This window comes from Melospiza georgiana, chromosome 1 (genome assembly GCF_028018845.1).
Source record: "Melospiza georgiana isolate bMelGeo1 chromosome 1, bMelGeo1.pri, whole genome shotgun sequence".
Taxonomy (NCBI): domain Eukaryota; kingdom Metazoa; phylum Chordata; class Aves; order Passeriformes; family Passerellidae; genus Melospiza; species Melospiza georgiana.
Genome location: NC_080430.1, coordinates 94,169,453 through 94,457,810, shown reverse-complemented (window position 1 = coordinate 94,457,810; position 288,358 = coordinate 94,169,453). Strand labels below are relative to the sequence as shown.

Genomic DNA, 288,358 nt, shown 5'->3' with positions numbered 1-288,358 from the left:
CTTTGAGGTGGGACCCTTAAATGAAGAATTAGAATTTTTGAGTAGATACAGGAGAAGATAAGTCCTGTCTCAACAAAGTACTAAGAAGTATAGTATAGTATAGTATAGTATAGTATAGTATAGTATAGTATAGTATAGTATAGTGAAAAACATCTGAAGTTAGAAAAAAACAGCTAGGTAGAAAGGATATCCAATAGCACCAAAACTGGCCAGTAATACTTAACTTGTAATAAGTGATGTGAAAGTAAAAGGTACCTTATTGTTGTCTTGTTGTGTGCGTGAGAGTGAGTCACAAAGTCAGCCTCAACTTCCCGGGCACGTGGGAAGGGGGCAGTGGAAGTGTGTGTATGTGTGACCTGCAAACCAGGCTTGTGTCCCCCAGGCGGGTGGGGGCTGTGGCCAAAGAGTGTGTGTGACCTGCAAACGAGACTAGTGCTCCTCAGGTGTGTGAGGGAGCCGTAGCTGTGAGAGCGTGAGTGACATGCAGACAGCCTCACAGGTGAATATGCACCAGAGGCAACCAGAGCCAGGGCCCTTCCAGGAGGCCCAGAGATGCTGAGACCTGTGGGCCAACCCCAAGGTGAGGGGAGCCACAGTGATTTTCTAGCAATAATGATCCAGTTTGTGTCTTGAGGGTGTGAAGGAATGTGTGAGAATGAATATAGACAAATTAGAATAGAAGTAATGTAGATTGTGCATTCTAAGTTTTACCACATCTCCTTAGAGGGAAGTGTATTGTGTAGAAGAATGGCGTAAGAAAAAAAAAAGAGAAAAAAATTCAAGTGTAAGGGGTTGAAAGAAGTATTTAAGCTGTAAGTGAAAGTGAGAAACAGAAGCAAGAGATAAATAGATAAGATCTTGAAAAATAGAACAGAAAAACTAGTGAATTAAATACACAGAAAAATAGGGGAATAAAAATACTTTGGGAGTTAAGTTAGCTGAGAAATACAACTCCTTGCAAAATACAGAGTATGTAGAAGTTGATGAGAGAAACATGCAAGCTATGGAAAATGAGAAATTAACCAATAACATTAAACAGAGAAACTGAGTTTTGATAAAATCATTAAATTGCAGACCATTAATGCCTGTGTTTGAAAGCCCGTTTCAGGTACTCTTCATTACTAATTCGACTGTGCAGACCAAAAGGAAAAGGTTGGACTCACATCACTCTCACCCCCCTGGCATTGGACCAGGATTCAACACCAGTTTTTTTTCCCTCTGGCATTCTGGCATTGGACCGGGCTGCACCCCATTCTTCCTCTGGCATTGGGCCAGAGTCCCAGTTTTTCCCTCTGGCATTGGACCAGAGTCTACACCACTCTCACCCCCCGGTGCTGGACGAGATTCATCTGCTTCACAAGCTAAATCACCTGAGTATACTGTGATTTAAAGATGACTCTCAGAAGGAAGAGTCAAAAAGACTGAACTGTGTGGAAAAAAAAAAAAAAAAAAATGGTATCAGAGTTCTAATATTGCTTAAAATGTTTTAAGACTGTTCTGTGTAAACTATGTTGGTAAAAAGTTTAGGACTGTAAATAAGTAATTCTGGTTAAGTTCCCCAATTTATTTCTAAAGACTCCAGGTTAATCCTCTACAGAACACTCCCCTGGGAGGGGAAACCAAAATTGGTAAGGAACAGACCAAGAGAGGTTTAACCAGAGAAGCGGGTAGAAGGGACTCTAAAGAGCTTGGAAGCTTTTCCTCAGTAAAATTCCCCAAGAGGCAAGGCCGGGTGGGCAGGCTGTATGAGATGACCCATACCGGACTCTTGGGAAGGGTAGTGCTGATGGCTCTGATTGCTGGTGGTGCTCTGGGTAGCCCAGCTGAGCCGTGCAGTGAATGCTACCAACCCCTCTGTGAGGAGGAAGTGAGCTCCTTGTCGAGAGTCCACATCAGTTCTAACCCTGATTGTGTTAACCTCTCCCAATTGGTCTTTTATCAAAAAAATAAGAGAGTGTATTGCATAATATACAATACTGCCACTTTTAGGCAGCCACTCCTAGGAGAGTGCCCTATAGGGGAAGCCTGGTTGTGCTTTGAATGGGATGCTGCTGAAACAAGCTCAGCAGATCTAGTAAAAAGCAAAGAAATGGTGAAAATAGTAAGAAAAATTGTTTGTTACAAGTATTTATATGGGTATACTGGGAAAGAGATAAACTCCTTTAGGAACACATTTCAGGGGAGCCTTAAACCCCTAGATTTAATCTTGTCTGGCAGCTGCACCGCTAGAGTGATAAAACCAATTTTCTTGTTGCCCAAAGAAACTGGATCAAGTTTGGGAGTTCCTATATATAATGATTTGGGAGAAATTAAACAGAACAGGCACAGTGAAATAGAAATTGAGAAAATCCAAAATTGTAAAAGCCAAATTCGGATCCCAATATCTATGTTAAACAAAGTTATCTGGCTCCAGGCAGTATTAAAAATGAAGAATTCAATTATTAGGAACATTTCAAACAAAATAAAAAGGTTAGCATGTGTAAATAATGAAGATCAAACTCCTACACTTGATCCCAGCGGGTGGGAGAACCTGGAGATTTTCAAAAAGGATGTGTGGGAAAAGGTAGTTTTTCTCGCTGTGTGTGCACTTGGAGGATTGCTATTTTTACTATGCTTATTTATCTGTTTCAGTAAAATAGTGTTTGCCGTGAAGACAAACCTGAAGAAACCAAAGAAAGTAACAAGGTTAAGTAACCGTGATTACCAAAGTGCACAAGAGATTTATAGTAGATTCAAAACAAAAATCGGGAGTTGATGCGAGCTTAGAGTTTAAGCTCGATCAAAGAAAAAGAGGGGGGACTGTTATGAACAAAAACTCGGTTAATATTTTTTTATGAGAAAAAGTTTCAAAAAGGCAGCCAGACCACTGGCTCTGCCCAAGTTCTGTGTGTTTTGTTATTGTAATCACGGGTCGTTGTCGTTAATGGTTGTTTTTGTATTAGTAAAAGCCCTGGCCGGGGCGAGGTAATGGCCCTTCTCCTGGGTGGGGACCTTGCCCGAGGCTAAGTTGTACCTTTCCCAGAATAGTGAAGACACCTGAGAAGGTGGGGGGGGTTATGCAAAGTGACTCGCAAGACCAGAATGCTTTGTGAGACCCCCATCTCCAAACTCATGGAGAAACCCCAAAAACAACGAGCCACCTAAGAGTTGAGAGACTAGAGTGATGTCTGGACGTGAGGAACCGAGTGCTGAGCCTGCAGAGACGCGGAACACCTTCGGACCCTCTCGCCCTGACCAGGGGAGTTGACCCCGGAGCTGAGACCAGGCCGACTGAGTGGGAAAAACTAACATCTGACACCATCTTATGGGATCAGGAGACCCAAAAAGGCTCCCAAGAGGATCTGATCCCCAGCTCTGCCCCTGGTGGACAAAGCTGCGCATATCCTCCTCCTCTGAGTCGCCCTGGGAGAGACGACGGACGCTGCAGACCCGTCGAGCCGCCCGATCCTTGAGCTGATCACTTTTTAATAAAGGCATTACACAGGAGAAGAAGTCTCCTGGCCCTGTTTATTTCACTAAGAATATTGTGGCTGTTCAGCCTCGAAGAGAAAAGGTTGTGTGGAGACCTCATTGCAACCTTCCAGTACCTGAAGTGGGCCTACATGGAAGCTAGAAAAGGAATTTTTATCAGGAGCTGTAGTGGTAGGACGAGGAGTAATGGGTTCAAACTGAAATAAAGGGAATTTTGAGTTATATGTATGAAACGAATTGTTCACTGTGAGGTTGTGAGAAAGTGCAGCAAGCTGCCCAGGATCGACATGGATACCCCATCCACGGCCACGTTCACGGCCAGGTTGGCCGTGGCAGTGGGTGGCCTGGTCTGGTGGGAGATGTGCCTGCCCATGGCAGTGGGGGTTTGAGCTGGTTGATTTTTAAGGCCATTTCCAACCCCTGGAACATTTCACGACGCTGAACTCCGAACAGGCTGCGAACTGCCACCGCTCAGGGCCCCTTACGCCGCCGGGCAAGAGGCGGAGGCAGAGACAGCAGCACCTGCTGCCCGAGCGCACTGCGGCCCTCACGGCGCAGTGACCTGCCCTGCGTGCCCGGGCTGGGCCTGTGCGCACGCAGCCCAGAGGCCCCGAGGGAGCGAGGCCGCCGGGACCGGGAGCTGCCGCGGGAAGCGGCAGCGGGAGCACCAGCGGCGGCGCGCGCCCGCCACTGGCACGGGCCGCCGGAAGGTTATTTATAGCTTGGCCCGGATACGCGCTGACGTCACGGAGCGCACCGCCCCCGTGCGTCAGCGTAAGGCGCACGTAATGGGAACGTGACACACGCACGGCGCGCAGGAGCTATTTATAGTCGGGAGAAGGCGGAGAGGGGAAAGGGAAAAAAATAAAAAAAAAAAAAAAAGGAAAGAAAGGAAAGGAAAGGGCCGTTTGTTGGCCGTCCGCACGCGCTGGTGGGGGGAGGGCGTGGGCGCCGTCAGGTGACAGGGCCAGGAGCGAGGGGAGCCGCCCGTGACGGGGGCGGGGAGGCGGCGGGCGCGAGGGGATTCCCCCTCCTCCCTCTCCCCCCGACCCGGGGAAACCCCCCCATGGAAAATAAAAAGTGTCAAAGTGGCGGTGCTCGGGTTTCCGGGAAGCGGAGCTGCGCCCGCCCGGCTCTGGCGGTGCCGCTCCTGAGCCGCCGCTCCTCCCGCCGCCTGCGTGGGACGAGCAGCCCCCCGGCAGTTCCCGAGCGCCTTCCTGCCACCGCCATGGCCCAGCGTGGCGGGAGCGGGGCTGTCCCGCGGGGCCGGCGAGCCCCCCTGGGGCAGGGACCCCGAGGAGATCCCGTGCTGGGGACGCGCCGTTCCCCGGAGCCGGAGTTGTTCTCGGTGAAAGTCCCGTCCCCGTCCCAGCTCCCAAAAGTTGCAAAGAGGCTTTTCGGAGTTTTTCCCTGCGCCAATGACACACCCGAAAGGGATCTGGAGTTTCTCTTACGAAGAGAGCCTGCGGGAGCTGGACCTGTTTAGTCTGGAGAAGACTGAAGAGGGGCTCTCACTAATGCACGCAAATATCTCCAGGGCGGGTGACAAGAGCGTGGGGCCAGACTCTTTTCAGCGGTGCCCATCAGCAGGATAAGAAGTAGTAGCCATAAGCTAAATCACAAGAAGTTTCACAGCGTGAGGAACAACTTCCTGACACTGAGGGTGGCAGAGCGCTGGAACGGGCGGCCCGGGGAGATCGTGGAGTCTCCTTCCCTGGAGACGTTCCACACCCACCAGGACGCGCCCCAGCGTAACCTCCTCTAGGTGACCCTGCCTTGGCAGGGCCTTTGGACTCGGTGATCTCCGGCGCTGCCTTCCAGGCCGGGGCCGCCCCGGGTGTCCCGGGAAGCGGCGCGGGGACACCTGCTGGCGCCGCCACCGCCGTCACGCGGCGCTCAGCCGCGCGCGCTCGTCACGGGACCGGGCGCGCGTGCCGCCGCTGTCACCTGCCCGCGCCCCGCGGGGGACAGGCAGGGCGGGAGGGAGAGCCCCGGGGGAATGGAGGGTTTCGCCCCCAACCTCCGGGGCGGCCCCGGTAAACGGTGGGAGAAAGGGGTTAAAGCAAATAGTCCCAGCTGGCGTCCTGCGGCCGCTTTTCCTGGGAACGGCCGCTTAACTTAATCCTGGCTGGGTTCCACCCCACGGCGTGGCAAAAGGCAGCGAACTCTTCGGGGAGGTGGGGGAGCGGCAGCGGCTCCGCCGGTGAAGGTTTAAAAACCAACCCGAAAGCAGCGCGTGAGCAGAAATGAGGGATCAAGGGAATTTAGTGGAGTGTGCTGGTGTGACACAAATCCTGCGGGTAACGCGGAGCCCCCCAGAAATGTTTGTAATACGGCAAAACGATTAAAGAGCCAATTGGACAGCTAGAAAGAAAGGAATCGTGAAATGGTACAATTTTTAATAAAAGCCTATTTATGAACCGCAGAGTAATCAGGGCTGGAAACGACCTCGGGCATCATCCAGTCCAACCTTCGACCAAGAAGGACTTTCCCGGGCACCAAGAGATATGTGCTTATAGACAGAAGAAGATCCATTAAGAAGATCCATCCTAGGTGGGAAAATAGTAAATAGTAAAGGAGTTTGTTGGTGAGACAATCACCAACAATTGATGGGGTTTTTGACGATGCTGTAGGAAAAGAGGAAATCCAAAGGCCTCCAGTGTTAGAAAGGACCCAACTGGGGGTTTCAAGTTCTTGTCATTATTTAAATACCATGCTAGGAACAGGTATAATGAATGGTAAAATTGTAAAGCTTAGTGATGTTACTTTTCTGTTGAAAGCATGATATTATGGCTTAATATAAGAGCAGCAGCATGGAAAATAAAGGGAATTGCCTAAACTCTGAAGGGTACAAACACTGAAAATTTAACTTACTACTTCATCAGCAACAAAAACAATAAAACTGGGAAATATAATAGGAAAAGATATCTAATTTAGAACAGATGGCAGGAAGCTTTTTTCCCCCCTTGCATGGAACCACAACTGCGCAGAATGATCAGTGGGGAATTTTGGTAGGGTGAAAACACCACAGTTATTCTTGCACTCAGCACATGAAAGCTTTGGTGAATGGGAAGAGAAAAAGGGAATGAAATTTGCTTTTTAAATTGCCCAGAACTTCTAATTAGTTTCTATTGCCAATTTTAACTGCAATATGACAAAGCTTTTTCCTCATCATCCACAACGAATTTCTTATAAAAATACAAAACATATCCTAGTACAAAATAGGAGAATAATTCTCTTCATTAATTCTCTTGCTGTGCAACATTCTGCTCTCTTCCTGTAAGGCAGAGTATTGAGATTGGCCCAAACTATGCAGGACAAGATCTTTGCAAACACATTTGCTGGTCTTCTTCCTTGGGAACATGCAAAGGTCCTTTTACCAGAGAAACACACACAATCATAGAATGGTTTGGGTTGGAAGGGACCTCAAAGAGCATCTAGTTTCAAGCCCCCTACCATGATCAGGGACACCTTCCACTAGATCAGGGCCCCATCCAACCCAGCTTTGAACACTGCTCAGGGGTGGCTCATCTGTGCAGCAGTGAGCACCTCCACTGATTTTCAGTTCCACTTGGTGCTTCCCATTTGCCTTTGTGAAGCTCAAACACTCAGAGGAGGATTTCTTAAGCAAGCAGAAGACAAGGCATGGAATCTCTTTGCTGAGAGATTCTCCCCCTCATTCTGTCATTGAGACACATAGGCTTTCTGTAACTGGATCTCTGCTCTATGTGCCCCAGAAGCAGTGATGATTGTTCTCTAAGACTATTTAGATGTGTTTGACTTTCAGTTCTTGTTACAATATTTCAAACTTTTTGCTATTTGAACCACACCATTATCTCATACAGGACTCCACCTGTAAGTTTTTGTGTAGTTTTTTGCAAACACACACTGATATTTTGCTTGTTGAGCAGGGCTTACACTAAATTAAGGACTTTTCAGTTTCTCACATCAACCCACCAGGTAGACTGGGCATGCAGAAGTTGTGAGGGGACATAACCAGGACAGCTGATCCCAGCTGACCCAAGGGACATTCCATACTATGTGGCATCATGCTGAGCACATAAAGCTGGGGGAAAGCTTGGGAACAGGCTGGGCATTGGTCAGCAGGTGGTGAGCAGTTGCACTGTGCATTGCTTGTTTTGTAAATTCTAACTAGTGGTGGTAGTGGTGGTAGTAGTAGTAGGAATAAGACTTTCCCATCCATTTCTCTGGTATGAAACTGTCTTTATGCCAACCCGTTAATTTTACTTTTTTCCCCAATTCTCTCCTCTCTGATGCTGGATGGGGCGCGTAAGCCAGTGGCTGTGTGGTGCTTAGCTACCTGCCGGGTTAAACTGCGACATCTAAGCAGCACACCTGCACTCAGTGCACTTTGCTCCTTTTGTTCCTAAGTTTGTTTTGGCACTCCTCATTCCCACTATCTCCAGAGGGCTGCACAGAGGAGCACGTGTAACACAGATCCGGGCATGGCGTTCCAAGCCCACTCTGGGCTGCAGCAGCCCCGACTTGCCAGTTTCATTCAAGTTTGGATTTCGTGATTTTCACAACCCCAAAGACTGGACGCTGAGCTCATCACCCTGCTCCTGGGGTTGGGGCTGTAAGTTCAGGTGCGTACACCACGACACATAGTGCAGGGGGGTGGAAATGGAACTGATTTCATCAGCTCATTCTAGCAGCGTATCTCAGCTGATTCAGAGATGCCAGAAGGTTTAGACATGATTGAAGAAAGCTGATGCTTAAACTCTCTTAACCTGTGACGTGATACTAGTGCCCACTTCTGATCTTTAAGATGTGATAAGCTTGAAAGAAATAGTCCAAATTCTCTCAGGTAAATGATTCATTTTTTTTATATAAGAGGGGAAAAAAGGAATTACTGTCATTGAGGGGTTTAAGGCCTTGTGCATTAGTAAGAAATAAACAATAATAGTAATTAGTCTTCATTTCTGTGCCTTTATTTCCTAAAGGAATAATTACTCTGTTGTAATTTATTACTCTGTTGTAATTTTACAGATGGGGAAACAGAGCAGGTAGAAGTAAATGAAACTGTGCACATGTAAATGAAACTGAAAGGCACAAGCCAGGAGAGAGATGAAGCAAAAAGCAAACTTGGACAGGCAGTTGCCCTGGCAGCTGGGATCTTTCACTTCTGTCCTCAAACACCTCATCCTACTACAGCTGAAGAACTGCTACCCCTTGGGTCTTGGGAACAGGCAATTCAGATAGGACAGTAGTGACAAGACAAAGAAACAGACAGGGAAATAGTAGGAAACAGAGAAAATGCAGTCCAAGAAGAGGTAAGAGAGTAAATGAAATGCAATGCTGAATAACATAGAAAGATCCAAAGGTTTGGAAATCATTAGGAGCAAAACAGGGTAACCAGAAAGTCAATGTAATAGAAAGCAGATGAAATTTAAAAGATCTTAGAAAAAGTAAATAAGTTACAAGTTGTTGCTTTTGAGGAGCTATTCTTTATCAACACAAATAGAAAGTCTGCTAAAAAGGCAGTGCCCTTGCCTGCTGAACAAGCCTAAATCATTATCTGGTATAAACTATTATTTTTTTTTACAACTATAGAGTTGCATTTGTTTAGTATTTCATGTGGTAAGTAAATAGACTCCTTCTTAGGAATAAAGATTGACAATCCAGTCAAGAATTAAATGTAGAAATGAACGGCCCAAAAGGAAGCCAGAAAAATAACTTAAAAAATAATAATTATAATTGCTATAATTTTATTAATTATGAGATAGAGGGGGAAATATTACATTTTGGGGGTTGTAACCAGTCCCATGGCCTTGATCTTTTATTAAAATCTATCTCTTTGTAATAAACATTACAGTCTGTGAGATCTTTGCCTAGGATAAGATGAGCTTGAGCCCTTTTCTTCCCCACTGTCTCCTTTTTCTTCAAGTGAGCACAATCAAGTAAGATTGTCCTTTTGAAAGTATCAAGGCCAATGCAAAATGTAGTTCTTTTGTATCCATTATAAGTCCAGTTTAAAGCTGCTTCATTATTACACAATTAATGTACTTCATTTAAGATCCCTCTGAATGCTCCTTCGTCTCCTTGTTTAATAATCTGCTGTGCTTGCATGTTCTGAACCTTGTCTGGTCCTGGCTTCTCCCATTCCTAATCAGCTCTTATATTGGCAGTAGGAATTATACTGTCAACAGCCCCTCTGCTTAATATGATCACAGTTCAGTCTGTGGGCTTGTCTAAAAGGCAATCATTCCATTTGTTAATATGTGACCTCCTTTACTTTTAATTTGGATCTCCACAACCAAGGAAGAATTGTCTATTGTCTTACAAGCCAGGCAAAGTGCACAGGCTGAGTCAGTCCAGGAATATTCAAGCCTCCCCATCTGTGGTATTGCAGAATTCCAGGGCAATTCCACCAGTTGGTGGAGCTTCTGTCTGGGAAAACAGAGCTATTGTGAACAAAGCATACTGTGCATATTTCTAACATTCATAAAAGACTGGGTTTGAATCATTTGAATCTTTCTCAAACTTTCTTCCTTTGGGGCAAAAAATTTCCAATGCATGGCCACAATCCAATTATAGTCATTTGGAAAATCTGAGCATAAACCATGCAACCATGTCTTTAACTAGTTGTGAAAAGAAAAGATAAATGTTTGACTGTAAAAGTAGGACAGCAGGCTGGATTATATTGGGACTTCATTTACTGAAGACTAGGACTCGGTTTTAGCAGGGCACGGCCTGCCAAATACACCACCAAAGACTAAGATAGGCCTTCCCCTCTTCCTCATCATGACCTCTCTATGACAAAGGCTCCTTTCAAGCAAAGGAGGAGGAACAAGTTCCTTTTTCAGTTTGGAAACCTAGCAGTGATAAACTGGATGTCCTGACAACCTTTTGTAGCATGCTACCTCTCATCAAGAAACGTGCTGGCCTAATGTTATAAGGCAGCTGAGGCAGAGCTGCTGTTCTAGGCTATCAAACTCTGCTAAGTGTCATTTTGACCAGGGTCATACCCTATTTTCAAGACCTAAGTGACCTTGATCAGCACCAGAAGGTGTTACATTTATTTTCTGCACAACAGAATACCTCTGAAGGGCAAGATTCTGACTCAGACCTAAATCCAATGATGTTTTAGATGACAAGAATAAAAACTGCAGTGTTTTTTCTAGTACGCCATGCACACAAATCCAGAAATCCAAATTAATCATTTAACCCTTCACATGATTGCAGGGTACAAAACAGACAAAGTTCAACACTATGATAAGGGCCGTATCCCAAATCCCATCTCTCTGGAGCAAGGGGATGTAGTTTAGGCCAGCAGGAAGTCTTAGGCTAGTATAACCCTACCTCACCTATGAGATTTTTCAAAGACAGCTGGAAGGAGGCAGGTGCTACTTTCTGTAGTTCTGATAATTACAGCACTCCCTAAACACAGAAGATCTGTGATTCAGCTCCTTTCTTATCTTAAGAAGACTCAAATCCACACTGACCTTTATCTGAGAGAATGGCCTCATCACCAGGTTATTGGTTGTCTAGGAAGGTATGGAGGGGATAAAGGAACTTTAACACAGAAATCATGCTCAGTCAAGCAAGAAAGTTCTCTTAAGGCCATGGCAGTATTTTAATACTATAGGTGTGTGATATAAAATAACACCAGCCCTCCTTGGAGCAGGAATGGATAGGATAGGCAGGTCTCCTCCATCCTAGCAGACAGCCTGAAGCACTAGACTACAGTGCTTGCACACAAATGTGAAAGTGGTTTCACCACTTCAAACAAGTGGTTGAGATACCACCCAGAATGATGCAGAGATTACGGCAATCTCCTGGGAGGTGGGGAATGTAGGTTAAGTTTCCCCATTCTCATTCTTGCCTCCCTGCCCCAGACAAACTTGGTGAATCTGAATGTCCTGTTTTCTGTGCAAGTGCTGGAACTACTGAGCTACTGTGTAATTTGGGTGCACCAGCCAGCTCCTCTTTGGGGTTTCCCTAGAATGGCATTTAGGTAGATGAACTGTTGTTTTCTACATCCTGGAGGAAGACAGGAAATTTTATTTAAAATAATGCCAGGGGATACTCTTTGCATAGGAAGTTAGACTAGATGCTGTTTCTGTGATACTACTGAATCTATCATAGAATGCCCTGGGTTGGAATGGATCCTAAAGATCATCTAGTTCCAACCCCCCTGTCATAGGCAGGGAACCTTCCACTAGACCATGTTGCTCCATCCAGCCTAGCCTTAAACACCTCCAGGGATAGGGAATTCATAACACCTCTGGGCAACCTATTCCAGTGCCTCAGCATCCTCACAGTAAAGAATTTATTCCTAATATCTAATCTAAACCCACCCTCCTTCAGCTTAAGGCCATTCTCTTTTGTTTTATCACTGTCCGATTTAGGTGCCTCTGGATAGATGGCAGCTAGTCAGGATTTCAGAAGTTTGACTTGGGTATCCTAACCCTAAAAACAGTGACATTTCATTGCCTTGGCCCCAGAAATCTGCAGCCTAAAGACTGGCCCTGGTCTTGGGGAAGCCGAGCAAATTCTGATAATGAGTTGTCATTGAGTTATTTGGCCATAAACGCAAACATGTGTGGGTACTGGAAGTGAATCCCTCATCCTCTCCACACTATCTGCTCCCACTGTAACCTTTGGTTTCCCCAGTTCTGGCCGCACCCAGCAAACGTCCCTGTCATGGTTTGACCCGGAAACAGGATTTCTGGGATGCTGTAGATAGGGCCAAAGAGTGCTCAGATTTGAATATTGCCATCTGGCCCAACCACTGGGCATTGGGTCTACCTCTGAGAACACAGGGTAAAAGCAGGGCTCTCCCTGGCAGTTCCTCTTTGGATTTCCGGCGGGAAGGAGTTGGGTCTCTCCCCCGGCCCAGTTGCTGGCTGGGCGGGGGGAGGGGAAAAGCCATGCGGCCCGGCCCGGGAAAGGTAGGCCTGGCCCCCCCAAGGGTGGAAGGAAGAAGTAAAGAAATGCCGGGAAGCAATGGGCAGCCTGTTCCCTCCCGCCCTTGGAGACAGACAGAGAGAGAGTGCAGCCCGTGTTTGTGGCCGTTACCTTGAAATTTAGTAAACATGTGCTGGCAGCAGGCAGCCCGGCTGAGGAGATGGAGGGGGGGGGGGTGTGCAGCCAGGAGTCCAGCCGCTCAGAGGAGTTTTAACCCTTCTTGGACAATGAAAACCTTACAGAACATTAACCCTTCCTAGACGAGTGATGAAGGTCTGGACCAGAGAGAGAGAGTGAGAGATGTGGAAAAATGGAGAAGATGGAGTGGCATTTTTTGCTGGACTCTTTTGTGTAGCCGTGGACAGAGCCATGTTTCCGTGTGATACAGAGACTGAGTCCAGGGGGAGAAATGTCCCAGAGCCAAAGAAGATTCAGTGTGGGTACCCCTCGTCCCCAGGGGGTATATAAAATATGGGGGGGACAGATGTCCCAAAGGTGAGATACTGTGCTTTTCTAGAACTGGACAAAGCATCCTTAAAAAGACAACCCTGGAAGCAGCCCTGATTCTTGCTCGGTGGTGAGAGCACCGGAACAAGGACGGAAAAGGCCACCACGACACATGGAAGGACTCCCTCTCCTCTTGAGGAACTGAAAGTTGAGCATTCTAAAGGGTGGTGCTGGACCCAGAATTGGTGATTTTGGAAGATGTATTGTATTGGGAATTTAGGGAGGAGGAGGAGGAAAGTGTTTTTGTGAGGTTTTCATTTTCCTTGTCTTTTTCTTTTGTGTGTAGTCTAGTAATTGTTTTTGTAGTTTAGTTAATAAACTTTTCTTTTTTTCAAGTGAGAGCCTGCTTTGTTTGTTCCTGGTCAAAATCTCACAGCAGACACCAGAGAAAGTGTATTTTCATGGTGGCATTTGGCCTTGTGCCAGTGTCAAACCTTGACAGTCCTTTAACAACCTTCCCCACTTCCTTGAACTTTATTTCACCTAAGGCCTCCTTCATACTGATGCGGTCTTCCTCCCGTTGTCGCAGTGCCTGGTTTTATTATCCCGAGTTATCCAATAAGCCCTGGGAATGACATCCTTCTGGCCCTCTCTCCTGCACCGCTGCCTCCAGCGAATCAAGCTGTGTACACACCAGTTAGACAATTTGCCTACTGTTGTTCCTGTCCCCTTATCTCTCCCCCCGCCCCCGCCTCGGTGTTTATGCTTAATGGATTGGGAGTTCCTTGCGCCATGAACTTCCTTTTCGCCTCATGGGAAGCACACGGAGTATAGTGAGTGACCTCTCATGTCATAAATAACTGCGGGACAGCAAACCGTGCTCTCCGTAGAGGGAACCACTGCCTCGGTGAGCAAGTGCCCGACTCCCTGCACAGCACCCGCATCTGCCCGAAGTACATAGCGCACTCAATGCCACTTTCTAATCATTTTCTCCAAACATCCCATTTCCTGTTCTTTAAATAGCACCTCAAAGATTATTTTAAAGGCTTTCAAAACACTCTTGCCGCCGGTTTTGGGTTTGGAGTGGGTTTTGTTGGTTGGAGGTTTTTTTTTAGCCTTCTTGCATGACGATATTTTCACGTCGTGGGAGACAGGAACAGCTCGAGGAAGCTGCAAAGTTGCACGGAGTACCCGGGGGAGGAAAGGCGGGGGGGGCAATTCGGTTTCTAGGACAGTCCACCTGGCACCGACGTTTTGCTCTCGCACACGCTTTCAGCGCGGAGCTGCGAGTTTCGGGATGACTCTGGAACTTTGTAGCCCTCTCGGGGATAGCCCGCCCGGAGCGGGGCGAGGGGCCCGCAGGAGGGCGGCGGCGCTCCGCGGAGTCCCTTTCCCAGCACAGAGGCCGAGATGCAAAGGAGAAATGACAGCATGGAAAACGGAGTATTTTTATCGGGGCCAGTGCCCGGGGTGAGGGGTGGGCGGAAAGTGCCACCCTCTCTGTCTCTCCTCCCTTGCCCTCAGCCGCCCACGCCGGCAGCGGCATCAAAGGGAATCTCCCTTGTCGCGCCGTGTCAGCACCGGGGATGAGCGCACCGGCCCGTCATGGCATTTTCGCTTCTCCCGGCGCTTACTCAACAGGCGGGAGGGGAGGGAGGGCTGGTTTGGAGGGGGGGGCGGGGGGAGGACTCCCAACCAGCGCCGCTTCTGCCATGAGGTCACCGCGGCGCTATGCGCTGTGCCCGCCGCCGCCCCTGCTCCGCTCCGTTGCGTCAGGCAGGGGGTATCCCCGCCGCGGCGGACCGAGCGGGGCATCCCCGCCGCGGAAACACCCGCGCTGCTACGCTCGTCCCTGCCCGGCGGGCCGGGGGGTGAGCCTGCCTCCATCCCCTCCCCGCCTCCGCACCAGCAGCCCCCCGCGCAGGGGGCGCTCGGCCGCGGCTCGGCAATGTCAGCAGCGGTTCGCCGGGGGCCGGGCAGGGATGGCGTGCGATGCGATACGGAGGGAAGGCACCGCGCCGCACCGAGGGAATCGCGCCGAGCCGGCCACGCGGAGGGGAACTCCAGCCACAGCCACCAAGAGACTTTGGGTTTTTTTTTTTTCAGGAGGAAGCCGGGTCTGGCACCCCCCGCCAGCGTGCGATTGCAGCTTTACCCGTCCCCCCCGCCCCACCGTGGGGGCTACCGGGAGGATGGGTGTGCGCGCCGGGGTCCCCGTGCGCTGCCCCGCACTCCACCCCCTGCGCAGAGGAAGCCGGGCGGGGGCGTGGCCCCACGACAATGGGACTCGCCGGCGCTATAAATACCCGCCCGCATCTATATTTGGTTTGGCCGGATCACAACCGGGGGGGCCGGGAGAGGGGTGTCCCAAAAATAGCCCCGCGCTCCCGCCCGCCGCCGCTGCCGCCGCTCAATGGGCTCCGGCCCCGCCCCCTCCCTCGCGCGCGTTCCCGAGCGCCTCGCGCGGGGCCCGGCGGGGCTAAATTTAGCATCGCCGCTTGCGTCAATGACGCGGCCGCCGTGCGTCAGCCCCGCCGCGCCCCGCCCCTCGGAACGGGGCCCGCCGCGTCCTGTGCGTGGATTGGCCGCGGCGGCGGCACGAGGGCGGTGACGTGGGGGCGCGGGCTGGCCCCCGCCGGGGGCCGGCGGCGTCCGGAGGGGAAGCGCGGCCGCGCGGGGAGCCCGGCGGGTTCCCCCGCGGGGGGAGCGGGGCCTGGCAGCGCCGCGGCCCCGGAGGGAGGGAGGGAGCGAGGGAGGGAGCGGGGGACGCCCCGGCGCCCGGGGGGGAAAACGGCGCGCACCGCCTCGGGAAGGGGATCCCGGGCTCGGACGTGGCCGTCGCGCCGCCGGTCCGCGGCTTCCGCCGAGCCCTGCGCCAGCCCCGGCTTTGCCTCCCCGGGAGGGAGCACGCTCCGCGGCCGTGCCGGCGGCGGGACGGTGGAGCGAGAGGCAAAGCGAAAGTGCCGCCGCTGCCGCCGGTCCCTCCTCCTCGGGGCGGCAGGCTCCTCGTCCGCCTCGGCTCCCGTCCGGCGGGAGGACTCGCTTGGCGGAGCCCCTCTGTGCGAAGCACAAGCGCAGCTCCGGCCCTCACGGCTGCAGTGACAGTCGCGGATGTCCCGGCCGCCGGCGGTGGATGTAAACACGGCACCGGGCACGGCGGCGGGCGGCTGCTGCCAGCGGAGACAGCGGGGGAGTCGTCCGCCGCCAGCCCGGTGCCCCAGGCAGACACACGGACACCGAAAGACACACGGACACAGACAATCACACGCAGGCGGCAGCCCGGACGCTTCTCGGGGCCGCTAGCACTTGTGCCCGCTCTGTGAGCGGCACCTCCCGCAACCTGCTCCTTGCTCCTGCGCACTGCAAAGTTTCGAAAGAAAAGAAAAAGAGTGAAAAAAAGAAAAAAAAAAGAAAAAAAAGTTGGAGAAGAGAAGATAATTCGGGAAAAAAATTAAAAAGCAAAAAGAAAAAACTTTTTAAAAATGAAAAATAAAAAAGTGAAAGAAACCTTTATTAATTAATCCTAAAAGTTCCACTGAGTAACCGAGCAAAGCTCTTTTCATTTGAGCCACTTCAGTAAAGATAGAATAATTTTGTGATTATCACTATCTCAGTAATAATAATTATTGTTAATATTGTTATTATCAGCTTTGGGAGCCACTCGCCAGGCTGTGGCGGGCAGGCGGCCCCGAGGCGGCCGGCCGGCCGTGCCGTCCCGCTGCCGGCGGCTCAGCACGGCTCAGCCGGAGCTCCGCGCCGCTCCGCGCCTCTCGGCTGTGCGCGGCTGTGCACAGCTCGGCTCGGCTCGGCTCGGCGCGGTGCGGCGGGAGCGCGGCGCACACACTGGGGCGGGGGGGGGGGGGGTCAGTAGCGTCAGGCTCCCATGGCGTCACTATTGACGTTTCGCATTCCAGCCGCTCTATGGAGAGGCCGCTAGGGCTCCTCTCACATAAATGACGTTCAGAGAGAGGGAGCGGGAGAGCAGCGCAGAGAGGCGCCTCCGTCCCCTCTCTCCGGCGCAGGCACACGCGCACCCCGGGGCACTCGCACCGGGACGCGGGCACAGGTCCCGGCCCGGCTCCCGCCGCACACACACACAAAGGCACATCGCGGCGGCGGCCGCCGCTCGGCATCCCTCGCCCGCCCGCCTGCTCACTCCCTCCCTTCGCCCGGGGACGGGCTCCTGGCTCCTCAGGCTTTTTCAATCCTTTTCCATGCCTCGGGATAACGCACTCTCTGGACCTGCAGCTACCCGGAGTCTGAGGGATTTTGTGTCTCGGGTCCTGCCGCTGGACAGCGCCTACACACGCCTTTAAGGAAGCGGGCACCTACAAACTAGATGTAAAGACGGAACCTCCACAGCAACCGAGTACGTATGCGAGTGAACGGGAGCGGCTGAGGGAGAGGGACAGCGCGGCGTGTCCCCACTCCGTGAAAGTTGCGCCGGCGGGGTAGAGATGCTGGGGAGATGCCGGCGGCGAGCGATGCGGCTCAGCCGACGCGCTGCCGTGCCGGGCTCTCGCTGAAACTTTTCCCTCACCTTCCCCCCCTCCTCCCCCGTCCTCCCCGTGGATGTTCAATTGCCGCTCGTCTTCCGAGCGTCCCTGCCGTCTCGGCAACTGCTGCCGTGCGCGGGGCACTGCTGCTCCTCGCAAACGGGAGGGCTGTGGTTGAGCGGAGCGGGAGCCGGAGCCGGTGATACTAAGGTATTTCTGCTAGTTGTTGTCATGGAAATGATGCTGCCGGCGGCGGCGGGGAGTTTACAGCGCCGGTGATGAATGGCAGCAATTTGTCTCCCTCCTTTAGCCGCGCTCGGGAAATAGGTGGTTCTGTTTGCACAAGTTCAGCTGTCTAATAGGGACGGCGAGGCAGGTTGAGCTCATCTCACTTTGGGAGAGAGCAGCCCCCCTCGGCAGCCCAAAGAGCTCGCCCGAGAGGTAATTGCTGGAATGTGACATATTGTATTGAAATGAGACGGGATGTTTGCATGGCACGTCTGCCCGGCATCTGCTCCTCGGAAATGTGCACTTTTCCCTTCGGAGGTCAGGAGCGGTAACGAGGGGCCGCGGTGCCCCGGCACGGGCGTTACCGTGCGGGGAGGCTGGGCTGCGCCGCCGCTGCCCCGCTCCCTGCCCCCGCGGCGCCTCTCGCCTTTGCCTCCTCGCCTTAATAGCTGCGAAAGAAGTTTCAGTCTTGGAAAGAGGCGAGAAAGCGCGGGCGTTGGGTTGTGATATTATGTAGAGGGACAGTGGTCGGGACAGCATTATCGCGATAGCCTGTCCCGGGCGGCGATGCCGCTCACCTTAGAGCGGCTAGTTAAGAACGCTGTCACTTAACTTGCAATTTTTTGGATACGATGGGATCCGTGAGAGGATATTTCCCAGGGAAAGGGCGTAAACCACTGTTTTATGTAGGGGGATTAGTGTGTTGGGATAGGATTTTTTTTTCTCCAGGAAAAAAAAGTTTGGGAATGAATCGCTAACTTTTATCCAAGCCGCTTCACTCGATTACATTCTTCGCCCTATTTTTCTCTCCTCCGTGGAGACCGTTGTATGCTGGAGTCAAGCCCCGGTAAAAAACAATGGACTAAACCAGACCAGACGGTTTCTTCGGAGGTGAATCTCACGCGATCTCGTGGATATTTGCTGGAGCGACCGTGCGGCTCGGGGCGATCCCTCCCACTCCCCCCCCCAAAAAAATCGCCAGCTAACCGGCGGTGGAAATCCAGCACGAAACTTTTTAATTGAATGGAGCTTCCCCCTCCGCAGTCCCTCCCGGGTAAATGAAGGTTTCGAAACTCGCCTGAAGAAGTCACAATCACAATGGAGTGTTTCACGGTTTCCTCCTCGTATTACAGGGTGGGGAGGGGTGTCACTCGGGGCTGAATGTAAAGTGCACGGAGGAAGAAAAGAGCTTTGACAAGGGTAGTTATTTCCTCCTAATTTACAGCCCTTACGGCCCTGCGCTCCTGGCTCGGGCGGCGGCAGCCCGGAGGGGTGCTGCGTGGTTAAAAGCGCAGCGAGTGTCTCTAGGTAACCGGCGGCTCGGGGGGGCAGAGAGGAGCCCTAGGGCGCTCCGCGCCGAGCGGGAAACCGCCTCGTAGGAGATCGTAAGGGAACAAAACCCTCGGGAGAGAAAGGGATGAGCTGACAGGCGCTTAACACCCCAGGTGCTGGCGGGGGTTCAAAGGCGAGGGGCGCGGGGAAGGCGAAAGAAAGACGAGGAGCGGGAGAAAGAGTCGCCGGGGAGCGGCTTCCGTGGGCAGGGGCCGGCGCGGCCGAGCATCCCCCGCGGAGCCCGGCTGGCAGCGCCCCGAGGGTCGGGGGGAGGCGGCTGGGCTGCGCTCCCTGCCCCGCGCCGGCGATGGTGGGCCCGGAGACACCGCACAGGGTTAGCGGGGCCGGCAGGACATCTCCCTCGAGTGTGGCCGGTACCTTGCATAGAAACTCCCAGCCTGCTTTTCCCCTGTCTCTGCATCCCGAAAAGAGAAAGTTCTCACGGGGAAGTGGACGCTCGGGGATGCTGTCCCGCTTGTTGTAGTCACCCCGCCCGGAGTTCTCCTCTTGCCTTCCCCAGGCTCCTCTCCCGGAGAACAAACCGGCGGCTCCGTTGTCCCAACCCGGTGCTCTCTTGCCTTTTGTGCGATGAGGGAGCGGGAGCCGGCAGGAATGCGCTCCCCGGCCGGCTCCCCCTTCCCACCCGCGGGGCGAGGCGGGGGCTTGGCGGGGGGACGATGCCCCCGAGGCGCCGCGCCGGGGGGAGGCGGGGGGCTCCCTCCGCCCCGCCGGGCACCGCCGCCCCTGACTGTGCCTTGTCTCCCGCCGCCGCCGGCGGACAGAGCCCGGGTCGGAAGAGCGCCCCCCGCCCAGGCCAGGCCCCGGGCCCGCCTCCGCAGAGAGGTCCCAGCCGGCACCCACCCCGCCGCCGCCGCCGCCCGCCGCCGCCTCCGTCCGCACCTCCAGCCCCACCATTCAGCGCGCAAGATACCCACCAGGTAAGCTGCCGCTCCGGGAGAAGGGCGGGAGGAGGAGGGGAGGTCCTGGCGGGGCCCCTACTCTTCCCAAATCCCTCTGGCATCATCGGCCCCCGACGTCCCGGGGAGCTGAAATCCCGAAGGGATCAGAGCAGCGCGTGCCTTTCGCGGCGCTCTCGGCGATGCCGTGCCGGGGCACACGGCTTGCGAGCCCCTCGCCAAAGACGTGCCAGCTCCAAGGGGGGGCTGCTTGGGGGTGCTAATGTCCCTGTGAGGCGCCCCTGGCGCTAAACTGGGCATCCTTTATCCCACGTTCTCGCAAAGAAAGCAGAACACCATGGTAATAGCTCCCAATGTCCCTGCCCCGATGCTTTCAGCCATTCATTTAGGTTTTGATGACAGGTTGCTCGTTAATGCACCTCCTGTGGGGCCTTTTCTTTTCTTGTCTTAATATTGTTGGGTAAAGAAAAAAAATCCCAGGTTATTTACTTTGCGGGGGAATTAATACTGGTGCCCTAAGTGGAAAAGTAGGGGTTAGACTTAGACAAGTGCACTGGCAAAAGACGAGGTAGGAGGAGTCCCACAGAGCCAGGAGAGACCAGACCTTTAGGTTAGGGATATTTTTTCAGTCCTCCGGTCAGAGTTATTTTAGACTTCTGTTTTTCTACTCCACTTTGCACAGAATTCAGTGGCAGGACACTGTTATGCTCAGAAAAATGCAGGAAAAAAAAGGACATAATGATCTTGAACTCCTGCTCATTTTCTGAGCTAGCAAAAAAGCATTTTTCCTTCATAGAGCTGTGTATCAACATGTCCAGTTGTGACATTAGCTGTGAACTCACTCTGTTGTGTTCCTCCCTCAGTTCTCAGTGGAGGTGTGTGGAGAGAATTTCTTTCCCTTTTTATTTGATTAAGCACTGATCACTATGTTTTAACAGCCAGTCCTTAAACTAACAAATGATAATGATACGACTCGCCAGGAAATGTGTGTGTGTGGAATGGCATGGACAGAAATTGACAGGAAAAAAAAGAGAACAGCAGAATAATACATAAATAACATTGGGAGGCAAGGCTTAGGGGGGAGGGTTGTCCTGCCTCCTTCTTTAAGCTTTTGGATTTAAGGCAAAGAAGGTCTTAATTTCAGGAAACAGCACTATTTTTTTTTCTCAAATTTTAGGGTTTTCTCGAGAAGAAGAAAGATGTGAATGGTTTGTGTGACAGTGTGATAATTCGTAGTTTAAATATGATAGTGCTTAGTTTAAATATGTTTATCTGTAAAGCAGGCAGGAAAGAATTAAAAGTTGATATAACACAAATTATTTGGAATCCTGCATGCCAGGAGTGAATATTTTAAAATTGTAAGTGAAAAGAGTTCTTAAAATAATGAGGAAAACCTCATTATTTCCAAAGCAGTTTTTTTTTTTTTTCAATATGAATTATTTCTCAAGTGCTTTTGGAATATAAATTGCCATGATTAAGAAGAGATGAACTGCACTTAATTTTGATATACATTTTATCCATATTTACTTTTCTCTTTATGAGAAAATTTATACTAATTGATGCATTTTATTCCTCTGCTGTGGAACCAAAATACACCACACACTTTTAGTTCAAGTTGCAAATATTGGTCTAGAATCTCACAGTGTTTAGTCAGGCAAACCTCAGTGAATTGCAGAATTGGGTCTATTACTTCCTGTGACCAGCAAATTACATGGCAGACTAGTAGGAAATGTAAAAGAAAATAACAATCAGATCTTTTTAGCCAGGCACTGTGTTGCTTTGACCATCCCAGCTATTAGTGAACCACATTAAGTTTCATGACTAATGAATAAAACCAACTGTATTACTGGCCTCAACCTTGCTTTCCCATAAAAAGAGAAATGCCACATATCTTTTCTCCTACATTTTTGCAAATTGAAGGGGATGTCGTATCCTCCACTTTTTAAAGGAGAACATTCTACCAAAGATAAGCCTTGAAACTAATAATGAAACAGCAACCCTAAATTATTAGCTGACCAGAAATATTCTTCAAAGGTCCAGAGCTGAGTAAGCAAAATTGATGCAAGTCCTGAGTAGAAAACCTTGTGATTTGAGTAATTCCTCTGACATGCGCTGCAGATGCTGCTTCTTTTAAAATAAATATAATTTTTAATATTATGCATTTGATAACCTCGTTTACTCTTCGTGAAAATTTTACAGCATGATTTGAAGGCATAGAGAGGTAGATTTAGAGTCATAACTCTTCTCGTTGTGCTTATCTAATTCTCATTGACACCTATGTATATTAAGCAGCAGATGTAGGGCAGCTTGAGATGGATTCTTCTCTCACTGACACTGGTATAATATAAACTGGTGAGTTTCTCCCTTGACTAGATGAGAGCAGACTCCTAGTACTGAATGCTTAGTTGCTCCCTGGTGCATATTTCTTGTTGAAAGCAAAAGGCTCGAGGCTAATTTAAATGTCCGAATGGGAGTTGGGCGCCTATGTGAGCTCTGGGAAAGCTCTAGGAAGGAAGTTTGTGATGCCTGGGCCACAGCCTGGTGCCCTGGGCCTGTTGTTGACGCGCCCCTTTGCCCTTGCAGATATGCCCTGTGTGCAAGCGCAGTATAGTCCTTCACCGCCCGGTTCGAATTATGCATCCCAGACCTACGCCTATGGCTCGGAGTACAGCTCAGACATCATGAACCCCGACTATGCCAAGCTGACCATGGACCTGAGCAGTACCGAAATCACTGCCACTGCCACCACCTCCCTTCCCAGCTTCAGCACCTTTATGGAGGGTTACTCTGGCAGCTACGAGCTCAAGCCTTCCTGCCTCTACCAAATGCAAACTGCCTCCTCTGGCCAGAGGCCCCTCATAAAGATGGAAGACACCCGGCTGTCCCCGTACCAGCCCTCATTGCCCCCGTCTACAGATGAGGGGATGCCCAGCACTTCCATGTACTTCAAGCAATCGCCACCCTCCACGCCCACCACGCCGGGCTTCCCTGCCCACCAGGCCCTGTGGGATGAGCCCCCGCTGCAGCCCACGCAGACCTGCCTGCCTCCCGGGCACCTGATGGACGCCGCCCCCATGAAGACCGTGCCTCCGCGCTTCCCTCTCTTCCACTTCAAGCACTCTCCTCCGCACACGCCGTCCGCGGCCGCCCACATGTGCTACGACCCGGCCTCGCTGAGCCTGCCCCTGGGCTCCGACAGGCCCGCCGCCAGCCAGGCTCCCATGGAGGGCCATTCCTACGGGCTTCACCTGGCCAAAAGACCAGCCACCTTAGCCTTCTCACCGCTCGGCCTCAACGCAGCCACCTCCAGCCTGATGGGGGAGAGCAGCGGCAGCGGCAGCAGCGGCCTCCCGTCCCCTCCCAGCCGGAGCTCCTCGTCCGGGGAAGGCACCTGCGCTGTCTGTGGAGATAATGCCGCCTGCCAGCACTACGGGGTGCGGACATGCGAGGGCTGCAAGGGCTTCTTCAAGGTGAGAGATCCATGCTCTGCTCCCCCCCCTGCTTGATCCCAACTCACTTCCCACCCTCTCTGTCCTGACGTGCTCCTGGTCCTGACCTGGGGCTTCAGGGACATCGTGTGCTGAAACTCAGGCCCCCACAGCAGGGTGGGAGGGGCGCCCAAAGTTTTTGAAGGTCAAGGAAAGCCTTGTGTAGGATAAAAGGATCAGCCAGTCTCAGCTGAGAAGAGGCCATGGCAGTGATCTGGGGGAACCACCTCTGGTCTGCCAGCACTCCTCAATGAAACGTAGGTCACCCCAGTTTCAGCTATAAACGGCATTTATTCTGTAGTGAAACTCATCTGGACTACATTCAGCCTGGGTTTTACTCAGTCACCAATTCAAATTACACTTTGTTTTTAGGTGAGAAAAAAACCCCTGAAACTGTAAAGCTCACTTAATATTTTAGGCAGTGGCAGTAGTGCCCTTTGCTTTGCAGGGAAAATTGGCGTGAGGAGGAATGCAGGGTGGTCAGCACCGGGAAGAAACTGGTTTCACTCAGGGGACAAACCCAAGTACTCCTGGTTGCTTTTGGTTGCTGCCTTGTCATTCCCCTTCAGCTCAGGAGCCCGGGGAGCCCTTCCCAAGGGAAAGCTGCCTGCAGAGCAGTGACTAAGCACTGCACGGGGTCCCGGTGCCTGCTCTGCAATGCTACTCTGCTACTCTTTGCAGCTGAGTAGCAACCCAAATAACTTGCACACAGCAGTTTCTCAGCTGCAACTTTGCGCTTATATTTTCAAGAGTTGATTATACTCTTTAGATCTTAGGTTTGGGTGCTTTGTAATTTCCTTTCAGCAGAGTTTGAAGGTCCAGATTCCAGTATTAATTTCAGAAATAGCTTGTTTAAGGGAAGAGGTTGTGATTGACTTTTGGTAGGATGGTTCTGCGCAGCAAGTTTAAGTTTAAGATTTGAAACATTTGGGGGTTGATTTTGTATATTTCTTCTTGCTAAGATAGCAGTTATGCCCTTATTCTGGTAAAAGATACAATGGGAACAAAACCAGTCCCAAAATATTTGGGGAGAGGGCTTATAACATTTTTTTATTGTAGGTGGAGTTGTCAGTGTTACTTAATAATAATCTTTTGACCACGTGGTAATACACACGTCTCCTATAAAACTAATTTGTTATTTAAATATAACTAGAAAAGGGAACACAAATAACATGGAAATAGCAGCTCTTTTTATCCCAAACCTGCCCCTGTGGAAATCAATAGCATATCCTTGAGTTGCAACAGCACCTAATTCTGCAAAATTAAACTGTTTTCAGCTGCAAATCACAATGAACAATATTTCCTGTATCTCATACATTCAGTACATTGAGGCTGTTATTTGATAACAAACACAAATTATGGAATAAAATTTATCCATTAATTTAATTGCAGTTAAAGATTTAATATTGAATGTTGAGTTGATCAATTTGTTCCTGGTGTCTTTTCTAGTAATACCTTTTTGAATGTTATTTATTGATGTATCTTTGATTTTAAGCATGGCAGCATGATATGTTTTTGCATTGATATTTGTTACATTCTTGCAACGCTTACCAGGTTTCTATACATTTTAATTTTGCTTTATTTTTTTCAACATGACTTTACAGTTAATTAAATTTACATAACTGTGTCATCATTCTGTCCTTTTTCTTCAGGTCAGGTTAACTTTCCCAGAGTATTTAGCCAAACACATTTTGTAGGGGTTGCTGGTGTTTTTATTTTTCTCCCTGATGATTTTAATGGCTAACCAAACCAGTTATTGTGGTATTTGACTAACAATAGTGATAGCAAGAGAAGTACATTGCAGATCATTTTGATTTTATTTTAATAAGGTCAGCAATAATCAAGGGAATGAACCAAGTAGAAAATTGTTCCCAAAGGGATATTAAAAGCGGAGATAATCTAATCCCCAAAGGTAGATGTGATGACCTGGTAATTTCAGATATGATTTTATCATTCAAAGTTGCCTGTCTCCAGAGACTTGCTTCAGAAAAATCCTAGATGATTTTCATTGTCAGCAGCTAGCACTAATAAAATTGTTTTTCCTGCAGGCTAGTGTGTTAGGAAATTAATTTTATCTAATTATATGAATTGCACTGTCACTTTTCATGTTGTAATTAAAACACATTTTGTCAGGTTCTAAGCTGCTCAAGAAACAATCAGTTTACTATCTTTGTGTTGCATTTTTGCAGAGAACAGTTCAGAAAAATGCAAAATATGTTTGTCTGGCAAATAAAAACTGCCCAGTGGACAAGAGACGTCGTAACAGATGCCAATACTGCCGGTTCCAGAAGTGTCTCAGTGTCGGCATGGTTAAAGAAGGTAAGGACTCTGGCTATTTATGATCCCAGAAAACTAAAATATTATGTTTTATGAATCTGTGTCTTTGTGTGTGTGTGTGTGTGAGAAAGCATGGATGTCTCTACAATAAATTTGACAGTGATGAGATTCATAACTTACCCCAAAATATGTGCATTTATGTAATAATGTATTGATTTTATGCTTTTCACCCCTATTATCATATTTAGACCATAGACCCCAGAGTTCAAGAACAGCGAGGTCACAAGAGGATAATTTGACAGTGGCCAAAATATCTCCTTTATTAACTTTGAACATTGCTCGATAATGCTGTTGGCTTCCCCTTGTTCTCTCACTGGGGGCTGCACTGGATTGTGTGCATTTTGACATAGGATCTCGTTTCATTCCCATAAGCTGATTGTAAATTTGCAATTAATTTAAATGGAAACAGGATCAACTCATTAGTCCCAATTCTGCAAATATTTAAGCATGTGAGTAATATTGTGTGAGCAGTCCCATTGCAAATACTGACATGGATAATATAACCTATATAGTGAGACCGTATTTTTTCAAATGCTTTAAGAAAGCTGAAATTACTTTGAATGAATGCCTCTGCCATTTAAAAGGCACACTGCTAGTAGAAACATTAAAATCTGTGTTTCACATTCAGCTTGTTTTCAGCAGTGGAGTGTCACAGGCACAAGTGCAGGGGCACACTGACATGCTGCAAACAAAGCATGGACACAAGGAACACAGCTGGGCTCTCACTAAGCAGCTACATTGCTGCTTACAATCGTAGGTCTGACACAGTTCTGGTGCCATTTGTGTTCCTTTGCAATCAAAGGCATCAAGAGCACATGCTGAAACTGGAGAACACTTATTTTTACTGGTCTGGCCACCGTAAGGAAAGCGGGCTGTTCATTCTGATCCATCATTTGCTGGTACCTTCACAACTGATTCCCTTGGGATTTTTTTTTTCACCTAGTTGTCCGTACCGACAGCCTGAAAGGGAGAAGAGGTCGGCTGCCTTCCAAACCAAAGAGCCCCTTACAGCAAGAACCCTCTCAGCCCTCCCCGCCCTCTCCTCCCATCAGCATGATGAATGCCCTCGTTCGAGCTTTAACCGACTCCGCGCCCAGGGAGCTGGACTATTCAAGAGTATGTCTCACTTTCCTTTCCCCGTTTGCTTTCCGCGCAGAAATGATTTGCACGCTGCATTTCTCCTTACCAGCTGCTTTGCCAAAATGAAATTAAGTGTGAAATTTGGATGAGGGTAGAAATCGGTCCAGCCAGCCGTTGTCTTTTCGTGATAGGTGGACAATGAGAGGAAAGGAAGGGCAGTAGATATTAGTGTTAGTAACTATTCATTGTGAGGATCTCAATCACAAAAAATGATCTAATAATCTGCAGTATATTCAGTGGCTGAGTTAAAGCAAAAATGCATGGATAAATAGAGCATTCTTCTTGCAAAAAGGCTGTGCCAAAACACAATCAATTATGATGTCATTGATTAACCAGGAGCAGTACTTGTATGTCCAATATCTTTAATTCCATTTTCTGAAGGCTAAAATTTAATAGCATTTCCCTAATATTCAGATAGAAGGGTTGCAAAGTGTGACACTGGATGGATAAGACCATTCCTGTTGAAATCAACAGGAATTTTGCCATTATTTAAATGGGAATAGGGTATGCTTTGGATACCCCAGCCTAGATATTCCTTCAGTAAAACTCACATTTTTAAAACAAGCCTGTTAAAATTAAAATTCTGAAAAATCAGCAAAGCTTTACCAAAGATCATATATTTTTGTAACCTTGTTCTTTAATGTAGCATAGTCACAATTTAAATATTCATGGAATATTCTGAAAGCTGAAAAAAAAAGTTCTGTAGTTATTAAAATACAGCATTGAAATGACTTGTTAAATACAATTTTTAGGCATGTTGATATAGGATAAGAAAAAAACTACAGCTACGGAAAAACAAGATCAAATTCTTCCCCCTTAAAGAAATATGATTAAATTTGAGATTGTTTAAAAATAGCAGCTGTACTCAGACAATAACTCCACTGGCCATTTATCACTTGTTGCTAAGTAATATTTAATCCTAAAGTATATTTACTGCAATTATATAAAAATTACATTATGCTATTTTAGACTATACTTATATACATAATTTAGCAATTTAAAGCATGCTGTAACGTATTTTCTTCAAACTATTCTGGAAGTATTAAATCATATTATTTTTCAAGTTATTATCAAGAATTTAGCTGTTCAGTGTCTGACAACCTACTATAAGGAGAATGCATTAGCCATATCTACATGTACCTTAACTTACCCAGAATGTCTCAGGGATCGTTCTGCAAATACCAAGGTGTGTGACAAGCTGTGCTCTTTGATAGAAATCTGCTGGGTTTCACAGAATTGCAGGAGTCCAGGGGCCATAGTTTGTATTTATTTATTGATACAAAGTTCTTTTGCATTTACAGAAAACTGAACAAAAATTATGTACTTGTATGTGACTTTTTTCATTGTCCTGCAGTAATTATTTCTCTTTTAATGAAAACAGCCCACAGATTTAATTGTTGAACAATTCTGTTGGACTTTACACAGAGCATATGATTGACAGTAAATTAATTTAGTCTTGGTAGCTAAAAGATTAAGTATGATTATCTGTTAGGACATATTAATATCTAAGTTTTTCTTTACACTAAAATATATTATAGTCTGTTATGCCCGGTGGTGCTGAAATGACAAAAATATTCTGCAAGAAATAAGTAGATTCTTATTTTTTTCAAAGACCCTTATACTTACTTTGAAAAGTTAGGGGAGGTCAAAAAACAAATGCTGTGTAAAGAGCAAGATAAACTGAATTTAATGAATTTAATGAAACATATAATAAACACACTGCAATGCTAAAATATTCCTATGAAGAATAATCCTGTACGTGTAAAGAATAATTTATGGCACATTCAGCTAGGCTGTGACCCTGCTGAGCACCACAAATGGGCAGATCTGGAGACCTGGCTTTGGAGTCAGCCCTGACACTTCTGCTGATACGACCTTAATGTTTAGCCTGGTCTTCGTGTTTACAAGCTGTAATATCTTGACCATCTTAAAACTACTGATAAAAGTTTCAGAGAAAAGTGTGTATCCCTTCTCTCCAGAAAACCCTGTAGAGACACACACTCACAGAGCAACCCAGGAAAAAAACAAAACCCAAAATAAATTACATAAGCTACAAACTTTACACCAAAACATTGGAAACAGTTCTAGTTCAGAACATGGCTGCTTTTCATCTCAGCACTGGTTTTAACTTACCAGTCCACAGCCGTGGTATATTTAGGTACTTGGTTTCAAAAGGCAATTGCCAAGGGCTGTAGTCTGGTCTCACACCTGTTTACTGGTACAATTCCCTGAGTTTACGCTTTTAAGGAAGTGAGATGAGAAACAGACCCTTGCCATTCATATTCATGCAGAGTAGGCACCCATGTAAATAGAAATGTTGCCTTTTCAGAGGGGGAGTGCAGCATTTAGGCAATAATCCCCCCCTTCCTGGGCCACAAAATTAAGCACAAATCATGGCTTTTGGAAAAATGAGTGTAGGCTTTCTTCTGTGCAGAGAAATTATTGTTAGGCTTTTGCAGCTGTAGCCGTCGATGAAGGACTGATGAAAGCAGGCAAAGGGCAGAGCTAAGTTGTGCTGTCGGGCTTCCCAACCTCAGGCTTTCCAAATCTCTTCAGATACAACATACAAATTAATGTTGCTTGCTGCACGTGCAACCCCCTCCTTAAGTAACAGTCATATTTCATTTCATTCCCAAAGGAGCTCCAAGGAAGGGAGGGGGGCAGAGCTTTGTCTTTTGTATTTCTCCCGGTTTGCCTCCAGTTTGCACAGGGCAGGTTTAGAAATGCAGATCGGAGGGAGCCCTTCCGTCCTGTGACGCCTCCTGACCAAGAGCAGGATTGCCAGCTGTCTTGGTCACAAGTTAGGTCAAATATCACTTCTTCTCCATGAAATAATCATGGAAAAAACCCACAACTGTGGTGCATGAAACAGAAACATAGATATTGTTTATGGTTACTTGTATGCTCCTAAGCCTATTACAGGTAAATAATATTTTAACAACTCTTTGTAAGTGCTAATACTTTATAGTGAGCAGTGATGTATTGCAGCAGCTGAAAATTATACAGTTCCATCTAATCTTTTACCTTTCTTCTAAAATTGCTGTCGTGGGATAGACTATGCAAAAAATTGCAGGTTATAATTTTTTAGATGCATTTAATTTGATTCAGTGCCCAGTGTGGGGTATACCACACGGTAGCAATCACAGTTACATGACATAATGCAGCATTCAGCTTCATAAGAAAATGTTAAAACTTTGCCTTACCTTTGCCAAAGGAATGTTTTATAAATATTGGGAACAAATTAACACCTGGCATAATTACTCTGAGTTGTGATGAGTTATATTTAGAATGAACCCCTTCAGAATGGGTTTCTCTTTTCCTTTTGTTTTCCTTCTTCTTTACTGCTCAAAGGATCAAGGATATATCTCAACTTAGCAATACCTGTTGTGAGGCAGGAGTTTCCTTCAGCCTGTTTCGTTTCCCTGTGTAGTAAGGGTCAGAGTCATGGTCAGCCCCTGTGTAGCAAAGCACATCTCCCAGTGCCAAAATGCACACTTGTTGTGGTTTGCTCTGCATGGTTGCTTCTAGAGGGTCCAGGACATGTGTGGTGTCTGAAAAAGCAAATTGTCTTTGCCTACCCATTAATTACCTGTGTGAATCTTGCTGCAGTCCAAGGTGATTCTTGCTGCTTGAGTGTCCTCAACTGCTCCATTCAAGTGGGGGTCTGAACACATAAATATTATGCAGCATACATGTTCTACTGTTGCTCCCCGTCTTCTCTGTATTGTGGCCTCTACCTGCGTCAGTGTCACAGGATCCTTTGGAGCAGCTGAGGCAAAATTTGTCTTTATATGAACTTCAAAAGAAGGATTGCACGTGTTTCACCAGCTGATTAGGGATGTGAGCTGGAAGGCACCGTGAGAAACTCATGCAGTTAGGGTTTGCTAAGCAGAACAGAGTCACTAAGAGCTAGTACCAGTAACCAGATGCAGACAGAGGTCTCTAGGATTGCTGTGGTTCTCCCATCAGTCAGCAACTCTGACATTGTGTCCTTCATCCCTTACCTGCCAACAGCAATGAGCTCCAGCTAGGAGAGGCAGAGTACAGGACAGCTGCCTGACAAGTTCTGCTTGCTGCCCCATCCCTCTGTCCTGCACAGAGGTGACTTTTGGGTGATACTTGCAGCCCATGGTTGTAATATGGTCCTCCCATGCTGCCAGACCACTGTTACTGATGGGGAAGGAGTTTTTTCTGCTTCCAGTCTGGCTTGGAGAGTTGCTGAAGTGGCCTTTAGGCTGATGGACTCAAGCCTAAGTGCCTGTGGGAAGTTGTTTCCAAGGAGTATGCAAGCTTCTTTTGGCTGTGCACACTACCTCAGCCTTTCTTTGGCTGAACCCATACGAGAGAGAGTGGATATGAAGTCTCTCCCAGAAATAACCCAGCAGGTGTCTGATGATGAGGATGTTACTACAGTAAATGCCACATTATTCAGTACCTGCTCAGAAAACCAGCAGCACTTTCCAAGCACAGAATTAGACTAAGCCACAAAAGCTCCTGTTTTATTTTCTGCCAAGAAAGAGAGAGCAGTGTCAAAGGAGTGACAGGGATCCACTGGTGATGAAGTAGGAGATAGTGGGGAGGGAGCTGTCAGAGGGTCACAGGGAAGCTGAGCAAGCTGAGACTGTCAAATGGTTGCCTGGAAGAGTTATGGCCACATAAGCAGGATAATAGGTTCTGCTGAACCTCAAATGCTTCAATTTGAAGGATAAGAGGTGATATGGGGCAGCTGGTTTACTTTGAACCAATTCTGTATTCAAATGAAGCAATGCTGCATGTGTCAGATAAAATGTGATTTATCTTATGTGTCTGTATCACTGTCAGATAAAATGCACTTTGTGAGGTTTTGGAAGAAATCTGCATTTCTGACATACTGAGACAAATTCATCAATGGGAAAAGTGTTTCATTGTAGTAAGCCAAATAATGTTCCTCTTCTAGTGTGGTGCAAATTATCCTACCCACCAGCTTTCTATTTCTGTTTACTAATAGCATATAGGTACTTGTAAAATGTGATATTATATTTTAGTTATAAATTTGAAATTACTTCTATACATATGGAAATATTTTTGTAATATCTGTCTGAATAGCAAAATGCCTGTAGGTAACCAAATAAGTAGGTAGATGTAGACCTATTTTTATGTCTTTATTTATAATACCAGCTTTGCCACAGAAGGAAATGTTGTCAGGCAAATAATGCTGTATGTTTCACAGAATGCCCTTAAATGCATATAACCTTGCTTTCTGTGGCTTTCATTTTAGTACTGTTCCACTGATCAGGCTGCTGCAGGCACAGATGCAGAACATGTACAACAGTTCTATAATCTTCTGACTGCCTCCATTGACATAACTAGAGGCTGGGCAGAAAAAATCCCAGGATTTACTGACCTCCCAAAAGAAGATCAGACATTACTCATAGAATCAGCTTTTTTGGAGCTGTTTGTACTAAGACTCTCCATCAGGTAACTATTTGTTTAATTTCCTCTTAAGATGATGTGAAAAATCATCCATCTGAATGTTTTTAAGGAATAAATATGGCACTATCTTTGAACATTGTCATTTGTACCAAGAAAAAAGCACAAAACATTGGCAATGTCTGCATACAAAGGATATGGTGTTTAATTTGTTTTACACTGCAGGAAAAATCAAGAAGGTGATTTAAAAAGAGATCATAGGTGTCACTAATGTGCTTCTTTTATTTGATCTGTCCCATCTTCCTCCTACATAGTAATCAAAATTGATCCTCAGGTACTATTTGAGCAAGTCTGCTTTGTACTCATGAGTATGAAATATAGAAACACACTTCAAGTATGAGTTTTTTTTCTTTTCCCTTTTTCTTCTGTTTTTGAAAGGGATGAAGAAGATTTAAAATCTTATTCAGATTGGTTTTCTTTTTAATACCAAGTTATTTAATAGAGTGAGATGCTGTTTGTCACTCTAGCACTAGTTAAGACACTTTACTGATTTCACTTTCAGGAACTGGCAAAATTGCAGACTGGTGATTTCAGTTATGCCCATGTTTATTTAAGTTGAAAATGACCTTTTCATGTGTTTTTTCAACAAAAATATTTGTAATGGAGAGGGAATAAGAGGAGAGCTTGGCTGTAATTTCTCTCTTGCACACAGGTTTTCATATAAAAGAGTTTATGCAGTTATGTGTGTTGTCCTGCATTACTGCATGTGTTCTCCATTTTTTTTTCCTTGCCAATTTTTACAATCTGAAAAAAGCAGATGATACTAAGTAAATGCTGAGGGTTGCAGAACCTATCTTTTCATTAGTTTTGTATATCAAAATGCACTCAGTATTCCTTTGGTTCAAACATACAGTATTTAATGCAAAATGTCTTCTCTGTTTATGCCTTTGGGCAGGACCAAAATCTTAACTAATTAGACAGTCTACACCACATGCTGCAGCTAACCTCAGGCTTATAACTCTACCAAGTAAGCAATCACAGAAGCTTGTTTGTTGTACTTTGGCCCCGAGGGAGAAACATATTGTCAAACGTGAATGCCCACATATGTCTCAGGATTATATGCCTTGGATTTTAAATGACAGACGCTTCAATACTGGTTATGCATTTTTCTGTAAAGTAGAAGATGCATTTATAATTTTTTCAATTGTTTTTATTTGAGGTCTGATACTGCTGAAGATAAGTTTGTATTCTGCAATGGACTCGTGCTTCATAGACTTCAGTGCCTTCGAGGATTTGGGGAGTGGCTCGACTCTATTAAAGACTTTTCCTTAAACTTAAAGAGCCTTAACCTTGATATCCCAGCCTTAGCAAGTCTATCAGCTCTAACTATGATTACAGGTAAGTGCTCCTTTGTTAACAGAAAGCTTCGACTCTAGTGCTTTGCTTTATAATAGATTCAAGCAATTTCAGTTAATTTAGCTATATTCAGGGTGAAGTGATTATGATTTTTAAGCATTAACATGACCAAATTGAAATTGTGGATTAACATTAAGCCATCAGACACCCTTCTTAAATAAAGTCTAACTATTTCTTTGCAGCTTCATTGTTTTCTCAGAATAGTCTCCAAAAAGCAAACTGCTTCCAAGCAAATTGTGTGGCTCCTGCAAAAATATTCAAGATACTTTCTGAAGTCCCAGAAAATTTCAGTGAAATTACCAGAGCTAAGTCTTCTGTGTAGGAATGGTAATATCAAGGCAGCTTGAAACCTAGAAGCCATACAGCTAGCATAGCTCATCTCAGCAAGATAGCTAGACCAGAAAAAGTGCTCCATGAGGGCAGGCAGGCTGCATTTGGTAACCAGGCTAGCCTAGGTATTCCATGTACTGCTTTTCTGAGAGACAAAAATCAGAGAATAATGAGAAAAAAAATCACATTTCACAGTTGTACAAAAGCTTTTGGGTGTGCATGTGACTGTATGACCCTTTCTGCCTGCTGGGGTGAACAGCAGGAAACTAATGTCAGAGTCTGCCAAATTTGTCCAATAAGTACAAAACAGGGCAACATAACCTTTTAAAGTGTAATTTTTGCATTCCTGAAACAATAAAGCCCAGCATACCTTGGGCATCTTGCAATAGAAGAGTCATGGCTGATGGCAGCATAAGGAGTTGGGAGAAAGGGTGTCTGAGACCCACACAGCAGAATTTGGAGCACAAGTCATCTCCACAAAGAGCCTCACACTCATATCAGAAAAACTGATAGTTTAACAGTGCAACTGTGTCATCAGTGTGAGACAGGGCTTCAGTGTGCCCTGAGCTGGATCTTCCTAGGGATGCTTATAAGCTCCACTTGGATAGATACTGATTTCCTTCTGCGTTTCAGGCATCTACTACTTTGCAGGCAGTGGCCTCAACAACACCAGCTGTAGTCTTTATTTTAGATGGGATGAGAATGATGTCAGGGCAACCCTGAGATAAAACACTCAATGACAGATATAAAAAAATAGAATTGGCCAATTCCTGCTGACGTTTGCGGGGCCAAGGTTTTGGGTTCAGAGTTTGCACAGTATGCTGTCTTCCTGCATTTTGGTGAAGGGTTAGTGTATGTATGTATCTCTTTGTCTCTTAAGCATTTTCAGGTTTTTTATTAATTTTTGTTAATTTCTTCTGCAGTTGGAAAGGGTACTTTAAGATCTAGATTCCAATTTCTTTGATAAAACATTTAAGACCAGAATAACTCACTGGAGCTGCTTTACTCTGTATAAAAAAATTCCCAAAATGAGTGGTACGTGTAAGTCAGAAAGAACAAGTCAGAAAAAACATTCCCAACTTTTTTTTTTTCTTCTGTGTATATACATCCACTGGCATATGTTCACACCTACTTACATATATGTACTATAAACACCTACATGTATGTGTATGTGTGTGCATATTTATATACATGCATAATGTATTTATGTATGTATATGCATTTAGATAACTAAATCAAGGACAGGTGCTGTCCCTGTAGATATTTACATGCAGGCATATATGCTCATATATATAGCACATATGAGTGATTTAGATTATTAACTATATATGAGATATGTCTTTTTTAGGTAGCCATAGGTATTGTGTTGTTGATTATCCTCCTGGACACCAAGAGTATGCAGACTGATGAACAGGATTCCCAGCAAGCTACGTGAATGTAGCAAAAGCAAATGTATAGGAGGAAAACTCACTGCCCTTACAAAGCCACGTTCTGTTTTAGCATGGTAATTTGTTCAGTTAAGCACTGCTTGCTTGGCCTTACATGAGGAGTCAGAGTTGTCCAGTGGCTGGCTCAGTTCACCCTAGGATAATTAGAAACAGGTTTTAATTGCATACGTCCCACATTTCTTTCTTTCCTTGATCACAACACTTCCAGGAGTTTGCTATATTGTGGTGGTCTTCCCAAAGTTTCCAAACAAATGGAAGCCATTGTTGCCTTTAAAAGGAGACAATTTCTGTATATAGAAGCTTTAAGATTTTCTCTGTCAAGTTTCTCTTGATTATCTCTTCTGTGTGAGATGGTGTTTAAAATTAATGTTGTTTTCTGCTTATTCTTTTATTTCGTGAGGCTGGTATATCTCTGCTGATTTGTTCTAAGGACAGCATGTATTTTCATGTGATCTAAATTAGACCAAAGCTCTAGTGACTTATATTCACAGGTTTCAGATATCCAAGGGCAGTTAGCTAACTCAGGGACTCAGCCAGAAATTTGGTCACCTGAAAACAGATAGCACTGTATAATGAAGAACAATGTTAAAAATAAAACATGCAAGAGGAAATCAGGTGATTCTAGCTAGTGTATTGAAATTTTTTATTCAGGAAAACCTTGAGATTTGGCTCTGATGTGGCATCCCACAAGAAATGGCTTCTTGTCTCCTCCCTGCAGTTTGAGTATGATAAACCATGTGATGGTTTTCAGCTAGTCACACCAAAAGAGAAAAAATAACAAAGAGAAAATTGGCAAAGATGAAACCTGAAGAAGTCTGAACTGTTGAACATTTTTAAGCATTGTTTTGAAGCTTGGCTTAGATTTGGATGGGTGGTTTAGGTGCCATTCTTTATCTCCAGGGAAGGCACCTTTTCTCCTGTAATGGACTGTTGGAAGCAATGGGTAGTTGGCAAACTCTGCTTCAAGCCTTTTCTGTCAGTCAGATCAAGGAAGAACAACCTTTCCCAGGAACACAGGATATCCAAGTATTGAGTACCACTGTCTTTTGTCTTAAGAGAACTTCATACATTTCATGGGGCCACAGCAGGGGTGTTGTGTCTGATGATTTTTGGACAAGCTGGTGGTCAGAGGGACACCCAAGGCCCTATCTCTGGTCTGATTCCAGCAGGTAGGGAATCTGACCATGGTTCTTCCGTGTCCCAGGTAGATATCCGTGTCACTAGGCTTCAAAATAAGAAGTGAGAAAGCTTTCTTTTCTGAATCTAATTGTTTGCCTTTAGTAACAACGCTGTAAAACCAGAATGCTGCCTTGAGCAAAATTTTCTTGATTATCACACAAATTGCTTATGACTTGATGGCTTAACCAAAAAAAAAAAAAAGACAAGACAACAGCCCTGTGATCTGTAGTAGTCATGGCCTGTTTTAATATTGTACAGCATCTTAGGTAGCATTAAATTCAAGAATTGTCTTTCCAGATAAAGAAAAATTTCTTCTGAGGATAATGAGCGGGTAATCCTACTTGATTTCACGAGTGCTGTCCTTAGCCCAAACAAATATGTGCTCTTAGAAACCAAACCTTCTTATATACTACCAATCTTTGGCAGTTTTGAGGGAGAAGAGTAAGAGGAGTCACATATTCTTTCACATATTCTGTCTGTGTTCTTCAAGAGTGACAGGGAGAACTAATGTCTGTCTCCCAGTGAAGGAAGAGGGAATAAATGTAAAATTCAGTGTTGGAGACTAAAAGACATTCCACTGGTCCCAGTGTCCTAAGATATATGAAGGCTGTTCCTTCATTTTGGGATGTCAAATTGTGTGCCCCGTAACAGCTTCAGTAGTTCCAGCAACCTTCAGTTAACCCTGCTGACTCGTTTGGAGTTGCAAAGCTCCATGTCCTATCCCAACCACAGCTGCAGATGACAGCATAGGATGCAGGGTTAAGAGCACGTAGGGTCATTTGTTCTTTTCAGTGTAGTTCCATGCATTGTTTGCTTTGGGTAAAACTAAAGGTATGTACAATATTTTGCATTATAGATTCCATTAGAAAGTCCATATATTTTTGCTTTTGCTATCTCTTTTATGTGTCCTGGAAATCTGTGGTATGTTGCCTAGAAGGAAAAGCATAATGTCAGATTGCTGATGAGTTTTCAAGTCCTCTCAGATAAGACATCAGCTTAAAAGAGCACCCAGAATGAAAGAAGTTGCATCTTTTGTACTGTGGAGGCTTGCAAACAGTTAACTTAGAACTCTGTCATGTCAAAACACATCTTTTTACTGTAAGGTGCTCCTTTAGGATCTTCCTCTCTCTGTCTCTCTTCTCTTTTTTTACTTCCTTTAGTTGGTTTAGAAAAGCTGGACACAACTTCCTCCACAGCATATAAGTGTTGCTCTAAGCATAACCCAGAAGAAAGTAGATGGGAAACAACACATGACACTCACCTCACATGCCTATGAAAGTAAAAAAAAAATAGGTCTGTCATCTTCTTCTTTGGATCACTTATTCTGTTGGTATGTAGCATCTAATGAGCTAAAGAAGAGCACCAACATGGAAAGGAAATGCTGGTCTTGGGTCAGGTTCTGTTAATTCCACACAGATGATTTCTAAGAGTTTAGTATGTTCATGGATCACAAGTGTTTCTGCACAGCCACTCCATGATGGACTGGGCAGTGTTGAAAACAAAGCTTTGCAGAGTAGACTAGATACTAACTCAGCCTATGCTGGGAAATGCTTCTTAAACTTCCCAAATGACTTTTTGTTAGTTTTTTCAGTCAGTGTGAAAATAGAAAGACTGAGAGTCCAGTACAGATCATCTGAAGGGCACATTCTAATTCAGCCTCAAATCTTTGCCTGCTCTAGAACTGCTAGTGTTTTCTCTCTCTCATTCTCCTAGTTGATTATGTTTTCCTCTCTGCCCTTTCCTTTCTCTATCCACATCAAACCATCATTATTTTGCCCACTTGACACTCTCAGTGGGATGCTGCTGAGTACAGAGCATGCTAGCCCTCATTCAGCCAAGCTCTTTCAGCATATGTTTTATTTTAAGTGTGTTACAGACCAGCCCAGAACCACTGTATATATTGGGCTTATTCACACTCCTAATGCTTTGCTAGACTGGCACCAGACCACTGAAGAATATTGTGAGGTTTCAATTAATGAGGAGTTTGTATTTGTCTTCCTGCTGTTGGGCTTTCTGTTCCAGTTTACAAACATAATTTTTAGCACCATCAGTCATACCAAGAAACAGTGATGAGACCGCTGTGGCTAAAAAGGGTACGACTGCTGCAGTTCCTTCTGAACATGACTTTGTCCAACCTCCCAATGGAATCGAGACTTACCTACTCTTCAGCAGCAGATATCCTTCAGTTTTCTTGCCAGGATATCCTCTGGAGTGGGTGCTTCATGTGCTGGGTCTACATACAAGCAGGTGGCAGACTGGAGGAGTGTAGGAGAGCTAGTTATAAAAAAAAAACCCTCCAGATTGCATTGTCTGCCTTCCCCCTGCCACTTAGCTGAGGGAAATACTGTCAGCGTCAAAGTAAAGTACTCACTCCTCCTTTTTCACTCCCACCTCTTTATTGAGGCAAGAACTCTTTACTTCCACAGCAACCAGCAGTCTCTGTATCATATTGTGGTTTTCTTAAGAGAGGGAGCAAACTGTAGTGTTTTGTGTGGCCACTCATCTCACCTGACTTCAGGTACCTTGCACAGCTGATGGAGAATACAGGGCACCTCCAGAAGATGATTCATGCACTTAAAATTGTAATAGTCTTCTAAAAATGCCCATCCTTACACTGATGTGAGGAGGAGTTTGAGAGGTCAGTGCACCAAGGTTGGGGACCCGTGTGGAGTGTCTGAGAGTTAGGCAGGATAAATATGGGCCAGACTGCAACAGGAAAGGAGACTCTTGGATCTGCCAAGTTGCAATGTTCCTGTGTAACAGCGTGTGCATGAGAAAGCTGTAGGCAATTGAGCCTTGTGCTTATTTGAGTTATAGAAGGGGAAGAGAAATGTCAAGGGGGAAGAGAAAATCACATAACTACACTGAAACCAAGAAAATCAAGAGGCTATTTTAAGTCTGCAGTGTTCATTCGTTGCATTTCTGGACACCTCAGAATTAATTGAATCTAAAAGTGATGCCCCATGACACAGAGTGCAGAGCCCAGGGTCTTTGAGGTACTCACACTCTTTGAGAGGCATTTGCTCAGATAGTGTAAAGTGAGGAATTTGTAAAAATAGTGCTCAGTCTGCCTGACACTGGCATGATCTACCTCAGGTGAAAGGTTAGGGTCTTTGCTTTCTTCCTGTTGAGCTTTTGCTGATCAGTGTAATGATAGCACAAAACCACATTCAGCTTCCCGGGAAAAGAAAAAGGTGTAAAAAATTTGCTGTGTTCAGTTTACCAGGATAAGCTAAGTTTGCAGAGCTTTAGAGGTAAGACTTTTGATGAGTCATTTTGACAGCATCTTTGCCATAAATCACCATTTTTCTCGCAAAAATCAATGATATCCTAAAACACATTCTTGGTTTTTTACAGGCTGAGAAATCCTGTATTCACTTAACACGTGCCTTTGTTATTATAAGAAAGTCTGACTACGATAATATTTACACATCTCCTCAATCAGTTAAAGAGAACCTATCTATTTTCACCAGCCTTTCTTCTTGGGATAAATCTTGGCCTTATCATTCCCATGTGGATAAGAACATCCTATGGAAGACAGTGAATGATTAGAGGCCCTTGGTGTCAGAGCCACTGCACACCCTTGCCACAGGGGCCTGGTGCTGCTCCCTCTAGGTTGTATAAGAAAGACTGTGGGTCTTTCTTTGCACACATAGAACTGGGCGTTTGAAAAAGGCAAGGAAATGTGTTTCCTGTTATTTGAGCCCTGTTCAATCTAAATCTTTGAGCAAATTAGGCCCTAGATGCCTCAAGTCTACCAAGGAGAGGGGCCTATTCTTAGATAAGCGTGCTCTTCAGAAAGTAGTTATGTTCTACCACCGGAGACTGCAGTGGCAGGGCATGCAGTGTCCTTCCCTAGCACAAGGGCTTCCACACAGATGGCTTTGCCTTTCTGTGAATGCCTTAGGAGTTTAAGACTGAAACCCCTAGAGGCAGCTCCAGGCGTGAGGGATTAACCCTTATGGAGATGTGCAAGTAGTGAAGGCCATTGTGTGGCAATTCACTCAGGGGAGGATGATTCGGTTTATCAGGGACTGCTTTGATATTGTAGCACCAGACTTTAAGGACAGAGTATCTCTTAATTCTGAATTTCCACGATTTTGTTATGTAAAGTAAGGCTACTGATATGATAATCTTTGCACACATAGTGTTTTGCCTCCTACATTTCATGGCTATTCACGAAAGACATGATTTTTTCATGAAACCTTCTGAACTTGTCAGTGGGAGACAAGCTGTTTAGTTCTGGCTGGAAATGCTAACAAAGTTGCTACATGCTCCAGAGCCAGAGATAATTTTTCATACTCTGCAGCAAGGTACCCACCTACTGAGGCAGTGGTTTGAAAATGTGCTCTGGTAATTTGTAGTGAGGTTTTGGTTCCATTCTAGTATTGCAGCTCCCTACATCTATAAAAATATCTTCATTTACACAGCTAGGAAACAAAACAGATTAAAAGATGGGAACTCTTCAAAGATTGCAAGATTAATTTAATGTCCTGCAGATTCTCTCAGTAGGTTAGTGGTAAAAAAAAAAAAAAAAAGCCCTACAGCTCTTCCAACCTGTATAAAATATTTATCTGCCAAGATTTTTAATGGCAGAATCTGCCTAAGTATTTACTCTCAGTGACCTGTATAGTTAAGGCTTACATAATTACTCTATACACCATTTACTGGAAAGGCTTTAAATATTCATTGACTTCTCATGTTTTAATGTAAACAAGGCACTTAGAATACCTAGAGGTTTTAATTCCTGCAAGGTGAAAACGATGTCTGAAGCAGATATCACTGGTTGGATAAGTGTTGCTTTGAAACAACAGGGCAGATTGGCAGTACTTAAATGATAGAGCACAGTGAATTCTGGACAGAGATGTCCATGTCTGCACATCTCTGATTCTGATCCCAAACCAGTATTATTCAGGAGCTAACTCTGCCTAAGTAAATACAGTTGGAAAAAAATGTGTAAAATGGGTGAATATCAGTGGAAAACCAGACCTTTGCATTTCTGACTGCCCTCATTGAATCCTGTCTGTTTTATTGGTTTGTACAGAGTATCTAAGCCAAAACAGGTGGTGAGCAAGGAGTTTATATACACAGGCCTGGGCAAGGCACCACTGTGCCTGGTGCAGGCAATACTTCTGCTTCTGGAAGTAGAGAGAACTGTACTCATTTCACAGTTCATTAGGGGACAGACAGAGAACATGTCTAGTGCTTGCTCCTCCTGGCATGGGGGAACAAGACTTGGGGACAGTGGGCACAATGTGGCTGCTGGCTGCCAGGGATGGGAGAGAGGTCCAGGGAAGGAGATGACTTCAAAATCATCAGACACAAGAATTGCCACAATTTCTTCTTATCCACTGCTGTCATTGTTTTATATATCTAATTGACTTAATATAACCTGCATTTTCTTTGATTACCGTATCTGGCACCATTCTATTTCACATGTAAATAACTATGACTTTGCTGTGAAGCCATTTCTTACTTACCTGTGTGTTTCAAAGTCAGAGACAAATGAATACACCACAAATTTGAGATTTTTTTCTGAATTTTTTTGTTCTGTTACTTTAGTTCATCCACTGAGCCTTGATAGCAAACAACATAGAATTCTTTCCCCAGTAAATAGTCTGCTTTTAATGAATCACAAATCTGATTAATTCTACTTATGCTTAAAGAACTGTGAATGCATTTAACATCATTGTTGTATTTTAAAAAGATATTTGAAGGGGAACAAACCCCAGCTCTCCTTCCTTTTAGGAGTGCTGAGGTTTTTGTGATGGATAACATAGCAGCTGTTCAGGCATTGCTCACTCAAAGCAAAATAGTTAACTTCCAGGCTTCTTTTATCTTAGAGCTTTTAAAGATGAATAAACTAAAAAGCAGCAGCTGATCAAAATAACAAAGGGTAGTAAGGTGCCTTTAGTTTCTTATAAGAGTGTCTGCAAATTCCTGGTGGAATTCTAGGCTGGGCGCTGATGGAGCTAGCTAAGGATATTGATCGCCACTTGAATTCACTGAATAAATAATGGTTGCCATAGTTATTGAGCATTCACAACTGGTGGGGAAGCACGGAAATCTCCAAAACACCTCCTGTGATGGTTTTGCTGCAAAATCACCCAATTAATTCTGCCTCATATCATGAAAATTATGTCAGATAAGCAGGATGCTTGGATTCCTTGTACGAGAATTTCAGTCATAACTGAGCATCTCTGTCACCTGTTTTAGTAGATAAAGAGAAAAGGGCACTTGCCCTCTCTTATTTTGTGTGGCAGAAAGGTTAACTGGCTCCATGTAACCCCAGCTGTTCTGAGAAATCTACACTCTCAGAGCACCTTTTGCTCTGAGTTCCAGAGTATGCACCTGGGTTACACCTAAGAAAATGCATTTGTGATAGGGATGCTGACGTGGTTTCTTTCCTCTGGCTTTGCAGAACGACATGGATTAAAAGAACCAAAGAAAGTGGAAGAGCTATGCAACAAGATCACAAGCAGTTTGAAAGATCACTTAACTTTCAGTTGCCAAAACAAAGGACAACCGCTCGAGTCTGCAGAGCCGAAGGTACTGGGTGTTCTGGCTGACTTGCGTTCTCTCTGCACACTGGGACTGCAGCGCATCTTTTACCTGAAACTGGAAGATTTGGTGCCAGCCCCTTCTATCGTCGACAGGCTGTTTCTGGACACCTTACCCTTCTGAGTCAAACCACCCTCCCGAGAGGCAAACGCCCGCCAGAGCAGGCAAACGGATCGTGACTTACAGCTAACATTTCTGCCCTCACCTAACAGAAAAGCCGCTCCGAGTCTAACATGAGGTCTTTTCTGGCGCTTTGTCCTTACAACCTGAGGCCTGAAACTTACTGGCTTACTGGTTTGGGGTTGTGTTCTTTGTTTTCTTTCGTGTGATTTGGGTTTTTTAAATGGCTAATATGGCACTTTTGGACAATGCTATCCCAGCAGCAGTAAAAGGTTAACATGACTGTTTTAAATCTGTTGTTTAACACCTCATGGTCTATGAGGAGTAAAATTGTAGAAGCTGTGTTTGAAAGAACAGCAAATTGTTGTTTGCCAGGGTAGTATGTGTTTTGTGAGGATACCTTTAGCATACTTCCTGCATCAAGGGCACATACATCAGCACAATCTAATCAAAATTTCACTTTTTTAGCAAAGTACATTCAATTAAACATTTCATACAAATCAAATATAGCAAAATGACAATGGCTGTTAGCTCCCATGTTCAAGTGCAATTTTTTAAAGTGCTGTCTTACTAAGTCTCGTTTATTAACTAATTTATTTTATTAGGAAAACAAACAGAAGAAATCAAGGGAGAAAATTACATGCACTAACTTACCTGACAGAGTTTTCCAAACTTGATTCCATGTAGCGTGACTTATTGACAAATGTATGTGGAAGACACGGGAGCAATTGTGGCTCAGTTGTTCCTTAGCTAAGGAAACCCGAGTAAGTAGTGATTGGAGCATACAGGGTCAGTATCAGGGATAGTTCAGTTCTAGACTTCTAACACTTCTAAGCGACTCGTTAGTAAACAGACAGAAGATGGTTTTCAAGAACAAGCAAGTCTTGTAAAATAGTATGAATGTAAGTGCTAGGAAGGATATAGTGGGCTGCGTTTAAACATTCCGTGTTCGTACTCCTTTTTGTATGTTTATACTGTTGATGCCATATTAATTAATATGAGATAATTTGTTGCATAGTGTCTTTATTTGTATAAATGTTTGTATGCATGGTATATTGTAATGGCTTTGCCTGTATTTATTGCAATGACTGCCAGCTCATGGGAACCCTGTTACACATGATAACTAAATGGGGTGTTCACACTGACTCAGATACACCAGTTGGAAAACTATATACATATATATAATGTGTATGTATATATATGTATATACCTATATTTGTGTGCGTGTGTGTGTGCGCGTGTCTTTTTATTAACCATTTGTATATAAAATATCTGTCAAATCACAAGCAGAGTTATTTTACAGTTTATTTGCAGTGACTTCTAAGGCAGTACTGTTTAGCACTTTGATATTAAAATCTTGCTCATGTTTTGCTAAATTCAAATAATATTTAAAAAGTTCAGTTCTAAAAAACTTTATATGCACTGTATTAAGTCAAAATTTTGTTGGTCATTTTGCTAAAGAAATTTTTGAATGTCAACCTGATGTCACTGTATCTTTTGTTAGCTTTAAACATTCTAGCTTTTGTCTTTTTTTAAACTATGCTGTTTATATGGAAATTAAATTATACAATCAAACAGATGCCAAATGAATTGCCTAATTGCTGCAAAGGATAACCCAGATATCGAGTCACTGTATGGTTTTCAAAAAGTAATCTGGTATTTTATCACTTACTATGTTTGGATGTGCTTTTATGAAAAAATTATTCTTATATCAAGATTTATAGTAGTGTCAATAGGGAAACAGACTTCTAATCACTATAGTTAATATTTCTGGTTTACCTGCAGATAATATTTGGAGAAGTATTGTTTTTGTATTGACTTTTAAGCTTATGTGCAAACATAATAGCATAATTAAATATCAGAGAAGCTAATGTTTCTTGTAGGTTGCTGTAACAAGCCTGACCAGCAAGACAAATATATTTTGACTGAATTTGCTTTTGTATATACTAAATATATATATATACATATATATATATATATACACACTCACACACATGTGCGCATACAAGAACATACAGACATAAAATCCAAAAAAAGAATGTTTGCTTTTGTCTCCTTGTGTAAGACACAAGGTCCCTTGAGAAATTACTTTTATCTAAGGACAAATCCTGCCAGGTGCTGAGCACCACCCAGACAAGGGCTTGCAGGAGCTTTTTGCGAGCGCGCCCTTATCAAGGATTTTGAAGCAAATCAGCATAGTACAGTAAAATTGCTTTTTTGTTGAGCAAGGTTTATTTATTAAGTGGAATGTGAGTGGGAGGAAGCAGGTTGAGAGCCTCGTGTGAGATTTCACGTAGTCTGTGTCCTCCAGTCTTCCATAGACAGTCTTAGCTGTGATACTCTCCCAAATCCCATCATCTGTGGAATTGTCCTTCATGTCAACTTCAATACACTGATTCATCCTAGAGTACAACCGGTGACCTGTCACAGTGGTAAAAGAAAGAGTTAATGCAGAATAAATCTACTACTATTCTTAGAGCTCTCTCAGTGTGAACATGCCTTTGTCTAGGCAGAATTCAGGAATATATCAGGTGTTAAGGGAGAGTGCCTTGCTTTTATTTCAGACAACAGTGTCTCAAGAGTTTCTTCACTCAGCTAACCACAGTACTTTCTTTCTTTTTTTTTTCTTTTTTTTTTTTTTTCTTTTTTGTGGTGTTAACCTGTGGGTTGAAAGAAATGCTCATGTACATATACAATGTAAATTAAAATTATTAAATTGAATAACATTTTTTTCAGAGGCCCCATGTGTGTTGAATAAGTATGCTTAATTCTGTTAAAATCTGATGTGAATTTTTTATCATTTATAAAACATTAAAAAAATTGTCTACTTGAGTCTTAAAAGTGGAAAAATTGGTGAAGCATGCTTAAGAACACTGGCAATTTAATGGCTAGTCTTTTGATTAAAATAGCTTTTATATAAATACATGCCTGCAGTATCTGGTTATGCAATCTCAGTTAGATATTGAGAGCTGGATCATGGTTGTCCCAGAGGTTGAACCACATGTAGACCAGAGCAGAGAGACTATTCACCCCTCACTGTATTTCTCCTCTATGACAAAAAGGGATTGTAGTTGTTAATCCAGAGCTGATGAGGCTGCAGAGGAGGGAGTGGATGGCTACAGAGCTCATGGCACCAATGTCTGGCCAGGAAGAGGACAGGCTCCCATCCTGTATTCAGCCCCTGTGCATCAGTAAATCCTGCTAAGGCATCGCTCCAGCAGGCACCTGCACCATTTTCTTCCAATGCCCATCCAGCTCCTTTCCTTACCATGCCATTGCCTTGCAGGATGGATGGCTTATCCCCTGCCAGACAAAACTGTTTGGCTACAAATGCGTTTCCAACAAACGCAGTTTGGAGAGGCATCTGCTGCTATTCCGGGCATTGCCGTGAGTACGGATGGCTCCGGCAAAGCTCCGCGAGCGCTGTTCCGCAGGAGCTGCTCGGCTGGAGGCTACATCAAATGATGTGCTGTGCTGGGCTGCAGGATTGTTTTGTCACATTTCCTGCCCTGGAAATGTGACAAAACAAAAGGTTGTGCTAACTCTTCCAAATTATTTTCAGGGTTTTTTGTTGTTTTTTTTTTCTAGGACATATTTTTAAAATTTCAACTATGAATCTTAGGATTGTTAATGATAATGACAATGAGTTTTGCATATTAGCTCCCTCTTGAGCAAAATATGCAGATCTTGAGATCAAGCCACACCAGGGTCTGAACTTTCACCCTACAAGATGAAGTTTATCCTCATTAAACTTACAAGTATTTCATTTTGTAACTATTTTAGGGTCTTGTGTCCTTAGACATGAGACCCGGCCTATATCCTGATCTAATCTGCACTTCTGTTTTTATGTGTGCCTTGTGTGCTTACACCTCTAAAACACATCAGCAGCAGAGGCCTTGCTAACAGATGTGATGCCCAAAAGTTGATTTTGGCAGTGAAAGGTTGGGCTTAGTCAGGAATATAATAGCAGGTTCCTGTAGTAACCACCACCCTTGGACAAGAGACAAAGGCACCCAAAATTGAGGAACTTTAACTAGAGGTGAGTCAAATCCCTTTCTACAGCTTTCCTACTTTTACTTTTTACATTCAGGTTCATTTGCCCAATATACAAAGCTAAAATTTCAGTTATGTTGTAGAAAGGAGGGAGACAGAGTGGTTTAATTGTATAAAATTAAGTGTGGTTCTGGGAAAAATTTGCAACACCCTCTGAGGACACTGAAACATGTCTTTTGATTAATTATTTGTATTATAGCAACACCTAGAGGCCACAACAGAGATCAGGACCCTATTTTGCTACCTACTCTAATTAGCACCTCCAGTTCCCACCCACAAGAAGCTCCAGTCCAAACAGAAAAAATAAAATAGGAGAATGCCAACCCAAGGGCATACAGCATCTCGGTCATAGAGTTGGGATTACAACCTTCTTTTTGCTGAGCTAGTGTCCAGTGAATGCTCTTACTTCATTTTCCTTTTCTTTCCATTATACTGCCACTGTGTCAAATTATAAAAACATGATAAAAACGTTGACAAATTCAAAATAACCCAGGTATTCAAACTGACTTTTCTTACCCTGCCTATGGAGTCATCCATGAGACTATTCAAAATCGTGGTTAATCACATGTTTTGTCAACCAAACTAGATAGTATTTAGAAAAGAAACACTTATCTGTCCTTTATTAAATTAATGAAGTCAAACATTAGGAATATTGCAAGATATGGATTAAACAATAATTGCTAATGGACAAAAAGGATTAACTTTTAAAAATGCCAAACTATTGATGTAGTAATTGAATAAATGGGGTGCCAATTAATCAAATTCTTAGCAGCAGAGGACATATTTGAGAATTGTATTCCAGACCTGCGTTTGTGAGCATTACCAATGCGGTGATTTGTCAAATAAAAGTAAAAGAAACTTGTTTACCAAATGGAAACACTTATAGCAAATTTTATTCTGTTTTCTTTTTTAGCTTTAGTCACCTTTATGCCTATATTCATAATATGGAATGTTGTGGCTGTGTTTGATCACAGAAGGAGTTTAAATACATGAAATTGTTATATGGCTGTGAAAGTCAAATGAGATTAAGATTCTGACCTTACCCCACAAAATCAAGGATTTTCTTTATAAAGAAGCATGGCATTCCACCTTATGCTGGTTTTGGTTGGGATAGAGTTAATTTTTGTCACTGATGTGGCTGTGGCAGTAGCTGATGTGGGGCTGTGCTCTGGATTTGTGCTGGAAGCAGTGTTGGTAACAAAGGGATGTTTTTGTTACTGCTGAGCAGAGCTTATGCAGAGCCAAGGCTCTTTTGCTCCCCACCCTGCCAGTGATAAAAGCTGGGGGTATACAAGAACTTGGGAGGGGACACAGCCGAGGCAGTCTCCAACTGACCCAAGGGATTTTCCATACCATGAGCATGATGTTCAGCAATAAACACTGGGGAAAGAAGAAGGTAGGCAGGGACTTTCGGAGTGGTGGCATTTGCCTTCCCAAGTCCCATGACAGAGGCCTGCTGTCCTGGGGATGGCTGAACACCTGCATGCCCATGGGAAGGGATGAATGAATTCCTTGTTTTGCTTTGCTTGCATGTGCAGCTTTTGCTTTCTCTATTGACCTGTCTTTATTATTGGGAGAAACCCAAAACTTTTCTCCCTTTGACTCTTCTGATTCTGTCTCCGAGCCCACCAGTGGGGACTGAGCAAGTGGCTGTGTGGGGCTGAGTTGCCTGCTGGGGTAAAGCATAGCACAGATATAAATGATGTTCTGTATATGGCAAGAGCATTATGTGTGTATAATGAAATTACTCAAGTAGTACAAGGTTCTGAAGTCATGCCAAAGATAAGACCATGGGGAAAAAAAAGCATTTTTTCCACATTGTTTAATACTTTCATTGAATCGTTGAAACATTTAGGTTGTAAAAGACTCTAAGATGGAGTCAACAGTTAACTTAGCACTGCCAAATCCACGAAAAAGGCATGTCCCCAAGTGCCACATCTGCCTTTGAAATATCCCAGAGGCAGTGACACTATCACTCCTATGGACAGCCCATTTGAGTGCTTGACAATCCTTTCAGTGAATAAATTTTTCCTAATATCCAATCTATATCTTCCCTGTCATAACCTGAGGCCTTTTCCTCTTGTCCTGTCACTTGTTATCTGGGAGACTGATTCCCACCTGGCTACACCCTCCTTTCAGGCAGTTGTAGAGAGCAATGAGGTCACCCCTTGTTGTCACAGGCCCCCAGCTGGGTAATAATTAGCATTGACTCCATGATTGCAGAAGGCTGATCAATCACTTTATTATATTGTATCATACTATACTATATTTCTTAAAAAACTCATCCCCTTGCAGACAGTCCTATACAGCATTGACCTGATTGGTCAATGAATCAAAACACCATCCAGTGTCCAATTAAGAAATCACCCTTTGGTAAACAAATTTCTATAACACATTCCACATGTGCACAACCACAGGTGCAGCATATGGAGATAAGAATTGTTTCTCATTCTTTTCTCTGATCTTCTCACAGCCTTCCCCAGGACAATGCCTGGGAAAGTTATCTGTTGCTCTCTGTGGCCAGAGAGCTGCTGCCACAACCCCTGAGCCTCCTTTTCTCCCCAAACAATCCCAGCTCCCTCAGGCACTGGTTGAAGCATTTCCCATCCAGACCCTTCACCAGCACCATTGCCTCCCTCTGGACTCACTCCAGCACCTCAATGTCATGCTTGTTCTGAGGAATCCAAATTCAGGGATTTGAGGTGCAGCCTTACCAGTGCCAAGTACGCAGGGATGATTCCCCCTCTGCTCCTGCTGGCCTCATATTCCTGACACAGGCCAGGAAGCCATTGGCCTCCTTGGCCACCTGGGCACACTCTGGCTCTTGCTCAGTCACTATCACTCAGCACTCCCTTTTCCACCAGAAGCTTTCTAGCCCCTCTGCCCCCAGCCTCCAGCCTGGGGATGTTGTGACCCAAGGACAGGGTCTGGCGCTTGTTGAAGCTCAGACAACTGCCTCAGCCCATCAATCCAGCCTGTCCAGATCCCTCTGCAGAGCCTTTCCATAGAGCAATATTCCCACCCAGTAGATTGATATTCCCACCCAACTTGGTGAGAGTCTGCAAATTCACAGAGGGTGCACCTGATCTCCTCATCCAGATCACTGATAAACCTATTAAACAGAACTGGCCCCAAAAGCGAGCCCTGGGGAGCCCCACTTGTGGCCAGCCATCAGCTGGCTGTTATTCACCACTACTCTCTGGGCCTGGTTGTACAGACAGCTTTTTTTCCAGCAAGGAATACACCCATCCAAGACATGGGAAGCCAGTTTCTCCAGGAGAATGTTGTGGGAAATGGTGTCAAAGGCTTAGCTGAAGTTTAGGTAGACAACGTTTCTTTAATCCACTAAGTGAGTCACCTTGTCACAGAAGATCAGGTTGGTCAAGCAGGACATGCCTTTCATAAACCCATGTTGTCTGGACCTGATCCCCCAGTGGTCCTGTATATGCCACTCGCTGATACTCAGGATTATCAGCTCCATTTTAGATTGTTTATCAGTTTTCCTAAAAGGAACGGAGAACTCGGGGGCTTATTTAGGTGGAATTTTATCTCAAAGAAACAAATAAATAAATAAACTTGCTAAGTGACATTTAAAGAAAGAAATGGTTTAAAGAAGCTGGAATAGCTCAAATAAGCCAAAGTCTTTAACTTGCTAAATAACATATTAAAAAACTCACTTCATGACAACTTCCACAGTAGTCTATGATAAAACATTAGTGTAGAATGAAAGTGAATTACAGAAATGCTTGATACTGAGGAAACTTTCAAATATAGCAGGCAGAAAACAGAAATTAATTTACCTTTCATGGGTTCTTATTATTTATCTTGCTGTGTTTCCTAAATAATTGACGATATTGATGTTTACATAGGGATTTGGTCCTTTCCAACTTTGCTTGATCCTGCGAAGAAGTCAGAATGCTGCATTTGTAGTATCACATTTATTGCCATGGCAACAGTCAGGGATTTCACAAACACTAATTAGGGTTGGCAACTTGGAATGTTTTCAGTGCAATCCCATATAATTTTCCCTCTTTTATCCATTTCTCATTATACCTTACTTCAACAATTGACGACTTCAGTCTGTGTACAGCTTTTTTCCCACATGACTTCGGGATTCAGTTAATACCTCCTCTGATTTGCAGCCACCTTTCTTATACGTTCTCACACACTCAGTTAAGAAGCAGCTGCAGTCCTACCTGCATTTGTGTTAAGCTCCATCTCTTCCACTTCAAATTAGTCCAAGTTTCAGTACAACCAGCTGGCTTCTGCCTCAGCATGTGCAAAAGTAGTAAGGAAAGGTATGGAGGCTTAGCTGTATCTTCCAAGGTACTTTTAAAGGTAGATGCTAAATCTTGCTCAAGGTGGACTACAAACCTTCTGTTCACAGAAGCCTAAGTTCTGTGAACATCCAAAAAAATCATATTAAATATTTTAATTCAAGTATATCAAAAGCATTTATGGACACTTAATTTGTTATGTAATAATACTGAGAGCTGTGCCCATATGAGCCTCATGGCCTTTAACAAGGCCAAGTGCAAACTCTTGTGTCTGAGTCAATCCCAAACATGGATACAGGCTGGGTGATCAGCCAACTGAGAGCAGCCCTGTGGAGAAGGACCCAGCAGGACTGGTGGATGAGACAATGAATATGAGCCTGCAGTGTGTGCTCACAGCCCAGAAATACAACCGTACTCTGGGATGCATCAAAAGAAGAATGGCCAGCAGGTTAAGAGAGATGATCTTCCACTCCCCTCTAGTGAAACCCCACCTGGAATACTGTGTTCAGGTTGGAGCCCTCAGCACAAGAAGGACATGGCCCTGCTCAAGTGAGGAGCCAGAATAGGCCCAGAAAGATGGCTGGGAGCTGGAACACTTCCCCATGAGTACTGGCTGAGAGAACTGGGGTTGTTCACATGGAAGACAGAAGGCCTCAGGAGACCCTGTTGTGGCCCTCCGGTACTTTAGGGAGGCCAAGAGAAAAGAGGGGGAGGGACTCCTTATCTGGGAGTGTAGTGATAGGACAAGGAACAATGGTTTTAAACTGATAGAGGATAAATTTATATTAGACATTAGGAAGAAATTCCTTATTCTGAAGTTTGTGTGACGCTAGAACAGGTTGCCCAGAGAAGTTGCGGATGCCCCATCACTGGAGCTGTTCAAGGCCAGGTTGGATGGGGCTTTGAGCAATTTGGTCTAGTGGAAGGTGTCTTTGCCCAGTGCAGGGAGTTTTGAACTTTAAGGTCCTTCCAACTCCAATCATTCTATGGCTCTATGACTAATCATGTATTATGGTCATCCAATTGAGTTAGCACTCAAAAGTCTTATCTCAAAAGTCTTATCAAGCCCTGTGTGGGTAGTGAACTTTTGAGCCTCTCAAAAAACAAAATGTATTCATTTGCTAACAAAGGAAGAAGGTGAATTTGTGATAGCATCACCAGCAAGAGAGGAGGTTTTATTTCATTGTGCATGCTCAGGGTAAGAAAGAGAAATGTCTACCATTCAAAGTAAAGATTCCCATTCTGCAGATTACTTGAGGACAAGTCCCAGCTGGTTGGCAAACTGTCTTCCCAATAAAAAAGACATCCAAACAAAACCAAGGAGAGAAAATCAAATTTGGAAAGGAATATGATAAATCAAATTGGTTAGAGTATATTTATACTCCAAGACACTACAAATTAGTAGATAGAAAGAGAAAAAATAACGGAACCACCTGAATCATCGTTGTTACAGATGAAATCAAACAATTTATTTCTAAGATAGAAAGGATTTTGTACATTATTAATGGAAAATAGGTATTTGAAAAATAAATTCTGAGACTGATCACCGTCTTCTTTCCCTATGTGATGGGGTGGTAAAAAAACTTTAAATTCTGGAAAAATGTCTCATAAAGTATGAAGGAATTGGGAGCTGGTCTTGATGGTAAATCATTGAATCTTTGTAGGAGGTTATACTGGAAATGAGGGAAAAGTTACTATACTTTATAAGGATATCTTATTCAAATAAACAGTACGATGTGTTAAAAAACCAAAGAAATTTAGATTGGACATTCAAGTCAAAAGTGAACCATTGGAAGGAGCTCTGTATTTCTACAGACACTGAGAAAGCTGACATTAACATCTAAAGAGTGCCTTTAACTGAAAGAAAGCCTGTTGCCTCAGAAGTTTATGTTTGCCTCCCTGTTTTGTGAGGAAAGACTGGACTGTGCCAGCTTGCCCAGTTTTTGACAATGCCTCCTGCTGCAGTTCACTGCAAAGATCAGTTTTAAAACCTAGTCCTAGTGCTTTTGAGAAATTTGAACCCAGAACCCTTCAGCCTTTGGGATCTTATTTTCATAACTTAACTTTGTTCCCCCTATCCTTAATTTCAAAAGGCACGGCCAAACTCATGACAGGGCTTTTTGCAAGCTTTGTGAACTGGGCCACAGTCAAGAATTTCCACACTGAATAATTTTATTACATAAAGTTTCCTGACTGCTGTACAGAGCTGTGCAATATTCAGCTTGCACATCTGCTTTTTGTCTGATTGCTAAAGGAAACTCTGGTGGACTGCTGGCCCTTTGAAATTAAGGAGTTGGGGAACAAGTTTAAATCATGAAAATAAAATGCCAAAGCTGGAGGGCTCTGGGTTCAAATTGTACAGAAGTAACGATGCTCTGTTTTAAACTGATCTCTTGAGGGAAGCACAGTGGAAAGTATTTCCATCCACTGGGCAAGCTGGCATATTTCAGTCTTTTGGAAAGAGAATCAGGATCCATCACATGTTCAGCTGCACAGTTACACCCACTTTGGACCTAAGTTATAGCCTTCAGTGAAAGACTTTTCAAGGTAAGTTAACAAGGATGGCTGAACCTGAGAAACTGAAAATACAGATAAAAATAGATAATATATAAATAAAAAAATATATGTTATGATCTTAACTGAAATCTTCAAATTCTCTTATGAAATATGAGACTTTTTTAAAAAAGGTTGTTTTACTCCAGGCCTCCAAATCAGCCTCTCTTCCCATGAGATGGAGTTGTTAATGCAACACTAAAAGGTCCCCAGGCTTTCAGGGGCAGGGAAAATCCCCAAAATCTAATAAATATGGTGGAAAATACTATTTGGTGTTGGCATTCTCTACTTTTCCATACTGCATTACTCTTGAGCTGCAAGAGTAATGCAGTATGGAAAAGTAGAGAATGCCAACACCAGGAAAGGCCTGGTTCTGTCTGGGCAACTGCATCATTTAGGCTGCAGCATTGCAGATGTGACCTGCACACAGCAGAACTACTGCCAGAAGCAGGGACACCAACACCCCACACTCACTGCTTCCCTCTGTGGTGCCTTCCCTTCCTTGGGCTGGGGCAGGGATCGTGTAAATGGGAGGAAAAACAGCAAGAAACTCATCTGGCTTAAAACTAACCTGGTTTTCCCAGACTGGGGTCTTGTCTGTGCTCTTCCTGTCCAGTTTCTGTCCGGTCCCTGGGATAAGAAGGACATGGACCTGTAGGAGAGGGTTTAGAGGAGAGCCATGAAAATGATGAAAGGGATGGAGCAACTGTCCTGTGAAGAGAGGCTGAGAGAGCTGGGATTGTTCGGCCTGAAGAAGAGAAGGCTCCACAGAGACCTGGTTGCAGGCTTTCAATGTAGAAAGGAGGCTTAGATGAAAAAGCCTCTTCTCATCCCTCAAAATGTTCAAGGCCAAGCTGGATGTGACTTTGAGAAACCTGGTCTAGTGGAAGGTGTTCCTGCCCATTACAGGGACGTGGGACTGGATGATCTTTAAAGGTGCCATCCAATTCCAAGACATTTTGTGGTTCTGTGATTCCTGTTCTTTCCTTACAGGTCTGCAATGGTATTAATAGACACTTATTGACACATTTGCTGTCAGGGTACTTTGGCTGAATTTTTAGATCTGCTGCATAGCCACAGCATCAAATAGAACTAAGAATAGCCATGGGTACTTTTTGGAATCTTACTGCCATATATTATTTGCACAGGAGTAGCCTGCAGAGCTCCCAGCTGAAATAAGGGGCCCATTGTGCCAAGTTCTCCTCACTTACATAATTGGAGACATCCACAGACACCTCCAGGTCCAAAGACATTTACAATAAATGAAAAGAGAGAGGAAAAAATATTACAGTTGCCGTATTGAGAGAAATTTTATGGACAGCGGCATTTAGAGATTGGTTCTGTCATGTGGCAACTTTGGGAAAGTTAAGAAGTTAATCCAGATCCTACCATACTAGCCCATTGCTTTAAAAGATAAACCCTTCCTCTCTCATGCCATGAGTCAGCAGTCTTTTCCAAAGCGGTGCTTTCGGACTAGCAATCATCAAATTGCTTGGGGAGACTCTAACTTGACATATTTAGTACGTTCTTCCCACATCCCTCACAGAAGCCCACAGATGTCAGCTTCAATCAGACTCAGCCAGGACTGCAAAACCCATCAGGTTTGCAGGGCTAGAAGGCATGTGAAGATGGCCTAAAAAGTAAATCCTCCCAAAATTACTGTGTTTTCTGCACGTAGAGAGAGAGAGAGAGAGATGAAGCTGCAATGGAGAGCATTTCTAACAGCCTGCCCTAAAATAAGAGTCTAGTTATTGGCTCCATATTGGTTTTAAACCTATAAATTTCTAGACCAGATGAACACTTTGGAAGTGGACTACTGAGGTGAATCTCAAATCTGAGAATCAAATCTGTATTGTGAAGAGCTGTCACCATCAAGTCAGTGGAGCCCAAACCAGTCACAGAAACCTGCATGTCATAACATATAAAGCAAAGGATGTCACTGCAACTGTCTGTATATTTATTACAATCAGAATAGGTTGTAAAAAAAATTTGTTTGTTTTCAATACTGACTATTAGATGGGTGATTTATGACTGGATCATTTAAAAGATAGTAAATCAGTAGGGAGGCAAGAGGGAGAACAAAATCTTAAATCAAAACCCATATATTGTCAGAAAGCTGCAGATGATCCACAGTTGCAGAAGATTTGAATTTTATGGATTAAGACTACATAACGAGTCATGATAGTTCCAAGGGAAGGTCCATCCAGCCCAGCATCCTGACAGTGCCAGGACAAACCAGAAATGGGCTGTGAGGCTGATCATGACTTTAAGATCACTGAAAACCTAACAGTCTACTTACTCATCAAGCACTGGTCTAAACAAAAGTTTAGACTTCTGTTTTTGTGAGCCCCTATCACTAAAACAATTTTGAGCATCTACCCCCAATATACACATATTTACGTATAAACTACATACATACATTTATTTCTTTATGAACTACATACGTACACTAGTAAATTTCTGTATTTTTCCTGCATCCCACTGGACCATTGCCTTCACAGGCATTTTGCAGCCCATATAGACAATTTAAGATGGTAAAGACCTGCCTATTTGGCTACCTGTAATCACAACCCTCTCTCATCTGCTTCTTGTACTTTGAATGAGATACCACTCAGACACAGAAAGGGACAAATTGTCCAAGCTTAAGAAACCCTGTTGCTTTAACATGCTAGCAACATGAATTTAATGTGGGAAATATTAATAGGAACTGGAAAATGTTCAAGAACATTCTACCGAGTATTAAAAAAAAAAGATGCAAATTTGCAAGTAGAAAAGAATTCATGCTGAGGAGGAAAAAATTTGTGAAATATAGAAGATGCAGAAGTTCTAGTCAAACACTAGCAATAAAGATACAGAGGATGCAGAAAAAGGATAATAGCAGTTATTTGCAAATTTTAAAAAATGTACCTTGCTAAAAACAGATATATCAGAAAAGATCAATGGGAAACATAGTTAGAAAGAACATGCAAGAAATAGACTAAAAAAATTCTGCACCAAATATTGGTCCATTGCTAGAAACAGGTATTACAATTTTGAACACAGGCTCAGAAAAGACAGATGTGTTCATCACTATTTCTCTTCTCATTTCAGAAGGAAGCAGGAGGATAAATCTACCCAATAAAACACTGTAGATGGTCCAGAAAACCTGGCATCTAGAATGAATAAAAATATGATGCAGAGTCAGCTGCAATTACAGACATACAAATCAAGCAGCTTAGAAGGAAACACAGCACAGAAAACAGGAAAAACCTCAAAGACCTCTGACTTGCCAGTGTATTCCAAATATTTTAAAATAGCAGAGAGATAATACAGGAAAATACAAATGTATTACTCAGATGCTGAACCTGGACAAGTAATGAGAAGTTTCATTTAGAAGCCCACAACATAGAATTCAACACTTCAGGTGCATTTAACAATAATCAATATGATTACATGGAATGCAGGTTTTTTAAAACAAACCTTCCTTGTTTTATTCTTCCACAACTTTGTTTTTCACAGCTGACAATGACAACTGTCTTCATACAGTATATTCACATGCCTGTACTTTACATCATTTATCCATGGATTTTAAACATCACATTATATGGAACTAAAAGGCTGTAACTCAGGAATTGGTTCCTATTAATTTATTAGTGAATTATTTTGTCATTCCTACAGTTTCCACTGATTAAATTTGCATAATAATTCATGTGTCCCATCATGGAGCATAAAAACTGCAATGCAATTGAAGTGACAAATTATGCACCACAAGCAGCAACTAGTCACAGTAAACAACTCACAAGCATTGACAATTTTTTCCTTCTAAATCTTCAGGTGAGGTCTTTGAAAAATAAATCTATCCTGAGGAATGAAGATCAGTTTGTGTATGATTTGTGAATAACAAACAAAAAGGCTAAATGGTCCCTCCAGTCCTAGTAACACCCATGCTGACACTGCATCACTGACACAGCCAGTTGCTCTATTTTTAGGAAACAGCAGAGCAATCTCATCACACACCACCTTGACAAAATTCTGTGCAAACAGACAAGACCCCATTTTCCTCTAGTGCAAGCTGCTGTCTCTATTAGTTTTGACAGAGCTATTCCAGAGTTTCACCAGCTCCAAATCTGGAGTTGAGGAATAACATTGATAGCCACAATAGCAATAAAATACTATGGATTGCCTGTTTTCTGAAGGACACAGGTATATTAGCTTTGAATAGGTTTAATGGGCTTTGTGTACAGTTATGCACTTTACTGTACATATTTGTGTTTCTGTCCTGTTTCCCACTTGTTGCTCCAAGTTTTCTCTTATTTTGTTCCCATAAGGTTCTCTTCAGCAATTTTTCCCTGTGCTCCTTTGTCTTTCCAGTGGTTTCCCATCTTGTTGAGCCCTCAACATTTTGCTTTATTTCACTGCTAGGGGTCTGTACCCGTTAGCACACAGTGACATTTCTCTCCCCTGGGGTGATGTCGCGATAACCTGCACCCTGTGTCACGACAAGTTTCCCTTTATGTCTGACGCCTGCGCCTCAGACACGTGTAACTTTTTAACTTGCTGTTCTAATCTATCCTGTATCCAACTGTGGCAATCAATCTAGTCTTCCTCCCTGTTCAGGAGGTCCATGGATCAGCTATGGCTTCTGTGAGGAGCAGCGCCACTGTGCTTCAGAAGCACTTGGTACAAACTGCATTCGCTGTACTCCATTCTGAGCCCATGAAGACCCAGCTGTCCAGTCTCCATGTAAGCCTTGCTATTTTTAGTTTGTTGCCTCCTACATTTTACCTCTTGCAGATTTTCTGACATTTTATTTCATTTCCTTAGTGAAAACATATGGCAAACAGATGCCTAAGCAAGGCCCCAGGCACCCATCTCTTTTTCCAGACTTTTCAGAATATCTGGGAAAATTCTGAGGTTTACCCTGATATGCATCACACTTGCAATTTATTTCAAGCACTGCATTTTCAGCGACGGGCACACAAAATACCATCGACTTTGGGGATATGTCATTTCAAAATCAAATTTATGTCTCTCTTTTCTTTTTCCAGAAGCAACTTTGAAAACATAAATGAACTAACCACCGGGTTTCAAGGTGGTCATAGTTGGTTACCAGTCAGGGGAAGCAAGGATGATCTAAAGAGTTTCTTTCTCCTTCTCACATGCACATCTCAAAATTTAGAATCATTCCTCTACAAACATCAGTTTACCAGTCCCTCCCTAAACCTTATGTAATGTTTTCCACACAATGGCTTGACCACAGCCTTGTCTGAGATAAAAGGGAAATGATCTGAAGACTTGAAAACACTAAATCTAGCTCTGATTAAAAATTGCTGGTACCCTCTGAGGCTGGGATTTAGCTGTTTTGCATAGATTATGGGTATATTGAGCTTGGGCAGCAGCCCTTGCTATGGCCAAGGCATCTATTCCATGGGAGAGAGTGTCTTTCAAACCACCAGGAAAATGGGCAAGTCCTCAGAAGAGCAATCCATCTCTGTCATGAACTTTTCCCTGTGGTACTTCTTCCCCCATTTCCATGCCTAACCCTCTGTTATACTATCCTAGGGCAATGCATTTAAAATTAATATTTCAATATGTTGAAATTATTTCTGAATTTTAATGGTGCACGTGTATTCTGAAGAAAGTTTATTTGGGCAAGGGGGCTCTACGTGGATTTCGGCGTTCTTTCTTAAGGTTGCTTTGTAATTAATAGCTCACATGGGACCTGGAAGCCAAGAAACAGCATATCTGTTTTCTCTCTGCTGTGTCTCCTTCCCAGGATTCATTCATGCCCAAAACATGAACTACTGAGTGCAGAATTTATGATGTAATTGTGTTTAGAAGAGAGTACTGAGAGCCAAACGTGTGGAAGGTGCAGATTTACCCTTAAAACTGAATCTGCCTCCCAAACATGAAGATAGCCAAGGTGTGTCAAGATTTGCTCCAGATATCAGGCATCAGGATGTAGATTTATTCACAAAGTGCAAATGTTTAATTTAGAAGCTGTTTAAATGAACAGCCTCTTGAATTTATTGTCATACTTCCTTTTTTCCTTTCTCATTAATAATGCTGCTTTTTTTTTGCACAAAGGACGAGAATATTGCAATGCACTGTTTTCTGTATTGATATGCAGCAATCAAATAATGCTGAATAAAATGATTTTAATATTTCGAAGACATTCAGTGGAAGCTGATACAAAGGCTGGATGAAATTGCTCTAAAAGGCACAGCACACAGAAAGACTGTAAACTCTGAGGCCACAGGGTCTTTTTGAAGTGGTTTGCTGGAATTATGTTTCATATTTTATATCAAAATCACACAGGTGAAAAAAAAAAAAAAGCACAGCTTAATCAATGCCACCCTGATTGTTTTATGTGATGTTTCTTTCTCCTCCAGATAATCTACATCAACCTAAAACATTCCTGATGAATGAAGGACCCCTTTTTGTTGCCAAAGGAAGGACTAGAGAAAATAATGGAACAGAAGCCAGCACAGGTGATTCTCAAGGGATGCTTACTTTTCCTATACCAACACATAATGTCCCTTACAGATAAAGGAGCTGTTTTTGCTGGTTGTACCAAGGGAGAGCTAAAGGACACAGAGAATTTCATCAGACTAGGTCAGGAGTGGGGCTGCTTGGAGGAAGTAAAGCTCTGTAGTCCTCCCAAAAGATGACTTTTGAGTATCTAGGGAGCATCTTATTCCCCAAACTCCAGCTGGTTGGCTGCTTAGCTGTAGCAGTTGGTTAGTTGGGCAACAGGGACAGCAGCTGCCTGTACTGAGCTGAGACCTCCCAGCCAGCAGGACTGAAGGGTGCTTTGGACTGTCCATCCTTTTGCACGGGAATGGGGCAGAAGACTCCCATGGGCAAACCCAGACATTTCTGCAGGTCTCCTTCTGTTCTGTGCCTGAAGCCTCCCTGGTGCAGACTGTTGGACCATTTCCACAGCACTCTGTTGATAACGTGCTGCTTAATTTGCCTCTTTGTTCCTAGTCACCATTTCACTGTTAATCACCAAAAGTGTGTGAGCAAAGCCTTTGGCAGCCTGTCCTTCATGGCTGCAAGGCAGAGCAAAGGTGCAGGACCCCAGTGGGCGCAGGAGAGGCCGAGCACCACCCTGGCAGGGAGTGCCACTCTGCTGGGAGTCCTTCCAGCCTGTGCCAGCTTCTGTTCCAGCGCTTCCCGCAGCGCCGCAGGGGCCACAGGAGAAATCTGACTGCAGAATTACGTGATTTCTGCTTTAATTAAATGAAACACTTGTATTCATGTTGGAAAGGTACAGACATTTCTTTCCCCCGGAATCACTGTTTTCAAAGGAAACTGATTGCCATCACATGCATTAAAAATGGTATTTAACGGTGACTTTATCAAATGTACTGAAATATCTACGTTACATGAATAAACGTAACATGTTTCACCTTCTCTATCTAATCCAAAGGCTTCTTATTTTCTATCCACCCACTTGGGCACACAGTTATTCATTAGGTACAAAAATGAACTGCACACATTAAATATATTCAGAGTATTGTAAAACTGCCTCCACCTTGCTACCAGAATTGCCAAGGTAAAAATATATATCTCTTTTTCAAAAGATAGATGGTGATAATATAGAAATGTTTCTACTTCCATAGCACCTATACTAATACAAGGAGTCAATTCTATTTAAAAATAAATTCACACTTGAACAGTTGCTGTACTCTATACATGTATTTCACACACTCAGAAAAAAAATTGTTAAAAAAGTTATGTAGCTGTAGTCAAGCATTTAGAAGTTAGGAAATAAGAGTGAAGAAGAATCTTCTGTGCCTGAAGAAACTTTTTTCTCCCCATTCCTATATAGGCATTATGACATAGTCCAAAATTACATGAAAATATGCTTTTTCACCACAGGAATCCATCTTGTTTAAGCCCAAGAACATCTTTTTCTCTTCAAATTGTTCTACTTCAGCCACCTGTACTATGGATATCTATAATATTATTTAATGACCCTTCTAGCTAGGTTTTCTAGGCAAACAAATCTTTGCTATGATTTGTCCCTCAGACCCCACTGGGTGGGCTCAACCAAATACAATGGAAAAGTGGAGGTTTTAAAGAAGAAATCTTTTCCATGTTTCAGGACAAACAAGGAAAAGGGAAAGCCCCACCAATGCCTTCATCGAAGTAAAGGCTGAAGGTGAACCCTGCTCTGCTGCTGGAATTCAGGTGGCACAGCCCTGAGGTCCTGCACCTGTCCTGCTGCACCACAGCTGTACCCCTCACTTGGCCTCTCTTTTCTAAGCATCTGCTTCTTCCAAAAATCCAATTTTTAAAAAAATCTGAGCATTTTTTTAACCCAAAAAATGCTCCAAGTGTATTACCTTATAGCTTGGGATGATGGGGATTACAATACAATCAGATTTACGTCCAGAAATCTGGTTTCACTCTTTTCTTCTTTCCCTTGGTACTCCCATTGGCCTCAGCCTCTTGCTTTTATCTGGCTGATCATCTTTGGGCTCTATATTTCTCCCCCACCTTGCACACTCAGTTTGTCATCAAAACTCCCCCTCTGAGCTGAACGTTTGAGCTGTGCTATTTAGGTTTGTAGCCCGGAAGTCTGCAGTAAAAAATCTACACTCAAGGCGTGTCAGGGAAATTTCAGTATTAGGTGATGAAATTCCCCTTCTTTCTAGTCACCTTTCAGTCAATGTTTCCAACAACTGCCCAGTCTCTCAAAACCTTCAGGGTAGCTAAGATGGAGCTGGGTCACAGACCATAGCAACAATGTCTATGTCAGAGAAAAAAAAAAAGAATTGATATCAAAAATCAGCACACTACCTGAGGGCTCATCAGCCATCTCTGCCAAACACAGATCTTGGACAACATATTGTAATTTTGCTAAAGATTGAGAGCATCTCAATAGAGATGTCTGCACATTGGCAGGAAATTGATTGATTCCCACTGTTCTTTTCATTCAGAGTCTGTTTCCATTTTCTCTCATAAGACAGAAGTGTAGCAGTAGATGGTGGATAACCTCTGGTGTATTCACGGATGCCGTGCAATACATATATACACATTATCACATTGATTTTCCTGTATGTGCCTTTACTGTCACTCCTCATTGCTGCTAATGATTAAATGAAGTAGCAGGCAGTGAAAAACTACAAGAGCTTTCAGTTTGGCACTATCTGTAACAGCAGCTAATCTGCTTCTCTCCACGAATATCCAACTCCTCTTCTAGGAATTACCATTTCCCTATTTTGTAAAGGTCCCAGTGTTGTCTTGTACAGAATAACCATCTTTATTTTGTTTCTCTCTTTCTCTTGCTTTTTTAAGTCCTGATTTGATGATTCAGTTTGTATCCACATGCACTTAGTGACAAATAACACTCTGCCTTAGCAGAAAATGTCTATTGAAGGGTTGCTGAGAGACCTGACATCAATCTAGAGAAGAAACGCTACAAAAACTACAGAGCCCACCTGCAGTGAAAGCAAAAAAAAATACCCAACCCAACCTAAATTCCAAAGTACACATCTATGCTGTATAATCATAAGAGATTTTGTTTGAGTTCCAATATGTCAACACTGAAATAGGACATTTTTGCTTCTTAAATGAGTCAAATACTAGTGACTGAAATTAATTGCAAGATTCCTACTTGCTGTGATAAAATGTGACCATTACATGGAAAATTTAAATTGAAAAAATGAGTTTTAAAGCATAACATCTGCACTCTTCATGCCTCATGCTAATTAAATTATATATTGTTAAAGAATCAAACAGTTTTATATAGTTTGAATTTCTATTGTTTCCAGTTTGTTCTTTAACATACAAACGCACAAAAGAATAGAACAAATGGATTAAATAAATACATTTCTATGATTACATCAATCTAACATTTGACAATAAAATTTTAACTTTTCATACCATTTTCTTCTGAAATGTTACTGTATCTTGCAGCTTGCCTGGTCTTTGGAAGTTGCTTCAACAATGAGTGGATAGAACAAAACTACTGAAGACTCTACCCTGCTAAGAGTGGTGATGAAATTGTATCTTTGACACTTCTTCCTGAACTTACAGTACTATGCTTGTTATGTATTTTTACAAATGCTTTTAGCACTGCTGTAGTGCTTCCAGGTCTGCTGTAGTGCAGCATAGACCCGGGGCATTGGGATAGCGGAAAAGAAGGAAAAGCTTTTGGGATGAGTCATCCATAGGGTAACAGAGCTGGAGAAGGAACAAGGACAGAGAGAAAAGACTAGTGGCAGAGTACTCTGAGGGTGGCTACGTAAAGAACAAGGCTATTAATAACAAGAAACACATGTAGGGTGTGGGCTGGAAGATGGCAGATCCCAGCATTCCAATCAGCAAGCTCATCCTACTGCTCCCTGAAAACCTCCTTCCTTATCCAAAGGATGCAGAGCCAAACTACCATCCCACTTATGTTCTTTCTTTGCAGAGCTACCTGTGAAGACAGACTTCCACAGGAAACACAAGTTGCTTCACTGCTCCTCCACTTGTATCTGCACGCAGCCTTTTTCCTAGGAGCCACCACTGGTAGAGAGCTGGGTGTTGCATGGAGAGCATCAACTGGTGGGACAGCTTTTCATGCTCCATGCTTGCAGTCCTGGAAAGAAAGTCATAGAGGACACAGGGCTACAGTGAGGAAGTTCATGAAAGACTAACTTGTTCTCCTGAAATGTATTTCAAAGGTACTCTTCAAATGGCAGAAATGTATGTGTTAACATAAATCTTACAGAGTAATTGGAGCCTAAAACAGTCTACAGGAATCTTGTTTACTGCATCTGAACATCAAGTTCTGCTGTGAGTCCATTAACCTGAACACAACTAGTCCCAGGAAATTTCTTTAGTGATCAGCTCTGAAACAGTCCTGAGAATCACAAGGCACTTTCAAATTCCCGGCAAATTTTCATCTGATTCACTAAAGAGCTAAGAACCATCTTTAGGAGAGCCAGACTCTAATTTGACAAAGCCCTGAGTCAGAGTCCCAAACCGGAAGTTTAACCCACACAGCCTTAGGTTAAAAACACACCAGTGCAAAATTTTAATGCCCACTCTATCTTGGTTCTTGAACTACTTTCCTCCCATATGTCTTCTAGATTTCCCAGACAACAAATTGAATCTGAACTCATTCCCACCTTCACTGTAGTCCTTTTGCCATGCAGATCAGGTGTCTTTTTCTCTCATCCAAGAACTGCATCACTTCTGGCCTGCTTCTTGCAGCCCCCATACCTAGACATCCTCCACATCAAGTTTGCCCTGGCCTTACCTCTAAATTTTCCAATACTAAAAGTGAAGTTGTTGGCAGATTTCCCATTTGCTTCCAAGGACTGATGCTGAGGAGTGAAGGGGAGCAGTGAAGACAACCTGATTATTTGTCACAAGAGAAATCAAGAAGAATAATAATGACGATCCCCTGAGGTACTGGATCCTCTCTCCCTCCAAATTTTTGGTGTATTGCTTGGGAAAATGATGACAACTATTTCTGTGGGGCCATAGTTCTGTTGTAGACATAGCAAGAGACTGGACAGGTCAGAAATATGTATAGCAGTGCAGCAGTAAAACTCTCAATAAAATCCTAAGGTAATCAGAGTCACATTAAAAATTACAATTGAGGGGACCAACTAAGAAACCCAAGAAAATACCTGCAAAAGAAAGACAACTAGCACTTGGCTCAACAGAAGTGTTGTCTTGGTTTATTTTGAAGCTTGGGGCTCATAAAAGCTATTTTGCATTGATCACCTCCATGCTGTTCACTTTGGGACTGCTGTCCAGCTCAGAGTGACCATCAGCAGGAAGCAGTCAGATAGACTGAAAACAAGATCCAATCATGTTCCTCAAACTGCAATCAATGTGCAATATTGCCAACACAGCCACACAACAACTAGAGTTCTTTTGTTTTCTCTGTGTTTTACTTGCCTGCAGTGATGTGGAAGACAACCATTCATAAATCATCCAAGTCCATTCTGTGGGCAGTATTTGCCACCAAATATAAAACTGCTTATTTAACTCTCTCTCTGTACCACCCCAGCTAAGCTTAGCCCCACCACCCCTAAACTAAGGCCCCCCTTAAGCTTCTCTGAAATTCAGAGCTTTTGCACACAAAGAAATAATCTACATTCACAGTGCCCACAGAACTTTAATCCAATCTACTATTTCCGAGATATGAAATAAAACCATTTTAGTCACAATTTAGTGTTTAACTCAAACTGTAATTATACTATCTTTTAAATAGAACTTAAGATATTTAATTTAAAATGGCCTTTATTACATGTTCATGTTTTCCCTTTTAGTATTACAGAAAACTGCAGCAGGGAGAAAGAAATATTATCATGGCTTATCTAAATACTAAACAAAAATGTAAATATTCAGTATGATGTGCAGGGAATTAGTAGTAGCATTAGCTCTAATGGGACTTGCACTGCTAACTCTCCGCAGAGCTAGCTGAACGTGTATCCCAAAGTACTTACCAAGAAAACCAAATTTTCTACCACATTTTAAAGTAAAATAGGCTTCAGAGGCTTTTTTTCTCTGAGATAAATCTTTAAAGTAGGTTTGTCTCTACAAGACAGAACTTCAGGACTTCATAGTCTTACTGCCATACTAAAGGAAAATAGAATAAGATTTAAAGATTATTTATAAAAATAATTCTTACTATGGAATCAACTCTCTTTGCATATCTCTTTATGCAGTATCTTCAGTTTGTACTGTTACAGAAGTAGAAGTTGAGCACTTCACATTTTTAGTGCATACATGGCACTGCAGTAATATGAAGAAATGAAAAGATCTACCTGATTTCACAACTGAGTAGATAACCTTCAGCTTTGCATCTTTGATGCTAGATTATTGATTTTCTTTTTCAGTAAGTGTTGATGAGCACCTCTGCAATAAAACAGTCTATCAGGGAAGAAAGAAACAAGTCTGAAATGTGAACTTAAGCCATTTGTCTTATGCCATCATCCCCCTTCATGGCTTAGATACATATGACCTATGAGGAAGCAGGAGACAGTGAAGGAGTTAATTGTGACTATCTTCTCATTTTGTGTCTTTCAGAGAAAAGGGTCTGACTTCTGCTAGAAGCAAATTAAACTTTTCAAGATAAAACCAGCAAGCATCACTGTAAAGATCCAGGTCATGAGGGGTCCCTTTGTTGCAAAGAATGTGATGATTCTGGAAAATGTGTAAGACTGAAATAATCAAAGCAGCACCGGGCCAAAGAAGTTTCTCATTTGAGAAAGTATTTTATGACATATTTTTATCTTGCTAAGATAATTTCTCAGTTACATTTAAAATTGTATACGACTCGCCATGTATTAGAAATGACAGATACCTTCTAGCAATAGATTTTGAACTATACCTCAGCCATTCCTCCACTTCTGACTCAGCCTGACTTTCTTGTGAGTGGAAGTATTCCTCTGTAAAATTGCTTTATTCATTTTGTTGCCCTGAATCATTTTCAGTGCAACTGTGTGGCCCATTCCTAAGGTAAGGAGCCAACCATTTTGTTGGCCATTACTATTCAAAGTAAGACTTTGAGATTAGAATGAAGACTTGCAGTAAAACTTCTCTGACCTGGTTAAAAAAAAAAAAAAAAGAGACAGACATATCAAATGATAGGCATTGTTAGTAGAGTAATAGAGAACAAAGTGGAAAATACAATTATAACCTTGCATAAATATGTATTTGCCCACAAAATGAACACTGTGTGCTGTCTGCAGCTCTGGTCCCTTCACCTCAAAAAAAAAAAAAAAGCCAATAAGAAATGGAAAACACCCAGAGAAAAACTGCGAGGATGATCAAAGTTATTGAGTACATTGACCACAAGGAGTGGTTGAGACTAAGAAAAGGCAATGCAGAGCAGAAATGAGGTCATTGGAGCAATGAGTTGCAAGAGGAAGTTGGACAGCAATGAACTGTCAGAAGAATCAGCTTCTTTATACAGACAGCAGCAGACCTGTGAAAATCTTTGCCAAAGGACTTTTCTGCTCAAAAGAGCCTTGCTCTCTAGAGGAGATTAGTTGAGCATTTGGAAGAGAGACCCACTGAGATTACTGATAATCCAAACCAATTCTTGTTCAGGAAGGCCCCCCAAAAAAGGTGAAGGCTGGGAGAATACGGAGGAGGAACTAGCACACACTCTTTCTTACTCTGACCTCACCGTGCACTTGTGGCCGCTGCTGGAGACAATCCAAGACTCTGTGGCACACAGGGCCTTTGAATCAGCAGTGTGATTAATAGCTCATTGTACTGACAGGTAAATTCCTGAGCAACGTGATGTCAACTCGATGGCCTTAAAATGTAGGAGGGTTGATCTAGATTAGATATTAGAAGAGATTCTTTTCTGTGAGGGTTGTGAGGCACTCAAACAGGTTGTCCACAAAAGCTGTCGATGCCCCATCCCTGGAAGTGTTCATGACCATATTGATTGGGTGGAGCTCTAATCAACCTGCTGTAGTGAAAGATTCCCTGCCTCCTTGTTTATTCACCTCTCAGCACAAGGAACCACTTTGGCAGAGCTGAACAATATTTTTCTGGTTATCCCATAAGGCAGAAGACAGAAGGCAAAGACAACTCTAAAATCTTAAAAGTAAATGTGTAACATCAAGTCAGTGGAAAAGGACCCTAAATGAATGTAAGAACTCTAAATTTTAATTTTTTTTTCTCAAATTCCCTGAAGGTTTTATTGAACAGGCGGTTGCTCATGATCTGCACATTAGAGAAACAGCAGAATCAGAAACACATTCCTAACTAAGCAAGAAAAATTAAAAATTGATTTTAAAAAGACTTTAATATAAATTGATTATGAATGTAAGATGATGATATTTCACATCTGGTTCTGCAGTTAGAAGACATCCTGAATCCTTCCTTCTTTGCTAAATAGTTTTAGAAAAAGAATGTTGTATGGTAGGTATCATGGATGAACTGGATGGATGAATGAATGTTTGTTCAGTTGATTTGCCATTTTCTATTTTCTATCCATGAATATAGTTAGTCTTATTTTTTGCTTTTGACTCAGGAAGCATTGGAACCTTGACAAAGAATTAAATTGTCATTATGCTGATTTTTATGGAAATGTTACATTGCCTTGATTGGCACTAAGATTTGGCGGAGAATTTCTAAGGTCTTGAATAAAAACCCGAAGGAAATGAACCAACTTCCTTTAGTTGGTAAAACTGCCTTGTGTGGAAACTCCTTTTTTTTAATTGGAGTGAATTGTTGAGATTAATCTTAAAATGATGGCAATATAATCCAGTATAACAAGAGACAAATGTGCACAAAAGACATTCCCACTCAGCTGAGTGAGCTCAACCCTCTGAAACAAAAAGGTGCTGAGGTGACCTAACAAACAAAACTGGGAGTATCCATAAACCATTGCTACAGCACATGCTGAAAGCTGATCAGTAGCTCTCTGTGGGAGAAATCCTCTTCAGTGGGAACAAAAAGACATTGGGAAGAAAACACCAAACATGGATTTTAATGAAATTCTAGTCATGGGTAAGTTCCCAAGTATGGCCACAACCCCAGCAGCACATTTTTCAATGATTTACCTCCTTTGATTATGCCAGCAGTGGATAGCTAAGGCACTCTAGGCAAAGCACTGCAGGTGCACATTCCCAAGTGCCAGGTACACGAGCTCCCACCAGCTAGTGATGCTTGTTTCACCCTGCTCTGGTCTGAAGAGAAATCCTACTGCAGACCAGGCATTGTAGACAGTCTCTGTACCCACCATCCTCTCTGTGCAGGCTTTCCTGTGTGACCCTTGCAGGGGTAGATTTGTGGCAGGTACTACAAACCATTCCTGCATCAAGGTCACACTGTGAGACCTGTGAATATGCTGGGAAAGACCCAAATAGCCAGTGCAATCTTCTATCAAAACAGAATCTGCTATGCCCTAATTTCTTTCTCTCCTACTTTTACAGCCTATGCAGCGTTACTGATACTGCAAATATGTTAATATATGATAAACCTCTTCCATTTCACTCCCATTTGAGAGCCCTAATTTTGCAGTAGTATACAAATGATTCTCAACCAAATCTTAGATGGTTTTGTCACAAAGTACATGGAAAGAAATTTGGATCAGAATTCTAGAAAATGTCAAAAACTATAGCATAACTTTTGCCAGCAGGACGAAACAGTTTACCCCCAAATTAACCCCCAGTATTTTGCTTACATCAAGAATATGGGTTTTTTAAATACTACCACATATTCCAGCAAGAACATCCCTCAGTCAAGAATTATGGAAAGAGTTTGATTGTTTTTCCAAGGATGTATGTTAAAAGGGGATCTTGTTTCAAAGAAGCTCATGCTCCTGAAAGACTGTGAGAGAGAGCAGTGTTCACTGTAACACAGTAAGGGCTGTTTTCCATGACACAGTGGAAACTTTATGAATGGTTTTTGCCAGCACAAGGCGTTTGACACTGAAATCAGTGTATCTATAGCAATAATGTTGAAAAAGGCAACAGAATTTTGAAATGCTTTACTGGAAAAAGATACATCTTTGGGAACATAATGTAAGCATCTTGGAAGTTCTGTGTCTATTGAGCAACACCCACTGAAATATCCCCAGCATGAGTTATCTGAGAGTCTGTGCGTAAGGAGAGATTGCTGGGAATAGAGCTAAGCATGTTAAATTAACTGCCCATTCTGTACCCATGTATCAGAAAACTATGAATGAGCTCATGTGGAAAAAGAAATAGAAAATGCTGCAAGCTCTTCCTCAGTCAGATGTACAAAAAAGTTCTGTGCCTTTCTAGGATTCCCTGTTATTTTCTCATACATATTTACTGGTGGTACAGAACAGTTTGATAACTATATAGGGATGCACACAGTCATCAGATCTGTAAGAGACCACTCAGAATTGATCACTGACTTGCAATGAAAGTCTGAGTCTGTCTGTAATTCAGGAAGTTGAACTCCATCTACACTTTTTTTTTTTTCCTGAGATATCTTTTGCCATCAGAGGTAGTATTTTCCCAGACCTGAAGGTGGAACTCTTGTTCCTTTGATGATCTCTACATGAGTGACATAGCATTTTGCATTGTCATTTTTAGCTTGAGGAGATTTGGACTTCTCTGAAGTCACTGCTGGGCAGTCAGGAAACCAGCATTAGCCCTGGTAGAAGAACTGGATAGTCAGGCATGAAAGTCATATTCACAATGAAATGTGCCAGAAGTTCTTCAGAAGTTGCCTGTTAGAACTCTCTCTCTCTCTCTCTCTCTCTCTCTCACACACACACACACACACATCTTTCCTTTTGGAAATACTGTGATCCTGTTCCTTCTTTTGCTGCTATACAAGTAGACTTCTTGTTTTTTTTCTGGAGTCATCAAGTGTAAGGAAAGGATTGGCTGTGTATAACCTTGTGGTTGGGCCACATCCATATTGGACCAATGTATCTGCTGTTTATGCTTGAACTACAGTGGATCTTTGGAAAGAACCTCCATGTTTTTACTGACAATTTTGCACTGTTTAAAAACAGTTTCACAATTTGATCCTATAGCAAACTAGGATATGTCACATTTCTAGTCTCATTTTTAGTCTAGTTTTGCTTTCAGAGTTTTGTAATTTTCTGAAAAGCAACACTTCTCCTCAAATATCTCTAAGTACTACTTAGACAAGTACTACTATGCTTATGACAAAAGTACCTCCTCACCTGCATTGGATTATATTGTTTATGTATATATTATATATATCCATATATAACTCATGTTAATGCACATCTTCCACACCTTTCCTAACTTTCTTGTGGACTCTCTTCAGTGTTTAACATGCCTTTGAAGTGTTAATGCTCAAACTGAATGCATTTTTTTAATAATGGTTTCATCAGTTCTATAAGAAGATGGAATATCCCTTCCAGTTGTATTTGATGTTCCTCTGGTTTTCTTCAGAGTATTAGCTATCAAAAGCTTTGTTCTGAGACCTCATGTTTAGCTGCTTATGTCCAGGTCCTTATTAGCACTGTCTCATGCCAGTCATTCTCCCAGATTCCAGGTGTGCATTTAAGGCTTTATCTTGAATGCATGGCCTCCAGTTTGACTGGCTTCAGAGGAGTATTTTTGCAGAAGAGCTTACAAAGCAATTCAAAGGAGTTTATCTAGGCAAATTGCTCTTATCTCTATTTATAAGAGCAAAGCAGTCATTTGGTATTTTTGTGTCAGTGATTTATAACCACGACAACCTAGCGACAAATCTTCACGTAGAACCACTCCTCTCAAGAACTGCCACCTGAATAATTTATTATTATCTTATTATCACTTATTATGAGGAAAGGCTGTGGGAACTGGGTCTGTTCAGCCTTGAAAAGAGACAACTGCAAGGGGACCTCATCAATTTCTACAAATATCAGGAGGAAGGGTGTCAAGAGGATGAAGCCCAGCTCTGCTTGGCAGTGCCAAGCAACAGGACAAGAGGCAACAGGAAGAAACTGATGCACAGGGAGTGCCACCTGAACACCAAGAAAAAATTATTTTCCATGCTGCCGACTGAGCACTGGAACAGGCTGCCCAGAGGTGTTGTGGAGTGTCCCTCACTGGAGATACTCAAGAACTACCTGGATGCAATCCTGTGCCATGTGCTGCACGATAACCCTGCTTGAGCAGGGAGGCTTGACCCAATAACCCACTGTGGTCCCTCCCAACCTGACCCATTCTCTAATTCTATGATTCTGGGAGCTACATAGAATCTGCACTCCTCATTGTATTTATGAGAATGCCATAAATGGATAGATAATGGATAAATACCAGATGGAAGCTATTACTTCATCATTCCCACCTTTATCTACCAAAGTTAAATCCAAACACATTTAATCAAATATTTTTCATAAAAATATGTTGGCCGGCATTTAATTATCAGCATTTAATGACTGTATCCAAGGACAGCACTTCCACGATTCTGCTCCTAATCTGGGTCAAACTGTGAAACTGTGTCAACTTCCTTAACCTTTTTAAAATATATGTTCAATGTAAGCTTTTTTTTAGTACCATGGCATTCCCCAGTATTCCATTGCCATTCCAGAAGCTGTATTGTGAACAACAGAACTAATGAAGCCATTAGATTCTGTTCATTTTGATTCTTCAGCCCCTAAATAGGCTTAATTATAACTAAAATTTATTCTCCATTACTCCTCTGAAAACCCTATCAAGCAGTCTGGAACTGTGTCTACGTAAAGTGGATGGCCAATATATAAAAGCTGCTTGTTGCTACAAGAATGTGTAAGAGCTGAGCTATTTGCTTACCATTCCTTCACTGAGGAAACAAATTTAGGTTTTTTTCCTGAGGGACACATCAATATCCACAAAACTTACAGGACCATAATGACTTCCTCCAAATTAGATTGGAGCTGGCCAAAAAAGTAATGGAACAACAGATGAACAGATAACATAAATCTTGTTTAGAACATCACAATCAACATACATTCATATTTGTTACTCTGGAGATCTTTCTTAACTTTGTTTTATTGATGTTTAGCTAAAAAATGGTCTAATATTGACGTAACACAGTTGCTCTACAGATATTACCAGACAGTTTTACGCTTTGATTCAGATGTGATAAATTGATCAGAAGTGGTACAGGTTGCCCTCGGAGGCTCTGCTCCACCTGTCCCAGAGGTGCGGGCACACCTACAGGGACAGATGCTCTGGTGTCAGGGTAGGATCCAATAATCGGTGTGTCAGGCACAAACAGATTACACTTATTTTCAAAATGTATTAGTGGAATGGCCTGAAGTTGTCAGGGGAGGTTTAGGCAGGATATCAAGAAAAGGTTCTCCACTCAGATGGTGTTTGGGCCCTCGAACAGGCTCCCCAGGGAAGCGATCCCAGCACCAAGGCTGACAGAGCTCCAGGAGCGTCCGGACATCGCTCTCGGGCACACGGGCGCTCTTGGGGATGGATGGTCCTGTGCAGGGCCGGGAGCTGGACTCCATCACCCTTGTGGGTCTCTTCTAGCTAAGAATACTTTATCATTCTATGAAAAGCTCTTAAAATTTTGTCGGGAATCTTTGGGTCTCTTTTAGAAGAAAAAAATCAACTTTTCCCTCCCGACAAGCCTGATCCCAGACTCCCGGTACCCCCTCCGTGGCCAGGACAGCTTCTCCGCCTCCTTCTCTTCCTCCTCCTCCTCTCCGTCCCCTTCCCGCCCCCGGCCGGTGGTTCCCGAAGGGGAACAGCCCCGTGGAGGATGGCCCGGGGGCGGCGGAGGGGGTGTGCGTGTGGCGGGCGGGGGCTGGGCCGCGCCCCGCGGCGGAGGGGGAGCCCAGCGCCGGCTCCCGCCCAGCGTCCCGGGGCCGCCGCCGCCGCCCGCGCTCAGCGCCCGCCACACGGCCGCCCCATGGTGAGGGGGTGAGGGGCTGAGGGGCCGGGGGCGGGCGGGGGCGGAGGGAGCGGGGACCAGCGGGCAGCGGGGCTGGGCGGCTCCGCTTTCGCTTTCGCTCCCCGTGCCAGCGAGGCGAAGGGAAGAGAAGGGCCGAGCCGGGGCCTGGCGAGCGCACGGTGAGCCCTGGGCTGGGCCCTGCCGAGCCACGGGGCCGGTGAGAGCTTCAGCGCGGAGCGAGCGCCGGGCTCCCCCCGCGACTCCCGGGGCCGGGCCCTCGGCCAGGCCGCGGCGGCCGCCGCTGACCCCGGCCCTGCCCGGCCCGACCCGGGGCCGGTGGCGGAGCGGCGGGGGCTCGTCCTGCTCCCGGCCCGGCCCGGCCCGGCCCGGCCCGGCGGAGGGGCTGGGGGTGACCGGCCGGAGGTGCCCCCAGCAGCGGCCGGGCCCGAGGTTCCCCCGCGGTCGGGCTGTGGGGTGTTGATCGTGACAGAACGTGTCACACCAGTTTGGATTGTCTTGTTTACTTGTTTACTTATTCTTTGCAGCGTGACAAATTGTTAAGCCTGGCATTGCCCAGGCTTTTAAAACTGTAAGTCAGGAAAAAAAGAAGTAGTTTAGTCTGCTTGAAGCCTTTATGTAAGACTTGAAGGCTGTCTTTATTTTTCATTTTTTTCACACACGCCTTGCTTTTCCAGGGCATGGTTACAGGCAGGGTAGGCCTCCAGAACCTGTTGATCTTATGCTGCAACAGGCGAGGTTTAGGTTGGATGTCAGGAAGAATTTCTTCATAAAGGTTAATTAGACATTGGAGTGGGCTGTCCAGGAAGGTGGTGGAGTCACTGTCCCTGGGGGTATTTGAGGAAAGACTGGCTGTGGCACTCAGTGCCGTGGTTAGTTGACAGGGTGGTGTTGATAGGTTGGAGCTGATGATTCCGAAGGTCTTTTCCAACCTAATTGATTGTATGGTTCTGGGGTGAGACCAGAGGTGTAGTTCTGTTAATAGTGAGAGTTCAGTATTAGGGCTCCGATTGCAGGTTGAGCTGTTGTGGCCTCTCGTGGCAGGCGTCAGCCCACTGCAGACTCGCTCCACCAGTTCAGCTCTGTGCAAAAGGTGCTCATGTGTTAGTCATTAGGTATTTTCTGCCCTTCTGCAGCTGGCTTAAACATACAAATCCAAGACAAAATGCCTGTTGTCTGCTCTGAATTCTCAAAATGCAGTCATGTGCCCTTGCCTTGCCTGGATCAAGTTTGTGTTGCCAGGTGATCCACAAGAGCACAGATCTACTGGGAGCCACAGCCTGACCTGTACAGCTGCTGATTGTGGGTGTTGTGGGGGATCCCACACGTGTCTGTTTATTGCACTAAGCAGTTTCATGTTACTTCGTGAACACGCTGGGGCTGGTGACTGTGCCTTATTTCAGCCTAACAAAGTTCTTTTATTTTGATTCATTTTAGAGACAAAAAGTAAAAGATGTAATTTAGTCCCAGAGTGCAGTTTGTCTGTAGCCTACCAGAGGAGTGTGTTCCTCACTAACTACAGGCTTTGGCCAAGTGAGCAATAGCATCACTGCAATTGTGGGGCCAGTACCACTCTAGGAAATGTTTCAGGTCACCCTAAGTAGAAAGCTGTTGTACATCCTTATATCCCAGTTAATTTTATTTACAAGGAAAAACTTTTTGGCCTTTCAACCCTTATCAACAAGGCATTTATGCTGGAGGTACTTTTTGTAGTGGCAGTGGTTGTCTAAAGTGTTGTGAGTGAATTAAAATCAAATCAGTGAATTACATTGTGTTTCCCTGGGCAAGCAGAACTCCTGAGGTTTGTTGTGTATTGTACTGGGTTTCAGGGGAGAACAATAAGCAGTTTAATGAAAGTTCATGAGTGTTAACAAGCAAAAGTTCACGAGTATTAACGTTTGAAGTGTGTTAGCAGCAATTTCTGAAATTCATAACAAGTAACAAGTATGTTACCATACCTGGAAGAATTTTACTTCTGGTTGACTGCAACTATGTGACTTGTGCTGCTACAGCCTGCTTTGGATATGTCTTTTTTATTTACCTAGTTGACTGAAAGTTATTCTGCATCTCAGTCTTGATCACTTCTGGGTTAGAGTTATTTCAGTCACTGATACTCCGATCCAAGGACAGAGGCAACTCACCTCCCTAAGAAGCTGAAGCTGAGTGCAGTGTTTTCACTTGGTCCATGGGCCAGACAGGGAGGCCCATGGACCTCATGGAATCCTGACGGGATGGAGATATGGGCAGACAGAAACCTCAGAAATTCCAGCAGAGGCAATAAGAAAGCCTGCACCTAGAACAGGTTGGGAACACCTGATGGAGGGCAGCCTTACAGGAAAGGACCCTGGTGCTGTGGTGGTTCGGGGGCTGGAGCACGTGGCATTCTAGGAGGAAGAGAGAAGGGTTTGTTCAGCCTTAAGAGAAGGTGAAGGAAGGGGAGGTCTTGCTCTCGTGGGTAGGAGCTGTAGAGCCAGGCTGCTCTTGGAGGTGTGTGACAGTGGGATGAGCAGCACTGGACACAAGCTGGTTTAGCTGCAGGGAAGGTCTTCATGGTTGTGGTTTTGTCTGTTTGTTTGTTTTTAGCCTGGACAATAGTCAAACACTGAAGGAAGGGCTCTAGTGAGTGAGGAATGTCCATCCATGGAGGTGCTAGAACTTTACTGGACAAGGGTCTGTGCAATGACATCTGATTCAGCTTGTACTGGATGGCATGTGAAAATCCCTGCCAACCTAAACTGTCCTGTTACTCTGTGATTGCTGAAGGAACAGACATTATTGCTACAGAAATCAGTTATTAAAAATCATGTTTAGGAGAACACAAATCATGTAAAGTATGGAAGGTTTCCTTGAAGTTGCATCAGCAACAAGCAGAAATGCATAACATCAATTTTTTTAATTTAATGCTAATATTTTATGAATGTTAAAAAAGGAAGACATTGCATTGATAATTTATGGCTTAGAATTTTTGTTGCAGAAGCTACTGTACTATTTGAAAGAAAATTAATCAGGAGACCTGATGAGAATGTAAGGAGTTTTTATATTTCTTTCTTAGTTTTTCAAATTTGTTACACAGTGAATTTTAGGCAGCAGTGTCTTTAGAGTAGACACTGTCATGGAAGTTACTTTACTGTCAGGAAATTCTTAATGAGAAGAAAATTATTAGCCAGAGCTCTGCATGCAGCCAAGTCTTCAAAATGCAGAATTCAGATCATCTACCCGAGGCACATGGCCATTGTTTACATCAACTGTGCTTTCACAGAGCTCCAGACTGTAAGTCATCTAAACTATCAGTTTTGACTCTCATCAATCTCCAGATGTCATGAAAGGTTAAGGACAAAGTTATTGTTAATTTAACTTAGTCTCTGCTGTATTTCTTCTAAGACAGAATGGGCTGTGTGTTTCTGGGAGTTCATGTTGTGTTACACATTTGAAGAATTTGCATCAACACTTCTTCAAGATGATTCCGTATTAAGGAGAAGCATGACATGGCTATTAAATATCTTTAGGGAACCAATTTTTAATTAATTCTAGCTCATAAACTCATGGATTAGTGTATAAGCTGCCAGGAAATTAAATGTCTGTTTGAGGAGGAAGTACTGCAGTTTGGAGTATGATGCTTCTTATCTTTTGGACATTATAAAAAAAAAAAATCAGTTCTAGACTCAGAATAGAGTTCAACTGTGATCTATGAGTGCCTCTTTCACAAGTTAGGGACTGTAGTGACCAAGGTATAATAGAATGTATTTTTTATCAGCTTGCATTTAAACTGCTGTTTTTGGAATGGTGAAAAGAGTGAATCAATGCAAAAGGTATAAAGTTCTTTTTGCAACCTGAAAAGTGTGAGGTCACCCATCCACTGCATGTTTATTTGAAGGTTATTATTAAATGCCTTGGGTTAGAAGGGAATTTGTAAGACCACTTGATAGTGTGTCTTTATAATTTGAAGTGGGTATGATTTAGCAATGACTGCAAAGTCAGTTGATGAAATAATTTCCTTTTGAGGTTCTGGAAAAAGAAAAGATGTGTCATTGAAACCTTAAAGATTGACTTCACCTAACTTGGTCTACTCTCAGTAAGCATTCAGCTTTCCCCAGTTTTCAATTTCTTTGTTGATTGGGATAGATCAAAGGAGGAGAGTCTCCTGTTAGCATTCTGTTCTTCTGAAAAATGCAGCGTTGTTTTATTTGCAACCATCTTCCTCCCTGTACCAGAAGTGCTTTCCCTTTCTTGCTGGAGGATGCTTCCCACTTGGCTGCTTTGAGTTTGGAGCAGGTTTGTAGGTGTGCTCCCTGCAGCCTGCACCAGAGGGCTGGGGCTGAGCACTGAGCAAAGACCCAGTGCCATCAGCTGGAGTCTGCCCCCAGGTTCTCCTGCCTGCAGGAATCACAGCTCTCACAAAAACACCAGCACCCTCCCTCTGCATTTTCACACCCTTGGCAGATGTGGGAAAAGTGATGTCTAATTTCACTGTTGATAATATGTTTGGCTGTGGGAAAAACAGGAATGTTTTTTAACCTGTAATGTTCTGCTGTGCCTCACCTGTACCAGGAAGAATATGCTGGGTTAATTACTTTATATCAGTTTATTACCAAAAGAGGAAAATTGGGAAAGCTTTCTGATATGGTAGCTGATGTACTTCAGGTACTTCCATATAACCAAGTTAGCATGTGTCTTTTTACTGAGGCTTGTGACAAAACTTTCTCTTACATGTCTTCTTTCCCCTTGTGCGCATGCAGCGTGATGGAATTCTTTTATGTTACTCCTATGCTCTGTAGATAAATGCTATTACATGTAATAATACACACCTCTTTTAGAGAAGTGAAACACAAAAATTATGTTTTACACTATGCAGGGAACAGAATTCAGGCTGCTTATGTGCCTACTGGTCCTGCAAATATTTCAGCAGCCTATTTATACCCCTTGTTAGGTGGTGCCTTAGTCATTGTCGGCAGGGAACATATGCAATTTGGAGTGCAAATCTTCATTCAGGAGCTCTTAACATTTCCAGGAAATGGAATTCCAAAATTAATTATATTCTGGTGTGTTTTCAGGACACGTTTTACAAATTTTAGGATGATTCTGAATGAGAATTGGCAATATGCGAATTCTGATCCATCAAAGCATCTAATTTGAAGGTTTTTACCAAACCTTTTTATGTATCATTATGCTGTAAAACATTTGCCTCTGCCTTAATTACTTAGCTGCTTTTTTTCTTCTTGTTAGTGTTAAGTTTTATGAGAAATTATCCCCAAAGCCTGCACATAAGTAAAGGTAATACATTTAAATGCAAACATCCAGATATTAATACTGCTTAATTTGGTTTTGGGGGATACGTGGTTATCAGAAAGACAGATTTATCTTATTTTGATTTCTTTAAAAAATGATTCAGGTTTAACTTTCTTGTTTAATTTTTTTTTGTTTTGTTTTTAGGGGTTTTTACCTTGGTGAAGATATATTGGACAACTGTTGGCTTGAAAGCTGCTTTTAGGATGTTTGAAGATGAGGAAAAAGTTAAACTCCGCCGAATCGAACCTGCAATTCAGAAATTCATTAAAGTGGCAATTCCAACAGATTTGGAAAGGTTAAGAAAACACCAAATAAATATTGAGAAGGTTAGTGTTCACTTTTTACTAATGTAGTTATTTTTGCAGTATAGAAGCAGTCTCACTGAAAGATTACGTAGAGTTTTTGATGAGAGGTTGATGACAAAATGCTTTGATTCAAATTTGGCTATAGATGAAAGTTCTATATTTGTAATTGTGTGCACAAAGGCCTTTACATTTGTAGTAAACACGAATGTTAGCAGTAGTTTGGTGGAAATACTTGTATGATAGTTCACATATTATATCTTTTACATGAATTTTAGCCATAATGAATGTGTTACAGTACTTTTGTGAGCTGTCATGATGATTTTCTCTTCAATAGTTTTTGTAAAATTAACTTTCAGCCATGCAAACCAAACATCCCTAGAGGTAAAAGGATAATTTTATAGAATCTGATTCTGTTTATTTTACAGACTACTTTTAAGCAAAAATCACTAATTATGTCCAATTGCTTAGAGCAGCAACATTATTTACTTATGATGAAGCCAATATCTCTAACCTCATTTCATGAATATTGATTTAAACCTTAGGTTCCAGAGATAGTCCAAACAATTAATCTCCTAAATCACTGTTTGAAGAAACTATAAAATCAATATATAATGAAATTTGAACTTGAATACACCTTTCCAGAGGAAGTGGCTGCCATAAATTCATCATCATTGCTTCTCAACTATATGAGAGCCCAACTTTCTATATGACCATTTTGGAAAACTTAAAAGCTATAGCCTTAAGAAATAAGTTCTCTGGAATTCTTCTTTCTTTCTATGTTTTCCCTCTGAAAATTCTTGTTTTCTATAGCACATTCCATGGATTGGATGGCCTTTCACTCCAAGAGGGAATAAATGTGTATCCAAAAGAGGTACAGATGTCTCTAAGTCTCTGTTAGATAGCAGCAATTCACTTGGCAGTACATTGGTACTACACTTCCTGTAGTAGTACAGGGAGGTGGAGATTTTGTTTGGCTTACTGCCCTAGACTTTGGTGATATGCAACAATCCTTTCAAAAAAAAAAGTGCTGTAAGACACTCTCTCTTGCTTTCAAGAGAGAAAAATTTCATTCATTGTTTCAGTTTCATTTCTTGTACCTGTTTTAAAAGATGCTGTGTGAAACACTTTTTACCTTTGGCTGGGAACCATTGTTGTGGTGGGAATATATGTCAAGGTGACACAAAATGAGAAATTAGGGTATCTGAATCTTCCTGCCGTCTTATCCGAGTGTGGATGTTTGTGTAAGACATTTATTGAAGAGCTTTTAGCAGGAGATACTATGACAAACTTCTGAGTTCTCTCCATGTCCACTGGATACTTTCAAGGAGAGGTGGAAGGGATCCAAAGCAGAAGCATCAAAGTTTCTTTCTAAAGAGGGCTCTCAAGAGAATATTCATAGAGCAAAAGAGATGGAGTGTCTGAGAGTAACCTAATGTTTAATGTTTTTGTTGTGGAATGCAAACTATTTGGCTATAGCACAATTATGATTAAATAGCACAGAAATATGGGACAATGGAGTGATTTGGGTTGGAAGAGAAACTTTAAAGATCATCCAGTCCAACCCCCTGCCATGGGGTGGGAACACATTTCATTACATCAGGTTGCTCAAAGCCCATCCAACATAGGCCTTCCAGGCCTGGGACATTTACAACTTCTCTGGGCAACCTGTTCTACTTCCTCACCACCCCCATCAGAAAAAAAAATTCTTATGTCTAGTCTCAGCTTACCCTCTAAACATTTAAAAGCATTGCCCCTTACGCAGTCACTACAGGCCTTAGTAAAAAGTCTTTGTCTTTCTCCAAAGCCCTCTTTCTTTATGGAAAGGCTGCAATAGGGTCTCTCAAGAGCCTTCTCCAAGCTGAACAATCCCAACTTTCTCAGCTTTTCTTCATAGGAGAGCTGTTCCAGCCCTTGGACCATTTTTATGGCTCTCCCTGGACCTGACATGAGAGGTTAGGATTCCACAGCTGTTTTTACTTCCTGGACTTCCCTTAGTTTTACATGTATTTGTTCAGAATAAGATCATAGAATGTTAAGGGGTTGGAATGGACCTTAGAGATCATCTAGTCCCAGCCCCACTGCCATGGGCAGGAGCACCTTCCATTAGGCCCAAGGCTTTGAACACTGCCAGGGATTGGGCATCCATGACCTTCCCAGGCAACCTGTTCCAGTGTCTCACCTCCCTCAGAGTAAAAGATTCCTTCCTAATCCCTAACCTAAATTTCCCCCCTTGCAATTTGTACCCATTGCTCCTTGTCCTATCACTACAGCTCTTGGTGAAGTTTCTTTCTCTGGCTTTCTGGTAGGCTCCCTTCAGATACTGGAGGGCTGCAGTGAGGTCTCCACGCAACCTTCTCTCCTCCAGGCTGAGCAGCACCAGTTTCCACAAGAAATAATGTCAATACCATCTCTTCTCAAGCTTTACTGTCCTTGAGGCCCCAGGGTGAGCACTGTCCAGGAGTGTGGCCTACTTTGTGTGGCATGACAAAGAGAAGTCAACAAGGAGGAATTCTCTGACCATGTGAATGTCAGTGTGTTAAGTCGTTGGATTCTTTGGGCTCGTCACTAGCATATTCTGAGTTTTGAAGCAAAGTAATAAAACAATATATTGAGCAGATGAATGTGCTGAGCATCTCTAGAAGAAATTATGAAGAGCAGTAAAGGAATTTTTCTTAACTGGTGACAGGATATTTTATTATTAGTTGTTTGGACAATGTATTACAGTCAGCTGAAGTCAAATAGGTGATTTTTCCCTAGAACTTCAGAAATTCCTGTTTCAGTACTCTTTGACTAAATTGGAAGATCTACTGTTGATACAGGGCTTTCTGTCCATTTTATTTTAAAGAACACTGGCAGTAATTTTAATGGCATAGCAATTTATTCAGATGTTATTATTATTCAGTTTCCTGGAAGAATTACGTTAATCTGACTTTGTTGAACACTAAACCTTTTATCTTCCATAGCACTACAAAGTCCTAACATGAAAGAACTTTTTGCTTTGAAAATAAGTAGTAACTTTAGATTTCTCCTTGTATTTTAGGAAGCTGAGTAACTTATGATCCTTATTGCTGTGGTATCTAAAATTATGAAAATAATTATGGAAAGATAGAGGCTATAGATAAAGTTTTTTATTGGTAACAAAGGTTATTAAGAAATTGAGGAATTAGATTTTACATAAAAATACCTTAGAAATCATGGTAAATATTTTGCCTTTTTATCTAAATAATTAAATAAATATTCTAATATCCAATGTGGTAAATACATTCTTTGATAGTTTCAGTACACATTCCAGGAATCACAGCTTGTACTTCTATTACTTTTTTACTCTTTTTCATGCTGAAGTCTCTGTATTATTTGTGTCAACTGCCTGTAGAAGGCACTGATTTGTTTGATTGATGGAAGGGTTGATATGTGATAATATGCAGTTCTTTTGCCAAACTTGCTCTCTGCTAATGTAATAGTTATTCTGGTCTCTGTCCCATGGGAAGTACTGTATGGATAGTTTCCCACTAAAGTTAGTGGAGCCTCATGGAAGCGCCAGATCTGGCCTGATGGTTCTTCTAGCTGTGTTTGTAACTATATAGAAATGTTCAGTGTAAATGTAGACAGCAGCATTGTGTAATGAATGCCATTTTCCATGTCAGTAATATCAGATACTTCATTGTCCTGTACTGTCCTTCATGACCAGTACTGTTTATCCACTATTCCACAACTTCCTTCTTTTTCTGCTGTTTGTTCTACTGCCCACCAAATGATTTATGCCACAGCAGTGTCAGGATGCAATATCACTTGGATGTTAAAAACTGATACTGATGATTCACAAAATACATTGCTATTTACCTCTCTAATTTTGCAGTGGAACTGTTTATGACTCAACTTTCAGTTTTGGAAAATTAAAGTGATAATTTACCAGAGGTGACTTTTTTTCTGCATAGCCAGTTGGTAAAAATAGCAATTCTGAGAAGTCCTTTTCCTCTGTTTTAGTATCAGAGATGCAGGCTCTGGGACAGACTGCACGAAGAGCACATCAACGCAGGACGAACAGTTCAGGTAAGGATATGAAAGTGGCTGTGCTGCTGATGGGGTTGAATTACAGACATAGTTCTGGTCACCTCAGGGGTGGGCCTTCAGGGAGACATACACTTCACAGGTGGGTTTGACAAGCAAGCACACAGTTTCACTTCATTTAAAAGTTAGGGATTTCCTAATTGTGTCCTATGAGGCAAGAAATGTTTCCGTGTTCTTGAAAAAGCAAAAGTTTGGGGACTGTGATCTTTTGCAGACTTTCCACTTACGTTATTAAATTAGAAGACAGCTCTTGCAATAAGGGATACTGCTAATTTTAAAGCATGATTTCAGACAGAGAACATCTGGACTACTAGTTAGATGTGCACATCTGTTGTTAGGTACATGATATCATCAAGGGAGGAAATACCAGCACATTTGTCAGCACAGGCATCATCTCAGTGACTTCACCCTTAATCATCCATAACTCAGCACACAGGGAACTATACACTCTTTCTAAAAATACATAATGTCCTGATGAAAATTATGCAGAAACTCAGCCAAACATCAGCTAAATAGCACACAGGCAAAGTAGATTATCAGACAGAAGGACCACATCAAGGACCACATCTGCAGCACAAAGTTTGCTGAGGCAGGTGTAGCACCTGGTGTCTGTAACAGCTGCATGCCAGTGTTCTAGGGACAGATGTGTGTTGGCCAGGAGAGGCATCTTGTGTGGGTTTCACAGGTGTGGTTCAGAGGAGGGACCTGTCTTTGCTACTGTAAATGACCTACACTGCACATGGACAAGCAGGATTTGCCAGCACAGGTGGCCTAGTCATAAACCATTGCTCACAATTCTAACACTGTGAATTTCCATGTTTGTTTCAGTGTCTTACTGACTCTTGTGGGAAATTAGAACAAACTAAAAATGAAAAAAAAAAAAACACCACCCAAACCAGCTCACCTCAGAAAGAAGAACTTAATCCTGAATGAACAACAGAATTAGATAGTAGGCAGAGCTGGAGTTACATGTCTCTTTTGAAGAATAGTGAGCTTTTTCTTTAGTGTAGATGATATGATGTGACACATAAAATCCAGTTAATATTCCTGCTCATTGGAGGTTTGAATATATTTTAATTTTTCACTGAGTACTTTTGAAATTTTAATACAAGTTTATTCTTCATATTCAAAGAGGCTTCCAAAGGTGGAAGTTCTGTTAAAACAACGTCATTTTAACAGGTGTGGTGTAGTAAGTATGTATTTGCTTATGTCTGTTCTCTAATCTGTTTTCATCTCTGAGTTGTGGGAAAGGCTTCTCTTGTAACTTTAAGTTACCAGTATCATTTATTTAGCAAGACAAAAATCTGTCAATAATTACAGAAAAAAATAATTGTGTTTAAGATGTTATTTTTAGATATTTTAAGTGTTTTAATAAGAAAACTGCTTATATTTCTCAAGAAACATTTGTATTTGTCTTGAATCTAAAGCTTGCTGTTTTTACAGTCAAAGTAAATTTTCTTAGGTTTTATTTAATGCTTATTGCTTCTAGCTCTGGATACAGATCTAGATGCATTAAAGTGGTTCACATTCTGATACCCAGAGAGCAGAATAAGTATCTGGGTCCATGCAAGAAGAGCAGACTGGCTCTTTGTTTTAATTAAATAGTTAGGAGTCTGGAGTACTTGATAATAAATTATATGACATGTAGAATGTGTTTGCCGTAAGCTGTTTAAATGTTTACTGATGGACTTGTGATCTGTTTGTTTGCAAAGAAATCAGATTAATTATTGTGATACCAAATGTTCTCTGCAGCACACACTTTGCTCTCAAAATTAGATGTTGTAAAAATACATTAGGAATCCCTAAGTCAATATTGACCCAAGGCATCCGCCACAGGTTTTAGACAAATATATGCACAGCCATTCTACATTTAATCCATGTGCACATAATTAGCCATTTTTCTGAATTTTCAGTTTACCCAGAATAATTACTTCTGTTGTAATTTTGATGATGGTCAAAATTATAATAGAAGTATAGATGAGTGTAAATCTGTTGCTCTGCCTTCAAGTGACTGGGTGACACATTAAAAACTTCTATAAAGGATGGTGAAGAAAACAGATAAATCTTGCTCAGGGCATGAAGAGACCCTTTCAAAAATGTTGAGAAAATAGCTCTTGTGTATCATGTATTAGTTTTTCTGAACGTGCTCTTGTATATTTTCATTTTTAGGGACAGTCCATGGACTTCTTAAAATGTTAGGGCCTGAATGAATTTGAAGTTTTCTAGGCTTTGTCTGCATACATGCTGACTGTACCACACAATTAATTACTTCAAGGTTTAAGCTAATTTCAGTGAAATGGCAGTATTTTGTTGTAACATCTAAGGAATGCCCTGATCATTTTGGTGGTGAGAGGAAGAGAAAAGCCACAGGTACTAGAGAGGAAATAAGACATTAAACAAAAAAAGAAAAAAAAAAGAAAAATGCAGTGGATGAGCAGTCTGGCTTTAGTCTTTATTCAGCCCACAAAAAGAGACTCTGTTCTGAAAACATATTTAGGCTGACATAGTCTCTCCACTGTATTACTCTAACCTGGAAAGCTGCTTGAAAAATGTTAATGTATTTTTTCTTTTTCACTTTTATGGTTTCTAGTTCAGCTGAAAATGGTTTACAAGTTAAAGGTGGTTTCTGATCAGCTCTTTTTTGCATAAATCTTCAAAGCTCAGGTTGTTGGCTCAAGGTCCTGTATGGCTCAGGTCTTCTGTAACATTTCTAAAATGATCCTCTCTGGCGTACTGTGTAGATAAGCTGTGAGGGCATGAGGAGTAGTGCAGAAAACTTCATTTCTGCAGGAGGTTCTTTGTGGTTTCAGTGAAGGATCATGTAAAATCAGAGCATTATTGCAGCCTGTGGCCATCTGCAGGGTAAAGATGTCCTTAAACTCAGAGTTCCTTTGACCTAGGCCAAGAATTTTTTAATACTTGAGGGACATGGAGTAGAAGTGAACTGACTGATTGTGTGGTAGTGGTCCAGAAAAGCCAGATAACTTAGTGAGATATATAAGCAGGAGGGCAGTCAGTGTGGTCTCTCCTACAGTCTCTTCAGTCAGCAGTAATAGGATCCCAGGTAGAATAGTCCACTTTGGGCACCACACTTCCAAGGAAGGCATGAAGTGAATAGGGAGAGACCACTGAATGCAGTCAGAAATTGAGAGGACTTGTGGTGAAGATCAAGAAATCACTTATTTTGCCCAAAGAGCGTCCAAGAGCATCATGCTGTCTGTCTGCAAACATGGAGAGCATGGTTGCAAAGAGGACAGGGCTTGTCTTTCCCTATTTTGCACAGAGAGGATTAGAAATACCTGGTTTAAGCTGAGGCCTGAGAGATTTCTGTTAGACATAAGGAAATGCTATAGTATGCTGAATTCTGGCAGTGAGGTATGAAGAAGGTTGTAGCTCTTCATGCAGAAGTCCTTTTAAAACCAGATTAGATAAACAACTGACAGGAACAGTGGATCATGCATTGAAGGGATAACTTCCCAAGGTTTTCACCAGTTCTATTTTCCTGCAATTTTTGTGAGAAAGCCATTTGAAACAAAGATTCTTGTTTGATTTTGGAAGTTAATGGACCAAAATTGCAGTTGTTATAAAGAAAAATTCTGTGTCTTTTGGGTTGAATTTGGAGAGTGCAAAACTTGGAAGTCTCCACAAATGAAAAGAGAATTTTTTATTACCTTCCTTGCTGAATAATCTTGGTTTTAAAAGTGCAAACAGTTGAGATGAAAGTGATACACTTTCATGCTCTACCTAGAAATTAAACTCAGTGCCATTAAAATTATTATGAGCAGAGGTCAGAGTCATTTGCATATCCATAACATTTGTGATGTTCCACCCTGGTGAGCTCCTGGGATGTGACTCCTCACAGCAGGGCTGAACTTTCCTGCTAGGCTGAATCCATTCACCTTCTGTTTTGACAGTAAGTGGAACACAAGTCCTCCCTACAATACCACAAAGGAAGAGCTCCTAAAATTAAATTTCACTAAATTGGCTAATATCATCATCTGATTCCTCCATCTTCTTGCATAGAAATATTTCTCTTTGATTAGCAAGGTAATAATGAGCAGTGGAAGTGAGGATCTGGTTTATTTATTATTTATTTATTTATTATTTATTATCTGGATCATTGCTTAGGGTGAGTACTTCATACCTCTTTAAACCTCTGTTCAGGATCTGTGCAAACTCCCATCAGCCAGTTGTGTTGTGTTGGTCCCTGCACAAACTTGTGATTTGCCCCAGCAGCAGCTGCCATGGTACAGATCCCAAGCAGAACTACATTTTAAGTCAATTTCAACTACAAAATTCTCCTTTTTCTTTAAAAGAAAAAGGAGCTACTGTGGAACCATTGTTATCTCACCCCAAACTCATTGTTGTCACTGTTTCACTAATTTTTGTTTGTTTGACATGCCTCTTTTTTTTTTCTCCAATTGTTGCCAAAGACAGGATAATAGTAATAATTTTCTTTACTGAAATAAAACTGCATGATCAACCTCAGTCCCTTGCATATAGTTCTAGAAATTAGATGATTGAATGTTGTGTTTTGATAGTCCCCATTTTGTTACTTCAGTGAAATTCCAAGATTCTACAAACCAAGAATTTTGGCACATGGTGCAGTATGAAAGTGGTGATGTTCTCCTTTTTTGGGGACATAGGGGCTCACATGGGGGGAGATACCAGGAGGCAGGAGGCAGACTGAGATGAGGAATGGATGAGGAAAGTTATTGGCTACCATGTTTTTAATTCAGCTCAGTGTCTTCCACAGTTGGTTTTTTTTTTTTCTCTCTCTTTCTTTTAATTGTCAATCAGTGGTTTTACCTGAGGTTAGTCTTGAATAATGCAGCCTAATTTGGCTAATAGTACTCTTAATTTAAGCATACAGTATAATCTAATCTAATCTTAGTAATTTGCCACATGATTTTAACGAATCAATAGTTCTTTCTTTGGAAGCTTGTGCAACAGGTTGTTGAATAATTTCCTTCCTTCTTCTCTAATTATATTTTCTACTTTTTTTTTATAAATACTAAAAGCAATTAATTCCACTAGTGTATATAAATAAAATTAGTTCCATCTAGATCTTGCTTTTCCAGATAGTCAATTTTAGCTCTCTAAGGCATGATCTGTACCTGGTTTGTATTCTGGAAGAAAACCTTTGTATTTCTAACCACTCATTGGTGTCAATCCATTCTCTTGCTCTGTTGTGAGAAGAGTATTCAAATTAATTGGTAAATAAGCGACAAAGAATAGAATTTATTGTGTCACTGTAAAGTAATGCAGAGAATATAATCTTGTCTTTTTTTTATATAATTAGATAAAAACTCTGTCCTAAAACAGTAAGTGGTGTAATTTAAACTGTAAATTTTGTCTTTTCATTTGTAGGAAAAGAAAATTTGTGTGTATTTTTAAAGCCCAGGCAATTAAAAGCCCCTTTATTTTTAATGCAGAAAGAAATTTATCTCATGTGAAAGGCCTGTACACATCCAGTTCTTGCTAGTTGTGAACAGTTTATATCTCCTCAGAAGTCTTGTAACTAAAAAAGTATTTACATGTTTTATTACATTTGATATTCCAATCAAACAAATGTATTTGTTGTTCATCTGAAAAAAAGAATAAAAGAAAAAAGTAATCTTTGTCCCTGAAGTTGTCTTCACAAAATGAAAGATTTGGGGTAGTTGGGGGTTATGAATGACGGTATCGTGAGGTCCTGTGATCACCAAAAAGCAAATTTTGAGAAGCACTCACTTACTTTACTTGGATATTATTGCAACTTGTGTAAATATTTTGGCAAAGACCTAAATTGACCAGGGAAACAGAAATACCTTGAGCGATTACACAATGAATTAATTAGTTAAATACTTTAATTGAAACCCAAAATAAACCAAACTGACTTGGAAAAGTGGATAAAGTACAAAAACGACAACTGGAAAAATTCAAAATAGTGGTGGTGATGGCTTCAAAAATGTTTCTCCCTTGATTATAAAGAGGATAGGTGCTTCCCAGGCACTGAAGGCATCTGATGTTTTCACAGTCAGCTACAAAATAACTCCTAATGCTCTTGCAGCAGCTCCGTGCCAACATGCGCGAGATGGAGAAGTTGTGTTTGCGAGTGCGGCAGGAAGACATCCCAGTTCTGCAGAGAATGATAAACCCCATTAAAGAGGAAGCTTCAGTTGCCATTAAGGACTTCCTGCAGCTGCATTCTGAATCTGCAGAAGAACTTAAAAGGCAACTCAAAGGACAGGAGGATGCCTCTTTAACCAGATCTGCAACTCTAGGAGAAGGTAGTAGAATTTAATTTCTGTATTTATTGTATCTCTGTCATTGTATCCAGTATGCAGTTTCTCTGACCAGATATAAATGAAGTAAACAAATAAGATTTCAGTTGAAGAGTATTGTTAATGAAGAAGTAGATTTCTTTCCTTACACCACACTTTTACCAGCCCTGTGACTGAAATTTTGATAAGCAGAAAATGCTTAAACACCTTAAAAAATTAAATATCTTTGGCCTTCTGTGGCAAAGGTCCTGGACCCCTGGATCTTGAAATAGTGGACTGTTCATAGGAAGCAGAATACTTTCATTTATGTTTCAAGGTAGCTTGGCTTCTTTTGTCCCCCCTGCAAATCACTTGATTGTGTGCAAGTAATAATTTTGGCCATTTTCATTGAATTGAAGAAATACCAGGAAGATTTTTTTATGATAGACAGTGTAATACAGCATTGATGAAATATATGGAAAAAGAGAAGCAAGTTCCTAGGTAAGGAAGAACATCTCCTCCTTTAACATTTTAACTTGGTAACTGACAAGAAAGGAGTATAAATCCATTTAAATAAAGGATTTTGAAAACATACCATGACATGCTAGAAATCGGATATGTTTGCTGGTCTTCCCTCCTTTCTGTCTAAAATGTCTTTCAGTCTTTGTTCTACCATTCTGTCTTCAGGAGAAGTCTCTGTTATGCCCTGGTGCTGGCCAGTGCTCTCTCCTGATGATCTGTGAGAAGGTTGGTTCCATCAGGAATAAACCTTTCCCATATCTGTAATTTGATTGCTGCAATAGCAGTATTACTTAAAATGATCTGAGCATTTCATGTGTCCTAAAATCAAAAGAGCATTCTCAGGCAGTAGCACTGTAGAAGAACCTGCTGTCAGATTTGATTTCATGACCATTCTTGTTGCTGCATGCAGAACTAGAGGAACTTTTTTCAAGTGTGATTAACAAGCCAGTGAGCCTCGTGGTTGAGCAGGGAGAAAAAGAGAATTGACAACCAGGCTTGCTTTCGAGAATGTCATGTGCAGTAGTATCAGAAAACCTTGTGAACATGGAGATAAATCAGACACAATCCCTTCTTGGGTTAGAAGGGGCCCTTGGACCATCATCTAGATCCAAACTTCCTGCCATAGACAGGAACACCTCCAACAGACCAGGCTGCTCAGATCCAAGCTGGCCTTGAACTCTTCCAGGGATGGGGGCATCCACAGCTTCTCTGGGCAGCCTGTGGCAGTGCCTCACCACTCCCATTGTAAAAACTTCTCTCTTACAAGGCCAGCAGAATAAACTGAATTGGCTTCTGACATAAAAATCTCAACCTCTTGAACACCTTCAACATGTTGTAGTTAGTTGTTCAGTAGTTTGTTCTAATATCTTCATGGATTTCAAAGTCTCTTCTCTTGCAGTCCTCTGGGACCACCTTATTCAAGTTCTCAAAAATATGCATGAAATTTCAAAGGCTGTTTTTTAAAAATGCTCTAGAGTGAATTTCATCAAACCTTCAGACCCCAAATAGGCCTAGCTCATCCAAATATTTTTAACCTGTTTTCTTTATGTTTCAGCCTCTCTCTTTCTTTCTTATTTAAATTAATTGCATCAAATACCTGCTTAAAGCCACCTTTTTATCTGGCAATGAACTTCCACATCCTTGGTCTTCCTCTAACTTCAAAAACATTCACAAGAACTTCCTTGCTACCATTTATGCCTCTTGGTAGTTGCAATATATTTATGCCTTGGTCTTCCGGATATTAACTTCCCATTCTTATATGTTAACTTGTACTCATATTATATGTCAAATTCTTGACATCCAGGGCATTGAAGAGCTCTTGTTGAAGCCATAAACTTCTTCCTCTGCATCAGGACAATTTGATGTCCTCTTCAGCACAGCCTGTTTTTAGTGTCTGCCAGCACTTCTGCAGTCCTTTATCTTTTAGGAACTTCTTCCATGTAATTTCTATTAATAGTTTTACCCAATTTGTTGACTTCTCTTGTGGAGAGCTCGTTGTCTTTGATATTCAGTGATTCCCTTCATATATATTGGCCATTACTTTCAGTCTCCTTGTGTGCTGTTCTCTGTTATGATCAGAACTAAATTTAGGATATCTCTTCTGTTGGTGACTTTCTGCAGTTGTTCTCAGTTCATTCCAATATTTCATTGGAAAGGCTTTGTTCTGGCTTACTGCTTCTGTTTTTTACACAATTACGTAGGTAGCAAGTGGGAACTAGAATTTAATTTCGAAGTACAAGACTGTTTCTGAAATACCTTTGAACTACAGAGGATTTTGAGAATAACAGCATTTCAGAAGGACAAATAAATTTATTAGAATGATGAAGATGGGAAGAACAGAAAAAATATTACAGGAATGGCAAGCATCTGCAAGTCTACTCAAGAATGTGGAAATAATTCACCCCATTTAAAGTGAAACAGACAGACAACTAAATGCAATTAATTAGTTGGTTTTTTTCAAGTTTGCCTGCCTGTGTAAGCAGCCCTGTTGAATTGCTAACCCAGACACAGTGTATTGCCTATTCCTTTGTGCTTAGAGGCTGCAGTCCTGAAAGCAAATCTTGGCTGTTGATCTTAATCAAAGGAAGTTCAATACGTGCCCGTTCTTTGTAGCATGTTGCTTCCCATCTGCTAGAGAAGGAAGGAGTTTACAAATTCAAATCTCCCATTTAGAAGGCATGTCAGTGATATGATACAGTCCCCTCCCCATTCACCATCCTCAACTGAGGGCCAATAGAAATGGAATTTAATTGCATATTAAACAAATATTAACAAAAGGTGAGACTCCACTCTTAAAATTACTAAAATCTTTTAAGCAACATATTGGATCTTCCAGAGCATTAGATTTTTATCTCAAGTGTAATGAGGTGTAAGGCTCCTCTGTGAAATCTGCAGAGGTGTTTTGTATTATTGTATTTCTGTGGAGATGCTGTAAAAATGAACTGGTAGAGTCACTTCCATTCTCAATTCTATTAAAATTGGTTAGACTTGATAAAAAGTGAAGTAGTGAATATAAATTTCTTACTCATACTTTCAGCCCAAATGTGACCACCTCTTGCCCTTCCTGTTCTTTACCTTAGTTTTTTTAAAGCGAATAAAGAATTTTCATGAGGAATTTTTCTCACTGATTTTTAGTTACTACAAAACGATAACATGTAAACCTACTTACAGTTTTAATTTCTTTGGAATGTGTGTCATGCAAAACCTTGGTTTTACAACACTTTCAAGGATATGCTTTTCTACAGTAGGTCGGCATAGATTGTTAGGAACAGACCAGAGCAAGGTCTTGGGAGCAGGCAGCTTTGCTTAGTAAGATTTTTATTTTGCTTTTGAATTATGAATACTTTAATTTTAACCAACTTAGCATGCATGTGGTTGATTAGGGAAGAGTACACCTTTCTGGGCAGAAGAAACTTTATTTTGAAATAGGATTGTGTAGGATTGAAATGAAATAAAACCCTCAAAACCCGTGATAAATGTCAGAGTATGTGCCTGAACAGTTTTCTAAAAAAATGCACACATTTGGATATAGAATTAATTATATTGAAAGGGGAAAGGAATATTTTAGAACTGAGTATGCAAACTTAATTAATCTGAGGTTATTAATCAAAAATATGTTCAGGAAGAACAGGTGATGATTGTAAAACATGAAGTGCCTTCTGTGTCTGGATTCTTAAAGGAAAAGGGGCAGAAATACTTAAAAAGAAAAACAAGCCCAAGTCAAGCCCCCAAATTGCTTAGTGCATTCTTGTTACTCTGCTCACTTAGTAATTATGTGTAAATATCAATTTCATTCATGTTAGAATTCTACTGAGCTGAGAGTAGGAAGATTGGTTGCTTCATCTATTTTGAGATATTGGGATAAAAAATGTTGAGAAATGGACAAATGTTAGGAAAATGTATAATTTTTATTTTATCTTAAATTAATTCCATGAATAAGCATGCACTGATTTTTTTTTTAAGAATATGATTATATTTATTTGTTTTCCATTGGACATATCTGTTGTTGTAACAGTTATATAATATTATTATTGTACCTTGGCACAATCGTTGCATCTAAAGATTTTAATACAATATTTACACTTTAGTATTGTTAGATGTATCTAACCAGCCTTCCCCATAATAAGCTTTCTCTTGGGACTGCCTTCCCAAGGACGTTAACACCAGTGTCCTGCTGAAGGAGCGATCCCTCTTCAGAAGTTGAAGCTGTTGGAATTGAGATGATCTTTGCACTGTGTTTACATGTACACCTTCTCCAGTCTGCCTTCCAGACTCCCAAGCTCTTCCTGAGTCCTTGTATTGACAAGCCAGACTTGTTTGTTTTTTGTTTTTTTTTATTGCCCCTCAATTTGTTGTCCACAATTACAGGCATGTCCATGCCCTCTGCAGTGGCTCTGGAGTGACTGGAGGAGGGCTGTGTGAGCCTGTTCATGTATCTGCTCTCCCCAGTGCCACTCACTGTCTGTCATTCCCCATTTTTAACACCATACTTTGTCCAAATGCCTTCTGCATTCAGTCAGGTGATTTAGGGAGGAACACACTTGAGAATATCTCGTGTACAGCACTGAGCTGCAAATGTCTGCCATCCTTACAGTACCATTTACTCAAATGATCCAGCTTGGAATGCTGGGTACCACGTTACTTGGGTTTCACTGCTTTTACTTTGAAAGCTTTTTCCTCCAGCATCTTTTAGTTCTCAGTGGCTGAAAATCAAACCAGTAGCATAATAATCAATCGTAAAATGAGTAACTGTCTGTTCAGTTTTGGGAGTGTTTTTATGTGTTGTATGTAAGTGAAAAGTTTTTGTCCCAAGCCCAGTTTTCTCAGCCTGGTCGATACAAAATGAATGAAATTACCTTGAATTCAGGAGTATAATTTAGTATCATGTCAGGACTGGTTGTGAAAATGTGCTGATAGAAATGAATCTATTTCTTTGTCAATAACATCCTTTTAAGAAACTGTGTAGTGCTGTAAGGCATCTCCCTATATGATCATTTTTGGGGCTGTTGCTTGGCTTGAATCAGGTTAAGTGTCAGATTACCCTTGAGAAACTTCAGGAGTGAGAAATTCTGCACACCACCTGCATCCTGGTTCAGTGCATTTATTTATAAACATCATGTTTCTCATTCAGAAACTTTATATAACACAGAAGTGAAGGATGGCTCCCAAAGTTTGATCCAGATCTACTCCCGCCTTCCGGAAATACCTCAGGAAGAAAATGCAGCTGAGTCCTGGGAAAGTTTAGAAGGGGTATGTTGGAACTCCCTCCCTGCCATGTTGGTGCTCTTTGTTTTAGCAACTATCACAGAATAACATTTTTTTTTTTATTTGCAGGACTTGGTTGAGCTCAGCCAGTTGGTGACTGAGTTTTCTCTCTTAGTCTGTGTAAGTATTAATTCTGCATTCTGTCCTACAGAGTCTCCCACAAAAACAGGGTGCATGGGTAACTCCTAGGTGGGGTTGGGTGGGGACAAAAACGCTGAGGATGTATCTCTCCTGTGATTCAGGCTCTGCCAAGGTGACACTTTGAGGAGGCAGCAGTCTCCTCTTTCAGCACTAGTGCTGGGAGTTGCTCCCAAATTCTTGTCAGTGGAGCAGCTGTGATGTTCCTGCCAGTGCACGAGCTGAACCTCAGCAGAAGCTCTGCTGTGCTGATTGCAGACTTCTACCCAGGTCCTGTTAGTTTTTACAATTTCTAATTGTAATGGTGGTGACAGCTCTTACTGCACAGGGTGTGTGTTTGTCAGGTTTCTTTTCTCACTTAATCAGGAGTGCTAGAAAAATCCTCACTTTTATCATGCCCTTTCTCTGCTCTCACCACAGTGCCAAAATGTTGGTTTAGTTCTTCCTGTGCCATAGGGAATTTAAATGCACAATTCTCATCTCCTAGGAGAGTTCTTAATCTCCTTGCTGTTGGGTTAGTAGGGATAAATAACCTAGCTTTTATCTTTTCTGCTGAGTATGTGCTGCTTCATCTATACAAAAATACTCAAGTAAGAACCATTAGACTGGAGAGGAACTGCAGAAATGTTCATTCAGTATTCTAAAGGTTAAAGGAAGAGGTCCTGTTCCCAGGACTTACTGGATTTTACACTTAACCATCATTAGATATAATACCAAGCATTTAAGGTGGGTGGACTGCATTGTAGATGAATACCAGAGCTGGTGTACTCAGCAGTTTCTGACTGAAAAAGAGGCAAAAAGTTCAGAATGCCTTTTATTTTCAGCTGCACATCAGCCATCTCATTATTTTGTGACATAAACCAGCCTGCGTAGATTAGAATAAGAACAAACAAACCCACAAACCCCTTTATCTTCTGCTCCAGTGTTCCCTGGGAGAGACTGCAGGGGCACCTGACTGACTGCATTTGGAGAAAGGATGGAATGTTTTTGTAAAATCAAACAGTAAAATACAGAGTAACATCAAGTGTATTTTCTGTGCCGTCACTATTTCTAAAGTTATTGTTCTATAATGTCATAATTAAATACTTCTTAGATTTTTTGATACAGCTTTGTATATTGGAGTTAGTACTGATCTTATAAATGCCCTTTATATGTTTTTTTGAACGTGAGACTCAGCAGGAAACAAAACAGGCTACTTTGGATTATTTTTCCTTTTGGACTCTGAATTCCTCTATCTATAGGAAAGATTTAGAAACCATTTTGAGTTGTTTTCTCTAACTGCAGCAAGACATTGTTTAATATCCACCCCATATTATTACTTAATAGTTTAGATTTTTTTGAAGTTAGTCTGTAGCTTCAGCAGAGTTTAGCAGATGCTAATCATGGAGCACTACTAAGGCTGCCGGGTGCAGATGAAAGCTGCTGTGGGGCCCTGATTACAGGCATTAAAATGGTGTGTATTGGCTCACTGCTGCTTCCCAGCAGGTTCCCTCACTCATAATTCCTTTGCATCTAGTCCCAGCAGGAGAAGATTGACAGGATTGAAGAACATGTCAACAGTGCTGCTGCGAATGTTGAAGAGGGAACCAAAAACTTGGGGAAGGTAGGGATCTGCTCCTGCTGGTGAATCAATGGTGCTCTGCCTCGCAGCCACCCTCTGTATTAACCCCATTGATCTGCCGTCTTTAATGCTGAGGGAACCAGCAATTAAGGAAATAAAGAAGAAATGACCCACAGGTAGCAGGGGAAAAAAAAAATCAATCTCTCTTGTAATTTTCTATCACATCCAGGCTGCTAGAAAATACAATTATTTAATTTGGGGGGGCCTTTGAAACACTATTCTGATGGTTATTTTGTTTTACCTGCAAAGACAAGGGCAGTCAGTGACTGGCTCACAAGAATCACATAAACATTAAACAAGAGCCTGATCATAACTTGTCATTGCCATCCTGTTCCATGTCAGTTGCTAAATAAACCCCAAAGCTGCAGTCAGAGCCATCACTGAAAAATCTTAGCATTTCCTCAGTTTCTGATTTAAGGATGGTGACCAGGTAACACCCAGTGTGCACAGTGGCTAGAACCATGTGAAAGGACTTGGTTCACAACTGCATACACAAGACAGGATTTTGAATTGTTAGCATGTTCTGTCATACTTTTTTTAAATACTAATTTGTAAAGTTTATTTATCACTGAGCATTCATGTCATTGCCAAGAGCAGTGAGGGGAAAATGCACATCGCCACAGGCAAGTATTCTGACTTTTTTTTTTTTTTTTTCCTTTACAGGCTGCAAAATACAAGCTGGCAGCTCTGCCTGTGGCAGGTGCAGTCATTGGTGGAGTGGTGGGGGGTCCTATTGGTCTCCTTGCAGGCTTCAAAGTAGCAGGAATTGCAGCTGCACTTGGTGGTGGGATTTTGGGCTTCACAGGTGGAAAATTGATACAAAGAAAAAAACAAAAAATGATAGAGCAGGTCTCTTCCAGCTGTCCAGAGCTTTCTCACCAAAGTGCCAAAAAATCCAGCTGAAGTATAGATTCATTATGGCCAGGAATAACAGTGTACTGAGCTAATGACAGACTTGCAGCCTTATGCTTTACATACAAGGCTGAGTTGTGTGAATTTTGATGACAGTTCTGCTTCTTGGGAGGGCTGAAAAAGTCGTGTCAGAATTTCTCTTTTCAGATACGGTGACATCAGTCCTTTGAAAATTATATGGATAACTTTTAATTACATAATTCTTAGATAAGCTATATTCACAGCTATAATGGTAGATGACAGGTGCTTCATGCCAAATTTGCACAAAGTGTCTTGCAGACAATGCAAAGAGATACTTGGAAAATCCTAGTGCTTTCCCATGAATGCCATGAGAAGCTGGAGCTTTTATTGTAGTGCTCCAAAGAAAAGGAAATAAATGCCATCATTCTTTCACACTCATAGTATTTTAAATTTACCTTAATTTATCTGGATTCCCAAACTCTTCCAGTTATTCCCCAGGATATGACTGACTCTGCCTGTTTAATAATACACAGGGAAGCACATGCTGTTGTAAGAAAAGGTGAGAATGTGAGTGAGCAAAGTGGAAAAAAGTTATGTATATATCACATCAGCACTGGAAGCAGCTTCTCCCCTTTCCAGGCAAGGCAGTTAATTTGTAAACTTCCCACCTGGCTCAAAGTGTAGTTGTGAATTGAACAGTCTAAGCAGCAACCCTGCAGCACTGCCACTGGAGGGTAATAATTTTCCATAGCTGTTCAGCTCCTTGGCTTGTGCTGAGAACACTCTACAGGATGAAGAGCCAAGCTCTGGCATTCTGCACCTGAAGCCTCCCACATGAAGCAGCACTTACTGCAGGATGTTGCCTTTGCTTCTCCTGGAGCCCAGAGCGCCCTGCTGGGAGAGCTGAACAGCTTCCCTGGAGGGCAGTGCTGCAGCCAGGCCCGCTCCCTCCACGGGCTGCTGTGAGGCCCAGGCCAGCAGAGGAGCAATGAGGGAGGTCCCTTCACACCGGCAGGGCCAGCTGGCAGCCCCAGAGCTGGGGACAGGGCTGGAAATGTGAACCTGATAGAGCTTACGGCATAAACCACGCCTGTTTGGGCAGCTGCACTCTTGCATTGCTCTCCGGTGCCAAAACTTCTGCTTCCACCCACAACTGCAGTGTAGCTGCTCAGCCTCTTCAAGATTTTGGGACATGCTGTGGAGCCTGTATGGGGTGAGATGCTGGCAGTGCTTTTGCTTGCTTTTTATAGTGGACACCTGTTATCTGACCCTCCTTAAGAAGCCTTTTGCTTCTGGAGCTTTGATTGTTAAATGCAAAAGTGTTAATGTGTTGTTATTGTTATATAATTGTACAATTGTCACATAATTTACTGTTCTGAACATGGTCCTACCTCCACCCTTTCAGGACACTTCCCACACTACTGCTGCTACTGTTTGGGGGAACAGAAATTGAGGTTGGGAAGCTGCTTTTTGAAGTTTTTAGATTGGTCAATTCATCCTGAGCTCTGCTTGAGTTGTTTTCTTAGGTGCACAGTGAAGTCAGTATTGAGATAAGGCTCCCTAGCAGGGAACACGGTCCAGGGACGTGTACTATAGAAAGAGCTCCCTTTCAATACCCAGTACTTTGATATCATCACTGGAAATCACTGTCTGCTAATGACAGATGATGGGGTTTTGTGCCTAGAGACATTGTAAGCAACTGTTAGTTACAGCACAAATAACTTCTAAGCAGTGCTTCCTTATTACTTTTAAAATACTGAAATTGCTATCAGCCAGAGCATTATGTCTATTTTAAGTAGGTCTGAGATTCAGGGAAACAATGTGTGCAAGAATAGTTTTCACAAGTAATTGCACACATTGTCAAAACTGCATGTGTTAAAGCCTCGGTGCCTGCACTGGTAAACTCAGCTGGAGTGCAAAACATGACCTGAGTAATTCAGCTCATTTGCTTCTGACAGGCAAAAAGCCCTTTCCTTTCAATGCATCTACTTCTGATGTAAACACAGTTAATGAGCCTGTAACAACTTCATAGTAAGGCTGTTCATTCCTTTGATATTTATTTTCTACATTTAAAGGAAGACAATAAGAAAAAAGTGTTCTTAATCAGAAACTGGTTGATTTTTTGTATGATCTTCAAATGTGCTCTCTGCTTTCCTGCTGTATGCTGTGAAACCTTGTGCATTTAAATGACAACAGCCACATCAGCGATGTTGTGGACTCCATCCTCTCCCCCCAAACTGGAATAATGCCAGGACAATCTAAATTCATAAGACTGAATTCTGCCCCAGCTTATACAAATTCAGCTTGGTGTGCACTCATTTTATGAAATGTCTACTACAGAAACTATTCTTCCCCCTTGCATCCTTGTGGAAGCAATTTGAAATCATTGTGTACACACTAGACGTGGGAGACTGTTATTTAAGCAATGATATTTTAAAATAGGTGGATTATTTACATATGCAAAGAAACATCAGCATGTGAGTAACCAAACTAGCAATTAAATTGCTAGGCATGTTACTCAGAAGATTTGTAAGATATAAATAATTCTTTCAGATGAAATAAAAGTTTTTGCCTACGAGACTGGTTGGAGCATTTACTGAGAACACCAGGGTTTATTTCCTTTCAGCATCTAAAAGACTAACCCCTCCCAAATTTTACATTATTAAAATAATTGCACTTCCAAGATACAAGAATCCTGTAATGAGTTCCCAAACACATACTTCAGCCATCGAAATATTTACATTGACTGAAATGAATAGAACTTCCTAAAATGTCAGTAAATCCAGTAACTCATACACACACAGTGGCTCAGAAATGGACTCAAGTTCAGTGGAACACAGTTTGGAATGGTTTTGTTCCCTAAGGGGATAACACTAATATTTTTGACAACTTCTCCTGGAAAAGCTGTGAGAAGTGTTAAAGGGAGTGGGAAGTTGAGCACCAAATGGTTAAAACCACAGATGCAGATGTTCAGAGTGCAAGGGCTCAATTTGAAACACAACTTGGCTTTTGACAAGCACTTGGCTTTCCCAGGTAAAGGCTCAAGTGCCCCTCAGCAGAATGGGCAAGCCCAGCTCAGCTTTAGCTGTGCAACCTCCTACCTGCAAAGAGAAAAGGGACTTGAGCACTGGTGGAACTGGGTCAGTGGTCATCAAGAACTCAGGAAAATCAGGTCCAACTCCAATGAATGCACCAAAATTACGTGAGCATGAACTGTCATAAAACTGTTACATCTAACCCTCAGCCTAGTGCTGGGGATGCCAAAGCTCTGGGAGCAAGTCCTTACCCTCAAAAGGAAACTTGCATTAAGGCAGGGCAGAGGGGGCTCATCTCTTGCACTTCATAGCTGAGAGCACCAGCCAGTGGACTGCTGGGTGGTGATGATCATCTCTCTTCAGAAAGAGAAGTTTAGATATCTTCTACCAAACAGCAATTATAAATCCCATTCCTCCAAGAATCTCAAGGAAAAATAGGAACCTCAGAGAAGTAAGGTAAGTACTTGCAGGTATCATGTAATAATAGACTAAAATTTCAGGTCCTAGAACTCCAGAAGTTGCATAATACAACCTGCAGATAATAAGTGCCAGCCTTAAAACCACACCCTGCTCACATCTTTTGATTTCAGCTGGAAGGCAGTATGACTCAGCTGCCAAAAATGCTTGATTTGTGATGAGATGGAGAATGGGGCAGGAGAAGACCTGGCTTTCAAGCATTTTATGTGCACTCCAAAATGCAGATTCACAAAACCAACAAAAAAGTATAGCTGTAAATAAAACTTTGCAATATTGTTTCAGCTCCCAACTCTGCAGCTGCATAGTCAGCTGTAGCTTAGTGTAGTACCAGCAACTCTGTCCTCAGAAACGCTCCTTAGAAATCTGCTGTGCCTGGTGCTGCAGGGGCTTGAGTCAGGAGCCTGTCGTGGGATCAACTTTTGCCACAGCTGCTCAGGACCATGTCACCAACTGTGTCATGTCCTCTGTCAATAACTGAGCCAGTGGCATCAATCTGAGAGGCAAAATGGTCCTGAGCAGTGACTGCACAGGCTGGGGCACTTTCCTAAGTAAACCAGAACCCAGTGTTCCACCTGTGCAGAAAACAAACTTGCTTCCAAGGACACTGAGCCCTGGGGCCCAAGTCACAGAGGTACAGTCTGTGCAGTAAGGGCACAAATCCAGTAATCTCCAGCAATGCAGCACAAATCAAGAGATATTCTGCCCTCTCACAGTTACTGTATGTTCACCTCACCCAGCAGCTTGAAGGTTCATTGAGGAAACAGAATGCCACAAGGAAAATGGTAATTCCTTCTTCAGAACAGAATTCAAAGAGTACGCAATAAGTGAGGCACAAGCCAGGCAAAGAGTAACAGAAAATTTGCAATGGTTGTTTGAACAGTGTCTGCCAGGGAGGCAGGGACCCAGAAGGAAAAAAAACCCCAAAATACCCAGAGACTAATGGTAACATACATACAGATAAAAATTTAGGACTGACAAACTCAGGTACCAGTCCAGTCCTAGTCCTCTCTGATGCTGAAAGGTTTTTAACATTCCTGTCCTTCTGCCACAACCTGGTGGGCAGCATAACAATCTGAGTTCCAGGAAATCGGAGCAGGTCAGTACAGCCCCTTCATTCAAAATACAGCCATTATCATCAGAACTTTTCCTCTCCTCACTTGGTATTTTAATATTCTGGATTGTTAAATTGCTTAGATATTTACAGCCAGTAAAGCACCACACAAGATTCTGTAAAACTTTAATTTATTCCCCTCCCAAGTATCCAGAATAGAAGACCCTCTTAAGTTGGAGAAAATGTGACAAAGAAATAGATTACCAGGATAGCTGTTCACAGAAGAAGAAAAAGCACATACTACCAAGGTTACACAGAAAACAACCCAAAAGTCCTATTTAATGGGATAGTGCAAGTTAACAGCATGTCTCTGGCAAGGATACCTTCATTTGGATTATAAAAGTTTTACAGAGTTAGATCAAGAGTCTGGATGGGTCTCTGATATTTTACTATAGCATTAAGAATGTATTGTTTGAAAGATGCTGTACAGAATGACCCACCAAACCAAATGTATTTACAAGCCTGGGGAGAAAAAAATTATTTTTCAGTTTATTCAAAATAAAAATACACATAGAATTATGAAAATATAGGTTTACTATTTCCACCACACAGAAGTCAATGCTGCTGTCTGAAAGGCTTGCAAGATTATTTCAAGTTTTTTAAAGTTCATCTTTTTCCCTCAATAAGGTGTACCTATGTTCACTGGGTGCCAGTTTCTGGAATGAGCTCTCTGGTGGGCTGCTTGCTAAATCCTGAATTGGCTGAAAAACAGAACAAACAGTAAAATTGTTTGTTAGACTAATAATCAGTCATCTCCATTAAATGAATTTATAGCATTATGTGAATGCAGAAATGTTGGGGGTTTTTTTGGAAGGTATGTTCAGAGTCCCAAGTAGGTGGAACACAGACACACATTAATTAAGCAATTCCAGTTAAGGATATTCCTTTTGTTGTAACATCTCAAGGGCAGTGGCCATCACATGAGTTTCTGTACAAGTCACACAGAAGTATTTCAAATGTACCCCATTGTGTATTTGCTTTAATCCACCACTGGCTTTGGGGACATTCTAGATTTACCTGCATGTGTTTTATGAGATATACCAGGGCAGAAGTGACTTCACTGCAAAAGTATTTTAGAATTGCTTTTCCATGGAAACTAAAAGAAAACACCCCATACAAAAATACATGCAATTCAAGGGGCATGGGTGACCCACGACAGCAGCCTCCAGTTTAGTGAGTGCCAGTATTTATTTCCATTGCATCCATATCTTCCACAAGATGGCAGGATGCCATGCAGAGATGGGAATGTAAACATCCCAGGTTTTGTGTGCATTTTTCAAGGCAGAAATGAGGCAAGAGCAAGCCTGCAGCTCTGGTTCCTGTGCCTGTGCCCAGATGGGCAGGCAGCAGGATCCAGGGACTCCACAGGCTTTCTCCTTCCCTGGCCAAGCCTCCTCCTCAGGGCAAGTGCCTGGCCTATGCCTCAGTCCCAGCCCTTATTTCTGCCCCTCCTCCTGATGACCTGAATTCTGGTTGCTCAATGAATTTCTGAGAAACACTGGGAACTACAACTCAAATGAATTACTGCTGAGACAATTCAGCCCACGTGTTTTCACAGCCAGTCATGACAACATTCAAAATCAGTCATTCTCTTGGCCAAGGCAAGCCCTCCAGGGCTTTCACACTTCTAAATCTTTTGAGCAGGGAAACAGGAGGCTGCACTCAATCGACTTAGAGCAGTGCCATCCTTACCACATTCTGCAGATGAGCAGGAAAAGGAGCCTGTAGCTGTAAATAGTTTCTGTCCCTCAGCCATGGAATGGTCCAAGGCTCCCCAGCACAAGGGCACCAGTGCTCCTCTGGGACCAAAGTGGCTCTGAGCCCTGGACAACACCATGTATACCTTGAACAAAGTGTTTAAAAAAGGTTCTTTCTTTGGAGGGTGCCCAAGGTAGAGAAAATGTTCCCTGACAGTTAAATTTGCACTTTTCAGCAGGACCCCAAGCTTGTGAGCTGAGTGGAGTATCAAGAAGATACAAAGGCTGATAGAGACACCATTAGAAGACTGCAATGAGCACAGGGAATTTGGACTGGTCATGTCCTTTCTTTTCTGACACTGAGGGCCTTCTGACTTTTGTCTGGAGAAGGATCTTGTAGTTGTGTTTCTGAAGAGATCCCAGAAGTGACTTCCAGGCATGTAATTACACAACATGACAAGGTTTGAGTAGAACCATGAGGAAATCAAACTGACAAGTGCAGCCTGTGAGCACTGCTAATGCTGTTTGTCAACCACATTAACAAAAGCAGTAATGCCTATTACTGCTCACCCATCCTTTCTTGATGCTCTAATAATTTCCTTCTGCTTACACTGGTAATATATAAAATATTCAATTGCTGTTTCCCCTTAGAAGCACCCTCAAGTAGTGTGCTGTGTGGAAATAATGCAGCTATGATGGATTATCAGCTTTTGCACTGAAGTCACAGGAGAACCTAAGAGCAGCTCTGTGAAGTCAGAGTCATCCAGCCCAAGATCTCCTGTTTCAGTGGAGAAAATAAATACTCTTATACTCTTCCCTTATTCAAGGCAAATAGGTACCATATTACCCTAATGCCTACCACCCCTGATACTCCCTTGCCTTCACCCAGAGAAGGTTGAGGAGCCAAGCAAAGGTGGTAATGTTATGCTTTCAAAAGCATAATGTAATGTTTTCTCTTTCAAAAGACAGAAGTTTAAAGTACAAATATACCAGAAGGTACAGCTCTGACAAAGAGTAATAAAAAGGTCTTTACTAAATGACCAAATGAAATGTATTTGCTGTAACCTTACCTGACCAGGTGCTACATCAGTTGGATCAGGGCCATGATGAAACTCTCTATGCAATTTTCCAGAATGCAAGTCTAGTACAAATTGCTTCAGTTTACCTGGAACTCTGGAACAAAATCAACAGAAACATCCACATGTTTATTACAAATTAAGTCCAAACACAGGAGATTTAAAGTGCACTGCTTAGAGTAGCCAACTCCTGTTTACCTAGCACACTATGCCTACTTTTAGGTGATTAATAGAGGACAGGGAGCCACATGGTTTGCTAAGGTATCCCACCAGCTTCTTTTTCTTTCCACTGTCTCTTGAGAACACAGCAAGTATTTCATCTTTTCAATAACCCCCACAGAGCTGTACCAGCCAATAACTTCATTGTGAACTCCCTTCAGCTCCCCACTAACTGTAATGTAAGAGGGAACAGCAGGTTCCAAATGCACAGTTTACAGATACAAATGACACTTGGGGAGCACTATTGACAAAACATCTTTGAAAGGCTCTCTACTGCCTCAGCAACTGCACACACACCACAGATAAGCAGTAAGAGGATATCAATGTAAATCTAATCTGAGATCATCTACTGTCACCCACAGCAAACGTGCTAAACTACAGCATCGAGTTTTATTTGTGAAATGTCAAGTTGACCAAAAATCTCAAAGGGAAGAGTTAATCTAGTAAGTATTAAAGATGAGATAAAAAATTCTAGTGTGGGCACTCCGCATGCAATCTAAAGGTAATGTGTGAATGGACACGGGTTTTGCAGGGAGTATTTCATGAAATTAATTACATGTAGGAAAGAGGAAGAAAGTGTGGTCAGACAAACTATCAGCAATATTTAAAATCATCAGAAAATGCTATGGATAAAATGCAGCAAATATTGATTCAGAGGGTATCATTACAGCAATGTCTGTAACCAATCAGTATTACACTGATGCTTTAAGAGGCCCCTTCCCATCCCAGATGAGATCATTAATTAGTACCAATGGAGAAAAAGGGGTTCATTCCAGCCTGGTTATAGGGACAGCTGACTTACTGCTCCCTGCTTTTCCTTGGGCTCCTGCCCCTGTTCTAGGGCAGACACATTGCTGGAGGCATTCTCCTCTCCTAATGCAGCAGGGGCACTCGGTGCCTGCAGCCTTGTGTGGCTCAGCCTGTTCTTGCTGAAGCTACAGCACATCAGTTGGACACTCCCTGCTATCATTTCCACCCTGGAACAGCAGGATGAATAGGGCCAGGTGGCCAACAGATGAGGATAAAATAGTGATGGTCTCATTTGCCTGCCAAGTGCCTATTCTCCAAAAAGACAATGAGCTCCCTAAAGAGAGAAGAAATCTTTTAGTAGCCCAGCTCTCAAAGTGCCACATCCAAACCCTGTTGGCTGCTGGCAACACTGAGGTTACAAGAGACAGCCCGGAGCCAGTTTATCAGAGTCCAGAAGGTTACTGAAGTGGTAGATGAAAATCTCAGAATTAAGATTTTACTTATTATTAAAAAATAAAACCACCATACAAAACCACCCAAGAAACAACAAAAACATCCAAACCACATGTACACAAAAGAGTATCTTCCCAGGAGCTCCAAGCTCTTCCTGTTTCCCAAACTGTGTTTTGCTATTTCTAAGTATCAGCTCAACGTCCTAGAGTAAGGTTGAGTAATTATTTATCATTAGGCAACTGTCAACAATCCTGACATCTCTTTCAGCTTCATTTGTAAGTGACAACTGGTACACATCAAGCAAGTAGCTCTCATTATTCTGACAGTGTTTCACAGAAACTGAACATTTAAGAAACATAACATCAAAGTCTAAACTAAACATCTCTACTACCTCTCAGTGAGATGTTAATTTGTTTTAGAGCTGTTTAAAAAGTGCCAATAAAAAGAGAGGTTTTAAAATGAAAATATCCTATTTTTTTCCTGGGGTATGCAGTGAATACAATCTTCCAATGAAACAGAAACACAGGGAGAAAAATAGTCACTTATCAAGAATTTCAACATACACAGCTTCAGATATTTGAAAAGCACTAATCAAGATACATCACAGGCAACATTTTGTAGATAAGCCTGTGGAGAACTGCAGAAAGAAGCCAAGTTCAAACTCTCCTCCCAGATGTCAGTATCTCAGGTAGAAGAATGTCTCCTGGAACAGCAGAACCAAACATGATACTACATTGACGTTGCATGCTAAGTCTGAATCCTTGGTTTTGACAAAAATTAAATATCCAGCCTAGACATCTAACCAGGAGTTAGCAGGCAGTGTATGTGCAGCTGCCTCCTTTGAGACAGAAACTGGAGGTTTTTTTAACACCCAACCAGAAGACAAAGACAGAGCACTTGTCTCAGGCTGAAAGCCCCTGAAGAGAACATTTACACATTTTCATTCCTTGACTGACCCATGCCAGACAGAACAGCTGCTCCCAAGGACAGAGCACCATGGTCAGGCTGAGGCAGTGAGGGTTATCCCAGCAGTATTTCACCTAAGCACCCCAGTACTTTGCTGTAACATATTTTATCCAGATAAACATGCCAGTGATTGGCCATTTTCCAAGCTGCACATGGAAAATTTCACAAACCCACACAAATATTTCTTTGCCAGCTTTCCAGGTGTAGACTAATGCAGGAAGGCTAGAACTGCACTGCAGGAAAACCCAAGCCAGCAGGCTGGGAATTATTACATGCTGCTTTTCACAGTAATCCCTGAATAACACAGTACTTCACATTCCATGTAGTATTTTTAATCATTTATAGTTGAGATATCTAAATCATTACTAAGAATGCCATGCCAGGCTTCAAATGCCTAACCATGGTGGAAAAGAATCTTCATATGAGATTCTTTTCTTGCATAAAGTAATACAACTCCATTTAAACAATGACTTCATGTCAGCTCATCCTGCTATAAGGCTCTGACACTAAATCACACAGAGGCAGCCTTAGTGACATTAGATTTACTCATCTTCCTACCACAGTACTGATTAAAGTACGAGCCTTTTCACTTGCTCTTTTCAAATGAAAATGCGCCAAGAAAAATACTTACGACAAGTCACTGAAGTCTGGAAAGACATACATGTGCCTGAAGCTATCAATGGCAATGACAGGGCAGTCTGCTGGAGTCTTCTGAATGTGGAGGAGTGGGTGCCTGAATTTGTCACAGTCAGCATGGAGGAAGTTTATTGTACCTTAACATTGTGAGCAGACAAAAACCCATGTTAGGATTTTTATTATGATCATCTTGAAACCCATTTGAAACCACTAAACCCCTTTCCTAAGTATTACAAAGGTGGAGATATTAGATAGATACAACATGCAAAACCTGAAAATAGGTCTGAATAAGCAACACCACCAAAATAATAGATTTTCTTAAAGTGTTTTTTTTTTCCATATTACAAACTGAAGCTTTGTTTAATGCCCTCTCAAAACACATTAAGTCATTCAGACAAGAATGATTTCTGAAACATACTTACTAATAAATTGTGCATCTATTTTAATAATTTCCAGAGGAGTTGGTCCTCACTGCCAAAAATGCATCAAGCCCTTCAGTCTCAAGAGCTTGAAAGCTACAATTCTGTTTGGCCTTTGCTTCCACTCCACTGAGTTGTCTGAAAATAATTATACCAGTAAAGCCAAGAAGTAGTGGGAATTATTACAAACCTTTTTCACCTATTAACTGCCGTGCAACCTCCTGTTGGAATTTCTCTAAACTCTCCAAGTCATCTTTCATGTGGAAAAGTATGAGAAAAGGAAGGCCTTCTTCTGTCAGTTCCTGCACAGAAAACAAAGGACAAACTAATATCTCCCATTTCTTAAGGGCACCAAATTAAGTGATTCCACAATTTTCAAATTCAGTGAGAATTCCACTTTAAAAAACAGGCAAAAGAGCAAGACCAAAGATGTAAACTGCTGACCCTTCCTCTGAGATACCCGAGTGATACAGTTAACCACGTTTCCTCCCTCTTATCATATACATCATACAAAGGATGAGAGAAAGTCATTATCAGCATTTTGGGAAGGGACACACTTTCACTGGAATACTTGTGCAAAAGAAATAACTCAATTCTGAGGAAACACAGCAGCTCCACAGAAACCACAATAAGGCTTGAGCACCAGGGTTGTTAAATGCTACAGAAGGCTGAGGTGAAGTTCTAGCTTATTCACATAGTAAATTGGTGGTTTCTTAGCATAACACAAGAAGTGTCTTTGAATAATTCTATTCCCTCCTCACTAAAAAAGAGAAAAGCAGAAACTAATGACACAGCCAGAGCAGTTATGATCAACTGCTGCTCTCCGGCCAGTAACTGTGTCCTGACTGGTCATCCTTTGCTGGACAGGTAAACTTTAGTTCCTCATATGAATCTGTTCTTGCAGCCTTTTAAAGACCTCTGCCCACAGACAGATAAATACAGGATTGCCTTGAATAATTTATTCAGAATTTTCTTTTAATCAAACAAAACACAAACGCTTGCTCCAAAAGTGATTTTTGTCATCTCAACTCACTACGGCCTGATTGAAGAAATAATAATTTACCATCTAAGAAATGCCTACAGTTGTCTATCTTTCATTTCCACAAATGCATTTGTATAACAAGCAAGTGCTGCTATTGCTTTGATTCTAGCCTACATCAGCACAAAAACTGTGCTTTTTGGGAAAGACAGTAGTGGCTTATTCTGCTGCCTAATAGAAGGGTTTCTTCAGATATTTTCAATTTGCCGTAAGCTGAAGGAAAGACTTCCCCTGTCAGTAGGCAGCCAGTTACACAGGGTTCATGAAATGACTCAACCAAGTCCACCAGGTAAGTTGAAGCATGGTTTTTTAAACAGAAGACTGCAGAGATCCCCATAACTTCAGTGCTCTTGAAATCCAATCCCTAAAACAACAACTAATCATATTTGCTCATTCTCATTTTTACACACACATTCAGCTGGGTCTCAGCCTCCTGTCCTACTACAGAACGGGAAAAAGTCTGTCTTGTACCACTATAATTATGGCTCCATTTCCCTCACTTCAGCAAGTGCATTTCCAGAGGGACAACTCCTAAACAGCTTCATATTCTGGCTCTAAGGTCTTCAGTTGCTTGCAAGCAGCTAAAATGATAACCTCAGCAAGTTACATTCACAAGATCAATTCATCTCCATAAGAACAGCTGCATGAACCTTGCTAATTTTAGCCCTTCTATAAGATACCTCCCTTTGTTTCCTGTGCTATTCCAGCTTTCATACCATGTCTCACTGACCAGGCAGGACAAGTGGAAGCTCTCTCAAAAGGAGAGGGAGCTTCCCTACTGTGTTGTTTGGCACTAAGAAAATCAGAAGACTTTCCATTACATCTCAACTTCCCACATCACTTCTGTGTGCCTTTGAGGAACTTCTTACTGGTTCCAAACCTCACAGCTCAGCACCACTGCTGGATGACACAGGTTCACTGCAGCCATTTAACAAAGAACTACACAGCCTGATTCCAGGTTAAACAGGGATTTCTTCTGAATGATATCCTGATCCCAACAGCCTTTGCCAGTCAAGCACAGGAACTCAAATGGGCAGTCCTTGAGCAGAAAATCCTGCTTCAGAGCTCAATTACTGGGTGTTCAAAGTGCATTCTAGGGCCATCAATACAGTTTAACAGTCACAGCAGTTCATATTTTTATCTTGTAATATTGTGCAGTATGCACAATATGAGCCCATTTAAATAACTGTACAATCTCAGCATGCAGAAATATCTCAGTTTTGGCATGTTTAAATTTGTTTGGGTACCGGTAACACTGAAATTTTAAACAAACTTTGCCATGCAAAATGTCACACTGCAATTGTAACTATCTGCCTAAGCAAACCAGAATCAAGGGTTAAGGGAACAACCAGAGAAACCACAACAGAATGTGGTACAAGCTAACAGTGATGAACCTTGGCTTCCAAGGCTCAGAATCCTGTTTCACCATGGAAAAAGTACACTGAGTATCTACCACACACTTCTAAAGATGTTAACATGTGACATCTTTTACATTTTGAGTTGCAAACGAAGAATTAAGATCTGTTAACTATCAGAGCTTTCCAATAAAAGCTGGCAGGATTGACTAGAAAACAGTCAATAATCATGGCCTAAGTAAAACCACCCTGTCCCTCCCTCTGCCATAAAACCTGAAGTGCTGCATGTGCCCAGAACAGCAGATTCAGGATAAAAAGAATTAAGTGTGCAAACTGTGAATGAATCACGACTGATTCTCTGGTTTCTCATCCAGTATGGACAGTGTACCATTATTTGTGATAAACCTTGGCAGATTTTCTAACAGATTCTGTACCTATGTACAAATACTCCTTTTGAGATGCTACAACCTTGATAATTTTCCAAGGACTTTTTTTCACGTTATTTATTTTACAAAGAACAAAGTAAAATATGGAATTGGATATGAACAAAAGAAGAAGCTACAAAAGAAAACAAAAAAGCCTTGAAAGAAATAATAATGATGAGAAGAAAAGATGTTTAAAAACAATCTCCCAAATTCTACCTGACAAATTGCAGCCAAAAGAAGAAAAGCATGGGAAACAACACATGGAACTAAAAAGATTAAGTTACCAGTGCTTTTACACAGATTGAAAATAAAAGCCCCACATGGTTTTCATTACCATTCCCAGAAGATTCCATGGTCAGCCACCATTTAGTGTGCTTATTTATCTGATAATGCTTTGGAAGTGGTTAATACAGTAATATTTTTCTACCACTCACATTAACATCAATGGGAGGGAGCTGGGGATGTTTAGCCTGGAGAAAAGGAGGCTCAGGGGAGAGACCCTGTTGCTCTCTACACCTGCCTGAAAGGAGGCTGTGGCCAGGTGGGGGCTGGCCTCTTCTCCCACGTAACAAGTGACAGGAGAAGAGGAGATGATCTCAGGTTGCACCAGGATAGGCTTAGATTGGATGTTGGGAAAAACTTCTCCATGGAAAGGGTTGTGAAGCACTGGAACAGCCTGCTCAGGGAAGTGGCAGAATCACCATTCCTGGAAGTGCTCAAAAACACGTGGATGTGGCACCTGGGGACAAGGTTTAGTGCTGAGGACAGTGGTGCTGGGTTAACTGCTGGACTCAATGATCTTAGAGGCCTTTCCCAACCTTAATAGTTCTGAAATTATAGCTGCTTACTTTGGTAGTGTGTAAATCTACTACAGATCTGCCTCCAGTGAATTTCAAGAGTAATCAAAAAGATCCTAAAGAATGAAAAGACATTATCTGACAGCCATTTTCTGTCTAAACCAAAATACACAAAGTTTTTTGATGTGGAAGAGGGACCTTGAAAGAGACATTTTGGTTTCGAGAAAGAAACCCCAAAAATAGAATAGCAGAAAAAGTCTTACCTCTCCATTTTCAAATGTGATTTCTCGAACTAGTGGTACACATTTATCTTGTGTCCATGCATAAATCAAATCAAAATTGGTTAGTGAGCCTAAATACACCATATCTGGAGCATTTTCCTGTTGAAAAGAAAAACACAGTAGGATGAGAAACAGTAAAAATGACATTGCTGCCTACAAAGATTAGCTACTCCACATAAAATTACAATATTCATACAAATATTTAAAACAAATCTTACACCAATATTCAACCTTGTGCATGCAAGATTTCTATTAAATGTGTGATAAAAGTACAAATGGAAAATAAATATTAAATATAATTTATGCAGTCAATTCCATTTTATAGCACAATTTATAAATAATTGGAGATACTCTGTTTCCAGATTAGGGATGCTTCAAGTAAGGGCTACTTAGATTTCTGCTAGGCTGAGAAAAACTATCTCCAGACCTAAACTAAATGTAGATAGTGAGCTGCTTCAGTAAATGCTGATAGTTACAGAGACTCATCAAAACCCCCTCCTAATGTCCTACAGGACTTGAAACTGGTATTTTACATTTGCTTTGCCAAAGAGATATGAATAAATAATAATTTTCCTTTATTTGCTAGTAGCTTTAACTTGTAATTCAGTGCTAGCATCCTTTAATTTAATTACAATTTTGGTTAACGTGAAGTGAAGCATGACTTCGCAAGCTGCAGCCATGATTAAGCACACCTTAATTCAGAAATGCCATATAAATTAGGTAACTCCATAAATTCTGTTGTTGGAAAAAAATAAAAATGCTTTGAAACTCCCTTCCCCCTCATGTCTATTTGCATCTATTTCCTTTTTTGTAAGCAGCTCTTTTCATACAGTAAATTTGAGAAAGGAGCAAAGTTTTAGATAGTATGGCTCTATAAAGCAATTCTTGCAGGTTTTCTTCTGTACTGAATTTTCCTTCCAGTAAAACTATGTTTATGAGAGTTTGTTAACCCACAGTTAATTTTATTAATTTTTTTTTTTAATTAACAGAAGAGCTCTTAACCCTTGTGGACTAAGGCATACAAGACAATTAAGTATAGACAGTCATAAAAATACACAGTAACTGTCACTTGCTTTGAAAAACATGAAGTGTTTTTCACTTCAGAGATTTTAAAGTTCTGTAGAACACACATGATGTGTTGACTGAATAAAAACAAAAAGGATTACATTTTTTGACATGGATATTTCAAACTATAGGTTTAGGTTTTGTGCATTAACTGTTAACATGTGAGACTGATCTTTTTCACTAACTCAGAAACACTAATTTCTATTATCCTATTCCTCACACTATTCAGTGATGGACTAAAACTAAGATCTGAGATGCAGTAACATACTGAATGATCTGAATACAGTCTCCATTTGTTTGTATTCACATATAATCACAGCAATAAAAATAAAACACATAGTTACACTTACCCCTGGTGGCTTGTAGATTACATTGTCTCCGCTAATTCTCTCTGCTTTTGAAATAGCCCTACAACAAACCAACCAGTAAGCATGTCTTGGTACAGACAAATAAAATAACTGAGATACCAAATTCATGTTTTAATTTTATATCCTTTCCTTACTTCTTTTATTAACCCCTTCACAATTTGAGAATTAAAATCCTTAATTTTTAAAGTAAACTTGGCCTGCCTGGATATAAGAGGGCATTTAGGGATTCAGCAAGATGCATCCCTAAGATCAGAAGTCTGGACTAAAGGCAACAAAGTGACAAGTGATAAATGCCAGGACAATTTTGGGTAAAGACTATCAAAGAATTAAAGAGGAAGGTGGATTCTTGTTTGCATTTACTCTTCCTATTCCACAGTTTACACTAAGAATTTACATCTCCTCTACCCTGACAGAGAAGGGCTTTGAGGTGCTCTGTAGGAAAAAGCAATGAGAAAATGGAGGGCAAGTGAGCCCCCAGTGTCCATTTCACCCTCAGAACACACCTAGAGAGAAGACACAGCATGCAGTTCCTGGCCACTGATGATACAGCAAGTGTACCTCTAAGATATACAATTCCTCCTTGCTATTCAGCTTACTACCTCACCTTGGTAAGTTCCTCTCTTGTCTTTAGAATATTTTACCCCAAATCACAGCAAAGAACCCTGAAAGCTGCTGGTTTGTGCACCAAAATTATCATCTCTTATTCAAGTAAGTTGGAACAGCTGTGCATCCAATGAAGAAGATAGAAAAGTAAGAGAAGTCAAGTTATCTGAATTTACTTCACTGCAAGATGAGCTACATCTTCCAGGGGGGTCTGAACAATTTAGAGTGCCAAGAAAACTACAGAAATCATAAGGCTGAACTCAAAGTACCTATGTTTTATTGATTTCTTTTCATCTAATTATCTTATCACATACAAAAGGTGCCTAGCATCAGTTATGTTACACCACCAGTATTTGCATCAGTTTAGAGATGTGTATTTTAAAATGCATTTTTGTATTCGTAACATGACTCTCCCCATAATGTGAAATGAGCCTTCCTAGTGACAATCATGACTGAAGTAAACCACTTGCATCCCAAATAAGCCTTCATGGAATAAGAAAGTGAAGCCATGGAAGCCACCTGCACAATCACTGCTTGCTAAGCTGATGATAATCTATAATGAAATACATGCTCCAGGGTAGCCCTGTGGTAGAGCCCAGAATGTCCTCTTCTGTGTTCTTCCACTCCAGTAGCTGCAGCTATGACTGATTTTTTTTCAGATAACTCAAATAAAGTGGGGACATGATGTGAAAATCCCAAATGCCTGAAGATACACCTTTTTAAAACAACTACTAAAATGGAAACACTTCAGTTTGCATTTTGTCTTTTTTGAAGCAGTAATGTACAAGGTGAATCTCTGGAAAGCACACAACCCCCCCACCCTCCCCTGCCATACTTACTTGCTAATGTAAAATTAAAACAGTTCCAAGATTTATCACTTTCTGCCATAAATTACTTATAGTCCATCATAGCCTTTTAAGATGAAAGTATTTTTTGCCTTTTTTTTCCCTGTTCAACATTCTCTTCCATGTTCAGAAACATTACAGATTCATTCCTCTCTATTTCTAAAATCTAACTCTAACAATCTCTTAATGAGATTCTTCATCTATCTCCTCCTGCTTACAAGCCTTCTTTCAATAATCTTCTTCTGTGGTCACTTCAGATCTTAACAGAACTGTAAGGACCAGTTAATTTAAGAACAGTTTTAAGCATCAAAATCATTTGCAACTAAATACTATTAACAGAGTTTTAAAATAAGCTATTACAAGTACCTAAAGACAGAATAATTTTGGCATAAAGGGACAGTTCTGCCTTGACAGAAGTTAGTCAGGCAGCTATGTTCCTCCTGTCAAATTGATTGTTTTACTTTAGCTTAAGAGAAATTTGAACATGACCACTCATGTAACCTCCCCAAACCAAGTAGCTGTTGAACTCTGTCCATAGCAAAACCAAAAGTCCTTTCCAGGGGCTGTTAGGATGCTCAGTCAGAAGAGTTCAACTGATCAATGCCAGCTCCCCATGAAAAATTTTGCTATATATAATCTGAATAAAAAACACTGATCTGTAGCCAGCGTCTCTCTTGGAAGTCTTTGCACATACAATTTTTGGGAAGTTGAAGAGCCTCAGCTACTGAGAGATGAAAACATTTAGCTCCCAAGGTTGCTGTTGGGAAGGCTGCACTTTAAAACACTAACAGCTCCAGGCTAGAATGGGAATGGGTATCTGGAGATAAGAATAATGATAAACCTGCTGTGCAATCTGTATTTACACATGCAGGTTATCAATAATTAAACTGTGATCCATTCCACTATGTCTGCTTATTGTTTATATCTGGACAAAAAATAAAAATAAACCCCCTATAGTACTTATAGTACTTCAAGAACAGTGCCCAACAACCAAGTGCTAACACTGAATTGGTGGGAAACTGCTGCTCATTATGGGCAATTGACAAACTGCAAACCAAAGATGAACAGACTCCAAAAGCAGGAGAGTGAATGTTGAAAGTATTGCTATCTTACTAATAATTTTTTAAAATTATTTTTGAAAAGTTGAATGAGGGGCAAAAAATAATTTAAAATTCTAACAGCGACTCATAGTGGCTGTGCTGAGAACAAGGATGGATGCAGCCATCAGAAAACACTTGAGATAATGGCACTCACCAGGGATGAGACTGACAGACCTAGAGACCACAGATTTACAAGTCATGGCCAGGGCTGCTTACACAGTTGTAGCAGTACCTGACTGGGGACTGAAGGAAGGGAAACCATGTGCAACCCTGCACTTTGCAAACACTCATACCCACCCACAAACTATTCCTAGAGACAAACTGGAAGAGGCATCAGGGACTGACAGCAGGTTTTGTCCAAACACATGAAACATTTTCTACCTTGATACATCCTCTCAGTTTCTCTGCTATTCTCCACTTCATCCAATTAAAAAAACTCCTGAGGCAACCCTGTGCAACGTAAAATCTGGCATAAATCATGCAAATTCCTGATTTTACAACTGCGGGTAGACTGGAAACCACGACAATCACATTAATGCCCAATCACTTCAACTTGGGCAGTGCTGGCACATTAAACACTGCAGAATCAATCTAGATTTTAATATGCTATTTAAAAAGTGAATCACTCCCAATCTATTCTTCTTCCACTGAATATTTTGAAATATCACTGTAAATCTGTACAAGGAGAAATCCAAATTCCTGTAGATTTTTCTTCCAGGCTTACACTGTGTAGCTCACCAATGCAATTTTCTAAGCTACTGCACTGTGCAGTGACATAAAACCTGCATGAAAAAGCCCCAGGCACAGAAATTAGGTATTTTCGAACAAGGTCTGCTCCCCTAACACCAAGAGGAAATGAGTAAGCAACTACATTCCCTAAAGAGAAAAGGAAAAGAAAAAAAAAAAAGACAGGGGAAAGAATAAAAAAAACCCTCTCCCTCTAATAATGCAGGTTTTTGGGACATAAATGTCTACCATTCCCCCACCCAAACCTCCTCAGGTACATTTAAACTATAGTAACAAAGAATGGCAAAAAAAGAAAAAGGAAGGAAAAATTAAAAGTTTAATTTCACAGCAAACATTAAGGCTAAGAAGAGTTTTGTCCTTCTATCCCTTCAGTGTATTTATCCATTAAGGTTTAGTCTCTTCAGCTATGCCACACTGAAAATAATAAAGAAGTCTATTTAATAAAATTATATAGACTTCATTAACAGAATTTCAATAATGAAGTCATGAAATCAAGAAATTTCAAAACTTACCCAAAGGCAGAGAGGAACACACAATCATCATGCAAAATATTCGCTACTCTTTCAAAGGTTCTGTAATTATCAGAGTCCTTTTGCTCAAAGTACCCAATAATATTTCTTCTGCTGCGCTGTAAAAACAAAGGTTGAATTATAACTTGCATCAAATTATCAAAAACTGTCATTACTCCCTACAGATATTAAATAGAGAGATGCCATTTGTTCAACAGTCAGTAAATGCAGAAATTATTTCTTTTTTGCCTTTCCAATATTCAGAAGAATATAATAATAATAATCCTCGTGAGTATTTTTTTGGTGAGGAATATTTAAAAGTATCTTGTCAAATACAACACATGATTCTTTTCAAATTTTTAAAAGCAAGATAAATAACTTAGTAGTGGAATGAATGCAGCTCAAAGTGACCACACTAATTTTTAATATTGCAAGTGATCCAGTTTTCCATTCAGTTAAAAAAAAACTACAAGGTACTGAACATTCCACAGTTCTACATTGAAAGAAATTACAGACAAGGAATAAAATTGAAACACTTACATCAAGAGAACTAATTTCTTCCAAATCCTGGACCTCCCGAATAGGGTTACTCTTCTGCTGCCTGATGTAATCTGCTATTGCTGTCACAGATCTCTGGCCCCTGTATTCCCTCTTCATCATCATGCCATTCCGGAAGAGCTTCAGAGTTGGGTATTTGCTTATCCTGTACCTCTGAGCTATATCAGCTAAAAAGAAATTAAGACAATGAAAGCAAAGCTCTACAAATACAGAAATATACTGAACATGGTTTCTTATGCATGTACCTGTCTGCCTAGATGTGGAATCTCTGAATCAGCAGTTCAGTCTTTAAGCAACAAGAAGACAAAGCAAAAAAAAAAAAACCTCAAAAACACTCCCCACAAAAATAAAGCCCCCAAAACCTCCCAAAGCAAAAGCACCAAAATCCTTCACACCTATATTCATCCATGTACTGATTGTCATGAAGGGAAAAATTACCAAATCTGTGTTAAGCAAAGACTCAGCTTGGTCGTGTACACCCATTTAGTACACTTCCTACAAACAACTAGGAAGGCAAATTTAAGAGCATAATAAGAACATGAGAATCTTCAAAGCTTGCCAATCTCAGTTAATTAACCCACTTGAGAAAATATTAATAAAATAAATAATCTATTTTTCTTCAAACTTAGGATTTTCATCTCAGTTGCAATGCTGGAAATACAACTGTCACGTCTAAAATGTTTGAGAATGTAAACCCTGTGCAAAGTGTTTTTTGAAGGCTGTGAAGGCCAGAAGACTGCTGTTCCAGTTCTGAGATGTTCAGGTTTTGAACAAACACAAAATTCCAGGTTTCTACATTAAGGCAAACACCTCTCTGGTCAACCAGTTGACCTCTCTGGTCAACAGTACCATCATTCCCTCCAAGACAGGTCTTCATTCACATCTCTACATACAGTCCAGACTTCTTCCAGACTTGGATCACACAAAGCTTCACACAACAAAGTAACAAAGTAATTGGCATTAATCTAGGATAAGAGCACTAGCTATTTTCACCTTTATCTAACAGCTCAGTCATTTATTTATCCACAAGACTTACAAATGTAAAAGAATAAAACCAGAAAGAGGCCTTACAGGAAAATTAAAAGACCAGCAAAGAAGAACGCTAAGTAGAAAAAATACAAGTTTCCCACAATTGTGCATCCTGTGCCCTTACAACCACTACTAAGGCACAAATGTGGTTCTTTACCACAACCCACCAGAGTTCTTAACATGCCCCTGTGTCCCTCTTCCACTTTGCTAAATCACTGGGACACAGCAAATTGCAATAGGAATTGCAGCTAGTTCCCAGCCACACATTGATAGGGAAGCTTACACATAACCAGCAAGTGATTCATGCCACACTGAGCAGGATCCAGCTGCCTTGAGTTTTTACAGCAACCTTTGCTATGGTGTAGAAATGTGGTTTGTGCATCTCCAATATTCAGCAACTTCTTTAATCAAAGTTTTTAAGTATTTAATAGCTTTGAATGCTACTCCCCCTTTCAGATGTGGCTGAAGTCCAGCAAAGAACTTGACAATTTTATGAGGAAGAACTGAAGAAATTAGGTAACCAGATATACTTTGGGTTCTTAGGAAAGCAAGAATAAAAAGAAACAACAAAGACAAAGTATGTAATGTTAGATAGATTTCCAGAAGCACTTTCCTTTGGACTTTGCTTTGCTTAATTATTCCTTCCTGTTCACTCCTCTACTGGAAATAAATCTAGAAAAAAATAAAATCTCACAGGCCCTGTGAAAATTACTTATCTTCTTTTACAGAGTGGGATGCAGTTTACTTATATCTCTGGACCTAAACTCAACTAAATGCCCCCCAAATATGCTCAGCTTCCCGAGCTACTTAACCATTTGAGGAGACTCGTTCCAGTCAACCACACCCACCACACTTCTCCTTCTTTTCTCTCTCAAGGAAAGACAGAGGTGGTGAATTCAGCAGACTGACCTATCCTTTGGAGACAGAGAAGTTTAATTCAGTTGACAGAGAGAGGAAGGCATTGCAAGTGTGGCCTGTACACATATCATTAATTTTCATGGACTCCTTACAAGTAACAGGGTACCCTTCAGGTCACCTGGATTAGCCCACAGCAGGCAGGCAACCAAATGGGGTCCATGAGCACAGTACTGAATGATGCGAGAAGAAATCTACTCTGACAAAAACATCCCTTCTCAGCTATATATTTACCACAAAGCAGATTTACTTTCTATCTTACACTTACTCTTTTTAAAAGAGAATGGAGAAGTCTGAATTCCATGCTGCCTGGAGAACTCTCAGTGAAACCAACTGCTGCTACAACAATACTAATCCTATTTGCAGCTTTAGTTACTGAAAATAGTCTTTGTACAAATTGCACAGCTTAGATCAGTCTGAGAACTGAAAACAAAAAAACCTGAAAACAAGACAATAAGAACCAGGTCTGCTCCACAAAAATGTTCTCTAACATCTTCCAAGTAAACTTCAAAGCTTCACCAGCTTAGCCCAGTTCCTAAAAAGCTTTGCATCACTATAAAACAGCAAAGAATTCAGCCTATCAATTTTGACTAAGAGGCCTTGACTTGTTTCCTAAATATCCCAGAAGTGCATTTCTTAATGCACTAATTACAGATAAAATTAAGGTAAAACATTTTATGTCCTCAGTGAAGAGTACTTTTATTTCAAATGAATACAAATTTCTCCATGGAGGATGTCAACATATTCAACATTAATGAACATTAGATTAATAATGTTTTCTTCCCTTAAACTCTACCACATTTTAGTTAAAGTACCTAAGAGCTGCCTGCAGGAAGGTGGCAAGTACAGCAGGAGAGGAATCACTTAATATTTGCTTGGTAGAAGACAAACAACATCTGCAAGCCAGGCATTTCTGCCCCTCTCCCTGCTGACACAAGGACCTTTGGTCTGACAGTACACGTGAGCTGGTCCAACCTTGACAGGGTCTGACAAGGGACAAGGAGCACAACGTGTCCAGGTTTCACAGAAACACACTGAGATCAGTGACTGCTCCTGCTACAGAGCTGCACAGCAAGGGAGCACCAGACTCCACACCTCCTTGTCTCACCACATGGACTTCTCCCTCATGTTATTTCCACAGCTATAGGAGGATGCAAGGGTTGAAGAAGGGGCATTCAGGGGATCATGCAGGTTCTCCAAGATGGAGATTGCAGTACCTACGGATGTGGATCTTCACCAAGGGCTGAAGTTGTGTAAAAATATTAATGGCAATAAATGCCCACTGTCCAAGCTGAATTCAAACATTATTTCATAAGTCAGTACCTGCATGATCTTTACAAATTACATTGAGATTCTATGAATGCTGATATTTGAACTAACACAGAGAAATGACACTCCTACACAAGTAAGTATTTGAAAACCATCTTTTTACAAAAAATAAAATGCAAGTACATGAAAAACTGTTTGAATTAATTCAAAAGTCAAATAGAGTAAACCTTAAATGCTTCATTAAGCCCTGGCACTTGATACAGGTAGAGTTAGCATAAGCAGTGCAACTACAAAATTATATTCCTTTTAAAATTGGAAATACACAATGCAAATACATGGAATATTGTTTGAGCTCATTCACAGATTGCATTAGTTATAGTAAATCCAAAATTAAATTTAAAAATATTTCCTGACATTCCCACTGCCCTTTTTCTGATGAAAGGAGGTATTCGAAACAGACAAGGGCAACCTACCTAAAAAAAAAAAAGTCTCCCAACTACAACTTTATGACTTTTTATTTTCTTCAGATATGAAGGTATGTAAAAGGAATAAGCCTTGTGTTGGTATTTTGCTGAATTAATCATTAAATCATAAATCTACTGTTTACCAGAATACTTTCACATTAATTATGATAGGAAGCTACTGACATACTTGATCATCTTCTCTTCTACAAAACAGAAACTTTGATCACAGCAATGACTGCTGGATTCAGATGATTCTCCTCTTGATTTTGCACGTTTACCTGTTGACATTCAACCACTTCCAAACTGCCCAGACTTTTTTCCCCTATTCATTCTGCCAACTCCAACATAAATATCTTGCAGTCACCCAGTTCTCTTGAGATATGCACTGATTGATACTTCTTCTGAGCAAAGCTCTGTCTTGCAACAGGGAAGAGACAGCAGCTCTTGTTTTGAAACAAATTTTTATGTGAAACCTGACATTTACACTCATGTTTTCTAAGAGTCTCCCACGTCACCTTCTGAGCAAGATCCTCTAAGAAAGCAGGATTTGTGAGCTATCATTTGTGATCCATATCTCTATCCTATCTCTTGTACTGTCAGCCATTTCTCCAGAGTATCATGTGTTCCTCTATTCAAAGGAATGACAAAGCCCATTTTTTTGGGGTGTCAGGCTTTTCTCATGATGTGTACACACATGAGCCAAGCCACAGCTCCAAGCAAGCACACAGCCAGTCACTTCTTTCCCAGAATGCTTCAGACTCCACCATTCTAGGCTACCACCACAAGACACAATCCAAAGTTCAGCTAGCTAGATGTCAGATTCCATCACCAAGAATCTCAATTCCACTGCCACCAAGTTGAAATTAAATGAACCTGAATACAATGAAGTTGAATACAATGACTTAAGTGTTAAAAAATTGCACCAAGACTCACTACATTGAAAAAGGCTCCCACCCACAATGTAGCTAAGAAGGTCCTCCCCAGTGAAGGACTAGCAATATTTAAAAGGGTCACCATTAACTCAGTACACTGCTCTAATTTTTCAGGGCCATAATTCACACTACGACTAAACTAATACTTAGATTTTAAGTCTACAGGACTGGTTTTCAAAAAACGTGTCCAGTAGGATTTGAACAATATTGCTAATTATCCTAAATGCCTACCTCATCATTTAAGGCAGCACCTGTAGAATTCACATGCTGAACAGAGGACTATAACAGCCTGAAAAGTTATCTGAAAGAAAATCAGAGGTTTCAAAACTCAAACCCTGTAAAAATAACTTCTGAAAATACTCAGTGTCCCTTTTCCTAGAGAAGAGGGGAATGGTCTCTTTATGTTGTCTGAGGAAGAGCTAGCACAAACCCAAGCTACTGCATTTCCTAACTTTGGTGTTACATGATGGTGGTAGGAGTTGCAGCTACACATAGGGAGAGCTTCAATTTTCTGGATCTAACACTAATCTTTACTCTATGTGTCAAATCATCTTAAGTCTTCCTTACCCTTCTGCAATATCTTCCATCTCAAAAATAACAAATCCTTTCAGCTGTATATTTGAAGCTGGAATGACGAAATGAGTATTTCTGCTAGCTCACTTGAGATCAGTCAACATCTTTTGAAGTCCCTCAGGCTACCCACTAGGGCACACTACAGATGACAAATGAAATCTGTCTTTGATAGGTACCTTTTACTTTCATAATACACCATAAATTCTCCCCAGTTAAACTACTGCTCTTGTGACACTTGCAAGAAATCATAAGCCCTGCTGGAATACTCAGAAGCGGCAGAATTAGAAAGGAACTTGGGAAAGAATATAAACTAAGCATCCTACTCCAATGATTGTGATACTGGTGACTGGTATGATGGACCAAAACAGGTAGAAGGAAAGCAATCAATATTCTGTATCAAACTCAGGTAACAGCAAATTCAAACCACTTTCTGCTGCAAAGGAGCATTCACAACAGCCATGCTGCTCTAAGCAGGGCCTCATCAGTAGGCATCCCATAATCCTCTTTGACAGACTAACAAAGTCGCTCTCCTAAGGAGTGCCATCAACAACCTCTCCAAATCACTTACACTTTTTATTTTACCCAAAGATAACTCTCTCAGACTGATTTTTTTTCCCAAGAAAAGTGACACGAATGCAATGAAATCCTCATGTTTGTTTAGAGTTTCATTTAGAATTCCTTTATGAACTTCCAAATTTGTTATCATTCAATTCTTTTGCTTACCAAAGGCACAGTAGCAACACAATCTCATCTCTGCCGACTAACATTATCAACATGAGCACACATTGCAGGAACAGCCAGTCACAAAGAGCAGCAGCTCACAAAATTTAGGGAAAATACCACTCCCAGACACATTTGGAGTGGAAGAACAGTTCCCTAAACAGTCTGTCCAGCAAAGCATCTCCTTACATACCCTCAGTGAGAAACTGATTTATGATTGGAGGCACAAAGATGTACTATTTTTATTTAACTCAGAAACCAAAGGAAAACATGGTGCAGTAGAATCCAACCCCCAATACATATACTTCAATTGACAAGAATTTTGTATCGCAGCCCCTAATGCTGAATTTAGAGAAACTGTCCAAAATATAAACTCTCCCTCAGATAAACATGAGTTCTAGATTGCAATATCCACTCACAGAGAACAGAAACATAGGAAATCTATTGTACCAAGTGAGTTTCCAACACTGCTGCTTAACACAAATGATTAAAAACACTGAGACACAAGCAAGAAAAAAAAACACCAAACAAATAAAAAACCCCAAACCATGAAGCAAAACCTTTCTAATAACATCTATGCAGTAAGATCTGTAATTTTATATGGAAGATCACTTTTACCAGGTATTATACCTGGATGAGAGGTGTCCAGTATTTAAGACAGCTGAATTACTAAACTGAACATACCAAAACCATCAAAGATTTTAACAAGACACAATGTAGCAAAACTCAGACATTTTTAAGTTATAAAAGGATGTGGTCTTGGAAAAGCAAAGAGTACCTGCTTTAACTACCTCCTCCAGATTTACCTTTAGTGTATGTTGCACACCAGCTTAAACACAGCATGGTGACTTTGCCTACACATTCCAGGTATAATTATCTTCTATAATATTACAAACTAGTGCAAAATATAACACATACAGAGGCTTAATATAGTGTTAATATGTATATTTTGTATTTTATCACATTAGGGACTATCACTTTCCAGAAAAACATATTTATATTGGCTATAAGAGCAGACAGAATGATGGTTTTGTCATTAGGCATCAAACATTTGGCAGTACATCAATAATTCTCTTTAATTTGCTTTACCCTCAGAAGCTGATGTGAGCTGTTGGGCCCTGCAGTGTGCTTCAATAATAGTGCATTAAATAGAAAGTATCTATGCCTGAGTAACCATTCTGAAAGCTGTTTTTGAGTGGCCAGAAATCAGCTATTTGGATTCCCTACAGAGTCTTGGCCTCAAAAAGAACCAAATCATTTGTAATGCAAATAATCCACCATCTCTACAACACCATTCTAACAGCAAATTACTAGTGGTATGAAATCTACAGGCATAACAAACCACCAAAATATTGACATAAAACCTCTAGTGTTGCTAAAATATGTAAACACATACAAAAATATAAAGCTTGAGTAAGAAATCCCAAACCACTAAGAATCTTGACACCAGCAATAAGCAAAATACTACACAGGCCCAACCTTGATAATACAGTAATATCTGCTTTCTTACTAAAAAGCTGCTATTGCACACATTAAAATCCAAGTTAAAATACCTAAAACTTTAGGACATGCCAAATAATGGTGTGCCATAAAAAGTACCATTGTTTAAAACCCAGCATATAAATACTAGAAACCAGGAATGACATGCACAACTCTGTTGTTTCAATTCAAAAAGGCAATGTAAATTGCCTGTCATTAAAGGATTTTATTCTTAATTCTCACATTTTACATCTTCTGCAACAGCAGTCATGGTCATCTACTTAAATTAAGGACAAAAATAGTAAATACTAAGAACTAATAGTATTCCAGAAATATAAAGAAAAACCAAAACTCCTGGCTGCCTCCTACTACTTAGCCCACTACAAGTACTCCCAGGAGGGCTGACAATCTCTCCTGTAGCATCTCCTCCTCTCAGCTCTCTGTAACAAGCACCAGTTACCTTAATTCAAAGAGCACATGAGAGGATTAAGCATTTCAAACTTTTAAAGCATTTCAAACACTTGGTGGGGGGCAAAACAAAAGTTTTCTTAACTATTGCTGCTAAGACATGTCTCATAGCTAAACACTGGGCATCCAGCAGCCCAGACTCTGAGTTATTTAAGCAACTGAAGCTACAGCAACCAAAGCAAGGACTGCAGCAGTTAATTTAAACCTCAAGAATAAAACACAACAACACAGGATGATTTTACTATGGTCTTTAGTGAGAACTTTACAGAAAGTTTTGTTGTCGCTATCTTGACATGACAAGATGAGCCAATTTCCAGTGATGCTTGTCCTTACAAATTAACAGTTTTGTAAAGCCCAAATAGTATAATCAGTATCAATTAAACTGAATTTTTCTGTTAATACTCTTTGGGAATCATAAACCACTGTTAAGAAATTATTCCTAGAAATGCTGGTCTCCAAGAAGCATAAAATAACACAGCTGATCCAACAGTGTAATAAAAATCCTGGTACTATCCATTTGCCTTTCAATGTGCAGCAGATGTTCCTCACATTTTACTTATTAAGGGATTAAAAAAGAATTTTAGGAATTAGTACCAGCATAAAGTAAGATATTGCATATAATTTTCATGCCTGGGCATGGGGAAAACCCAACCCAAACAGGGAACTGTTTGCTGGCATGTGTAACAACAGCAGAGCAAAGCTCTGATCCCTGCCTGGCTGTGTGAAAGGAAACTTACAGCCCCTGCCATGACTCCAAGGTGCAAGGGAGATTTGATCAGAACATATTCTCCATGCTAACAGTGGAAGGTTACCCCTTCCTCTTCTTGGTTGTGAAGACCTGCATCATTTGTTGCACTAGTGCTTCTCTGACATGTGAATGAGCCAATTCAATTTATAATCACAGCCCTATTTCCCTCATTAAATGAGATAAGCTGAACTGATAAAAAAAAGGATGTTGATGGATGCAATGAGAAAGAAACACTGGAAATTGCCCTGACAAATTCAGAAGAGGAGGTTTGCTGATATATTAAAAGCAACCCTGGGCTAAATTATGGGCCATCTACAGCTACACTTTGCACAGCTATTTAGCATATTTTTCAACACAGTTACTAACTTGGTAGCAGGACAGCACAGAAAAACCTAAATCAAGATTTACTTACAATGCTGATCACAGTCTACTCTAGCAAACACCACTTGATTCTTATCTGGATACTCTTCTTTGATTACATTAGAAGCTTCCTCAAAAATAGGATGCAACATTTGGCTGAAGCGGCACCTGTAAACAGAACACAAAATCATGACTTCAAAATATCGCCTTGAAATCTTTCAATTGATGACTACTGGAATATTTCAATCTTTGAAGGAAAAAGGAAAAAAAGAAAACAAAGAAAAGCCTTTGAAAAAGATCACATCTGTCTGTAATCATCCCAGTAACTGAGTGGATAAAAATCAGTTCAAAAGTAACTTGAATGAATCAGGTGCAGAAAAATAATTCTGAAAGAATACATAGTTCAAGATATGCTCCCCTGCTTTATCTCTCTAGGAGACACCATTAATCAATTAGAAGCCTGTAGGAAATACATTCTATTCAGAAAGTATGTTAATTTTTTCTACCTGAATTACCCCATGGAAAGTGATTTTTAAAATGTAGTAAAAGTTGTTCCTTAGATTGTTGAGATTGAAATATTCACCAACACCTTCAAGAAATATCACAGGTAATTTTCTATGGGTCAACAATACAAGTTATAAGTATTATGTATTCTATTATTGCTCAGGTTTGGCAGAATTTGAGCAGACTATGTTTACAGCAGCAAGAATAAAGAGAACCCTGAGGGTCCCTTCCTCCAGTAATGTCAGATTGTGATGGAAATTCTCTCTTTTTGCCCACAGAAAAGGTGGTAGGATTGTAAAGATGCTTCAGTGGCTTTAGGCAGTTTTGGGTAACAGTAGTGCACAAGCAAGCCCATTACAAATATGTCAATAAAATTATTTTATATTGTGTCCTTCCAAACATATGGCAGATTTTTAAATTGGAGATGTATAATGGCACTGTAGAAATTGTGAGAATGAGACTTCAAGGAGTAGACTTGCAATAAACCAGCCTGCACTGAAACCCACCTTAAACATAACAGTGACAGCCTGGGGATGCAGTTATGTCTGCAACAGCAAACATGTAAGTGAAGAGCAAGTCTTGCTCTCAAAATGCCAAGAGAGCTGAAGTCCACCTTCTGAAAAAACCTGACTCTGGGCAGCCCAGCTGTGTGCTACACATTGATGCAGCATGTATATGTTATATTCCACAATGGCTTCTTGTCTCCCATTCTTCTCCACCCTTAAAACAGAGAATTTCCGTGATCAAAACTGATCTGTTCTCACTCATAAGTCAGGTTACATCACAGACTGGCAGTGTGCTATGTTGAGGGATTATTGCTGTATGCCTAAAAGTAATGATCATAATTAAGGCTGCAATGTTTTAAAACTAAAGCCTATAATAATGTGAACCAAGCAAGCATAGGGAGAAGCAATCAGGACATAAACCCAGGAAAGAATTGGTTTGAAAGCAAGAGACTACCGTATTTTCAATTAGAAAACTACAGCCAAACATGATAGTTTTCAAAAGACAGAAGCTTAAATATAAAAAAAAAAAACAACAACTTGAATAACTTACCAATCAGCATAAAAATTAACTAAAGCAACATCTGCATTGTCTGAGAAGAAAGAAAAAGAAAAAGCCCAATGTCACATTGTGAGGCAAACTTCTCAGTTCTTTTATTCAAGATTATAAAAGTATGTGCAAAAAAACTACAAAAGCAAATATTTCTAGATAATTCAGCATAAAGCTTAGTCTGATTGCTAGAAAACTGCTGGGGTAAGTCTCATCTGAAAAATAATCAATAACAAACTGGAAAATATGGAAGAGGCCTTCAGTCAAGTGTTCTATTGACTTTATTGATATGTAAGACAAAAAAAATGCAAATACTTAAGGCATATAAGACACACAAAGTAATTAAGTGACATATGCAGCAAAAATTATTTCTGGATTTACAGTTAAGGCACTCCATCCAGAAATTGAACTCTAGTAGCTCTTAAGCACTAGCTCTATTATTCATAAGTGATAAAAATCAGTTAAAAGCTGAAATCCCAACTATTTGGGGTAGAAGACTGACGAACAGGCAACCTGTCTGTGCAACTTGCTCTGGTTTGTCCTTACTTGTCTTATTTAACCTGGATACTATGGAAAAAGGTTGCAAAGAAATTTTCAGTCCCCAAAACCAGAAAAATAATAAGGGACACTAAAAAAAACGCAGTACTACACGAATACATATAATGAAGTAATGAAGTAATGTTATTATGCATTCCTTTTTACATATTAAGAAAAAATAATAAAATGGATAAATTTCTGGCCCAAAAATGACGTATTATCTTTATAGAATTTAATAACTAACCATGCTTTAAATTAATTTTTAGTAGTAGTACTGACCTAGACATTTAAAAAATTGAAATACATGCTCTAACTACAGAATATCAGCCACAGCTTTATAAAACAGAAATGCTGACAAAGCAGAAAATTGACAAAGCTACAGAGCAGTTACATGTGAAGATAAGGATGCTGAAAGCCTGGAAAAGACAACATGCTGATAAAGACAACTCTTGAGTAGGCTGGAGAACACCACAGTTTGATTACAATTATGGTGTTAAGATTTTTATTATCAGCAAGGGATGCCAGTGGTGAAGGGGTAAATAACAAGCACTGAAAAGTTAAGGGTCACCCCCAATGTATAAAGTATTTCTTGAAAGTAATGGGATGAATTTCAGAAGCACTCACACTTAGCATATATTTCCCTTTTGTGAATTACAATGTATAAAATAATTTTACATTTTCCACTGTAGAAAAGGTATTTACAAACAGCTCTCATATCACAAAGCAATCTCACATCATAAGGCAGGTTCTAGTCCAGACATTATTAAGGATTTTTCACCCTGGATATATTTGAAACAATGCAATAACTTTTTCCTGCAAAGACAACCAGATACAGGCAAGTTGCATACTTCTCAGAGGGAAAGGTTTCAGACAAGAAACACATATCCCGTTTAATTTAAAGATTCCCATTCTATGAGCCACCAGAATCAGGACAGTGCTTAACCTGGCAGAGCTGAACAAGCAAGATACTTAAGGCCCATAACCATGGGTTTCACTTGCTGCTATTTTTTTGGGGGGAACTTTTAAAATGCCCTCTAGACTAGTTTTGGTTATGCAATCAAGCATTCCCTTCTGCAAACAAGATAACAATTATTTTCTTAAGACACTTCAAATTCTCATTGCAATAGATTAGTTCAGACAGCTAATTTCAACCACAGGCATTTAATATTTCTAAGCCAATTGCAATTCATATATTCAAAGCTAGGCTATGAATATTCATTTAATACCACTGCAATGTTCACACAAGTAAGTAACTGCAGACATACAAGGAAAAAAATTACTCAGAGTACTCACTTAAAATGTCATCTATATTTCCACTATCTAGACTTGTTATTTCACCTCTTGCTGGATCAAAAAGCCAAGACACCTAAAAAGAGAAAGCAAACCAGTAAGGTATGTTTCAGCAGTGAAGTAGTAACTGATGTGTGATTTTTAAGTGTTGCAGTTCAAAAGCTGGAGAGAACAGTAAAAGAACTGTAATTCAGTCAATGCATTTCAGATGACGGCAGTACTACAAATATACAAATAAACTACCAATATAATGTGCTTTCACATTGAAAGAAAAATTAGTTTTTTTTAAATACCATTCTCTATTATGTAGCCAGAACTGTTACAGGTAAATTTGCACCTTTAAGAGTAACTTATACCCATAACTTCACTCTGAAGAAAGAAATGAAAGCCCATTTCAGCAACTTCACACAGGTGGGCACGTATGTTTTACCCAGAGACAAGTAATTAATTCTGTCACTTAGAGGACTTGTCTGACAAAAAGTTTCTCATTAAGTAAAGCCTCAACTACCTGCATTTTTATTGCTGTTTTAGGAAACAATTTCAATACATCTAACTCGACTAGCTACAGTCTTTTATCTCCTTCTGTATTTCCACTTGACACTGCTTCAGTCCCAGCATGCAATAGACTCATCAGACTATAAAAACCAAGACACCACATCAGCCAAATCATTCAATTACAAAGAAACATTTATATTACTCTTAATGCAACTCTTGTAGCAATACACAGTTTTATGGATGGACACTCATTTTCAGTGTAACTGGCCCAGATCTTTTTCTTTCTAAAATGCACTGAAAGAAATAGGAGGTACAGCTCCATCCCAGGTGAATTACAATTTATTTTTGCTTTGAGAGAGACAAGTGTGCAAATGTTTGAGTAGGATAATATAGATTCTTGTCTGGAACATGAATGCTTCCATCCTGAGTAAGCCAGTCAGAAAGTGACCACTTCTGTAAGCACAATCAGAGCATGGACCAGATGCTCTGCTGTGATGCCTTCATGCCTTCAAGTGATGGTATGGTTCCTCAGCTGACAGAGGTAACAGCAAAGGAAAAGGAAAGTTTTTGGAAGAGAAATGAGAAGAATGCACAGATCAAGGAGTTGGGCAGAGATCAGAGATGCACACAGACATCCCACACTGAGATTCAGCAGTACACAACATACATGCTTTTGATGTTCCCAAGAGACTTATTTACTTCTTGGGGTGCAAACAACATCTGCCTATGGCTCAAGAGGCACCAAGGAAAAACACAGCTAAAAGCATAAAGACCATCCAAATAAAACCACACAGAGCAGCTGTATAGCAGGAAGCAGTAACATGGCTCTCTGCTATACAGCTTCTGCATTTATGGAAGAGCTTGAGACCTATAGTAGGACCATGACTACAAAGAACAAGCCTCCAGGATATACCTGCCTTTGTTTACAATTTATCAAAAAACTCACTTAATGTCACACACCAAATTTTGTTACATTTATTACAAGTGTATATGAAATATTGGGAAAAAAATTGCTGAACTGGATTCCTGCTTTCCTTAAGATCAGCTTCAAAGATGGTAGGAAACTACTGCAGTGAGACACTGTTAACAGCTCTAAAACTATCACTGTAAATCACACACTGGTGAGATTTGCAGCAATCAATAATTTTCAATTCTTTCTGACTTGTGGATCACTAATCAGGAAGATTACTAATGTGGATCACTAATCACTTCCCAGTGAAGATAGGGATCCTTTGGCATTTCCCATATGGAGGCCCTTGGGTAGCAGATAACTCTGTCTTGCATTACAGCCTGAAAACACACCAGCTGTTGGAATACATAATATGTACCAGTGCTCTTCTCTTGGTAGTTGAATAAGATACCATTCTTAAATGCAAATCTAAGATTTGTGGTGGAGTTTGCACAGTCTTCCTGTGGCACTTCAACTGCTTGAGACAAATGTCTTAAGTGTGGCTCTGAGACAACTGCACAGAAACAAACTGAGCTGCGAGGTCCAGAGATTAAACAGGCAGTGTAACAACACAATCTGCCAAAAAATTACCTGATTAAGCAAGCTATGCAATGCACAAGTTCCAGCAGGCCAGTGTTCAGGGAGTTCCCCTGAAGATGCTGGCATTGCTGACTAGTGAGCAGCAAGAAGGTAGGATCTGCCTTTGGAGTAAGAAGCTGCCTGTATGGACCCAGATCCACACTGGCCAAATTACAGCCAGATAAGTAACAGCTGATGGCAACTCTTAGTGCAGACACCTTGCTTGGGTGGTGCCTGGGATGACAGCTTCCATGGTGTTGCTGGGGGAGGTTCTGGCAGTAGAAGTTATGTTTGTAGTGAGTGATGGGTCAGGTCAGCATGGGCTGGCACAGGTTTTGCTTGTATGCACGTGTTGCTTTGTTGCAAATGTCAGGTTTGACCTGAGTACAATTGAAGCAGTAGCTACAATTAACAATAGCAGCTGAAATATTGCTCTAGACAATAATGGATTGAGTATTTCAACAATAGTTTTCTTGGCCATCATCTGATCCTACTGAAGGTGACTTTGCAAGTTCAATGTTCTAAGGCTTTAGCTGCCTTGCAAGGCCTCAAGAACCTCTGATCACCCTGAAGACCAGAGTTACTTAACCTGCCTGTAATCTTGGACAAGGTTTGTTTACAGAGAAAATCCACACAAGCCTCTGGAAAGCAGGAGCTTTTCAGTTGCTGCACACAATCTCTGCATCACCATTCATACTCAAAAAGAATTTCCATTGTAGGTCTTGGCATAACTATTTTCACAGGAGCTCAGCAGTGGCACTTCATATTGTCTAAACAAACCAAATGGGTAAGATAACAATTTCTTAAACCCTCCTGGCTTTTTCTAGTATAACTTTCCAGCAGCAAGACAAATCTTATCTAATAGGATTAGTTACACGTAAATTAAACATAACATAGATAAGTGTATTATTTGCAGTCAAGAAATAGGCTCTGTTACTTAGCAGATATATTTCAATGGATCAGGAACTGCGGTCATATTTGTAGATTGCCACAACACACTTTAAACACATTTTACTTGCAATGCAAATATTTAAGTGCACCATGAAAGCACAGGACTTACTAACCAATGAGATCCTCTTCTAGACTGTGCTATGTGCAGAAAAGAGGAATTAAAACTAATACTTCTTTATTACACAAATAAATTTGTGATTGCTTTCTTAACTCTTACTGTGGAAATGTGCAAGCTGCATGTACTAAGACATTAACACCAAAACAAATATTCCAAGTATCTTCATGTATTGAAGGTGAAAAACAAATTAACCATATACACTATTGTCCATTTGTGTTGCAGTAGTGGAAAAATACTGAGACTAAGAGCACCTTCCCCCAAAAGTTGCACAAAATCTGAGATAATTGAAATACTTTTCTCACTAGAAGTATGAAAATTTCTGTTTCATCAAATATATTCATAATCACATTCTCAAACATTTTATACTGACTAAATAACTGTGGGTGCCAAACTTCTAATAATAAGTAGACAGACTCATGGAAAAAAAGCATTCCTTGAAGAAATGTCAATAAATATGCAAGACACACTCCAGGCTGAAGCTTTCATTAAGGTATAATGCCTGTAAGGGAGAAAACACCTCTTTTTGACCCAGTAATCTTGCTGCCCCATGGGATGCAAGAGGGTTTATGATATTACTAGCATTGATATTTATCATAAAGGAATACAAATTTGTATTTGAATTTCTAAGAAGCTACACTGTTTTGAGAATATTTTCTGACCTTTTTTGAGGCATATGCTTGATACCCATGAGCAGAAAACAAGACATTTCTGAGGAAATAATTTCTGAATATCAGCTACACACTTTATAACAGGTATTTCTAACATAAGTTCTGAAAAACATACTGGCTAAGGAAAGTACTCAGAATTTTTCACTTTTAAATGCAAACTTTACATTCCACTGCTCATAGCAGGACATATGGATGATGGTTCATATTTGTACCTGAAGTGAAAAAAAAATCAAAAATCAGCTATCTTGGCATTACAAGATAGCTACAAACTCATTGAAGAAAGCATCTTGGAAAAATAATTCAAAAGGAAAATTGGTTACTGAAGTGCACATGAAAACAACTCAACTTTCTGCACTTACATTGGATAAAATTAAGTATTTTTTATTTCTATTTTTTTAACATTCAAACTGAAAATCCAATGGTAAAAGTAAGTAGCTATGAAATAATATTTTAAAAAATAGAGTAGAATATAATACCTAAAATACTTGAGTGAAGATGCTCAAGTTAGATTAGGATGTTTATAATCTACTCAGAACATTTAACACTACAGAAAAATAACAAAACAAGTGTAGACTGAAACAAGCGAATGCAGAAAGCTTTATGCACTTACAGAGTACATTGCTCGGGGGAAGAATCAAGAACTGAACAATGTGTTCACAAAGATAAAATTTAGCTCATATGGGGGAGGGAAGAAGAGGTGATGACATACACTTTTACTCTTCTGGTCCTCAGAAATACTGTCAAATAAAGCAGGAACATCATGGCTCAGGTTCCTGGGAGTTTCTGAAGGTAACAGTGATCATGCTTTTACTGGGAAGTTTAATTAGTACAGAAATCTTAAATGTACAGCTTGCATATTTCCATGTTTCTGATCAAGACTTGGTCCTCACTTGAAGTCAGCCAATGGCTTAGAGAGCCAGTAGCAGTCACTTCTGAGGATTAATTAGCTGAGATTTATCCTGATTGTTTCCAGTGAAAGACCTCAAAGCACTGCTGGAAAGTCACTACGGTCCTCCCAAACACACCACGCAATGCCACACGAGTATCCTTACACAAAACAAAATGCCTGGACAGAACCTATTCAACCCATACCCAACACTGAACCTCTGCCAGGTGTCACATCACTTCCCCAAAGAGGAAATAAAAGCACATCCAGTTTCAGCTCACCTTCTGCTAACAGTATTCCTGTTCAATTGCCATTCCACACATCCAATTAATAAGCCTGCTGGTTACTCAAGAGATTTAAATCAACCTTTTATCAACATTTTACCAGCACCAGTTAGTGTTATCTCTTTAATTGCTAACTGGAGAGACAGGCCTATAGTTTAATGGTATTTTAAGTGCATTATACTTTACATGCCACTTTCTTGCAGAAGATTTTAACAGTTTAAATGTGCATAACCTTAAAATTGAAAGAAAAGGAAAAAAGAACCAGGTCTGCTGCATTCTAGTTCTTTGTGCCTTGATTTTTTAATGCACATAATGAAGCAGAGGTCCTCATTTCTAAAGCAAACTATCTGTAGAATATAGAAAATGTATTCATGAAGCATTATGATTTCTAATTAGCACTACAGCTGCAAAGCAATCAACAAGAACAGCCTTCATTTTCACTTGCTAAACTTTTCATTTACCTTTTCCTCCTGCTGGGAAATCCTAAAGGCAGACAATGAAACCATCTTTCTCCCCTAACACAAAATCATTTTACATTTGGCAACCAGGTCTAGCCCACACCTAACACTGGCATGTTGAAGTTACTACCTGAAGTCCAAGTCCCCCAGGACCCTGCTGCTGACTGTCAGCTCCTGAGTGCCTCTTTTTTTGTGCATGCTGCTGATCTGCTGCTGCTCTGAGGTCTGCATTAAACTCCTGGACAACAGGAAGCAGACGGGTTTACAGCCTGCTGTAGGATGATACAAATTGAAAGCAATCCCGGAAGACAGCAATGCCAAAGCTGGCTAGACATTGTAAGAGCCCCTGAATTCTGGCTTCAGAACCATCAATCAGGAACATCTTGCTGGCAGCATTCCCAGAAGCCCCATAATGAACCACAAAGTTCAGAGCAGAGAGAGGTAACAGTAAATAGAGAATGCTGAAGGAAAATAAAAAAAGAACATTATTCACCCTCTCGGTGAGAGCAGTTCAACTCTTAGTTGTCACCACTTGATTTCAGACTGTGCCCAAATATTTTCATAACTTAGACTGACTGCTGCCATCCCTGGTGAATATGCAGGGTTTTATTTATTGGTAAGGTAAGCTGCTTTCATTGTAAGACTATGAGATAAAGATCTATTAGTTCAAAACATTAACTAACAATCCCTTCTCAATTACATTCAAGTTTTCAGAGCTATTTTTAAATGGGCAACAAGAAATAATTTCTTCTAATTTTTCACTTAGGAACCGAATCTTAAATTTAGTCAGGAAAATTTAAAATGCTCAAAAGAAGCTACTCAAAACAGACTTAAAGATTGCAGTTACTAATGTTCAGGAGAACAGAACATGGATAATAAATATTTAGAAAGGTAAATTTACTTCTTCAGCCTTGATAGACAGTTCACTGTTGGGCTGTTTTAGCCAAACAGTGCTATAAGTGCACAAAGCTAAGTAGAGACCATCCTATGAAAAAGAAGTCATGCAATTTTTTGTCTTCCACACATCTTCTTGTCTGCTCCCATTTTAAGTGTGTGGAAGGAATATTTAGAGTAGGTGCCTATCTTATTAATGCTGAAAAACTTACTTTCAAATGAAACTACTGGAACAGAAAAATTCACAATTTATAATGCTATCTTTGAAAAGCCAAATTATATTGATCTGACAGGCCAAATGAGGAAAAAGAACTCACAGCTAATGGTTCCTAATACTGAACTTAGCACAAAAGCAAAGGAGTTGAAGGATTTGACTGGGAATGGCTCAGAGCTGCAGAGATCTCTCAATGGCCTGATACCAGAGCAGCAAGGATTTCCAGAAAAATGGCTGAGTTAATCTCTCAACAGTTTGTGAACTATCATTAGAAGACACAAGATGTTCATTCAAAAAGTCCATTGCAGGGATGAGAATTAAACATACTTATCACAACATGCAGTCCAATGCATTGCATTTTTTCCACAAAGCTATTAGTAGCAGAACCATGCACCCAAACACAATTCTAAAGCTTAAGTCTCTGAGCACAAACCTATGGATCATGGTCTTTTACAGAAATGTTTAAGCAAGGGTTCAAAAAAATGACATGAGGCATGTCTAAAAAAATGTCACTGAGATAAGACCTGTAATTTATTTCCAGCTGAATTATTTGTAACTTTCAGTTATTTCTCTTGGCCTTTAGGGAAAAGAGTAATCTCCAGTCAGGGCTATAATGCACTGGTTTCCTTGCCTCATACATCTACACAGAGAGAACACAGTCCATACACCCTTAAAAGATGTAAACAGATGTCTGAACATCTGTATTAAATTGTGAATAATGTTCAGAGTGCTCCAAATCTTCACAACTAGGAATCTACCTTAAAGCCTGTTTCACAGATTTAAAACTACAAATTCAGCTCCCCGGGAAACTATTGAAAACTCTGAATCTTTAGACATTTTATTTGCCAAGCTGCTTCTCTTAAACAAGCACCTAGAATTCCCCTGAAAAATAAAGGTCACATTTGTGCAGCCTTTTAGGAAAAAAACACCTCATGTTCTAATAACTCTTTCTTTTCCATTTTGCCAACTGCTCTGATTATTTGGCAACAACACAAGGATACACTTTCAAGCAGGAGTAACACATATAAAATACAAATGCAACCTCCAAAATGATTAGCACAAATTAAGCAGCTGTTGCTGCGTATGAGAGCCAGCACTCTTAAGATCCTCAACTTGTTAAAGCATGATCCAGCAATTTGAAATAAAGAGCAGCTTGGTCTTGTCAAGACTTTGGTAAGGCTGGCAGAGAAGAATAGTTTGCTGCCCCTTCTCACTAAGTCAAGCAAAAAAGCCCTGTTTTCTGTTTTGGTCACTGCAATTAAATGTAAAACCCCTACCAAAAAAATTCGTTGTAGACAGTTTAAATATTGGAGACTGTGTACTTTTAACTCCATTCCTCATTACAAAAAGCAACACATTACCCTGCTATTCATTATAATCTAAGGGCTTTCCTGTGCTCTTTATTGTAGTTTTTACACAGGGCCATTGAAGAACAAGAAATTAGCTTTTTTTAAAATAATACAAATGTATTTATGTTTTGTTCATTTTTGAACTGGTGATGAAAATGCATATTAAAATAAAACAAAAACTTCTACATCCTTCTATTGGATGAGTGGCTGTGGAATTCAGAATCTCTCCTTTAAAGCATAGATGAAGAAACCAAAAGTAGATGTTGCGTTTCCATAAGAATCTGTATTTCTTATGTCACATGAACGTTTGCTACCTTGGAATAATTTGAAGTATTGAACATATTAGTGGATAACAGAATTTTCTATCCTTGCTGCCTGCGCACATTCTACTGCTTTAAAAATAAACACAATTTTTATTTTGAGACATTTTACTACATATTGAGCTTATTCTTCAATAAGACAAAACCAACTCTTTTTAAAGTGAAATGATCAACTTCAACAACTATGCACTTCTATCTGCTTAGCTTTTTATTAATGACACAATCTAGTTACAATACTGAACACATTTTTACCCTTCTTCTCCAAAACATCAAGTTCTCCATATCTTTGCCTTATCAAGAAAGGTGGGAACTTTAAGCAAAGACAAACCTGTCCAGTTTTATCTTTCAGCTGGAACTTGTTTTAAGAGTGGGTATGAATTACCCACTGCTCAAATGCCAGTATAATACGACTACCATAAACATACAGCAATTAACCCTCCATGAGAAAAATATCCACACTGGACATGGCTCTAAACCATGCAGTTGAGGCATTGGGTTAAGAGGAAAAAAAATGTAGAAAAAGCAACAAATAGACAAACAAAATACTTAAATGAAAAATACAGCTGGGTCATCTAGTCCACCCAAAGGGATGCAAAACATAGTGGTTTAACTTGCACTCCAAGGGGAATATAAGGGAAGACAAGTGGACAAGCCAGTTTCGATAACACTGTTTAAATTGTACCATTTACCTTAGTGCAGCTGCTCGTCTGTACTTCTGAATAACAAAATCTCTTTGAAAGCACAGAATCACAGCCATTGTGATTCAGCTCATCCTTGTTTGATGCTGAAGGTGATAACGGTCAGAACTAAACAATGGAGCAGGGCAGCAAACTATGGATGATTCTGCGGCAATCAGCAGTTCAACTTCAATTCTGACTCTCCCACTTTCACTATTACACAGTCAGGTCATGCTATTCAATCTCCACCAAACGAACCCACATGTAACCACCCATTTATAACTTCAGATCCAGAGCTTTCAGCACCAATACTACCAATATCACTAGGACTCTCCTTGTGCTACAGATTTTATTTTTCCTTCCGCATGACTGAGATGCCACTTTTCCTCAAATTACCGGCTAATACTGCAGCAAGAGGCTAAGGTATTGTTTGTACAACTATCAAAAGACAGCTATAATAATTTGTGATGCAGCCACTCGTAGTGTATGAAGTGTTTGCCCACACATTAAAACCACTAAGATTCAGTCCAGTGTTGCTCCTCCCTCTTCTTCTGAGAAATCAAAATGAGGAACACCTCAGAACGTCAAAATTACAAGCTTTCTAAAAGACAGTGGCATTTTGATAATCTCTGTTTATCGTTCCCTTAACATCAGAACTCTGAACTTTAGAATAAATCCACTTAAAACATAATCTGAATTTACATTACTTTGGTTATTTTATTTCTTCATTCCAGGCATAATTGTGATGCACACTCCACAAACTTCTACTCTACACATGGAAACTGCCAATCATAGCGTATTAAAGCTCTTGGGACATCCATTAGCTTGTCTCTAGCAAACAATTTTTAGGCTAGCATTTATTATTTGTTACCTTAAAATGACATATGAGTAGATAATGGAAAAGATCTTTCCAAATAGGTGGTGATTCTGTGTAATAGAAATACTACTCCACAGCTGCATTCTAATTGACAAGTTGGCATTGGAAAAGTCTTCCAATTCAAATGAGGAGGTTAAAACAAAAAAAAAGATATCTTTTTACAAATTAATCCATTGGCTTATCTTCTAGGGAAAAGCTCTGATTAAAGCAATGCTACCTGAACCTGAAAAGAAAAATTCACTTTTGGGAACCACAGCTGCATGCACCTTGAAGAATGAGAGGCTTATTTCAGACTGTATAAGACCTATTTCCTTTCTGCTCTAAACAGCTGCTAAGGTCCTGCACATATGCAGTCAATTTATCCTGGATTACTCTGGACAGCAGAAGAATAAATAATGCAGACGACCGGACACATACCACAGATATTCTGAAACGCACAAAAGGGAATCATACAGAGATTGGTCTACTTCTCTTCAAGGAATATTAGACCTGCCAGCTTCAAGCTGACTCCCACAAAAACATCCAAGCAAGTATTCCAGACTGGTCCTAAAAATAGTATGAACGCACTAACATGGTGCAGTGCTTGAACTGGGAGCAAGTTTCAGACACCCTGGCTCTGCAGTCAACCAGCTTCATGGAGCAATCTCACTGCTCTCAACAGGGAAGCCTGCTGCAACCAAAACTGCCACCAAAACCCCCAGTGAGGTATCACAGCTATTTAATGGTTTATTTAAAAATATTTATTCTCTACATAACACCAATTATATGTGGACATTTGCATTGGTTTAGCAAATTCTGCTGGCCTATGTTGACAGAAAAAAATTCTAAAAAGACCTCTCCCCCTTCAATTACACCTTTTTAACCAAAGCAGATTTAAATGCCATTCGAAGGTAATTCCTGAGAGGCCCGAACACTCGCTGAGCTCCCTTCACTAATTAACGGATCATTAGAAGGAAAGAATCCCTAACTGTTCACCCCCTGCACCACATACTGTCTTAATTACCTTTGTGAAGCAACCAATTTGTCTTTCAGTTATTGTGTCCAAAATCCCAAGTGAATTGACTCAATAGGGAGAAGGAAAAAAATAAGGAAAAAAAGTTGTTTCATACACACGTTCATGAAAATTCATACTTTGCATGACTGGCAAAGAATCTAGGAGCTAAGTGTTTCTAGCAAGAGTTAAGAAAGGAGATTTCAGTAAATTACGAGAGTCAGAAGTGATAGACTGACTAAAGGAACAAAAAGCTTTTCTTGGGATTACAAATATGGATACATCACTGAAAAGCTTTCCCTTTGTGCAGCTTTTGAGAAAGTTAATTATATCATCACTTCATAATCACGACAGCTATGGGAAACAGCAAAACACTATCACAGCTGTTGTTTGCTTTTTCCAGACCATTGGAACAGGCACCTATTCCTTGCCTTTCAAAATACTTCCTTGCAGAGTTCCTAATGAACAAGTTCTCTCTGTGTTTATGCCTGATTGCCACACGAATCCAGTTGGAGACAAAATATAAGCTTTACTGCCAGTTATTTTACAACAGAAATTAGACTGCTCTTCTTCTCTCATTTTCACAAATTTATGAAAATAAAACCCAAAAAACCCTTGCAGACATTCATACTTTTTTTGGATGCACCTCAATGAAACACACAAGAAACAGGCAAGAATCACTGATGCCAAACAAGGCAGAAGACAGGCTGGCTGCAAAAAAACATGCCAAGGAACCAGGTCATTTACTATCCTCCATTTCTAGAGTTCTATGTTCTGCTCAGGTTCCTGTTTCCTGAACATCATTTAGGATAAAAAGTTTTAGTCATTAAAGAAAGCTAAGCCACAGAGCAGTATCTTGCTTTGGAACAATGTAGCAAACCACATACCTGAAATGTCTCTGTGAATTAACATAACCTTCATTTTGGTCCCAAAGTGAAGCAGATGGGAGACTCCAACACGTAAAATGTGAAAAATTACATCTTTCAGGAAACAAGATTTTGGATCTCCTGTGTTTCACTTCATTGCCACTGATAATGCAACTTTTACATATATGACTGGAGCTCACACTAAATCCCATCTATAATCTACTACGATATTTATTTTTTACTTAAAAATATGTACCTCACAGGACCATTGAATAAAGTGACAAGACTCGAAGGCACTCGAGTCTTAATTCAGCTCACTCATAAACCGCGTCTCAGAAAGCCAAAAGGACCCCAAGAGCCTGATGACCTTCAAGGAGAACCTCTTCAGAGCTCAAAACCAATCCACTCCACTGGGCACAAAGCTGCCATGGCAGAAGACTTGCACAGGTTAACACAGAATTTCTGGATGATTAAAAAAAAAAAAGGGAGCAAACAGAAGGTAGAGGTAAGAAAAATACTTGGTAGGAAGACAGAAACACTGCTTGAGCTGACAGCAGTCCAAGCTCAGCTGGAGTTGAGAGAGGGATGTCAAGGTAAGCTGGCAACAAAAGGAAGAGAGGAAGAGAGGAAGAGAGGAAGAAAATTGTAGGCTGCTGCTCAGCTAGCAGGAGACATAGAGAGAAAGCACACAGAAAAGGCTTAGACACTCAATGTTGTCTTTGGCTGATTTTATACTGATGAGGTCTGAGCCCATAATAGAGTTCCAGGGAAAGAAGCATTACTCACATGAGTAGAAGACCAAGTTAGAAAGCTCTTCTGCAACTGGGATGTATACAGAGACACAGACCCAGAACAAATGTTTTTTTCTCTAGGTCACCAGGAGAATCATGGAAACAAATTTTCTTTCCAGAAGCCACATCCATCCAGCATGTATTTGGAATAAGTAAATCAATCTGTTTTCTGTGGCAAGACATTTAGCTCTGTAAACAAGGAAAGAGTACTGGATGTTGTTTGCCTTGACTTTAGGAAGCTTCTAACATAGCACCTCAAAGGATCCTTAGACCTAAATTGTTGATGCATGCACTGAATAAGTGAACTATGAAGTGAGTGACACAGCAGCTGAACTGCTGAGCTCAAAGGGCTGTAACCAAAGATACCATGTCCGAGTGGCCTCTAAGGAAGTTTCTCCAGAGCAACACTGGGTTTGAGATTTGTCTGTAGGAATGACCAGAAAGATGGAACAGACCACCTCCTCAGCAATTCCCCAAGGATACAGGAACTACGTGAAGCTCGAGGGAATATCTGCTATTCAGAGATACCTCAAATGGCTGGAGAAGTGGCCTGACAGAAACCTTGCAAAGTTCCACAAAGGCAAAGTCCTGTATCTCTGTTGGAATAACAGGCTGGGAGCCAACCAGATGGATAACAGCTTTGCAGAAAAGGTCTTGGGGAGCAAGTTGAACAGGAGTCGGAAGCGTGACCTTGAAGCAGAGACAATCACACACTGGGCTGTGTTAGCAAAAGTGTAGCCAGAAGACCACAGGAAGTGATTCTTTCCTTTCATCTGGCACTGGTGTGAGCACATCTGGAGGACTCTGCCCACCTTTGGGACCACCTGTACAAGACATTAACATATGGAAATGAAGCCCAGCAGATGGCTGTGAAGGTGAGTAGTGACAGGAGACCAGGGTATACAAGGAGAGGGTGAGACAGCTGCATTTGTTCACCCTTAAGGAAAAGTTATCACTGTTGCTACCAGCGACCTAATCAGAGGGTATAGAGAAGGCAGACTCTTCCTAAAGATGCAGTGACAGGACAACAGACAATGTATACAATCCACACCTTCAGACAGACTTCTCAAAGAAAACTTGCAACAAAGTTTTGATTCGACACCAAATCAGGTGACCAGAGAAGTTGCAGAACCTCCATCCATGGAGTTCTTTAAGACAATTGGAAAAAAACCTGAGCAATTCCATCCAAGTTAGTCTTGCACTGAGCAGGGAGTAAAACCAGATGACTTTAAGAAGTCCTTTAAAATTTAAATGATCAAACTTCTAGTGGCCATCAAAAAAAATCAGAACTCTACAACTTGATCCTATCAGGTAAACACAGTGAGACTCTTTAGTATTCCTCTCCATCAAAGCTTTCTTGCTAAAGCCAGACACAGATCAAGAAAGGAGGGAAGAAACCTAGAACATTTACCACAACAACAACAGATGAAAAGGAGATTTACTGTGTTCAGATGAAAAGGAGATTTACTGTGTTCAGCAGAAGCCTTGTGCTGCATCTATGATTCCCAGTTATTTGCTGAAAGTATGCCCAGAGCACCTGCCTTCAGGTAGCCACGTGCATCCTCAATGCTTTCACCCTCCCAACCACTACATGGTTTAAGGCACAGAGCACTGCACTTTGCATTTTGCTTAGTGCCACTGTAGAGAACATTTTATGTCCTATCAGCACCCATAGAGCAGATCTTGTGGATCACTACCACTAAAGGTCTATGTGCATGTATGTGAAGGAGCTTCCAGATTTTGGTTCTCTCACTTTCTTCTCTAGAAGAAGCTCCAAGTCACATGTGCTTTTCTGGAAGACACAGTACTGGAACTTTGCACACGTTTTAATGGCATGAATGGCTCTTAGCTATAAAGGGTGTACTACCAGGGTAGTCAGTTTCTCAGTAGTAGCATATATAAAAATAGGAAAAATTACAGAATTCTCTCCCAATATGCCTTGTTGCTTTTTGCAAGGCTCTTTTACCAAAGTGTGGAAACAGTACTACAGCTGGTTTGGAAAAACAGAGCATCCTCAACCAGCAGTGAAAAAAACATTCTGAGATAGTGTTATAGTATAGCAATAACTTTGCAGAATAACTCTTAACAATGTAAAAAGAAATACCTGAGAGACAGTCAATTTGAAAACAAAATTAAAGCTATTCAAACTTCTAAAATCTTATCTATGAACTTTTTTTAACTAGACAATATGAGCACTTGACATTACTAAAAGTGTTGGAAAAGAAAAGTGCATGTGTTTCTACCTATGGTTAGGATGCTCCTGATGAAGGAAGACATGTCAAGGAGAAAAGAAGACTAAAGGCAGAACACTCAAAAGGAAATTTGATCTCACTTATTTTCTTAAATCTCTATAACACACTTTTTCTCCTCTACTTCTTCAGGAGCTTTCTCCAGTTTGGAGTTTTGGAAGAATATTCTTTAGGCTCTGATCTCTGCACCCTGTATTGCTTCTGCTTTCCTCCCCAAATGTTGCTTTGTTTCCTCCTCTAGACCACCAGAGAACTCACTCTCAAATGGGGTGGGGGGAATAATGAATGAGTTGCTGCTAATGCATCCAAACCCACTTAAAGAATTATTAAAGCTCTTGTTCTTGAATTATCTCTAGACTCTCCTGAAGAGGTTTTGAAGAAGGTCTGGTATAAAATTTACAGCATACATTTTTGTACACTTGCCTTATGCATGAGACAATTCCCTCCTCTTAAGCAAACAAAACATCTGGAAGATATACAAGTGAGGCTTATAAAAGAGTCTGCAAGGTGAAAAATTGGTTTTCCTGAAAGCAGCACATAATCCTAAAGTCTTTCAAATGAATTAGGTTTGATTAAACCATATAGTAATGCTGCTTTCTTGAGAAAGCAATATAAGGATCAGTCTCTTGCTTAGGAAAACTGTCCTACCAAAAAACCATGAAAAACCCAACCAAACAAAAACCAAAGCAGATTATGGAAGTGAACAGCAAAGATATCAAAGAAAAAAGCAAGGAGTGTGTCATCACAGCCACCAGCAACAGAATCTCTGAGATCTTAGTGTCAATAACTCATTTAGACATTTTCCAGCATTGTTAGAGTCTTCTGTTCCAAGAAACAGTTCAGTTTATCCTCTTTTCCCTCCTGAGCACTCCAAACAGGAAACTTGCCTAGCATAGCACTAAGAATACAAGCTGTCTTCACAGGGATTCAAGACTCCCCTGCTTTCCCTCTCCAGAGAGCAATGTTCCTCAGTTACCTGCTTTTTCATTTAGAAATCATGGCAGATGATGGACAACTCAGAAGCCCTGTGCTACCCTCGAAGGGAACCCATTTCATTGTATAAGGCATAGTGGTCTAAATTTTGTCTGTAATTACAATTTCTGACTCATGCTCATATTCAGAATATGATATTTTGAGCAGCAGTCTCAATTATAAATTTAGTTTTCTAATACAAATGCAGAGAGGCAAATGCACAGCTATATATGGTCTAGACATAAAATTTACAAAGTTCAACTTCTTCTTGGGCAACCTACTACACATTTAACACTAAGTTAAAAGACAATTTTTATTTAATTTTACTGCCATTATTTGGGTACTTGGTGTCATGTTATCAAGACATGAAATGCAGTGGCAGTTAAACAAGAAACAAAAATATTACCCTACAGTATTTTTCCAGTTAGGAACTTCCCTCTTTATTTCCCTCACTATCGGTTGGTGGTTTCCTCCAGCCACAGTTTTGCTCAGGGGCACTGTGCCTGGGCCTCCCAGGGAAGCACTGAGCAATACAAGTGCCTCTCAAACACAGGCAGAAGAAACATGTGCAACGGTGTCTTGTTCTAGAATTTTCTTTAAAGGCAAAGTATACCTGACTGCAACTACAGGCAAACATACAGAATGATGGAGCAAAGCCAGAGAGCCACACCTTGCCTTAGGGGACAATGTGATGAGCCACTCTCCCGTCAGCATTTATTCCACTGTCTCAGATTCATCTTAAAGATGTGTCCTGCCCAGTATTAAGAAACATACCAACAAGCAGACACATCTCACTCTCCAAGGGCCCCATGACATTTCTGTGCGTCTCTTATTCTGGTCTTGCCAACAAACAGCTGTACAGGACCCTCTGCAGTCTGTGCTGTGCCCTGCTCACCCCTCCTCTCAGCTCTTGAGGCAGGGGTCATGCCAGCCTGCACCTCCCCTGTCCTTGCTCCGGATTCCTCTCAACTCCCAGCAGCCCAGTACAATGCTGAAAAGTTGGAAGGGCAAAGAGTTGTGCTGGGACTGCAGGTATCCCTTTGCACTGCAATCTCCCTCCTGTCAACCCAACCTTCAGTGACACCAGGGAAGAAGAATATTAGCACAGAAGAATATGAGACACAAAGCCCTTTACAACTATAGTGATCTGTCAAACTTTAAACAAGAGAATTTATTTTGATTTGACATTGTATCTTTTCTTCTTTTTTTGCAGCATATTAAATTCCCATCTGGAAAAGAAATATGCTTATCCAAAAGTCTGCAAAAGAATTCCTCATAACTTCATTGCTACTACTAAGCAAGACCAGCTTAGCAAGTCATTTTCACAGCTACATATCAGTGTGTATTCTGTCTTATGAAACCCTGATGTAACACTAACAAATTCACTTATCCACAAAATATGCCATGCTCCAAGAGCCTCTGTTAGGTGGCACACCCTTTGGACGAGGAGCAGAAGGCCAAGTCGCGCTGCTGGTCTTAAGTATTCCAGGCAGTTGGTAACAAGAAAAACAAAGTTACCGGAACTTCAAAGCTTATCTGATACATCTCAGGACATCAGGGACACTGAGTATCACAAGAAAACAAACAACACACAAAGTTTTTTCAAAGGAGGCTGCGGCCAGGTGAGGGGCGGCCTCTTTGAACAAGGCAAAGTTTTTTCAGCCCTTTTGAAGAAAGAGGACCCCTCACACTCCCAGACTGCTTGGAACAACTTTTCCAAAACCTTTAACAACCCTACTAAAAAGCATGATTCATTGGCTTGATTCATGTAACTAGGCATCTTACAACACAGGACCACGGGTGATAAAATGACACTGAATAATTACACAGATAACATTGCATTTAATTTTATTTTTTTAAAAAAAACAAACCTATGAACTGTATTCTTCTTAAAGTTTTATGTATTCTATTATTTTAAACCACATTCGAAATGGGTTTAAATGAGCCATACACAAAGAAACAGCAGACAAAATACAGAGAAGTTGCAGATCAATAGTTGCAGCTATTTCCTGCTAGTTTTCTTTTTTGTTGGCAAACATAATTCTTATTGATGCATATTTAACTTGTATTGATCAACTGTGCCATGAAGAAAGAAAAACTCACTGACTTCCGCCCACTTCTTCAAATTTGTAGTTGTCTATTTAATGGACACATTCCATGGTGTCTTTGAACAGCACATGCTCCTTGGTTTTGCTCATTAGTCTGTACGTAAAACAATAGTGAAAACCAATCTAGCACATAAGCAATATTGCTTTAATACACAGATGACTGAAAAGTATGAGGTTCCTAACTTCAGTCTCTCATATAGTCTTTTAGCATGCTATTACCATCTATATATAAACATTTCAGAAGTGTTTTTTCAAACCCTACCAACGACATGTGTTTTCCAACCCTGAAATGACAGCAAGTTCATACTATTTTACCCAGAGCTTACCCAGCTAGAAGTGCACATTTCAAAGGGATAATGAATACTTGTATTGTTCATTACAGAAGTGTCCTCACATTCCTAACCAGTTCATCCATTCATTAGCAGCTATATTACTCAGTATACTTCCTTGGACTTCTAGAGTTCTATCTACCATTACCTCCAATTATTCTTTAGTTTTCTGGCCCCTCTTATTCTTCCAAACGTTTAAAATAGATTGACTAAAATCCTTAGTATCTTAAGAGAAAAATCCTACTAAAATTCATTTCATTCACACAAGTCCCCCTTAGTTCTTCAAGTCACTTATATTATGAAAGGTCCAGAATCTGACCCAATATATCTCTGGAAAAGTAAGAATGAATCACCACAGCAGACTGGTTCCTCTTTCTTTAAAAAAAAAAAAAAAAAAAAAAAAAAAAAAGAACTATAGGGCAAGCAAGTTATCTCCACAAAACACACACATCAATGATTGCATTTGTGTACTGGCAAAGCTGGAAGGTGGCTTAGGTCATGCATGTAATGCCAGCCTAAAAAAAGCCTAAGAAAAAAAAATGCTGTAGTCTGTCAACTAAAGATCACAGAATCAATGAGGCTGGAAAGGGCCTCTGAGATAATCGAGCTCAACCTATGACCCAACACCGCCGCGTCAACTAGAGCACGGCACTAAGTGCCACATCCAGTCATTCCTGAACATCTCCAGGGACGGTGACTCCACCACCTCCGCGGGCAGCCCACTCCAGTGTCTGATGGCCCTTGCTGCGGACAGATTCCTCCTCACGTCCCACCTACACCTCCCCTGGCGCAGCTGAGGACCACCGCGTCCTCCCGCCCTGGCAGAGGAGGCCGCCCCTACTCCTGCCCACAGCCTCTTTCAGGGGGCTGCAGAGCCGCCCCCGTTAGGGCCGTTACGGCCGCTCCCGCCGGCTCCGGCACCCCCAGAGCCGGGCCCAGGCCGCGCCGCCCGCCCGGACACTGCCCCGGGCCCGGGCCCTGCCGCGGCCCCACCCCGTGCGCGCAGCCTATCGGCCTCGGCCACACCGCCGGGCCCCGCCGCCGGGGCCGCTCCCTCCCGCCCGGCCTCTCTCCCTCCTTGCCGGCCGCCGGCACCTGCTGGGCGGGGGAGGGGAGCGAGAGAGGAGCCCCGAGCGGGGCCCGCCGGCCACCCCAGCGCCGCCCTGCCCGAGCCGGCGCGGGGAAGGGAAGGGAAGGGCAGCGGGGGCCGGCGGCTTTTACCAGGAGGAGCAGGAGGCAGCCAGGGTCAGGCAGGAGCGGGAAGATGGCGGGTCTCATGGTAGATCGGGCGGCCGGGAGCGGGGAGGGGAGAAGCGCGGCTCCCACTCTCCGCGGCGGCGGCAGCGGCGGCTCCTGCACTTCCCCCGTCGCCAGGAAGCACCCGGGCAAGTTCCACCGCGGGGCCCGCGCTCCGCCGCGCGCTCCCGGGGCACGCCGGGAAGCGTAGTTCCGGGAAGGGGAGGGCGCGGAGCAGGAGGAGGAGGAAGGAAAGGGGAGAGAGAGAGGGAGAGCGGGAGAGGAGGCGTGGAACCCAGAGCGCACCGGGGCTGCCCGCGGGGCGGTGCCTGGAGGCGGCGGCGCGATGAGGAGAAGGGCGGGGTGGAGGTGAGTTACGGGGCGCAGCTGCAGCGCCGGGCTGGGGAGAAGGGAGGGGAGGAAGGAAGGCGAGAGGGAGGCGGCCTGGGCGAGGCAGGGTTAACCCTTCCCGCCGTGGTGGCGCGGCTGTCCCGGGGCACCGCACCCTCTTCCGCTCTGGATCGCTCCGTGCCAGCCCCCAGCAGCTGCCCGCGTTTCCTTTCGATCCCGCCTTGTGCCTTCAGCCCGGGCTGGGCACGCGTGTTTGGCGTGGGGAACAGGAGAAGGGGAGCTCAGGAACTGTGCGCCTTGGGGGCTTCGTGTCCTCGGAGTTTGGGAGGAAACTTTGTGCTTGGAAGCCTGTGTGTGACGGGGCTGGGCGGGTTGGGAAACTTCAGCTCGCGTGGAGCGTCATCGTTGATGTTTATTCCTTGGCGCTTCCACAGATTTGCGCTTTCTGTCGCTTCCTCAGCTGTAAATGCTGAAAATGAAGAACACCTGAAGTTCAGGGCTCGGCTTTCTTCCAGTAAAACTTTGGACCTTGCAGAATACGTACACGCTCTGAGACCTTGCAGAGCTGTCTCAAAAAGATGACAGAAGGCTGCGCTTTGCGTTTGTCACATTTCCAGTGTGCACACGTGTGTAAGGAGGGGGACGGGTGTAACACCATTTAGAAGAAAATCCTTCACATCGGCCTTTTTCAACTTAGGGCTCGCTTGGTTTTAAAGAAAGCCTGACAGGCTCAGACTTTGTGTGGCCCTGCAAAGATCTCGTGGCCTGTCAGTTTCGTGAGCTGCAAACACTCTCACACACGTAGATATACATACAAGTCATGTATCTCTTATTGTCTGAAATTGAAACTTGGCTTTTATCTCTTCTGCTATGACTACCTTAAGAACTTGTGCTCTTTGATCTGTAGAGCGAGCATCTTGTGCACTAACTCACATTTGAAAAATCTTTGATATTTTTTCAAAGCTGTCTTCACTTGGAAACTATCAATAAAATTTGATAGCATGGTTGTGCTATCATGTTTAAATTTTAACAACCTCATGTTTTGCTGAGTGGAAATGTGATGTAATTCTTGCTGTGTTATGCAAAGTAGACAAAATATTGTGCTTGGTATAAAATTTCACCTTGAAGAGGCCTTGGTGTCCATATGAGTGTTCCTTCATTTTAAGTGACTTGAGATGGCTAATATTTTTCTACATGTTAGCTTAAAGAAGAAAAGTGAATTATTTACTTGATTCCAAGAATATGATGCATATTACAGATATTGCCAATTATGTAGCATTTTATAAGCAGACCTTTTACTTATTTCATGGGTTTTTTATTGACTATGTCTCATTTTTTTGTTAATGAGGATCTTTATCAAGCAAGTCTTCCAGACAGCAGCCTGTTTGTTATATATATATATATATTATATATATAATCTGTTTGTTATATATGTGAGAAAAATACCTGAGGAATGTTACAAGTTTTCCTTTTCAAGTCCCTCTTAATATTTCAGAACTTCTCTGATGCAGAATTAGCCCATTCAATGGAATCATAACACTTTACTAAGAATTGCTGTAGAGGCAATGGATTGCTTCTCTCACCTGTATAATTACTAACACTTTATGCAGAACCGTTGCTTTCATCAGGAAACTATTAACATTTTTTCATTATTAATTCTCTTCTGTATGCAGTCAGTTTTATGGAAAAATTATTGTTGATGTTATTGGGATGTTTCTGGTGCTTCACTGAGTTCTTTGCTATTTGCTGAATTTTGTGCTGCTGCCCCTAGACTTCTTTTATTTTAGTTTATTTGTTGAGAGGTAAAACGTGAAGGAAATGGAGGAACTAGATGGTGAGATCCCCTGAAAAAATGCTTGTGGAGGTGCTGGGGTCCATCAATACTGGTCACTTCTTGAGCATCACCTCCTAAGAGCACAGGGGCTGGCAATTCCAAAATGTCAGAGGTCAAACACACGAGGTAGAAAGCTAGCTTGGCTTACCAGGCATCTTCTTTTGGAGCTAATGGAAAAAAACCAAGGTGTATGCCCAATAGAAGTAAGGTCAGTTGATGGAATCTCTTTGGATTTCAGTAACGCTTTCAGTACTGTCTCTCATTATCCTCCTGGACAAAATGCCCAATACACAACTGGATAAACAGGTCATGTGATGGGTGAGAGACTGGCTCATGGGTTGGGCACAAAGGGTTACAGTGAATGGGGTGACATCAGACTGGGACCTGTCACTAGTGGGGCTCTGCAGGGCTCCATCCTCAGCCCTGTGATTTTCAATTTCTTCATTATTGACTTGGATGTGCAACTGGAAGGGATGCTAAACAAGTTTGCAAATGATACAAAATTGGGAGGAGCTATTATCTCCCTCTAGGGCAAAGAGGCTCTGTAGAGAGAGCTCAACAAGTCAGGGGCCTGGGCAATCACCAACTGTGTGAGGTTTAACGAGGCAGAGTGCTGGATTCTGCACCTGAGTGCTTGGACAGACTGAGAGTGAGATGCTGGAAAGCAGTGCTGTGGAAAGGGACCTGGTCAATGGGAAGTTGAACCTGAGTCAGCAGTGCCCTGGCAGCCAGGAGGGCCAGGGGTGTCCTGGGTGGCATCAGGCCCAGCAACACCAGCCAGGAAAGGGAGGGGACTGTCCTGCTCTGCTCTGAGCTGGGGCAGCCTCACCTCCAGTGCTGGGGACAGTTCTGGGTGCCACCGTATAAGAAGGATATCAAACCATTAGAGAATGTCCAGAGGAAGACGATGAAGATGATGAGGTCCCTTGGGGTGTTCAGCCTGGGGAAGAGGGGACTGAGGGGAGACCTCATTGCACTCACAACTTCCTTGTGAGGGGGGGACAAGGGCAGACACTCATGTCTTCTCTGTGATCATCAGTGACAGGACCGAATGGAATGGCTTGGAGTTGTGTCAGGGGAAGTCTAGGTTGGATATTAGGAAAGGGTTCTTCACCCAGAGCATGCTTGGGCACTGGAACAGGCTCCATGCAAGTAGTCACAGCACCAGCCTGACAGAGTTCAAAAAGTGTTTAGACAGCGCTCTGGGGCGACTCTTGGACACGTTCAGTGCAGGGCCAGAAGTGTCCATTGTTCAGTGGTCCCAGTGTGTCCATTCCAGTTCAGGATATTTTGTGATTCTATATGGAGGACTATAATAAGTTGATACTTGATAACAAACTTTATTGAAAGTTAAGCTTTGAATTAAAGCATGCATGGCAACTGTTCTGAAGAACAGTCTGTTTGATTTGCACAGAAACACTTTACAGACTTTGACAAAGCTTATGGACTGAAGTTTGTGTTTAAGGCAATGAAACTACAATGTATAGGTATATATTTCTTAATGCAGGCTATTTTTCTGGTGAATTTTGGCTAGAGGTAGATTTAATTCACTGGTAAAACCCGTGTTTTTTCTTTTCTGTTTTTAACAGAAGTTTATTCTCTTTAGCATTGTTTGAATAATGTTAATGACTCATCATGAAAATAATTCTATTGTTAATGTGGTTTTGGGTTTTTTTCTAGAACTGAATATCTACAAAAAATGTTGGTGGCACAGATGTGACCTATAGTAATACCTTGAAAGAGTATGAATATTTCAGCAAACTGCCTCTTCAGTGGTTCCTCGTTAGCGTCTGAAGTGCATGCTGCTGCTGTTAATGGAGATAAGAGTACCCTCCAAAAGCTAATAGCAGGTAAATGTTTTCACTGTAGATGCATTTGGATTACTTCAGAACTGAAGCTTTTTGGTTTCAACTTACAGCTCTGATCTTTAAGATACTTTTGATGTCTTGGTTATATGTGCTTCTAGAATAAATGTTGCCCTGAAAATATGACTGATTTTTCTTACTTTTTATTACCTGTTGCTTTTGATTGGTACTTCTTTGTGAAGTAAAATAGAAAATTGGTTAGCGATAGAACTCCTTTCAGGGAATTTGAAGTTCTGAAGAAGTGCTTTGTGCTGAAATACTTCAGCTGCAAATGCTTAATTTTTTTAATTGCTTTTTGGGAAATTTGATAAATGTGTTTCTACAGATAATTTATTATTGTTTCTGAAGTCTTGTCACTGTGTAGTATGTGTTAACAAAATGAGCCCAGCCTTATTTATTACTTTGATTCTGATAGACTGACAGTGTTTCTCAAAAGAAATTAAAAGTAATGAGAGTGTCTAGTCCTGTTGAATCTGAAGTAAAAAAAAATGCACATCCATTAAAAAGCTCAGTATTTTGCCTTCCCTTACTCTTCAGGAATGGTATGGCATTCCAGGTTAATAGTTTTTAAAAGCAGTATATATTCTACGTTCCAAAACCAGTCTTGCATATATTTGGAAGGCTGCCATATTATAGGTGAAGACTTGGATTTTTCAGAGCTTCTGATTAAATGCAATTCCAGGTGATACTGAAGAAGCTCTATTTGCTCAGTGTTTTTTGGAAAATCCTATTCCCAGAGTTTAGCATGGGTTGAAGGACTGTGAAATAGTAAGAAGCACAGGCTGTATTTATGACACTTACTGTCATTTTTAATGTGTGTGAAGGATTTAATGATAACAGCATGAAACCAGCAATCAGATTTCTTTACCTATCTTCTGCTGACCTCTGTTGAAGGCAAGGTGAAGACTTGTTTGGATGTGTTGTCCAAGCTGCACAGAAAGCAGTAAGGGGCTCTTCTTTACAAGGTGTATCCAGTTTTCTCAAAACATAACTAGAACTCATTTGATTCCAACAGGATCACACTTGAGGGAACTGACTTTATAGAAGCTGCACTTGTTGGAACAGTTATTTTTTTGTTGGGCCTTCAACTTTGTCATGTGATGGTTCAAACATATACTGTTTGCATTTAATGCTGTTTGCTCTTTTTAAAAACATTTTATAAACAGCAGATGATATGGAGATACTTCTAGAAAACTGTGAGATTCAACTACAAAGCAGCTTTAAATATTCAAGTTTCTAAAAAACCCTTCTGCCTGCATGTGGAGGTGAAAAAAGTGTGGGCTTTCAAATTCTGAAGAAGCAACAAAGAGTGTTTGCTAACTTCAGTGTGTTTTTGTTAAACTCAGCGCCAAAAGAGATATTTTTGGAAACATGAAAGAAATATTATTTCTTGTTGCTGGTACATCTTGTCAAACATACCACAAAACAGCCATTAGAACCAGAAAAGGAAAATGCTCTTCTTTCAATGATGATCATGCAGCAAGAAGATAAAAATGCTGTTTTACCTTTGCATGGGAGAGAAAACTGCACAATCTTTGTAGCATTTGCTGTACTAGCAAAATTTGGCTTTTCTGCTTTGCCGTGTTTTGACAGGATATGACACAGACCTTACTTTTTCCAGAACTGGACCAAAAAGAAGAAAAGAAAAAAACCAACCCAAAACTTCATGTATTGCCTAGCAGAAGAAGAATGCATTAAAGTAATATTTTTAGCTGTCTACCAGTCACTGTTTAAAATATAACTTGATGCCAGAAGAAAATTGAGCAATTGGTGCTTTTCACTGAATTTCATGACTGAACTCAGCAGCAGCAGCTAATTCAGGACAGTACTCCAGTGTTATGTCTGCTGGATTGCTTAAAAACACCTCTCTAATACAGCCAAGCTCTGCATCTTGGATACATAGCTAGAGGTGGATGCAGCGATGGACAGTCCTGACTTTCTCCTCCTTTCAGGGAGGACCCTTTATTCCCTAAATTCATTATTGCTCTCCTCTTCATGCTTTCCCTGTTCAGTTATTAACAGAGGAGGGGCATAGAGGCTGGCCAAACGGTCTCTTGGAGCAGCCCCTCAAACCTCTTTGGTGATTTTTCCTTCTGCCATCTGTAGCTTGGTGGAGTGTGTGTGGCTGTATACAAACATAGATGCTTTATTTGCCTATAATTATAGAGTATGGATGAATTTTAAAGGACCAGGTGTTTGAAATAATACAGCGTGTTCTGGATAATGTGTTCCTTTTGACACCCTGTGCCAGAAAGAGGCACGGACAGAACCAAAGGTAGGTAGAAAATTTATTTAGAGAAAGGAGGCTTTGTAACAAAGTATCTCTCTATGTTAACTGCTGCTAATGCTTAATCACAGGACTTCCTAAAAAGCTTGTGGGTTAAATGCCATAGAGTACATGCCAATTGTATAATCAATTTTCTAACAGAAATGTGCTAGTTGTTTGCATTGCATGAGTTGTCCTGTGCTGTATCACATTGTTTTAGAATTGTACGTTCTTGGGCTTTGGGGAATGCTCACAGTATTTTCTTTCCTGTGTTTTACACAACACTGAACATGTCTTTAATTAACAATTCTTCAGTGTTAAAATCCATCTGTATGATTTTGATCCTAGGGAAAAAGCGAACAAAAGTTAATTTTGTATTTGGAGGATCATTTTCCGTTTTATGCTTTGGGAAGAGGCATCTAATTGTTTTAATTGTTTAAAAGAAGAAAATAATGATTATAATAATCATTATACTGAAGTGTCTGTTCAGTCCAGCTCCTCATTCTAAAGCCCTTATCATGCATTGCTTGCATCCAAATGCTTCTAAATCTCTGATGTGATGTTTCACTGTTAATTTTAACTGAACCATGGGCTACAAATATGCAGTTGCGTGCTATTTGATCCTACTCTCTACTTCTCTCTTGCCTGTTCTATATTGTGGGAGGTAGGATAAACCTGAGGTACTGCAGCAGGCAAGATTCTTGCAAGTGACAAGAAATGGTCTGTCTTTTAATAATTAGGGAGAGTTCACACCCTCCTGCTGCCCTTTCTCCTTTTCTGGTTTGAAAAATGCATAGAAATGTTAAGAGTCTGATATGACTGTTTGCATGGAGTGTGAGGAAATTATGAAGTACAGCTATGAGAATTAAATTTTGGACTTGGGCCCTGGATTCTGTTGTGATCATGATCTCTGTTGTCAATAAGCTTATGGAATGCATATTCTGGTGGGCTGAGGACTTTTATTCTAAAAGGGAATGGATCTAAAATTTCTTTATTAGGCAGGTATGTGAAGAGAATTTATTTTTGCCAAAGCACATTTTAGGTACCCTATGTACCTAAATATGAATGTTTTGAAGGCTACCTGTGCTTTCTTGATTGCAGAAATGGTAATTTGCTGCAGCTGTGAGGTTCACAAGGTGCTGTGGCTAGTGACTTTCATCAGCTTAATCTCCCCATAGCACCTGATGGTGATACAGTAGCTCCTAGCCCTTGTCCTGTCTCTTAGCCTGAGCACAAGACACCCTTTTAGGGAAATGCTCATAGGATTTTAATCATTCTAGGGGCCTTACAGAGCCCTGGTAAACAACTGAAGAAAACCTGCTGCTAGCTGAAGATTGTTCCTTTACCTTCAAAAATAGTGCAGGAGCTTCAGGCAGATTACTGGCATCAAGTTTTGAGGCTCTTGCTCATTTTTCCCTCAGACTGTATGCAGTCATGGAAACTCCTTGTCATCAGCTACATCACTTTTTGGGAACTGAAAATGAACATAGATATCTGTTGCTCTGCTTAGTTATGTGGCATTTGAGCTTTAGGCCATTTTTGCTTGTGGTTAGCCTCTAAATCTTTTGTATGTGTGTGTATATATATATATATCCTCTGACATTCTGTAACAGAAGGGGAACTGGAATTTGAGAGAAAGGTGCTGGTTTTGGACACTGCTGATTTAAGAATCATCATTGTCTGAGCATAAGTCCATCTGCTTGTGTCTTATTGGAAGAAATGAATGTTTATGAATTTCTCTTAATATATTTGTTCAAGTCCCATCAGCTTCAAGCAATTTAAGACACTGTTGAGGTTATGTTAACACTTAGCAGTGAAATGTAGTGATTGGTCATTAAGTAAAAACAAATCACATGAAACCAATCAAACAACCACCTGTTGGATAAACCATCTCCAAACCACATTCCAAAGCAGCAAAACACAGGAGAAGCAAATGAGATAATATTGGTTTCCTTTTTCTCTGAGGCTTCTAAGCTTCTCAGGAGAAGAATCCCGGGCAAGGGGATTTTTCAGAAAATATGATGGTGACACCAGTAGAAGACTTCTTGTGGGATTTTTTGGGGATTGTTTGTTTGCTGTTTTGATTTTTTAGTCAACTGCTAGTGGCATCAAGATTAGTTGTAAAACCAGTGGGTTGTCAAGGTGAAGTCAGAGAAAACAAGTCCACAGGTGAAGAAAAAAAAGAATTTTTCTATATCTGCATCACAGAAAAGTTTGGAAATGTTCTTAAACTTTTTGCAGAGCAAAAAGACTTTTCTCAATGCAAATCACACTTTCAAGGCAAAAAAAAAGTGTTACATAGTGAATCATGTGATTGACATGGTAATCACTCTACAGTTTTAAAGGAACTAAAAAATGTACTGAGTGAGTAAATTATTTCTCTAACTGGCAAGATCCTACTTGACAGTGTTTTTTGTAAGTGGCTTGATTGGTACGGAATGAATTTTAATTCTTTATATTCCCCTTGATTCATATTTAATCTCCTTGATTCTTCTTCTGGGTGAATCAATAGAAATTATAATTAAGAATAAAATTACTGGATATGTAGATAAGTGTAGTATGATGAGAGAGAGCAAAGACTCTGTAAAGAAGCAGCATGCCTCTGCTGGAGTGCTTTTGAGGCATTAACAGTCAGGTGGACAAAGGAATAATTAAAAAGCAAAACTAACTTGCCTGTAAAATTCAATGTTCCTTGGGTAACTGTAGACAATGGTTCTCCTTTGGAGATCTGGAGAGTCTGGATGTGTGTGATAGTTGACAGCCATGAAGTTAAAGGTGCTTGCCTTTATGCGGTGGCATCACAGAAATACGAAACTTTATAGTGAAACGGCTTTGTTTGGAGGGTTTTTTGGACTGTGAGTAGGAATAGTGTTTTGACTTTTTTTAACAAGATCTGAGATTATTGCCTTATTAACCTTATCAATTCAATAAAGCTTGAGAACTCTTTTAGTAGTGTCCATATTGTAAGGCACCCTGAAGTAAATGATGGTATTGATGTAATATTGATGTTTATGCTTTTAAAATAAACATTACTGTGAGTAGGCTTCAAAGTTTGTTTTAGCTACAGTGTTTACAGGTTTCAGGAGATCTATTTGGCTTCTGTGCTGTTGATATTTTTTAAACTAATCTATGCAGCTGGGATTGATGTAACTATTTGAAAATTATTTATAGTTATGCCACTGCAGAATCTTACTGGTGGAAGGTGTATTTGTGGAACTAATGTTTTCTGAATGTCCTTTTTTTCTGCAAATGTATTTTGAAATATTCTGTAACTGCCAAGTAAAAGTAGGACAGAATGTAATGACTTTGAGTTTATCACATACTCCAGTTTTTGTTCAGCCTAGTCACATTATAATGAGATACCTACTGTTCATATTATAGTAAGATGACTTTTTAATTAAAAAGTACTGCTTTTAGCTAGATACTGATATACTTCACTGGTTTAAATGGGTGCTTTGTTTTGGTTTTTTCAGGAAACTCTGAGCTGAAAGATAAAGAGGACCAGTTTGGAAGAACTCCCCTTATGTACTGTGTGCTGGCTGACAGGCTGGACTGTGCAGAGGCGTTGCTGAAGGCTGGAGCTGATGTTAACAGAGCGGATCGCAGCCGAAGGACTGCTCTCCATCTTGCTGCACAAAAGGTAATTTCTGTGAAGAGCTCATGAAGTCAGGGCTTTCACCACAGCTGGGAGGTGGACTGACCCTGGCTGGGCACCAGGCACTCACCAAAGCTGCTCTATCACTCCTCTTCTCAGCTGGACAGCAAAGAGAAAGTGTAACAAAAGGCTCGGGAAATTGGTTTAATTTATTACCAGTCAAATCAGAGTAGCATAATGAGAAATAAACCCAAAATAAACCTTAAAATCATCTTTTCCACGCCCTTCTTCCCGGGCTTAACTCCTGAATTCTCTACCTTACCCAGCAGCCAGTGGTGCAGGAGAATGCTGTCAGTTCATTACTGTCTGTTTTTGTCCTCTACAATCTGTCCAGTTACATTGTCCCCCTGAAGAAGTGCTAGAGGAAGTCTACAACAATAAAATAAAAGGCAATTGAAAGTATAACTTGAGAGCTGCAAGAAATTTTGAGTGTGGTTAGGCCTGGAGGAAGTATCCACAGTCTCTCCACAGGAGACTAAGCAGGCTGCTCATGGGGGAGGAAAGAAAAAAGGGAGTGGCTTTGGCTGCTAACCAAGACATTTGAGTTCATAAACTGTGAGAAAGACCCCACAGAGAAGATTAGAAATTCAAACTGAAACAAAGAGCTTTTTATTACTATTTAAGTTTTTATAGTATGTTTAAAACCATAACTGCTCAAAAATTAGCATTTTTTTTTGTGGATGTTACTGTCTTTTGGTACCATTTAGAGCACCTGCTATGATTTCCATAGCAAACCATTTCCATACATATCTTGTCACCTGTTCGTAATTGTTCACATATTTCAGATGTTTTAATACAATCTGCATTTCTTTATAATTTTATTTTAATTAGGTTTATGTAAAGGCAGCTATAGTATAGGCATGATATTCAGTAAGGAGCAGTTAGATAGAAAACCATTTTGGGAAGACTATAATAAGGTGATATTCTCCAGGTACATTTGCATAGAAATCCACAGGAACTCAGGAACTTTGTGGTCTGTGTTCTGCATCCCTGACAGGGAATTAAAGTGTTGTAGGTTGTAGTTGACTTGAAATAGGTCAATTCATCTGCTTGGTTGCATACCATTACACTCTGATGACAATAATTCAGTCATCATCATAACCTTGTTTCCAGGATTAATTCTGTATTTCGAAGGGACCAACCAGCTTACTTGTGTGTTGTTGTTTCAAAGATAGGAATTTCATAAAAGCAGCAATGTCAGAGACTTAAAAAATTGCTGTGACATACTTTACTGTATTCATGCAGACATTCAGCTTTTATGATGTGATAGACACGTGAACATTTTAACTATATTAAAAACTTCAGTTTACAAATTATGTTTTCCCCAGATTTTAAAAATACATTTTAGCATATTAAACCATACAAATTCTTGTCTAAATCTTTGTCTGAATGTTTGTGTTGTGGACATTTGTATTGTAGCAATTCAAGGCAAGAGAGATTTTGCCTTGGCTAATATCCTATAACTGCATGTTATCCTCTAACTCCATTTCCTTATGCCTCGCTTCAGTCCTGAAAGTGCAGATTGTAACATGGGATACTTGGACCATCTTAGATGGACTTTCAGCTGACAGTACAAATGAAAAGGAAGGTAAAACAGCATGAGATAAAGATTGTAGCAGTAGATTTTATGTAGTCACATAATTACTGTATAAGGTGCTAGATAGATGTGATGCACTCCCTAACAAAAAGGGTCAGGAAGCAGCCCTTGCAAATGCTTTTTATTTGCCTCACTTAGCTGTCCTCTAAAATTCCCTTCTGTGTTTTCTGAATAGTTACTTGTTATTGATGTCAGCTTATGAAATTAACATTTCATGTGTGTGAAATTTTGTCTGTAGTCTTTCCATATTAACATTTTTAGATCTACATTTGTCGTGTCTTCTGAAAAATACGTAAAATTAAAATTCAGAACAACCTAATGTTTCATGCAGTTTTGGCTATTTAAATAATGTTTTGCATTCTGCTTAAAACTTGCTGATACTTTTGGTTTATATTCCAATTTTTTTTCTCCAAAAGTAAAATTTCTCAGTACAGCTGACTTTGAGATAGAAAAATAAACATGCTATGACATCATCCATTTCCAAAGTTGATTTGTCCTTGGTGGTTAATCATGAATATACATATTTACCAGGGCCACCGTATGGTTTTTGTTGTGCTCAAGCTTGTGAGTCAGTAGCTGTCCTGTGCTTCATCAAAACCAGGTTGACATGACTTTATAAATCCCCATTAATTGGTAGTCACAGGTGCAAGCTGTTTAGAAGGGCAGTGCTTGGAAATTCAGATTCCTAAATTGTACATGTGTTGCATCCTAATTTTCCTTTTCTTAGGAGAGAGAAGCTAGGTTACAGACCTTTACATGCAACTAGTGAAGAGGTAGGAAAGAAAAGACACCTCTTTCTACACTGATGCTAACTAAAGCAGATGGAGGTAAAATTAAGGAAGGTTTCCTGAGTCAGAACCTTCCTCTCTAAGTACCAGGATTACTTTTGCCGTTCTTTGCTGTCTCTTTGGAGGGCTTTTGGGACACCTTGCTCATCAGATCACAGCGGACAGGCATTCTGAGGGCTAGAGTTTGTTTGCAAACTCTATATATTTCTAATATTTGAGACTCCTTAGGTCATCATTCTACAGGCTGCCTTTATGTGTCCCTTTGCACTTTTTCCTCTGAAAAAGTCTTGCAGCTGATTTCACAAAAAGTGGTCTCTGCTGCCTTTCTTTGGGAACCTCAGAACTGTCTCAGAGGCAAAGAGTTTGTGAGAAAATGCTCTTCTAATGCCAAACAGAAGCAATGATTCAGCTGTTGTGAACTGAAGAGAGCTGAATGTCATAATTTGTGTGTTTTCAAGATGGTGTCTCTCCCATTGGTAATCCTGGTTATCATAAAAACAATTGGTTTTGTTCTCTGTAGGATGAGGCGAGACTGCCCCCATTTTTCTGTCTGGAGATTTCACTGTAAGAGAACTGCCAGTTCATGCCTTTCAATCTTAGTAAAATTGCTTGTGGGTTTTTAAATCCCTATAATAGAACAAATATTCAGAAATGTGGCATTGACCTGAATTCAGTCATAAATCATCAGAATTAGGTAAAATGGATTAGGACTTCAGCTGCTCTTCTTTTCAAGGATGGATTTCTGGTTGGTAGGACTTGAACAACTGTAACACATCATTCCATTAACACTTGTAAAATTAGCTTCTGGCTCAACCTGTGTGAGTTGCAAACCTGGCTGTGCTGGGTGAGTGTGTGTGTGCATACACCTGTGTACATATCAGCTCTACATTGTTTTATTTTTAACATCCACCTCTCTGCTAGTTTTATGCATCCATCATGTTTGTCATTATTGTTACATAAGGAGTTCATTCTGTAATAGCATTTCTTCCAGTCCTTCAAAATGCCAACAATCAGATCCAGCGTTCAAAATGCAGATTGTTATTTGTTATTAGTACAGAGTTCTTCTGAAATTATAGGTAAAGATTTTGGCACTATCCATATGGTCATATAAAACATTATCTGATGGATAGTTTAACAATAGTTCCTTAATCCTTTTTCTGTTCTCTAAGTCCTTCTGAAGTAGTTACTTTGTTACTTGCAGTTGTGTAGTTGATCTCCTCCCAATACATTGGTGCACTCCAAGTGCCTTGGCTTTGTTTCACAAATGTCCCAGAAGACATCTTTCAGAGCCATGTTTTGTTCAAGTAGCTCTCTTTTGATTTGGGTGTCAATAAGCAGTACCAAAATTTTTGCACTTGCTATGAAAGCAGCTCACAATCTCTAGCAAAACTATTTCTGATAGCATACCTAGGCAGGCTGGCCAGTGCTTTTGCATGTTCTTTCTGCTCCAAGGGTTTCAACACAGGTAAGAAGTGATCTGATGATTTTGGTACCTCTGTCTAGTGCTGTTTTAATAACCAGGCCGTATTTACCAGTCAGTGAGGAAACTCATGTCTCAGAACTCAGAGCTGCTGTGTCATCCTGGTCTTGCCATGCTTCATTCAAATGGTTTTTGTCACTGGACCGTGTCTACAAAGCAATAGTTTGGTGAAAAGCTGTCAGGTTCTCATCTCAACATCTGTTCTCATGTCAACAGAGGATTCTTATAATCTCTCTGTCTCAGATTTCACTAGTGACGTTCTGGACTATTTGCAAGAAGTAAGGCTTTGGATATCCACTTTCTACCCTTGTCACCTTTCTAAGACTAAGCATTCTCACACCTTTCTTTGCAAAAATTTCCTGAAATTAATAAGGCATGGTCAGAAATTTTGGCTGTTCTATTAGAAACACTAATGCTTTTTGAAAAACACCTGTGGTTATATATTGAAATTATTACCTTCGATGAGTGGGTGCTTCATGCTAGTAATTATGTTCTTAATGGTTAGTCCTCTGTTTAGTGATGGGCATCCTTTGTATTACAGCCTTTAAGTTTTATACATCTGTTGGTCTGAGAAAGATTTTTGGCTTGAATAAAGAGATAGTTTCTGTGTGCTTAAATGTAACAAATATATCTTCTTTCAATGGAAAATAATATAGTACAATGCAATGTGAGATGATGGGCTGAGAATAATATCATGAAACTAAAAATTTATATTGCAGATATCTACATATGAGCTAGTCATGTAGATAACTTAAAAGTAATGCACTTGAGGGTGCAGTCATTCACCCTAAAGTGAGATGAGTACTCTAGGGCACCCTGACCAGCTGATTCTCTCTTTCATGCGTCTGTCTGATGGAGGTTTTTGTATTGTCAATATTGTAATTGTGACGAATTAATCTCACCCAAGGCATACATTTTTTTTAGCAACTCGTTTTCCAATTGTCTTTGATGTGATCTTTCATAGGATCTATCTTTCTTTTATCAGCCTTATGATGGAGGGGATTCAGTCTTTGTAGGGAGAAGGCCATGTAAATTAAGTTGTTTGGTGTTTTTCCTTTTGGATTTTATTCTGTTCCACTCCTTTGGTCTCTCTTTTCGAATGGACAGATCTCACAAGCAATTTTGAAAGGGTGCACACCCCTTAAAAAATAAGAAAAAGGGGCAGGTCAAGTCATTAACTTAATAAAATTTAAATTAAAAGCAGTCAAATATAAAAACCCTTAAAAATACAAACTCACCAGAAAATGATACAAATTATTGCAGGAGTGCACCTGCAAAGATTGCCATGGGAGTTTCAGAAGGTGGTTGTAACTTCCTGAACACGGATGTAATTTACTGGGAACTGAAACTGTGACTGATTGCAACAGAAGTAGAATCATTAGCATAATTTGTCAGTGATTTTGCACTGAGGAATTGTAGTACTATATGGGTACAGATTATTTAATTTTGTAAAATTTAGATTATTGAGAAATAAACATGCTGTGGGGATTTGAGTACAGGGATTACAGTTTAACAACAGGCATTCATTTTCAGTTGCAGGCATTTTGCATTTGTAGCAATTTGCTTCTAGTGTTAAATTGCAACTTTTTGAAACACCCACGTGTGATACTTATGAATGGAAATGTTTCTGCATACCCAAAATACATGTATATGTTTTGTCATTTATCTTTCGTCAAGTAATTCCAGTTTAATTTGAGGTGTGTGGGGGAAAGCAGGCCTGCCTCTTTCAAAATTTCTCACAGGGGATCCTCACTTGTTAGCAATCTGCTTCTTTTGGGGAGTAATCTACCTGAATCTTTCTGAATACTTTAGGCACAGCCTTTTGTGTTCATAGAGATAGAAGAAAAAATGCAATTTTTTTTTGTTGGTTTCTAATAATATGCACTTCAAATAATCTATCAGGATGCTTAAATGTCAGGAGGATATTAATTTTGGCTTCAGGAAGATTAATACCACCCCAGAGGGAAAATGTGACTTTAGTAGCGTTAAATATTATATAGCTTTTATTATTTATTTGCTAACATTGTTGTTGATAAATAACAGTACATCCAGGATGCAGTTAGGAGTTCTGTGTAAAGTAGAAGGATATATTTTAATGGTCTTTGATTTTTTCTTTTAAACTAGAAAAAATGTACTACTGAGTGTACATTGTTCCTGTGTACTCAGCAGTAACAGTAAAAGTAAAGTAAAAAAAGACAGCCTGTGGCAAGCATTAGACATGGTAGAAAATTGGAAACACAAGGTAGTCTTTAGTTCACTTATTATATGAAAGTTTATTCTCAAGACTTATCTAATGAGTACAGTCAGATTAGTCCAAGAACTGCAAAAAGAGAAATTTTTTTTCCTTTTCTTGAGCAGTGTTTGTATTAAAAACTCTTGAAATAACTTGCCTGGGAGCCAGTTTATACATTTTTCTCTCATTACCTTTTCCAAGATGTGTTTCCTGGAGCTGTGGTCTCTCAGATCTTTCATAAGGCTTTATTTGATCTGCATAAAAGAGCACATGTGCTTCTAACTTTCTTTCCCAATCTATGTAATGAAAATAAATTATCACGTCAGAGACAAAGGTGGCCAGTTCATGTTCTTGTTTTCCTCAGGCCAATAACCTTTTATGATGGTTCCCCCTTAACTGAGAGCTCATAATGAGTAATATTAATTCTATGCATGTAGGTTCCTGAAATGTAAATAAGCTTTACATTAATTCTGTGGTATTTTCATGTGAACATACAATTTGATTAAATGTGAGAAATCTGAACACACCAGGATGTGAAACAGGACTGTTTGCCTACCTGCCAGGAGAGGTGATTTTTTTAGCATGTGGGACTGTAGTTTCCTTTGTGATTAATTAAGCCACAGACAATAACCATGATACAAATGTTTTCTTTAGTTTCCTGAACAATGAGTTCTCTCTAGTGAATGTGGCCTGAAGTTGCTCAAGGGTGGAAGGCAGAGTAGTTCCTTGTGTGTGATTTGTGTGTGTTAGACTGTAGATAAGCTGTCCTAGCTACCAAGGGGTTGGTACCATCCACAGCCTTCCCCTGAGCCCTTTTCACAGCTGTAGAACTGCTCACTGGCCAGTGAGTCGGCAGAAAATGAACTCTACAAAAGAACAATTAATTTTCTGCCTATTTAACACAAGGCCCCATGTCCCCAAATTATTTTTACTGTTGGTTGATACTACCATTGATCTGTGCTGCAAGCCCTATTGAAATGGCTAAAAATAGCTACAGGAAAAATTTAAGGAGAGAAAATTCACATTGTTACAGAGATCTGATTCACAGTACACTCCCCAAGAAAGTTGTGCTGTCACTGCTGAGAATGAACAATAACACAGAGACTTTGCAAGGCTGAAATTTCTTAAATGAGCAGTGACATAATGAAAAATATTCTCAAAACCATAGGTAAGAATTTTAGCATCCTATTTCAGTTCAGGAAGGATGGGAGCCCTTTTGCAATTGATGTTTTTCTGTGTGTGATAAATTGCTGCTGTGACTCTTTCAGGATCTTGTATGTATTTCCTAATTCTCCTTTTGAGTGTTCTTTAGATTTCATTAATACTTGCAATTGCCTCTGCTGTGTCTTCGTTCAGAGTGAAATTTGGGCAGTACTTTGCAAGACTGAAATGCTATTCTCATATATTCGGGCAGTGCACTATCAGCTTGCACACTTTGTCATGTCTTGTAACAAGGCAAGAACATGCACATTTATTGTTTCCTCATTAAGTGTTAAGCTGCTATAATCATATGGTATCCAGCAATTTTCTGTCTCTACTGTCAAAACGTGGGTTAAAATCCAGCCAGTTCTTTTCTCTGCAGAAGATAAAACTGTGGAAATACTGTTCTACATGTTAGGTTTCAGTTGCACAGCAGATACTAAGACATCTGAATCTGCTTTCTCACTGGTTTTATGTTAGCATGAAACCATATTTTAAGACAAGGTTATGCAAAATTTTCACGTGCCAAAGTATTTTTTTGACTTGAAGTTTGAGATCAGAATTTCAGACTAAATGTAAGATCAAACTTGGTTTCTATACAAATTTCATTGATAAATATGGTATGAATGTCTAGAGCCAATGGCATTTATAGAGTTGATTTTTAAATTATTTTAGTAGCAGTTGGTTACTAAACTAACTTACTCTGGTGAAACATGTTTGAAAGTATTGCTTGCAATTTGTGGCTACCTCCCTGACTATAGCTGCTTTCCAGCAGATATTTTACACATCAAAGGAGTTATTGCATGGCTAACCAGAAAACATAGCGTCTGTTACTGTCTGTGTTTAGGATTAGCTGGTAAAAGAAAACAAATAAAGCTGTCTGAGATGCTAAAATGAATTATTCTCTAAATATGACAGATTTGCTCTATAGCCTGCTGTAGACAGAATGGTTCTATCTACTTCCAGTCGGAACAGCAAAATGGAATTTTCCCTCATTTAGAGTAGTAGAAGTAAAAGCTGAAGGAGGATGGAGGATGTTTAAGGAGAGGGTTTGCAACAGGAGCACGTGTGGAGTATTTACCCCAATAGTCTACCCAGTAGTAGAGTATATTTGCATGGAAAGGGATGGACTGAGTGTCGTGTGTTCCTCTGACATGCATTTGAAGTGTTGGTCTCCAGTTGCCTGGGGCAGTTGTTGACTGGCAGCCATCATTGTGCTATCCAATTTTTATTTTTGTAGTATCCAAGGATTTTATTGTGAGGTTGTAAACATAATCTAAACACAGAAGAAAGAATAAATGCATCTGAGGTTTTCGGGAAGATGTGTGGATTAGTTCTTGCTTTGTGTAAGGGATGTTCAGTATGATTCTCAAGGAGGCACATCTGGAACACAGCTTGAAAAATACAATGGTGTACCATTTATGATTTTGTCTTGTAATAGTGGAAAAGATTCTCACTTAACAAGAGTTGTGATCATAAACCAAGTATAAATAAGGCTTGCAGTAGAAAAGTCCCAAGTGATAACAGGTACACAGCTCACTCTTTTCTTTCGGCTTCTTGCAGACAGACGGGGATACAGAAGATTGTTATTCCCCTTTTCTCACTGTTTGAATCTGGAGAATAGTGTTGAGAATATCCTTCTGTAGTTTTATACAGGATATGTGTCAATGTTCATTAGTGTAAATGTCTTAAAGACGCTTACAGATTTTGCTAAGATTAGGTGTTAAGAACAGTAATTTTTCTTCACTGTTTGGCCCCACCTAGTCCTCTAGCACAACATTGTTGTGGTGGTTTTTTTTTTTGTTTTTTGTTTTTTTTTTTAATAAAGCAAATTGGGAGAATAATATGTGTTCCATTTCTCTTTTATCAAGGTATGTGTTAAAAAGAATGAGAGTCTGCTAAATATGAACAAACCATAGCAGTGACTATAACCTGGGATAAGTAGGAGGTTTGTAATATAAACAATAAAGGAGTTTTTGATCCTGGAAAACCTGAGCAGCTTCTGAGAACACTGTGCTCACTGTTACCAGCATAGGCATAAGTGCCTGTACATGAGTGGCAGGTTGGGAAGAGTTTGCTCCATCTTCCCTGGGGTGAGGGTTGGGTCAGGCCAGTTGCACCTCTGTAGGTCTCCTTTTCACAGGGGCTTCTGTGGGGCTCAGCACTAGGAATTCTGAACTGATCTCCTTTTGGAAGGGGCAGGCAGCTATTTGAAATGGGTAAAATATAAATAAAACTGTATCTCCTAAATGTTTCTCTCTGGTATTTGAAAATGACAATATTTGTCTCCTCTTTGCAGTGATTTATTATGTTTGGAGTACATTTTAGAGTGGAATAGTAATAATTAATATTTATTCATAGAAATGTTATATACTGTTTCAAATTTTATTTGTAGGTTTGCTTGAGTTTTGTGAGAGCCAACTTATCCAAATGTCCTGAAGTTCAAGTTTTCTTCAGGCTGTAGTCATAAGGGATCTGTTTGCCAAACTACTTACTTAAATATCTATATTTTGTGCTGTATTGCCCATAAGTAAAGTGTTAAATCATCTATGTCTGGTTGAAATGATCAATAAATATGTATTCACCCCCAGAAATATTTTGTAAGCCTAAAAAGTTAAAACAATAAAATACTATTTTTTTTTTACTGAATAGATCTTTTCACAGTGTTTAGATTTCTTAAATTAATATTGTATTGCACTTGCATAGTAATTTCCTTTATCTTTGCAACCTGTATTTTGAGCAAGACCGTATTCCTCATTTAAAATAGAATAGCAGATATTCATGTTTCATGTCTTTAACTAAAACTTTAAGTTTTCATGTAATTTGATTTAATAATATTTTTATGTTGTTACTTTCAGAAGCATAGGAATCCTTTGCTGAAACAAACATACTCCTTTTAGCATAGTTGAAGAACCAGTTAATTAATTTTGGCAGGGCAGTATCAATTGCTTTTTTACTGTTTAAATAATTTGCATATTTTTATTCGCATTATTTGTTTGGTTGCCTGATTTTAACGATATTCCTGTGGTTGTGGTGTTTCATTTTGGGGTTTTTTAATGTTCTCTTCTATCGTTTGCTGTAGCAAACAGCCACAGTTTAGGGACTTTGCCTCCAATCTCACTGGTTTTGGATAGTACCACCCTGAGAATAATAAATGGTTTCAATTTGCCTCAGAGTGATGTGACTTGTGAGGTCCTGTGTCACTAGATACTGCATATTGTCCTAGAGAAAACAATTGAAGCAAATTTATAATGATAAATTCAAATTATTTAGCCCTGGTTTCTATCACTCTGCTGCAAAGAAAAAAAAAAGTGTAGATATTAAATGGAATAACGACTGTAACATCTGTCTGCCATCTAGCACAGTATTGGGATTCCTTTTTCCTTGCCTCAGTGTTTCCCAGCTCAAGCTTGGTTTTCTGGGGTTAATTTTCCCGGAGAGTCTGCCTGGGTTTTCGAGGAGCCCTGTACAAAGGGAGCCAGTACAGCCTAGTGGAGAGCAGAGTCATGAGCATTTGCATCTCTGGAATGTTTTTATTGACAAACGGTAGTCTGCTATTGACATTCGTGTCCCTTGATGATACTTCTATCCTAGCTTATCTTTGCTGGTCAAATGCCTTAATTGTTCTGGCCTTTAATTCAGTCAAAGTTGGTGCAGGAGTGGAAGAGAAAACAGAAGGAACGGGTCTAACAGAGCATCAAGCTTGAGCTGTGAAGCTGCTGGCAACGATCAACCTGTCATAATGTTATGATTTGTTCATTTTTATACCATTTATTAGCCTTTACTTGTTGTGCCATTTGGCCTCCAGGGCAGATAAAGTGCTGTCTAATTTGGTAGGTTTGCTTCTGTCAGAGTGGCCTCGACAGAGAAGGTGTTAGCTGTAGTGACAAATAATCAATAGCTGTCGTTGTCATGAGAAACGTGAGTAGTTGGGCCTTTCATCTGGAGGATTAGAGGTCTAATTGGATTGAGAATAGGGAGGGTGAGCTGTTGGGTAACCCTGTCAGCTATGTTAAGCTGTCAAATGTCAGCTTGCCTGAAAGGAAGAAGGAATGGTTAGCTTTCAGAAACAAGGAAGAAGACATATGAAAGCTTTTTAAAAAGTAACAGATAGAAAAGTAGAATAGGCTAACATAGGCTTTAACCCTTTCTTGTTTAATTACATATCTTGCTAGTTAATGAGGACGTGTGGTGTGCGCTCTCTCGCTCTCTCTGAGACAGGCAGAATTTGTGTGAAACAGATTTGGCAGTGTTATACCAGATCAGACTGGTTTTATGTCTTGAGGAAAAGCCAGTTAACTACTCAGATAGGGAATATAAATGCAAAAGATTATGACGTGGGGGAAGAAAATATCCATTAATGGAAGGAATCACTTAATAGAAGCTGTAAGGAAATCAAATACTTTATTTTAATATTTCGTTCTAAAGATATGTTGATGCCAGTATATTTTTTGAGATATAAGCAGTTGTTTCAAAGTAAGTGGAGTAATTATTACAATCCATTCCTGCACTGGACTTCAAAATCATCAGTTGAATTTTGTCTGCATTTTCTTATAGTTGTTTTTGATCTTTGCTTTCTGTCTGTTTCTTGGAGAAAGATTTCTGTTGTTCTAAATGAGATAAATCCAATGAAAGATCCATTATACATGTAGAACATGTAATTTTATGTCACAGATGTGCTAATATTTACCTTCCCAGAATAAATAATAGGACTAAAATTTTAATGAAGGATTTGCTTATAAAATTGCTGAAATAGTGGTTTCTTTACTTGTAATCTTATTCTGCCACTTTCTTGTAAGCAAGTCTCAACTGTAACCATGCCAGTATTCCCCTTCTCTAAGTAACACATTTGCCTTGAGATCTGCAGTACTTGGCCATGGTTATCTGTATAACAGATCTGGAAATAGCAAGGTTTTTAGACAGTGGAATAAAGCTTTTTATTTTGCATCAGCTAATTTAACAAAAGACAACTGTATATTTTTCTTCTTTTTTTTTTTTTTAATGGATTTCTAGGTATTTCAAAACTCACAGATTTTTTTTTCTTATGTGTTTGGTCATTTATTCTGAAGTAGTGGTTTTACTCTCGGTGTTTCAATTTGGATTGATTCCCCTGCTGCTCCCCTCTCTCCCCTGCAGCACTTATTGATGGTCATCTGGACTTGCAACATGGTTTTTACTGGTGGTCTGCTGTAAATACTGGCAAACCAATCCTTCATCTCAAGTTTATCTTCATAGATTAGTACAATAGTGTAAGCATTCCAGAGGCAGAAATCTTGAACAGATTGTCTGTTACCACATTTCAGTGGTGTTGTGTGTCAGGAATCAGGGGGGTTTTATCCCTTTGAGATTAACTGCCATGCTCTCAAACACCTATCTTTGTGTGAGAGCCTGAATTCATGTGTATTGAATAATTTTTGGGTTTGCAACTACTTATCTAACATGTACTGTACCTCTGTCATTTATTTTCTGATAATCCAGTTCTCATGACTTATCTTTCTCTGCTTTGTTTCATTGCTTCCCCAGCTTGGACTTTATGGTCTTGATATTTATTTTTGAGTCTGACTAACCTCATTTAAGTACATTTAACCTTCTGGTGTGGGCTGCAGGATGGACAGATGAAGAAGTGACATCATAGCCTACTCTCACAGCTTGAAGGTGCTGAGCTACAGGAGAAGTACTGTGCTGCTGTGGCCTGGTTGGCTTCAGTATCCATAATATCCATTAAGCTGACCCAGCATTTCTGCACTGTGTGGTTGTCTGCAGTGTAGACACACTGTGGTAAAATGAGCAAGCCCAGGCCTATTTATTTATTTGTTTTTTAAGTTATATATTTACCTTATTGAAAATCTATCCATTTCCCTGATTTTTTTTTGCAAAATTATATCTTTTGTTTTATCCATTTTGATAAAAAGAGTGTCATAATTCAGTATCTTAATTTCTAGAGTATTACCAAACACTTGGTGTGAAAATCCTCATCCAGTATTTTTTCCCAGACAACTTCCTTGCCATGACAGTGATCTGTGGTTTCCCCAGTCTTTCCCATTTTTTCTCTGGCTCAAACATTGTTATTGGTGATGTTTTCTTTCTCTTTTGCTCCAGCAATATCACAGCTATTTTCATTAACAAAATTGATTTATTTTTTCATTGTACAAACGACTCTCTCCCATTTTTAAACTTGTACTTTTACCTCTCTGCATCTCTGTTTCACTTCTTGCTCTGGTAACTCTCCTCTTTTCCTCCACTTGGGTTTATATATTTTGCTACCATGCTTGCTGTGCTTGAAATAATCCAAGGAGGATATTGTCTGGCCCAGAATATATATTGTGTTATCATCCTTCTGCCTCTGTTGAGCAGTCTTGCTCTTGAGCACTTGAAATTTGAATCTGAAATTTCATTAAAATAATAAGAAAAGGAATGCCTCCAACTGCAGTGATTTTCTAAAAGATTTTGCAAATATGGTTTAAGTGCAAACCATGGTGGCAGAACATTGAGGAGCCCTGCTTGTGTTGTGTTTCCCAGTGAAAAGGAACTAATTCTGCATAGCATATGGAATGATATCTTAAATATCTGTGCAGCCAGCTGGTAGAATTACTTTATTTTCATCTATTGAGTTCAGTGCATACTTTTTGTGAGTAAAATTTGGAAAAGCTTCTGGACTCACCTGTTGTTACTTTTTCTGATCTTTACTAAGGCCTCTTCCATAACAATAATTTTTCAGGCTACTATCAACAAATAAAATAATTTGTATTAATTTCTGAAGATTCTCAGTTACCAAGAGTGAGTAGATAAAGCGATCCTGTTTTAAAAAAACACCTTAAATGAGTACTTAAGTCTGAAAAAGTATTGGTGCATAACTTCAACTCAGACATTTTATTGCAAAGACCAACTAGAACTGAACATGATAAAAATAGGCCCAGCAAAGAAAAGTAATTTGTTCAGGCAGGAGCAGTGCTTTTTCTGTAAGAACATTGTTCCATATTGCTTGATATTTGTCTCTTTTAAGTTGACTTAATCATCCTGGTTTCAACTGCTGACTGTCTCCTACATACTGTTGTCAAACAGCTGCCTCCTCTCTCTCATTTTGCTTTGTTCAAAGGACAGGTGAAGATTTCTATCATTTGATCTTGAAAATAATGGTTCCATCTTAAAAATGGTATTTTCTTTTTAAACATGGTGCTTGCAGTAGTGGGAGAGTTACACTTGAGATCTGAATAGGATTCTTTTTGTTTCACTTATTATTGTTTCTTGAGCATGTTTAGCATTGTGGCATCCCTCAGTGCACAAGGGACTTGTCCAGCTCTTCTCCCAGGACATTGATGTCTGCTGCCAAGTCTGTACCTTTAAAAGTACCTTTGCAGACAAAGACATTTCCCTGTCTGAGTGTCCTTTATAAAACATCATTCTTGCATTAATTGCCCCTCTGCAGCTGACCCCACGAGTGATCTTTAATGGTTATGAGAAGAAATGTTGTTGTTGGGACTGAGAAACCACTTACTTGTGTGTGTCCAGATTTGGCACTGACAAATTAAAACAGAACTTCCACTGTTATTAGCTCATCAGTTTGGTTTAGTCCCATTTTGTGGACTGTAGGGTGATTTCTGTTGGAATAAGGTGTCTTTTCCCAGCTATTCTGCAGTAAAAAGGGAAGATATTTGTTTTCACTGATTATAAATGTTATTCTAACTTCAGGCAAATTAGTTTTGTGTTAAATGTACCCACGTATGCTTCAATAAATGAAGTACCAGCAATAGATCATCTTGAAACAGGGCACCTTTCTGCTGAAATCTCCAGGAATCTTCTATCAGGTGTCTGACACATCCTTAATCTGATGCTCAGGCTTGTCATTTGAATCAATAGGATACCAGATAGGATGTCTTCAGCATGCAAGCCTACTGCTATAGGAGGTATTTGAAAAATAAATTCAGGTCTTATGGCCAGCCACAAACTCCAGGAGCACTAATCTTTCATTTGTCTCTCTCTTTGTCTGCAAACAGTTGGTTAAATTGTTGATTAAAGAGAATTAAGTGAATCACACTTAAGTCAAAATTGATATGTATGAACTGCATAAGCAAATTCTGTTGCTGCCTGAAAAGCAACAGCTAATGTCAGCATTTCATAAAATACAAAATTAATTTAACTTGCCTGTTAGGAGTCTAAATTTTTTTGTCTCTTTGTAGAGTGGTTTGAAGCTGTCTTTTGTTACACTTTTTTTCTGTTAATGAAGGATTAAGGAAGAATGCTACCAGTTTTTATTAATGAGGAATATTTTTTGCTGAAATATTGATTGATTTATGTTATAAATATCATCTGTCTGTGTTCAGCCTTATGATGGGAACACTTAAACATAGCTAGAGATCTGCACAAAGGATGTGTTTTTCAGCATGGTTAATATGGTGTGGATTTGGGAAGGCTTTGCAACACCAACCTTGAGCTGTTATTTTATCTGCCTCTAGTCCAAACAAAGAGAAATAAATCTAGTACTTTTATTACTGCTAGGATGCAGTTTGAGTAGATTATGAAAGCTTTGATTTATCTACCAGTATTTAAATAGATTATGGCTTCATTTTGAATATCAAACATCACTGCAGTATCTATAGAAACTATTAAATTTTGCCATATGTAAAAGTAGCCTGAAGTGTCTGAATAATTATTTAAATTAAGAGTAAACCTACCTTTGTTGCTGGTTGTTTTCAATATGGATTGTCTGTCTACTTCTGTAACAGTTCTGGAGATTTCACTGTGGCTGGAGACCTTTTCTCGTCCAATAGAAATTGATAGGTAGATTTGCAATTATTTCACACAGCGGTTTGTTATAGGACTTAATATGTTTGAAATATATTTAAATTGCATAAAAGGCATGCTTTTATTTGCAGACAAAACAGCAGTTAAAATAATAACAAAAAATTCTGTGAAGCTGTGCTCAAAATTGAGCATATATGCAACGTTTTCACTTTGCAAGCGTTGTTGCTTCCAGCAGTCTGTAAGGACATGACATGCACACAGAAGGGTGCAATTAAGAAGTACAAGGCAGTAGTGACACAGTACTAGTCAGAGTGATGCTTAGTAGTAATGGCAATTAGTTTGCTTCCAGAATGAAATAGCACTGCACAAAGGTAAGATAAAAAACTTAGACTGGACTAATGGCTGTTATTTAGACTTGTTTTCGGGTAGAATTCTGGGATGGATTATACTGTGATCTGTAACATTTTTATTAGATTTTTTAAATGCATACATGTGTTTCAGGGATATGTTTTTCTACAGTGCTCTTACTTCAAGATAATTCAACTCAAAGCCATTAAGATGAAGAAAATGAATGTAGTAACTTATTTTCTAGTACTTTTATTTTTGGGGAGGAGGGAATCAGTACTTTCTGAGAAATCTTTCAAATCATTATTTTTTGAAATAAAGTATTTTTTGAAAGCTTAGTGTTTGATTCTTTATGCAGAGGTGGGCAGTGATCCTGTAAATATGGATGATGCATCTCAGGCTTTGTTGTAAATCCCCAGAGATTGTATGTTGTGGGTACTTCTGCCTGAGTGACTTCAAAAGAACGCTACAGGAAAACAAGTTCAGAAACAGTGGAAGAGATCAACTGGAAATGAGAATGCTAATTGCATTTTCATCCTTGAAGTGTTTTTTACATGAAAGCCACTAATTTCAATAGGTTGACCATAACATTTATTGCTGAAGAGCTGAGAACACTACAAAGGAGCAACATGTACACAGGCCATGGATAAACAAGGTCAAAGGCTGGAAGATACAAACACCTATTTTCTTTCAGCCTATGCTGGGAAACAGTTTTACCTTGGCTTATACAGCACTGGTCCATTGTCTTCTCTCTTGTGTTCTTTAACTGTGTGCCAGTTGATAGTTCTGTCTATTCCTATGGAAACCAAGAGAGTAAAGCCAATCTTGCAAGAGGCTTTAGGGAGAATTGCTTGTAGTTGAGACACTGCCTTGCTTTCAGTCAAAATGTCTGATAGAGCTGGCCTCAAGTCGTGCTGATGTTCTCTGCTGATGTATTGCCTAAGATGCTTTGCCAGACAGATGAACATGTTCAGCTTGAAAACTGGTAAATAAGGTTTCTGTTCGGCTGTCTGAGAGATTTTCTCCAGTTGAGTGTTTTACTTTTGAGTCTAGAATGCTGCTAACAAAGTTGCTAAAAGGGTACTTCACGAGATTAAACCCAATGTCAAAAATCAGTGATGTTTTTGTCATGGTTGACTTGAAGGGGTTAGCAGAACATTACATATTTAAATCCACCAGTGTTTGTTAGATAGAAGGCATGGCATCATCCTTACCATCCAGAGGTAATAAAGAGTTTGCAGATCTTTTTTGTCAAAGCTCTAGTCCAATGGATGACTGCTAAGGATTATGCGTAAAACAATAATCCTAAACATTTTCTCTTACTTTTATTTTTCAGTTACTTTTTAAATCAAGGAGTTAACCTTTAGTTAGTGATAACCAGAGAGACAGCCTGATATTTTGATGGTAACTTTACTAGTTTTTACTAGAAACTGGGGTTCTAAGTAGGGGTTTTATGTTGACTTGGTTTTTTTACAGGAGCTGTTTAAAACAAATTTACTGATATTCAAAGAGTGTAAGAATGGTGCAGTCATATACAGTAAAGGGTAGCTTTTACAGGGCTTATAGCTGTTGTAACCAGGCAATATGAATTCGTGTATTAGAAAACAAGAAGCTCTAGTATTTCATGCATAGGTAGGATTTCAAAACACAAGTGCTAATTTATAAATCCAAATAATTCTTAATTGCAATTAAATTCATATATCTACTTGCTAGCCTCTCTTAGTAGTTTTTCTTCTGAAGAATTCTTGTGAGATTTCTGGCAAGTAGTTAATAATATATCAAAATACTCCTTTTGATGTATGGATTTCAGTTACTTTTGGAACAGTAGGCTGTTCTATAGATATCAAATTAGACGTATGATGGAACAGATTCTGTTTTTCTAAGTGCTTAGTTTGTTTCTTGAAAAGCTACTGAAACTAGTAGGTGTTGGTGACAGAAGTCCATATCATTCCAAGTGGTTTCTGACATTCTTAGAATGTGCCTCTTCTCAAAGAGATGCTAAATGATGAAACAACCTCTAAAGAAACCATGCACACAGCGCCTTTCCTTTCCAAGGTCATTAAAATATTTGGGGTTTGAAAATTTGTTTATTTTGTGCAAAGTTTATTTGTAAGGTAAAGCATCTTCTCTTCAGCACCTCCTCACTGGAGAGAGAGTGAGCATGTTTGTGTATACAGTAGGATTATCTTCTGTAAGATGGAGTAGATCAAAGAGCAGTTTCTACTCGGTGAAGGTAAGCAGGTTAAATTCAGTTGCCATTTTTGTTTTAAAGAGAAACCTCATGGATGTATTTGTCTTTCAGAGGCTTAGCTAGCAATTAAGGAGTTCAAGTTTTTTGACTTTCACTGCTTCTTGAAAGCATCTGACAGCAAAGAGCTGTTCTTCACTTGGGCTTTAGCATCTGTGCTAATCTGTTGGTGAAGCATGTTAATGCAGTGCCAAGTGGCTGATCTGTTCTGCCTGGGTTTTTAAGGCAAAATCTGAAATACTTTCACATTGTGCATGTTTTACCTCCATGAGTGTCTATGTTACAATATGATTTAGGATTTGTTAAGGTATAGATTTCTACTGGCTTTACAAACTGATGGGCCACTATTAAAAAAGTACAGACGTTTTTGTATTTTAGGTGCAAGCAATGATTTAGGTCTCGACTCCAGCTTCTAAGGAGTGCTGGGTTTAAAAGGCTTAACTAACCTAATCTGACTATTAAAAGATCACAGTAATCTGTTTTGGGTTTTTTACATTTATTTACTTTGGACGAATGTGCACCTCTGGAAAAGGAGATCAGTGGCCTGGTATGCTAAATTTCAGTGTACGTTAGCAGTTCTTAATCTTGGTCTAAAGCAAATGAAAAGTGTACATGAGTGAATATGTATGCTATAAGCCATGATATAATTAGTTTTTCTGTTCTCAAGATGCTGTTATATATATATTCGAGCTCTACTTTCTTAAATACTGTTTGAGAGTTTAAAAGAAAAATTAAAGCATTATTAATATTTAAGTACAATAATAATCTAATAGATGTATAATCACTGCCTGTGTTATGATTGGTGTAGTATTAGAACAGGAGATGTTTTATCTTTGCAATTAATTTAACTGTAATAATTTTGTGCTGTTCTGTTTGTGAAAAAGTAAAAGTAACAGAATTATATATTACATTCCTCTGAAGAGGATTTATTGATTGTTAAATAGTCTGTCTTTTCACAAAAGATTGCTAAGAAAATTTTGCTAAAATGTCTTACATAAGTGCTGCTTAATTAATAATGAATATATTTCAGCAATCAAAATTTAATAAGCTAATAAATTATTAACCTATGGCAGAGATGTGTAATTATCAGACCTCTGAAATCTTTTCTGCCGTGGCTGGTGGACTTGCTGCGCTGCAGTCTTCAAACACACCCCTTTCAATAGGCTGACCTTTGTGCTGCTCATTTTGTGGAGCCTCTGTTTTACCACTTCCCTGCACACTTGCTGACCAGGCTTAGTTACTGCAGGGGCTGTAGTCAGGGGTTAATGCGTGATTTTTGGTAAATTTCATCTCATGAGTACAGAAACAGCAAGGGATAAGGTGCAAATGAGTTTTGATCAATGAATCATTCTTTAGGAATTGAGACATTACAGAATTTATGGCATTCAATAACACTTTAAAATAGTGGTAAGTAATGTTTTAAGATGGAAGGAGCTGAGAGAGGCAGCCCATTTGACCTCAGTAGCATATAAGAGTTTGAAATTATATGGGGATAAATATGTATGCAGAAATAGAAAACTGGGTAAAATGAACACCTTCTGTCAACAGTAGGTTCTTTAAGAGTAACTGGATATTTAGTTAGCTTATTTCATAGAAATAAATTCAATAAATTGCCTTTTTAGGCCTGTACAAAAATATTAACTGTGATGCTAGATGGAAAACTGCAAGCTTAATTAGAAATTAGGACACAAAATGTAAGAGAATGGTGAATTATAATTTGATAATGAACTGAAAACAGATAGACCTGAAATATGAGCTATAAGATCAGAAGGCATGTGTTAGAATTCCTTGGTGGTTGCACTTGAATCTAAATATTTTTTATGAGCAAACTTATAACCATGAGTAGTATTTTTTTAAGGATACTTAAGAATGGCACAGTGTTAGGCATGATTGTCAGTCAAAGAGAGGACAGCAGTGGCTAGGATATCAGAAGAAGAGGAATACTGAAGGTAATTGAAATTATTAGAAACATTATAGTTCAAAATGCAAGTCCCAGGGGGGGTGGGTAGGGGGGGGACAACAGACAACACACCTAATGATTTATTCTATGGATTATAAATTTATTATTTGAAACATGACTGACAAGGATGTAATGAGCTAACTGTTTGGAGAATGTACTTAATTTATGGGAGAAGTGCAGTTTTAGGTACATCTCACAAGATATATACATTATCAGTAGGCAAGTGTCATTGGGATTCAGTAGGGTGGGACCCCCTCGGGTAGCCCTGTAATCTCTGCTTACTTGTGTTCAAAATAGAAGAGTTCCAACTAGAATAAGTGCAGAGAGCTGATGATTTTTTGAGGGCAGTGTAGGGTTTGTCCTTTGTTACTGAGATAAAAACCCCAATGCTTGTTTAGATTTTAAAAGCCACAGTGTATTTTCATGGGTAGAAGAATGAAATGTGTCCTTGTGTGTGTGTTGGCTTAAAAAACCCAGAAAATCCAAACAAGAATCAAAACCTAAAAGCCTGAGTCTGAAACAGAGAACTGGGAGGAGAAAATCCTGAACACTGTAATTCCATTTAAAAGAAATAATTAGGAATTTTTGAAAAGGATTAGATGTTCTTGCTCCCTATGGTGCTAGAGGATGGATTTACTAATCCAGAGGGTCAATTTCAACCTTCAGTTCTAATTTGTGGTTTATCTGTAAATATTTCTAAGGCTTTCTGTTCTGCTGCAAGTGTATGCCTTGACTGCATCTTCAGTGCTTATGACTGCCAGCAGTGAAAAGCCCTTGAAAACCACCTCCTTTGTAAGGGTTTGTGCTCTTTTGGTCTGTCTGTTCCCAGTGCTGGGAAAGCAGGTATGTCATTTTGGAGTGGAGCCAAAGTAGCATCTTCACGGTTTAACAGCTTGGCAATCTTTTTTATGACCCCTGCTGTTTTTACCAGGAGGTTGTATAGAGATGCTGGGCTGCTTTTTCCCCAGTTCCTCTAGCAACCCTTACAGTGCCCTAAATCTTCACAGGCCCATTGTAGGTATTCCAAAATTCAAGCCTAGCTGTACTGTAACCATTGTCAGCTCATGTGCTCTACATTGTAAATCATTACAGATCAGTCTTTCAAGCAATGTTAAGTACTTGATGTGGATTAGAATTGTTACAGTTTTTGCAAATGTGGGCTCAGCAATTAATAGGGAAATAATTAATTTTTCTGTGTGCATTGTCCCCTTTTATCCCACTGATGATGAGGCGATGGCAGCCTAATTGTGGGTGTGCTTTTGATGTGCATGCAGAGGTGCAAGATCCTCTGACTCTTAGCCTTACCTTGTACAGCTCAGTTTCTCCCCTTGTAAAAGATGTTGGGCTTGTTTATGTTGTGCTGTATTTATTTATGCAGTGTGTTTTTAAAATCTGAATATTAAAAGTTTTGTGTCAGAGATGTACCCACACTACAGGGGTTAGTCAGTGTAGAAGCACACAGCTTAATATAATGACCAAGTTAACTCACCAAGAAATAGTGGGATGAGAATGGAAATAAATTTTCACAGACCTCTGTTGCACATCAGCAGAACGTTTCTAGCTAGAACACAGGTGTACTCTTTAAAGCAAGTTTGTATGCTTGTGAAACACTTAAAATTTGCTGTGAAAAGTACTTAACTTCTGAGGAAGTGTTTGAAATGGGCACGTGGCACTGGGTGACTCAGAGCAGGACTCTGTGGGCTGTACAGAGTGGAAAGATGTGAAGTGTGAGATGATGTTTTTAGTGCAATGGCAATACAACCAGTAGTTGCAGCATGAACCTGTGATTAGAATTACAGCACCACTGAACAGAGCTCATTTTTTCTTCAGCCTTTCACTTAGGTGACCATATGGGACAGCCTGACTGTGGCTGTTTGACAGATGCCCACCCAGCTGCTCTCTCACTACACTTCCTCAGCAAGCCAGGGAGAGGAAATAAAAAAGGTTGAAAAAGCTGCTTTAGATTAATAAAGAAATAAGCACATTTTCTTCTAGACCCAGAAAACTAGGTAGAAAAATTTACCAGTGATTTTCCACTGAAACCTTTCCCTGGCAGCAGAATCATTCTGAATATACTAGACAGCTTTTTTTTAATGACCCAACTTGCAATTTTGGGGATAATTTTTTCAAATTTAGAGATATTCTAAATTCTGGCAAACTCATTGGCTCTGACTGAAATACTTCTTCCATAACTCTCTTTTCCATTAAAATGTTCAGAAAGTTTTTCTGACTGCTTAGCTTGGAGTCCAGAACTTTCTTTGCAGTTATTACTTGATGACAGAGCCATGATTGCTTATTGAGCTGTCTCCCCAAAAATGTGTTCTACTAGTACCTTTTGCTGATTTTTTGAAATAGCAGAAGTATTTCTTCTGATTATGTTGAAGTCAGCTGTTCTGTGATACTCTGGTAGTTTGCAGAGTCAAGTATTTTGATTTTCAAAAAATTTTAACAGAATCTAAAGGAATATTAAGAATTAGCATTGGAATGGTAAATTTTGGCTGCTAGGAACCAAGTATTCTGTACAAGTATTTCATCCTGTTCTCTCATGGTGTTTTCTGCTTATAGTAGAATAAATTTTGAGTCACTATCAATGGTAAGAGACCATGGACTGACTCAGAGAGCTTCATGCTGCCCAGCAATGTTTAGGCCAGTCAAGTGCATTAGTTATGAGTAAAAACCTAGCCAGCTTACAGACTTCTTATACACAAAAACTTTATTAAAAAGAGGAATTGGCTTTTCAAATTAAGCATTCCCTCCCTCCACCTAATAAGACCTAAATTGCATCAGCCTTCAAGGCATGTTGATACATTCCATACTTGTAAACTTAAGCAGCAATCAATTAAAGGTGGGGAAATTTTCCATTGTCATTAAAAAGTGCAATATTGTTTTCTAACAAGTGAAAGGAAGACAGTAAAATTCATGGTATTACTAAAGAAAAGAACAGTAGTCAGAAGCAAAAGCACGAATAAGATAATTCAAATAAGTAATGTAAGTACAGGTGTTTTCTGTGGTAATCACTTGGAAGAAACAGAGTCTTTTGTGTTTCAGAATGAAGGGATTTATTACAAATTCATTTGCTAAGGAGAGGGATTTGTTGGCTAAGCATGCAAGAGAATAATGTAGTAGTAACTGATGGAAAAATGTGTAATAGCAAATATAAAATACAGTATAGGGAGAGAAATTGTAATAATAAAAGGGCATGTTTCCTTAGTTTTATGCATTGTTTTAACTTTCAGTCTTCTTTAGAGTGGAATTCATTCAAAAAGCAGAATGTACTTGTAAATCTTCCAATAAGTACCCATCAACAAGACAAAAATAATTTTTTTTCTCTCATGGATATGCATGCACTGTGTGCAGGAAATATTGAAAACTACAAATGTATTATCATCTGTGACGGAGAAAAGCAGCTATATTTCTTCCAAGACTAATATTCTCTTAAGTTATTTAATATTTTTCTCCTCCCATTTAATTGCCAACCACATCATGATACGCTGAGATTTTTTGCTAATTTTAATTTTTCTTTTTTAATGAGTTTTCTAAATTTTTCTCACATTTGCCTGTTCAGCGTAATGGCAATAATGAAGAGTATTCTCATCCCTAGCTCCACCCCAAATTTATCATTAATTAATTCTGAGTGTGTTCTCTGTGGTTTAGGAGCTCTGCAGACATCACACTGTTCTGCCCCTGTACTTCAGAGTATGCTTGGTATGTGTCTGTGTACTACAGGGACAAAATCCTGAGGTTGTGCTTTCCCTGACACCCAGCAGAAGAAAAATATGTATTTGGTCACTTCTCACTGGGAATGCTGTAGTAGTCTCTGGCAAGAGAAGTTTGCATGTTCAGGCAGGTCTGTGGTAGGTTCTGTGGCAGACTTTTCTTGTAAGCTGTCACTGATGAGCAAGGACTAGTAACAGTAAAAGGTAGAGGCAGGATGAAGTAATTTTATCTGAGCTCGTTCATGATTTGCTTTCCTTGATTTTTATTTTAAAATAAAATAGTGTAAGCAGGAAAAAAAGTCGCATTCATTTATTTTGGCCATACCTGGTGAAATCCATTCTGCATCTGTAAAGCTCAAGTCTTCCATTGCTATTAGACAGAAACAGAACAGTAATTTTTGTAAAGTATGCCCTTCCAATGTTTATGGCTGCTTTGAAAAATGAAATCTGTATATTTTTTATGCCCTGGCACTGGATACTGTGGAGGCCTCTGGAATCCTTTGGCCTGTCTCCATCCTACCATTCTGCTGACAAAAACACTTTGCAATTCTGAGCCTTATGAGATACCAAAGTGCCCCCGTTCATTAGCATTGCTTGCCCTTGTCTACTTGGTTGCTTTTTTTCATAGTTTTTCCAAAGACAGCCTAAGGGAACTAAGCTAACATGCAGAATTTGTAAAAGAATTGTAGCAGACTGAAGTATGTTAATTTGCAGGTAGTTTCATAAGCAGAAGAATCCAAAGACATGACTTCTATTGATTTTTGTGTCACCTTTCCTGTGTACATTGTCTGATAAAGCTTCATCAAATGCTCCAGCTTTTCCCTGAGTGGGGGACAATTAGTAGAATTTATCTTCTCTTTTGAGCTTTCTGTTTTCATTATAGTTACAGTTAATGATCTATATGGGAAATTGGCAAAAACTAGTATCTTGGGGAAAAATTGGAAGACAGTGAGCAAAATTAAGAGACAACACATTCTTTTCACTTTAGGAAAGGTTAAAAGTTACAGTACGAAAAGAGCTGAGGTTTTTAAATCATGATGACTGAAGGCAGGTGCAGATGTTTTGCTTTAATGAGTTATTGCTCCAGTTGCTGGTCCTCGATTGCAACTTAACTGCTGAAGATGATTTGATCCATGAACTTTGGGAAGTGGAAGCATGAGAATGTTGCATCTCTCCTAGATGGAAAATAACTTTCAAGCAAGTCAAGGCTGCCTGTACTACTAAATCAGTACAGCTTCTTCATGATTGCATGTTCATGTCTTTAATTTTTCACTGGCTTCTTCAGTGATTTGAGAAATAAAACCAGATTGGGTTTTTTGGGATCCACCCTCATTTATTATATGATTATATTTATATCAAAGAAGCATTTATCTGTTATTTCTTTTAAGACATAGTGAAAACCTTGTGAAAGTCCTAGTGTGAAGTATTTTCAATGTGTTGTAACGCTAGGTGTCCCATCCATTTATTGTATATACTATAGACCAAAACTCATGCAGTTCTCAATTTAAAAATGTAAGAAACAATCACTTCTGCATATATTTGCTGTGTATTCAGATAAGTACATTTTATCTTTCTGAATCATTCCCGGTTATTTTTCTTACTTTCGTTTTGAAAATTATGTTCTTTCTTCATGTTTAGTTTTATTCCTCATCTGATAACTGTTTACCTTGCTGAAACCAGCAGGTAATGATCTTATTTCAGTTTTTACATGATTTTTACTGAGGCTAAACAGTTAAGAAAATTATAATATTACAGAATTTTTCGTATTAATGAACCCTGTCTTATTCTGCTAATGGAATATAAATATCTAAAACCAAATAGCATGAGAGACCTAAAAATGAAGAATTCATGTTAACAAAAAAAATTTCATTAGATGTTTCCAAAGCTTTGAGCTGTTTTGCTTCAAGCTTTTTTAGGCACAGTAAAAAAAAATAAATCTATATCTATGCATCATAATTTGCTTTGATAAACTGACATTAATTTCTGATACTTTTCTTTACCCAGGGAAATTACCGCTTCATGAAACTTTTGCTGGCTCGTAGAGGGAACTGGATGCAGAAGGACTTAGAGGATATGACACCACTGCATTTAACTACACGTCACAAAAGTCCAAAATGTTTAGCTTTGTTGTTAAAACATATGGCACCTGGAGAAGTGGATACTCAGGACAGAAACAAGGTAAAAGTACTGCTTATTGCAAGATAACTGCTTATTTTAAGACAACTGCTTATTTTAAGATCTGTAGCAACTTTAGGAATTGGTTTTACATCAAGCAGTTGTGTGCAAAAAATTATTTTTCATAAACTTTTTCTAGGTCTTCAAAGTAGAAATATTAATATTTTTCTGATGTTAATGATGTCAAAGTTCATTGCACTGGCTCCACTGACCTTCTTCTTGAGAGTAGTTACAACAATAGAAGATTCAAAAACCATCCAAGTCTTTCTATAACATTGTGATTCTTGTTGGAGTCTGGATAGCATGTGCTTATGTTGCTTTTCTGCCTTTGAAAAACCTCACACTTAGAATCTTGTAATGATAAGAGTCACTAGAAAACTGCCTATAATTACAGCAGTCATTCTGGAGGAGTCATGCTGACTTCATGACCATGCTAATTAATTAACAAAGGTATGCATAGACCAGCCAAAACCATTTAGCAACCTTGCCTGTTCAGCAGATTTCCAAGCCAGTATTTAAAGCATTGCCAGATTCCCCACAAAACAGGGAGCACTTTTCTCCTGGTTCATGTCATGAGTAGTCGCAGTAGCAAAAATGGAATTCAGGTTGGTGAAAGATGATCTCAGGCACAGAGTCCGACCTGTTTGACCCTGTTGGGCACATGGCTTTTTCAGTTTCCTTGCTGCAACTGTGCACATCAAAATTGTCAAATATAATTCCTGAAGATGAAGGAGAACAAGTGTCCTTTATGTCTGCTTCCATGTCGGTAACTGACTGAAACTGGTTGTAGATGAGAGAAGTCAGTGAACCAAGGCTACCAAGGCCTTGTGGTATCCTAAACTTTCTGCTTGCATTGCAACTGTCAGTTTCCAGGAATACTGATCAGCTCCATTTAATAAATAACACTCATTAATTTAGTGCACATTTTTCCTGGTACAAGACTGTGGTGGTGCTTTGTGGAGCCCTTCTTCAGTGAGTGACAGGCAGAAAAAAAGGCTGTGCTATCTTATTGTTGCCACCATGGTATTAAGCCAACAGCTGGCAGCAACAAACACAAACAGGCTCCTTTTTGCCTTCTTCCTTCACAGAAAGTTGAAGATATGATGGTGAACTTACAAATTCCATGTCACTGTTTGAGGATGCTAAGGCAGGGTATTGTACTTCAATACATAAATGTCCTGTAGGAGTTATTTCTCTGTTTCTAATCAAAGTGCCAAGTGATGTTTGGTAGGGGTGTTGGGGTAAGAGAGGTGGGAAAAAAATTCATTCTTTATATTATAACTCTGTTACTTGGCAGTTGGGAGAGGTGTGTCTGGTAAATAAAATACTTGTTAATATGCCAATGTTTTGCTGGTTAAGAAACCCCCACACACCGGTTTGCTTATGTAGTTAGGAACGTTGATAAGGCCTGTGAAAAAGCTGTTGGCAGTCAGGAATTGGCAGTAGGAGCATGGATTGCCTTTTGAAGTTTTATTGGACTGCCATTGGGCATTAGATTCACTAATATTCAACCTCAGAATTCTGAGTTATCCCAGACAGTAAAGTCAAAACCTTAGTTCAAGATGGATCTGAGTCCAGTGTCAGCGTATGGTGTCACCTTCCCCTAGTGGAGAGTAGTCTCCATCAATTTGTGTCATCCCAACAGAGCTTGAAATTTAAGAGGGACCACACTAATCACTGCAGTTGCTCTATAGTGCAGCTCTGGGGCTGAGGTCTGGTTCAGGTCAACATTCTAGCTTGGATGTCATTGCTTAATACCAAGCACAGATATTTTCTCTGGGTGTGAACTGCTGCACCAAATAGCCATCAGGGCAGTGCTAAGTGGCATGCACATTTTTCTCTTGCCATAGTCCAACAAATCTTCATAAAAAGCAGTCTCCTAGCAGAAATACTTATGTTCCAAGCATAAAGGCTTCTCGGTTTGGATCCCTTGGATGCAAGGTGGTGCAGCTTAGACTTGACTCAGGCCTCAGTAGGTGTGTGATGATCTGCCCTTACTGAAGTAAATGGGCCTTTATTCGGCTTTGTTTAAAGCCTATTTTCATAGATTTTCAGTTGTCAACCACCCCAGGTACATGTGATCAGTTTTTTGTCAGTCCTCTTTACTGAAGTGTAGCAAATGCTTGTTTATTTGCCTGTTGTTTAAGGCTAGTTTTAGCCAACTTTAATTTTCATTTAAACATTAAACATTTGTTTAATGTTTCAACAATTCTTCAGCGTGTTGAAAAAGCTTGTGAAAATTGTATTTCAGCAAACTGCATTGCATTGGAGTGCCTACTACAATAACCCAGAGCATGTGAAACTTCTCATCAAACATGATTCAAATATTGGAATTCCTGATATTGAAGGAAAAATCCCACTTCACTGGGCAGCTAACAACAAGGACCCTAGTGCAATCCACACAGTGAAATGTATTCTGGTAAGAAAGTCTGCAATATATGTATATAACACTTGCTTTCCTTACTACTTTCCTCTGACAGAAACATTTTTTTATTCTCATAAGATTTCTCATTTTGGTCCACTGACTCTTTGAGAATGGAATAATTGGCTTTTCCTAACATCCAGAACTTTGTAAGAAGTAATCCTAAATATTTTTGCTGCCTCGAAAAGAGTTGGTTTGATTTCTATGGGTGAATGTCTTTGCTTGAAGTCTTGTAAGGGGGAGAGGAAAAACTTAAAAGTTTTCATGGATAAAATGGCCAGTCATATTGCTCATTTCAGCTGCATTTTGCACACTGATTTCTTTGTTATGTGTCTTTCTTTCATTATTTAAAAGTTTATATCTAGTTATCTGTCTACTAAAAATTTTGGTTTAATTTGGTTTCTCAGGTTAGAATTCTGGGAAATATCTGATCAATTGTCAGTCAGCCCACAATCAGTTTGCAGAAGGACTTTCTACGTGATTTTGTGTATCAATTCAGTACTGTTTCCTTGATAGCATATTTTCTCTTTTTGCAATATTTGAGTTTATCTTCTGCAATGACAGCTATTATGAGTACAATGAAATCATATGCTCAGCCTGATTTTTACCTTAATTTTTATTTTGTGAAAATTTCTGATCTTCACTAACATGGAAAGATACAGAAACCTCAATTTAAATTTTCTGTCACATTAGAGCAAACTTTATGTATCTTTGTCTTTCAAAGGTCTTTCAGAAGTGGACACATGGTGATTGTACTTTAACTACAAGGACTTGTATTTCTGTCTGCCTGATTAGCTGGCAAGCTGAGAACTTAAATATGAAAATGAAAACTTTCTTTGCTTTTTTTCAAATCACACTGACAATCTTACAGTCACTGATACTTATTTTACTATAATAAATAGTTTTAGAGAAGATTCCAGCATCAAAGAGATTGCATTTCTGTAATACTCTTCTTTATTCAATATATTTGTAATTTGTATCCAGCTGTGAAACAATTTGTTACAAAGTTTTGTCACGAACTTTGAATTTGTATATCTGCTTTTCTGCTGGAGAAGTAAACTTGCTGCAAAAAATATATGGATCTTTGTATTTAACTACAGACTTTTTCAAACATTCGGCAGTCAAAAGACAAATATTTTTTAAAGTTGTGATGTGTTTGGCTCAGACAAGAGCCTCACACCCACACAGGCACTCACTCACCTGCCCTCTTTCAAGGCAGAGAAAATAGAAGGAAGGCAAAAGAAGACTTGTGGATGAAGATAATGCCAGCCCAGTATAGAAAGCAAGAGCTGCATGCCGAAAAGGAAATTTATTCACTCTTCCCATCAGCAGGCAGATGTCAGCCACTTCCGGCAAAATGGAAAAAAAAGCTTCAGCATGCTTATTCGTGCTTGAGAAAACAAATGGTGTAGCCATGAACATCCTTGCTGCCCTCCCCCTGTCCCTGAGGGTTTTTGCTTAGCATGATATTATATGATATGAGGTATTGTTTGGGTCAGTTTGTGTCAAATGTCCCAGCTGTGCCCTGTCCCAGTCTCTTCCCCACCCTCAGCCCATTCACTGGGGTAAGCAGGGGAGCAGGATGTGAAAAAGAGGAATCCATGCTATTCCACAATAGCCAAAACATGGGTGTGTTATCAACAGTTTTAATCACAAAGTCCAGTTGCTGCAAGGAAAATTAACTTCATCTCAGGCAGATATACTACAAAAGATCAAAAATACTTGTCTCTCTACTGAAAGTGTTCTCAAAGATTCTCTTTAGGTAATCCAGAATTATGATCATGTCCAGGATTTTTGGTAGACATTTTTGGTTTGGTTGTGTTTGTAGTTTTTTGTTGTGTTGTTTTTTTTTTTAATCTGACAATTAAAAGAATCAGAGAATAGTTTGAGTTGTTAAGAAACTTTTTAAGGTCATCTAGTTCAACCACCCTGCCATGGGCAGGGACATCTTCAACTACATCAGGTGGCCCAGGGCCCTGTCCAGCTCTTCAACTCTTCAAGGACTGGGGAATCCACAGCTTCTCTGGGCAACCCGTTCCAGTGCCTCACCACCCTCACAGTAGAATTTCTTCCGAATATCAAGTCTAAACCTGCTTTCAGTTTGAAATAATTCCCCCTTATCCTGTCACTCCATGCCATTATAAATAGTCCTTCTCCAGGTTTCTTGGAGGCCCCCTTTAGGTACTGGAAGGCTGCTGTAAGGTCTTCCTGGAGCCTTCTCTTCTGCATGTGAGAACTCTCTCAGCCTTTCTGCATAGGAGAGGTGCTCCATCCTCTAATGATCTTGGTGGCCTCCTCTGGCCTCACTCCAACAGTTTGATATCTTGGCTGTGCTGGGGACCCCAGAGCAGGATGAAGTACTCCAAGGGGAGTGTCAGGAGAGCAGAACATAGGAGCAGAATCCTCACCCTCAGCCTGCTGACCACACTGCTTTTGGTGCAGCCCAGGACCCGTTTGGCTTTCTGGGTCACAGGCACACATTGCAGGCTCATGTCCAGCCTCTCATCCTTTACCCAGCACCCCCAAGCCCTTCCTGGCAGGGCTGCTCTTGGCCTGTTCAGCCCCAGCCTGTGATAGTGCTGGGCTTGCCCTGACCCCTTGTCTTGCACCTTGCACTCACCTTCATTGAACTTCATGAGTTTCCCAACTTCTACTTCTTGAGCTTGGGCCAGATCCCTCTGGATGGTATCCCATTCCTCAAACTTTTCAGCTGCACCACCCAGCTTGGTATCAGCTGCAGACTTGCTGAGTGTGCACTCAGTCCTTTCACCTGTGTCATTAATGAATGCATTAAATCTCACTGGTCCCAGCACAGCCTCCTGAGGGACATCATCATTTTTCATTGGGACGTTGAGACAGTTACTGCTGCTCTGGATGCAAATGTCCAACCAATTCCTTATCCCTCAAACAGCCCACCCATCAAATCTCTCCAATTTGTGGACAAGGATATTGGGGGACTGCATCAAAGGCTTTGCAGCAGTCCAGAAAAATAACATCTATAGCCATTCCCATTCCACTGATGTAGTCACTCCATCATAGAACGCCACTGGGTTGGTCAGGCAGGGCATGGTGACCACCAGGTCCGGTGACCACATTCCCTCTGTTGGGGCTGTCTATCACCTGTCTTGAGAAGTTATCCTGCCTTCATCCCAGGCATCTCCTGGATTCCCAATAGCTCACCGGGCTGCTTCTCTGCAAATGACAAGGTGGTTGAGGTTCCCCAGCAGGACAAGAGCCTCCAGCACAATGCCTCCTGCAGCTGGAGCAAGAAGGCTTTGTCAGGAGGCTCCCCTTGGTCAGGCAGCCTGTAGAAGACACTGACCACAGGGTTCCTTTATTGCCTTGGTCTCTGATTCCTGCCTACAGCCTTTCTACCTGTTCATGGCTGTTCTCCAGGGACAGCACATTGCACTCTATCCATCTGTTGTAGAGAGCAACCCCTTTGAACCTTATTCCTGTCCTGTAGCCACACACCAGTCATGGATTCATCCCACCAAGTTTCAGTAATGGCAACTAGGTCGTGGCTTTCTTTTGGTCATTTCCAGCTCCTCATGTTTGTTGCTCATGCTGGGTGCAGAGGTTTAGAGGCACTTTGGCTGGGCTGAAAAGCGTGTGTTCTTGATTTCATCCAGGCTTTTTTATGCATCAGCTTAATTGTTTATATTGCAATTAGTTACATCTATATGTGCTTAATAACAGAGTAAGTTAATAACAAGTTTAAATGGAAAAGTGATTTAGCTATGCTGTAAAGTTGATGATAGAGGAATGTTGTTATTAGGTAATCAATCTGTTGACTGAATTTTGTGGAGTATAAATACCTTTTTGTGCTGGTGGTAGTGCCCTGAGTTTAATTCTCTAGTAAAAGCTTCTCTCCAAATTGAAGTGTTTTTCTTACTTGTCTTGAAGTGACAGAGCTTCACAGCACAGACACAGCAGAGCTCACAGTCTTCCCCTCCTTTCTTAGCTACTTTTTCCCTCATTACCCAGTTCCAAGGCAATTGTCTAAGCATCATGTTTGATTCTCAGTCCTCTCTAGGCCTTCTAACTTTACCGTTTTTCACATTCCATATTGTATTTCTAATGGATGTACCCACAGAGTAAGATTCTGTAATCTTGTGTTTTAAGGTATAATTGCATTTTTAAATTTGCAAAAACACTGTCTTGTGGTGATAGCAGTATAAAAGGCAAGTGTCGGTGTCACTGTTGCTTCCCCATTTTTAATCACATCCAACCAAACCATTTCTCTTTGCTTTCTCTAAGCACTGTGCTATTGCCCAGACAGCAGTGAGGTATCTGTGTCTGCTTCCAGACTACCTTTAGTGTCTGCTGGCCAAGTTATGAAAAACAAGTCTGCTGTTGTTTCTCACTTGTTATCTTTAACACTGTGGAAGAATTCCCTAGAAAATTATTTTTTCTCTAGTATCCCACATTGAATTCTCCAGCGCTGCTTTACAAAAACTTGACAAGAGTTTAGCTGCTGGTTTTATTGAGACCACAGTCTATGGTACTGAAAAATACTGTCTTGTTTTTCTGTACTCTGCCCTCTGGGTGTGGCCAAATATTGTCTTCTGTTTATAAATTCTTAAAATTAAGGATCATCTTTCTGTTTGGTATTTGTGTAGTACATAGTCCATTGGTATTGTCAAAATAAACAATTATGAAAAGAGCTGTGCTGAATGCTGAGAAAGTAGGTTGGGTGTGCAGGGGTGACAGCTGGGCACAAATTGGTTATATCTGATACTGAAATCCATGAAATACTGCCAAAACTGAACTCAACATATGTAGAAAGTAAACATGTGAAGTAGAGAGAAACTCTAATCTGGAGATCCTCTCATGGTCAACTTCCTTTTCCACCTTTCCAGATTGTGCTTGATTACATGAAAAACGTTGGGAAGATTTAAGGAGAAAAGAACAGCATAAGGTTCCATTATTATGATGGAAGCAACTGCTTAGTACGCTCTGTCTATTTTGTATCTCTTCTCTTTTTTTATTCTTCATGGTAAGAGACATGACATTTGTTTATACCACACTTTCCATTATTGCCTACAATTCCATTGTTCTAATTGCCGCAGAAAAATGCTTAGCTTCTGTTTCTTCTCTGTATTGTGCTTAAAATATTAATACAGTATGACAGTTTAATTATAGCTAACCAAACCCACTTAAAATCTAAAGAAATTATACTTGTGAATGTAGGCAGAAACAGACTTAGAAAATTTTAATTTAGGTGGCCAAAAAATTCAAAACACATGAATACTTTTAAATTAGAATATAAATAATGGCTTTGTCATTGGAGAATCTGTACCGTTTTGCATAAATAACACTCTTGAGTATGGGTATATTCTTGGCAACATCAGTGACTTTATGCCAGGAGTTTTAGGATTAATTTATTTAGGATGTTGTTGTGCTTCTGGAAGGCTTGAAAATTAGCTGTCAGGATTACATCAGCAAATTATGAGTGATTTGTTTTCTTGTTTGTCCATTTTGTTCAAACACATTTTCCTCTGGTGGACTTAGAATTTCAGTAATAACTTCTGTGCCTGTTATAATTCATGTTTAGCCACTCTTAAAAGTGATTCTCATAAATTGAATTTGTGCAGTAGGCTCTATGCTCCCCCTGCTGAGCTCTATGAATAGACAAAAAGTAAGCATATTATCAGTTAGCTTTCTCTTCAGAATTATTTAAGTTAGGGAGCAACATACAAGCTTTCACTGTAGTGGTTCAGGTAAATGCTTTTGAATGCTTGTCAAAAGAACTGTTATGCAGGCTTTGATTATTGTGTTTTGTGCGTGTAATAATGTTAAGTTTGATAGCATTTTTAGTTGAGAGTCATATTTATCAATTTTGATGTTTTTAATAGTTTATGGTTATTGTTCTGATGGCTACATATATTAGTGAGCTCCAATGTGTTTTATGTTAATTTTTGACTCTAACAAAGCATGGCTGATGGTACTGATACCTAATCTAAAACTGATGAAGTTTTTTGTCTGAGATGGGCAGCTTAATTAGCATTTAATTAGCATTGGCAGATGTTATTGCTCAGATACTGTACATCATCTTTGAAAAGGCATGGAGAACAGGAAAGGTGCCTGAGGACTGGAGGAAAGCCAGTGTTTTGAGAAAGCCTGGAGAAGACTGAGAGGGGATCTTATCAATGAGAAATACTTTAAGTGTGGATGTCAAGAGGATGGAGCCAGACACTTTTCAGTGGTGCTAAGCAACAGGATAAGGGGCAATGGGTACAAACTGAAACATGGAATTCCCATTTGGATGTGAAGGAAGCATCTTTACTGAGATGAAAAGTGACTGGGCATTGGAACAAGCTGCCTAGAGAGGTTGTGGAGTCTTCTTCTCAGGAGATATGTGAAACCTACCTGGACCTAATTCTGTGCAACCTGCTGTGGTTGAACCTGCTGTAGTGAGGGGTTGGATTAGATGATCTCCAGAGACCCTTTCCAACACTAGCCATTCTGTGATTCTGTGATTTGCGTGCAGTGTGCAATGTATGTAGCTCCTTAGATCTAGAAAACTTACATTAACCAAATATTAGGAGGTTTAACTTGGCACTGTAAGAAAGCAAACAGTAAGAAACAAAGAATCAGGGCATTGCAGAGTTGAAGTTACTACTGCTGTATTAAATTAGCCAGATTGCACTTAGAAAATATAGTGAAATATGACTCTAAATGTTTGGAGGGTTTTGAGTGTTTATTTATCCATTACATAGAAAATATAGATTGTACAACTTTGGTCAACTAGTATTTGTGTAGAAACCATAATTCTGGAATTTCCTTTTTTCTTCTTGACTTATTGTTCTCAATGTTAGATATTTGTTTTCCATGTAATAGTTACTGCACATCAAGTAATGCAAATGCAAGTGATTCTGCAGCCAATTTGTGTACCTAGTGGAGCTAAAAGGAAAGATTGCAGTTAGTTTCATGAGAAAGGGGTCAGGAACTTGCTTTAACAGTTAACAAGCTGCGTTTACCACAATTCCTTGCTCCTCTTTCATAAATGCATTGTGATATATAGTGTGTATTTTCAGGAGGATTGCTTTTCTCACTTATGAGTTAAAATCCCCTCTAGTGTTGGAAGTTAAAAATCTCAGGACTACATTCCCTTTTAATTCTGCACAGGGGTCCCATAACTTCATTGATTTTTTCTGAATTCTTGGAGATAGAAAAGCACACTCACTCCCTCTGATTTACTTAAACTCTTGTTTTGACAATCTGCTTCTACTCTAGATGATAAGTGTCCTGCATCCTGAGTTTCTACTGTATTATTGTTTACCACTTTTTAGTAATACCTCTTTTTTACAGAAAAGTGATGTTTAAAGTTTGTGTTTCATGGGCCTTTATGATATTTGCCATTTGAAGATCTCTCAGATGCTAAGATGATGTTTATTTGCATCTGTTCCAGTCTTCTGCCTGAAAAAGAATCAGGAAGAGAAATCTGTATAGAAAAACATTTGAGAGATGAAATTATCACAATACAAAACTATATAGCTAGGGACCTTATGTGAAAGTAATTTAGCATATTTTTTAAGAAAAGGTGATGAAAAGTCAAGTTGTATTTATTAACGCCTGTGTTACATGATCAAGTGGCTAATCATGAAACTTTAAAAGACTTTTTAAATTCAAAATTAAGCCCATTAGAAGTAGATGCTTTATTAGAAGTACTCTCTCCTGTTGGCTAGAGATGTAGACATCTCCTTTGGAAATACTTTAGGGACATAAAAGGTTAGAAGAATATTGTAGTAAAAGTCATAGAATTAACTTGTGCAAAAAGGGAAGTGTTGTTGGAGAAAATCTGAAGATATAGATGTCATTTTCAACTTGTAAATTGTGTAAGAATTTCTAGTTATTTTCCTAAGAGCCAGAGTTAATCTTTTAAAGATCTGTTTAAGGAACCACTTGCACAGCAGACTGGTAGAACTATGGGGTATGTACCAGAAATCTGGTCTTGTACTATAATTAAGTATAAAAAAGCATTCCATAAGAAATACTTCAAAGTAGCCTATACTGTAACAAAAGCATTTGATTGTAGAGCAACGTTCTACTGGACAAGGACAGTGTATCTCTCTGAAAAAGCACCTGTAAAGATTGTATAGATTTTCTTTTAAATTTAAATGTTCTTAAAATGTTGTTGTTTCTTTTATTTTTGAAGGAAGCTGCACCTACAGAATCTCTGCTGAACTGGCAAGACTATGAAGGACGAACTCCTCTTCATTTTGCTGTTGCAGATGGGAATGTAGCAGTTGTGGATGTCCTGACCTCCTATGAAGGCTGCAACGTGACATCTTATGACAACTTGTTTCGAACTCCCCTGCACTGGGCAGCCTTACTTGGTAAACTGGGTAGTGCAGAAGTCACTTAGTCATTAATTAACTGTACTGTTTAATCTTTCTCTCTGATTTTTATCTAATTCCAGCCTGGCAGTATGACAATTAATCTCTTAGAGCAAGAAGAGTTTCTGCTCAACCAGGATTAGAAGTTTGTGTGTAGACTGCTTTTTTTAGCTTCAGATTCTCCAAGGCCTTGTACAATGCATCGCTTCAACAGGTTATATATGCTGATGATTTAAGAACAATTAGGGTATATTGAGATCTTGCATATTCAGCTTTGATCATATGTTAAAAAAACCAGATGCTCTGGAGCAGTGGTGTCTGAAGTGGGGTATGCACAGCCCAGCATGAAAGCAACACAATCTATGGGAGTGCATGAAGAAAATGCCAGAGTTTATTTTTTATCTGAAAAGATAATTTGACTAATATTTCATATAGATTTAAGCTAGTACCCTTGTTTGGTCCATATGTAAGAGGGTCACAGGGGGTTTGCAGGGGGGAGCTGAGCACAGTGCAGAGTGGTTGATGGTGGCATCACGAGTCTCATGCTCACTTTCAGCCTACTGTGATGTTCTGCAGTTCATGTCTGCCTGGTTAAGTGGATTTATGATTATATTGTCTAGTTTTTATTAAACTACTCCTCACAAACTAAATAAGGGCTTAAGAAGATTCCCACAAAGAAAATGCAGATACTCTGATACTGCCAGCACAAGTAAACAACAAAAAATGGCAAAGTTGACACTTCCAGTATAAGCTCTTCATCAGACACGCTATGATAATCTAATCAGATCTGACAAGGAGTTTTATTTGTATAGAGTTCTTCTCTGTTTAGATTGTTACCCTGAGACTCAGACACTCTGTAAATTGTAACCTTGCATATGTGAATTTTGATTTGTGTTTACAAAAACTGGATCCTTGCAAAACAAGTTAAAACGTGATTAAATGTAAATAGTCTAAATGCAGGGAAACACAACCCCTAAAATGACAGACACAAAGATAATATGATTTAGAAAATTTACCTCCTATTTCCATTCAGGAGGAAAAAATAACCACTGGATAAAGAATCTTCAAACAATCTCTCTCCCCTTTTAACTGGCTTCATCCCAATGATCCTTTGGGACACTGCAGACAAAGAATGCCAATATAAGAATCAGAATCAGATGTTCACTGGAGCGAGTTACTGCAACTCCAGTGGCAGTATACATGTAATTTGGTTATGTTTATTAAAACAAAAAAGAGGGAAGGGTGTTCTCAAATTTGTATGTATGTAGGGATATTGAATTTTAACAGAGAAATTGTGAAGCTTTTTAAGTGTCACAGGATCGGCTTTCCAAAGAAATAGTCATTATCACTTGGTTCTGTCCAAGAAGCAAAATTTATTGCATTTTGAAATTGATTGTATTTTAGAGAAGTTTTGTCTGTTGGAAAAATGGATTGTCTAATCATTGTAGAATAAAGGGGGAAGATGTGCCAAGACCTCCAGACTATTTTGTGAACCTGATGAGGTCTGTAGGTAGCATATGCTCTTTGGGAATTTCTGATTAGTAAATCACGATTAATTTTCAGGGTTACAGTTTTAAGTTGAAGGTGATGTTCTATGTAGGTCTCAAAGAGAGTGAGATGTTACTATATAGGTTAACAATAGGAGATTTAAAGCAGTGCAGGGAGGCTGCCACAACTTTTCTTAGATGTGATGGGTTGCATGTGACTGCATCTTAAGGGCATTGCTGCTTCTCTTACCTTTTCTTTTTGCATAGATAAAAGTCTTCCCAGTTACATCTCTGCTAAATAAAAGTACAACAGTAATGACAGTTCTTGACCCCAAGAAATGAGTTTTAATCTTTACATTAATGGCCAAGTGAGATGCACCTTTGCACCTATTTCTTTACTGTTGCACCCAATACAATTTTTTTTTTAACTCCCTCAAGCCTTATTCTCATGGATAATTTAGCTAGACCCTGTCCTCATTATGGAGTTAGGTTCTCTTTTTCTAGTTGTCTGTCCTGAAAGTTCAGGAATCTTTTTTGTCAGGCTTGGTACTCCTAAGGTTTTTCTGCTAGGATTTCACTCCAAAGCCACTTCTTCCAGTGAACCTCAATTTACTTCTTAGACTTAGACTCTTCAGGTGGGACTAGAATAGCAACATTATCTCTCTCTCTCTTTTTTTTTTTTTTTTTTTGTTTTGTTTTGTTTTTCAGTTTTGTTGTTGTTGTAGGAAGGGACATGTTATAGGAATGTGATGTTTTGTATCCAGTGTTCTCTTAATGGCTGGCAAGGAAGAAGAACCTTCCTGTACACCCTAAGGCCCCTAGAAAGAAAAAATGCTCTCATAAATCTTCATCCTTTTTGACCCAAGTTACCATTTTCTCCCATTTCTGATACTTCTGTATGTATAAAGTCTGAAAGTGCCATTTCACAAAAGTGGGCTTGCTTAGTCCTCCATGTCTTAGGTTTTAAAGAGCTACAGAGCACAACTGTGTCACAGCTTCATTCTGGAACTGTTGGTGGTTTCATTAAAAATAATCTACTGCTAGCAGGAAGGTTTACCTACCTTTTCATTTATTCTGAAGTGATTCAAGACAACTGTGCAAAAGTAACAAGGGGCAAAATTGATTGCTTTTCTGACATATGAGGTACTGGAGGTTTTCACCTGTAAAATCAGAGTGGTTTTATAGTATTGCTTGAAATACCAAATCATTAAGATACTCTGTGAGCTGCATATGCTGACAGGAACAAGTATATGAACGGACTGGTTGGCTTTAGTGGCAATATACTGTACTTGTCTTTGTTTTCCTGTCTGTGAAGTGAATATAAAGTTTACCCATCCTCCAAAAGTGTTGTGATTTTAATCTCAAAATATTTTGATCAGTTTTTATGAAGGAGTTGTGTGTGAGCTTGTTTATAGCAGCTGGTAGTAGGCTAGCCTCTGATTCCGCTATACATTCTTGGATGAAATTTTGGTTAAATAAAACCTGAGTGAAGAATTTACACTTGATTTCTGTAAAGCAATGTGATGTGTGATGAAATTGTCAACATTGATTTAGCTTGTCTTTTAATGCAGATGGACAAATGCTCATCATCATCAGCCTATGCTCACTTTACTGTTTCTGACTGACCTGTCACTCAAATGCAGCATCTCAACTAAGTTATTATAAGCTTTTTTGGAAATATTCAACCACTTCATTATGAGGTTAATATCATAGCTGTCAGACCAGTTACTGCTGGTTTCTTTATTTAGGGAAAAGCTCTAGTCATTTTGGTTAAAAGAAATTTTGTATTTATAAGTCATTCTGATTTATAAATGCCCCCCAAAAATGACAATACAGAGTAGGGCACCGTACCACTATTGGGAATAAAGTACATGCCAGACTTAATAGTTCAAATATCAAGTCTTATGTTTCTCTCTTACATTTAAACTATAATGGCTACAACACAAATGTGTGACTATTTGTGAAAGTCTGTTCATTTTATTCTGTTTTGTTTCAGTTTAGGTTTTTCATTTGTCAATGATGGGGTTTTTTACCTTTTTCTTAACTAAGCTTTTTAGTGACTTTAAGGTTTGATACCAATTTGTTTTTATTACATTATTTTTTCAGGTCATGCACAGATTGTCCATCTCTTACTAGAAAGAAATAAGTTTGGAACTATCCCATCTGATAGCCAAGGTGCAACACCCCTACATTATGCAGCGCAGAGCAACTTTGCTGTAAGTAGAACATACCCTAAATGTGAAGTAAACATATTTTGCTGAAATCTTTATAGTTTAGCAGAGTGTTTGAGTTGTTTTTGAAATCATATAAGCACAGTGTTATTGGCATGAGTTAATTCAGAGTTCTCCTATGTAATCTGATACCAATGTGGTTGATTTCAAACTATTAAAGATAGATGTACAAAAACTAACTTTCTTTACAAAAAAGGCCCTTTGAGCTGTATGTTTGCATCACAAAATACAATAGTCATTCAGTTACTTCAACAGAAAGCAGAATGGCACCTACTATTTCACAGTGCTTTCAGGTTTCAGGGCTCATTATAATGAAGTCTAAGCAGTTATGAGGTATCTAGAGTAAGATGACCTGTAGGAATATTTGCACAGCTGCTGCAGGACCAGTCAAACCAGTCTTTGCGTTCAAGAAGGTAATTAATTTATGAATATTTGGCATTATGAATGAACTGTTGTCTCATGAAGCACAGCTAAAGAGTTGAGTGCCTTTTGTCATAATTCTTCAGGAACACTGTATTTTTAAAATTTTTAGAAATATTTTTTAAACTCAGACAACAAAGAACATTGGTTTCTCAGACAGCTTAATTCTTATACCTTGGTATCATAGGTTTGTTTTTTTTTTTCCAGAGCAAGTTCAGATACAGTAGAGCCTACAGTAGAGCCAAGTATAAAACTCAGCACTTCACTGATTGCCAGTCACAGATGTTGCAGAAGTAGTTCTCAAGCACTGGAAATTAAGAAAGCTTTTCTTAAGCTCCTTTATCTCTCATAGTTTTCATACCCTCCCTTTATAGAAAGAGTTATTTAGTGTCTAATAATGTAATAATTACATAGTCCACATTGCAAAATTTTCTTAGCAGGGATAATAATTTGTGTCTTTCTTACATACCTACATGTTAACAAGGAAAAAAAAGAAGGAGAATTTAAATGCCCCTGAGAACAATTCAAGTTAACAAATCTAGAAATAGTATTGAAAGAGGGAACAGAACAATCAATAGTTTTGCTCCCAAGTGAGTTTTGGGATGTTGGTGGGGTTTTTTTGGAGATGACCTTACTAAGACCATCCAGATGTTTTTTAAATTCTGACTTTTATTGAAACACATTCTTCTGTGTAATCTTAACTTTAGAAAATTTTTTGTTGATGCTGATTTTTGTTGATTAAGGACTGTGTACAATTTGGGCCTAACACATTTGAAATATTTGTGTTGTAAAAGCCTTTCTTTCATGTTTGAGTTAAAAAAAAATATCATCTGGTGATTCTCTCCACATTCTTTTATCTTGTTTTGGTTTTTTGTTTTTGTTGTTTTTTTTTTTTTTTTTTTTTTTTTGTTTTGTTTTGTTTTGTTTTGTTTTTTGTTTTTTTTTTTTTTTTTTTTTTTTTTTTGTTTTGTTTTTCTTTTTGGGGAGGGGGTTTTTTGGTTTTTTTTTTTTTTATGTATTCCTAAAAAGATTTTTCATACTGGTTTTCTTTGCCTGGGCTTGATTCAGTTAAATGAAACATCTTCATTATGCTGCTGCCTTTTGATCCCATCAGCCAGCCAAATTGTGATATCATCTGTGTTTTAAGGGGAAGTGAAGTACATGGTGGAATCAGACATTCTTTTGTAATCCTGTGTACTTACAATGAATGTACTGTTTCCCATCTTACGTGAAAAATCACACAGGAGAGTTTCATTCAGATCTGCAGGCCTCTTTTAGCTGGTGATGTACTCAACAGCCCCTGCCTAAATTATGTCTGGAGTCTGTTTTCACCAGTCCAGTTGTTTTTAAGCACCACTATTTGCCTTTTTGTCTCCTTTACATACATATCATTGAGTAATTCCCACCACTGCACTCCATATACATGGTCAAACTACTGAGTGGAGATACATTCATGTTTGTTCTGGCAGTAGCATCTCTATGCTCATGGTTTGAGAGCCACATTGTTCTATTCAGTCTGCCCAGTTTTAGGTGTAGTTTTTCTCAGGTAAAATGTGATGTTTCTTAGTCCCTAACAAGAAGAAAATTTGTATAATATGACATGTTTAGGTTTTTTAAAGACTGAAGAGATTTAGCCAGCACTTAATTTATGGGAAGCATTTGTTCCCTAAGACTAACTTATCCCCACTTACTGTAGACAGGAAAAGTTCTAGAAGAAAAGACATTACCCAATATAACCACCCAAATTTAGATGTCTTGGGTATCCCAAGGAGGTCCCAAGAAACACTGCTATTTAAATTTTTGAACTTCATGTGTGAAGGAAGATGAGAGAATCTTTATTTCCAGATCACAGAATATTCTGAGTGGGAAGGGACCCACAAGGATCAAGTCCAGCTCTAAAGTGAATGGCCCAAACAGGGATTGAACCCCAGGTGTTATTAATACCACACTCTAACCAACTGAGCTAAGATGCTCCCTTCATATTGATTTTAGTATGCAGGACTAAATTCTTTTTTCCTGAATTTTACCAGAGGTATTCAAAACAATGTCCTTTCCTTTCATGTATTGATATAGATTGATCTAGTAAATGAAATGTGGATACCCGTGTCTTATTTTTAAATATTCAAAAATAATATGTAGTATTTTTCAGTTTCCTGATAGCACAGAATTAAATGTTTCATGCTTAGCTCTCTCCTTTACTGTTATTTTTCAGATTTATTGTTTTTTATGTTGTTTCCTCCGCTTTTTTTAGTAGTTTTAGAACACATGTAATCTTTCATATAATACATGTAGAATTAAATTGATTGATACTTCTATTTCCTGATTTGTTAGTTATCCTGGTGTAATTTAATTTTGTTTTGTTTTCAAGTTGTGGTAACTTCATTTTGGAAAATAATGCTTATAGTGCTGTGGGATTTTCTTCTACTTTTTCCAATTAAAAAACTGTAGGAAAGAAAGAGTCATTGAAGAAGCCTTTCTTTGCCAAAACTTAGCGGAAAAATAAAATATTTGTATTTTTTAGACTGTTTGCCCCAGCACTGAAGAAGTGCAGCCTTTGCAGTGCTTTTTGCTCAGCAGGATTTCCAGCAGGGCAGAGCCCTGGGAGGGTGCTGAGTTTCTGGCCTAATGAGAGGCTGTTTGTGTCTGAGGTGTGGTGGTGGTCAGTGTGAGAGCACAGAGATATAAACTCATGCTGGGTTTGTGTGGAAAGCTTTGTGCTTCCATCTCTCCCTGCTTCTGCCTGGACCTTTTCACAATAAACTGCTAGTTCAGACCTAAATTCACAAAGCTGTGAGGATCCTAGATCAGTAGCATAAGATAAATGAGACATTTCCTATTTCTTTAGAGGGATGAAATAGTAAGTAGTAGTGAAAAAACAAATCCAAATTGATCAATGGTACTTAGGTGTTCAAACACCTTCACGATTAAAATAATTTAGTTCATTCTAGGCAGGAAATTCTTGTCCTGCCAAGAGTAGGGGGGTAGCTATTGTGGGGTCACACAGAGGAAAGGCTAAGATAGTATTAATAATAAAATATAAATATAAAATAATGAAATCTGGGGTTTTTTTCACGTTTTTATTGGCTAGCCTACCAGTGACTCATATCAAATGTTTCCCAGCTGTTACATACATGGCCTTTTAAGGCATTAGATAGAAAAGGGAAAATCTTCCTTTTTAGTTGTTTTCTAATAGTTGTGATTTTCTCTCCCTTCCTTTCCTGGGTGACTCATTAAGAATCTGGCAGCAGGTTAAACAGTGGACTTGTTTGCTGACAGCTTAACACAAACACAGCATTTAAAGAAATAATTATTTTTTTCCTTGATTTGAAATTTTAGTTTAACAGTTACAGTGGAAAGACTGGACTCAGGTCTAAAGATTTCCTAAATATATTCTGAAATATAGTATTTCAGTAATTAGTAACCTGATTATTAAACATGAGGAAATATGTCTATGTTGACCCCTCCTTTTTTTTAACAGTCAAACTATTAGAGAAAGGCAAAGTAAAATATTTGCATGTGCAATTGTATTTATAATTGGAGAGAAAAAAATATATTGGGAAAATATTTTGAAAGAGCATTGTGTTCAGGTTTAGGTTGGACATCAGAAGGAGTCCCATCACAGACTCCTGGCTGATGGAATGTTGGAATGGGCTGCCCAGGGAGGTGGTGGAGTCCCTGTAGTATTTAAGGAAAGATTGGATGTGGCACCAAGTGCCATGGTCTGGTTGACATGGTGGTGTTGGGTCATAGGTTAGTCTTTTCCAGCCTAAAGGATTCTGTAATTTTTTCATCACAGCATTACTGTCAGGTTTGGATAAACCCGTGATATTTTTCCCATCGCTTTCTTCACAGAGACTACGGTGTCTTCTGCTTCCTTGTGACGAACACATCATGTTTGACACAAAAAAGAAAAAAGTGTTAAATGACAGTGTTAAACTCATAGTTAAGGGTGCACTATGATCATTGGTGAGGGAAAAGGCATAGCAGAAGATGCAGTGTTCCTGTTGAGCGGTTACTCTTTATAAACATAAAAGGAAAAATGAATTTATTTGCTTCATAAACAGCTACATGAGACAATGGTTTCTTGCTGTTGCAGATTCCTTTTAATGTTAATTTCAACAGTATGTCTTTTCAGGAAACAGTTGAAGTATTTTTGAAGCATCCTTCTGTAAAAGATGACTCGGATCTTGAGGGAAGAACGTCCTTCATGTGGGCAGCTGGCAAAGGCAGTGATGATGTCATTAGGACTATGCTGACTTTAAAATTGGATATTGATATCAATATGACAGACAAATATGCCGGCACAGGTAAGATGCTTTACAGTAAAGAGCCACTGCATGTTTCCAATCTGTGTGATTTCCACCAAGTGGAAATATTGATAGAATCTGTATTAATGTTTTTCTGAATGTGTACTTCAATCCTGAAAACATTTCTGCATTATCGTAATTATACATGTCAGTCAAGTCTTTGCCTTATTGTGGGAAAGAAACAAATCTTTTCTGCACAGATTGGAACAGTTCATTTGAAATGTAGAAAGAAGAAATGTACTGCAAAGCTATTTAGTTAGCTCTGTAATCCTGTGAAAGGAAGAGCTGTTCTGTAATTTGAAAAATAACATGAAACATAGTTGCATAAAAAGCTCTTCCTGAAAATGCCTGTTCAAAAATGTATTTAACAGTACACAAATACTTTGAAACAATATGGAGCAAACTAACCACTGAAGTAGCTAAATTATCATGAAAATCATTCCACAGTTATTTTTAAAGATAGTGAAATAAAGATTAGATCTGTTGCACTTCTGTTGTGCAAACAAGAGATCCAACTTGATATCCCCCAAATTTTTCATCTTGTTATCTGCCTGAAACAAAAGTAGGCAACACAGTTTTTCAGAATTCAAGTGTGCAAGTAATGAAATACAGAATTTCTGGCAACACAGTTTTTCAGAATTCAAGTGTGCAAGTAATGAAATACAGAATTTCCTGTAGTAACTATGAATTTATCTCCTTTAGGGAAAAATTTTTTTTTGGTGGAAATATTGTACCTACGCAATGCTTTCAACAAAAACAGAATAACAGTTTTGACAGGTGAGAGAGACAGGTTTGAAGTGTTTATGTATTCAGCAGCGTTGGAAATTTAGGTAGAGTTGTATAGTATGCTGATGACATCTGAATGAAAAATCAGGAAAATATGGATATATTTGGTATAAATTTGGAGGGGTTTGATAGCAGGGATGCAGGGTAAACTGTGTGTAGAGAGATCAGGAACTACAATGCCAGATACAGTTACAGAGTTGGAAGTGCAAAATATATATGTCAGGGTTGTGTTCAGGATTTGAAACTTAGTATGCATCAATATTGAATTTTTAAAGTTTCCTTTGATTATATGCTAGATCTTAGCAAAAAGCAATTTGCAGTTAACATAAAATTTTGTTTAAATATCTAAATTCTTGTTTATCTTAGACTGTAACACACACTAAATACATCAGTCTTTCCAAGTTGTGATAGTTTGAAATTTTTGAGTGTAGGAAATAGTGCAACAAATAAAACCTCAGTCTTCATGTTTGATTACAGTACAAACTAAATATTCTACAATTTTGGTCTTATTTCATCCTTTATCACTCTCACCTACACTTGCTACTTCATGACAGTTCCCTTTCAAATTGTTCTCAGTATTTGCTTCAGACCTTAAGGCGCAGCAATGTTGTTGTTACTGTGCAAACCTCCTTACAAAGGGGTTTTTTTCTTTGCAGGCAGTAATCAGTAATCACATACTGTGTTTCTGAAATTACTCAGGTGTGGATTTCATGCTTGAATAATTCAGGTGGTTGGCTTTATTATCTTTCAGTCTTAAGCCTTTCCTAGCGGTGATATGTAATCACCTTTTAATCTCGGTTTCCTTGTAGGGCTTTTAATCCAAGGAAATGAATGGATTTTCCATTTGCTTGGGAGTGCCGCTGTGCAGAGCTCAGGAGCAGCCTGCAAGTGGGGAGCTGTGCTGCCGAGCAGCCCGAGCTGCACCACTGTGCCAGCGAGCGCATAGCATGGGCTTTGTTGTTGTAGCCAGCTCTGAACAGAAAAGGAAGCCCACCACTAAATCACTCCCTGATTTATTTTCTTTAATCATTCCCAAGTATTCGTGAGGGAGAAGCAGTGTTGCGTTGGGACAGGAAACTATGCCCTGATAGAGAATAGCGCACATGCCTCCGTGCCTGGGATACAGTTGCTGAGCAGAGTTCAAGGCTGTGTTTTTCTGACTTTTGTGTGCACACTCGGTTCAGCTCGGTTGTAATGTTGCGTTAACGCAGCCTTTTGCATTTACTCAAAAAGAGCAAGCTCTCCATTGAGCTCCGCTAGAACATCCAGACTCTGGGCATTGTGTAGGAGAATGACACCAAGGGAAAGGAATTTCCCTCCTCTCAGAGATCCGCGCTGCAGGAGCAGCACAGGGGCAGCTTTATAGCTCTGCCGTCACTGCGCACAATGGAGAGGGCTCTGTCTGTCGGCGGAACAAAGGGCCCATTGTCACCAGCTGGCTGAAGAATCTCTTCAGTCACCGTGACTCCATCACAGAAAATTTGGCTTACAAGAAAATATTGAGCACAAAGTGCGAAACAAGATGCCTGCGTCAGAATGAGTGATGGGGGGAAGAACTGGCCAAGCTGACACAGCAGCTCTTTTTCTATTGTATTGTTACACACACCCCATGTGTCATCTGATGGAGTGGTTTACTGCCTCTGGTTTCATAAGGGATTCAGGACAAAAACCAGAACCTAGAGTTTATTGTGAGGTCAGACCACGGAAAGCAGGCCCTTCCAAATGTACAAGCGGCAGGGATCTCACGGCTGTCCAATTCCTACTGATAGCCACCCTCTCACAGGGGCTGCTGCACAGGCACTCCCTGCTCACCCGCGCAAGGAGCTCTGCTGCGCCTTCAGGCTGCTGCACTCAGACTTAAATCGTGTCCTCTCAAAGGCATGATTTCAATTTTCACTCCTCACGGTGTCTCTGGCTCTGACCCCAGTGCTTAGTCCGTGTCACAATGTTACTGTCACTTATTTTGTGACTGTTTTAACCCAGCACACCCAGTGGATTCGGGTCAATGACAGCACGACCAACCTGAGCATTTCAGTAGGGCCTGTGTAACAGGTTGAGCTGGGTTACCGTCTCATAATACTGGTTGCAATCAGTAGCTGGCAAATACAAAAATGCTGGTTTTATATTCTGCCTGTGGTTCAAGAAGCTGCTCCTTCTAATGCTGGTCTTTGTGGCGTGTGTTTCTGTATAATGCCTCTGCTGGATCCTGACTCTCTCTTAACACTGAACAAATGTGGACATGTAGGTACTGTTTACAGCCCCACATTTTGCTTGCATGAGCAAGATTCGGTTCTCAGTAAGCATGAATATTTCTGAAATTTCATGGGGAAATATGAATTCACTTTATTAAGTGAACACTTATAAACCACACAATTTTGTGGTTTTATTCTATATTATTTTGATTTAATTGTCTGTAATATATTCTACATTTAATTCAGCATGAGAATGTAGATTGTCTGATTTGACTGCTAACTGTTGGAAATAACCCAAAGCATTTTGAAGTCAAACTGTAAGTGGAGCCACCAATACATGTGTGCTTTCCACTGGTTTGAAGTCTCATTGCTGTGTGCAATTCTTCTTTCCTTCAAAAAGAGCCATGAACTGGTCATCCACAACTCTGGCTGACAGTGCCTGCAGGATGCTGTGTTAGGCAATAGCAACTCCAGTTACAGGGCACCACATATTTACCTGAGTTCTGAAGTATCTGAAGTAGCAGCATCTGTTTTTTCTGTAATCTTTTTCTTTTTCTTGAAGAGAGACAGAGATACTGTGCAAGATATGATGGTCTTACATAATTTCGTATAAAATTTTCTCCAAGTAATTCCGAAACAAAAGCAGGAGGCAAGGAGGAGTAGGAACAGCTGGGTGGTTTTCTGAAGTCAGTTTTAATTGAGACAGCTTTGCTTACTTGAAAGAAAAAAGTCATTTTCAGGAAAGCGTTGAAGAAATAATGAAAGCTTTCTTTCACTGATGATGAGCAATCTCAGAAATGCCACAAAGCAGAGGCAGAAGTAAATCATGTTATGTTCCCTTTATCAGAAGCTGCTATTCCACAAATCCTCACTATAAGCCAATCTTGGTGGTGTTAAATGTAAAATTTCTATTTGTGCAAGTTAGAAACATGTTTCAGGGCTGATAGTTTTTCTGCTTGTTGCTTGTATGGCAAGAAAGTGTTGTTACATCATCACTTCTTCAGTTTCTTGAGGTTGAAAAGTACTTTTTCCACCAAAATAGTTGTAATTAGTTTTTATTTTGACTGTTCTAATTGTGGACCTCTAAAGCTCATGGCATTGTGGTTTCTTTTTCCCTACTCCTTTATTCTTCCAGCCTTACACGCTGCTGCCCTTTCTGGCCACGTCAGCACAGTGAAGCTGCTGCTGGAGCACAAGGCACAGGTGGATGCCCTGGATGTGATGAAACACACCCCACTCTTCAGAGCCTGTGAGATGGGTCACAAGGAGGTGATTCAAACACTCATCAAAGGTCAGCTCTCAGGGCTTTCCAAACCTGTTCAGGAGTTCTGCTGCTGCCTCCTGTGGGGATGGGAAATAAACAGCTGAGCTAGGAAATTGCTTCTCTAAAGCAGGTTCTGTTTGGAAGTTCCCCTTGTGAATCTAAAAGATTATCAGTGTTGTGCAAAATGGCTAGAAGTGTTAAATACAAAACTTCCATAACAGGGATTGTTCTTTTCAAAGCTCATTTCTGCCCAAGCCTTTGCAAGTACATTCTAGTCTCTCAAACCAACTCTTCCCCCAGCAAGTCCTTCCTTTCTTTTGTTTTTGTTTGGGTTTTTTTCCCCAGTAAATAAGACGAAATTAAGCTTTCTTCACTTTTGTGAAAAACCATTTTTAGGGTTCTTTGAAGACTTTTTGAGTGAGTCTTTATTTTTTCTTAATGTAGATAGATATCAAAAGTCCTAATCCTTAATATTTTCTTCTGGTTGGTTTTTAAAAACAGTATTTTGTTTGTAGACAGAAGTAGGATTTAACAAAGTACACAGTTTTAGATAACTAAAATATCTGCTGAAGGGTAAGAAGTGCAGTGAAAGAACAGTGGCATCTCAGATGCAAAATTCTGTCATTTTAGCTTCCCAGAAACATCTCCCTCCTGCTTCAGACATTATCCCACCTATGCATGGATAAAGTATCCAGGCTATATTTTACAAGTTTTCTATCAACCAGCCTTTCTTACTGAGAAGTGTTTTTCCTTCCATGATCTGCTGTGCATATTTTAACCTCCTGTTAAGATCTTCCCCCCACTCCCTATGCCATTTAGCTTTTGTAGATGTAAGAAATTTGTCTATCAGAATCTCAATTGTGTTTAATTAAATATTTTATGATGTAGAGAGTTATTGTTGCTGATTGGTTCAAGTTCTTGTATTTGTGGAGTTTTACTTCTGTACAGAATTTTTACATCTTTCAATAACATATAGAGACATAAATTATTTGCATAAAAGAGTCCTAGCATGCTTGAATTTAAAAAAATAAGCTTATTTTAAAAATTATTATTACATTGTGAATATTTTATCTTGTCTGCTTTAGAGATTTAAAGACATCTAATCTGAAATCTAATTTTTAGGAGCTATTTTGTTGTTAAGAAAGAAAGGTTCTACTGAAAATTCATAGACCTAAAGCAAATAAAATAGGTTTTTCATAGGCAATTGATAAGTCTGGATTTTCTAAAGCATATTAGAGGATAGTCAGAAGATGATAAAAAAGTTAGATGTCTGACCTTCTTTGAAACTGTTTCATTCCAAATTAATTTTGATTTAAGTTTTAGGATTTGAGTAACAAAATTGAAGTTGTTTTCCGAAATACTTCTCTAAATTGTCAGTTTATGAAATAAGTTCTAGTTGTACATAAGCTCACTTTTTTCTTAGCATTCAATGGTATTTTCTTTTTGTGCTCAAAAATGTATGCTTTTACAGGAGGAGCAAGAGTAGATTTGGTTGACCAGGATGGGCACTCACCCCTTCATTGGGCAGCCCTGGGAGGAAATGCTGACGTGTGCCAAATCCTGATAGAAAATAAAATCAACCCCAATGTGCAGGATTATGCAGGTAGAACACCTCTGCAGTGTGCTGCTTATGGAGGCTACATTAACTGCATGGTGGTGTTGCTGGAAAACAATGCAGATCCAAATATTCAGGATAAAGAGGTATGTTCTTCTTCTTCGCTGAGGTATATCATTAACTTTAGAATAACCATAAATCAAAACATTTTCCTTTTCTTCAAAGTCATTCTCTTTTCCAGGACAGAGCAACATCTGTGCTGCTGTTTGTCACAAAAGGAAATGCATCCTTATGTCATTTTCCCTAAGCCTTCACTTCTAAAATTTCGAAAGAAAAGTAGTATTTCAATATGTAGTATGAAGATTGGTATTCTTCCAGACCACTTTTGGTTTTTCCTCATTGAAGTGTGATCATATGAGGAGTCATATTAATGATCTGATTTCTTCTATAATTCCTTATTAACATCTGATATGGGAATGTGATTTTAGTCTGTTCTCCAGAATAGAGAGAGAGAGCAAGAAAGTAAGGTACTGCAAGGGAGATTGCACAATAACTGCTTCAATTGCTTGACCACATTAAGTACCCACATATGTATCACTCTTCCAGGTGAAAAAAAAAAAGAACCTGGTTGGTTTATTTGTTCTTTTGTGCCATTATTCAGGCAGTAATTGAAATTAGGAGCCAGAATAATTGTGCAACCTATAACAGATTTCTTTGTTATATGACATAATTTCTCAGAAGTCAGTAGAACCTCGTCAGTCAAAAGAGCTTCATCCAATTTATTGAAATTTTCTGTAGCTATTTGTCGTAGGGCATAGATAATACCAAGTAATGGAAAGGTGCTTTTCATTATGAGTTCTAGAGAGCATGCTGTACATCTTTTGCAAAGAAAGCAACTATAAGGCTTTCAGTTGCTTTTCAGCTGTTTTAGGTGAAAAAGCACTGGTGTCGAAATCTTGTTAAAAAAAATCCATTTTTTAAGTGTTGTGTTCTTTTTATTTTAACAAGGAAGTTTATTTAGAAGAACTGTTTGTTCTTCATGTCCAGAAAAGCATTGAATTACACTATGATTTATGACTTTAATTGTGGAGTGCTAAAGTTTGGTGGTAATGTTTATTTTTGTTCTGTTCTATTGTTTTACAGGGCAGAACTGCCCTGCACTGGCTCTGTAACAACGGCTACCTTGATGCTATAAAGCTGCTGCTGGGCTTTGATGCTTTCCCCAATCACATGGAGAACAGTGAGGAGAGGTACTGCTTGTCTCAAGGTGTTATTTTGTAATTGTGCCAAAGTGCTGCCTTCTCTTTAAATGTTAAATGTTCTGATCCTGCAGGAGAATCCTCATCTTGTATCTCACAGGAGTGCTGTAACCCAGGGCTTCAGTGTAAGCAGCTTTTCTGATGTGAAAGTTCCCTTCTTTAACTAAGACATTGCAACTTTTATACTTCTGAACCATCTTCTGGAAGTATTTATTCATTGTAGTCTTGTTGGAAATATTAAAGATCTTTCTTTTTGGCAGATACGTATGGCCAAAGGATGAAAAGGCAGTTATGCTGCTGTAGGAATAGACTGGAATTTTATATTTGATACAAATACAGTAGGAAGAAAGAAAATGGGAGAAATGTAATGTTATGTTTTAAAATGGCGATTACAAAGTACCTGGTGGCTACCTGTATTCTAAAGGCCTGGTTAAAAAAAAAAAGTCTCCTATAATCATAAAGAGACAGCACATTTGCATCTCTTTTCTTTGTCTTTCATTGACATATAAATAATAGATTTTTAAAAGTGATTTGGGTTGTGGAGTTTGAATTAGTCACCTGACCATGAAGATAATTACTATTAGCAGAAATTTCTAATGCCCTTTTTTAGAGTAGATGACCTCCTCATAATTATAAGATTATGAACAGCATGCCCTATAAATTTGAATATTTCAGCATTTTAAATAACTTAAGGCTTTTGCAACCTCATATTTCAATTTGAGACTTCTGTACTTAACCCCATGTTTTAATTGCTTTCTTCCCCTATCATTTTTCTTTCATTCTCCACTCTAAAGCACTCAGATCTCTTTTCCTTTTCTGTTCTTGTTTTTTCTTGAGAAACACAAATGAAAGTATAACTAGTTTCTAATTAAGTAGTGTCAAGGCTCTCTTTAGTAATTTTTGATAGAAAATTGAATAAACAGTTTTAATTAAATTACTTTTAGTAAGTAAGATTAAAAGCCACAATTTTGCCAGCTTGGAGACTGCTATTATCCTTACTTTGTAGAAATGTACTCCTGATGCTCAAATGTCAAGAAAAGACCTTAGCTGTGGTTTATCACAGTCATTCAGATAGTATACATTTTTGTTTCCTTTCTGGAATTAATATATATTTAATGTGTAAGTCTAGATTATTCAAAATACAACTAGCAATATTCTAAATGTCTGCTGCTAAGCACTAGTGCATGTACAGAACAAAAGAGATCCCCAATATTTCTAGATGGATCAATCTTTCAATGTGATTCTCCTAAAATACATATAAAATTTGCATACTTGCATCTTAATAAATGTCTGCAAACTTTGTGTTGTTAAGAGATTGAAAGTTTGGAAAGTGGAAAATCAAGTTGAGTGTTGCAAGAGAGAGGAAAAATAACCTCATGGATATGGTTCACCTGTAATTGGATGAAATTGGTTTTTAACCAGTAACAATTTCACCATGTAGTGGCTTTTTTTCCCCCCAAATATTCCTAAAGGAAAAAAGCTTTTCTTCTATACTTTCTTAGAGTGTAGTATGACATACCAGTTAAAATTCAAACAAAGTGGTTATAACTAAAAGATTAGAGAAGAGATAGAGCTGAGATTGCATTGAGAATTTTAAAGTCTCTACTTGCTTGCCAGAAATGTGATCAAGTGCTAATCTGGAGGGTATTGGGTTTGTTGTTTATTGCAAATTTATTTTGTAATCCAGCTTAATGTCCTGGGTGCATCAAGCTGCTGCTTGACCACCTTCATGTTAAATTGCCTATAACAGCTGATGGCTGATGTCTTCATGTGCTTCCCTGTGAAGCCAGCTTGATTTAAAAGCTACCTGCTTTAGAGAGAGCCAAAGGAAAAGGAAATTTACATCAGGCTTTGAACTGACACAAGAGATGTCAGTATGTACAGACACAACAGTGTGTTGTGTACAAAAATAACAGTATGTAAGTGTCCAGTCGTAAAAACCCCTCATCAGATTTGATTAAAGTGATTTTTTTACTTTCAAAGGTAGCTTGGATGGAGTTAGAGAATCCACGTTTAAAAATATCGATCTTCATGACTGCTAAAGTAAACTTCATAAAGTTTACTTTAGTATCTTTTGTGTCTTTAAAGTATTCAAAATTAGGAATACTTTAAAAATCTGTTTTTCTGAAATAACGTTCCTTCTGAAGTTCCCATTTCTGGGTTATCCAAAATCTGTATCACTTTAAATGCTATCAGCAGCACACCTTGACATCCAAATTTTCATGTTATGTCACTGTCTTTATTCCTGCAGACACTTCAGTTCAGATGCTGTTTATCCTTCCATCAAGCCATTGCTGTGTGGCAGGTCCAATTGTGCTTTCTGTCTGTTTTTCTTTGCTCACCAGCACTGTGTCCCAGCAAGTTACCATCAGCAAGAGCCCTAATTTTCACAATCACATGCCTTGACACTTGCTATTGGCTAGTCCTATGTTACATGGTCTTGATTATGGTTTGTGACTGATAATTTTCAGTCACTAAATGTCTTTCCCTGAAGTTTCAGTGTTGGTGAGGGAGACAGATTTTACTCCCATGTAGAGAGTGGGAAATTTGGGAATTATTTTGAAAAAGGCCTAGGCATCTTTGCTACCATGAAAACCAAAACAATTTAATATTTTTACACCTTGTCCATTTTAAAATAGAATTAAGTTTTCCTAGTACCTTAAAGAAGATACTATCCTTCTGTATGGATCTAATCCTGCTGCTCTGTCAGTCGTAGTGTCTTCAGTCAATGTTATAGAAGCTAAGCCAGATTTGACAGTAGCTTTCTAGAACTTAAATGCAAATGGAAATAACACAAAAATGTTTTAACTTTTTATATTTCTCTATGAAAACTTCAATAACACATTTTAAAGACTGTTTTCCTAGAGCAGCTAACATTGTGGATGGGACTTTGGGAGATTTAGTCCAAACACTTCAGGTCCACCTCTTCCCCTTTCCATATTAGAAGACCAAAATAAGCTTTAAACATAATCACAGTGTGTAGAATGAATAAGGTAGCAAAATAATGCCTAAAAAGATGAGAAAAACAGCCTACTGAAACAATGCCTAATTTGTCTTCATGCTAGAAGTTGCTTTTTATGAAATGAGGGTGAAGAAACATTATAGCTAGAATTCTAGATCAATAGTAATTGTTGTGGTTTTTATTTTTTTAGATATACTCCGCTTGATTATGCCTTGCTTGGTGAGCACCACGAAGTGATTCAGTTCATGTTAGAACACGGGGCTCTGTCCATAGCTGCCATTCAGGATATTGCTGCTTTCAAAATCCAGGCTGTCTACAAAGGATACAAAGTTAGAAAGGCTTTTCAAGAGAGGAAGAATCTTCTAATGAAACATGAACAGCTGAGAAAAGATGCTGCTGCCAAGTAAGTCTGAGACTTGAAACCTACTACAGCACATAGACATTTGTTGTAAGTTTGTATTTATCTGTGCATGATTTTATCTGTTGCTCATCAGTTTTTGTTCTTCTTGGTAAAATTAATGAAACTAAAGGAAGCATATAACTTCCATATAACCACAGACAGATGGAAATTATTTTCCATATAATCCTAGTTTAAATAACAAACTTTGTGTAATATACCAGAGCAAGACAAAATAGCAAGGCTGAAGAAATAGCATGTTACTGTCCATGAATCTTTGCCTGATATTCTGTATGATAAAATGGCTTGGGAAACATTTATCACTTTAAAGTAGTGAAAATCATTATTTGCCTATCAAGTCTTGATATCAGTTTTGAACAGAAATTAATCAGTAGTTGAGGAGAAAAAACCAAAACCAAATCAGGGAACGCCTGGTTTAGTAAGGCTTAACTCAGTGTTTCTCTAGCAACCTGAATTCCTGGTTTCTATTTGCAACTTCATTTTGGGCCTTATTCTCTGCACTTACATTTTCTGGTCTTGAATTAGAGAGATCCTATGAATTGGTTATATTGGATTACAGCTAACTAACATATGCAATTCAAATTATTGTCAGCAAGATGTGTAGGTTCTGGCTGAGTTTCAGCCCAATTTAAATGTGGTGATGGTAGCACGGTGGTGAAGTTCTAAAATCAGAAGGTACATAAATGATTATCACAATACATTGCTTCCTTGGAGTTTATCCTTAAGATTCTTAGTATGAAATTAGCACCTGGTTTCTCTTGAAGAAATCTGATTCTGAAATGACAAAACATAACAGTCTGAAAAGATTTCTGCATGATTTGGGAGTATTATTTTGATAAAAAGAGATCATATAAAAAACCCCACGATATAATTATTGCACCTAGAGGTATTTTTGCTGCATCTGTGTATCACAAATTCAGCTGCACTCCACTCTGTATCAAATTTGGAAGTTTGATGTTCTGCATAATTGGCCAGTCAGACCTTCATTGGGTTTAATTGCTGCTACTATAAAACAATTATTATTTCCCAGGAAGAGCCAAAGCTAAAGAAACACCAGATAACTCATGTCTTGCTCACATCTCTACATTCTGAAGTTGTAACCTGTAGCTCTCCTACTGTTTGCCTTTTCTGCTGAAATCAGTGCAAGTCAAAACTATGCATGGAGAATCTGCCTTGAAAAATATTTATTTTTAATGTGGAGAGCTCTGCTTATTGCTGTGTGGTTACAACTGACCTTACCAAATGAGGTAGTTTTATCCTTTGTGATGACAGTCATTTTTAGAAGAATCTCTGATCCACCATGTAGAAGAGTAAATGGAAAAGAATTGCCTCATGGAAATTTGGGGGTATTTTTATAATGGTTTTCCTTTGTGAGTTTTTGATGTAGTCTCTGAAACTTACTTAGCTGTTGTTGATTTGTTTGAAAACAATAGAAACAAATTCTGTGTACCAAATACCATAAAAAGAGAATTACAGTACAATTGGAGTGTACAAGCAAATCAGGTTGTCACATAACAAATTTTATTTAATTGCAGTTTTATGGTCTGTAATAAACTGAAGGGGACATTATGTTGTCATCATTCTGCGTCCCCATCTGTGCATTCCACAGCTGAAATTGGCCAGGGTGTTCCTGCATACAGAAAACTATTATCCCTACTGGTGTTTGAAAATCTGCTCTCCAGATGAAAGGAGACTTTATGTGGGGATCCAGAATGATGGTGAACTCCTAGATTGAAGACACACACCCTCTCCCCAACTATGTCAGTGTAGATATTTAAACTTGCTTTGTAATATGTTACTTTAGAGAGTCTCTCTAAGAGAAATCACTCCTAAATCTACTTGGGTTTAGGTAGTCTGTTCTGGTTTTTTTTTTTTTCCTTTTTGCAGTAACAAAAAGTCACCCAGCATCTCATACCTGTATTATTTTCTGGTAAAATTACATTCACTGTATTTAAAGCCTATGAAATATTTCTATACAAACATCATCTCCCACGTTTTCTCCTATATCAAAGAAATTGTATTTTTTAAAATGCAGTTTAATGTGGGCCAAAACAACATGCACACTGTTCACACTGTTATGTCAGTGAGCAAAGAGACACACCAGGGGACCAATGTGGGTAAGCTGGGAATCCTTGACAGAGCTCAGATGTGAAAATGCAGTTCACAGAAGGCAGAAGCTGGGACAGACTGCACAAGCAGAGTGTAGATGCATTGCTTGGGGATGTACATGGTGCAAGAAACACCAAAACTCAAATGGAGTTGAGACTTTAACGAAATGTTCCAGGTTGCAAAGTGAGTTTGTGTTTCTACATTAATGAAAGTAGTAAAAGGCTGAGCAAGGATTGTCTGGGCTTGTTGCTGAATGGTGCATTTAGTGACAACAGACTCAGGTGTGACAGCAGCACTCAATGCCTTCTGTTCCTCAGCCTGCCAGAAGATCTCCCAGGCCTCTTTCCTCAGAGAATTGGTTCAAGGAGGAGCAGAACTGCCAGCTGTGAATAAAGGTTAAGTCAGGCTTGAGAGAACCCAGCCCAGACAACTCCATGGGACCAGGTTGGCTGCATCCAAGGGTGCAGAAGGAACTAACTGATGCCCTTAAAAGTCACTTTCCAATATCTTTGAAACATCACAGAGACCAGGGAGAGTCCCCTATGATGGGAGGAAAGAAAATGTTGCACCCAGCTTCAAAAAGGGCAAAAAAAGAAATAAATCTGGGGAACTGTAGCCTGGTTGGTGTTTCTGGTCTCTGGGAAACTTTTAACAGGCAAATTTGGGACAAGAGATTTTGTCTGGAAATAGAGAAATTCTTTCACCCTTGGGACAGTCAACCCATAGAACAACCCAAAGAGATTGTATGGTCTCTGTCCATAAAGGTTTTCAAGACATAATTGGGTAAGAACCTGAGCCACCCAATCTGACCCTGTTTTGAGCAGCCTGTTAGCCTTGCTGACTTCCTGAGATCCCTTCCATACTTTAAAAAGAGGATTTTGGTTTTCTTATTGCAAAACCAGATATTTAAGGAAATAATATTTACGTGTTTAAAACATATTCAGAGAAAACTAATTTCCAATGTATTGAATTTTGAAAGGGGTGCATAATTAATTCCTCATTTGTTCACCTTCCCTTTCAATTTCTCAGGATGAGTTCCTGAATCCATACTTCTGTTTTTCATTCTGGCCAGTTGAAGGAAACTGATTGAGAATGTGGATGTGAAAGGGAAATGGATGAAAGGAGTAAGTAGCTGATGATGCTTAGGAAGAGAAAAGCAGGAGGAAAATAAGCAGTTCAATTAAACAGCCTTCAGTAGATTTAGAAAAATGTTCTCATGCCAAGAGAGTACAAGTAGATTATGAGGTTTTTCAGAAGACTGGTGGTTAGCCCTGCATGCTGAGAAAAGATAGGGGAGTGTGGCAACAGAGAAAATAATGAGCTCTTCAGCAACCTGAAAAGGGAAAGCACATATTGGAAATTTGATGTAATTACTAAAATTGACAGTAATAAGAACATACAATGATAAAGCTAAACAAGCTGAGATGCTAAATAAGAACTGACAAAGGATGTGAGGTAGGTATCACAAAAAACCATTGTAAACATACTCATTGGAAAAGGAAGAGTAAAGAAACAGTTGGTGCCCATGAGAGATGCTAAGTAGACTGAACTGTTCTGTGGGATTTTTTTTACACTTCAGAAGAAATTACATCAAACCAACTCAATTTTCTTTTGTGTCTGAATAACAAGTTTTGTGACCATGGAGAAACAGTAGCTGTCATTCAGACTTGCCTGAATCCTTCATACTTCCTCATGGGAAATTTCTCATTTGTCTCCTTTAAACTAAAATTGTATATTGATGAAAATTTCATATAAATCCATCATGAATTTGTATTTTCATTTAAGAAGTAAATTTGAATTTGAAAATAGCACCAAGATGCAGAAGATTGTAAGCACATTGAAGACTAAATTTGAAATCAGAATGGTGGTAAAATACACACAAGAAATGACTGAGGAAAAAATAGGTACTTGGGTAAGAGCTAATGGACTGCTCTACACATTTGGGGAGACCCATCAACATAGGAATACTGGACAGAAAATAACTGTTGTCTTAACATTTTTGTTAAGGACTATGAGTTTAAAAGATAGTTATAGATCAGAATCTGAACACATGAGTCAGTGGTGTCATTCTTTTGCAAATAATCCTCATGCTAGATTGTGTAGCAGGAGATGCTGTTTATACAACATGAAATATAACTGCTCATAGTCCAGAGAAAGCTTTACCAGTAATAGGATCATACCTGGAGATCTATTTTCAGTTGAGATTTTTTAAGCAAGTTTTTGGGGGTTTTTTGCAAGGATAACTTTAAAAGCACTCGGCTTTAAAATATCCTTCAGCGTGTAGATAAAAAAAGTTAAGTTTCTATTTTTGACAGAATAGAAAATGTTGAATTCATTTTAGCAGAATCAAAAATTCAAAACATCTCTGTGTCTTCACAAATGTGCATGTAAGGCTGAAACTGTTCCTTTCCATCTGCTAAAGGCTCAGTTTTCATTCTTTCACTTTTGAACAAAATACAAGTTTGTGACCATTCAGGACAAAATTGTGTTGCATTTACAATGGAAAATGTTGGCCTGACAGCTCTGTTCCACTGTTGAGCTGTAGCTGTCTAACTTGTGAGCCCAGATTTGGATCCTGTTGGAGGATCTGGTTTGCCAGAACCTCGAGAATGACTGGGAGCCCTGAAGTTAGAATCCTGTCTACTTCCTTCATTTGTTCATGAAACCTGGCCTCTCAAATTGGACAACAGTAAAACTTGGAAATTTTAATTTCAAAGAGATCCTTCACTGTAATACGAACTGAATTTCTGATTAAATAAAGCAAAACACAAGAGGAGGGTCATATGTATTCAGGAGCCTATTCAACTGAGCTGTACTGTGACAATTGTGATGCTGCTTTATGAATAGGGAGCTTTGAAATCCCTTCCTTTTATTCTTTCTTCAGTTTAGTCTGAAAAATTAGCACACAGATAAAACCTTTAAAGAAAAAAACAACCCTCTTTACTTTTTGTTTTCTGGGCCTGTCTCATTTCAATAACTTTACAACTGGTATGTTGCTGAAGTTATTGTTTTGAGTCGATCTGCCCATCAGGGGAGTGAGGGTCACTGGAGCTCGATTGCGTATCACACAGCCCATCTCACACTTCCTTTTCTAATGCCCTGAATGGAGGACATCGGTAACAGGCTGCCCATTCTTGTGACGAACAGAAAATTACTATTCTGTGAATAGCAAGATCTGATTTATCAGCTCAAATGGCACAGTAATGGCAGTGAGATCCATACTGTACACAGTCCTAACATCCCCGCATAGTCCGGTTGTGGAATGCCAATATTAATGGAAAGCAGCCACTTTTTTTTCATGCCAGAGGGAATACTGAATCCCAGGCTGCTAGGAGTGTATTTTTTTAGATCAATTAGCAGCTTTTTCAGGTGCAAAGTTCAATCAGCTTCTCCTGCAGAGCAGAGTTGATAAGATAGCACTGACAGATAAAGTCGGGGCTGCTGGCTGGCGGCTCGCGCTGCGGTGACACGCGCTGGCAGTGACACCGCGCACAGGAGCCGGGGCTGGCGTGCTGCAGAACTCACCTGTCACACGCCGTGCTGGGAGGTGATGTGGCAACAGTCTGCACACTGTGTTGGAGCACTGGAAGCAAGTTAAAATACCAGGCAGCTACATGATACGGCATTTACCGCCTGTCCGTTCCAACAGGAAAAGTGTCACTTCATCCCGCAGCCAGGGCTTCATTTATAAAAACGAGTTCAGTGGGAGTAGGGATGTAACATTTGCCGTGTGCTGGTGGGTTTATTCTGCTTGGTAGGAACAAGAATTTAAATGATGAAGTGCAGTGACAGCCCACTATATTTCAAAATGGGCTGCAAAATTTTATTCAATGGATGCACCTTTCCTGAGTTTGTCCAAAATTCTCTTTTATGGCTACTGCATTAAGAGATGCATGACTTATTTAATTTTGGAAATCCAAATGTTGCCATTGTAATTGGCATACTGTGTGCCCACAAGTTTTTAATTCACATCTCGTATTATCAGTATTTGTCATTTAAATGACATATAACGTTTCTCTAAAATTAATTATCCACCAATGAAAAATACAGCAGCAGTAGCTAGTTGGTTTATAATTCTCTGTACTAACTGACACATTTAAGTACGAAAAAATAATTTTCAAAGATATTGTGTCTTTTGTTAAATGTTTTTGCTTTTCAAATACAGTGCATTGCATTACTACTCACATGAAAATATTGCTCATTAGTAATTGCAAACACAGTTATTAGTTCCGTGATTCTTTTTAAAATCTTGCTTTTAATTTTTGTATATTTATAAAACCTCCTAAATTTAGTTGTTTTCAATAAGTGAGTGTTTTAAGATCGGTCAAAACAACTGCAAACTGAATGGGCAGCTGGCTGACAGGGACTTAACCTTCATCAGGCTGTAGTTGCAAGTCAGTTGTTGTTTTGGATCAAGTTAAGACATTTCAGTGCAATATGTGTCCTTTTCTCACCAAAAAATGTCAAATCAAGGATTTGTTGTGGCAGCATCAGATTTTTAGAGAGGAGTGTGTTCAAGTTAGATACGTGCTCCCAAGATTTAATTTTCAAATTTCTTATGGTATGGGCTGTAATTGCAGGAAACGTGAAGAGGAAAGCAAGAGGAAAGAAGCCAAGCTGCACAAAGGGGTGCAGAACGTGGAACAAAGCAAGTTTCAGGTACAACAGAATCCCACAAATCGGGAGAAGGCCACCAGTGTCCCAAGGTTACCCAGCAAAGCAGCTGACACACAGAGCAAGAGGCTTCTGTCCCTCAGTGCTTCACAGATCCAGCCAGGGAGAAACAGCAGAGGTTCACCTAAAGCTGGTCATGACAAAGGGACCCCAAAGGAGAGCTGCCTGTCAGCAGAGCCTCCGAGTGGAGGTCATAAGATCAGGCAAGGTTTGTGATCTTTTTAAATTGTGCTGTTTATCTGCTTTGTCCACTTCTTGGGGGTATTTTATGTATAGCACCCATTTTGTCCTTCTGTGATTTCATATTCTTTCATCACTTGAGCAATTTGTGCAGCAGGGTAGAGTTAGATACAGATTCTTTTACTCTGGGTGAAATAGTGAAAAGCACCAGTACAGTGTCTTAGGGTGTCTATAAAAATACCTAGAATATGTGAAAACAGGCTGTGGGCAATTGTTCTATTAGTTGCACCATTCAGAGAAAATAAGATTAAAGATATTTGACATATCTGTGGTGCTCATGAAGAATGTAAATGGAGAAATGGTAACTCTGCTTTTTAAGCTGGATTTATCCTCTCACTTGATCCAACTGGTGTTTGAAAGAATGCTGTGCCTTTTTTAGGTATGCATTCTCTTTTTGTTACTGAAGTGATGCCAGGAAAGTTGATGGAACAAGGATCAAACCATGAAGTTGTGCAGTCAGTTCTCATTAGGTGTTTTAATCAATCCTCTTGTGACCAAAACCTTAATGGACTTCTTTGGTCATTTCATTGGAATTAAATATAAACTTAGACCCTTTGGGCTGTGAAAAGCGTGATTCAGCTGTTGAGTGTTTTCTGATCTGGTTATCAAAAGGGTATCCTGTAAAGATGTTACAAATATAGCATAATTTCTTCAGGTTTTGGATGATCCAGATGATTTTCTGGATTGAAAGTATATCAAAGATCTCTTTCTTTTCTTTTTCCCCTCCTACCTACCCTGTAACATCCTGTCTGTTATGTTTCATTGTCTCTGGTCTATTTTTCATTCTCCTGTTAATTTCCAAGCAGAATGGAAGGTGGATGGAAGATGGGGAATTTTCAGTTTTGTACTCCAGTCTGGCTTCCAGGTCGCCCTCACCAGAGTATTTAGAAGCAGTGATAATACAGCAACAAGGGAGAAATAGGAAGGACTTCATAATTTCATTCAGGCTGTCAGGGGAAGTACTGAGAAGCCAAGTGCTTTGGGTTGTCAGTGGGTTATCCCGTGCCAGCATACAGCATGGATAGAGCAGGAGTTTTTCAGGCATCCAGCTCAAATGCAATGTTAGAAAGAAAACCATTTGTACAACTTTAAGCAAATGAAGGCGTTTGGGACTCTATTATGACAGGCTATCATGTCCTTCTGATTCTTCCTGCTTGCATTTTTTTGTTCATTTAAGTGAATCCAAGTCTGCCCCAAAGGTAACTGAGCAAAAAATCAGAGACATAAATCACATTTTGCTGGGTCAGAGAGTGAATTTGTTTTCAATTTCTCTGTCTAAAGATTCATTGAGGAAACACATCAAAAGCAAGTCAAGCTGTGTCCATTTCCAGTGTGGCAAAGCAAATGAGGGAGCAAAAGTTGAAGTGAAACCTCAGGTTGGGGCTGCTGTGCAGGCGGACGGAGAGAAGCACACGGAGCACGCTGTGGACACAACGGATGCCTGTGCTCGGAGGAGCAGGAGGCTTTCTGCTCCTGCCTGTAGGGCTGCCAGTGCTGGGGAGAAGCTGAGGGATCCAAGTCAGGCTCCCTCTGGCAGGAGGGACCACGGTGAAGGAAGGGCTGTGCTCTTCTGCGATGTCGGTTGTACCGGCGGAACGGCGCAAAACTCAAAGCCGGGTGAAGCTTCTTGCAAAGGCAAACGGCACCAGCAGAAAGCCAGAAATAAAGAGGTGAATGATAAGAGATGTTCACCAGCTGGTTCTAGCAGACCAGGAAGTGCCAAAACAGTGTTTGTAAGCAGCAGAAATGACAGCCTGCATGCTGTAGAACAAACTGTCAAAGTGGGAAACAATGAAATGGCAAAAAAGGCCTCTCCATTATTGTCTGCTGAGGCAGAACCTACCAGGACTGTGCCAAGAAACCCAATAGCATGTTCTGCTTCTGATGACGGTTTGAACTTGGAAAAAACAGGCATAATTGGATCCAGGAATGCAGATGATCAATTATGTTCTGTTGCATGGCAAAGTACAAATATTGAACTAATCCCTTTAGAGATTCGAATGCAGATCATAGAAAAAGAAAGAAAAAGGAAAGAGCTTTTTCGGAAGAAGAACTACGCAGCCACAGTCATACAGAGGACGTGGAGAAGGTAAGATTACTGCTTCAGGGGCTAAAGAGTGGGATGCGAGTGGATGTAAATGAAACTAGGATTGTTGGCAATGTGCTTTATTTAGCTTGCAATGTTGCCAGTGCTAAACGAGGCAGTTAATAGTCTTTCTCCACAATAATCTTTCTCCACACAAGGGGAAGTGGGTTCCAGTGGTGTAGAATTACATTAGTAAGTTCATAAAAAGTACAAGGTAAGTGATGACTTTTAATAATCAGAGAAATCATTAAACTTCTATTTCAAGCTCTGATATTTCTTTAGAGAGTGCAAATCAGGATTTGCCTAGACCTGGAGTTCAGTGATGTACTTGAAATTGTGCTCTGACCTAACATTTAACCAGGTAATCAAACCACAGAATGTTTGGGAGCTTTGAGTGTTCATTGACAAAAATTGAAGGTAGCTTGAGTACCTTGATTAAGCTCTACAAAAAATGCTTCCCACATAATTTTCCTGCTTTCATGAATGTGTGAGTTTCAGCCTCAGAAATGCAGTCATTCTACAAGTACATGCTCCTTAATATTTATATTCTTATCAAAACAGGCAGGAAGAGTATGTAAGGGAAGTATATAATATGCAAATTATTCTTATTTCTTGTTTTTATTTAAACTTTCTTTGATTTTACTGGATGCAGAAAACTATAAATTGCATACGTTTACTAATATTCTTTCCAGGTTTCTCACTAATTTAACAGTTTCTCTGAGGGACTCTGAGTTGAAGATGTCCCTGGCTATGGCAGGGAGGGTGGATGAGATGGTCTTTAAAAATCCCTTCCAACCCAAACCACTCTGTGGTTCTGTGATTCCATGCCATATTCCTGTGAACTGTGAGGCAAAGCAGCCCCTTTTTCTGCCAGGGTTCCACCACTTCTGCTCTCTCTGCTGCTTGCTCCTTGGCCTTCATTTCTGATGGAGATCCCAAATTCTTGTCTTATGGGTTCAAATTACTCAGATACCAAAAGCTAAAGGAAGCCAGGACTAGGTTAGGAGAGTGTATCTGCAAGTGCTGCTGCTGCTGGCTCTGCTGCTTTCTCTCAACACCAGTTTAAAATCCTCTATTACAGAGGGGCTGGCACTTGCTGTGGCTCTAAGACAAAGCAGAACCTTGTGTAGTGAGTGCTTGTGCAAATTTCCCCACAAGAATTGGGATCCAAAGCCATGCATTCAGCTGCCCTACCTGCACAGAAATCTGCATTCCATTCACACTACAGATTTTGGATAGGCCTTTCCAAACTGTGCCCCTGCTGGAGCCGGGATGGTGTGTGTTCTCTCCCACAAGTGCATGCACTTACTAACCCTTTGCATTTTGTATATTGTGGAGATTAAAGATTTTTTATGTTACATTTGTTATTTAAATACTTAATAGTGAAAAGTAAATATCTTTGCTCTGTTTGCAAGAACTCATAAAACACTAACAAAGATCTTAAATTCTGCAAGGCTGCAGGAGACATTCGTTGGGCAGTTCTTCCACAGTCCTGTGTTTGCTTTTCTTCCAAACTTGCACAAGGTAAAGAGCATGTACTAGTAGACAGCAGTAAAATTATACAATGTTATTGTATAGTTCAACATTAGAAACATGTAGAAGTACATGCTTGAGTTCTGGAATGTCTCTAAATTAGAACTAAATGCATTTGTCTCACTCTGAAAATTTTGTAGTCTTGATTTGCTTATTGAAGGCAAACACAACAGCAGAGTGGTACTGGTCTAGTTAAGTGTATTATACTTGCCATTCTCAGGAGAATGTTTCAATTCCCAAATCTGCAAACTTTATAAATGTACTTCTCAAAAGTGTATATTCTAAGGTGTGTGGCTTGCCAAAGGTTAATTGCTTATCCTGCTCAGTGAGGCTTGCAGATTCTGTGTCTGTGCTCTCTCCTGGGGGGCACCAGGGCCTGTACCATGCTCCAGGGCCCACAGGACGCCGACAGAACCTGGAATAAGTTGGTTTTTGTCACTGTTGTTCTCCCACTGGAGTCAAGCTATATTTTTAAATATATTATTGCTGTGTGCATACTCTGGCCAGCAGTGGTTTTTAAGATTAGAGCTTCTGTAACAAGGAGTGAGAATGCCACTTGCCAGCTTTGTTGTTCTGCACGTGGATATTCCACTTTTATGTGCAGTAGTTTTGTTGACTAAGCATCAGGTATATTTTAAGGCACCATGTCAGATTCAAGTTGTATCAAAGTTGGTCCCATTCTCCTTTTTTCTTACTAGGATCAGAATGATCTGTTATGAGAGAGTGGAGTTAAAACAATATAGAGCACTTGCTGTACAGATAACTGCCTACATCTTTCAGTGTCAGAACCTCACAGTCATTTTCTTGTTGCTAAAAACTACCACAAGTTCTCTGCAAACTTGAAATCACAGCTGGGTGCAAAGGTGCAGTGACTGTGAATGGGTCATTTCTTGTATCAGCAAAGGCATCTGGCAGTAATTACTGAATTCCAAGAGAGTAGCTTAGTATTCTTTTCTGCTCCAGTATAAAACAGTCCCCCAATTGTTTTTTCTGCAGTTAAGTATTCACTTAACCCATCCTTAGCTCAAGTTATGTTACCAAGTCACTGCAACTGTTCTCTCTCTCCACTTTCTTTTCCTCTCTTACCCTGTTGAAAAGTTAAAAGTGGCATATTATTTAAGAAGACTGTATAATTTTTTCCCTCTGTCTCAATAATACTCCCTGTTCTGAATTCATACCATGCTTCACAACTTGCAGGCCCTGACAAGGTGCAGTTGCTGCCTGCATTTATGTACTTCAACGAGCTCCAAAACAGTACATGCCTAAATTCTGAAGTTTCACTAAATTAAGATTAAATACATTTGTCTCACCCAGCAAATTTCACAGAGGTAATTTACTAAGCTTATTGGAAGTTTAAAATTATTTGGGCTGTAATGGAGCATATCATCCCCCTTTGGCATTCTATTGTGCTTTCATGTACTCATTTTTTGTATATGGCTGCTGCTTTGTTTGAATTATGTAGCTCATTGGCTTAGAACATATATTTAAACAATTTGTATTTGGCTTGTTGTCTTTTGTTTTAATTTAGAACGTGTTGCAGAGGGAGCAACAGAAAAAATCACCTCCTTCTCTCTCCTTCCTCCTTTGCTTTACCGGGCATCCAGCAGAAGCCTTTTTGAATGCCAGAGGGGATGATGATCAATGTGTTTTGGCCTGTTACCAAACACTTATAATTAATATTTTACAAGTGTTACTCAATGCTCATTTGTGACAGGTTTGTACTGGGAGGATTCAGAGTTAATTGCTAAGCCAGTTAATTGACTTGTGAGCGCAAAACGCCGATATCCGATTGAACACTTGCGTCCGATTCCAGCGGAAAAATCCCCACACAGCTCCTTGCTGCCGGTGCCATTTGCCACCAGTGTGAGGGACACATAATCTGCTGCTGCCACTCACAGAGGGATGTGACTGTGTGCAAGATCAAAGCAGCTGGGGCAAGCTTGGGTCATGAGACAGGGAGCCTTTCAAGGGAAGGGAAAGAACACAGATTGCTGAAAACAAGGCGAGGGGAGCATCTTCAGAGGAGGGGTGGAGAGCAGCTCAGCTTTCTGCAGAGGAAATGTGCAGTGGAACCCACAGGAGGCAGATTTGGTTTGTCTCTTGCACTGACTGACTGAGGACATGAGGTGCTAAGGCACACGAGAAGGTTTGGTGTTACTAAGCTGTGAATATAGTGAAAAAGAGGAAGTGGTGCTGATTATACTGTTACCATAAATATTTATAGTTTTGTCTTCTGATGATTTTCTATTTATAAAGCAGCTGATCAGCTGATGTTGAAGCACTGTAACTTTTGATACCTGCAATGCCAGATCTTTACTAACTGTGTGAAATAATGGATGCATCCAAAATTGAACCCAACTCCTACATTTTCTTCTGAACAAACATTTCTCATCCAAGTGACTTAGCACATCAGTGGGAGTTCTGTTTTCCCAGTTACTCATGTAATCCACCATGTGAACTGATGCGTGGAAAGCACGGAAGTTAAAACAGGTCACCTAAAACAAGTGCTCTTCTCTCTTCTGCTCTCTAGTTACCAGCTCAGACAGGAGTTGTTTCAGCTCCTGAGTGCGAAGCGGCTCTGCAAGGAAGATGAAGACAAGTGGAGACAAGAGGCAGCTGCCTTCTTCATTCAGGTTGCTTGGAAGAAGCAGCTGAACCACAGCCCCCTGAAATCAGTTCCTTCATGTAAAAATCTCAAGTCTGTAAACAAAACCAGTTCAGCCATAAAAACCAGCAAGCAGTCCATCCTAAAGCAGATATATGGTAATCTTCTTTTCACTATAATTTATTTGTACAACTATGCTTTTATTTTTATGACAGAATGTATTCATCTATGCACTTCTTACCTAATTGTTAAGAATTTTAGCTATTTATAAAAATTAGTCTCAGGTGTTCTGGGCAATTGTATTTCTGTTTCAGGTTAAATAAACCAAACAACTCAGTGATTTAAAATGGCTGCAGCTAAAGCTGTTTGAATCCCCACACAGCATTGTTTCAGCACAGGTCTTGAGCTATCAAATAATTCCATTGCCAGAGCTGCTCACATGTATCAATGTGGAAAGAGAACAGAGCAGTTAAGCTGGGGATAGCTGGCTGTATCCATGCAGAGTGGCTGTCTGGATCATGGTTTGGTTTTTTAAAGCATTGTTTTAAACTTTTTGTTTGTTTTGTACTGTTTTAAAAATATTTTCATACAAAGAATATGTTCCATGTTGATAACTTTTCTGTATGAAGATGTGGTATTTATGGCAAGAACAGGATTGTCTTTTACAATTCTGCACTGCTTTGCACTGTGTCTGAATGCACACATGCAAAGGAATGCATCTGCAGGAAAAGGTAAAGTCTTGCTTCTAGACCTTGAATTCCTTTACAGTGTGGATCACTGATGGAGTAAGGATATGCTAACCTTATGTACTTTAACAGGTGGTAAGTCACTTCTAGCACGGCTCTGTAGCTTTGAGAATTAAAAAGGATAAAATAAATAAAGCTAATAAATTTATTTTCCTTATTTTTTTATAGCAACTTTTTTTTTATATATAGCAAGATGTATTTTAACATTAGTTTGATCTCAGTTGTAGTTGTCACGATTTTCTGTTATATGGAATGTCTCATGAGTTTCCCCATAAAAAATGAGACATTTTTAGGATAAAATAATGCTGTAGCTTACTGAAATAGTTTGCAGTTATGCACAACCACATGTCCATGTGATAATCACAGAGCTGTTCATTGTTTGTTAAAGGGCGTTCTCAGGAAGGCAAAGTGTGTCAGTCAGCAAGATCTCCTTCTAAGCTGAAACTTCCTGATGTGCAGCTGGTCTCAGGTAGGTCACATCCATTTTAAGAATACATTGATGTTCATATACCTGAGATTGCTTTCTCCTTAGATAAGAAATCAATCTGCTTAAGGACTGGGCTGTCTTATCAAAATGTGCAGCTACTGGCAAACTGTTGTGATTGCACACTCCTTCTTTCATCACTTTTGGGCTTAACTGAGCGCTGCACTTCTATCCTTGAGTGATTTGGATGAAAAACTTCTTTACTAAATGCCATTAGTCATACTTTGCAAAGTGTATTATGGACTTACTTGGGGTTGGGAGCTGTGGTAATGTTGGTGCTTCATCATGCGAAGGTTTAGTGCCCCACTGGGCATTTGGTGTTCCTGGCTGTGCCACACCTCAGTCAGAGAGGCCACATCTAGATGGGAGCACAGCAACTGCTTCAAGGAGTCAGTAGTTCAGGTAATTTGCAAAGGAAAGTAAAATGCATTTTTCAAGTAGCTTAACACAGCTCTGAAGTCAGAAGGAAATCTGACTGGACCTATCCTTGAGTTTGTTAAAACTGAAGGTGAATTTCTGCCTCGCTAAGAAGAGACAGAGGCCTTTTTCTTTCACTGTCTGGGAACTGTTTTAATTAAGAGGCATGACCAGACAGGTGTTTGATTGCCACCTCTTCATGCAGATATGAATCTGAATTTTAAAAGAGCTTTTAGCTCTTTTCGTTTAACTTTTCAGGACAACAGATCTCCCTGTCTTCTGAAATAAAAAGGCTTTCTCTTGAAGCCGGAGTGGCCTTTGCTTTCATAACTTGGTGACGAATAGGTTAGTGATAGGAACTCTGCCCAGTTCCTTTAGAACACTACCTACTTTTATTCACCTAATAGGAGCTCAGGGAACTTTAGCCCTTACTTAAAAGACAATAACATGTTTTTCATCTGCCTGCCTTGTGCATGACAACATTACGTTTGTTGGAAAAGTTCAGAGCTGTCAGTGCCTAATGCCAGATACTCCGTTTCTGACGTAGGTGCCTGGAGCAGGTCAGAATGGACTGCTCAGTTTCACTCTTCCCTTGCAGCAGGTACAGCTGGGAAGGTGAAGGCTGACTGTCAGCCCGAGTTTTCATGTTCACAGAGCTCGTGGAAGAGGCGTGCAGTGACAAATGTGTAATGGAGACTGACACCCAAGTCAGTCAAACACTTTGCAAGGGGGATATGCAGAGAGTGTGCAGAGGAAATGTTCAGGAAAGGGGGACGGGTAGAAAAGGAATGGGTTATACAGGCATGGGGTAAGTGCTTTGGAAGATTCTGGCAAATAGGCCCCTTAAGATTGTTACCATTAAAATAGTTCAGAACTTGAAATCTGTTCTTTTTCTAGTTTGGTTGGCTTTTTAAAATTAAATAGATTCTTTTGTCAATTCAGCCAGTGGCACTTAAAAGAGGTGCTCTGCAGCAGAACCAGACAGCCTGGTTCTTTGCTTCCCTGTGGACATTAAAGTGTGTTCAGAGTTGCAAAGGAGCAGGTTTTGCAACTCTTGGCATTAGAAAGATGTCCTTAAGATGTGCTGAGTTCACACCCTCAATGAAACATTTGGATTTGCACTTGGGATGACTCTTTATCCCATTCTAGCTTGGAATAAAGCATTGAAATGTTTGCAGCTAATCTTTACAAACCCAGGGAAGGAAAACACATGTATTATTTGTAGCACCTTACAGGACATAAAAAAACATTGCATGAGCAATTCTGAGTACTCCCTTTAGCCCCTGGACTAGTTTCCCTGACTTTCTAGAAAGAGCCCACTGCCTACCTCATGTTGCTAAAGCTTGCTCAACACAATCTCTTTCTGCTCTTCAGCAAATTCAGCCAGGAGTATGTAGTGTTAGTCTGGAGCCCTACATTCATTTATGGGGGTGACCCTCACAGTGCCCATGAGAGGCCACTGCAGTCCCACAGCAGCATCATCATCAGTGTTCCACACAAGCTGTACCCAGTGCTGCAGGAACCAAACTCCACTGGGAAATCAGCAGTGAGATGCCAGGAAAAAGGCATTTTCTGCTCCCACCAGATTTGCTGCTTATGAAATCTAGAACACAGTGTTGATGAAGCTGCTTTTCACCCACTAGGGTTACTCATCAAAACTATTTTGTTTTTTTTTTACAGTGAACAACTTACAGTGTGTTAATCTGTTGGAGAACATGGGAAAATCAAGGCAATTTTCGTACAACATGAGACCAACTACTGCTGCAAAACCAAAAAATACAAGACTAAAGCATTAAGCAAAACAATGTTTGGAATTTAAAACCCATTCTGGTACAGCTGTTATCTTTCATAATGTATAAGCCATCTATGATGTATTAAACTTGAACATTTTCAGTTTTGTCTTATCACAGCATTACATGCCAAGCAGACTGCTAAAGAGCTGGACTCATTTTGTGTACAAACTGTTTTTTAAATGCAACTGTTAATTTCTTTATCAACACAGGATGAAATCTGAATTGCATTTGAAGACAGAAAATGAAGCACTAAGCCCCGTATTGCAATAACACTGCAGAGGCAATCAAAGCTTTCCATTGCAAAAAGTAGGAATTTCAAATGTGTTCATCAAACAGCGTTTCAAAAAAGAGGGAAACTGTACTAAAGACACTACAGTTCTGAGAGACCAATGTTCAATTTTACCTCAAGTTCATTAAATTAATTTCAAAATCCAAGCAGGAATGGAAGAACAGCCTTCATGCTCCACTTCTCTACTAAAGAAACAATTGTTCTTTAGCTAACTATGGATTTGGAAGGAAATGTAGACATGCTGACATAAAACACTAAAGAAATTGCTTTCACAACCTATGGAAACTATTAGGGCTGTATTTTCTACCCCTTGAAATTATCACCAATTTTTTAAATAACTCTTTTTCTATGTGCATTAAATAGAGAGGCAAGAAAAGATGGCCCCTACTGTAGAGAAAAAAAAAGTTCTTGTAAAGCTTTAGAGCTGCCACAGTGTACAGTATTTACTTTGCACAAAGTATTTAAAAATATGAACTCAGCAAAAATAAAATATGTTACTCTAAAGCATATTGTTTTCTAATTTTTTCCTACTTGATACTACACAATTCTACTGTTTTTTTAAATAATGTGATGTTTCAAAATAATAGATGAGCAGAATCAGTTGAAGTCTGTTTCTCTGTAAGCTCTTCAGCAACAAGAAAACTTCAACACCCCTCACTGTGGTCACCACAGTTTACTAAAACACTTTCCAGTAAGATCTACTTGCTTGAAAAAAAAAAGGCAATAGAGGTATTGCAGTTCTCTGTAAAATTTTTATTGTTTCACTTACAAAAAAATTGACAAGCTTTGTTCCAACATCTTCCATTCAAAACTAAATAGAAGTAAATGCTTTACAATAAATGCAGTTTGACCTCTTCAATATACTGAGTTTATAGGGCCAGGTGTCTGGGGATGAGAGGCAAGGTAGATGTTGAAACAGTAATGGAGGTCTGTGAGCCACTGCTCCTGAACTTCACCACTCTTCAGCGTCTAGAAAGAAGGAGAAAGGTAAAACTCAAGCACTTGCAAAACTTGGCTTTGTTTTTACAGGTAATCAGGTGCACTGTTAAAGGTAAAAGACAGCCCTGCTTCCCCTGCACACAGTGACATTGTTCTTCTCTTTTATACATTTCAACATGGTGTGTCTGTTAAAGCCCAAATAATAAAGTGTTACAACTGGGTACACTAAGTCATTGCATTACCAAGTGTGTGAGTTAGCACCAGATGTGCTTTCCTTACTCTTAATTTGAATGGCTCACTTACTTTGCAATTCTGCAATTTACAGGCAATTAAAATGCAAATGAGCATGGTGCCACCAGTGCAGGAGAGTGCCCCAGCCCAGTCTAAGGAGAACTGCTACCAACAGACCAGCCCAGCCCAGCCCAGGAATTCCCTCTTCTCAGGATTATGTAGGTGGCTTAAAAAAACCCAACAAATACAATACAACCCACCCACGGGGGAACAGCACAAGAATTAATTGTGGCATTTTCAACACTAAAGAGAAGCAACCCCCTCCTAACCTGCAGGTTAGAGAACCTCACCATAATGTCTTACATCTGCTTTCACCAGCACTGTTTGCAAACAGCTCTTCTTGACTGTTTGCAATGATTTTTACAGATAAACATGACATACACGTGGTGTCTGGGAAACAAGAGGAAGTTTCATACCATGATGTCCTTGATGATCTGCTGCACCAGGAACTCGTTAGTGATCATATGGCTCCTGAGCTGCCCGTGCTGCATGAGCAGGCGCAGCAGCTGAGCCACCACGGGCAGCTCCTCCCGGCAGATCCTGCTCACCTGCAGGCTTTGCAGCATCAGCCTCAGCAGCCGTGGCAGGAGTGCTAATGCAGAGATGCATGATCTCCACAGCATGTCCCTGAGGGGAAAGATAATCAAAAGTGAAATGATTGAGGACGCACATTTCAAGGATGCTCCTGTGAACTGGCTGCATGGCTGTACAAGGAAAGCTGCTTCTGTGGATCCAGTCACACCAGCTGCATTCATCAGAATTCATGGCAAAGCAGAAAATGTGTACCAGAAAATGCCAAACTTAAAAATATTCCAGAATTTTGTACAGCACTGGAAAAACATTAAGGCCTTGCCCTGGAAGCTGGAAATGTTGCTTAATCTCTCATGCAGTGCAATTTCTGCTTCATGAAGCTGCGAAGAGGTTTTTGTTTCAGTCACTTTTCAGGTACACTTGAATCTTTATTTAAGATTCATAAGAAGTTAAGTAATAGACTCAGCTATTTGTGATTTGCAAATCATTAAATAGAGTAAGACAAAAAGGACTTGGGCTTTGAATTTTCAGGAAGCTTTCAGCAACTTTTCTGTGTATGGAAAAGTCTGACCTGTTTAAAGACACTCCTACATTTCAGGTGGATTTATTTGAACTTGTTATCTGTAGCTTTTTGGGTTTTTTAAGTCAAATGGCTTTGCAGTCTATGATGCCTGTAATGATGCCTGAGAAGTTTTAAACCTGAAACATAGTACATACTCATAAAGTTAAATCCTTTACATGGTGCATTTCAATGTACCTAATGAAGCTAAGGTTAAAGATTAAGGTACAAATATCCAACTTTACAAAATCAGGTTGGTTTTGACATCCAAGTAGAACAATTTGAGATGAAACCTGCTTCAGTTACTGTTTTAAGTAATTCCTGGTAACTTTGCAGGTATTTTTCCTAAATCTAAGTACTGATTTGAAGTAAGCAAAAGAGAGACAGGAAAAAAAAACCTCCAGGGGAGGGGGGTGATAGCCTTTCATTTCATATCTCTAAATACTCGTGGCTGCAAAGATAGAGACAAGGTGGTAAGAAGAGCAGCTTTACCTTTTCTGCAAATGTTCTGCATCCTCTCTGTCTATAGTTAGCAGAAAGTACAGAAGACTGTAACAACAAGAGGCCAAGAACCTGTGCAGGTTTTCACTTATGATGCAGGCTTGATCCAAGAGCTTATTTATGGCACATAGAACAGATCCAGCTGTGCTATCAGGTATTACAACCAATCCAACCTGTATTAAAACAGGACCAAAAAAAAAAAAAATCAACAACCCAAATTCATCACTTTATCCAGAAGATTTTTTGCTGGGATACAAACAAACCTAGAACTTTCCTGTGGTGACATGTATTACTTTGTTTCTGTTCAAACTCTACAGACCGGTGCATTTTTTCAAATCTCTGCTTTCCCAATAAACTGCCACCCACACCAACAGAAGGTTAAATTGACATCTTCATTACATGCCTTCTAAGCAAACACTCATCTCAAACATATTTGCAAAACACAGCACTGCTTTGAGCCTTGCTCTGAATGACAGTGCAGGCACAAACAATCTTGTGGGCAGAACAGGTCTTTCCTTTTAAGCATATATCATGGGACTGGGGAGGCCTTCTGAGTCTTGAAATGGCACTGAGCAGTCACTGAGGTAGAAGGAAAGTCTGATTTATGCTACAGAAAGGAAAGCTTCTACTGGATTGTCACCAGGGTGAGTCTCCTTTGAAGCCCAACAGGAGCTTTATGAACTGAGGTTAATCAAAGCTAATGAAATATATGGTGAGCCCAAAGTGGGGTGATGCTCTGCTGTTGTTAAAGAGAGAACATCATCTTGAGTAAGGATTTTATAGGCATGATAAATAATTTAGAAAAAATTCTTGGTTTTTGTAGAGGCAGTGAATTAGAAAGCAGTTTCAATTTTGAAGTACTATGCAGTAAGTACCCTAGATTTTTGTCTTGTAAAGCCATAAAAAAATCATGCACTGCTAGTGTGGCACCATTTACCTTTAAAGAACTATTTAAGGAATTTGAGAGTAGTCTAATTTGCTCACCTGCAAGTACACTGTTTTAAGCTGACAGAGGGAACTGGTTCACTTAACAAGGTCAGCTGTTTCTTTCAGAAATGCTTAGAAAAAAGATCAATAAAGTACAAGCTACAGAAATGTGAAATGTGTTTCATTCATACCATTACTTGTGAGAGGTAAGAGATACAGAACAAGTATGAGTTGTAATTTTAAATCCTTCCAGCCTAAGACATTGGGTGTATTTCAAGGCCATGAGCACACATTGCTGTCCCAGGCTGACCTGTGCCAGGTCAGGTGCAGAGGCAATAGATGGATGATGATGGTCTTTTATCTTACAAAAGGTGGGACTGCAGCTGTCACCACAACCCTGCTGAATACTACAGGACACTGAGGCACCAAACAATTAAAATGAGTAACATTCTTCCTGATCAGCTGTAAGTAAGAAATAATGGCAGAGATCTAGATGGATAAAAAGAACCATCATAAAGACCTACTGAGCCAACACTACTGATGGAATGTGCTGGTCAGCCAGTCTGAAAGATGACAGGAACAGAGACATTTCAATTTATTCAAGTCCAGTGGATGAGGCTGCTCAGGTAAGTTCTCATACAGGATGTTGCCTCTGTGGTGCCTCTGCTCCCTGAGAGGTGTCAGCAGCCAGCTGGAGACCTTGGGCAGCAGCCTTGCCAACCACAAAACCCCACTTAATGGTTTGCTCTCAAAGGCTCAGGGTGGTAGAACATATAAGCCTTTTTAAAGTTGATTTAAGTCAGCATCCACCCCTAAAAATGCAGACTATGGTTATAGGTAAGCTACTCCCTATGGAAGCTTTGGTGTAGTAACTTCTCAGTCTGGCTCCAAGCAGGGAATGGCAGACACTGGGTAGATCACAGAACCACCCTGACAGCAGGGCAGGAGCAGACCTTGTGGTCCTCCCTCTCATCAGGCAGCATCACAGGGAACTGCAGATTCTGTCCCTGACCATTCTGTTACCCAGCTCTGGCTTTGCCATCCCCATCCTCAGCTCAGCATGTTCAGCATTAGAAGAAAGGCTGCAAAACCCACAGAATGGGTCAGCTGGGACCACAGTGGTCATCTGGCCCAACCTCCCTGCCCTGCTCAAGCAGAGGGGTCATCCCACAGCACAGGATTGTGTCCAGACAGTTCCTGAGTATCTCCAGTGAGGGAGACTCCACATCATCTGTGGGCAATCTGTTCAGGGCACAGTCAACCTCACAGTAAAGAAGTTCTTCCTCGTGTTCAAGTGGAGCTTCCTGAGCATCAGTTTCTGCCTGTTACCTCTTGTCCTATTGCTCAGCACCACAAAGAACCTGGCATCCATCATCTTGGCATTCTTTAGCTCATCTAAAGCTGCTGGTTGCTCTTTTGAAAAGCAAACCAAACCAAGAAGTGTTTTATTTATGGACAAACTGCCTTGAAGACAAAGTCAAGTATTCACAAATCTGAGCAAAATTACCCATATAAGTTTAGATACCAACAGTTATCATGTATTTTTCAAACTCGCCCAAATCTTGTTTAAATTTTTTTCAAGTTCTGAAATGATACATTAAATACACAGGATAAGTAGATTTGAGGATTAATGAGATTGTTAGCAAATTTATCACAAGGAAGTTTTAATGTAGAAGACAAAATGGTACTTACCAGATATTTACAGATGCCCGTCTGGAGAATGTCAAAACACTGACTTTGTGAAGGTATAGTGGACAAGCTGTGACAGATCACCTGTTTTAATAAAACAAAGTTATATTTAAGCACTCCAAATGCAACCAGCAATCACTCACTGTGCTTTCATACTTTGCTGACAGACCTAAATCCAAAGAACCAACAGGGACATGCAGCAGCTTTGTCTCAAAGTACTGATTCTTTCCAGTAGAGAAGAGTAGCATTGTCAACATAAATTATTCCATGTTTAAAGAGATGATGGTCTACACCATTAGGGTTTTTGGGAAAGGCTCTGTGCATTACTATCTGTGTGACAGAAGGTCAAAAATATTCTATCAAGCCACTGCCACACCAAGCCTCCAAATGCCTTTCCTCAGAGCTGAAGAATTTCAGAAAACAACCTCCAAAATAACTGTATCAAGCATGAAACAGAGGGGTCACAGTGAAACAGAAAGTAATACAACAAAGAAGACTGTAGCAAAGATCCATTTTCAACATATTTTCCTCTTCAGTGCCAAAAATGTCATGGTCAAAAATGATACAAAATGGAAAATCTTGTTTTACAAACTGCATAAAACTTTCTGATGCTTGTATAATCAGGCACTAGCAAACTACCATGAAATGTTCTGTCTCCTGAATAGGGTAAAGAAAGCTCCAGTAGATGGCTTTCTCTGTTCCTCTTTTCCTTCCCCTCTATTCCAATGACTCACACACTAGTTGGAGACTTGGATGCCCTCTGTGTTCACAGTCACTGCTTATCTCACCAGAGTGGCAACCAAAGCCTCTGGAGAAGCCACCATGCACAGCACAAGTGCATTATCAGACCATGAGCAAGTGCAATGTCCTGCTAAGGACAAGGAGGATGGAAGAACCAATAGGTGAGGAATGGAATCTTCCCTTTGTGCTTAAGGGAATCAGAGAACAGCAGGACCAGATGTTTGAAGGATGAAAGAATTCAAGTCCGTGAGTCCATGAGCTTTACAAGTATCTTGACTAAGCAAAAAGCATTCCTCTAAGATGCCTCATGACTCAAAATCTAAGGAGAACTTGCACAGGAGGATCTGACCTGAGGGATTCAATTCTGTGATACTGTTTTGGTTTTGAGACTTCAGCTGAATCAGACAGGGCAAGACACCCAAACGAGATAATGACAAAATAGAACATTTCAACTGTGTTGTGTCAAAAATAACAGTCCACAACATTTGCAGCTGGAGGATGGGAAAGAACCATTAGCTCAAGGTCCTGTGGTATGAAAACTCAGCCTTAACTAATGTGGATGCCAGTGCTGGTTTAATCAGAAATGGCAAAGAGGCACCATTTGTGGTGACACAGAAGTGCACTCAGCTTTTTCCAAAATTACATGCCACACCTGTTTTTAGCCCTGCTTATGCCAGCCAAATTCAGGAGATCCTTAACACATCTGCCTAGTGGCACATAACATTGTTGGGCTGTCAGGACACTGCTCACGTTAATCAGTATCACAGGTGTAGTGCAAGTGTTTTGTTTGACTAGCGGGACTCTTTAAAAGACCATTTCATAGATACTCTTGCACTGAATACCTTTACTGTACATTTATTTTATAATGAAACAATATTATTAAAACTGAGTACACCATCCTAAATATAGTAGGGCTTTTGTCCACTGCAATTTGAAAGTGATAAAATATTAAGTACTCTGGAATATTCCCAAGAAATCCCCTCAAAACATCTGTGTTATTAGTAGTGTCAAGGAATAAAGTGAAGCTGCAACAGAGGTGATTACTGGGGACTGTCATGTCAGGGACAAATTGTGACACCAAGCTGACCTGGTATTTTAATGAGCAGCACTTACACGAAAGGTAAAGCTGCACTGATGAAATCTGTTGGGTGACAGCTCCTAGCTGAGAAACCCTGCCAAGGCAGGAGGACTGGACTAACCTATGGAAAAGATCACACAGGTTTGATGAGTAACAGCTACAGGAAAAATTCCATGAAAAAAGTGGTGGGTCATGTGCCTGGAGACTGATAAAAACTTGTGTGTGCAGCTATGAGTTTTACCAGTTGGAAATGAGGAGGAAATTCTGTAACAGCTGACCACAAGTGGTTGTAATACAACCACAAAACGGGCAAATGTTACTCCAGGATGTAAAAATAAAGATAATCCCAACAGAAGTGCTCAGACATAATAAGGACAGAATAAGTGCTCAGACAGGATACTACTCTGTAAGATCTCACTTAGAATTAGACCATTTCTGACATACTGTGCCAAGTAGGAGCCACTCATTTTCAGGAAAGGCAAATTCAAACCAAACAGACAGAAAAATTGCACAGAGATCCTGTCCTACCAGTGTCAAGGCAAAGAACTGAACCTGCCTGGGCTGGCAAAGTGACACCCAAGAAGGGATTTTACTGTAACTTACAGAGTGGTGAAAAATGCTGCACCAAAACAAATGTAACCAAACAACAACTAAACAATGATCATGGCTGGCTGGGAACAGAGATGAGATGGAAATTGGGAAGGATGATTATGAAAGGAGAAAATGCAGGAGACATTTGTTGCTCATAGGGCAGAGCTTGGGCACTTCACAAAGGGGTTTGCCATGAGCTTGTGAGCACCAGACACAGTCTGCCAGAGAGATCTCTTGTGATTCAGTACAGATCCACAAATTAAAGACCTTGAAGGCAAATCCACCAGGCCCACCCAACAAAAATACAGTTTCATTATTATTTCACCCTCAGGACTACGTCCCTGGAAAAAGGCCACCATCCACTGAGGCTCTCCTGAGAGGAGAACTGACAAGGAAAACAGGCACTACTGGACAGCAGCATAATTCCTTAGAAGGGCTGTGGTAAAGTGCAGGTTGATTTTTCAATCTTTTAGTTCTTTCTGACCCTCACAACAGCACCACCATTCCTTACATCACTTCTGTTTTCCTACAATTAAGTGGGAGAGGTGATTCTTTTCAATTCCATAAATTAAATCCTGCTTGAAATGGCTTTCATACCAAATGCCTGTTATAAAAAGCGTAACTGAAACATTTTTAGACATGGAAATGAAAGGAAAAAGAAAACTTAATTATCACATGAAAATTAGTATTTTCCCTGACAATTTATTTTCCTTAGGCAAGGTTTTGCATGATTTTTAATTTCCATAATAAAATGTCACAGCTGATTCATTACATTACATTTGATTAACATTTATCACATTTTTGGCACATTCATAGATTGATTTTGGACCGAAGCCAGAGTAGTTTTGTTTCACAGCAATCCTGAAGTGAATGGACTGAGAACAGGCATTTTTGATCAGGGAGGGGTGGGTTTTTTCTTTTTGAGGCAAGTATTTTGTAACAGGTTTGGCTTAGGCTTAGACATTTCATTGGGGTATTTTTTCTTTTCTTTTTGATTTTGTTTGAATGTTCACTTGAATAAATTAACCTAAAGAAAATAATTCTCTTAAACACGGGGATTATCTGTTATCATTATGCAGCAAATGCTCCAGGTCCTGTAATCCACTGGCAGATTTTCAAACCAAACTCTATTGATCAGACAAGCCACACAGCTGCAGCAGCAGGGTCCCTTCTGGTGCTTGGGGAAGTCTTTGCTACAGGGGCCTCCTTGCTGCCACACTAAAGACAAACTCCAACAGCAGCCAACCACAAAAAACCAACAACAAAAAACCACCACAAAACAAAACAAACAACACCAAACAAGCAAATAAAAAATAAAAGGCTGAAAAGGCCCCTCAGAAGGCACAGCCTGACCCAGGTTGTTTGGAGATCCTGGCACCATGGAGTATTTACTTCAACTGGATGAGTTAAAAGCATTTTTGCCACTGACAGCCCCCCTGACTGACAATGCAATCCCACGCAGGCTTTTCACAGCTCTAATGCAGAATCAGAGGAATTCATCAGTTTCATGTTGTTCATCTCTAAGATGCTCTTGCCTCCAGAAGACAGAGTTGGGATAAGCCAAGGAAGCCCAGGCTCAGGGTGAGCCCTCATGGAACAGGAACAAGCACACCTGGTGAACCGACACTAATGTTTCGTTCATCACTGAACTGTTCCCACTCCCTCAATGCTTCCTGTGACACAACAGAATCCTGATTCAAAGTCTCAAGGAAACTACTAATAATCAGCAACTGTCCAGAGAAAATTTTTGTACTATTTCAAGTTGAGTCATGCTGCAAAGTAGTCTTCTTTCAAAGAAAAATACCTTCCTCTGAAGACACACACAAGCAGGAGCACAGAGAGGAACCCAAGCAAGAAGGAACGATAATGGATGGAGATTTTAGCATGCCACTATGTGGAGTCAGACCAAAGGCAGTTCAGACTCCCTGAGAAATGATTTTATTAAAAAAAGAAAGTTGGCACACACCACATACTATAACCTAATGTGAACTTCAAAATATATTTTTCAACTCCCATTGACATGGACCTCAGACATGGATAACTAAAATGTAACAGGCTGTTCTGCAGTGAATTCCCCAGCCCTTGTGAAATGCCTGTTTGGAGCAGGACTGTATCCAGTGTAACATGTTAGTGCAGAGCGTAGAAAACGAGAAGTTTTCAGGTGATGGGGCAGGCAATGAAGCTTGGCTTCTGAAGCTTGGCCAGCTCCCCCGAAGCACTCTCACTTATCAGACACTGTACTCCCCTGACAGGTGCTGCTTCTCCTTCTGAAATAAATTGATTTGACAGGGCAATATTAACAGTGCCCTGAGTTGTTGAGAAAGCTGCGTACAACAAGAGATCTTTGTTCATCTGCCTTGGGTAAGCTCACAGGGGTGGATATGAAAGATATTCCTGATTCACTGACTCCAGAAACAAAAAAAAACCCTCCTAACAAAATCCCATAAAAACCTCCACATGAAAACCCTACACACAATAAAACAAACAAAACCTAACTTAAAAAAAGAAACAGCCAAAAAGAGGAACAGAGTCTGCAGGAGAACAATACACAGGTGAGCAACAAGGGGAAAAAACCACACTATTTGGCTACTTTTACTTTCAGGGTGGCAAAATGGGAATGCAAAAAACTTATTTAAGAATTATGAATGTTTAAGAACATATATGATGTCCCACATACTGATAGAGACTTGGTATTTCCAAAGACTTAGGAGAATTATGACACACAGTTCATGTCCTGGTCACAGTGTAACTGCAGCACACAAACTCACTGCATGTGCTAACTGTGATGCCTGCCTGGCTGCAGGCTCCTTGGCTGTGACACAGGGTCTGATACAAAATCTATATCTGAGAATCAATTCAACTAAGTGAAGTTATCTTTATTTGCCACTGGACACAAATACCTGAATGGCAAGCACCACAGCTCACCTCCTGTGCAACAACTGGATCAAGTCTGGGCACCAGCAAGGTTTGGTGCTCCCAGGCAGGGAGGGCTAGAGACAATCACCCTGGTTCTATGAGTGAGGGGCATTTCTGAAAACATGGCTATCAGCAAAACCAGGGCTTGAGCTCAACAGCCACTGTGCTATCCAAGGGTGCACAAAGCCACACATGAAGAACAACATAGGTTGGCTTCTCTTCTCAGAGCCATCTTACTAACAAAATTCAAAGAAAGGACACCACAAAACTGCTCCTGTTTCATCCTCTTGCAGCCATAAATATGCCCTTCTTTCATGGCTCTGCAGCTTCCTCACAGCTATAAAATGTCACCACAGCCAAATGCTCCTCCTCTGGATGCCTCCTTGTCAGACTACACGCAGGAGAGTCAAAGGAACACCTGATGTTAAGTATCCAAATTCACCTGCCTGCCTCTTCTACAAACAAAAGGACTTGGAAACAGAAAACCCAACACTTAGCTCTTGTTCCACAAAGTCTGTCTTTGTAAACTTAGGTTAGGTATCACAAGCCAGGATTTGAATATAAAGCACAACTGAATATAAAGCACAGTACCTGTGGCATTGTAAATTCATGCTAGTTATGAGCAGTACCACTGCAGTGAGCTCCCAGCTGTTACAAGATATGCTGGAAGTATTTGATGCAGGTAAAATGGAGCACTGGCCTGAAGATCAGCTAATGTTTTCTGGAAGTTTGGGTTTTACTGATTGTGTTTTACCTGTGGGGGCTGGTTTTGGTGCTTTTTTGTTTGCTTTAAGTTTTACATCTTATGAAAGAGACCTTTGAAAAACAGCTTTATTAATTTTAGGAGGCACTCCTTTTACCTAAATTCCTTCTCTTCTCTTTCTCTGAACTTTGCACTACTTTCCAAGAAAATAATTATTTTCACCTCTAAACATTAAAGCTGGGATAAGATGCAGCTTTACTAAATGCTAATGGGCTTATACAGAATTTTTTGTCTACTTTAAAGAAGATTAAAATTGTACTATATTCCTAGTTTAGAAGGAATTTTATTTAGAAGGAAGTTTATTTAGTCTCAGCTGCCTTTTCTCCCTAATGTAACTTTGACCTGTAAATCTCAATAAAGACAACAAGCTGAAATCTTTCAGGAACTTCAATTCAAAAATCTAAAATGTAAAAAAAAAGTTTAGGGTTTTTTTAAAGCATTAATCTCTGCTTTAAATTAAGATACAGCACTCCAATACCACCATTTACTTCTCAAGACAAACATCCTTGCAGGGCTTTTAATTTATATCCACTGACTTGCTACCTTTATTGATTAGCTGTAATTTTTTCATAGCACATCTGTGCAAATCCAGCCTCCCCAACTGTATTTCACTTATAAGACAGAACAGGCTTGGACACAGATTAGTGTATTACACTACATGCATCTCCATGTTTTTGAATTCAAGTCTGCTTTTAAAAGCAGCTGATGTTTCCTAGTGCTTGCTCCTAAACATTTCAAACAATTGGTTGAATATTTTCTTTCTTTGAGTCAGCTGTGGGCTCGATACAGCTCTGGAATCTCGACTTCAAACAAAGCCTCAAATTATCATTTGCTTTCCCCCTCTGAAATGTTCGACCGTCACAAACATCAAATATTACAACAGAAATTACCATGTATACACTGTTACCTTGTTAAACTCTTCATTTCTCTGGGCACTTTTTCATTCCATCCTGGCAGAGCAATTCAATTACAGGGGAGTGAACAATATCACTGACAAACACTATGGGCACAGTTAAAATGAGCCAAGGCTGAAGCTCTTCCCTCGGGCTGCAACCATTTATTCTGGAGTCCCATTTATTTCAGCTACAGGGGGGTGATTTTAAATAATTGGCTTCAACAAGACAGAAGTAATTTTAAGCAGAAGTTCCTCCAGAAAAAGAACCAAAGTTCCCACATTTAACATCTCTTTTAGACAAATCATGAAGACTAACCTTTAAATGCTGCTTTGCATAGCTCTAAAGAGACACTTTTCTGAAGCATTGTTTCTTTACTGAAAATCATCACTATTTAAAAGCTTCAAAAAAAATAACATGGTTTCAGATTGCTATGATTCCAATTCCAAACCACTCTCTAGTCAAAAGAAAAGCAAATTACAACCAATATCCCTCTGAAAACAGGTTTTGTTAAAAACTACCTAAAAGCATTACTTCCTATCACAAGTGTATTTGTTATTGTTATCCACAATTGCATTGCTATCCACAAGTGCATTTGTTATTGTTATCCTACCAAGCACCCTGGCTATAATAACACCCCAGAAGTCCAAACTGCTGTTTGAAAATGCCTCAAGTTATTCTTTTCCTTTCCAGATGTTGTCCTTTTTCCAGAGGCACACTGCTTTTTCTCCCAAATCTCTGACAGGCATACATTACACATGGAATTCCCTCTTCCAGCTCTTTACCCATAGAAACACACATCACCCATTGCACAGCTATGGACAGGAAGGTGGGACTACCTTTCCCTGCACTGGGAAACAAAGTGGAGCAGTGAGCAGTAAGGCCAACAAGCTGTGGCCTCCAGATTCCCACCTGGGACCCTTCCTCAGTCCCACCACCCTCCCTGCTCCTGCCTCATGACCCCGACACCCTGCTGGCTGAGGGACAGCCCCTGCAGGCTGGGTGCTGCCAAGCAGGATGCTGGAACAGAGTTATAGCCCACCCTGCTCTAATCTAGAGCTTTTTCTCTTCCACCTGCTTGTTTTCATAGAACTTATGGGAAATCAGTATTTGCAACTTTATTCTTTGCAGCAGAGAGCTAAAATCTAAAAATGGTTTAGACAAAACTAGAGGCGGAAGAAATGAAAGCAGACGGTGGAAGGACTAACAGGAATCTGATCACTAATCTCATTTATTGATAGGAAACCGGGCCATCAAATTCTGATTACATCAGAGTTCTTTATTTATTTTCACCCACATTAAAATACTTTTCCATTGAGAGGAAATCCTGAATTACAACTACATAATGAGAACTCTCAAACAAACAATTCTCAACACAGAGTAGAGGCCTGATCTGCAGCCAACAAGCACTGTTCTTATTTAGCAGGTATTTAAAATTACTACAAACATTTTGCTTAACATTACAGCATCACCATTGTCCTTCCTTATCCAGCAAGGGAACAGATGAAAGGTTAGCATTCAGAAGCTCTGTACTATACCAAATTCCACCAAAAGCATGACTAATTCAAGCCAGGGTTTATTATTTCCTGTAGTACTTCTCTATCTAAATAAAGCAATTTGCTGCTACAGCTAAAAATATTTTGACTCTAAAATTCTATCACACCTTGAACTATCTCCACTTGGAAGAAGGCAGCCTCCAAACCTACCTCCCTGACACTCAATGCACACAGAACCCTCATATCACACTGTGCTGCCAGACACCCTAGGAGAGCCTCGTCATTTCCTGGCAGTTTCCTTCTCCCCAGAGCCTGCAACACTGGGCTTTGCTTTCCTGGCTGGGATTTTTTTGTTGTTGTTGTTTAGGGGTCTTTTCCCCCCTTTTGAGAGCGGATTAGCCTGTTCAGTACCAAGAGAAAACTACTTGATCTCCTAAAAGTACTCCTGTGCAGCTTGTGGCAAATCCCAAACACAAAGGTTTTTAACAAGCTTGCCTTTGTCTTTTCTTTTCCTTCTTTACTTCCTTGGTTTTAAAAATTTGTCCAGACTCCAACTCCCAATGTTTTAATGGACTACAGTCCCCAGAATTTTTTTTTTCCAGAAACTGAGCATTCTATACTATATTGGTCAACATGTTTGAGGTTGGAGAATGGTACCCATACGAGGAAAAGATAAAACCCCTAAAACTTAAAGAACACCGTGCTGTATTAGATATTTAATCACAGAGAAAAAAGTAATCTAAAAGATGAAGAGCATCAGCATGGTTTTGTTTAAGCATCATTTACCATATCTATGTCTGCATCTGAAATCAAAACCAGATGAGTGAGAAATGAATGTAATTCTGCAATTCATAAAAGGAAGTGGTTGCCTCAATACTAATGATCACTTCTCATTGTAACACAAGCAGATATGCCACCATTACTACCACATCAGAGGCAAGATTATCTTATATTTTCTCCAGTATGAAAGCAAACTACTGAAGAGGTGCCCCTACGTTTTTGTTCCCAAAATTCCATGGGGGGAAAAAAACTAGCAAACCTGGGGGGAACACCACAAATAGCACTGCAGTACCTGGCAGGCCTTTAGTGGGGGCAGTTTGACTTTCAGATCAAATAGAAGTGTAACAAACCTACCAAATAAAAGAAAACAAACCCTTACTCATACTGTGAATTCCATTTTGTCTAGAAAGCAAAAATAACAAAGAGATTTGTTCACGGTGAAACAAAAATATCTGTTTTGTTTCAGGAGCTTTCAAATAATCACAGAATCCCTAGGGTTGAAAGGAATGTCCTCAAGTTCCTCTAAGCCAAGGCTCCTGCTCAAGTGGAGCCACCTGGTGCAAGTCACCCTGAGCTGTGTCCAGCCTGGTTTTGAGTACATCCATAGAGGGGAACCAGAATGTCTCTAGGCTACTCATTCCAGTATTTGACCACCCTCACTGGGAAAATGCAACAGTTCAGAACTCTCTTTGGTTAAGACCCTACAAAATCAGGTGGGTCTAGAAGGTCTCATCCCTCTTCACACAGATTTTTGATGTATGGGATTTTTGCTCCTATTCTTTTATAACATAGTCTCCAGAATAGACATTGGGCTGACACATAAGTGCAGAAGTAGTGCAGTGCTCCACAGGATGTCCAAATCTTTCATTAGTAACCAAGGACATCCAGCTCTTTGCTTACTGACCACCATCCCCTTCTAACAACCTGGAAGAGCACCTTGTCTCTTTCCTGAGAAAAGGGACTTCAAGAAAAGTGAGTCTCAAGTTTCTGAAGACACTGACTCTCCTTTACAGCACCAAAACACTGAACATTGTGGTAGAAAAGACTCAAACTCCCTATCAGGAACCAAAGGCACAAAAAAGAAATCAAACTACTTCACTGTTTCCTTTGTGAAAACAGTCCTATTTCACTGCCAACTTTGAAAGATTTATTGAATAGAAGCAAAAAGAGGAAGGAGAAAACATTAAAGGTGACATTTTTAGAAACAGGTAAGGTGTACATAAATCCTTCAGATGCTGTATGGGATTATGTTAACTCTGAGAAACAAATAGTTGCTCTGTGCATTCACAGAAGCAACAGGAAAGAGAGTATTCTGATCCCTCCATACTGGGGGAAAGGTATTTTGTTGAGAAAATACTTCATTACTGTCCAGAAGAGACAAAGCAAAACAAATGAGAAAATTCAACTGCTCCACAGGCTGAATGACTGAAGGCAGGACACCTAAAAATGTGTGTGAGTCATGCTACCAAACAATAGCCCTGCTTAAAATACTTTCTAATACATAGCAGCACACATTCCATCTGTATCTCAGACTAGCATCAATTTCAGAACATTATCATTTAAACACTATGAAGTAGAAAACATCTACTATATTGCTTTCTTGAATGAAAAAACAAAACGAAAACCTTCTGTTTCACTCTTCGTTCTGAATTCAGAACTACAACTTCATAAATACTGTCAAATTGGCATGTCACTACAACATGATTTCACACCTCAAAGTGGTTTCTGGTGAGCTGAACAATAAAAAGAGCTAATGAAGAAAGACAGCTAATGCACCTCTTTTGAATAAAATCTGGTGGCTCAAATCCCTTTTAGAACTCAGACAAATTAAGTTTTCAGCTCTTACGATGTGAGGTACTGAATTCAGAGTGAAGTTTCTAAACCCAGGATATTTTGGTTAACTAATCAGGAATTATTCAAAATAATGACTAAAGCCAACTTAAAATTGCTTGAAAGTTCAAGTCTTATTCAATGCAAGTGCTTCTTAATTAATAGTGGCACTTACTCCCCAGGAAAACTCTTTATAATTGGTATTTTTACAATTAATTTGTTTTTGAAAACCAAAATATATTGCTGGTCCTAATATTAGTGCTTAAGAATCCCCACCAAGGTTTCTACCAATCTTTCCTTGAGTATGACTTTGCATACTACGTGTCTAAACACTTAACTTTTAAAGCAGCTTCCTTCAAAATATTATCTGATGGCTGCAGAAAAATGTTGGTTGTTTGACAGCTTTTCTATTTTTCATTCTTTTGTCAACTCAAATCACGACAGGATTTAGCCATCTGTGGAAAAGGGATGGAGAGCACTCAGAGTTTGTATGCTGTCATTTAGAATTAGGGTTGATGTATTACCTCTGTCACAGCCCAGTGGTGTAAAAACTGGTCCAGATCAGTTAGGTAAAGACGGATAGGTGAAAGCTGTGTCTGGCTAATGTGTGGTTTTCCTCTAATGCCCTGGAGACTAGTCAGCTCCTCTCTGGAAAACCCTGGGGAAGAAGAAGCAGTACAACAGTATCACAAAACAAGCCAAACAGCGTTCTACTTCAACAGCATCATTGACAAACACTGTCTTTTACACTATGTCAACATCACATTTTTTTCTTAAAAGCTCTTGCTTGGTTTAATAAACTGAGTATACTAAAGTACAAATTTTGACTTTTGAAAGAAAACAAAAATATTTTCAAAACTCAATAGTACTATAATGTGATATAAAAACACCTTAAGAGGCCTACTATCTTCCCTATATGTATCTCAAAAAAATAAAAACATGGATATAATGCAAACTACTTCACATATTCCCAATAACTTAGTAATAAATAATATAGCCTCAGGTATTAAAAAAAAATCTTTTGGCTTATTATTTCTAGATAGGTATTAGATGTCTTAGTAAAACAGGATGACCACTCCACAAGAGTGACTTGGGCTTTGCTTTCATTTTCTCTGCTATAAGTTCAGCACTCTTTCTACCATTTTAGCAACAAAAAGGTAATTTTTGAAAATAAAGTATCTGAACATTATAAAAAACTGAGGTGATAAAGAAAACACACTATTTTTTACCACAGCAGAAGTTCATGGGAGTTACTTCTCAGCAGTATTACACCATTTTCAGCACTGTAACTTCCCAAAGTTGCATCACCACAGAATGCAACTATTTTTATAGCTGAGTAAGAATAGAGTAGCAGAAGTAGCTCTGCTCACACGCTGACCTTGGCCAGCTCACTTGAACGTACTTTGATTACTTTATTCTGATGGAATGTTTTTAAGAGCGTAAGCACGTTCACAGGAAATCCCAGAGGCACTCATTTATATTGTTATGAGCTAATAAAAGGCATTTCCTTCAAGCTAGGAAAAAAAAAAATCTTTTTTATATGTCATATGCTAAATTTAGGTTTTCCTCATATTTTCCTGAAAAAGTTGCTAGAATGAAGGAAAAGTATGCAAATACTCAGCCCAAATGGAAAAGTGTAAAAGCAGAGTGTCAAAAATCAGAACAAGAAAATAAAATCTCATATCAAAAATATGTAACAAGATTAGAATTACTTTCAGGAAGTACTTACTAAACCATTTACTCTAAATTAAATTCAGTAATTGACTATCAAAACAAATTTCATTTTGTTAATTCTGAATTATTACATTCATATGGATTACCTATAAGGGTTGAAAACAAGAAGCTGAAATAGTCCACATCATTCACTGAATTATCCTGCACTTGGCACTTCCAGCCTGCAAAGGATGATCTACACAAAACCAATAGCAGACAGTTTATTAGAAACCATATAATTAAGAATTCATAACCTACCTGCACAATACAATCAATTAGCATGCTTAAATATTTACAGTTTTAGCATTCCTGTTTCTAATTGTTGTTAGAATAGCACTTTAAATAGTTCAAAACCAGAACTGGCTCTTTTAAAGACAAGACATACTGAACTTTGTATTCCTACATGGCTTTAGGTTGCTATGATGATTAAATTAACTGAGATAGCAACTTTTCATTAATACTGGTATAATCTTCAGTACAGTGATGACACCGTAAATTAAGCTAATTTTATTTTCCTAACTTGGTGAAAGTTTTTATATTACTAATGCTGGGCTATATTTTTCATCATAGCCACTACTTTTTATACACAAACAACAACCCGCACTGAAAGCAGTCTCAGCACCTCTTTCAGAACTGCTGAAGCTATTAAACACAGCTTAGTTAAAAAGTTGGTGGGAGATTTAGAACAGAAAAAGGAGCAATAGCAAAACCCGTTATCAAAGCTGTCTGACACTTTCCATCTCAAGGGCAATCTGGAAGAAGTGGAGCACCAGCCTGCTGTGGTGGCCCGAGTTAGAAGGCAGTGCTTGTGGAAGCTGGGAGCAAACAGACACCAGTGACCACCTCACGGCAGAGTCTGGCCCACGTGGCAGTGCTGAACCAGGAGGAAGCCAAGAGCTGGGAACAAGGACATCTCACACATGTTTTCCTCACAAGGCTGCAGCTCAAACCCACATCACATTATGCAAAAATGCATATTATTCAAATTGCCTTGTATGCTGCTTTTGGCACTGGCACTGTAGACTATGGATCTTTGCTGTAAGAGATTGCTGCCTTCCACTCTTACAATCTTGTGAAATTTCAAAGCTTCTGAATGCAATTTTCCAAGCCAACTATCTGCCTAAGATCACTTTTTTCCCCTAATTTCTCTGTGCCAACAGCCAAAATGGCTTAGCTCATGGGTAACAAAATTCTGGAAAGCTTGTTACGCAGGAATTTTTTACAGCTCTGTGCTTTGGGAGCAAAAATATCAAATTTGGAATACTTTTGTGCCAGGCATATACATTTTGCCACCCACAAAAATCCATCCATAACATTTCAGCATCCACAAAAATGACAGCTAGAATATGCACGTGTCTGGAGTTGCTCAAAAAGAAAGGAGAAAAATCCCGGAGTTTCAGAATTTCTTTAAATTAAAGAAAATATTCAGGATTCCATCAGATTCCCATGTAGGATATAGTTAATTTTAGGGAGACAAAAATCATAAGTGAGAGAGCACCAAGGTTTTATTCAATAAAGCTCCTCCTTCACATTGAATTGTGAATGCCTGGCAGTAGGGAGCTGCCATATTCCAGGTGAGGCAGCACAGGCAGCTCTGCTCGCTCCCCTCTGGCTCCTAGCACACCTTTGGTCCTGCCCTGAGTTCTGGTTCATCACCTCCTTTTCTTAACCCACAGTCTCTCCATCTCTCCCCAGACCCAAGGCTGCTACTTGGCTGCCAAGTTCTCCCAGGACAAATCCCTTGGGCATGGCCAATGGTCTCCAAGGAGAATGTTGAATTTTTTAATCCTTCCAAGGAGGTCCCAGTCCCATTCGTTACAGCATGGAAGAGACTTCACACATACCCAACTAAATCAGCAAGAGCTCTTGCCATTACTTCCCTACATAAGGTGGATATTCGCACAGGAGTCAGATCCATACACTAGAAGGGAGAGTGAAATCCATGACCTGTTCAGCACAGGAGAACAATGTCCCTAAATCTGATGTAGAAGAACCATGATTCTGACTTGAGGTCACTCTTTTTTACCAAAATAAACACTGAGGAGCATGGAGAGAGATTCAAGGGAGTTTAGGACTTGCTAGACTAGACACAGAAATTCAAACTGTGATGTAACCACTGAGCAAAAAGGTGGGAATGCAAGAGGCTGGCAGAGATATCAGATGAGAAGCTGCAAAGGCAATCAGACAAATGTGAAAATAAATAAATCTTGGGTAGGAAAAGGGAAAGAAAGAACATGTAATAAGCCCCAATTCAGGAAGTACAGATTTGCATGATAAATCCTCTTAGAATCTGGTTTAAAAGAATCAAATAAATTTTTTTTTCCATATTGGAAAAATTCCATTTCCATATGTAACAGTTAGCAGATGTTTTGAATTCCTTACAATAGGACTAGTGCATGCAAGAATTTTACATAGCCTCCAGAAGAGACTGGACAAAACCTCAAGATTCACTGCAGGTTAGCAAGCAGAAGCTGCAAGAGGTTCAGGAGATGCCTGGACAGGAAAAGTAATTCCAAAGCTCATTGCTGAACATCTGGAAATCAAACAGTTCATCAGTTTTGTTTTCCCACGCATCTACGAGCCCACAAACAGGACAAGCATGTTAATCATCCTAAGAGAAAGGCTAAGGGCCACTGATACAGACATAAGGAGAAGCAGAGAGAATCCTTACAGTTCTGCCCTGGGAACATGGAGGCAGCATAAGGAACAAACCCTTGACAGAGCTCTTAAATGGTTTAATTTAAGATTCATGTCTACAAGCAGAGCTACACTGAGTCACACACACACAAAATCAAGATAGCCAAATTCAGCTCAGTTTGCTTTTTTAGAAAGTGAAAGCTATTACATGCACAGAAGCAGCCTCAGTGTTAAAAGAGCAATAAGGTTAAAAATAATCTAGCATTAAATTTAGAAAGTGACAGAGAAGGTTGTCTCTGATCTTCAACTTGGCCTCTCTGTGCATACACCTTAGAGTATGATAATATTATGTGTCATATTTTCTCTGAAAAAAATTGAAGATCTATGTCTCATTCAAGTCATGGATGAATGGATCAATCAGGATTACACCATGAGGGATAACAGTCTGACCTGTCCCTGCCCTATTTATTGCATCATCTATAATGAGCACAGCATATGAGGCATAATTAAAAAGGTAGAAGAAAGTATTAGCTCACAAATTCAGATAGGTTATACAAGATGTGAGAAAAATACTTCTTGAAATTGTAGAACAAAAGTCAGTGGTACCACATTTCTTCAAGCATCATAAGATTAATTTTTTTTAACTTTCAGGACAGAATAAGCTCATGTAATTTATAATGGAAGCTTCTCTCATCCCTTTTTTTCAGCTAGTTATCCACAGTCCTGCAATAGCTCAACAGTGACTAAAAGATTATGTCACTATAAAATGTCACTAACAGCTGTGGAGATATACAGTTTCAAGCATTTCTAAGAGTAGCAGCCATATGATCTCTACTTCTCTACCTGAATTTACAGTGAATTGGAGGTAATTTTTTTGTTTTCAGGAGAGAAGATGCTCTGAAAAATCAGAGCCCAAATGTTTCATACTGAAATCCTAAAGTTATCAGGTACTTCTACGTACTTCTGCCAACACCTTTTCTTTCCCTCATCTTTACACTGGGAAAAACATCACCTTCCCATCTCCTGCAGCTGTGAAAATTACTTAAACACAACAAAAAACTTCCCTGGGTGGGGACAGGGGAGGGAATCCCTTTGTTTTCCAAGTGGGACCTAATACAATAGAGAAAACTTAGAGCCTTCTATTGAAACAGGGCCAAACTGTAACATGAAGTAAATGCTCCTTCAGTGCTCATGTACTCCATACAGAAGCAGGATGAAAAAAAAAATAGGAAATCATGTAATTGAAACATCACATGAGAATATCACAATAAATTAAGGCCAAAACCAATGTCTTTCTAATAATACAAACACAAACAGAGCAGCATTACAGCCTAGAAGTTTGTCTAAATACAAGTCTAACCAGCTGTCAGCCCCTCAATTACCTTAGAACCCAAGTGCCTATAATGCAGACACTTGGTAAAGCTGCTCGAATTTTGAAGTTCACATTAAAGGAAATAAAAAATAAAGTAAGAACACAGATTCTAGAACAGATGCTGATGTACTACAAGTACATTAAAATTATTTTTTAAATCTCAGTTTAATATATAAAAACTACCATGAATAATTGCGGACTGTATGCACTTTTAAAATGTGTTTTTAAGATGCTTGTAAATTACATGTCAGACATCTGACTAAAAAAATTATCTGCTTTATATGTGGAAGAGAGGTAATAAGCATATTATAACTTCTCTTTTTTGTAAAAATTATTACTGACAATGGGAACCTGTTATCAAACTACATATGAGTGAGACCTCTCCAGTCATGTAGTCCAAACCCACATTAACTATGATGAATTACATCTTGTAATTTCCATAAGGTCACCTGCTCTCAGTGGGAACCTCTCTTTTGAGGTTTTGAATTGCACCTTTAGGTAACCTCCTCTGTACACCAAATGGTATTAAAAGAAAAGCTGAATCTAATTAACTTAAAAATTACTGCTTCTCTTGTCATTAGCAGAGCAAATATTTCTCAGTCAAAGCAAGTGTGCAGTGCATTTCTTTTATCACTTGCTGCAAACTTTCAACTCCAGATGGACTTCACTACTTCAGTTTATGCTGCTGTTATTTTCAGGTTGGCTGTATCACACAGCTGCAAAATAACAACTGCAGTTTTGCACACAAGTGGTTATTCCTCGACTGCAGACTACTATCTCTCTGTGCCTCCTGAACCAGCTAATTGATTTAGGATTCAGGTATAAGGTGTTGATTGTGGCTTATACAGGCACAAGGAGTCTATATTAAACTGAGATTTAAATTTTAATGTATGTACTTGTAGTGCATCCACATCTGTTCTAGAATCTGTGTTCTTACCTTATTATTTATTTCCTTTTATGTGAACTTCAAAATTGAGCAGCTTTAACAGGTGTCTACATTATAGGCACTTGGGTTCTAAGGTAATTTAGAGGTCTCTAGTACAACTCTGATGAACCTTGCTGCACTCATTTTAGAAATTATCCTTCCACTTATAAAACACACTGCACAAACTCCAGCACAGACAGCAATTCACCTGTCTAGCTCTTGCTAAGTTTTCCTTAGAATTTGGATCGGGGTTGGGTTTTGATTTTATGGTTTTTAGCAATAAAATTTTAAAAAAAGTGTGACTAATTTCAATCCCAAGTTCAGTCTCCAAGTATTTTTAAAGTAAAATATAAAAAAGCAAATGCAAGATTCACAGTTCTTCTGAGGCATTAATACTATCACCCTTTTGTTCATAAATCTGAGGGTGGTAGCATTCGAGAAGTGCAAGGTGAAGGATTTGTGTTTTCTGTTCAAGGAAAATAAAATTCAATTCCTTCACCTTCCAGGAAAATGCTCCCAGCATAATCATTGGGAATACCTAGTGCAGAGCATTCCCAAAGCTTTACAGAATTATTTGAACATTGGCAAGACAACAGCCTGAGATACACAACTTGTACTGTACTAAGTGATCCTATTTTAAATTGATTTTATCAACCACTGATCAAGATTTAAACCAAGCCCTCCCACAACTGTTTTTTAATTCTGGGTTATAAGGTCATTGTAAAAGGAGTTTCCTCTCTATTTTTTCACTGATACTTCTGTTCCACACAGAACATTTAAACAGTCACAGGCATAATCAGTAGCTGATTCATTCATTTCCTGAAAAAAACTAAACCCATTCTAGGCCTCAACTCTTTGAAAATTCAATAAAATTTAATAAAATTATTAAGTACAAATCCTCCAAACAGTTCAATGACTAAGTCACTGTGTTAGAAAATAGGAAATCAATCTCCTTTTCAGATGAAGACAGTGAACACAGACTTTCTGCAATCTCAGCAACTGCTTTAACCACCAAACTACTATTATTAATTTATTATTAAATTGTCCTTCAAACACATCAGGAGCAGAAAAGTTCCTGAGATTCTGTACACCCTGCAGACAAGCACTGCATGAGGATGGCAATCGAGCATGGAAAGGCTCTAGGACAGTGGCTACAGGAACTCTGCCCATCTCTGATGCCCAGAGAACAAACTGTTCTGGTTCCTATCCCAGAACAACTCCTCAAGATAACCTGTTGTAACTTCAAGCAGCTGCACAAAATATTATGGAACCCCAAGAACCAGAAAGGAATTACCAGGATGAGATGGCGTTCACCATGGAAAAGAACTCCAGGGGAAGGCAAGAATGAACTGAACTAGCAGCCGTGAGCAATCTGATACCTGACACCTGCAAGAGTGTGGAGTGACAAATGCCAGGGTGTTTTCAGGTTTTTTTAGTTGTTTTTTTTTTTTTTTGTTTTTTTTTTTTTTTTTGGGAGGGGGATTTTGGTTAACACCTGTGTCATGCTTGGGAACAGACCAAATGGTTTCTGAAAAACGTTTTTCCATGATGCATCTCCTAGAAATCTTGTTAATGGTAGCTGCACATGAATATGAAAGACCCTGTAACACTTAGGAGAAAAAAAAAATACAGAAATTTACACAGCCTCAAGGTAGGAACAAAGGTATCAAGAGACAATTGGTTTAAAGGCAGGAGATGGTAGGTAGGAGTGATCAGCTCATACAGCAGAAGACAGACATCACTGGACACCACTGGTGACTACCAAGGTACAGCCCAGAAGGAGAGATGACAGAAGTCCACAATCCTTCACATTATTTGCATATAAAAGTACTTAGAAGTGTAAGTTAATCAAGGCTACCCTGCCTTTTTTGTCTCTTGACAAAGCAATTTGGTCACTTTATCTACCCAACAGTGGAAATGACACAGCAGCACCTCCCATGTTTTGCTGTTCTGCAACTCATCAGGATACAGCAGAGCAGCGCTTTTTGCATATCCAGGAGTTCAGCTAAGGCCTTGGAAATATGAGAAGCTTCTTCCCCAGTAGCCAAAATAATCACACTGCAACCAAGGATCATAAAGAATTGTTTCCACTGCATGAAACAGGCCTGAGTTTTTCTTCACAACCCAGGGCCACAGATACATAGAACAGCACTCCTTTACCACTTGTGAATCTTTTGTTGTGATCAACCAGAAATTGCATTGAGAAAAAAATCTTTGCTGATACACTGAGAAGTGTAGAGAAAAGGCTTCCTTGTTTCTTTTGGTTCCAATTTTTATGACCTGTGCTACCTATGACCTCTCAACATCAGCCCAGAGTTTATCTATCAACACAGAACTGTTCAGCTACTGATCAGTATGCATCACAAGTGGGAGACTTCCACACAGATACTGCAGCGTCCTTCCCTTAGCTCTAGAGGACCCATTTAAATCTTTCAGCACAGTGCCCAGGGGTCCCTGTCTGAGCCCAGAAACATTGCTCTGCTGATAAAACCACATTGGGACAACACTGTACATGTGTGTCTCCTAGCCAGCCTTCTCACAGGACTGTCATGGACTCTGCATGTCTTACAGCCAGCCAGCTGTGTAATGACAGCTGCATTGTCTGACTGCCATTTAAAATAGTGTTTCATGTTAAAACACCTGTCAAATATGAGGTAAAGGATCACTTATGGAATTAGCTATGAGCATGGAAATGTTACAATACATCCCAAACATTTCCATATTATCATTGTCAGGAACTGTGTCTATAAACAACAAAACATACTGAAAAGAGCAAAATTACATGCAAGTACCACATCAGGACTGTTGCACCTTTATGGAAGAAAAATATACAACATTTTCTCCCAGTGTAGGCATGGACTTGCACTTCTGTAAAACGTGTTCTTTTAAAACATTAAAAAGCCTTGTGCCAATATTTATCTCAGCTTTGGCACAGTTTATTCCTGTTCAGCTTTAATGAAAATTAATTTCTGTCAGATGGAAATGCAACTGCAATAAAGTATAAACTCATGTCCCTGCATCAACTTAATCAAATCAGTTTTGAGTTCCACTGCTAATGAGGATGAACACTCTCAGTTTTCATATCAGTTCTGAAAAAGACAGGAAACCATGCCTGTAAAAATTATGTTGAAATTGCTAAAAAGAAAAAGGAGAAAAAAAATAAAAAATTGAATCTTTGAATACTTCTCCAACCATATACCCATCTCATCATTCAAACCAACTTAGCTCCAGCTGGTACAGGGCCTGAATGTAAGCTCCAAGAACAAGTGAGGGGTTTTTATCTTCCTTTTCCTCCAACAGGTTACCATGTATAGCCACTGGTTTGTTAGTGTGAGTTTTTTGTTTTAAGTTTCATTATCTCTTTTGAAGGATCAAGTCTTTCCATTTGAAAATGGAGCAAAATACAATAAACATCTGAAAGGAATTACCAGGGATTTGAGGAAAAATATGAAGCCTATTTTAAGAAAACAACTATTTAAGCTATGCATTGTTAAAAGTAAGCCTGTCAGCTGCTCATTTGCTCCAGAGCTGCAGAGGTTGTCTGAAGCAAAGCACTGCTTTCACATTATAAATGAGAGCACAAATCAGAAGAAACATTCACTAATGAGCAAACGGCATTTACTGACGGCGACAATCGTAGCGCAGCAACATAATTCTTTTCCCTTTGATTAGGAACCTCACACTACAACCAACCTGGGGAAAAATTTAGGGGCTATGTCCTTAAGTACAAGCTTAGACTTCTCCCTCTTTCTAGTCCTAGACATTTACAAAACAGTGAGCAAGAAAAAGGAAATTTGCTGACCAGATGGGGATGAAGGAATGCAGTGTAACCCAGCCCAGGGTCTGATTCTCAAGAACTACAGATCTTTTCTCATCTTTCAGCAAGGAAAACAGATCATTTTTTCACCCTTCATCCTCAGTAGCATCCCAACAAGGAAAAGCCAGCATTTTGAAAGCATAAATGTTTAGTTTATTCAATACTTCCTTAAACACTTTTGTTACTATTTTAATACTTTTCTCCTTAACTTTTGTTTCTAAATGGAGGGGTGTAAACATCCAGCCAGGAAAAGGCACTTCAGTGAACACAGACCTTACTATTGTTGCATTTTTCCTAGCAACTCATTCACAACTACTATACTCTCTATTAATGTATGATTTTTGACTTATTCCCCAAGAGGTACTGAGCTGACTTTCCATTATATAACATTTGTATATAAAACCAGAGTTTTCTCTTTGTTTTGTGTTATTTATTTAATATGAAGTTAGCTTACTTTGGCAAAACTTTCATTTTATTGATGTCTTTTTGAAATAAATATACCGTTCTGGAATGTTTTCTACACTACTTACATGAGAATTACTGAATTCAGTTGCTCTATCAGTATTGCTAATCACAATAATGGGTTACAATATCCTCTCCAAGTTCTCTCCTGGTTGCAAACACTTCAGGGGAATGTGCTATTTTTCTTTTTCTTGACTACAATTATGCATTCAATAATTCTCTAATCAAGTAGTGTAGAAGGTCTTCATTAGCTACATTTTGCATTCTCACTGTGCCTCCTCATGCTGTACTGGCAAAGGCTGAAGATAAAATAACTACGGAGGCTAAATAAATAAAAAGTAGCATTTAATTACAATGGAAATACCCACAAAGAACTCTATTATAACCCTAAATCATTTTTGAGTAATGTATCTGAAGACACAGGTTTTTACACCTCACAGCAAACAAATGTTAAAATGTCCATCTCAGCTCCTTCTAAGCACCAGATTCCAGAGGATAGCAGGAGCCAACAGGCGTGCCTGGATGCTTGATGAGACACCAGCTGAGCTCCCTCATTATTGTCTGGAAAGCAGCAGAATATTTTAAAGGCACTACCTCTTAAGAGTTCATTTACAGTTAGATCAAGCAGAATGCAAGTTACCCCAAGGTTATCTCAAACCTATGAAAACTTGGAACTCCCACACAATTTACACCAGAGAGCACTCAGCTTTCATTTATATGGTCCTCACCCTGCTCCTTTGCTACAGCAACAGAAACAACACTTGGCGAGACCCCAGCAGGGAAAGAGTCCCAAAAGAATAAGAAATGGCTGTTTGAAGCCATTGGAGATCTCATTTATGGACATTCTACTTCAAGAGAGAAATGCCATAAATTAACTCCCATTGTTTTTTATCTAGACAGTGAAATATTATCTGTCCAACTCTCTATTACAGTGAAATAATTTCCAGACACATTGTTCCAATGGATAAAAAGTTGTAAAACAACCATAACTATTATGCATAAATAAGGCACATAAATAAATCGCATTTCAGTTTCCTTATTTGTACTTCAAGGAATGAGGGGAGGCAGCAAAATTTTCCCATAAAGCCAGCAATCTAACTTCCTGATATATATATATATATATTTAGTCACAATACCATAATCTGCATTTTTTTGATCCACAATTCACAGAACAGAACACGTAACAGTAAGTACGCAGATTATGTTAATCATCTTAAACACAGCACCATATACAAAAGGGAAGCAAAAAAGATAATTCTGTTTGCAAGAGTATCTGACACTTAAACACCACAAAATCAGAGTAGCAACAAAAAACATTGAGCCTGACAAATGGGTTTCTCTGCAACTGCACCAGTACAGAGTTGGTACAGCAGACCACTTTTTCAGGCAAACAAAGTGATCTACCTTATATAAGAAGGTACATTTACAATATTTAATACATTTCCACATTTGACAAAAATACCTGCCTCAAAGTCAGTCTTCCAGAAAGTGCTCAAAGCATACGCTCATGCTTTACTGGCTCTTTAAAACCATTTTGAAGTAGCCCTTCTGCCCGATTGCAGAAAGCAGGCATAGGGAGATTACACCAAATTTTTTTTCCAGTTCTACTTCTGATACTGCTAAAGTTTATTATCTTAGTCCATATCAGACCATCAATGATTTACATATTTCTTTACTTTCTGGAGAGAACTGTCTACCTGTACATATCCATGGCCTCAAGGAATTATCTGAACTCCACTGTCAAGCCAAAGCTATGACTGGAATTTCAAGCCAAAGATTCACTCATGCCACATATTGTATATTCCAAACCAACACTCAAACCATTTACCTTGAACTAGCAATGAACTACTATTTGCTTATTTAATAGTTATTCTAATAAATTATGAATGAAAAATAAATACTGAAATTAACTCTTCTAGAAAAGCGGCACACTGCATCAAGATGAATTGCTTATCTCAATATATCAAAATAGTACCACCTAAAAGATCACCAAAAAATCCATCCAGCAGATTTTATGCAAAACACTTTCTAAAATACTACCCCGACCCTTCTATTTCTCTCCATAAATGTAAGCTTATCAGAGGCTTAAATCAGAGAACTCATCTCCTGTCAAGAAGCTGCTCTCTCTCATTTCTCAGGCAGAAGTGACAGACCATTCACTCACGTCGCTCCACACCCTTCCTCACCTGTATGACTTATACCCAAAACCCTGGCATGCTTCCATCTCTCAGAACTCCACCTGCCTGGATTTATTGAAGCTACTTACATCTCAGATCCCATACAGTAGGCACAAGGCAGGCACTTGAGGAGAACAGCAGGGAAATTAAGCCACTACAAGATCTTCTGATCCTCAGTTTCGCCTGAAACTCACCAGCTGTAGCTATCCCAGAGACCCCAACACCAGCAATGTCTGTTCACTGGCACAGAGATCATGACCAATTAGTGCAACCTGGCCATGTTCACAGCAGCATCCAAAATGGGGTGGCTGCATTTTTCAGCTCTCTTTTCAGAACAGTCCTTGGTCTGTGCCAGCTTCAGTGAATGTAGACCAAAAGCACTACAGAAACCATTCTAATAATTTAACAGTATAGGTAACCTACCTCCCAGGGGCTCACAAACCTTCCCAATCTATATGGAAATACTGCCAACATCATTTTGATTCTCAGCACACAATACCTCACTTAATGGGCTCCTGCACACCACTTGGGTATTCACTTCACCATTGAAAAAATAAAAAGTGAAACTATTACGTATTTTCAAAATTCACTTCTAATAAACAAAAAAAAAAGGTCTGAAAGGTAACACACAATAATTATAACTTAATGTTACCACCTGATATCATCACAGGCTTTGAACCATCTGGATACACTTACTGTTAGTTTTATAGTTTGCACACAAAAAACCTTTGAGTTCCTTCAGTTTCTAATGATTGTTCAGGGAATAACTGCAAGTTTTATGATGATCCATAGGTACTCTCAGTGAATCCACCTTAACATAAGCTGGTCCCTGACAAATGAATACACACAGCTCCATATGAGCACTCTCGGATGCATGTAAAACAGCCATCCTATGCCAGTCAAAATAGCACGGGAATAAAGGCTGTTGAGGAAATTAAGAACAAGTACCAAACCCTCTGACGCTCCTGAATCCATTCTATTCAAAGCCTGACTGACAAGCAGATTCCATAGGAGCAGAGAAATCCAGGGAGAGTCCCCGCTCAGCCCAGGGAACGGGAATGCACCGGAAGAGAAACAGCGCCATCTACTGCCAGCAACGGGGTACTCGTAAAGGACGGCTCCCTGCGGATCTGGGACAGCTCCTCTGTCCAAGTCACAACCTAAATGTACAGAAAATGTCCCACGAGCCCGGCTGTGGCACAGAAATATGGAATTGAAAAAGTTTTTTTATAGTACCATTCATTTGACAAACTTGAAAGTTTAACTCTTCGTATCACAAGAGCTGTAAATGATGACCAGGAGTTACGCAGTCTCTCTACTTCCTTTAAGGCTTTACCTTCCACCATCCATGCCCAACCCGACTTGCCTGTATTAATTATTTCCACTGAAGTATATTTGTGTCCCCTTGCTACATAATCCATTCCAGTATGTATCTCTGCTTCCATAAACTTTTGCTAGCACTCATACCACGCACTCTCGTTTAATCCTGCTAAAACTGCACTCTCCCATTCCTTTTCAACAGTCTTGTACGCAGCTGACTCTGACTTCTCCCCAGCCTTATCTACCTAAAATGACCATTTGTCAGTGACTCCCCATTGTCACAACTGACAGACTATCATTCTTTGCTCTTCTTGAGAATCCAGTCTGTCCATGTCATTATCTAAAAACGAGCCACAAAACTGGATACAACAGTTTGGCTAGGTCTTTTTCGTAAAAGATAGAAAATTGGCTCATTTATCCTGTGTGCAATAACAGGTTATGAAGCTCATAAAGCCCAGTTAGGGTTCATACCTAGAAAATCTACTATTGTTTCCTAGACTATACAACTTATTTTCCAATAAAAAAGAAGTATCAGATTCTTCTGTTCTTGAAAAGAACAGAAATATTTACTTATCTCCCTATCTTTGCATTTTTAAGGAGACCAAGCAACTTTTTTTGGACAACTCCCTCAGCCAAAAACATTTCTATCATCTTGGTTCCTTAAGTCCTTAAGACACCCTAGATGAGTCTTTTAGGATAAAATGTTGACTGCCATGATCATTGGAAAAATAATATAGAAAAAAAAACTTTAAAAAAAAAGAGTAAAAGGAGGCTTATCAAATAAAACCAATGCTCAGTCAAGAGCAATCTCTCCTTTTCAAGTTTCATCAAAACTTGCAAGCTTCCAGAAATGAGGACTGTCAGGAATTATCAATAATAAAATACTGCACCATTGTAAGTACATCAGTACATTTTTCTTTCAATTAGTGATTTCAGATAGACTTCTTGATCTGGTTGATTATCTACAGTCTTTGAATCCAAAGTAAGTTTAAAACATGTTTCAAATGCCATAAATTTAAATCAAAATACTTCCTTTGTACCACTGAAAACAAAGAATTTACTCCTCCTCTTCTCTCAGAATGTAACTTGCTTCTGGTAAGAACACTGCCTTCCATCTGCCACTTGCATTTTCTGCTGAAAGGATCAAATGCCCACAACCCACCTGCACCATTATAGTAATTTTTTAGAAAACAGGCAACCCATTACTACAAAAATCTCCCACAACGAAAATCCACTAGGATCTAACAACAAATTAAGCACCTGAGCACTTATTACTCACTGAAGCTCTTACAATGACTGAATTGGTTACACTTTGCCACTGAGCTTCCAGTATATGGCAGACAATTTTTCATTTTTAAAAATAAAATCTGATGCCCAGCTTCCTAAAACTACATAGAATTTCACTTTTACAGCAGTAATGCATTACAAATACAGGATATAAATTTCACCATTATTGCTTCTTATGTTAGTCACCTTATCCACATGTTACACAGCTAATACAAATAGGTCTGTATTTGACAGTACACTGTGTTGTGTTGTATTTTAATTCAAAATGTTTCAGATCCAAAAAGCATCAAGAATCACTTTAAGTATAATTCATATAAGCTTAATTCCTGCTTGCTTATTCAAGGTTCCACAATATTGATCAAAAATGTATTTTTCCCAGAAGCAGCAAAGCAAAACACCCTTGTGAAATCTCTGCAAGCCCTGCACTCACTTCAATGGAACAGCAGCTTTGCTCCCTGACTTCACAAGCAAACCTACCCTCTTTCAAGCCAGGACAAAAAAAACAAGAGCATTAATAATTTCAAACAAGGCACTTGCCTAGCAACTATAAATTGGCCATTTAGGTGTGGTAACTGGAGAAAAAGTGAGCTGAAAGAAAGCAGAACATGAGAAAAACTGATTGGTTGTTTCTCACTATCAGCTGGGTCAAGTTGAAGCATTCACAAGGAAAAGCTGCAATTTGTGGCAGAACAAAGACCATTGGTGATGACCTTCTGGGTAGAAGGTGCTCAATACCGTGCAGCCTTACAGATTTTTTAAGAGAAAGGCTAAAGCTGCTTTGCATCCTTACTGAAAGGACCTAGGTAGTAAAAGTACTAATGTTTGTATTTCAAGATGAAAATTCTTGGCAGACTCCATGAATATATACAGAGACATTAAAATAATATGGACAGATGAATATAGCACTTAAAAACATGGCTTAGGGGTGGACTTGGCAGTGCTGGATTAACAGTTGGACTTGGTCTTAAAGGTCTTTTCCAACCTAAACAGCAGAATGATTTTCTCAACGTGTATCATAGAAAATCGGGCAGTGTAAAGACAGCCAGAGCAACAGGCCAGGGACACCGTCAGTCCCTGCACATTATACTGATTTCCTGTGTGCAAGCTGATCCCCAAGTTCACGGCCCACGACTGACTCTCCCCACCCGGGGCCGTTTGGCCCGAGCCGACCCGGAGCGCGGTACCTCATGTGCAGGATGCCGATGAGGGTGGCGGCGAGCTCGGAGGACATCCTGCCCATGATGCAGCAGCGGCTGAGGCAGGCGAGCAGGCTGGCGGGCAGGCAGGGCAGGAAGTACACCAGCTGCACCAGGCGCCGCTGCGCCTCGGCCGGCAGCAGCACCAGCGTGCCCTCGAGCGGATCTGCGGCACACAGCGCACGGTCAGCCCCGGTCACCCACCAACCACCCCACTACCCACTGACTGAGGGGGTTATAACCATATAACCAGGGGGAAAAATGGAGAAAAACATAAGGCAATACTAGCCTAGAAAATGGGAGGCTCGGTGAAGAATATCTTGCTCTCTACAATCACTTTGTAATTGTAAAAAGAGGTTGCTGCTAGGTGAGGGTAAGTTATCCTCTTCTTCCAGGTAACAAGTGATAGGATGAGATGAAATTGCTTTAAGTTGTACCAGGGGAGGTTTAGCTTGGGTATTAGAAAAAATTTATTCACTGAAAGGGTAGTGGATCAAGCTGTCCAGGGAAGTGATGGTATTACCATCCCCAGAAGTGTTCAAAAAACATGTGGCATCTGGGGACGTGGTTTAGTGGTGGACTTGGCAGTGCTGGGTTACCAGTCAGACCTTAGAGGTATTTTTCAACCCAAATGATTCCATGATTCTCACTCAAAAACTAAAATTTCCAGTCTATCATATTTAAGTCCTACTAACTTGAAGAAAAGATCTCAATCTTTTTACCCTCTAGTAAATGACACATATAGTTCATTTTAAGAAACTGAACCAATCTGCAATCCTGTCCCCCATCTACTCTTTAGGTTCACCTAGGAAACAACAGGTTTTTCTACCTACTGCAACCTGTCTGCCAGGTGAGGGACAGAATTCCTTGTGCTGTAGTGTCAAAGTCTTACCATATATTCGAGCAGCAGTGGCTTGTAAACTTTGCAACAACTCCTTGTTAGAACGAGAAGCAGCGGAATGAATGATATCAATGAGCTGATTGGAAAGCTCGGGGTTCCTCAAGCCAAGCAGAGCCAGTTGCTGAGGTAAGCCAGCCAACCAACGAGACAGAACTTTACTTCGACTCCTAAAGAAAGAGGGAAAAATCAGTTGCAGAAAAAGAAGATAAAACAACAGAAACCCACACAAATTTATCTTCCCAGTCTTGACTAAGTTGCTTTTCTTTCTCCTTTCTAGCTCAAACTGAAACAACAGTACGGACTAATTCTATCTTTCAGAGCCTACAATTTCTATGTCACCCTGGCTTATCAAATCAAGTATAATTTAGAAACCAAAAGCATTTCATCAGCTTTTTACTAAAGTGATGATCACAAGAAAAAAAGCTGCCAAGTGCAAATCAAGAAGTTCAAAGTAGGTCTTTGAAGATGTCAACAAGAGCAGCATGATGATGGATACAGATTATTGCACTCACAAAGACCTGTCACCAAAAACTTTTCAAGGAAATCAAGTACCCATGACACAAGAGAGAAGGGTCTTGCATAGAGATGAACTGCTCAACAGCAGGAAAAGCCTGGAGAACAGACTGTTGAAGTGGGTGAGTTGGAGGTGGGGTCAGAGGTCTCAAATCACTTGACATGGAAACAGTGGCTGGGAATAAAACATTTGATTCATCTTCCACAGAAAGAAGCAGATGCTGGTATCAAATGAAGCTAGAAGGAGCCAGGATTAAACAAGCAAAAGTAAGCTGGGTCTTGGCATAGCTGAGCTTGGTCACTGCCTGCCAGAGGATGCTGCAGCTGCTCTTGATTTAGACTGGTCCAAGGAATGATGAGGAAAGTTCATGATATAGATACCCACTGACTCTTCCCAGTATATAAATGCACATGTGCACACACACACTAAATATGCATATATACACACAGTGCACAGTATGTGTGCAGTGATTAGGGGTGAAGATAAATTAAAACCTCAAAAGAAAACCTAACCATGTAATAAACCAGTCAAGTTGGGGTTTTTTTCCACAAGACAGTAACAGGCCAAAAGCTCCTACTTTATCCTTTGAATCAGACATATCTAAGAAATAAACACATTCACAAAAAATTTTTAAAAATGCTCCAAAGTGAATTCTGTTCTTCTTACACCATTCTTGACAAGCTTCTGAGAAAAAAATAAATTCAAAGAATGAGGAAAACACTCAGAGGAGGGAACTACAGTGGAGGGAAGGAGCTACTGAACAGCCCACATTTTGAAGAAACTAAAAAATCCCACTTGTTCCTAAAGGAAAGAAATTGAATAGTACAGTATACAAATATTATGCTGTCTTCAAATGTCTTGTCAGACATAAGTGCAGTCATACTTTTTGCAAAGAAATTCAGAGATTTTGTTCATCTGTTACTAAAAAATGTAACAGATCCATGTAGAAGACTAAGAGGAACAGCAGCAAAACTACTGCTATTTGGGATGTCTAAAAGATAGAAAGTTAAAGCTTTCCAGATGGTCATATGATCATATGAAATGAATTAGATGCTCAAGACTTTCAGGTAAGTACAGTGATTATGTAACCTCAGGGAAATTAATTAGTATGAAGATCTCTTTTTCACTCTGTGTGAAAAGAGGAGAAAACTGGGATATTCCCAAGTGTTTTTCCCTGTCTTTCATACTCCCTATACTTTTTACAATTTTCAGAGCATAGCACTAGATTATTTCTGGCTGTAGATCTAATTACATGCACTCAGGCATTACTACAACAGAAGATAGTCCTGCATCCAGCTCTGGGTGCCCAGAAATAAGAAGCTATTGGAGCAAGTCCAAGGAGGCCATCAAGATCATCAGAGGTCTACAGCACCTCTCCTATGAAGACAGGCTGAGAGAGCTGCTGTTGCTCAGCCTGGAGAACAGAAGGTCTTCCCAGAGCCTTAGAGATGCTTTACTGTACCTGGAAAGGACCTGCAGTTCCCAAACGAGCCAGGACTGACACATAGACATCAACACATGATTTGTGTTTAAGGCTTTTATGTCCTGGAACTAGATGACTGGCTGAAAAATACATTCTAGGAAAGTTAAGATTTGGAGACAATCTGGACACACCTGATTAACAAGAACTGCTGCAACAGCATTATACAGAGAGAATAATCTCCTCATACTGACTGCATCTGAAGCAAGTCGGGTATCTAAAAGCTGCCCATGATCGAATAGATCCTACAATGAACCAGGAGCCCAGAAAGAACACACTCTTAAACCCAGTCCCTTTGGAATCATACCCCCAAAACAACACAGTATTTTTCTTGAAGAAAGTAAGTCAGAAAGGCTACACAGCCACTATCAGAACACCAAGAAAGGCACTAAGTGACAAGCTCATGACCTCAGGCTGAAGTGATGGAAATGCTCCATGGCTACAGCTGCATGATCCTGACACATCCACTGACTGCCAGAGTCAGTAACAATAAGCTTGTAGCAGTGTACTTCAAGCTAAAATTTAAGTCATTAACATCTATCTAGTACCTATGCTAAGATAGACAACTAAGCTGGTACATCTCCATTTCACAGAGCACACAAACTTTCAAATTCCACTGACACAGTGTCAAAACAGATTCAGAATGAAGTTTTATGACATCTACATGTGAATTCAGTATTCTCACTCCCAAAATAAACACATTATTTTGAAATTAGAAACAATATGCCTTTCTTTTCTTTTACCTGATTCTTTGTGTCCTCAAATCTTCTTTTTGGTAAACTCTGCTAAAAAATTTCAAAAGCAATGTACGAACTGGAAAGAGCAGATTCCTTTGCTGGTACAGTGTATACACTGCTTTTATCAAGGGTTCCGTTGCTACTGGGAAAAAGAATCAGAAGAAATACTTTTTAATCTTCAGATTTCATACATGCACACACACAGAGAGCTGGGATCTTTATCTACAACTGTTTACACTGTAGTCCAGAGGGAAGTACCAAAATATTTTGAAGTAACTTCTAGACTGACTTCTAAACCATTGAAACAACACGTCTTGTGCAGCTTGGGAAAGAAACAGAAAAGAAACAAAGAAAAAAGAAAGAGAAAAAACACAAAAGAATAGAGACAACATGCAAGTGAAAACTTCAGAACTTCCTAAAGACAGGTTGCAAGGTAGCTGAAAAGCAATTAATTCCTGCTTTTCACAGCTATCTTCCAATCCTTTTCCCCTAGTGCAGCAACTTCAGACTAATGTTCTCATTTACCTCTGCTCCTCAAAACCTCAGTCACAGTGCCTTCAGTTCTCTCTGCACTACCCCTTTCTCCCTGCCACACACTCACCAGCTCTCCCTGTCTCTGAACCAGCTGGCTCCAAGTGACACTTGCTAATTAACCAGAACATAAATACCTCAAGAGGCAGCTGGCAAGACACTGCAAGAACTGCTAACTCCCCTGCAACCTCTCCTGCCCTGAAGTTCTCATCAACCATGTGTTATCACCAGACCCAACACAAAATTTCAAAGCTTTACCACTGTAACCAAATTGGATAAAATTAGCCAGCAAACACAGAACTTACTGTAATTGACTGAAAAAGAGACCAAACATATTCTTTGGAAACCAAACTAAACCACAGCATGGAAAAATTAACAAAGCATGGAAAAATACCTGAATTCAGAGGAGACAAGTCTAGAAAAATAGGAAAGCATCTGAAAATTTAAGCAATACATGAAAGGTATGAGACCTGACTCAGTTTGTCACAGAAGAGCTTGTGGTCCCAAGAATTCAATCCAATTAAGGCATACTTAGGTAGCAGCAATCACTTAATTATCTTCATTAACCACAGACAGAAACATCTGTCTTTTCATCCAGGTACACAGATCAGTCTTAGTAAGTTATGTGTGCAAAACCAGACAAAATATTGTGTTCCACACTGAACAGAGCAACTTCTGCCCACAGAGACAGACAAGAATGCTCCTTTCTAAAAATGATTGTGGATCCAGCCAGGGGCCAGTCTTGGTCTGCAAAACTCTTACTCAACTTCAAGTTACCGTATAAGGATTCTCACTACAAAGCACACTACAAAAATCACCTGAAATGGCATGGTCACATGCCAGCATGAAGCAGGAGCCATTTAGAAGTTAAAATCTAACATATTTTTCAACAGAAAAATAAAATCCATTCTAATATTTAATGTAACTAATATACATATTATTAAATTATTTTCAACGCATCAGGAGTATCAGCTTACTCAATTCATGTATTCTTCAGGTGAAGATTCACCTTGGAAAGCATTTTTTAAACAGAACAGTGGCTTATTCTTAAATGACTATCAATAACAACTTTATGTAGTTTATAGCTAATTGATAAACTGTTCACTGAAAAAATATAACAATAAATAAGTATTCTAAGTGAGTAGATTTTTCACTTCCCTAAAACTCTGTGGCATTTTAAGTAAAACAGGTCCTACTGTTTGAATTGCTTCATGTGAACTGGAGAAGTTTAAAAATGGAAGCAATTTTAAAAAGAGCTCTTAAAAAGTAATACTTTAAAAGGCCCACATCATACAGATGTCCAAAACACAGCTGAAGAACGCATGAGGTTCTAAAATACCTCTGTTTTAACTGGCACATGTCAAGCTTCCTTCTGAAGTGACTGAGAGTGCTCCCTTTTGTTGCATGAAGAAAATTTATTAAAAACACAACTAGCAGGCAAGCTGCTGAAGTCATACCTGAGAAATGCAAGAAAACAGCAGACCTCCTAACTACAGAGAGGTCCCAAGTTTGATCTTAAGTGATGGAGATAAATCTTCAGACAACACAGCTACAAGCTCTTCTACACATTTACAGAAAAAGGGGATATCTGCATTTCACCTCAGCATAAATCTCTACTCAAAACAGGCAATCCAGAAAAATGGAACCATGATTGTGCAGGATAATGCACAGGACATTCCCTATGGTTTTATTTAATCTCTTTTTCATTAGCTCTTTTGGTTTTTCTACATAAACTTCCCATCTTTTGATTTCTATTGTGCTCTTAACTTTTTTTTTTTACTGTAATGGCTCATTTTTCACTTTGTATTGTCTTCTAAATAACACGTACCCTTTCCAGGCTTTAATCTCCATGTCAAATTGTTTTCAACAAATCAAGAGTTCATTTTTTTCTATGTACCATCTTTTGCAGTCCTATCTGACAACACAGTTCAAAATTTCTAGACCATTATCAAAAAACCAATCAAGGACAGAACGTTTATCTTCCACAGAATCATATAATGATAAGAGTGGGAATGAATGACTCTGAGCTCATTTGAAACGGGATCAGCTAGATCTGGTGTCCAGATGGCTTCTGAGTATAACCAAGAATGGAGATTCCACTATCACTACAGGCAACCTGTGCCTTGGTCATCTTTACAGTGAAAAGGGTCCTCCTCATGCTCAGACAGCATCTCCTGTGCTTCAGTTTGTGCCCGCTGCTTATCCTGTCCCTGGACACCACAGGAAAGAGCCTGGCTCCCTCTTCTTTGCTCCCCTCCTTCAAGTATTTACATACACTGATGAGATGCTTCCCAAATCATCTCATCTCCAGTTGACTCAGCCTTTCCTCACAGGTGAGGTGCTTCAGCGTCTTCACCATCTTCACAGCCTTTGCTGGACTCTCACCTGTATGTCCATGCCGTTCTTCTACCAGGGAGTGCCAAACTGGACACACTGCACCAGGAGTGGCCATACCAGTGCAGAGTAGAGGGGCAGGATTACCTCCCTCAACCTGCTGTCAACACTCCTAATGCAGCCCAGGACCCCACTGGGCTTCTTTGTCACAAGGGCCCATCGCTGGCTCCACCTGGACCCCTGGTCCTTTACTGCCAAGCTGCTTCCACCTGGTTGTCCCCCAGCAGGTACAGGATGGGATTGTTCCTCTCCAGGTGCAGGGCTTTGCACCTCTCCTTGTTGAAATCTTCCTGTTGCTCCAGTATGTCAAAGCTCTATCTCCTCTACAGCTGGTAGATGAATTACAATCTGACACCTAGTCAGGTTTTCAGTACCGCACAAGGATTATCTTGAAGGGGTGAGATAAACCATCCACGTGAACAGACACAGCTTTGTGAGATACCTAATTTCACACTGAACTTCTACAGGATCATCAGAAAATTATTAAATTGTCCACTGTTTGGTAGAAGTTTGGCAAAGTTAAAAAAAAAAAATCAGTATTTCATTACAAAGAAAGCCTGAAATATCTAACATCTAACAACTACTTGGAAGCTACTTTCCTGCGTAGCAACTCCTCTGCTTTATCTTAGGTGGTGCAACAGGCTCTGACTTTGGATTCTTATTTTTCTTTAACACAAAGCTAAATTTGAAGTGCAGATAGGAATGAGCAGTTATTACCTTTGTCACCAGGGACATGGGAATAGACAGATTCCCAATTAAAATGGATTTGGCAGGAAACATAACTAACTGCCAAAATGTATTTGAGGGACATTTGACATCTTTTCATTTTACAACTCTAACTATTGTATCTGTTGCTAAGGGCTTTTCTTTAAACTACTTGGATGTGGAATTCATTTCTATCACACTGGTAAAACATAAAAGACTGCTGTCACTTTTCTGGTTACTGATAAAAGTTCTTTGTTGAAGTTCTATATACGCAAGGTCTCATTTGGAATACAACCAAGTAGCACTTGAAATGAAAGAAAAAAAGCAAGCTAAAATATTAGACTGGTCCTGCAAGACATAACTGGAAATGTTTTGTCTTGGAAAAGAATCCAAATCAAACACCTTGGAAAATACTCAACAGCAGATTCCATCAAAAGTATCTTGACATTTCACATCACCACAGAACTAAAATGGTCATCTGACAGTACTTGAGGGAGTCTATCAGCTATGTTAATGACTTTAAATAAGGACTGGTACATTAAAGTATCGTGCATCTCTACAGCCTAGTAGTTACTTTTTCAATATAAAGCTAATCTTCCATTTATAAGAGTATCTTAAGAAACAAAACCAGAAAACAGGTGCAAATATATTCATACCTTGGATATCAACAGTATGAATTTAAAAGCATTCCAAAAACAGTCTCCAATGCTACATGCAAGGATATCACCATGAAATCCATTTTACCTCTATGACAAAATGCATTTTGATGTAACAACTGAGAACATAAAGTGCAGAATTAAAATGCTGAAACAACTCAAAGCTTTGTCAGCGCATAGTTTTGCTTTAAAGAAACTACTAATCTTACCCTTGTTTTGTTGTATTTGCATTAGTCTCCAAGTCACCCCAAGCAATCTGTTCACTTGCTTGCTATTCAACTTGCTGCCATCCTGAAGAGTGTCTGTCACAAATTTCCTTATCATGTCCAGCCAGCCAGAGTCCGTCTGAAGTGTTGAAGCACTTGCTAATGAAACCATTATGTCACACAAGGTTAAATTCAGCAAAAGATGGTCGATGTTGTTTGAGGATTTCATACAGTTCCTGTTGCTAAGGAGAGGAGGGGGGAGAACAGAAAGATTTCAAAAAATTATTTTTGAAATAAAAATGGACACCAGCTGATACCCTTGTACATACACCAGTGTTCTACACAGACTGCAAAGGTGCAGAATGATTTCAGAACAACTTTAGCATGAATTTAGTCTCACATCTGGGAGTTAAGAATGGAGACAAGTTACTACTGGCCTGTAGCAAAACAGAATTGGTGCACCTGTTTTGACAGCTCAACAGTGAAGAAACATGTGTTTGGCTTCTGCTCCAGTACTGCTCTGCCCTACAGGACAGCCACAGTGTGCCCATATCCCCTCCAAGCTGTCCTCACCCAGCCCCATAATACAACTAGAGAAGACTATATGGAGGTGAAATGAATGTTTGAAATATGTTTAATGTAACTCAGCAGTCAGCTGAAGAAAACATGCAGAAATATGAAGCCAGTTAGCCTAAAACAATCACCATTTAGCAATATGCAATTTCCAGATCAAGAGTTGAATAAAATGCTTTTATTTCCCTAAGGCAGCACTTAATTTTCTACTGGATGCTATTCAGACAACTTCCTATACAATACTTTTACAAAGAACAACTTAAAACATCTCAATTTGAAGCAGTGCACCCTTCTTTTAACTGCATCTCCACAGATCTTCAAGAAATACGCAACAAAAAGTTTTATTTTCCATCATTAAAAACTTAATATTTGATAAAGCATGTGAGTCACATTGTCCCACTTCTCTTATGAAATTAAAAGCTGGTACATGACATGGATTTTATTCTTACCTTTTGCATGGATCTTTCTTTTTGTGTTTTACTGTATCTTGTAAAGAATAAGGAAAATGACGCATGAAGTGGTGCTTGAAATCAACAAGGTAATTCATTCGAAGCCATAGTTCCTGTTAAGGAAAGCAGATGATAGACAGAAAACACGGTAGCAAATGAAATAAATCCAGACAATTATGTCCCAAAATTCATTATTGGAATCAATGAAATTAGGAACTTTAGCCTCTGATTCCAAGTTTTTTATACATCTTTACTTTCAAGTGTTGTGCATGAAAGTCCACAAAACAAGGGAGTATAACAAGATGCTGTAAGTTAAGGTTGAGCAACAACATGTTGCTACATGAACCACTTTATTTTTTAGCACATATTTATGTGGATATATGCAATACTAATCCGAGTTAGAGATCTGAATGAAAGTACTTTTATATCAATTTATCAGGGTTCTTAAAATCAGAGTGGACTTAAAACATGTTCCGATACCTCTTTGCAGGTTAGCAGACAGTCACCATTCCACAAAGTGTCCAGCAGAACTCACCACTAAAAAAACCTGCATTGCTATCAAATTGATCAGGCAGAATAATCTTTTCAATATTCAACTATTAAGAGCAGAGAATGACCATTAAACTATTTCAAAGATCAATAGCTTTCCAAAGCATATTCAGAGTGGTTTTCCATAGTGACTGTGATAGCCACTTTGGCCTGCAAGCCCAAGGGCTATTAAATAAGCAAAGCTTTCATTTTCAAACTGAGCCATTTGAATGCATTTTGTATATAATGGTAACTATAAAGACAAAAAAATTAATCTAAAATGAAATTTGCTCCACAAAAAAAACCAAGTTGTATGAACCTCATATTTTTTTCTCCCCACAAACAACTTAAGGTCATAATCCAACTGTGTGTACCCAAACCACTTTATATCTTGACAGAGGAGTGTGCCATTCACATGACCAAAACACAGGCACCCTATGGCTAAGGGCAGCAGCTCTCCAGGATCCTTCAGAAAAAGGATAGGGACAGGAGGCTGCCACAGGAATTTTCCAGGTCAAGTGCCTGCTTCTTGCCCACTTCCAAGAGGGCCTCTAAAAAAGATGAAGAAGAAAAAACAGTGTGCTTTGCTCAGACACACTGAATCCATCCCTCAAAGCGGGGTATGTTTGGTAGCTTTGGTTTAATGTAATGATTCCACAAATGTTTTCCAGTAATTACCCTACGTGTAGCTTTTCATTTAGCAAAGGGACCTACAGTCCTATACACAGGTTAAACCAAGAGCTGTCAAGACCTTTCTTCCAACTACTCAATAGCCAAATTTTCCAATTTGCAAATTTTTTGGAAAAGCGGCAAAAATTAGCAAAACAAGTAATTCAGTTATCTAAGTAAAATACAGAGAAAAAAAAACCTGGGGAAAAAAAAAACAACTTCAGAGGATACTTGCTAAAATCCTTTTTCATCCAATGTCTTATGATCCTACCAATCACAGCAACACAGATTGCACCAAGCAATTACAGGATCTCAAACCACCATTATCTTCTACCTTTCCAAACATTTAATTTGTTCACTCCCCCAAGAAATTTTTCAACACACAAAAACAAGGAATCTTTAAACAAACTCCATTCTACACTTTGTTCCGGTTTATATTCTAGAGGTTATCTGGGAGACAAATATCTGCTCCTCTTTTCTATTACCATTTCCAGTTTCAAAACCTTTGTGCTGCAGTCAAGGAGGATTCCTGGAGACTTTTTACTGAACTCCTGGCTCAGTTCAACAGATTATTTTCTACAGTAAGAGGCAACAAAATCCAGATTCAAAATCTACTCAACACCTAGGCTTTTTCTGCCTTAACAAAGTGCCTTCAGTACTTGAAATCACCAAACCACTAGTTTCTTATCCAAACAAAATGAACTGTCATCATTATGCCATGGATCATTTCTCCCTTACCATTTTGTATGTTTCATCGTGTCGCTTTGTGAGTTTCCACAATAAATGTATTATGCTAAGAACTTGCTGCATGAGCTGCTGAGATTCTGATTCCAAAAGGTTTCCAAGAATGGGAGCTGATTGTGCAGGAGATGCTTCAATCCAGCACTCAATCAGTAATGGAATTATTATCTCAATAAAACCTTTTAAGTTTTCAGCCGAGGACAGGCCTTTTTCTGCACTGTCCATTACACTTGTCAGAGACCTAAACAACAAAAGCAAAAAAGCATAAAAAGATAAAGATCACACCTTTCAAAACAAGATTACAGTAATACCACTTTCCTAATTTCTAAATAATGGGAAAAGATTCTTTTTTAACACATTAAATATTTGCTGGCTTTCTTGCTAGATATTTCAGTATGGAAAAAAGGGAGTTCAAACCATCTACAACAAACCTGCTCCCAAGTCTCCCTGCAAGTTTGTGTGCTTCTTTAACAACTTCTTAGATTTCAGTATTTCTTTCCCCATTGTTACATGTAAAGTCTATGAAATGGAGAAATACAATATGCATTATCCTATCACCTTCAACCAACGGTAAGGAATTAATTATATTCAGCACAACAAAATAATAAAAAGTCCCTTTTAAGCTCATTAAAACAAAATAACGAAGCTGACTACAAGGTGTTGTCAAATGCATGAGGTTTATTACAGTTAATAACCATCTCCAACTATAATAAACACAATGTTTTTCATATCAAATGTGGAAAAAAAAGTTCCTGTAAAATATACCTTTGGTTCCCACCTGATGTTTAGCTACTGTGCTCTGAAAGGCAACTTAACAGAAAATTATCTGATAATGAAGTTAAAAAAATTTAAAAACTAAGATACAGTTTAAATTAATACAATATCTCCCAGAAATCAAAAAAAGCAACTCTTATTCTCCCCCTACTCAAAAAACACCTTGTGTCTCTGAAAGGACAATCAGCAGTTATGCCCCAACACTGCTACTGGATAAATTCAAGCAATTTGAAAAGAAGATTCTTTAAATGAACTAAAACCCTGGTAAATCCTGTTAATTTTAACGAGTACAGATTTCTTAAAAAGAGGCAACAACAGTTTCAATTGATCATTTGTAAAATTGTTTTCCATTGTGATTTTGTTTCCCAGCGGGGAATTCCTATCATAAATCTAATTTCCTAACATACATAGGATTAGCACACTGAACCTGCTGCTAAACTCCCTTTTATTTCAGTAATGATCTCCAAGTCATTTTTCTTTACATATACACTCAAAATAGGAACTGGAAAACTTTCAACAGACCTGCAGAAGTTTTGTTGACAAGTATTTTAATTTCATATTGAAGATGTAAAGCAGTTTTCCCTAGTCACTTCTAAATTATCCAATTAGCTATATCTTCTATTAGTTCTATCCTTCTAGCTACATGTTTTGCCATCACCTACAATACAAATAATAATAATTTTATTCTGCCATTTCTCTCTAGTTGATATCAGTGTATCAAGAAAATCACTAAACCAATATCCAGGTATTAATGACATGTAAAAGGAACAGGGAGAAGGAATTAAAACAAAGTGTGAGACAAATACAAGCTATTTTTCAATGAAGGCAAGACGGGGGAGAATTTAGACCTCCACCAGAAAATAAAAGGGATAAGTGGAAACATAACTGATCATAAGAAAAAAAATTGCTTTACTTTTACTTACAATTATCAAACATGTTAAAATTTTATAAAGCTTAGCTTTAACTGCAGCCACCAACATATCCAATAAATATAATTTGCTCTATTTGTTTTTTTGCCTTATTTCCTTTCTGTAGCACAGGCACTGCAGTAGACACCAGCTTCTTTAAGACTAGAAAGAGTTTATGAATGGTTCTATCTTACACTTTTCAATTCTCAGTTATCTCAAATACAGCAGACAAATCCCATCTTCCAGTTACAATCACAATGAATTCTAGCCTGTTGATGCCAAGACTACAGTCTCATTGAAAAAGTCAGGTTGTCCTGTACATGCTATGCTGTTACAGGATTATGGCCTCAGACAAGTCTGGAATTTAGGTAATTGGCTGGAATAGTTCTGAAGTAGTAGTCTTTAGTAATTTCTTTTCCAAAAAATACCTGATATTACAGCAGAACTCTGGAATTCCAGCAATTTATTTAAGGAACACAAAAATCTCCCAATTAAAAAGTGACTAGTGCATGAAACCTGAGGCGCTGGTAATCCACACTGGAAGATTTCTACAGAAGTGTAACACACAACTATTTCAGTACTTTTCTGAAACAAGAAATGGAAAAAGGAAGAATTAGTGCCAAAAGGGGTACTCCTCCCAGCTGCTGAAAGCATTGGGGTAAGAATACTTAGCACAGCTTTCATGTACCCCTGCAGAAGAAGCCCCTATCTCTCCAGGTAAGACTCCTCCACATATTCAAGGTTAACAATAAAAGTGTAAAATACATTTTAGGTGCCAGATGATGACAAAGTATTATAGCAATCTGTCCAGCAGATATCCTTAACAATACAGGTTCACTTGACCTGGGCAGGTTTGATGGCAATTGCGCTGTCACATATCTGTTATCACTACTCTTGAGTGGTAGGGTGACTTTTAGAAACACTGCAAAGAATATCACCTTTATATCAGAATGAAATACTATTGAAGGGAGCTGCAAGATATTTGTGTACCCTAAGCTACCATTTTTCTTTAAAATGCCAGTATTTTTATACAGCAGGACCAAACAAAAATTGTGTAAATATCTGCCATTTGACAGTAAGAAGACAACAGAAATTCAGCAAAGGGAAGTCAAGGAAGCATAAAAGAAATAGAAAATAAGGAAATAACTTGCTGTTCTTTTAAAACAGGAAAAGTCTTTGGAAGTTAAGTTTTTATGGCTTGCAGTTTAAGCCAGGTTACTTGTCCTCCTTTTCTGTGTGCACTGCCAAATGCAGCAAACACACAGCACACCAAGTGAACTGCATTCTCCTTTTCTCTTTGATGCACATGTACATTTTATCGGCTGTGCCTCATCTTCCATTTCAGTTTCTCAAGTCATTTTTGCTTTTCTCTGCAGCTTCATATTGAACTCTCTCAGCAGAATCTGAAGCTCAACTCTTTCTCTTCCAGTCAAAAAAAAAATAAAATCCCACACCTTGGTACCACCACATTTGAGTTGTGAAGGCTTTCTCTTTTTCCACACCTGAAATGAGTTTGATGCAAAAAGCAGCACAGTCAGCACATAATGTAGAGAATACATTCTAACAATTTTCTAATACACTGCAATTTTTAATTTACAGACAGTAGGAAGATCCACCACACAACAGAAGATAACAGTGTCTTAAGATTTGCATCTTTGAATCATCCAGCATTCCAAGCTCAGAATCTATCCTTTTTATTAAACAGTAATACTGCAAACTGATTCAGAATATCTCATTCCATAATCACTAGGTTATCATTGATATGTCAGCCCTGTGCAATGAGCTTGCAAAATTAAATAGATGCAGGAACTTTAACAATTTAGTATGCTATTATGCTGTTTGGAAAAACAAAGTTGAAACTTACTTGCAGTATTAGTGACAAGACTACCAATACACAGACACATTCTGCAAATAATTATTTATGGTTTGGTCACCTCATTATCCTTAGCTAGTCATAGACTTGACTATTTGACTTAAAACACACACACACAGAGTACTGCACCTCTTATTACAAATAATTTCTGTCCTTGCAGTAGTGGCCATAGCAGAGGCCTGGGAATGCCCATAAAAGGCAACAATTTGGATTGGAAGTGACAGAATCAAACACCTTGAGATTATTAGAAATTATTTCAGTGGCCAATACAAAAATCACCACCATAACTATTGGAACTTCACACGTAGTCACTAAAACAAGCTGTACCCTTGTGAAAAACGAATACACCAAAAATATGCACAAATGCAATAAAATGAGAACATTTTAGTACCTTCAGCAGATGATCTTTCCCTCTCTATTCTTCTGTTCTGCTGCCATCAGCTTGCTTTGCCAATCTCGCCTTGGATTCTAGCCATGTTTCCTTCTATTCTTCTGGCTCCTCCTCATGCTTGCAAACATCTTTTTGTAAGTATTTATAACCAGAAGCACATCACGATGTTCCACCAAAATCTAGCTCCTCAGAAAAGCGGAATCCAATTCAGGTGACACCAGATGTAAAGTTTATTTTCCTAGACCTTGGATACAATGCATCTTCAGCTATTACACAGCCTGGTACATGACACACTGCATATCACCCAGGGCACAACACAAGCATCCTCTGACACACAGTGGTGCACAACTGTGTGCCTCTGACTGCAAAGATGAACTCAATAGGACTGTTCTGTGCTCAGCACTGAACCCTTTCCCTGCCTCAAGGGGGCATCACCAGCCTTGTCAGTGATGTTTAGTTGTGATTTTAGCTGCCAGCTAAAATTTTACCTGCAGCAGATACTGCTGGTCATGACCGAACCCTTATGCTGACAGCCACTTTTAGGAGAAAAAGCTGACCTTCTTACTGAGCTTAATATGTTTCCTACACCTACCAAAAGTAATATGCTACCTCCAAAGAGGAAGCCTAGGAGAGCAGCAATGGATGCCTCTCCCTGACAGAAATGGAAAACACCTGCCAATTCAGGTCAACCTGGGTATTTCAGAGAGAACACCTCTTCTTCTGTCCTTTATTCCTTCAAAGATATAAGATAGACATAGTAATGGAGTAGGCAGTGGGTTTAATCCCCCTTTTTGCCACTGACTTCCTAGATGAATTTGGTATAACTGCTTTATACCTCTTATTTTGTCTACTCCAGCAGTAAAACAAGGATTGTAGTTTTTCTTCAAACCAGCTTGGTATCTACAGAGAACAGAGCTATGTAACAGCTAAACTGCTTCCATTTTTTAAGACACCATTCCAGATCTCCTGTCAGCAGGTATGTAACATCCATAGTAATGCATCTGAGGATGCCAATGTTCAAAAAGCACCATAAAGTGAGGTGGGAGGTTCACCTCTAGTGGGTGAATCAGGGAGGAGAAGAGAAATCAAAACAGCTGTTTGTTTGTCCCTTAACTTCAGCTCACATCTGTTTAGAGTACTACTGAAACCCACACAAACCCTTCTGTGACTAAGCACACTAAGCTCCCTTTCATATTCATCAGCATGTCTCAGCCGAGACATCTTTCATCCACAGTGAATATATAAACTGGTGAAGTGATTAAAATATCTAGAATTGGAAACTCAGCAGAACTTCATACCACCAGACACATCCCATCCTGCTGTCCTTTTTAAAAGGAGCTACAGTCAAAGATAACAGATTCCTGAGCTTATGACAGACTCTTGAAGGTAAAAGCAAAAAATTTCAGTAAAATTCATTATCACAAACAAGCTTACATTTCACACAAAGAAATCTGCCTACTTGTCCCTAGGTCTGTTAGACATCCTGCAAGAAGTGACTGCCAGTTTGCATTCCAAAAATATCCCAACAGAGCTGGTAATCCAAAATTATCATTAATAGCATAAAACAAAGACTTTATAATGGAAAGGTTCTTGCTATACACATAACACAGTTATCTGCAGAGTATTTCTGTATTTTCAAGCCTCTGCAGTAAGACTACAAATTACACTAAGTGTCCTAAAATATGGCTAAGGGACAATCCCACAAAAAAAATTAAATTGCAATCACACAGTTGACATTAGTTCCCAAACTAGTTAACATTTTCTCACCTCAGTCTAAATGATGAGTTGATCTTTGGTCGTAAGCCACCATTTTCAAACAGTTGTATAGGTTGCTGATTATTTGCATGGAGCTTCCAACTAATGCATACTGGGTTCCTCACAGAATGAGAGTTGTCCTTCTGCTCTTGAAGCCCTTCATCCTCTGTATCACTGGATCCATCTACCACTGCCTGGAGAAACTTCTTGAGCCTGGTAAGAACGCTCAACCTCCACTGCTGAGAAGTTACTCTGCGATTTGGGTTAACAGAGAGCATCCACGAAAGTTTGTCCCTGCTTTTCAGTCTTTTTGAGAGTTGCTGGTGAGAAATAAGCTCTACAAAATTCTTCAACAATATAATGCTGCGGTCTGTGAGAAGAGCCGGGTATGCTTCCAATAAAACGTCCAAGACTTTCAATGAATCTTCCTGAATTCCCTCACTGATATGAGTCATGGCACTAGAGAGATGGGCACTTACCAAAGGGAAAAATGGAGCAATCTGTTCCGCTCTTATTTTTGAAGCCAAGAACTGCAGCAGGTGAACAGCTGCTCCTCTGACACTGGAATCTTTGTCTGTAAACACAGCTGCCACCTCGCTTATTATACTGGAAAGGTGTGCATCAATTACAAAGGGATACTGAGACAGGAGTTCTTTGAGTCCGAGAAGTGCATTATGCTTGACCCCAGGACTATAGTGATGCATCTGTGAGAGCAGATCCTATAAGGAAGCAAACATATACACTTGCCATCATTATTATTTTAACTGTTCAAACTTCCCCCATGTATTTTCTGCACATTTTTCCTAAACAATTAAAAATGCACAATATTCTTAAGATGTACTGCTGTTCATAACAGCAAAATGGGTTGAGAACGAACACGGTATGCATTTTATAGCACAACAATTAACAAATAATCAGAATTCAGTGATAGGAAAAACAAGGTATAATGACTTGTCCTTAGGTCTCATTCTTAAATTTATGCACAACCCTACTGACTCAACAGAGGGATGACCAAAGGAAAGTCCTCTCACTCTTGTTCTCAAAAGCAGAACTACAAAACCTCAGCCTGAATAGCTTTCCTGTTTAAGCACAGAGCTGCAAGAGACAGACGATGGCACAAAGAAAGTAAAACAAATCCAACTCCCAGAGAAATACAAGACTGTTTAAACATAAGGCTGCATTCAGATAGCCTGCTGCATTTATCTATTTTTTTATAAATGCTTTTTTCCCAAATTGCAGTAAACACAGTCAACCTAGACAAAAGGCAAGCAATTTTCTGTCATTTCAGAATGCAGTATCACAGCATACCTTTATGTTAAGTTTTCTATTTTGTGTAGGAAGCACTCCATCTTCTTTAAGCTGCTCAGGAATTTGTATGGCCTTTGTTTTGAAGGTAGTATCAGTTGCATTCTCTAGTTTAGGCTTTTTTTTCCCAACTTTGAATTTCACTTTCTGGAAATCCTCCTGACGTTTCCTTTTTTTAGTCATTCTGATTCTCTGCAAAAAGAGAATTTAATCAGATTAAACACAAAACAAAAGTAGTTTTTCCACCAAAGAGCAGCAACTTCCTAACAACAGCTACTGTTTTCATTCTTTTGTCTATGCATAACTGAGTGTCCACTCCCGAGACAAGATGCTAGACTAAACACACATGCAGACTGATCCCATGCAGCTGCTCTTCCAGCGTCCAGAAAACATTCTGCTGCTCCTTTGGCCATCTTTGCTTTGAGAACGACTTTATCATAAAGCATCCAGATATCTGCATCTGCCACTGCGTTACCAAGAGTTAGGTTGCTGATTTGGTTTTGTTTTAAAAAGTTCCTGCCAACATAACAACTTTTTACATGCTCAGTTCTTGTCAAGCCAAGGAGCTCAGCGAACCGTTCCCTTTCAGGTGCACACTGCTCACTAAGTCCATCACTAGCAGCACACAGCCTGCACATGGACAATCACAGGTTTAAACAGGCCTCCACCCACAAAAGGACACATAACACCTAAGAAAACTTACACTGAAAATACCAGGCTGTGCATTTAAATATAACTAGAAGCAGGGGGAAAAAGAGGACAAATGGGCAACTACGGACTGAAAAAAAAAGGAAAACAAAAACATTTTTAATAAGGCGTGAGAAATGAGATATCTGAGCCGCTGTAGTTGTAAGCTGTACAAACACACTGGAATAGAGGCACAATAACCAAAACAAATTAAAACTCCCATAAGTTTCTAAGTAGCTTTTTAGTTTTGTTCTATCTGTTTTGATACTTAAGTACATGTCTACCAAGTTAAAAAAATGAACACACTGAAAAGGTCCCAACAAACACTACACCACAGATTTATTTAATCCTCTCAAAAAAAAACCCCAAAAAAGCCACCATCCACTTTCCCCACAAAAAAAAAACCTGAATCAAGAAAAACCCAAGCCAAAACCCCAACAATACAACTGACTAAACCCAGAAATTTCTAAATAACATATCCAAACAATGCTTCTCTTCTGGTGGATGTGATAATCATTCCTACAGCTGATTTTCCCAATGGACTTCAAGCTGAAATTTGTGCTGTACTACAGTATTTCATATATACATTAGCAGGATAATCATTAAAGAATGTTTTAAAACAAATCATAATTTTCTATTATTTTAAAACAATTTTAACTGATTACACCAACATTTGACTGCAATTTAGTTTTGCTTTTCACACACTAGGTTAAAAAATCATATGCAAGACCACTTTAACTGAAGTACAAATTTGGCACAAGTAACCTATGAACTCAAAAGGTTTTAAAAAACTTGGAGCCTGGTGCCAAAAGAAAAAGGTCCTTTAGTGTCCAACTATAACAACCATGGCTTTATAAACGTTTGATTTTTACCATATGCATCTTTTTAGGAAAGAGTTACAAGAATTTCACCACTTGATATATAGAAATGGCTAGAAGCTTTTGGCATAGAAGTTATTTCCACTTACAAGCTTTGCTTTTACAAGAGGAATGTCTGGTTCCCAGTCAGCATAAAAACTTCACAATACAGGTGTGCACACAACTGAACAGAGCAATTAAGTTCTTTTAAAGGAGCAGGCTTGTAAGATATCCTTTCTCCTGCTAAAAGCAGCACAGCTTACCTCACAATAAATATTCTGGGAATAATTGGTAATCTAAGCCTATCCATTTCCAATTCATATGTACCACGCTATACCAAAGGATAAAATCCTTACAAAATATAAGGATATAAGCACCACAGTGGCTACATAATAAGACATCAAACAAAACTGTCTACAGCTGATGAAATTATGTAACCATTTCAATGAAGCTTCTTGCTGAAACAACTGCCTTGGACAGAAACTGCATTTTACGAGGAAGGAGAGACTGTGGGAGCTGGGCCTGTTTAGTTTGGAGAAGACTGAGAGGGAATTTCATTATTGCATTTTAATTTCTCCAAGATGGGTGCCAAGAATATGGTGCCAGAGTGTTTTCAGTGGTGCCCAGCAACAGGATGAGGAGCAACAGCCATACACCAAAATACAAGAAATTCCACCTCAGCATGAAGAAGAAATTCTTTACTTTAAGGGTATAAGAGCACTGGAACAGGCTGCCCAGGAAGGTCTCTGGAGACAATCCAACCCACCTGGATGCATTCCTATGACACCTGCTCTAGGTTATACCACCTTGGCAGGCGGACTGGACTAAATGATCTCCAGAAGTGCTTTCCAACCCTAGCTAATCTGTGATTCTGTGTATTTCCACCTGGCCCTCCTCCAGCGAGACTGAGCACCTAACAGTTAAGCACTAACACGGTTTTACAATCCAAAACAACGTCCAATCGATGCAGGGTTCCTTGAACATAAAGTAGCATGCATCGCTTTTCAGACACCACTTCCAATGTCACTCAGGCACCCTCACCTCAGGCTCAGAAAAAACACTCGGTTACAGGTAAGACCTGATGATCTTGGAGCTCTTTTCCAACCAAATGATTCTGGTTTCACTCCCTCCCAGCTCTCAAGCAGCATCCTTCGGGAACCTCACAATCTTGCTCAGTCAGGAAAATCCTGAGAAACCCGAAGGCAAGGCACACGCCCTACCCGACTCCTCCGATCAGATAACGCACTTCCCCGCGGGCGAGCTCTCTCCCGGCACAGCACGGCGATACTTACAGGCGATCACCTCCGCGCGGCTCCCGCGCCGCCAGCGCATCCCCCGCCGCTGCCGCCACCGGGACCGCACCGCGCCGCCCGAGCCCGCGCCGCGCCCGCCGTACCCGAGCGCCGGAGCGGCCGCTCCTTCCGCGGCTCTAGGCGGTCACGCTGCCTTCCTCGCCGTCCCGGGACATCCTTCGGCTCGCTCCCCGAACGCCGCTTCCCTCCGCCCCGCTGCAGCCGCTCTGCGAGGCGTTCAAATAATGCGCGTCAGTGCCGGCCCGGCGCCGGGGAGGCCGCGAGTTCGGCCCCGGGGAGCGCCGGGCGAGGCGGGAGCGGCGGCGAGGAGAAGCCGCCGGGGGAGGTGGGGCAGGGGCGGCGGCGCGCGGCGGAGCCGATGCCGCCGGTTTCCCCGGGAGCGGCACCCGGCCCGCGCCGCCGCGGCTCCCGCTTTTCCCGCCGCCTCCCTGGCGCAGGAACGTGAGGGAGGGCGGGTCGCACAAAAGGCGGGCGGCCCTTGGCGCAGGGGCCGGGCGAGCGCGGCGAGCCCCGCCAGC

The 288,358-nt window shown here is 40.0% G+C and overlaps 5 protein-coding genes across 9 annotated transcripts; 3 read left to right on the top strand and 2 right to left on the bottom strand.

Annotated features, from left to right (window-relative positions):
- The first annotated feature begins 16,818 nt into the window (after window positions 1-16,818).
- Window positions 16,819-48,180, top strand: NR4A3 (nuclear receptor subfamily 4 group A member 3). The gene is made up of 8 exons (XM_058018528.1): window positions 16,819-17,218; window positions 19,688-19,843; window positions 22,406-23,292; window positions 25,500-25,629; window positions 26,591-26,763; window positions 32,045-32,244; window positions 33,416-33,594; window positions 42,991-48,180. The coding sequence occupies exons 3-8, from the start codon at window positions 22,408-22,410 to the stop codon at window positions 43,251-43,253; spliced, it is 1,830 nt and encodes a 609-aa protein (XP_057874511.1). The 5' UTR covers window positions 16,819-17,218; window positions 19,688-19,843; window positions 22,406-22,407; the 3' UTR covers window positions 43,254-48,180.
- Window positions 48,181-74,383: 26,203 nt separating this feature from the next.
- STX17 (syntaxin 17) lies at window positions 74,384-99,211 on the top strand. 2 transcript variants are annotated; one of them, XM_058021268.1, is made up of 8 exons: window positions 74,384-74,434; window positions 79,862-80,043; window positions 84,007-84,072; window positions 90,143-90,362; window positions 95,488-95,606; window positions 95,691-95,741; window positions 97,276-97,362; window positions 98,044-99,211. In XM_058021268.1, the coding sequence occupies exons 2-8, from the start codon at window positions 79,921-79,923 to the stop codon at window positions 98,281-98,283; spliced, it is 906 nt and encodes a 301-aa protein (XP_057877251.1). In that variant the 5' UTR covers window positions 74,384-74,434; window positions 79,862-79,920; the 3' UTR covers window positions 98,284-99,211. The 2 variants fall into 2 exon arrangements, with proteins under 2 accessions (XP_057877251.1, XP_057877259.1); XM_058021276.1 differs by lacking the exon at window positions 74,384-74,434 and adding an exon at window positions 74,560-74,630.
- Window positions 99,212-102,990: 3,779 nt separating this feature from the next.
- On the bottom strand, window positions 102,991-150,582 carry ERP44 (endoplasmic reticulum protein 44). The gene is made up of 12 exons (XM_058021254.1): window positions 150,372-150,582; window positions 131,129-131,201; window positions 129,302-129,341; window positions 127,794-127,909; window positions 118,767-118,951; window positions 118,230-118,345; window positions 114,405-114,462; window positions 112,972-113,088; window positions 109,283-109,394; window positions 108,669-108,810; window positions 105,644-105,746; window positions 102,991-103,577 (listed from the first exon to the last, which is right to left on the bottom strand). Exons 1-12 carry the CDS (start codon window positions 150,426-150,428, stop codon window positions 103,476-103,478), a joined length of 1,221 nt encoding a protein of 406 aa, XP_057877237.1. The 5' UTR covers window positions 150,429-150,582; the 3' UTR covers window positions 102,991-103,475.
- Window positions 150,583-150,676: 94 nt separating this feature from the next.
- Window positions 150,677-233,966, top strand: INVS (inversin). Of its 2 annotated transcripts, XM_058027190.1 has the most exons (17): window positions 150,677-150,755; window positions 154,252-154,421; window positions 160,176-160,342; window positions 186,671-186,844; window positions 189,093-189,260; window positions 197,425-197,605; window positions 201,199-201,308; window positions 205,879-206,050; window positions 210,164-210,319; window positions 211,764-211,993; window positions 212,991-213,097; window positions 216,259-216,471; window positions 223,176-223,477; window positions 224,791-225,598; window positions 229,659-229,891; window positions 230,868-230,948; window positions 233,061-233,966. In XM_058027190.1, exons 2-17 carry the CDS (start codon window positions 154,316-154,318, stop codon window positions 233,174-233,176), a joined length of 3,324 nt encoding a protein of 1,107 aa, XP_057883173.1. In that variant the 5' UTR covers window positions 150,677-150,755; window positions 154,252-154,315; the 3' UTR covers window positions 233,177-233,966. The 2 variants fall into 2 exon arrangements, with proteins under 2 accessions (XP_057883173.1, XP_057883182.1); XM_058027199.1 differs by lacking the exons at window positions 150,677-150,755; window positions 154,252-154,421; window positions 160,176-160,342; window positions 186,671-186,844 and adding an exon at window positions 194,126-194,262 and having other exon boundaries at window positions 189,193-189,260.
- Window positions 233,967-234,194: 228 nt separating this feature from the next.
- Window positions 234,195-287,902, bottom strand: TEX10 (testis expressed 10). 3 transcript variants are annotated; one of them, XM_058020808.1, is made up of 15 exons: window positions 287,820-287,902; window positions 284,987-285,175; window positions 283,691-284,397; window positions 277,975-278,218; window positions 276,040-276,152; window positions 275,021-275,259; window positions 270,532-270,667; window positions 267,786-267,961; window positions 266,882-267,059; window positions 251,808-251,896; window positions 250,512-250,645; window positions 238,903-238,983; window positions 236,275-236,456; window positions 235,109-235,319; window positions 234,195-234,431 (listed from the first exon to the last, which is right to left on the bottom strand). In XM_058020808.1, exons 2-15 carry the CDS (start codon window positions 285,164-285,166, stop codon window positions 234,318-234,320), a joined length of 2,784 nt encoding a protein of 927 aa, XP_057876791.1. In that variant the 5' UTR covers window positions 285,167-285,175; window positions 287,820-287,902; the 3' UTR covers window positions 234,195-234,317. The 3 variants fall into 3 exon arrangements, with proteins under 3 accessions (XP_057876791.1, XP_057876807.1, XP_057876799.1); XM_058020824.1 differs by having other exon boundaries at window positions 270,532-270,664; XM_058020816.1 differs by lacking the exon at window positions 287,820-287,902 and adding an exon at window positions 285,687-285,704.
- Window positions 287,903-288,358: the final 456 nt, after the last annotated feature.

Bases quoted from the DNA above. Each gene is read 5' to 3' on its own strand.
- INVS (XM_058027190.1), top strand. From the start codon at position 154,316: ATGAATATTTCAGCAAACTGCCTCTTCAGTGGTTCCTCGTTAGCGTCT. The intron at 154,422-160,175 runs GTAAATGTTTTC...TGGTTTTTTCAG, and splicing joins CCTCCAAAAGCTAATAGCAG to GAAACTCTGAGCTGAAAGAT. The intron at 225,599-229,658 runs GTAAGATTACTG...TCTGCTCTCTAG, and splicing joins ATACAGAGGACGTGGAGAAG to TTACCAGCTCAGACAGGAGT.
- TEX10 (XM_058020808.1), bottom strand. From the start codon at position 285,166: ATGACTAAAAAAAGGAAACGTCAGGAGGATTTCCAGAAAGTGAAATTC. The intron at 276,153-277,974 runs GTAAGGGAGAAA...TTTCCTTAACAG, and splicing joins ACGATGAAACATACAAAATG to GAACTATGGCTTCGAATGAA. The intron at 267,962-270,531 runs GTAAAAGAAAAG...CTCTTTCTTTAG, and splicing joins TTGAGGACACAAAGAATCAG to GAGTCGAAGTAAAGTTCTGT.
- NR4A3 (XM_058018528.1), top strand. From the start codon at position 22,408: ATGCCCTGTGTGCAAGCGCAGTATAGTCCTTCACCGCCCGGTTCGAAT. The intron at 25,630-26,590 runs GTAAGGACTCTG...TTTTTCACCTAG, and splicing joins TGTCGGCATGGTTAAAGAAG to TTGTCCGTACCGACAGCCTG. The intron at 33,595-42,990 runs GTAAGTGCTCCT...CTGGCTTTGCAG, and splicing joins AGCTCTAACTATGATTACAG to AACGACATGGATTAAAAGAA.
- STX17 (XM_058021268.1), top strand. From the start codon at position 79,921: ATGTTTGAAGATGAGGAAAAAGTTAAACTCCGCCGAATCGAACCTGCA. The intron at 90,363-95,487 runs GTAGTAGAATTT...TTTCTCATTCAG, and splicing joins ATCTGCAACTCTAGGAGAAG to AAACTTTATATAACACAGAA. The intron at 95,742-97,275 runs GTAAGTATTAAT...CTTTGCATCTAG, and splicing joins AGTTTTCTCTCTTAGTCTGT to TCCCAGCAGGAGAAGATTGA.
- ERP44 (XM_058021254.1), bottom strand. From the start codon at position 150,428: ATGAGACCCGCCATCTTCCCGCTCCTGCCTGACCCTGGCTGCCTCCTG. The intron at 131,202-150,371 runs GTAAAAGCCGCC...TTCTCTTTTTAG, and splicing joins GCTGCCTCCTGCTCCTCCTG to GTGTCTTGGCTTTTTGATCC. The intron at 113,089-114,404 runs GTAAGTGTAACT...TCTTTTCAACAG, and splicing joins TAATCTACAAGCCACCAGGG to GAAAATGCTCCAGATATGGT.